The 222,199-nt window shown below is 40.5% G+C and overlaps 1 protein-coding gene across 5 annotated transcripts; it reads left to right on the top strand.

Annotated features, from left to right (window-relative positions):
• The first annotated feature begins 16,476 nt into the window (after positions 1 to 16,476).
• Positions 16,477 to 200,736, top strand: LOC144680554 (kinase D-interacting substrate of 220 kDa-like). Of its 5 annotated transcripts, none has more exons than XM_078541657.1 (30): positions 16,504 to 16,613; positions 45,887 to 45,956; positions 66,016 to 66,163; positions 67,272 to 67,370; positions 67,465 to 67,563; positions 74,628 to 74,726; positions 80,887 to 80,988; positions 92,276 to 92,374; positions 99,164 to 99,361; positions 103,198 to 103,296; positions 104,218 to 104,316; positions 110,359 to 110,457; positions 113,189 to 113,366; positions 121,804 to 121,968; positions 126,327 to 126,506; positions 129,913 to 130,078; positions 132,308 to 132,459; positions 140,696 to 140,994; positions 143,151 to 143,291; positions 145,969 to 146,212; positions 146,327 to 146,415; positions 153,091 to 153,235; positions 158,536 to 158,698; positions 165,697 to 165,875; positions 174,940 to 175,163; positions 175,457 to 175,573; positions 188,202 to 188,339; positions 191,712 to 191,810; positions 195,234 to 195,467; positions 198,693 to 200,736. In XM_078541657.1, exons 3-30 carry the CDS (start codon positions 66,056 to 66,058, stop codon positions 200,076 to 200,078), a joined length of 5,400 nt encoding a protein of 1,799 aa, XP_078397783.1. In that variant the 5' UTR covers positions 16,504 to 16,613; positions 45,887 to 45,956; positions 66,016 to 66,055; the 3' UTR covers positions 200,079 to 200,736. The 5 variants fall into 5 exon arrangements, with proteins under 5 accessions (XP_078397784.1, XP_078397781.1, XP_078397785.1 ...); XM_078541656.1 differs by lacking the exon at positions 16,504 to 16,613 and adding an exon at positions 46,471 to 46,551 and having other exon boundaries at positions 45,940 to 45,956; XM_078541658.1 differs by lacking the exon at positions 45,887 to 45,956 and having other exon boundaries at positions 16,477 to 16,613; positions 80,890 to 80,988.
• The last annotated feature ends 21,463 nt before the right edge of the window (positions 200,737 to 222,199 follow it).

Below are 222,199 nucleotides of genomic sequence, written 5' to 3'. Positions count from 1 at the left end.
GACATATTTTGTTTTTCTGCATTTAATATCTAAATCATATATTCCATGTGTGCTTAGAAGTTGGGAATTGAAGGGTTTGACTCCAAGACGGAAAACCCCTTTGTATTTAATTGGTTGGTTGACCTGTGTGTGGAATGTTTTTGCAAGCTGCACTTTCTGCAGGAAGTAACTCCTCAACTGGCAGTGTTAGCACAGCCATTTTTTTTCGTTCATTTTAACTAGATTCATATCAATACTCTGCAATTACATTGTAATGCCGCCTTTCTTTGTAAAACCACTTTCTGGAAGAGTAACTTCCTGCTCCAAGACTAATAATTCCAAAAACAACTATCTTTAAAAGTCCAGCTTGTATTAAATAATTTAAGTAAAATTCTTATTTTTTTTAAAGATGAGCATTGCAAAGTTTGCTTTATTGTTGCACTGTCCACTATTTAGCATATGTGCATTAATTTGATTCTCACATCTAAAATATCACCCCGCAGTCACAGAAATTTACATTTCTCTGATTATTCCAGACTCTCTCTAGGTCGCACTGGGTCTAATCGTTTTTTTTTCACTTGGCTGCACATTGTTTTGCCCATGTGATTTGATGCTCTTCATGATGATAATCTGTAGCTGTCATTACAGCTTCTAATTTTTAAATACATTTTCAAACAGAAGGCCCGGGAATTGGTTCCCCCATAAAGCACTTCCTTTCATGTAATAATCTCTCTTCCCCCCACTCCCCCTCACCCCCAGTATTGTCCTTAGTAAATTTATTAAAGGCATGTTTCAATTGGAAATGTGTTGAGTGGCAGTTTTTTAAATGTTCTGTCTGGGATACATGCATGAAAAGGCCGCGGGCCCCACCAGTCTGCACCGGTGTTTACACTCAGTGAGCAAATAGTTCTAATCATGTTTATATTCATAGCCATTCATTCATTCCTTCCTCTTCCAATACCCCTCCCCACCCCCCTCACTTCCTCCATTAATCTATCCAATCTAATCTTGAACGTGCATTATAGTTTCTGCCACAACCACTAATCCTGGAACTAAATTCCACTGTCTATCAGCTATTTATAGATTCCCCTGTTCTAAAGCTGTCATGTTTAATCCTGTATTTCTAACTCCTCATTCTAGACTCTGCCACTTGAGAGCCTGTTTCACTATCCTTTCCCATCTTTCAATAATTTCAAATGCTTCTATTGTATAGCCTTGTAATCTGTGGTGTTCCAGCGAGGAAAAAGCCCAATTTTCAAATCTGTCTTTGTATTTGCATTTCCTCATAGCAGGCTAGTATCCTAGTGAATATACCTTATCGAGCCTTAGACTCTATGCTATAGGATATTCTGTTCACGTACTCTGAGATCTTAAGATTTTGTATAAGCTCAGCGTTACCTTGGGTTTATTCCATTAACACTTTTTTTGGATGCCTTATTGGCCTGCTATTCAACGTACTGTGAACCTGTACCCCCACGTCATCTCTTCCACAGCACTGCACCTACTTCCATTCAAAGTGCAATTACTGAAGTTTCTTTCACTGAAATGCATCACTTCACATTCAGTGACATTAAATTCTATCTGCTTTAATCCATTTCTTTCTTCTCTCCACTTTATCATCCCTATGCAGCTTCATTTGACATTCTAAAGAATTAACTCTCTCTCTCTTATTGTGGTATCATTTTCAAATTTTGACATTGCTCCCTCTAAGCTGATATCAAATCATTAATATACACTTTGAATAGAAATGGCCCACAACTGTGCCCAGAGGGATACCACTATCTCCATCTCATTACTCCAAAACTCCTGCCCTCTGTTTTCTCCCACACCCCGCCCAAGCAATATTTAATCTGGCGTGTTATCCTCTCCGTAACTCAATACTTCTAAATCTTATTTAGTAAGTTCACATATGGTACTTTGACAAAGGCATTAAAAAATATATATTAACATTTTCTCCCAAATACCATGTCTGTTATCTCCTCAGAAGTCTGAATTTTGTCAAGCGCTAACATTCCTTTTGAAATCCATGCAAGCCAATTCAACTACTTTTTATCCAGTTAAGTAATTTCATCCCTAAAGACTCTCAAGTCCCTACCACAGATGTTACGTTAACTGGTCTATAGTAGCCCTGTCTCCTTTCTTAAATGCCTGTTGACTTGGCCAATCACCAACCCTCTGGCATGCATCCATGTCCAATAGAGTCCTGAAATTAGTAATATTGTAGATTGTGCGATAGTGGATGTACAATGCAATTTTTAAACCATGAACCTACTCCTGAATCCATGCCCATAATAAAGTGGCTTCTGTGTCATTAGTTCAGCAATCTGTAGTTGAAGTGCATTAGCAGCAGATGTGTAATATAAATGAAGTGCAGGATAGCAACATTTCAAACTATTAACACAGCTGCAATGGTTTCCTGTAACCTACAGCTTGCTGACGCATCTGAAGTGCTGATTTCAGTACACCACAGCCTTTTGATGGTCCCACTGTAAATAGATGTGATCTGTTTGCAGTGGACACCAGGGATAAACAGCTAATATGATTGTTGCCAGGCTGTGTGACAGGAGGGATCTATTCTCTATACAGGAAGTAAAGTGGTTTCATTGTCAGTTACCTGTATTTTTAACTTGTTCAGCTATAGGGGAAGTTGGCTTGAAAAAAAGGTTTTGTAAAGAAAAACTTCCAAAACTGCACATGTGGAAACAATGACTGCTTGAGCACATGTGGTTTTCAAACATTGAAAGCTTTTTTCCCCTTTTTTTGCAGGGTTATCAGTCATCATGGCTTAAAATGTTTGGGATATTTTTGTTTCTTAGGCTGATGGAGAAATTTCATTTTTATAAGTTTCAGCACTTAAGAAAAATGGAAGAAAAATTACCTGGGACTTCTGGGCTTTTGTTTTGTAGTCACCTTAATTTTAGTTTGGGAAACGTCATGTAAATTCGATTTGTACCATGTAATGGAGTTACAGCATGAAAACTTAAGTCCCACATCAAACATGATATGTCACAGTTAGTTGGTATAATCTTTTTGAATAGATGGTTCATATTATAGGCTCTTGCCCTCCCCATACATCCTAATTGTAGTTGGGTTTTGCATCAACTGCTGTTAAGTGGAGCAGAGCATTTGCATCAAATACTATGAATGCTTTACAGCATTGAATGGTATATGGAAATATTGGGAAATAAACATTTTCATTGAATCCTTGTGATTTTAAATAATTTCTGGTGTCAAATTTGAAATTGGTCAACAAAAAACTTAAGTACTTGAAATTGTTGCGAGGAATAAATGGGTAATTCATTTCTAAATTGATATTGCTAACATTAACACTGCTAAAACTTGAGCTCTTGATACTGTGCAGGTCCTGAATAATTAAGGTTCCTCTTACAAATGTCATCGAAGTATTTTTGACAACCATAGGTAGTCTTTAATGAAGGTGGGTTTTTGTAGTTGAGGTGGAACCAAAAACCTTTTTGGCCAGTTTTCCTCTGAGCTGCTTCACTAAGATAAGTGATGTATATAAAATTTTAATGCAACACAACTAAGCACAGAATATGTATATGTTTAAGAAATGAATAATGTCAGGCCCTAAATCGGATCACAGCTGTTTTAAAAAAAAATAAATTTTCTGTAGTTTATTCTGAAACAATATGACGACAATTGCTCAATTATGATCCATTCATTCAGCGTATTGTACAATACAATCTTGTTGAATATATATCTCTTCAAATCCCATTTTAACCAGAGATCAAGAAGTTTGTTACTATTGAGAACCTCTACATTGAGCTTTACCACAGCTGGTTGTTGACCATAGTAAATGACTGGTTCAAAGTAGAAGTTACGAATGGAGTAAGACAAATTATGACAAAGCCAAGAATTATGCTTCACTAAAAAGGTAGATTTTAAAAAGGAGCATACACTATCACGTGGACTTGTGATGTATCTGATTCATTCTTTGTATGTTCAGCGTTGGCTTCAAGGGAGGCTACTGAGAAGGCCAAACACAATTTGAGTTCCTTGTTTCATGATTTTTAGTTAGCCTTGATTTCAATGTACTGGGAATGGATGATATGATTATTAAGATTATTTAAGGCAGAGCAATGGGAGAATTTTTATTCCATCTAGGTGTACCATTACACTGTAATGGTGTACTGGGTGTATCAAGTTTACAAGTTACACATATTTATATTAAGCTTTTCAACAAGATATTGCACTGAATTTAAAATTCATACCTGTGCAAATCAGTAGAGGAAAATGCCGAAAGTGTTTTCGAACCAGTTTCGGAAGATGAGATATTAAATTCCTATTGATAGTCATTTCTTTAAAAAAAACAATTCTGGGTCTGTTGTAATTTGCTTATTGGATTTGACCACTTCAAATGCATTTGGATTGGTTTCAGAAATGGTTTAAACAAGGAGAAAAACCTTTTCAAATACTGACTTTGTAGGCAATTTTATTTTTCTATTAATACCACATTAGATAGGAATTATAGTTTCTTGTTCCCTTTGAAAGAAATGTTCAGTGGCTGTGTGCTTTTAATCTTATTACATGCTTAAACTGAATTATAATCACCAAAATATGCCTTTCCAATTTTCACAATGTCTGTTTTTAATCCTTATAGTAAAATTATATTACAATATTTTGGACTATTTTTTGTTTGATATGTGTAAAATATTTTGTACTTGTAAACTACAGGAAAAAGAAACTTTAGTAAAGTTCTGCACTGATGTCAATTCAAAGAATTATCTTTGTATAGTGTGGCAGTTATTTTTGTTTTGATACATGATGCCAGCTGTTTGTGACTGTTCAAGTGATTGTAACTTCATATAAGTGGTGTTTCATTTGTGTGATTATCAAAATTTGATTAAAATAATTGCTATAAATTGTATCTCTTAAAAACTTGAATAAAGTTTGGGAGTTGGGGTTTATTCTGTTGAATGCATAGTTATTGAGATGGGCTCTTATGGGGCATGTTTCCTTGCATCTTGAGTTGTGTAACTTGATATCTGATTTCTTGTATCATTAATGGATGCCATTGCCACTAATTTGGGAAGTGGGCATAAGAATCAATGTCCCAAAACCATGAGTGTTGGCGGGAGTTTCCACCATGCAGCCAATTAGTATCCAGCCAGTTGGGGAGCTGGCCAATAACTGGCTGTGGGCAGGAGCCACTGCTAGTGGGTAGCTTGCTCCTATTTTTAAAGGCCAGTATGCAGCCTTCACACACAGGCTGCACACAGAGGGAAGAGGTGCAGCAGAAGTGAAGTACCTTGGGACGTCTTTTTGTTTTCATGTACTCGTGTTTCTGCTGCCCTGGTCCCCTAATAGTGGATATGTTAAACAAAAACAGAATTACCTGGAAAAACTCAGCAGGTCTGGCAGCATCGGTGGAGAAGAAAAGAGTTGACGTTTCGAGTCCACATGACCCTTCAACAGAACAGTGAATATGTTACACAAGATCTTACATTTGTATAAATGTTTTTAATGCAAAAAGTCAGATAATCCACGTAGGTATAAGAACTAGGAGCAGGAGTAGGCAATTCAGCCCCTCGAGCCAATTCTCATTTCAGCCTCAACTCCAATTTCCCTCCCTCTCCCCATAACCTTTCAACCTGTTACTAATTAAAAATCTGTCTATCTTAAATTTATTCAGCGTCCTGGCATCCACTGCACTCTGAGGTAGTGAATTCCACAAATTCATGACCCTTTGGGAAAAGTGATTCCTCCTCCATCTCTGATTTAAATCTACCACCCCTTAGCCTAAAACTATGGCCTCTTGCTCCAGAATGCCCAACAAGGGCAAACATCAGCTTCATGTCTACTTTATCCCCTTTAGCATCTTATATACCTCAATTAGATCTGCTCTCATCCTTCTAAACTCTAGCGAGTATAGGCCTAAACTGCTCAATCTCTCCTCATAAGACAAACCCCGCATCTCTGGAATCAATCTAGTGAACCTCCTCTGAACCTCCTCCAATGGAACCACATCCTCAAGGGGACCAAAACTGCACAGTACTCCATGTGCAGTCTCACTAATGCCTTGACCAGTTGCAACAACACTTGCCTATTTTTATACTCTCTTCCTTTAGCAATAAATGCCAAAATTCAATTTGCCTTATTACCTGCTGTACCTGCATACTAGCTTTCAGCAATTCATGCACGAGGACACCCAGATCCCTCTGCACTGAAGCATTCTGAAGTTTCTCTCCATTTAAATAATAAGTCGCCTTTTTATTCTACCGACCAAAATGGATAATCTTTCACTTATCCATGTTAAATTCCATCTGCCAAATTTTAGCCCATTCATCTAACCTGTCCATATCCGTTTGTAAATTTCTTATTTCTTCATTGCAACTTACTTTTCCATCTATTTTGGTGTCATCTGTAAACTGGACTGGAGGGGGATAGCTAAAAGCTTGTTGAGGTTTCAAGGATACAGAGGAATCTGGAGGAAATTGCAGAGGATAGGACCCTAGGTAGAAATTGCTGCATTAATTACCAATTAAACTTGCTGAAGAAAGTTAGGGCTGTACTTAACATAAGTACATGTTATAATTAGATTCATTTTCCTGAAATTACAATCAACCAATCCAAAAAAGGAACCATTTAAACTGTAGAATTTCATTCCTACAGGTAGTAAATTGCTGAAGATTTTTTGAGTATAAATTTTTTAAAACTTCTTTCATTTTCTTTCTCCCTGCACCCAAAACAGGTGGGGGTAGCTGCTCATTTCTCCTTTCTGCTCTTTCTATTGGATTAAATTAGATTTTATTCTAATTCACCCTATTTTCTTCTGCCATTCAACTTTCTTTCTCAACCCATAATTCTCATTTGTTAAGGAGCTAGATTGTTCACCAATTGTTCACTATTCTTCACCAAGGCTCCAGATGTCTCTTGTCCTTGCACATCCGGCAACTACTGTAACAAAAGGAATTTGAGCATCCAGGTGAGAGAGAAAATCTTAACTGAGGGGCCAGGCTGCAAAATGACACACCATTAAACATATGGACCAATATAGTAAGCAGCATTTGTACAGATTTATTACATTTGATTGTGGATACTTATTTTAAGCCCCCAAAAAGGGTAAGCTTAGGAATGGGAGATGCAAACACAAATAAAATAGAGTAGCTGAGAAGCAGAAGGAATCAGACAGTGAATACAAAGCAGGCTAAAGTGAATTGAATGCTGTGCGTAAATGCCTAAAGCATACTAAGGTTTATGAGCTACAGGTACAAGTTGGTATGTGCCTTTATAATATCGTGGCTATAAAAGAAAGAAAGACTTGCATTTATAACTGAGACTTGGCTCAAACAATTTCTCTTCATTTACTCTTTTCAAAACCCATAATGGATTTCGATACCTCTGTTAAATCTTTCCTTAATCTATTCTGCTCTTAAGAGAACAATCCCAGCTTCTTGCCAAAGCTATTTTATGCTCCCTAAAGTGTGGTGCTCATAGTTAAGCGTAATACTTCAGCTGAGGTCTAAGTAGTGATTTCTAATAGTTTAGCTTAACATCCTTGCTTTTCTACTTAGTGCCTCTGTTTATAAAGTCAAGAATTCCATAGACTTTTCTAATAGCCATCTCAACTTATCCACCATCTTCAAAGATTTCTGCATATAAACCCCCAGATCTCTCCACCCCATTAAAGTTGTATCAGTTAGTTTATACTGCTTCTCTGCATTCTTTCAAAAGGCACCACCTTGCATTTCTCTTCAGTAAATTTCACCTGCCATGTGTCTGTCCATTTCTCTGGTCTGCCTAAAGCCTACTACAATCTTCCTCACTGTTTCTACTTTTCAGATGTAATTTTATGTTCAAATTTTGAAATTATGCCCTGTATACCCAGTCCTTAGAGCAGTGGTCCTAAAATTGATTCCTGGAGCACACCACTGTATACTTCCCTTAGGTTTGCAAAACAATTGTTCACCAGTATTCTCTGCTTCCTATCCCCTAGCCAATTTCATACCCACGTTGACATTGCCCATTAATCCATTGACTTCAATTTTGCTAACCAGTCTATTATGCAGCACATTATCAAACACCTTTTATTAAAAAAGTGCATATACACATCAGATGGACAACTCTCATCAACCCTCTGTTGCTTCATGAAATAACTCAAGTCAATCAAGTGACATTTGCCTTTAATAAATTTAAGTTATCATTGATTAGCCTGTGGTTCTCCAAGTAACGGTTTGTTTTATCTTGGATTATTTTCTCCTAAATGTTTCCCCATCACTGACAGGCTAACTGGCCTGTAGTTACTGGCCTGTAGTTACTCGGTTTATCGCCCTCCCCATTTTGAATAGGGGTATAACATTTGCAATCCTCCGGCCCCTGCCTTTGGGCTCTATTTTCACCATTCCCTTCTGCACTGACTCACTGTGACTGCAGTGTATGCATTTCAGCAACTCATCCAGGTTCTTTTTTCTATTTGTTCATGGGATGTGGGTGTCACTGGCTAGGCCAGCATTTATTGCCCATCCCTAATTGCCCTTGAGAGGGTGGTGGTGAGCTGCCTTTTGAACTGCTGTAGTCCATGTGGTGTAGGTACACCCACAGTGCTGTTAGAGAGGGAGTTCCAGGATTTTGACCTAGTGACAATGAAGGTACGGCAATATATTTCCAGGTCAGGACGGTTAGTGTCTTGGAGGGGAACTTCCAGGTGGTGGTGTTCCCATATGTCTGCTGCTCTTGTCCTTCCAGATGGTAGCGGTCATGGGTTTGCAAAATGCTGTCTAAGGAAGCTTGGTGAGTTCCTGCAGTGCATCTTGTAGATTGTACACACTCTGTCGGTGGTGGAGGGAGTGAATATTTGTGGATGGGGTGCCAATCAAGTGGGCCGTTTTGTTCTGGATGGTGTCAAGGTTCATGAGTGTTGTTGGCGTTGCACTCATCCAGGGGAGTATTCCATCACACTCCTGACTTATGCCTTGTAGATGGTGGACAGGCTTTAGGGAGTCAGGGGGTGAGAGACTTGCCGCAGAATTCCTAGCCTCTGACCTGCTCTTGTAGCCACTGTATTTATGTGGCAGTCCACTTCAGTTTCTGGTCAATGGTAACCTCTAGGATGTTGTTTGTGGGGGGGTTCAGCGATGGTAATGCCAGTGAATGTCAAGGGGTGATGGTTAGATCCTCTCTTGTTGGAGATGGTCATTGCCTGGCACTTGTGTGGCAAGAATGTTACTTGCCACTTGTCAGCCCAAGCCTGGATATTGTCCAGGTCTTGCTGCATTTGGACATGGTCTGCTTCAGTATTTGAGGAGTTGTGAATGGTGCTGAACATTGTGCAATCATCAACGAACATCCCCCCCACCCTTCAGATCTTATGATGGAAGGAAGGTCATTAATGAAGCAGCTGAAGATGGTTGGGCTGAGGACACTACCCGGAGGAACTCCTGCAGTGATGTCTTTTGACTGAGGAGATTGGCCTCAAACAACCACAACCATCTTCCTTTGTGCTAGGAATGACTCCAACCAGTGGAGAGGTTTTCCCCATGATTCCCATTGACCCCAGTTTTGCTAGGGCTCCTTGATGTCAAGGGCAGTCACTTCACAGCATCTTTCTTCTGTGACCCTTACCAGTGCAAAAGGCATGAGCTGCTCTGTCGTGAGAACATAATCACCTTCATGTTGCACACCATTCTCACTTGGACGTACATCACCGGTCCTCCTGCTGCAGCAGTTCAAGGAGAAATCCAATTACCACCACTTTTGATGGCTATTAGGGATGGTGTCACGTTTCAAGATCTTTTTGACTTTTTCTACGCCGTGGATTTGGAATAAAATTACAATTCATGTCAGGTTTTAAAGTAAAATATGTTCATACTTTAATCACCTGGCCACGTAGGTTTTTTTTTAAAATAAAGTATTAATAGACTATATGTTTTCCATGATAGTTCATTAGTCTGTCTTGGTCAACAAGAGGGTAGTGCTGCATGCTTGGCAGTTGTTATTTGACACAGACCCTCGGGTCAATACTGAGATAAAAGCTGTTTTTAAACCAAATTGCAGAAGCAAATTTTTGCCAGTGCAGAATGTTACAGCGCATAAAGATCTCATTCAATCTGCTTGTGCCTCTGGAGCCTTGCAAATTTTTCCTTTTCCAGTATTTATCAAATTCTCATTTGCTATTGAATCTGCTTCCATCACCCTTGCAGGCAGTGCATTATAAAACATAACTTGCTGTGTATAAAGAATTCTAATCTCACTGCAGGCTTCTTTGTGAATTATCTCACATCTATGTTCTTTAGTTACTGACCCTTGTGTTGGTGGAAACAGTTATCTCATCCACTCTATATAAATGCAGGAGTGCAGTTGCTAGTTATTTTGTTTACCAACTAAGATGACCCACTGACACAAAAGCAAAGTACTGTGGATGCTGGAAATCTGAAATAAAAACAGAAAATGCCATCCCTAATAGTCATCAAAAGGTGATAATTGGATTTCTCCTTGAACTGCTGGCAGCATCTGTGGAGAGAGAAACAGAATAAATGTTTTAGGTCAGTGATTTTTTTTTTGTCAGAACCCCTGGAAAAAGTTAGAAATGTATGAACAAGGTAAAAGAGACAAATAGGAATCCTGTCAAAGAGAACAGCAGAACTTCTTCAAAGTCTGCATTCTTGGAAGAAAAGTGGCACTAACACAAGTTAAATAACCCAGTTCTGATGGAGTAGCTGCAGTGTCTGTTACTACCATTAGAGGGAGCTGCATACCTATAATTAAAGCAGCCTTGTCACCTTTTCTGTTAAGCCACAATTAAATATTGGATGTCTCCTGATTCATCAACTCAGTTAAGGAAAATGGGTAAAATAACTCCCTTTTGAGAGTGGCTCAACTAATAAAACCCAAATCGTTAAAAGATAAAGGAAGCTATTCAAATTATGCAATGTTTTTCCATTATTTCACTACACTCTTCACTCCTCGTGCTCACCGCTCGCAGAAGGCCTTAAATGCTCCATCCACTCCTTCCCCAGGGTCAGCAGGATGCAGAGAAAGCTGCAGAAGAGAAGCAAGCAGCCAGAGTGACCATCTACATGGTTTGTGCAGCATGCAAATTGGTTTGAACCTAATAATCAGTGGGAAAGTCACATGCACTAGTGGTAGGGAGCATTACAGATCACTCAAGGAGTCCGAATTGCTGTGGCAACATGCACCTTTTTATTCATGCAGTAGTCGGAACTTTGAATAGTGATGGAGAATGCTCCAACTTTCTTTCCCTCACATGGCTGGCCAGGAATCTCTCCCACTCTTACTGCCTGCCATTGGGGTATGTTGGGAGGATTTGGAGGTTGATAGTCAACATTTTTTGCCACATTATGAACAGCTTCCTTGGCCATCAAGTTCTGGGGTGGAAGTTGGCTTAGAGGTAGGGATGCTACCAACTGTGCCGCAAGACCTCCAAATACACTAGTAATGCCATACCAATGCTAGCAAGTAGTTGTGTAGTTGAGGATAATGCGGTTGATGTAGTCTGCATGGACCCGCATGGGAGAACAGTCAAGAAGATAAGAGCCCATGGGATCCAGGGAAATTTGGCAAATTGTATCCAAAATTGGCTTAGTGGCAGGAGGCAGAAGGTGATGGTCAAAGGTTGTTTTTGCGATTGGAAGTCTGTAACAAGTGGTGTACTGCAGGGATCGGTGCTGGGACCCTTGCTGTTGTAATGTATATCAATGATTTAGATGTGAATATAGGAGGTATGATCAGTAAGTTCGCAGATGACACAAAAATTGGTGGTGTCGTAAATAGTGAGGAGGAAAGCCTTAGATTACAGGACGTTATAGATGGGCTGGTAAGTTGGGCAGAGCAGTGGCAAATGGAATTTAATCCTGAGAAGTGTGAGGCGATGCATTTTGGGAGGACGAACACGGCAAGGGAGTACACAATGAATGGTAGGGCCCTAGGAAGTACAGAGGATCAGCGGGACCTTGATGTACATGTCCTTAGACCCCTGAAGGCAGCAACACAGATAAGATAAGGTGGTTAAGAAGGCATATGGTATACATGCCTTTCTTTGCTGAGGCATAGTATATAAGAGCAGGGAGGTTATGTTGGAGCAGTATAAAATGCTAGTTAGGCCACGGCTGGAGTACTGTGTGCAGTTCTGGTCACCACACTATTGGAAGGTTGTGATTGCACTGGAGAAGGTGTTGAGGAGATTCACCAGGATGTTGCCTGGGCTGGTGTTTCAGCAATGAAGAGACACTGGATAGGCTAGGGTTGTTTTCCTTAGAGCAGAGAAGGCTGAGGGGGTACCTGATAGAGGTATACAAAATTATGGGCATAGATAGGGTAGATGGGAAGAAACTTTTCCCCTTAGCAGAGGTGTCAATAACCAGGGGACATAGATTTAAGGTAAGGGGCAGAAGGTTTAGAGGGGATTTGAGGAAAATTTTTTTCACCCAGAGGGTGGTTGGAATCTGGAACACACATCCTGAGTGGGTGGTAGAGGCAGGAACCCTCACAACGTTTAAGGAGTATTTAGATGAGCACTTGAAACGCCATACAGAGCTATGGGCCAAGTGCTGGAAAATGGGATTAGAATAGATAGTTACTTGATGGCCGGCACAGACACGATGGGCCGAAGGGCCTATTTCTGCGCTGTATAACTCTATGACTCTAAATAGTAATCTCTAGGTTCCTCCTGGTGCCACATATCATTGAGTATAGAAATAGGACAATAGAGCAGATGAATGAGATGATGCAAGAGGAAGGGCTTTAGATTCCCAGGGCATTGGGACCAGTTCTGGGGGATGAATTGTGCCTAAGCAGCCAGGATCAATTGTTTGCTGGTGCTGTTGGGTAGAATTAAAACATTGGCAGAGAGATGGGAACCAGGAGGTAACATTAGAGAGGAAAAACAAGGTCACGAAGAATTGGAAGACACCGATAGCACTACAGTAAGAAATAGTAAGGTATTAGGTGGGGTCAGAGAAAGAGTGAATAAAATACGGCCTAAATTAGGTTCATGGTGCTTATATGAAAATGCAAGGAGTTTGATAAGCTTCAAGCACAGGTAACCATGTGGGAATATGAAGTTGTGGCGATAATGGAGACTTGGCTCAAAAAAGGGTACTAAAGATTCCTGGATACAAGGTGTTCAGGAAAGGGAAAGAAAGAAAGGAGGAGCATGGTGATATTGATTAAGGATAATACAACTGTGCTGGAGAGGGATAATGTCCCAAAGGGCTAAAGCTAAGGAATAATAGAGATAGCATTACGCTACTGGGTGTAAAAGGCCATCAACTAGTGCAAAAGATATAGAGGAAGAAATTTTCAAGGTAATTACATAGAGGTGCAAAAACTATAGTTATCATGGGGAACTTTAATTATCCTAATACGGACTGGGATAGTAATAGTGTAAAAGGAAAAGGAGGGAGAATTTTCTTTGCTGGAATGCTTCCATTCCAATGAAAGAGGAGGCTTTACTGGCTCTGGGGAATGAGCTGGTGTTCAGGAAAGATAGGAAAGGAAGAAAAGGAGGAGGAATGGCAATATTGATTAATGAGATCATTACAGTGCTAGAGAAAGAAGATGACCCAGAGGGGTCAAGGTTATAATCTACTTGGCTAAAGCTAAAGAACAAAAAATGTGCAATTACTTGCTTGGTGTAATCTTTAGACCACCAACTAGTGGGAAGGGTGCAGAGGAAAAAATTTGCAAGAAAATTACAGAGAGGCACAAAGATTATAGAGTAATGGGGGACTTTAATCATGGTAAATTTCCTCAAAAGGGAAAGGTAAGGCAAACAAATCCAGAGCTCCCTGGATGACAAAGGAGAAAAAATTGAGATAAAGAAGAAAAAGTATGCTATGACAGTTGTGAGGTAGAGACTACAGGTGAGAACCAGGCTGAATATAGAAGGTTCAGAGGGGTGATGAAGGGGCAAATAAGAGAAGCAGAGATGGAGTATGATAAGAGATAGGCAGATAACATAACAGGGAATCCCAAAGTCTTCTATAGGCATATAAATAGTAAAGGGGTGATAAAAAGAGTAGGGTCTATTAGGGACCAAAGAGGGGATTTACACATGGAAGCAGATGCCATAGCTGAGGTGTTAAATGAATACTTTGCATCTGCCTTTACCAAGGAAGAAGGTGTTACACAGGCCATAGTAAAAGAGGAGATAACTCAGACACTAGAAGGGTTTAAAATTGAAAAGGAGGAGGTATTGGATAGGTTATCTGTACTTGATAAGTTAATAAGGCACCAGGACTATATGTGATGTACCCAAGGATACTCCAAGAAGTGAGAGTGGAAATTATGGAGGCACTGGCCATAATCTTTCAGTCTTCCTTAGACTTGGGGGTGGTGTCAAAGGACAAGAAAATTGCAAACATTACACCCTTGTTCAAACAAGGGTGTAAGGATAAGCCCAGTAACTACAGGCCAGTCAGTTTAACTTCTGTAAAATAAAAGCAAAAAACTGCGAATGCTGGAAATCCAAAACAAAAACAAAAATACCTGGAAAAACTCAGCAGGTCTGGCAGCATCTGCGGAGAGGAGCACAGTTAATGTTTCGAGTCCGAATGACCCTTCAACAGAACTAAGTAAAGATAGAAAAGTGGTTAAATATGAGCTGGTTTAAGGGGGGGTGGGACAAGTAGAGCTGGATAAAGGGCCAGTGATAGGTGGAGATAACCAAAAGATGTCACAGACAAAAGGACAAAAGAGGTGTTGAAAGTGGTGATATTATCTAAGGAATGTGCTAATTAAGGGTAGAAAGCAGGACAAGCAAGGTACAGATAGCCCTAGTTGGGGTGGGGTGGGGTGAAGGAATCAAAAAAGGCTAAAAGGTAGAGATAAAACAATGGATGGAAATATATTTAAAAATAATGGAAATAGGTGGGAAAAGAAAAATTTATATAAATTATTGGAAAAAAAAAGAGGGAAATTGGAAAGGGGGTGGGGATGGAGGAGAGAGTTCATGATCTAAAATTGTTGAACTTAATATTCAGACCGGAAGGCTGTAAAGTGCCTAGTCGGAAGATGAGGTGCTGTTCCTCCAGTTTGCGTTGAGCTTCACTGGAACAATACAGCAAGCCAAGGACGGACATGTGGGCATGAGAGCATGGTCGAGTGTTGAAATGGCAAGCGACAGGGAAGTCTGGATAATGCTTGCGGACAGACTGAAGGTGTTCTGCAAAGCAGTCACCCAGTCTGCGTTTAACTTCTGTGGTGGGGAAACTTCAAGAAACAATAATTTGGGACAAAGTTAACAGTCACATGGACAAATGCGGGTTAATTACGGAAAGGATTTCTTAAGGGAAAATCATGTTTAACTAACTTGCTGGAGTTTTTTGAAGAGGCAACAGAGATTGTTGTTGAGGGCTGTTAATGTAGTGTATGTGGACTTCCAGAAGGCGTTTGATACAATGCTGCACAACAGACTTGTGAGCAAAGTTATAGCTCATGGAATAAGAGAGACAGTAGTAACATGGATACAGAATTGGAGGAGTGGCAGGAAACAGAGTGTAGTGGTTAATGGACGTTGCTTGGGCTGGAGGAAGATTTGTAGTGGAGTTCCCCAGGGTTCAGTGTTGGGACCCTTGCTTTTCCTGATATATACTAGTGACCTAGGCCCTTAGTGTACAGGCACAATTTCAAAGTTTGTGGATGATACAAAACTCAGAAGCATTGTGAACTGTGAGGAGGATAGTGTCCTTCAAAAGATTATAGACAAGTTGGTGGAAAGGGCTGACAGATGGCAGATGAAGTTCAATGCAGAGAAATGTGAAGTGATTCACTTTGGTAGAAAGTACGTGGAGAGACAGTATAAAATAGGGGGCTGCAGAAGCACCTGGGTGTATACGTGCATATAGGACAGGTTGACAGAGCGGTTAATAAAGCATACGGTGTCCTCGGCTTTATTAATAGGGGCATAGGGTACAAGAGTAAGGGGGTTATGCTGATTTTGTGTAAGTAACGAGTTCAGCCTCAGCTAGAGTATTGTGTCCAGTTCCGGGTGCCGCACTTTAGGAAGGGTATGAAGGCATTGGAGAGAGTGCAGAAAAAAATTAACAAGAATGGTTCCAGGGATGAGGAACTTGATAGATTGGAGAAGTTGGGACTGTTTTCCTTGGAGGAGAGACAGCTGAGAGGAGATTTGAAAGAGGTATTGAAATCATGAGGGGTCTGGACAGAGTAAGTAGGGAGAAACTGTTCCTACTCGTGAAAGGATCAAGAACAAGAGGGCACTGATTTAAAGTAATTAATAAAAGAAGCAATAGTGATATGAGGAAAAACGTTTTCACGCAGTGAGTGGTTAGGGTCCGGAATCCCCTGCCTGAGAGTGTGGTGGAGGCAGGTTCGATTGAAGCTTTGAAAAGGAAATTAGACTGTTATCTGAAAAGGAAGAATGTGCAGGGTTACAGGGAGAAGGCAGAAAAATGGAACTAGGTAAGTTGCTCATTGGGAGAGCCAGGGCAGACACGATGGACCAAATGGCCTTCCTGCTCCGCAACAATTCTGTGGTGACGTTAGGCGGTCGGACCACGTGACCAGTGTTTAGATCTGAGTGAAAATGGCGGCGCGAAGGGAGGCGGCAGCGCAACTAGAATAGGGAGCGAGAAAGAGAAAGGCAGGCTTTCGCGGCACCGAGGTTCGTCGTGAAGAGGAGCAGTTAAAAGTGGGTGAGTAAACCGGAACCTTTTGGAAACGGTGCATGGCTGATGTCTTGGGTTGGTTAGCCGGTGAGCCCCCGGGACGGAGCGGGACGGGCGGAGCTCCTGGGTCAGCGGCTCGCGTACCCTTTCCCCCTCGGCCGGTAAATTTTGAAACGCACCGTCGGCTCGTGCGGTTAACGGTTATTTTGCTGCTTTGGGGGCGCGAGAGCGGCCCATTGTGACATGACGTGAACGTGGCTCGGGCCGGGGCAGATAACCCGGATCAGCCGGGCTCTGGTCAGTGAACCTCCCAGATTGGATCCTTCCACCTGGCCAGGCAGCGGCAGCAGCAGCAGCAGGTGCAGGTGCAGCCGCAGCCCGACGATGTACCTGCCGAATTGTTGACATGTTTGGAATATGATTTGCACTGTTTTGCTCCTCCTTTGGTGTAATTACATCTTTGGAACAAGTGATTATAGGGCAGCCTATCCTTTTTTTTGTGAAGGAGTGTCATAAAACAAATTTAGTATAATCCATCCATCCTCCTTGAGAACAAACAAAACAAAAAAATCCCGCTGCTCCCTCCAACCGTGGTAAATAAAGGCAAATTTAATCGCGTGTGCCTTTGTGTCCGGCGGGCTGCGGAATCGATCCGGACTGTAGGCACTCCGCAGCTCTGATTGTGAAGCTGTCGTTTCTTATACAATCGAGGATATCGAGTGTAGAATGTAAATCAAGGACATTTTTTACCCGTGGGCAGGCTCGACTAAATTATCAACTACGATGGGTCTGTGTTTGGAAATATAACATCTGGTGTGTATTCTGTTTATTAATGGTGTCATCATGTTATATTTTTTACTAAACTAGTAATACAGTAGGATTTTTCATGGATGCAGGCCATTTGTACACAAAAGAACAATGAAGGCATTAATGCTTTTTTCATTCCTGGTTTGTCGATCGTTTAGGTGCATGGAGATTGGTGAATTCTTGAATGGTGGTAGTTTTGGAGGTGGGGTGAGGAAGGGAATCTAGTAAGAGAAAGATTAATGCTAAATAATTCCCCACTACTACCCTGGGTCCAGGGTGACGGACAGTCTATCCCTTGATGCAGAGCTCAGTACACACATAGGGAAAGCTGCTATCACCTTTGTTTAACTCATGAAATGTGCATGGGACAACACCAAGCTGACCCTTAGGACTTATAAAACCATCAGCTTGGTCCTGGATGGCTTCAGCAACCAGGAAAAAGAGCTCAATAATTTCCATCTTCGCTGGCAGAATAAAACCATAAATGCATCAGTTCTCTCAACGACAGAGCTCCCAAATGTGTTGGCACTAATTAAACAGAGGTGGCTTTGGTGGATTAGGCACATCTGTGGGATGGAAGACGGTTGAATACCCAAGGACCTTATATATTCTGAGGTAGCCAGGGTCAGACAACCAGTGGGGTGCAAAAGCTCCGCTTCAAGGATGGCTTGGAAGCATGACATGAGGACCTAAACATTGCCTATCACATCTGGGAATCACAAGCTGGCGAAAGAAGGAAATGGTGACACCTCCTGTGGGCTGGCATGCACCACCACCACAAGCAGTGACTGCTGCAACTTGGCAACAGGTGCCAACATGGAAAACAACCCATAATGTCACTTGGCAGCTTCGTGTGTGATGGCTGTGGCAGAACCTGCCTCTCAAAGATTGACCTTCATATCCATCAGTAAAACTGTACCAAATGAAGACACCCCACCCAAATGGATTGTTTGCTGCGTGTCATCATCTGTTATAGATGGAAGGATGCCAACACCCCCAGTGGGGTACAAATTGTAGTAAATGGCATCAGAATTGATGTTCCAATTGAACATGGGGAATTAAAAAAAACAGAAAATGCTAGACTACTCAGCAGGTCTGACGGCATCTGCTGAGTATTTCTAGCATTTCCTGTTTTTATTTCAGATTTTCTGTATCCAGAGTACTTTGCTCTTGTAATAGTGGGGAAGTAAAAGTGGTGTTTGGGAATTTCAGTATTATGCATTATGATCCCCAGCTGAGGTTACCTGTGGACAAGCCTGATCCCAGGATGGAACCCAGCTTGATAGATCCTAACTTTTATTTGTTTGTTTAGTTATGTGCAGAGGGGCTACTGAACAGGCACTGGAGTCAGCTAATGAACTTTTAACAAGAGCATAAAATATTTATTACACTATATTACAATACTCCTTCACCCATAACTATACCTTTACAGATATACACAGATTTGTAAGGATCACACAAGTTATAAAAGCTATCTTATGCTCTAATGTTCACAATAAGTACAGTCCATGTAAACCAATTGGTGACTTGTGGTCAGACACACCACACTCTGAAACCAAGTGACAGATGCGATGGATCTCTCCTTGACCACCCCCCCCCCCCCCCCGCTTCCACCCCACCCAGGATGCTTGTTACACAGTGAGCCAACCAGTCTCACTGAGTTCTGCCGAAGGGTCATGAAGACTCGAAACGTTGACTGATTTCTTCTCCACCGATGCTGCCAGACCTGCTGAGTTTTTCCAGGTAATTCTGTTTTTGTTTTGGATTTCCAGCATCCGCAGTAGCTTTTAGCTTTTTGTTTTTATCACTGAGCTCTGTCTTTCACATGAGGGTTTCCAATCTCCACTCCCCAAGAACTCGCTTTGGAATTTTCTCCCAAACTGATGCTTTCTTTCAGACACCTTCCACAAGGGTTCACCTCCAGGGTTTCAAACTTACCTTCCGATGTCCCTCCCCTTGGTCACCACAAGCATTCAGACTTTCTTCCACGCATTCTCTCTCACCGACTCAGCCGTCAACAGTACACCACTGTTTCACATGCCCACAGCAAAAGTTACAGATCTTCAGTTGTCTCTTTGGATCTTCTGGCCTCTCGCTTTAAATCTGCTTCCTTTAAGCTTGAAGCTTGGAGCCTTTCTCTCAGCTCCTTACTTTGACCTCCACTGAACAGGACCTTTCTCAGGTTCCTGTCCTTCCTTTGACTAGAAGGTGGTCTTGGGACTTTCTCCTGTTTCACTCCCCTGGATATTTAGGGGACTTTCTTCTTTAGCTTGGGATTTGCTATCCGTCCCTTCTGTTCCAGTCTGTCTCTGGCAGCTATTTCTAACCAACTTTAATGTGGAACGGGCTATCTGTCCCTTCTAGGTTGCTTCTGCTTGGCAGCTGTCTTCAAAAACCAACTGAATGCAAACAACTTCCAGATCAAACTGTTGTTTCTAGTTTCTTCTGTGTATATATCTGTGAGAGTGGCCTGCTGCTCTGGACCCCTGTTGCTAGGCAACAGCTCAGCTTTTCTCTCTTTGCTTAACTTCCCCAACAGTGGTAAACTCTCATTAGAAATGCAGGCATCTTTTAAAGTGAAACTAAAACTCAACTTGACCTTTTCTTAGCAGATACAGAAATATAAATCAAACTTAAACATGAAAGCTAAAACTCATTCCCATCACCCACAAATACAAATGTAATTTACTTAAACTGCCAGTACCAGTCACATCCCATGAAAGAATAAAAGAAATACTTTATTCACTTGTATTGCTTGCTTTTGTCCATTCCCATTCCTTTGTGCAGTACCTGGGGATGTTTCACTACACTAATTGCCCAGTTTAAATGCAAGTTATTCTGTACATTCTACAAGTTTAATGTATTTTGAAAGTTGACCTGTAAATTTTTAATGGCTAATGTTATCTTGTGAATGAATAATGCATTTGTGAAAAAAGGTCAAGCTATTCAATAATTTTTTAGATATGTTCTAAAGGTTGATGAGCTCTTCCGTTTGCCAAAAGTTCAGTTGCTGTCAAAGCAGAACAACAGAGTTTGGATACTTCAGGTAGCCTTAGCTTATTGGTAACATACTTTATACATAAACTCTCCTCACTCTAAGACTACCATATATACTCATGTAAAAGTCGAATTTCTGAGACTTTCTTTAGGCAAAAAGTTAAGGGGTTGACTTTTACATGAGTAAATATTTTCAAGGAGCTTATTTTCAACTACCGAGTCTCACGCCTCACACAGCCAGCAGAGAACCTTGCTGGATTTTCAATCCCTTTCAGACACTTGCAGTTTGCAAGAAAGTGGATTGGAGCAAGAGGGAAGCCTAAAAACGTAAATTTTTAATAATCCTTTTTCTTTACTTATGGCTCTCCTGAGAGTTCAGTGAGTTTAGTTCCATTTCTGGGAAAGTTTAATATGCTTGTGGCTCTCGCACTACACACTGACTTTGCAGTTTGTTTCATCTTACCTCCATCATTTCAATGAGAAATTAAACTTTTGCTAATGTTCACCAGTATCTCATTGGAAAAATGCACTCTTGTGATCTAGCATTGATGCAGAAAACTCCTGCTTAATACCCTGGTCTCTGCTGTGTTACTCTGAACACGGTGCAGCATTGAGCTGAGTTGAAGCGGTGTGTCCTTTGAAAGTCGGGATCAACTTTTACACAAGATCAACTATTACCCTAGTACATATAGTATATCAACCCTTTTTTAGCTCCTTCTGGTTTGCTTTACTCATTCTCATTCTCTTCCATTGTCTGGCATTGTCTGCTGTTTTTCTCTCTGAGATTTTTGTTACTTTGTTCCTGTTTCTTCCACCTCAGTGTTTCTACTTCTGTCATTTAACATTGGGGACTTGCTAAGATGGCCTTTCTCTGCATTTTTTCTATTATGGATGCTGTGACAGATATTTCAATGTCTTTGACTTAGTAACATTTAATCAGAGCAATTTAGTTAAGGCCTGAACCTCTAAAGATAGTGGAGTGTTGCACAAATGTCTTCTCTTCTGAGTTTCTTTTTTATTTGCATTGAAGTAGTCCTCCACTTATGCAAATGGACTTTCTAGGCAGGTGGTGATTCCAGCAATTGGGATGGTAATTGCTGGAGTCAGTCATCTTTTGCGGTTTATGGACCGAACTGCACCTGATTTCCAGCATATTACCAGCACTAGTGATTTTGGCATCTCTTTGGTAATTTATTGTTAGAATGTGGACATTGCTGGTGAAGCTAACATTTATTGCCCAATCATAGTTACCCTGTGAAAAGGGTGGTAAGCCGCCACCTTGAACTGGCTAGTGTTTTGATACAGTAGTGTTGCCTTCTAGGCCATTGCAGAAGGCATTTAAAATTCAACTATGTTGATTTGGGACTGGAGTTACATATAGACTATATCGAGTATGGAAAGCAGGCTTCCTTCCCTTTGGAGCATTAGCCGTGTCCGGCCCATCTCCCGCGCATCTGCCCTCACACCTTCCTCTCCCTCCCAGAAACATGATAGGGTCCCCCTTGTCCTCACTTAACAACCCACCAGCCTCCGCATTCAAAGGATCATCCTCCGCCATTTCTGCCAACTCCAGCATGATGCCACCACCAAACACATCTTCCCTTCACCCCCCCGGCGGCATTCCGCAGGGATCGTTCCCTCTGGGACACCCTGGTCCACTCCTCCATCGCCCCCTACACTTCAACCCCCTCCCATGGCACCTTCCCATGCAACCGCAGAAGGTGCAACACCTACCCCTTCACTTCCCCTCTCCTCACCGTCCAAGGGCCCAAACACTCCTTTCAAGTGAAGCAGCATTTCACTTGCACTTCCCTCAATTTAGTCTACTGCATTCGTTGCTCTCAATGCGGTTTCCTCTACATTGGAGAGACCAAACGCAGACTGGGTGACCGCTTTGCAGAACACCTTCGGTCTGTCCGCAAGCATTACCCAGACCTCCCTGTCGCTTGCCATTTCAACACACCACCCTGCTCTCATGCCCACATGTCCGTCCTTGGCCTGCTGTATTGTTCCAGTGAAGCTCACTGCAAACTGGAGGAAGAGCACCTCATCTTCCGACTAGGCACTTTACAGCCTTCCGGACTGAATAATGAGTTCAGCAATTTTAGATCATGAACTCTCTCCTCCATCCCCACATCCTTTCTGATCCCCCTCTTTTTTTCCAATAATTTATATAGATTTTTCTTTTCCCACCTATTTCCATTATTTTTTAATGTATTTCCATCCATTGTTTTATCTCTACTTTTTAGCCTTTTTTCGATTTCTTCACCCCATCCCACCCCACCCCCACTAGGGCTATCTGTACCTTGCTTGTCCTGCTTTCTACCCTTAATTAGCACATTCCTTAGATAATATCACCACTTTCAATACCTCTTTGTCCTTTTGTCTGTGACATCTTTTGGTTATCTCCACCTGTCACTGGCTCTACTTGTCCCGTCCCCCCCCAAACCAGCTTATATTTAACCTCTCTTCTATTTTTACTTAGTTTTGTTGAAGGGTCACTCGGACTCGAAACGTTAACAGTGTTCCTCTCCGCAGATGCTGCCCGACTTGCTGAGTTTTCCCAGGTATTTTTGTTTTTGTTTTGGATTTCCAGCATCCGCAGTTTTTTGCTTTTATCTTAACAAAGCAGTTGAGTTTTTTTGACAATCCCAATGGCTGCATAGGCATTTCTACTGAGTTTGTTTTTATAATTTCCAAATTTTTAGGACTGAATTCAAATTCCCATTTTAAAAAAAAAACCCACCGCTGCCATCACATGTTTCACTGAAACTTTTTGTGATTCTATTATCTCCAGGGCTTTCTCACCTGCTCTAACCAGAATTCAGAGACAGTAGTTGGCTGCAACCAAGCATTTGCATTGCTTCTCTGTACTTGCACTCTAATTTGCAAAGGCTGTACTTTGAAGTTGGAACAGTTCTGATTGTGTTTAAATGTAATTGTCCACTTAGTGTTGTCCAGTTACTGTTAGGGTCTTCATATTTTGGTGTAGTGTGGATAGTGCAGAGGTCCTCATTGAAGAATTCAATTTATTACATTAGGACCTCTAGTTTCAGCATTTATAAACTTCTGGACCCAAAGGCTGCTTTACAAATGGCTCAAAAATGTTTCTTTGTTGTTTGGAGTGGCCCACCGAGGAATAAATTGTAAATCCCTCAGACCAAGATTTGAACTGCTTAGAGAAGCTGCCTTTGCCCAAACTCCCAATATGAACATGGGTTGAAGGACCTTCCGGGGCTTTCTTGCCTTCATGCTGCGTGATGCATCTTGTTGCTTTATGTAGTACAGGGAGCACTGGTAACTGAATATTTTGAGCTGTCAGTTCTTTTGGCTTATGAGGTTTCTTTGTTTTATCTTATTATCATTTCTTGGTGAGAGTTCTGTGTTGGTCCATTTCATTTGTGAATTTATTGTTTTCACCACATTGCTATCAGATATCTTAATTGCTGTTGCCCTGTGATTTAAAACTAACCAGTGACTCAGCTTGGATAGAATGCAGACTTGTTAAGGTAGTCAAAAATTGAGTGGTGTAGGTTTTGAGGTTTTAAAATTTGATCCTGGGTGTGTGTTTGGTTAGTTGACTTCAGCATCTTTTGATTGAGAAAGGAAAGTTCTCCTATTAGGTTCCTTTGCTGGAAACTCTTTCGAGTTACCAACAGTCACAGATTGCAACTTCTTTCGAGTACAATCACAGTTCTTGGTTTTTTTTTTCCAGGAGTGGGACACGAACCCACAACCCTCTGATTCAAAGGGTGCTATGAACTGAGCCACAGCTGACACCTCTAAAACAGTGACAGCTTGGCCCCTGGGTGGCCTCGAACCACCAACCTTTCGGTTAACAGCCGAACTCGCTAACCGATTGCGCCCAAAGTGCACATGCATTAATAATAGCCTGATGACAGTTGATAGGTCACATGATAAGTGACCAATTTGGGATAAGTGCTGGAGGGTGATCGGTGATGTTGAGGGGAGAAATTGGAAGAGAAAGATAAATGGAAAATAAATGTTTAATCTTTTTAAATCCGCATAATTTGGGGTGAGAGTGACTTAATGGGTCTGATGTAATGAAAGAATGCTTATAAACAGATGAGAGAGTTTAAATGAATCATTAAACAAGTGTTTCGTAATAAAGCGATCCATGCAAATTTGGATTAAGTATCCAGAAATAAATGGTGTATCATCCTGTCTTCTATTGTCATTTGTGGAAGCTTTATCGTTAAAAGTCATGCTCTTAAATCTGTTTAACTTGATAAAACTTTTGTGTATGTTGCTAACAGGTAAGTCGGAAAATGGCCCAGTATGGCAAGTATAAAATGTTATTTTTATAGTAATTATGGATTACAGTAGTTTATTTCTTGCCTTTTTTATGCTGAGGTAAGACCGAAATGCCTCAGTTTCCTGTGCTTAAATCACTTAAAAGGCATGGGGGAAATGGGTGATGGGGAGGGCTGAATGTAAAGACATGATTCTAACCAACGTGTGTGTGCCATTTACAGTTGGGGTTGCATTCAGGAATAGGAATTCTGACCTGTTTTCCCCTCCCTTAGTTAATTGCAGCACTGCTACAGCTAAAGCTTGGGGACTATCGTAGAGCTTGCTGTTCTGTGTGGATCAGTAACCAACTAAGCTGACAGCACAGTTAATATTCCAACTTCAAATGTGAAATCTTCAGTGTAGATCTTGTCGAGTTTTACTTGGAGCTGGTGTACTTGGTCACTGCCTTTGTTTTCTCCAACACGGCATGCTTGGCCAGTTCCCCGGCCAGCAGCAGGCGCACGGTGGCCTGGATCTCCTGGGAGCTGGTGCTTGTAATGGGCCAGACGGGAAGCCTTGCCCATGAGGCGCTTGAAGGTATCGTTCACATACGAGTTCATGATACTTGTGGCCCTGGAGGAGATGCCGGTGTTGGGGTGAACCTGCTTCTTCATTTTGTAGATGTAGACAGAGTAACTCTCCTTCCTGGCTCTTTACCATTTCTTGCCGCACTTCAGCGGGTCCCTCTTAGTGATTTTCTTAGTGCCCTTCTTGCCAGCTCCTGCTTTCTTGTGCTTTGCCATGATGACTTTGCCCTTCAGAATACAACATTTTACCAGCTACTGTGGTGGGATTTGAACCCATGTTCTCAGAGCATTAGGTAGGTCTTTTGGATTAAAATGTCAGTGACATACCACTACGCAACCCCCCCCCGGACTACCGATGGGCACATGGGCTGTGACCTATTCCATTTCCGACCTGGGCCAATTCTTTACACGACCTGGTGATCCCGGATTCCTCTAGGGACACCATATCAATGCCCAGCTTAGTGAGGACTGAGGACACCTGATTGGCATAGTCCGCAGCAGCCCAGAACTCCTGGCCTCAAGCAATCCGATAGCCTCAGCCTCCCTGTAGCTGGATTACAGGCGCGTGCCACCCGGCTAGACAGTACTTCCAATTGTGCAGCATGCATTCAGTACTGCATTGGAGTATCGCTTCAAGTACTGGAGTGGGACTTGAACCTAGGGCATTATGACTCAGAAGTGAGGGTGCATCCCGCTGATCCATGCTGACATCTTCAGTGTAATTTGTCTCAAATCTTTGTTTGCTAGAACGGTTTTTAAATTAAATACTTTAATCACCAAAAATCTATATTTAGATTTGAATCAGCTGTATTTCAGCAGACTTTTACTTCTGTTTTTGTCTATGTTGTCATCTCCATGTTTTGTAAACTAGAAATGATGCAGTTTGAAATTTTGTTTAGTGTATAGCTGCAATTCAGTACAAATTTAGAGAAGGTTGGACAGAATGTCTGAACAGGATAGGTCTCTACCTTTTAATGACGTTTTGTTTTTAAAAATTGATTTTTCAATAATTGCTCTATTAATGATTTAACTTTGAATATAGTTAAAAATTTTAAGTGATTTACATGTGTTTGTAAAAGTCTTTCTTTGCAAATATTGACAAAGACCTAGTGAGCTCCTGTTCTAACCTCTGAAAGATTATCCAAAGAAATGTCAACTATTTTAAAAAAAATGTCAATCACAAAAGAAAGATGTGAAATGCAGCAGCCTTGGCCCTAAGCTCTGGAATTTCTTCCCCAAACCTCTCCATCTTTCCTCCCTTAAGACAGTCATTAAAATCTGCCATTTGACCAAGTTTTTGGACACCTGCCCTCATGTCTTCTCCTAGGCTTGGTGTAAGATTCTTCCTGATTTAAGATCTCAAAGTACTTCATAGGAGCATAAGAGCGTAAAAAGATATCTCAAAGTACTTCATAGGAGATCTTTTTATTGAATTAAAGGTGCTATATAAATGTAAATTGTTGTATACTATATATGTTGTTCGCCCTGGGTTTTGACCAGAGATGTGTTTCTTTATCGATATTACTACACTATATGTGTATATATATATATATATATATATCATATATATTATTATTATATTATATATACACTATATATATATATATATTACTATATTTTATGCCTAATGTGTAGGTAAATATTTTAATGGTTGTACATGTGATCTTTTTCAGAGGCTATTATTTTGATAGTGTTAATATGTGCCGCCTTGTGTGGGCTGTACAAATGTAAACATTTATTTTACTCAAAATGCTGTTGTTTACAAAACATTAGTTAGCATTGTTTTATATATACTAACCAGGACAAAGTCAGTTTTCCTCGTGCATTAATACTGCTGTTGGTCTGGGAATCTGCCCTATCTGAAGTTTATGAAGCTGTATTTAGTGGTATAAGTGTGCAGCTCCAAGTGTGCTGCCCAGCTAAGGGATGCATGCCCTACGTAGTAAATGAAAAAAGTGATGGAATTTGTGGTTTCAAAGCATGTATTTTTTGAGACAGACCTAAGTGAAAAGGGAATCTGAGAAAGAAAACTGACCTAAGACTGAAACTGAGACCGAAAACCAAAACTCTGGGAGCTTGAAGCTGGTTGAAAATATATAAAAACACAGAGCCATCAGAGCTCAGCTGATGATCCCTGTGGTGCAGTACAGGCAGGCTGAAGAAGATGGAAGCTAGATCCGGAAGCTGAGATTGGGCAGAAACAGCTGCTGTAGCTGTTTCTTTTGAAGGTAACATTGATGGACCTACGCCATCTAGACTATGTTGCTGAGCTGAGGAGATTCTGCAGCTATGCGCCGTTTTTGGTGAAGACCGTGCCCATGGTACTTGTATTGGTTATGTCCTGCTGTCATCTGGGGATCAGGCTAAATTCTAGAAGAGGAGCTGAAATTCTTTGTGAGGAAGGCTGACTTCTGAAGGTCTTTATGACTGAGATTGATGACCTATGCACTGAGTGGACTGCCGAGCCAATTCGTAAGATCTGTCTTATATGTATCTGCCATTTAATGTGGAATTTATAATTTATAATCGATCACAATTTGCCTGTTAATTCATGTTTAACTTATGTTGATTCTGGGTTTTAGAGTATAGGTGGTTGCTCAAGATAGTATTTAATGTTTGCTTTGTTTGACTCTTGTACAGCAAAAATTCTTTTGCTTTAAACTGTGGAATCTAACGGCTTCATTCTCTCGGTAAATAACTGGGATTTTGAATGTCTGTTTTTAAAAAGTTGCTGATCTCAACAGAGATCATAAATAATTATAGGTTTAAACAATTGTGCTTATGACCGCTTAATAACTAGAGCTATGAAAACGAGTAATCAGCTATTTGTATTTTTCCCTAAGTTGTTATTAATGATGTTCCTCTCAACCCTGGTTTTTTAAATCCGATAGTTCACAATAGGCATACTCATCTTTTGTCCAGATGTACTTAGCACACCAATGAGTGGTTTGACAAACTGACTAACTGAGTGATGACTTGGAGTTTGGTGAGAGGTGAGAGTTTTAAGTGTTCATTTTGTTCTTAAATTTTGCTCTTAAAATCTGATCTAGTCTGTAATTAGCAGTAACTGGAATGTACTGTATAAGCAAGCTAAGTTCCTCTTTACTTGCAGTTTAGACAGGGTAAACTCTCTCTCAGCTGTAGGAGCAGTTAATTAGCTAACTGGTTGAATTTGGTTACTGTAGCCCCAGTTCAGTTTACTATAAATTCAGGTTCTTTAGTGCAGCCTTGGCAAACTGGAGTGCAGCTGACTAACTGAGTGAAGACTTGGAGTTTGGTGAGAGGGGAGTTGGGAGAAGGAGTTGTTTGTTTCCTTTTTCTATCTTTCTCACCCCAAAGAAAATGGTTCTTGCTCTACTACAGGGAAAGAAGCTAGCTGTTTGGTGAGTATCTGGTAAGTGGGTAAGTTCTATTCTATCCCTAAGGTTTAAAATAGTACGCAATTTGGTGGTAAAGTTAATAAAATATATAAGAAAGCAACATAAATAAGTGGTTAATATAATTAAATAATTTTTAAAACAAATTAAGAGTGGCAAGATGGGTGATGTGTCAAGGCTGCAGCATGTGGGAGCTCCTGGATAACATTGTGATCCAGGGCAAGCACGTCTGCGGTAAGTGTTTGTGGCTTGAAGAACTTCGGCTCAAAGTCATTGAGTTGGAAGCTGAGCTGCAGACTCTGCGACACATCAGGTAGGGGGAAAGTTATCTGAATGCTTTATAGCAGGAAGCAGTCACACCACTTAAGATAGGGTCTTCTGATTTGGTCAGTGGCCAAGGACAGGAGGGTGTGACTGCGAGTGAGGCAGGTAAGGTGACCCAGAGGGCAAGAATGTGAGCCTCTGCAATTGTCCAACAGGTTTGAGGTTCTCTCAGTTTGCTTGAAAGAAAGTGGGGGCTGCAGGGTGGATGAGCAAACTGACTATAGCACGGTGGTACAGGAATCCATCCAAGTGAGAGGAGCAAAAAGGAATGTAATGATAGTAGGGGACAGTATAGTAAGGGGGATTGGCACTGTTCTCTGTAGCAAAGACGGCTTTGTTGCCTGTCCAGTACCAGGGTTCGGGACATCTTTTCAGGGTTGGAGAAGAACTTGCAGTGGTCGTGGTCCAAGTAGGTACCAACGACATAGGCAGAATGAGGAAGGAGGCTCTGCATTGTCAGTATGACAAGCTAGGCACCAAATTAAGAAGGTAATAATTTCTGGATTAATACCTGAACCATGTGCAAATTGGCATAGGACAAATAAGATTAAAGGAATGAATGCGTGGCTTAAAGACTGGTGTGGGAGAAGTGGGTTCCGGTTTGTGGGACACTGGCACCAGTATTGGGGAAAGTGGGATCTGTACCGTTGGGATGGTCTACACCTAAACCGTGCTGAGGCTGGTGTCTTCGCGAGCCACCTAACTAGGGAAGTAGAGAGGGTTTTAAACTGAATAGTGGGGGCAAGGGATCAAATTTGGGAAGATGTGGTAAACCAGAGTAGAGACAAGGCAAGAGAGACCGGTATTAATATGGGAAATGATAAACCGGCTGTTACAGGAAGGGACAGAGTACAAATCGAAGAGTAAATCAGCTGATAAGGCTAGACATTACAAAAATAATAAAAGGACAAAACTAAAGGCTCTGTAACTAAATGCACAAAGCATTCAAAATAAAACATGAACTGATAGCGCAAATAGAAATAAATAAGTATGATCTGATAGACATGGCTACGGGGTGACATAGATTGGGACCTGAATATTGAAGGTTATGTGACATTTAGGAAGGACAGGAAGTTGAGAAAAGATGGAGGGGTGGCCCTATTAATTAATGATGGTATTAGCACAATAGAGAGGGATGACCTAAGTTCAGGAAACCAGGATGTAGAAGTGGTTTGGGTTGAGATGAGGAATGATAAAGGCAAGAAGTCACTTGTGGGAGTGGTGCACTGGTCCTCTAATTGTAACTACACAGGACAGAGTATAAAAGAATAGATAATGGGAATTTGCCAGAAAGGTACAGCAATAATCATGAGGGATTTTAATCTACCTATAGACGTGAAAAATCAGATGGGCAAAGGTAGCGTAGATGAGCTCATAGAATGTTTTCAGGATAGTTTCTTAGGACAGCGCATTCTGGAGCCAACCAGAGAGCAGGCTATACTAGTCCTGGTATTAAGCAACGAGCTAGGATTAATTGACAACCTCTTAGTGAAGGCACCCCTAGGTAGCAGCAATCATAATATGATTGAATTTTACATTCATTTTGAGGGAGAAACGAGCGCGCCCAAGATTAGTATTTTAAGCTTTAAATAAGGGCAATTATGAGGGCGTGAAGGCAGTGCTAGCTAAAGTGAACTCACAAATGAGGTTAAGGGATATATCAATAAAAATTTAGTGGGATATTTCAGAATACACAGAATATATACATTCCAATGAGAAAGAAAAATTCCAAGGGGAGGGCTCACCATCCGTGGTGAACTAAAAAAGTTAAAGACAGTATCAAACTTAAAGAAAAAGCATATAATTACGCAAAGACTGGTGGCAGGTCAGAAGATTGGAAAGAATATAAAGCACAGCAAAGAATGACAAAAAGATTAATAAGGAGGGAAAAATTAGAGTAAGAGAGAAAGACGGATATTAAGAGGTTCTATAGATTAGCAATGTGAATGGTCCTATAGAGAGGGCATTTGTGGAATTGATAATGGCAAGTAGGGAGATGGCGGATGAATTAAACAGGTATTTTGCTTCGGTCTTCACTATAGAGGACACAAGTAACATCTCGGAAATAACTGTAAATCAGGAAATGGAAGGGAGGAAGGAACTCGGGGGGAAATTACAGTCGCCAGAGAAGTGGTATTGTGCAAATTGTTGGGGCTGCAGGCTGACAAATCCCCAGGTTGGATGGACTTCACTCTAAGGTCTTGAAAGAAGTGGCTAGTGAGATAGTTGATGCACTGGTTTTAATTTTCCAAAATTCCCTAGATTCGGGGAAGGTTCCATTAGATTGGAAAATAGCAAACGTAACTCCTTTATTCAAAAAGGGAGGGAGACAGAAAGCAGGAAACTATAGGCCAGTTAGCCTAACATCTGTCTTAGGGAAAATGTTAGAAGCTATTAATAAAGATGTTATAACAGGCACTTAGAAAAATTCAAGGCAATCGGGTAGAGTCAACATGGTTTTGTAAAAGGGAAATCATGCTTAACCAGTTTATTGGAGCTCTTTGGAGGAGTCACGTGGATAAAGGGGAACCGGTGAATGTACTGTACTTAAATTTCCAGAAGGCATTTAATAAAGTGCCACATGAAAGGTTATTGCAGAAAATTAAAGCTCATGGTGTTGGGGGTAATATATTGGGGTAGGCAGGAATGTGGAGTTGAGGTTACAATCAGATCAGCCATGGTCTTATTGAATGCCAGAGCAGGCTCGAGGGGCTGAGTGGCCTACTCCTAATTCGTATGTTCATATGGTTTGTGCTAGTTGCAATTCATTAAACATCTAATTCTGCATTCTCTGACTGTACCTTAATTACTTTGTTTGCCCTCCTGCACTATGCCAATGCTATGCCATTGCTTTGTCCAAGGCAACTGGGCCTTGTTTGCCACTGATTCTAGTGTCTAATTGTGGAGCTCTAATTTACAAATGTATTATGGATTTATATTTTGTTTTGTATATTTTGTGCTGACAAAATTGAGGGATTCCCATGTTTGGGAATATTACACCTTTTTCATTTCTGCCACTTGCATCACACTCGACACTGTTGGCAAGATGATGTGTAAATCCATAGTGGATCTCTCTCTCTGCTTTGTTTGAATTAGGTTGGCCCTTGATTCTAAATCCACATTGAGGTTTACACATTGGTATGAAGCAGAACTAGTTTCACATTGACACTATGGTTTGATGATCAGAATTGAGCACCTCAGTGCCAGTGCAGTATTAGACTGTGATGTCATAGAAACACTGTTTAATAGTTATTTTTAACTCCAAACACAGAAAAGCATCTCCTGGATGCTCTTTAACTGTCTGATTTGGGCTATATTCAAACCCATGTGTCAGAGTTAAAGGGACACCCAGGAGAGCCCGCTCCAAGATCCACTGCCATAGTTGTTAAAAGATCATCTAATTGTTTATTTTTTTAAGATAAACCTGTGAATGATTTGCTTTTTTGTTTGCCCACATTATGCAAACCTCTGGGACAAAGAACAGGCAGGAAACCTCAGGGAATCTGTTATTGATGTTATTTTAAATGTTCAATGTGAGACATGAAAAACTAATACTTGTCCGCTATCTCCTCCACACGTTGAGCAATTGAGATTGGAGACTTGCCACATGGGTTGCCTTGTTATACTTTGTATTTTGATATATTGTGTCTTAATTTCTGCAAATTGTAACTGCAGTTAAATTGACTTGTGATCTTAATTTGAATATTTGACATTAAACTCTCTACCATTTTGCTTCATTTTTATTGAAAGAACTATGTGCTGCAGTTCAATAATTAAAATCTTCAGAACTCTCAGTAGTCAGCTATGGATGGGGATAAAGACACCACTGAGTTGTAGCGTTTCTAATTCACAACCCTAACACTCCATCATAAAACTACTCTGTCTGAGGACCTGAGCAGTGTGAGACTCGAAAGAACGACAGCAGCTCCTTTGCACCTGGAAAGCTTTGGTTACCATATCAGTGTCTATGGGAGTGATGTTTTTCACACCAGACATGCACTACTTGGAGGTGGTAAAATTGACAATCAGGAAAAACATATTAAAGTGAGAGCCAAAGATGGATTTTGAGTTGTTGCCCTGCAACTCGGGACTGAATTTTGGGCGATTCCCTATTCCACCCCTCTTACCCTTTTAGGGAAAGTGAGTAATACCAGAGTGATACTGGACTCTGGGAAAGAACAGGTACAATTTCACAATACAGATAATTGATCCCTTCTTCGTACTTTCACAAAATCTATACAGTCTGGAAGCCAGGAGTGGTTTGCTGCTCTGTTTTTTCTCCCATCATTGGTCTACTGATGCACCCACTGAGCTCACCAACCCACCCGGTCCAACTACACTGACCATGAAATTCCCCTACCCCCGCACCCCTCCATTAGCTCCTGCCTAACTCTTCCAGGGCCCAGAGGCCTTTTTGATGACCTTTTTCCCTCTCAAAAAAAGCCTTTTTCCCCCATGAAAAACCTTTGTGAAGTGAGTTTGCAGAATTCCCTGAGGGACTACCCCACAACATGGTAGGGATATTTGAGAACGCAAAAGTCGTTGAGGAAGGAGGCAGTCAAGTGTGAATACAGTGGCAATCATAGGCAATGCCCCCTCTAAGCTGCAAGGCCATGCAGCAACCCAAAAGTTCCTGCACAAGTCAAACACAAGTTAGTCCCTTTATGGACCATGCTTGGGCGGCCATGCAAAAAAAAATTAAATTCATTAAAAATTTTAATGAATAGGCCGCCTGGAGGTGGGGGTGGGGGGGCGGAGGTGGAGTGAGGGAGGTTGAAAAGGGCCAAAAAGTAGTTTGAATCCCATTCTCCTGAGCTTCCTTCCCCACAAGGGTGCTCTGTATCCTGCTCTTCACCACCACCCCCCCACACCGAAATTCTGCCAGTTCTGCCCCCTCATACAATGGAAACCCCATCCCCAGGCCATCATAACTATATACCATACTTTTCCTTCCCAGACTTACTCCATCCACTAGTCCCTTCAGTGATCTCAAACCGTTAAGAATTGGAGTTGCAACACAGCCAGATCCTGGAACTGCCCTGACCCAGGTTTAAATATAATTTACCCCATTAAAGCTGTTATAAAGTCCCTGACTCACTGTAAGCAGTGCTGCAGCAGATCTGCTAGCTTATAATGAATTTTGAAGAAATCTTTAGATCTTTATTAAACTACATATATTTTCCATGATACAATATCAGTACACTAATTTGGTTGTTTCAGTTGCTTTATAGCCCTAGCTTAAGGGCATGATAAAAAAAAATCCACATTATGGCAAGCTTTTTAAACAGGAAACTTTTAAACACATATTATTCAGATTCTTAGCAAATCATTTGATTTGATTGTTGACCCCTTTTCATTCTGTCAGTGTAATTCTACCAATTCTGTCAAGAATTTGAACAATGGCAATGAGGTGACCAATGCTCTGATTAAGACCTGGTTAAGAGTTCTGAAGGTCAACTCTCAAACTTCCCACAAAATAAGTTTTAACACATATCCACCTCCAAAGTAAACACTTCCGCTTTAACTTTTCTAAAACCAACACCATAAATTACTAAGTCTCTCATGATTGACTTCCTTCTCTGGAGTTTGCAAACTGACCTCATCACATCCAGCTTCCTCAGTCTAGCTTCCTACATTTCGCTAAATCAGCCAATGATCATCTTTATCAATTAACAGCATTTGTTAAGGGTTTAATTATTAATTTCCACTTAACAGCATTCAAAAGTTCAATGTAAATTTAAATATACATGAAATACACATGCACCATAAATACTCAACCTTCCCACAGATAATGTTTCATACTGAGACAAGTCACAATTATTAATAATGAATTAAAGATTCCAAATCTCAATTTCTTCCTTTTCTTTTAGAAGAAACACAGCCTGATTTCAATGGTTTGTTAGAGTCTGACTTTTTCAGCTTCTTGATCCACATGTTGTCCAAACGTCTCTTATGCTACATACTGTGCAGGAACATTTGGGTTGCTGTGCAGCTTAGACTTTGACTGCCACCGTATTCACACTTGTCTGCCTCCTCCTCAACCCTTTCGTGTCCTCAAATAACCCTACTATCTTGTAGGGTAGTCCTTCAGGAAATTCTGCAAACTCACTTCAGAGGCCTGTCCCTCGTGAAGCCTAGGAAAAGGTTTTTGAAGGATGCCTGAGTTTGAGAAAGGTCATCAAAAACGCCAGTGGGCCCTGGTAGAGCTGGATAGGGGATGTTGAGGGGATAGGGGAATTTCAATGGCCAGTGTAGTTGGACTGGATCTGAAACTGGGTGGGATGGTGAGCTCCGTGGGTGCATCAGTAGACCAATATTGGGGGAAAGAAGGTGGAGAAGGAGACCAGGACCAAAGCTTGAGAGCGCACCAGAAGAGGGCCAACTGAGAAAAAAAGACTTGTAACTGAAAATTTAAAAAAAAAAATTTAAACTGACAAATTTAAAATAAAGCCATCACATCAAATTCAGGCCAAACATGGCTACTTGATGGGGTTGCAGGGAGCTGAAAGAGAAATTTGAGAGACTGCTCTATCCTGTCACAAAGTGGTGGTAGCCTTTAACATGTAATAGTTTACTGGCTACACTTTTAGATAGGATTTTCCAATTCTAAATGTTTTCATAGTGATTTTCAGTGTTAAATCGTGATGTGAAAATCAAGATGCAAAGTGTGGTCTGTGTTAAGCCGATGGCTGCCTTGTTTGCTAATTCAAATAGTTTTGTCACTCCCCATAGATATGTAGAAGCAATAAGAAGGGGCTCTGGGGTTCAAATGGATTGCAACCTTCCCACAAATCCATTGCATCATTGACAGCACCCAAGTTGTTTTGAAGACACCTTTTACACAAGCCCATTGCTTTTGTGAAACAGAAGAACTTCCACACTGTTAATGTACAACTAATGTGTAATCACTAGCATTGCATCATGTGGTTCTGTGCTTGCTCCCCTGGCAGCTGCAATGACACTTTTATATTATGGCAATCCTCCGTTGTAGCCCCACACTGCAAGTGAGAGGCTGGATTCATTTGAACGAAGCTTGCCCCTCTTCTCAGGAACCCGTGCTTGGCTTAATATCGGTAATGATATTAGTCTGATCCATGGGTCAACTAGAGCTTCCTCGAGACCATTGGAGTCCTAGAGTAACAATTTGTTGCCTAGAGAGATCTGGTGGCATCCTGCAGTGAAACTTAGAAAGTGTGTCCTGTATGATTGTGGTTTGCTGTATGACATTGCTCTGCAAAGGTTGACACATGGAGCTCCTGTTGGAAGGAGACCTTCATCAAGATTAGTGAGAAGGCACTGTGGGATCACTGGATGGCAAGGATGCAAGAAGGTTTGCAGCTAGGCTTCTTTGTTAAATGCTTCACCTGGACAATCCCTGTTCCCTGATTCTCCAACATCTCTCCCAGTGCTTTGTTCCTACAATAAATACCAACAAAGTTTGCAAGGTCACCACCTTTGATACACACATAACATATCGAAAGTTGAAGTCCTTCTGTTTCACATAAGTATTATAACTCTACTGATTGATAGAAATACCTACATACTAATTATCAGTCTGATATGAATCTCAAATGCCCATTTCAAGTGTCTTTTACGAGGTGCTTTTCCAGTGGCAGGCTGCTATGGCTGATTTAAGGGTTCATGAGTGCTCATGGTTTCCAATCCCTCAGAGCTACTGTCTTTGGGAGTACAGACTCTAGGACATCTGTGATATAAATTAAATCTGTCTTCCAGCTTGTCTAGGGGCAAGGATATATTTGAGCCCATAACTCTCAAAGCTCCAGTATGAGCATACCTGAATGATATTGTTAGTGGTGCCATAGACTCTTGAAATATTGGGCCCAGCTGCAGTGTTCATTCGGGTGACCCCACACTCAGTAGTTGACTGCAGAGTGCCAATGCTATGCACTGAAATCCCACACAAGTTAGTAATGGAACCCTTCACACACCATTTTGTGGAAGCTTCCTTTCAGGCAGCCCAAGGCAGCAATTGTGGTTCACAAAAAGCAACTTTCTTTTAGAGATTGGTTCTCCCAAAAGTTTTCAGCTCTTCAGAGTTAAGAAATAAGCACTCAAACTGATGATTACTGTGCTTCTTGAGGGTTCTCATAATGCTGTGTTTATCACACATCTGTGTTTTCTGGTGAACTGAAGCACATGTTAAAGTAGCGGGAAGGGTAGGCAGCAGCAGATGAACGCAGACATGTCAATTCATGATTCTCCATGAGTCTTATGGATTTGACATCCATTGCATCCTAGCATCTGTTCCTAGCTGCAGGACGTTTTGGTGCAAATAGTCCAGAAGCATTGCGCTGAGTAATTGAAGTGGGGGTCATCCAGGCAATGTAACACGGTTGCCAAACAGCTGCCAAGTTCAGACCACCAACTGCCCAGCAGCAGTTTTGGAGAGAGAATTTTGCTGATTTCAATACTTAAAGGTTGATATCTCTGTAATTGGCAGCATAATGCAATAGTTGGTTATTAGGGTAGTTGCCAGATGGAGAGCAATTGACAAAGGTTCTGGCTCATGAGCTCACACTTGGCATTCACTGGGACAATAGAAACTGGTGAGGCCAGTCTTATTTACTTCTAGCACAGGAGCTGCTCTGGGTTTTTAATGTCTACATTAATCTATACTAATGACTTAGATGAAGAGATATCTAAATTTGCTGATGATATCTAAGTTTGCTAACGATACAAAGCTAGGTGGGAATGCAAGATTTGAGGAGGACCCAGAGGGGCTGCAAAGAGGTATAGACAGCTTAGGTGAGTGGGCAACAAAGTGGCAGATGGATGTGTGGAAGTGTGTGGTTCTACAGTTTGGTCACAAAAAATATTCTGCTTTTCGATTCTTGGTGTGGAACTTGTTAATGTTTAGAGCGAGCTGGGTATACTCATACAAGGAACACAAAGTTAGTGTAGAGTAAAGGGTTAATATCGGAAGCACATGATGATGTAACATCACATGGTAGAGTAACAGAGATCTGGAGGGAACAGAAGTTCTAACCTCGTGCAGAGTTCCCAATATGTATATAGTAGTTGTAAATAAAGCGTAATGATTTTAACAAACTATAGTCTCAAGCAGCTTACTTTGGGAGATTGGAGTACCTGAATAAAGACGTCTTCCCACAATTTGGTGAGACCACACGTGGAATATTGTGTGCAATTTTGGTCTTCATATTTAAGAAAGGATATACTTGTATTGGCAGTACAGTGAAGTTTAATTAGATTTGGTTCCTGGGATGAGAGAGTTTTCCAATGATAGGCTGAGTGAATTGGGTCTATATCCTCTGGAGTTTGGAAGACTGAGAGGTGATCTCATCGAAACATTCAACATTATGAAGGGGCTTGACATGGTAGATACTGAGAGGTTGTTTGCCCTGGCTGAGAAATCTAGAACAAGGGGGCACAGTTTCAGAATAAGACGCTGATCATTTAGGACTAAGATAAGGAGAAATTTCTTTACCCACAGGGTTGGGAATCTTTAAAATTCTCTACCCCAGAGGGTCGTTGTTGTGCCAACATTGAATATATTTAAGGTTGCAATAGACAGATATTTTGGTATCTTGGAATCGAGGGATATGGTAAGTAATCAGGGAAAGTGGAGTTGAAGACCAAGATCAGCCATGATCGTATTGAATGATGGAACAACTTTGACGGGCCAATAGTCTTCTGCTTCTATTTCTTATGTTCTTATGTCACCTGCACATGAGTGGTCATTTCTTGTATAATTTCATTGCTGACACAAAATTATATAAAGTGGTTGAAGATTTTTGTTCACTTTTTGGCATCAATTTATAGCATTGGCTATTTTAAATTGATTTTGAAGTAAAAGGCTTTGGTGCAGCACCATAATAATCAAGTCCAGCAGAAATCAACAAGGAATAAAACTGTGCAGGCCCATTTGCATATGTTTGAATGTGAACTCCCTTATTTCAAATCCATTGGTCCTCCAAATAAAATGGCCACCCATTCACAGCAGTTACAGAGTTTTAAATAGGTTAAATGAAGCTTAATTACTGTTTCTTGCCCTGATTTATTCCCTGTTGCATTCTGTACATCCCTGGTCCCTGGAAAGTTTTTGAGAGGCCATATCATTGATTTCAGTGCTCATAAGTTCACATCTTTGGCAGCATATTGCATCAGCAGGCTATCATGCTAAGTGTGAGAGAGAGTTAAGTAGAAAGAGAAAAGGAAGGAAAAATGGCCAATACCTTGTGTTATGTATCCTTCAGCCTCATCATCCTGGACGTTTCTTACACTTGCCTGACAAATTGATAGTGGCATCTTCTATGAGTAACGGAGTTTGGAGAGTGACGGGATCTCCTCATTATGTTATCAGCTCTCAAGATAAACAAGGCTGCATAGCATTGTGTATTATAACAGGATTTTTTATTAACATCCCAGGGGTTACCATTGCCCAGAAACTGAACTGGACTGACCATGTAAATTATGTGGCTACAAGAGCAGGTCAGAGGTTAGGAATCCTATAAGATCATAAGATGTAGGAGCAGAAGTAGGCCATTTGGCCCATTGAGTCTGCTTCACCATTCAATGAGATCATGGCTAATCTCAGCTCCACTTTCCTGCCTTTTCCCCGTAACACTTGATTCCCTTACTGATTAAAAATCTGTCTATCTCAGCCTTGAATATACTTAACGACCCAGCCTCTACATCTCTCTGCTGTAAAGAATCCCACAGATTGACTGCCCTCTGAGAGAAGAAATTCCTCCTCATCTCTGTTTTAAATGGGCGCCCCCTTAGTCAGATTATGCCCTCTGGCCCTAGACTCTCCCATAAGGGGAAACAATCTCTCCGCGTCTACCCTGTCGAGCCTCCTAAGAATATTACATGTTTCAATAAGGTCGCCTCTCATTCTTCTAAACTCCAATGAGTACAGGCCCAACCTACTCAACCTCTCCTGCAGCGAGTAACTCACCTCCCGACTCCCCAAAGCCTGTCCACCATCTACAAGGCACAAGTCAGGAGTGTGATTGAACACTCTCCACTTGCTTAGATGAGTGCAGCCCCAACAACACACAAGCCCGACACCATCCAGGATAAAGCAGCCCGCTTGATTGGCATCCACAAACATTCATCCCTTCACCACCGACGCACAGTGGCAGTAGTGTGTACCATCTACAAGATGCACTGCAAGAACTCGCCAAGACTCATTTGACAGCACCTTGCAAACCCACAACCACTACCATGTCGAAGGACAAGGGCAGCAGACACTTGGAACCACCACCACCTGCAAGTTCTTCTCCAAGCCACCGGCCACCCTGACTTGGAAATATATCGCCGTTCCTTCACTGTCGCTGGGTCAAAATCCTGGAACTCCCTTCCTAACAGCACTGTGTGTGTACCCACACCACATGGACTGCAGCGGTTCAAGAAGGCAGCTGATCACCACCTTCTGCAGGGCAATTAGGGTTGGGCAATGAATGCCAGCCCAGCCAGTGAAGCCCACATCCCATGAATGAATAAAGAAAAGGATGAAGCAGCATGAGACCAAAAGGGGAGGAAAGTAATTGAAGGGAGTTTCAAGTTTTGTGATTGTAAACAGGTAGGGTAGCTTGTGGTTTGCATACGTTCTTTAGTTTTCTTCTTCCTAATGATGTTATGACTTTCCAAGTGCCCTGTTACCACTTCCTTGATAATGGATTCCAGTATTTTCCTGGTGGCTGATGTCAGGCTAATTGGCCTGTGGTTCCTTGTTTTTCCCCCTCCCTCCTTTCTTGAGTAGTGGTGTTACATTTACTACTTTCCAATTTACTGGGGCCGTCACAGAAAATTGGGCATTATGGATGGTCACAAGCAGTGCATTCATTACCTCTGAAGCCACCTCTTTTACATCCCTAGGATGTAGGCCATCCGACCCAGTGGATTTTTCTTTCCTAATAAATACTTTAAATTCCTCACTCTCTTTTTAGATCCTTGGTTCTCCATTATTTATGTATTTTGTATCTGACTTCATAGTAAGAGATGCAAAGTATTTATTTATCAATTCTACCATTTCCTTATTTCCCCATTATGATTTCCCCTGTCTTAGCCTTAAAAGGATCCACATTTAATTTTGCTACTCTTTTTAACATACTTGTAGAAGTTCTTGCAAACTGTTTTTATATTTCTTGCGAGTTTACTCTTTGTATTTTTTCTCTCTCTCAATTTTGTGGTAGTGCTTTTCTGATAACTAAAACTCTCCCAGTCTTCAGGCTTATTACTCTTGCAATAGCATAAGCCTCTTCTTTTACTTTTCTGCTACTGTTATGATCCCCAGCTAAGATTACCACTGGACAAGCCTGATCCCAGGATGGAACCCAGCCTGATAGATCCTAACTTTTATTTGATTATTTAGTTATGTGGAGAGGGGCTACTGAACAGAGTCACCGGAGTCAGCTAATGAACTTTTAACAAAAGCATAAAACATTTATTAAACAAGAAAATATGAACTATATTACAATACTCTTTCACCCACGACTATACCTTTACAGATATACATATAGATTTGTAAGGAAAGCACAAGTTACAAAATCTTATCTTTATACTCTGATGTTCACAGTAAGCACAGCCCACGTAAATCAACTGGGGACCTGTGGTCAGACACACAACACTCTGAAACTAAGTGACAGATGCCACCCTAGACAGATGCTATGGATCTCTCCTCAACTTCTCCCAGACGCTTGTTACACCATGAGTTAATCAGTCTCACTAAACTCCATCTTTCACACAATGGTTTCCAATCTCCACTTTCCAAGAACTCGCCTTGGAATCTTCTCCTAAACAGGCGCTTCCTCTCCCAACGCCTTCTGCAAGGGTTCACCTCCAGGGTTTCAAACTCTTCTTCCCTGGGTCACCACATGCACTTAAGCTTTTTTCCACGCATTCTCCCTCACCGACTCAGCCGTCAACAGTACAGCACTGCTTCACATGCCCATAGCAAAGAGTTACAGACCTTCATTTGCCTTTTTGGACCTTCTGACTTCTCATAAGCCTTTCAGTCACTTTGACTCTGCTCCCTACAGCTTGAAGCTTGCAGCCTTTCTCTGCCCCTCACTCTTAACTTCACTTAACAGGACCTTTTCCAGGTTCCTGTCCTTTTGACTAGAAGGTCTGCTCAGGACTTTCTCCTGATCCACTCCCCAGGATTTTGGAACTTTCTTCTTTAGCTTGGGACTTGCTATCTGTCCCTTTTGCTGCAGTCTCTTTCTGGTAGCTACTTTCAGCCAACTTTAGCTTCGGACTGGCTATCTGCCTCTTCTAGGCTGCTTCTGCCTGGCAGCTGTATTCAAAACTGAACTCAAAAACTGCTGTTTCTTGTTTCTTCTTTGTGTGTCTGTGGGAGGGAGCTGCCTCTCTGGACCCCTGTTGCTAAGCAACAGCCCAGTTTTTCTACTCTTGTGTTTACTTAATTTGCCCAACAGTCGTAAACTCTCATTAGAAATGCAGACACCTTTTAAAGTGAAATAAAAACTCAACTTGACCTTTTCTTAACACACAGATAGAAAAATACAAATCAAACTTAAGCTTTAAAGCTGAAATTCATTCCTAACACCCATCATTGCTTTTTATTTTTCAATGGAATATAAATTAGTTGAAAATTATGAAATACTTCCTTTAAATGTTAAATTTCTGGCCGCTGGTGTCTGTGAAGTTACTTAACATGTAAATAATATGTATATTATATGACTGCAGATTGTAAACAGATTTGAATTTCTAATGTTAAAGCAGTTAGAATTTGCTAAATGGCAGATTAAAAATCTATTTCATACATATTACCACTGCCTGTTTGGAAAATTCTGGTGATGGCTCTGTTTCCCAGGAAAACTATTGCAAAGTAGAATTAGAAGATTAACCCAATATGTTCTGTAATTCATGATAGTGTGTGCATGAAATTCAAACCAATTATAATTGAGACACTGAAATGCTATAGTAGGGTGCAAAGATAGTATTAAGTGAGATCTCTTCATAGCACATTTTAAACATTCAAGTTTTTGTGAAGTTTTATTTTAATGTTGCAGATGATTAATGTTTAATCTCACTTTTTAAAATCTTATTTATGCATGTTATGATTTTGTTTCTGAATAAAACAAAAAATATCCAAATGTATTTTGTATTGGAATAATTTGGCATTTCATCCTTGCCTGAAACTTATCTTGCATGTTTATGTTTCAGATTTCCAGCAGATAACAGATTTTCCTTTAATTCTGGTCCAAAATGCAACATTTTCCAATTTTAGCACGAACCCTGTTCTGGTGAAGACAAAGCACTTATTAAAATGAACAACAAGGTCTTCAGGATTGTATAATTGTATAATGTGTGTTTTGGGATGTCATTTCAACTTTACATCTTTGTAAAAATTTACTTCACAACATTGATTTTGACAACATCATCTAGTTCTCTGCTTTCAGAATAATTTGTGCAATGTTTTGTCAAGATTTCAGAAGTGTATGCTGGAAGAAATGACTGCAGATCGTAAACAGATTGAATTTCTAATGTTGAAATTTAAAAACAATGGCAAATATTTAATGGATAGAATTTTATGCTTTGCCATTTTATATAAGTAGTTTGCCAGTGGGGTGGATTTAAAGTGGGGGAAGAAAATCCCTGACTCTGATTTTTATCTGTCTTGCTGTCACAAAGGAAGCCAAATAAGCTGCAGAGAAGAGTTGAAATAATTAGGCAGGATATAGCATTCATCTTTACTCATGCATTATTTATTCCAAGGTTAAATTTTATACCCACAGCTGTGATGCAATGTTGGTACTACTTGTTTATTTCATTAATATTAAAATGTTTTTAACCTCCGATCTTTTGATATTTTAATTTCTTATAGTGAATTTCATGAAGGGTCTTGGATGTAATGAGCAATAATTTCTCTACTGTAAATTAACGCAATTCCATGGGTTTTGTTTGAGAAGCAAAATAATTTAAAATGCGAGTCTCAATTTTTAAATTAGCTTCTGGGCAATTTTTGATCTGTGTTCTGTTCATGGTCTGTTGGTTGCATTTTTCAAAGGATGTTGAAATGCTTTTCGTAAGACAGGAGTTGTCGTAAGCTGCCCTGACATGCGATAAACGTGGCTGCACAAAAGATGATAGTTTCTATCCCTTACATGAGTGAAACAATTTAAGCAATCTTGCTATTATAATTTTGTTCATTTGTTTGAACTAATGCAAATCTGCAACTGTTTCATAACCATAAATTAGTTAAGCCAGAGGAAATAACATTTTCTGTTTCATGTTTACAATTACCATCATACTCGTTAAATGTGCACATTGCTTCAGGGTATTATGTTGGCTTGTCATAAATTGTTTCTGTTGAAAGATCAACTTAGGGTGCAGAATATGTTATAGTTTGAAAAAGAGAACTACAGTTAATTTAGCCAGAAGTGCTTATTGAGTTGCAAATATGATTTTTAAAAAATTAAAATTTTTCTTGGAACTAGATTTGTGGTTTGTGTTGTATGGCACCATAAAAAATAGAGGTGGTGAAAGACTGGATGCATAACCTAGAGGCAAAACTTAGAAGGATAGCATATATTTAAAATTATGATACTCAAAAAAAGTACTTTTTTGGAGCCCTGTTGAATTTCTGTCAGACTTGCATCTCATCAAAATATATATATTGTTTAGAGGTTTAAAAGGCAGTGTACAACTGAGCTTGTTTCTTGACCACTTTACCCAGCATGCTTTAAACATTTTATTATTCAATAATGGGATGTGGGTGTCGCTGGCTAGGCCAGCGTTTATTTCCCATTCCTAATTGCCCTTGAGAAGGTGGTGGTGAGCTGCCATCTTGAACCGCTGCAGTCTGTATGATGTAGGTACACCCACAGTGCTGTTAGGAAGGGAATTCTAGGATTTTGACCCAGCGACAGTGAAGGAACGGTGATATACTTCCAAGTCAGGATGGTGAATGGCTTGGAGGGGAACTTGCAGGTGGTGCTCTTCCCATGCATCTGCTGCCCTTGTCCTTCTAGGTGGTAGCGGTCATGGATTTGGAAGGTGCTGTCTAAGAAGCCTTGGTGAGTTTCTGCAGTGCATCTTGTAGATGGTACACACTGCTTCAGCTATGTGTTGGTGGTGGAGGGAGTGAATGTTTGTGGGTGGGCTGCCAATCAAGTGGACTGCTTTGTCCTGGATGGTGTCAAGCTTCTTGAGTGTTGTTGGAGCTGCACTCATCCAGGCAAGTGGAGAGCGTTCCATCATGCTCCTGACTTGTGTCTTGTAGATGGTGGATAGGCTTTGGGGAGACAGTAGATGAGTTATTTGCCACAGGATTCCTAGCCTCTGACCTGCTCTTGTAGCCACAGTATTTATTTGGCTAGTCCAGTTCAGTTTCTGGTCAATGGTAACCCCTAGGATGTTGATAATGGGGAATTCAGTGATGGTAATGCCATTGAATGTCAAGGGGCGATGGTTAGCCTCTCTCTTGTTGGAGATGGTCATTGCCTGGCACTTGTATGGCATGAATGTTACTTGCCACTTGTCAGCCCAAGCCTGGATATTGTCCAGGCCTTGCTGCATTTGGACATGGACTTCTTCAGTATCTGAAGAGCTGTGAATGGTGCTGAACATTGTACAATCATCAGTGAACATGCCCACTTCTGACCTTATGGTGGAAGGGAGGTCATTGATGAAGTAGCTGAAGATGGTTGGGCCTCGGACACTACCCTGAGGAACTCCTGCATATTTGCATCTAATGATTGTTATCACTTTTATATTGATGTAATGTGGTGCATGTTGATATGAGAGCAGAAGATCCAGCCTGCACATACTATTGTTTAGAAGGAAATCTCAATGCAATGGGTCAAATCTTACTAGAAAAAAATTGTGTAGTGGTTGTTAATGTGCAAATCAGCCAGGAAATTCAGGAGTTTGAGATATGTAGTGTGTTGCAAATCTTCAGTATTTGCTGGTTAATTTACACCCTTAACCTTTTATTTTTAAGAACTTGCTGGATTTGCAAATGAATTGTCCATTAAACTTTCTGCAGAATGTTTGGGATGGAACTTGGCACTGTAAGTATATTTTTAGCAATGTACTACAATGCCAATTAGCGCCTTATGTCCAGAAAGGGAGCAATTTTAACCTGTTCAGTTTCATTCCTGCATGTAGTTGATATTTTAATTTTTTTTCTTGTATTGCCTTTCCCTCTCTACCTCCAGCACTGAAATTGGGTGAAGGTAATGCTTTTGCCATGGTTTTTGAGACATATTATTTACAAAGAAATAGATGGATTTCAATGAAACTTGGTACACAGGATATGGCCCAAGTTAGAGCTGATTACGTTTTGGCAAAGATGCGGATCTGGATCCTGGAATTTTTTTAAAGGACCCGTTAACATTGAGAAACGAGACAAATTGACTTTTTGTTTTGAATGTTGCGGGTTGTTTTATTTAGATTGTTGTGGATTATCTCAGCTGCTGTGGTGCAATTTGTCACAGCTGTCAAAATGTGAGCAGGTTTTTGAATGTAGATTGATTGAAGCCTCCCCAGTGAGATGGAAACTCTTAATAAAATTTCTCTTTTCAGCTCTAATTATGGAGCATCAACCAGGCAGGGAAAAGCCTCAAGGAAGAGCTGTATAATGTAATGACATTCAGCATGGCTGAGGTATGCACTCTACTGAGTGTCCTGTTCATTTGTTATTTATTGTTCTGTGTCTGATTTGACAATAATTCAGGTACTCCAATCTGCTGTCCTTCATCATGCCACTGTTTAATTCTCAATTCTTTAAAACATCGTTAGTTAAAGAGATAGGTGAATGAGGGGACCCAACAGTCTTAATTTAACAGTCTTAATGCCAAGTTGCCTTGGAAACACCAGTTCAAACTACTATAGTAACTAATGATGCCTGGGATTGGGTGGTGAAACTGTAAGAACTTTCTGGATGGATAATTCCTTTTATCACCTCTTAAGTTCAGGTACCACATTTTGCCTGTATCTTGTCACATGATCATAAAATGTGAATAAGGAGGGCCACTTTGCCCATTCAGAACAACCTGAGCTTCTCACCCCTGCCCCTTTCCCACAAATCGTCTAGTTGTTTATTTTGACGACTCCACTTTGCTTAGATGAACTTAATAAGTGTTAATCACACCATGTGAAGAAGAACTGGAGTGCTGCTTTGGGCTGCAGTAGGGTGCCTAAGTTGGACTTTGGTGACTGAGGGAATTTAAGGGCTAATTTCTATCTAAAATCAAGTCTTTTTTTAATTTAGTAATTAACTAAAAGTTGCTGTTTGGGTTGGAAGAAGGTGAGTTTTAGGCCAGCTTTAAAACAGGTTTTATACAGGCTCTGCTTGCAGCTACAACTAGTTAATTAGTTAACTGGCTAAAACAAGTTTTCAGAGGCTAGACTCAGAGTATAAGAACAGGCCATCTTACAGTGCTGACTTTGGGCTGCAGTAGAGTGCTTAAGTTGGAGTTTGGTGACTGAGGGAGTTCGGTGAGGAGGGAACAAAGTGATCCTTTGAGTACCATGAGTACGGTTGGGTAAGTATTTTCTACTTTTATCGCTTATAGTTTTTAAGGTCTTATTTTGTGGTTCATTGTTTGTAAGGGCTATATTCTGAAACAACGAGGATCAGGGAAGAAGGGCCCTAGAGTAATTGATATTATTTGATATTAAGCATCTTCCAAAAGGTTTAATTTAATTTAAAGGGGTAAGCCATGGCAGGAGAGCTCAAAGCTGTGGTGTGCTCCTCCTGCTCTATGTGGAAAGCCGGGAACATTTCCAGTGCCCGGGGCCAGCATGTGTGTGGGAAGTATCTCCAGCTGCAGCTCCTGGAAGCCCAGGTTTCAGTGCTGGAGTGGTGGCTGGGGACACTGTGGAGCATCTGCGAGGCGGAGAGTATAGTGGATAGCACGTATGGAGAAGTGATCACATCGCAGGCTAAGAGTCCACAGGCAGGAAGGGAATGGGTGACCACCAGGCAAAGCAAGAGGACTAGGCAGGCAGCACAGGAATCTCCTGTGGCTATTCCTCTGCAAAACAGATAAACCGCTTTGGATACTGTTGAGGGGAATGGCCTCTCAGGGGGAAGCAGCAACAGCCAAATTTGTTGCACCACGGTTGGCTCTGCTGCACAGGGGAGGAATGTAACAGTTATAGGGGATTCAGTTGTAAGGGAAATAGATAGGCGTTTCTGTGGCCGCAAGCGAGACTCCAGGATGGTATGTTGCCTCCCTGGTGCTAGGGTCAAGGATGTCTTAGAGCGGCTACAGGACATTCTGAAGGGGGAGGGTGAACAGTGGTACAAATGGCATAGGGGAAAAAAAGGGATGAGGTCTTAAAAGCAGAATATGGGGAGTTAGGAAGTAAGTTGAAAAGTAGGACCTCAAAGGTAGTGATCTCAGGATTACTACCAATGCCATGTGCTAGTCAGACTAGAAATAGCAGGATACATCGGATGAATACGTGGCTGAAGAGATGGTGTGAGGGAGAGGGTTTCAGATTCCTGGGACATTGGGACCGGTTTTGGGGGAGATGGGACCAGTACAAACTGGACAGGTTGCACCTGGGCAGGACCGGGACTGATGTCCTAGGGAGAACATTTGCTAGAGTGGTTGGAGAGGGTTTAAACTAAAATGGCAGGGGGATGGGAACCTATGCAAGGAGTCAGAGGAGGGGGAATCGAGGACAAGAAAAGACAGAAAGTGGAATAAGAAAAGTGATAGGCAGAGAAATCAAGGGCCAGAATCAAACGGGGCCTCAGTAAAAAAATAATGGGAACGGGACAAGTAATGTTAAAAAGACAAGCCCTTAAGGCTTTGTGCCTTAACGTGGGAAGCATTCGCAATAAAGTTGGTTGAATTAACTGTCCAAATAGATGTAAACAGGCTATGATACGATCAGGATTACAGAGACATGGCTGCAGAGTGACCAGGGATGGGAACTGAACATCCAGGGGTATTCAGTATTTAGGAAGGACCGACAAAAAGGAAAAGGCGGTGGAATTGCATTGCTGGTTAAAGAGGAAATTAACGCAATAGTGAGGAAAGATATCAGCTCCGACGATGTGGAACCTGTATGGGTAGAGCTGAGAAACACTAAGGGGCAGAAAATGTTAGTGGGGGTTGTATATAGACCCCCAAATTGTAGTCGTGATGTTGGGAATGGCATTAAACGGGAAATTAGAGATGCATGCAATAAAGGAACATCTGTAATTATGGGTGACTAATCTGCATATAGATTGGGCAAATCAAATTAGTAACAATACCATAGAGGAGGAATTTCTGGATTGTATACGGGATGGTTTTCTGGACTAATACGTTGAGGAACCAACTAGAGAACAGGCCATCCTAGACTGGGTGTTGTGTAATGAGAAAGGAATAATTGACAATTTAGTTGTGCGAGACCCCTTGAGGATGAACGACCATAATATAATAGAAATCTTCATCAAGATGGCGAAAGATGTAGTTCATTCTGAGACTAGGGTCCTGAATATTAATAAAGGAAATATGATGGTATGAGGCGCGAGTTGGCTATGATGGATTGGGAAACGTTACTTAAAGGGATAACGGTGGATAGGCAATGGTAAACGTTCAAAGAGCGCATGGATGAGCTGCAACAATTGTTTATTCCTGTCTGGTGCAAAAGTAAAATAGGAAAGGTGGCCAAACCATGTCTTACAAGGGAAATTAGAGATAGTATTAGATCCAAGGAAGAGGCATACAAATTGACCAGGAGAAACAACAGACCTGAAGATTGGGAGCACTTTATAATTCAGCAAAGGAGGACCAAGGGATTTATTAAGAAGGGGAAAATAGAGTACGAGAGCAAGCTTGCGAGGAACATAAAAACTGACTGTAAAAGTTTCTATAGGTTGGTGAAGACAAATGTAGGTCCCTTACAGTCAGAAACAAGGGCATTTGTAATGGGGAACAAAAATGGCTGACCAACTAAATACATACTTTGGTTCTGTCTTCACAAAGGAGGACACAAATAACATACCAGAATTGTTGGGGAATACAGGGTTTAGTGAGAGGGAGGAACTGAGAGAAATCAGTATTAGTAGGGAAATGATGGGGAAATTGATGGGATTGAATGCTGATAAATCCCCAGGACCTGATAATCTACATCCCAGAATACTTAAGGAAGTGGCCCTAGAAATAGTGGATGTATTGGTGGTCATCTTCTGATATTCTATAGACTCTGGAACAGTTCCTACAGATTGGAGAGTGGCTAATGTAACCCTACTATTTAAAAAGGGAGGTAGAGAGAAAACAGGGAATTATAGAACAGTCAGCCTGACGTCGGTAGTGGGGAAAATTCTAGAGTCCATTATAAAAGATTTAATAGCTGAGCACGTGGAAAACAGTGACAGAATCGGACAGAGTCAGCATGGATTTATGAAAGGGAAATCATGCTTGACATACGTACTGGAATTTTTTGAGGATGTAACTAGCAGAGTTGATGAGAGGGAGCCAGTGGATGTGGTTTATTTGGACTGCAGAAGGCTTTTGACAAAGTCCCACAGAAGAGATTGGCGTGTAAAATTAAAGCACATGGGATTGGGGGTAGTGTATTGAGATGGGTAGAAAACTGGTTGGCAGACAGGAAACAAAGAGTAGGAATAAACGAGTAGTGCAGGGATCGGTGCTGGGACCCCAGCTATTCACAATATATTAATGATTCAGATGAGGGAACTAAATGTAATATCTCCAAATTTGCAGATGACACAAAGCTGGGTGGGAGGGTGAGCTGTGAGGAGGATGCAGAGATGCTTCAGTGTGATTTGGACAAGCTGAGTGAGTGGGCAAATGCATGGCAGATGCAGTATAATGTGGATAAATGTGAGGTTATCCACTTTGGTAGCAAAAACAGGAAGTCAGATTATTATCTGAATGGCTATAAATTGAGAGAGGGGAATGCAACGAGACCTGGGTGTCCTTGTACACCAGTCACTGAAGGTAAGCATGCAGGTGCAGCAGGCGGTAAAGAAGACAAATGGTATGTTGGCCTTCAAAGCGAGAGGATTAGAGTCCAGGAGCAGGGATGTCTTGCTGCAATTAAACAGGGCCTTGGTTAGACCACACCTGGAATATTGTGTGCAGTTTTGGTCTCCTTATCTGAGGAAGGATGTTCTTGCTATAGAGGGAGTGCAGTGAAGATTTACCCGACTGATTCCTGGGATGGCGGGACTGACATATGAGGAGAGATTGAGTCGATTAGGATTATATTCGCTGGAATTCAGAATAATGAGGGGGGATCTCATAGAAACCTATAAAATTCTAACAGGACTAGATAGAGTGGATGTCGGAAGGATGTTCCCGATGGTGGGGGATTCCAGAACCAGGGGTCACAGTCTGAGGATACTGGGTAGACCATTTAGGACTGAGATGAGGAGAAATTTCTTCACCCAGAGAGTGGTGAGCCTGTGAAATTCGCTACCACAGAAAGTAGTTGAGGCCAAAACATTGTATGTTTTCAAGAAGGAGTTAGATATAGCTCTTGGGGTGGAAATCTCTTGGGGCAAAAGGGATCAAAGGATATGGGGAGATAGTGGGAGCAGGCTATTGAGTTGGATGATCAGCCATGATCATAATAACTGGCGGAGCAGGCTTGAAGGGCTGAATGTCCTTCTCCTATTTTCTGTGTTTCTATGAACCTATTTTTATCAGGCATAAAGTTACTGCTTACTATTTTGAATGTGTGCTTTTGCCTCGCTTCTGCCGAGTAGCTTATAGTAAGCAATATTCTGGATTGATCTTCTCCATACCATTTACCATTTTTTTATACCTCTGTGCAAGATCAACTGCACCGCAACTGCCTATTTTTTAGGCTGAAAAGCCCATTTTTTTTTTAATAACTGAAACTTAGGGATACTCTCTTCCCAATACTGCCCAAAGTACTTAAATATCTCCCTTGGCCATCAGAACTGGTAGCATTATTCGAGGTGCTTTCTTAGCAGAATGCTGAGCAGTTTGATCACATTCGAACTTATCTTATGATTTGATAATGTAGTTCAACATTGAATGATACCGCATTAGATCATCAATCATTCACTTGGCTTTGTTGAATGCTATTTTGCATTGACTAGAACATGTTGATGAGTTTTCTAGCATTCCTAGCTCTCTCTTAACTTTTATTAGTAACTACTTGAATATTCATTTAAGTTGCCCATTTTTCCTTCACTTTCGTGCAGTACTTTACAAATATCTGTATTAAATTTCGTCTTCCATTTTTTCAGTTCACCCACATTTTGTTTAACTAATTCTGTGATAAGAAATGGGTGAAGACACCGGCTACAGCAAAGGCAATGAGGGCCTGAAAACATCCCGGCAATAGCACTGAAGACTTGTGCTCCGGATCTAGCCGCGCCACTAGCCAAGTTGTTCAAGTACATCTAAAAAAAACTGGCATCCACCCGACAATGTGGATAATTGCCCAGGAATGTCCTGTCCACAAAAATCAGGACAAATCCCATTTGGCCAATTACCACCCCTTTGGTCAACTCTCGACCATCAGCAAAGTGATGGAAGATGTCAGCACCAGTGCTATCAAGTAGCACTTGCACAGCAGTAATCTGTTCATTGATGCTGCCAGGGCTGCTCGGCTGAAAGGGAATCAGGGAAAAACTGGTTGGAGTCCTACCTAGCACAAAGGAGGATGGCTGTGGTACTGGAGGCCAAGCATCTCATCTGCAGGAACGCCCTCTATCATAAGGTCAGAAATGGAGATGTTTGTTTCTGACAATGCCCAGTACCATTCATGACTCCTTGGATACCAAAGTAGTTCATTTTCATAAGTAGCAAGACCTGGATAATATTCAAGCTTGTGCTGATAAATGGCAAGAAGCAAGTGCCGGGCAATGGCCATCTCCAAATAGAGAATCTAACTATCTTCCCTCAACATTCAATGGCATTACTATCGCTGAATTCCCCGCCATCAATATCCTGAGCGTTAGCATTGACCAGAAACTGAACTGGACCAGGTTATATAAACACTGCGGCCAAAAGAACAGGTCAGAGGCTGGGAATTCTGTGGCAAGTATCTTGCTGCTTGACTCCCCAAAGCCTGTCCATAGTCTACAATGCACAAGTCAGGAGTGTGATGGAATACTCTCCACTTGCCTGGATGATTGCAGTTCCAACTTCACTGAAGAAGCTCGACACCATCCAGAACAAAGCAGCCCACTTGATCGGCACCCCATACACCACCTCACGCACTTACTCCCTCCACTGTTGCCACTGTATGGCAGCAGTGTGTACCATCTACAAGATGCACTGCAACAACTCACCAAGGCTCCTTGGACAGCACTTTCTTAACCTGTCACCTCTGCTATCTTGAAGGGCAAGGGCAGCAAATGTATGGGAACACCACCACCTGCAAATTCCCCTCCAAGCCACGCACCATCCTGACTTGGAACTGCATCACTGTCCCTTCACTGTTGCTAGGTCAAAACCCCGGAACTCCCTAACAGGACTGTGGGTGTACCTACACCGCATGGACTGCAGCAATTCAAGACCAATTAAGAGTGGACAACATCTGCTGACCTTGCCAGCGATGCTCACATCCCATGAGTTTAAAAAAAAAAGTTCTGACCTGCCTTTTTGGATTCTACTTGCCCTAAAACATTTTTTGTAAGCACCTGTACCTGTTTCTTAAGATCATAATACTTCAACGTTTCTGGTCAAAATACGGTTATCACGTCATTCTTTTAATGTACCCTGCTTTCTCATTTGTGGACATTGCATGACAAGGACACTTCATAACCTCCACTTCAATTTTACTGATTTCAGATGCTGCCCTTTTCTTTCATGTTTTACTTCATCCCTGATGTTCCTTTTTTGATTTTTATTGCATAGTATTCCCTTTTGATTCCTGCTGCCTTAGATACCCTTTTTAATTTTGCTTCAGTGGAATCCTTTATTAGCTGTTACATATGGCTGGCCTCTTGATGATTAGCCTATTAACATTGAGTTATTTTCCATTGCTTTTCCAAGAATTAGTACTGGCTGTGCTACCTTTTTTAAAAAAAATTGACTTTCTTTGTTTAGCTGAGTCCTGTATCCATGCCCATCTCTGAAGCTTTATGGAATGAAGTGCAGTTTGAGGTAATCCTGCTTAAATTTCTTGCTGATGTCTATGATTTCCAGTGCTGGCTATCAAATACTGCTGAATATAGCGCTATTCCGTTCCTGCGTATTGATACCATTTGATTAAATTCGAAGACATGGGAGCCTTCTAGAATATCGGCTGCCCTGGCCAGCTCCCTTACCAGTGCTTAGCGACTTTTCTATAACTATAGTGATGATCCACAAATCATTTCCTTGTCATCTTCAGCATCCTGGAATTTATACCATATGACTCAGTGATTTATTATTCAATATTCCTCCAACCTATCAAGAACCTTTGACATGATGACTTTAAACACCTCTAAGATAATGGGTGGTTTACAGAAATTGGATAGCAAACTAGATTTATCCTTGTGAATACACCTGAAAATAGTTCTGCCATTACACAAGTTGAAGTGTGGGGAAATCCCCCCAACACACTTTACCAGGCATTGGACACATAAAATAATGAGTTAGTTTGAAGATTTAAAAGGCTAGTTGTTTGGTAGCCCCCAACTTGAGTATTGCTGAAAAAAAAGAGGCATGCTGTTGAAGCTTTTCGTCTTGCACTCATCAGGACAGGTTCACAAGAATACAATTGTAAAGGGAACAACAATTTATACTGCATGAGAAGAGAATACTGCTTGGTTGGCAAGTGGACTCTGGTAGAGGTGTTTCCAAGAGGAATGCACCATGGAACAGTTAACTGCCAAGCTTTTGTTTAAATTCAAACTAGGCAGGTCAACTCTGGTCAAGGCATTGTCACGGGGAATGGCTGTCCCCCAAACTTCTGTTAGCTGAAAAAGACACAACATGTAAACATGCTTCTTCTTTCTACAAAGGACAGGGCTCTGTGTGTGAATATACGTATCATCTAACATGAATAAGTGGGCCAGACTGCAAGCCCAACTGATCAATTGTGTCAATGTAATTCTTAGCACAGTCAGGATTGTTTACCAAGTGCTGTCCAAAACTTGCCCAGAACTGATTGTAGCAACTCGCCCAATCATTTGGCCAATTTATTTTGTGCAGAACAAGTCCTAGGTAAGATGGGGCATAAAGGGACATCACTTTGGTGTGTCTTGGGTCTCCATGGCCACCCTTCCTTGGGTGAGGAGACCAAAACTGCACACACTACTCTACTCTAGGTGTAGTCTCACCAAGGCACTATACAGCTGCGGCAAGACTTCTTCACTCCTGTGTAGTGTACAGGAATCCCCTTGCAATAAAGGCTACTAACATACCATTTGCTTTCCTAATTGCATGTAACACCTGCATGTTAGCTTTCAGTAACTTATGAGCAGGAACACCCAAACCCTTGGGACATCAACACTTCTTAATTTCTCCCCATTTAAGAAATACTCAGCATGTCTGTTTTTCCTACCAAAGTGGATAACTTCACATTTTTCCACACTATATTTCATCTGCCATATTCTTGCTCACACTCTTAACCTGCCTAAATCCCCTTGAAGTCTCTTTGCATTCTCCTCACAACTCATGTTCCCACCACGTTTTATCACCAGAAAATTTGGAAATATTACAATTGGTCCCCACATCCAAACCATTGATATAGATTGTGAATAGCTGGGGCCCAAGCACTGATCCTTGCGGTACCCCACTAGTCACAGCCTGTCAACCTGAGAATTATTCATTTATCCCTACCTCTCTGTTTTCTGTCCATTAACCAATCCTCAATCCATGCCATTATATTACCACCAATCCCGTGTGCTGTAATTTTGCTTACTAACCTCTTGTGTGGGACATTATCGAAAGCCTCCTGAAGATCCAAATACACTACATCCTTTGGTTCTCCCTTATCTATCATGCCAGTAATATCCTCAGAAAAACCCCAACAGATTTGTCACACATGATTTCCCTTTCCCTTTCATAAATCCATGTTGACTCTGCCCAATCCTACCATTATTTTCTAAGTGCCCAATTATCACTTCCTTTATAATAGATTCTAGCAATTTCCCTACTTCTGATGCCAGGCTAACAGGTCTGTTGTTCCCTGTTTTCGCTCTCCCTAAAATTTGCTACCTTGTAATCTGCAGGCACTTTTCCAGAATCTGTGGAATTTTGAAAGATGATCACCGGTGCACCCATTATCTCTACAGGCACCTATTTCAACACTCTGGGATGTAGATTATCAGGTCCAGGGATTTATATACTTTCAGCCCCATGAATTTCCTTCAGGTCCTCAATCTCATTAGTCCCTTGTCTTTGCAGTATTGTGGGGAGTTAGTTTGTATCTTCCTCCGGGAAGGCAGACACAAAGTATTTGTTTAGTTTCTCTGCCATTTCCTTATTAACCATTATAAATTCTCCATTCTCTGCCTGTAATGGGCCCAAGTTTGTCTTAACTAACCTTTTTCTTTTTTACATACCTATAGAAGCTTTTACAGTCCATTTTCTGTTCCTCGCTAGTTTACTTTCATATTCTATTTTCTCTTTCTTTCTTCATCAATTTCTTGGTTCTCCTTTGCTGAATTTTAAAATGCTCCCAATTCTCAGGCTTACTACTGTTTTTGACAACTTTACATGCTTCTCCCTTTGATCTAATAGAATCTTTAACTTTTCTTGCTAGACGCACCAACATCAGTGTCCTCTTACAAGAAGGCATCATAAGCATCAAGGCTATGATCGATCATCTGCCATCAGCTTTATTGGGTTGGTCATATAGTTCGGATGTCAGATACTAGGCTTCCAAAGTAGGTTGTCATCACCCAGCTCAGTCAGGACAGATGCACCAGAGGAGGGCAGAAGAAGCACTTCAAGAATGTGCTGAAATCCAACATGAAGAAATGCAACATTGGCATCAACTCGTGGGGCATCGTCGCCTTGGAGCGAACCAGATGGCAGCAGAGCCTGTAGACAGGATTGCAGCATTTTGAGACTCAACAACAACAAAATGAAGAAGAAAAGCGAGAGTGGCGAAAAGAACACATCATGACTTGAACTGAAATTACACCACCACATGTCCCACATGACAACAAATGCCCTGTGTTCCATAGTCTGCAGATCCTGAATCGGCCTCTTCAGTCATCTTTGGATTCATGGAAGTCAATCATGCTCGCTGGCGAGGGATAGCCAATAATAATAAATAAAGCTCCCTTTTAATTTGAGTGGTTCAATTTGAAAATAACCCAGTAGTTGACCTTTATTCTTAAACAGGATAAAGGTTAGTTTATTATAAAACTACTGCTGAAAGTTACTTAAGTAAAAGTGATAAAGTTATTGTAAAATATAGATACGAAGATTAAAAGCAGATAAAGATAATAGAATGCTTCTCAGGATGAAACTCAGTCCAGTCCTTTGGTTGCAGGCCCATAGCTTGCAGTTGAATTGCTGGTTGTTGGAGTGAAGGGTTGTGATCAGCCTGGATTCCTTTTTCAGCAGAACAATGATGGACAACTTCCTCTGTGACTTCCAGTGACAGAGAGAAACCCAGTTCCCACATGCTTTCCACAGTTAGTTCAGCTGAGAGCAATGGGCTGGAGCGGACTTCCTGAGGTGGTATTGGTTTTCTGCACAAATTGGCTGTTTCCAACCAGATTTCATACAGTTCAAAACTCAAAATGGCCTCTGTCCACATTAGGTATGGATTAGCCCAGGTCTAGGGGTGTAGCCCACTGTCTTTTAGCTGGGGTAATTAGCCTTTTAAATGACTCCCATTCTAGCAAGTTTGGTGAAATAGGAAAGAGCTAGTCACATCTCCCGGAAAACCATTGTCAATGAGTTTCTGTTTACCCTTTTGTAAATTCGCATTGAATTTAATATATCTTCACATGTCTGGATATGCCTACTCGCAATCCACTTGGAGCCTTCTAGGAGCTTGACAGCATTGCAGGTGTAAAAGGTCAGGTGACTTTTGGTACTCATCTTTAAGACTCCTTGTGTCTATTTAAAAGAGTTTTTTTTAACAGTAACTATGATATCACAGCTATGTGTTCGTGAAATTGCAGGTTGCTATTCCAAATTGCAGAGACAATGCTTGTAATTTGTGAACCTTTGAAACCATGGACGCCTTTTTGTTTTAACTTGTTTGGTGAATAAATGTGCCATGTGGTATAGTACTGAGTCCTTCAGGATGAAGAAGCTCGTTTTGAAAAGAAATCTAACGGTTTTCTTTTTGAACAAGTTATTTCATGTAGTGTAACAACTTTTTTTTCTAAGTGGCCTATTGCTGCAATAGCTATCAACTTCGGATAAGGTGAAGTTGTGCTGTTCACTTTGTAACCATCAATTTTTGTGCCCTCTTCATTGTAATTTTTTAACTGAACATACTAATTGAATTTTGGGTTTTAACCAGTGGTTCTGTTTCTCTTCCTTTCCAAATGTATCTGCATGTTTACCATATTCTGTCAATAAATAGGGTTGTAGCCTTAATCGCTGGAATGGTAATGGTTTTGCTTAGAATAGGCATTTGTGGAGTTGAATAGACGTGCAGGTGGTGATACTGTTCATATAAGGAAGCCTTGCTAGCTGTTCACCTGGAGCTTGCTACTCTAATCCTATTTCTTTACACTTTGCCCTTATTATTTTAATTTTTTTCAAAGGTTACTTGATCGGTTCCCTTTTTAAAATTATATTCTAGTCCTTGCCTTGTTAACTTGTGGAAAGCTTTCCATTTTCGATTAACCATTTGAACGATTTTAATCTGTTCGTCATGTAACCTTTATTGAGCTTGTGCCCACCTGTTAGATGTGCTACTATTGCAATCACTGGAAGCAAGAGAGAAAGACAAAATGCATTTCCTTCATAGTAATAGCCTATTTGGTTATGTACAAAAATTGAGTGTGAGAATTAATTGCACCTGATAATTGTTTAAAATCGTTATCTGGTAGTGGTCTGTTTGGATAAGAAAGCTCTAAATGAATATTGCTCCAGGGAACTATATAGTATCAGTGTTATTTAATTTGGGAGAAATTTCAAATGCGAGGAGTGATTGAGAATTGGCCTGTTTTTGTGAATAGTTGGTAACTTTTGTTATTTCATGGAATGTGGATGTCGCTGGCTAGGCCATCATTTTTATTGCCCATCCCTAATTGCCCTTGAGAAGCTGGTGGTGAGCTGCCTTCTTGAACCACTGTAGTCCATGTGGCGTGGGTACACCCATTGTGCTGTTAGGGAGGGAGTTCCAGGATTTTGACCCCGCAACAGAGAAGGAATGGTGATTTATAGTTCCTAGTCAGGATAGTATGTAGCTTGGAGGGGAAGTTCCCATGTATCTGCTGCCCTTGTCCTTCTAGGTGGAAGAGGTCATTGGTTTGGAAGGTGCTGTTGAGGGAGCCTTGTTGACTTGCATTCATGCATCTTGTAGATAGTACACACTGCTGCCACTGCATCACTGGTGGAGGAAGTGAATATTGAAGGCTGTGGACAGGGTGCCTATCAAGCGGGCTCCTTTTATCCTGGATGGTATTGAGCATCTTGTGTTGTTGGAGCTGCACCCTTCCAGGCAAGTAGAGAGCATTCCATAGGCTTTGGGAGTCAGGAGGTTAGTTGCTCACCTCAGAATTCCCAGCCTTTGACCGGCTCTTGCAGCCACAGTATTTATATGGCTCGTCCAGTTTAGTTTCTGGTCAATGGTAACCCCCAGGATGTTGATAGTGGGGGATTCAGCGATGGTAATGCCATTGATTGTCAAGGGGAGATGGCTGGATTCTCTCTTGTTGGAGATGGTCATTGCCTGGCACTTGTGTGGCGCAAGTGTTATTTGCCACTTATCAGCCCAAGCCTGGATATCGTCCTGGATATTGTCTTGTTGCATTTGGACATGGAATGCTTCAGTATCTGAGGAGTCATGAGTGATGCTGAACATTGTGCAATCATCAGCGAACATCCCCACTTCTGACTTTATGATGGAGGGAAGGTCACTGATGAAACAGCTGAAGATGATTGGGCGTAGGACACTTGCTTGAGGAACTCCTGCAGTGATGTCCTGGGACTGAGATGATTGACCTCCAACAACCACAAACACTTCCTTTGTGCTAGGTATGACTCCAACCAGTGGAGAGTTTTCCTGATTCTCACTGACTTCAGTTTTGCTAGGGCTCCTTGATGTCACACTTGCTCAAGTGTGGCCTGGCTGTCTAGAGCAGTCACCTTCACCTCACCTCTCTAGTTTCGGCTCTTTTGTCCATGTTTGGACCAAGGCTGTACTGAGGTCAGGAGCTGAGTGGTCCTGGCTGGACCCAAACTGGGCATCTGTGAGCAGGTTATTGTCAAGTAAGTGCCGCTTGATAGCACTGTTGACCACCCCTTCTGTCACTTTGCTGATGATTGAGAGTAGACTGTTCACCTGGCCAGATTTCATTGAGAATCCTTTCTCTACCATACTTCTATTTAAACTAAAAATACTTATCTCTGGAGTGTTTATATACTCAAAATTTTATGTAGTAATGCAAATAATATTGCAATGCTTTTTGAAATTTTCAGTATGTTCCAACATTTGAATTTAATACTTGCAAATCAGATGGTATTTAAAACATTTTTTTGGAGTTGTTCAGGTGAATAGTTCAAAGGTGCTTGGGAAAAGTGATCAAGTAAACTGGCAGTACTAAAAATCTACTGTAGCATTGCTTATGGTTGGTGTCAAGTGTGGAGGATTGTAATGATTTGCTGCTCTCAATAGGCAAATCCCAACTCATGATCTCACCAGTTTAAAAGTAGTTACAATCAAAGCATTTTTAAATTGCTCCCCCTATCGATTGAACGCTCGTGGCAAATCTATTTGTACCTATTGTGAATCATAGAGCATGAAAATTGAGACAAGACCATCTATCTAATGGGTCTCCCATGGCATTGCTCCTGAGTTTTAGGATATGTTTTGTGCTAAGTTACATGTATTAACAGGATTGCTGATTTTTAGTGAATATCCAATTGAATTTTTATTGGTATTCATATTTCTTTGTGCTTGAATTCTATATACATGTTTGTATGGAAATTAAATCAGAAGACTTTATTACGAGTAACATTTGCTTATTCATATAGTTCATTTTCTTTTTAAGATGTAGAATAGCGAGGTAGATGTGAACAGAATGTTCCAGGTTACAGAGAGGGATTCCATTATAGGAACTACATGGAGCTCTAGAGAGCAGTTTGGTGTATGTGGGTTGGTAGGTTTAGGAAACGTTAGGGATTTGTAAATGCTGGTGGATGTAGGAATCTGGAAGAGAGATTGTGGGATATGGAATCAGTGGGAGGGACAGACATGACTTTGAGACATGACTTTGGGAGCACTGGGAAGGGGCTAGCAGGAACTGAGAGAGTGTTGTTGGGGTAAAATAGCACTGCTGGAGGTCCTGTATTTGAGAGGGTGCAACTTCATATGTGATGGCATTTTGGGTGGCAGTGGAAGGTTCTGGAAACATTGGGAAGGTGACTGTCTGTGTGTGACAGTACTTGGAGACAATACTGCTGTGACTTCTTTTGTGACAAGCCAATAGTGGGTGAGGAAAGTACAAGTCCTCAATGTAAAGTGATTAGTAATGATGGGTGGCAGAGGGAGCTTAGGGAAGGTGCAATGATGTGGAAAAAGTTTCATTTAAATCATAACTGAGTAATAATAAACAGTTTTGTTCTGTCTGGAGTGTTTTGATTGGTCAGTTTAAGGGGTGCTTCTGGTTTATTTAGTTGACAGTGCCTGGCACAAGGAGTGCTGAATAGCTGCACATCTTTTTTGTCTTTCGGGAGAGTCATCAACAAACTACAGAGGATTAGTAACCTTTTCTTATTCCATGTTCTTTCAAGGAGCTAAGAATCTGATAAAGAAGGCACTGACTTACTCAGATTAATGAGTTAAACTGATGGTGAAAAATATTGTTTCAGTGAAGTGGTTGCTAACTACAATCTGAAACCTATCAATTTTTTAAGAACCCAGTTCTGTTTATTGCATTCCACTAAACTTGAGAGTATGGGGCGAGTTTACTTTTTAGCCCCGTTTTGACACTGCATGTGTAAAAACATTGGGTTTATGCAGTTTTTATTTTCCAGTCACAAGTTTTTATTTTATAAAGTCTTTGAAAGAACTACAAGCCCTGTATTTAAAGAAATACTATTTCAATACAGATGCTGCTTTGGTTGTAAATGTTTTGTGCTGTGCAGAATACTGGAGCACGTTTTTAAACCCAATTCTGTTTACTGCATCCTTTTAAACTTTTGAGAAATATGAGTGTTTCAAGGAGGTGGTTGCTGACTGCAATTTATGTTAGACCTAATGTTTAAATGCATGCATAACTTGTGACATTTTCTAGAATCAGACGAGCCCATCATATGTAAACCTGCCTTTTCAACTCAGGAGAAAACAGTTCTCAGTTAGACTTTAATATTCAAGGATTATAAACAAGTCAGTTTTGACAATTTATGTTTATATTCCTGGGCCTGTTTTTAACATGGACAGCTTAATGTAGCTTTTTCCCAAGTGATAAATTTTGATTCTCCTTGAAGTCTGTGATGAAAGACAAACTCAGAAGCCTGTATTCAAAAGAAGTACTGTTGCAGTAAAGATACTAATTTGCAAATATTTTGCTGGTCTCTGCTGGTTTTAAATAATACAATTTTCCCCACTATTGCCAAGATTTGAACTAAGTCCCCTTCTTTTATTGCTGCCAAACTGCCCACTGTGACTGGACCTGAGCCAACTTCAAAGAAGTACTAAATTGGCTTCTGAACTTTTACTGTGTCAGGGCTTGAAGACTTTATTTATAATTTGGCCTGCTTGCAAATAATTTATTTACACACTGAAATTGCCACAAGGTACATGAATTTGGCCTATCCTGGGTTTTTTCCCACTCATTTCCTGCTAAGGCTTTCTTGGTTTCTCTTGCTTTTAGGTGAACCCTTGCTCCTTGTGCCTCTCTATTCCTTTGTCTAGATGTCGAGGTGAATTTGTAGCATTTCCAGGAAATAAGCAGACACCCCTCTTCAGATTCTTGCTGGAGCTGGTTTTATTGTATGCTTCTGTGTGGTTCTCCTTGTCACCAGAAGGTGGTGGAATGAGCCCGGACTTGAACTGACAGAAATATGGCCCCGGTTAAGCAATGTCTCAATTTTAAAATTCTCATGCTTGTTTTCAAATGCTTTCATGGCCTTGCCCTCCCCTAACTCTGTGATCTCCAAAAGCAAATGACATGTTGACCTTTATTGCAAGGGGATTGGAGTACAAGAATACGGAAGACTTGCTGCAATTATTTGGGGTTTTGGTGATACCATACCTGTAATATTTTGCACAATTTTGGTTTCCATATTTACTTGCATTGGAGGCAGTACAGTGAAGGCTCACTAGATTGATCCCTGGGATGATCGGGTTGTCCTATGATGCGAGGCTGAGTAAATTGGGTCTATATTCTATGGAATTTAGATGAATGAAAGGTGACCTCATTGAAACATTCAATGTTTATGAAGGGGCTTGACAGGGTAGATACTGAGAAGTTGTTTCCCCTGGCTGGAGAATCTAGAACAAGAGGACAGAGTCTCAGTATAAAGGAATGATCATTTGGGACTGGCATGAAGAGAAATTTCTGCACTTCGTGAAACATTGGAATTCTCTACTCGAAGGTTGTGGATGTGTCTTCGTTGAATATGCTGAAGGCTGAGATAGACATTGTTTGGTTTCTTGGGGAATCAAAGGATATGGGGAGTGGGCAGAAACATGGAGTTGAAGCTCAAGGTCATCCATAATCGCATTGAATGGCAGAGTAGGCTCGGCAGGCTGTATGGTGGTCTGTTCCTATTTCTTACATATAGTAACTCCACAACCACTAGATATCTGTGCTCCTGCTCCAATTTTCATCTAATTCTGGTCTTTTGAAGATCTCTAATTTTAATTGCTCCACTCCTGGTGGCCACACCTTCAGCTGCCCTGACCCTATGCTCTCTACCTCTTTTCTCCTTTAAGACATGCCTTAAAATGTACCTCTGACCAAGCTTTTGGCCATCTGTCCTAATATTCTCTTGCGTGGCTTGGTGTCAAATTTTGCTTAAAAATGCTGCTGTGAAGTGCCTTAGGATGTTTTATTGTGTTAAAGATACTATATAAATATAAGTTGTAGTAAAAAATAAAGAACTTGCAATCTCTGTGCTAAACTGTATACATTGTCTAATGGCTCTCTTCCTCTTTCCGTTTATGGATAATATTTTGGGGTCGCTAATTGTTTTTTGAAGGTTATAGACTGACGGGACAATGATAAATATCATCACAATAAAAAGGTGAGTTTGGCCAAATGAATTTAAATAACTAACTTCAATTCAAAAAGGGAACAACCAGTCAAGCACATTTTTGAACCAATTCCAAAATATGTTTGTACTTGAATTAAATGGCCTGACACCTTCCTCAATCACCTAGCTTTGACTGACCAAACTAAGATGGGATATGATTTTAGTGACAGGAGATCACTTGTAACTGCATATGTATCAAATGCAGAACTGAATCAAGAAACTGTTAGCATGTTAGAAACAAACATTTGTATTTATTCTTTACCACAAACTCTACGTATTACACAGATTTTTTTATTTCCCTTTGCGCTTCTGGTGGACAGCTTGGAACTGTAATTAATAGGACCAAGCTAATGGTCTGTCACATTCGAAGAAGCAGTCCACTAGAGATAAGTTTAAGTAGATTGAAACTGCATAAGAGCAATTTTTAATGTGACGAAAATAGAAGTGGCAGTAAGTGTGACATTTACGGGAATTGAAATATATCCCAAACTTTTTATTTTTATAGATATATATAATATATATATATATTCCAGTCAACCAGTTAGGCTAAACCTGGTGGTGCTTATTCAGTCACAATATTTAGTGTAACTCTGAGCAGTCCTTCTAACCTCCCATCTAGGTAGCATCTGGTAGCACTTTTTCACCTCCAGAATTTTCCTTGTATGAGTTACACATTTCCTGTGTTATGTTTGCCTTTGGTACCACAGTATCAATTTCTCTAACTTTTGACACCAGCACCTTTCACAAACTCATTCAGAGAGTACTACAACCCCTTACACCATGCCAAACTGTATTGACTCTCCATCTCCCATCATTGTGAAATCAGCTATTTCACGGTGGCCTTCCTCATTTTCACCCATCCACTCAGTCTAGGTCCACTATATTTAAGTTATCTTTAGCTTTATGTCTCATTGCACATCCACTGCTGTATTACTGCCCCCTGGCAAGAGCTTCCCTTTCTTTAGTAACTATTCCCTGGTCTCTCAAACCACTTGTCCTTGCCACTTAACCTTATCATCTCTTTATCCATGTGTTTGTTTCCTTCCTCTTTTTTGCACTAAGCATATAATATGACATGCATTTTATAGCTTCCTTCATGTAGAATGTCTCTGAGCATTTTAAAAGGGAAGGAATGAAAGACACTTGGGAGGGATGGGTTAAATTAAAAAAAGATTACTTCCATTTTAGGATAACCTTTGTTCTTCAAAAGGAGCATACTTTACCCATGGTTCCATTCTTGGATGGTTGGCAGGTGGGTTGGGGCAGTGAAGGTATATAATGCAGAGTTTAATTCTGTTTCACTGTAGTGTTGATGAAAATGAAATGACATTTCATGCACCCATGCCTTGTATACTGCTGCATGCATTTGTTCAGTATAAAGAACTGCATGAAGTGGTTTTCCAGAAAGTGCTCTGGTACCAGCTAATTTGCAGTGAGGTATGGCAGATGTATTTGAAAGTTGAGGGAGACATTGCAAAGGTTTTGGCATGACAGCGGATTGTCCTGTCATCTCTGGGATTTTAGTTTAAATCAACCCTTGAATGAAACTAAATGGACAATTTCAGAAAATGAACAGTGTAGTAGTGAATAATTTTTTGAACTTGTTTGAAATGCATTGCTGGGAAGTTAAAGGAAACTTCCCTCTGCTTGTAGCTGTATCTGATGTAAGAACGATTAATACTTATACTGGACTCTTGAAATGAAATGGGTTCTACTTCTCTTGCACTTAACATCCCTCACACTTCTGTTCATTATTTTGAAAGCGATGTAAATTTATGTTTTATTAATATTGTAGGTATCGTTGAAGACTACATTTGTGGTGTGATTGCAACATAATGGCCACTGTCACGTCCCATAACCTGTTAACCTATGTTGAAGAAGAGAATATCACTGCTTTTAAGGCATTGCTGGAGAAATACAAGGATGTGGATGAAAGGAATGAGGTAGGAAGTTATTATACGCTAAAATTTCCTACATTTTTTATTTAATGGCACTGAATTATACTGGAGATATTTAAAAATGCAGGTTCCTGTTAACTTAAATAGTTGCATGTGCCTTTATTTATTAATTAAAAATGGAAAGTAATGGATAGTGGATTCAAAATGTAACTGCAATTAAAATGACTGAATGCTATTGATGCTATTTTTTTTTAATAGTTTAGAAATGTTTAATTCCCGCAAGTCTGTTCAGCACAATCCAGCCAAGAGATGGGCAAATTGATTGCCTCAAAGATCTCTCCCCTTGCTTCCCTGTAACTGGTTGGTAGAAAATGTGTGAAAGTTGCATGGGACAAGTCTTTCAGTGATTTTTTAAAAAAAACATATTCGCCCTCTCTTTTTGGAACATCAGCATTGCTATATTGGCTCCCTGTGTTCCACTGTAGTAAATATAAACAGACAGCCCAAATACAAAGTTTCAAAACTCTACCATATTCTTTAATGTTGGTTAAGTGCTTAGTATTGTAAACCAGTGTCTTTCTCCAGTTTCCTTAGTGATGTAAAGCTTGCTGTATTTGTTTATCCAGTCATGTGGGTGTGACCACAATTATAGGCTGTTGTCAGACTGGAGCCTGAGGTCTGTTACACCCACATTGTTGACTGACCACTGTTAAGGTAAACAAATGCACAAACTTTTACAATCTTGTCAATTGAGTGGAATTTTGGTATAATGCCCCTCTTTTTCTCCCTCGAAAGTTAGGCTTATGTTAGGAATGCTTCATGTTTTTTTTAAGTGAGGTATTAAATCTTCACACTGTCAAAATACCTTGCGTTTTCAAATACTGCATTAATCATTCTTAATAAAGAACACGTTCAAGCATGCTGAGAAATAAGTTTAAGCGGAGACAGCTAATCCACTTAATATCTGTTGGTGAAGTGTGTTAGTTAATCAGTCTATTTGTTCGCTTTGCTGCATGCTCTAAAAATTGTGTAAAATGGCAGAAGAATATAAGGTGTGTATCTGTGCATTGCAATGAAAAATACTTTAATATCTTCAAATTTCATAGTTGAACATTGGATATTTGTGATACTGATTAAGAATTTTACATTGCAGAGTGGGCAGACTCCATTAATGCTGGCAGCAGAGCAAGGGAATTTGGAGATAGTGCAAGAATTGCTCAAGAGGGGAGCTAACTGCAATCTGGAAGATGCTGTAAGCACTTTTACTGTAATTCCAATAGCCGGGTAACTATAAAACTGTTCATGTTTTGTTTAAATACTGTTAATTGAAATTCTTTCCTTGGCAGGATAACTGGACAGCTCTTATTTCAGCTGCAAAAGAAGGCTACTTAGAAATTGTGAGCGAGCTCATTAACTTCAGTGCCAACTTGGAACACAGAGATATGGTGAGTTTAAAGCATAAATATATTCTTTTGTGAAGAAGAGTAAATGGAATTATCTGTGAGGAGGCTGTTCTGGATTGTTACAAAGAAGAGGATAACTATTTTTGGTTGTTGGGATTAATAAAGACTGAATTTGTAACTATTATTGCTGGAAAAAAAAAGACATGTTGCTGAAACTTCTCATATTGCAATATCAGCACAAATGCCTAATTTCAAACGATTACAATAATTTGTACTAAAGGAGAAAAAGGTGCTGATTGATTAGCGAGTCAACTCTGGCCAAGGCGATGCCATGGAGAAAACAATAAGGAACCATAGATTCCTCAAGCCCCTGAGCAATTCAAAAAAGGCGTAAGGCTTGAACGTGCCCCTTTTGTATGCAAAGGACGGGTCCCTGTGTCTGAATGTATGTCGCTTCTAGCAAGTGTAAGTGACCCACGTTACGAGCTTGACTGATTATCTTAAATTGGCTGTTAGTATAGCTATGAGCGCACTCAGGATTGTTCAGCCAGCGCTGCCCAATTGCGGAATCAGATCTAGCAGATGTTTTGCTTTGGGTTTTGCAAGTGTGGGTTGGTTGAGTATGGTCTGACTCTGCCTATTGTGAACAAACGAAGGAACATGCTGTTTGATTTGATCAGCCAGTTGTTGGCTCACATGGCCTATGTATCTGGCATTGCATTGGCACTGAAATTCACATAAGATGTTGCTCAATTGTGCAGTAGGCAGAATGCCTTTTTGGACTGATGGCAGCATTCTGTTAGTAGAAAATGCCACTCGCATAGTCACTGCATTGTAGCAGCGTGAATTGGCTTGCTTAACCTATTGTTCAAATTTTTGAGATACTTTTGAAGGTAATTTGAGGTAGACCAGGTACTTTTCAGGTCTGAAAGTGGCGGCCCTTGGCCTTTTGCGAGTTTGCGTGATACACAGTGAACAGTGGTCTGATCAGTATAGCTGTTGCCCTGCAGGAAAGCTTTGCATTCTATTTCTGTGTCAAGCTTGCAAGGTGAGCAAATGTTTCTATGCAGTAGAAGGATTCCTTCACCTTTGTGGAGACCACACGTGACCTACATAATGATAGCAATACCTCGTCTGTGTGATCATTTGACATTGTGAGCTTATTTATGAATGTGTTGCTGAAGGAAGCCATCAATATTTGCGCCACATTGCAATATCACGTTAATATAAACACATTGCCGTTTTCTGAATATGCATTGATTGAACGTACAAACTTAGCAACTTGCGTAGTTGAGTTCAGTTTTAATGACAACATATATGTGCAAATAGATGGTTTAGTCATGGGGTTCCTTTCCCAGTCCAACACTCGCTAATATTTTTATTGATTTCCATGAGAAACGCATTTTTGATGGAATGAGCCAATGTATATTTCCGATACATAGTTGATACATTTGCGATCTTTGAATCTGCAGCTGCGTGTAAGGATTTCCCTACACATTTAATACGCTCCATCCCTCACTCAAATTCATTTCTGAGATGGGGCTGTCTAATGTGCTTCCTTTCTCAGTGTGCTAGTTGAGAAATCCACTGATGGGTTCTCCACTACTGTGTACCGCAAGCCTAAACTTCACTGGTTACTATACAAGTTGGGATTTGCATAGCTCCACGCGCTATAAGATTGGCTTTATCAGCAATCTTGTAACTAGGAACCTAACCATTTGCGCATCTTGCAATTTGACGCAGAAATAGCACGCATCAAAGTTAACCTACAGGACAACAGCTATCCTGATCAGATCATTATTCACTGTGTATCGCACAAACTCGCAAAGGGGACAAAGACTGCCATTTTCAGGCCTGAAAAGTGCCTGGTCTACCCCCAATTACCTTGGAAAGGCAAAGTATCTCAAAAATTTGAACAACAGCAAGCCATTTCACTCTGCTGCTATGCAGTGACTACACGAGTGGTATTTTCCACTAACAGGTCCAAAACATCGTTCTGCCTACCGGGTAATTGAGCAACATCGTATATGAATTTCAGTGCCGGTGCGATGCCAGGTTCATAGACCATACGACCTAGCAATTGGCTGATCGTATCAAACAGCATATTCTTTCGTTTGTTCGTAATAGGCAGAGTACAGAGCATACTCAACCAGCCAGTTATTGCAAAACTGAAGATGCACAATTACTGTTGGATGTGATTTGATTCCACAATTGGGCAACACTTGCTGAACAATCCTGAATGCGCTCATAGCTACCAATTGAAGATAATCAGCCGAGCTCATAAAGTGGTTCACTTATGTTTCCTAGACGTGACATCTATTCATACACAGACTTGTTCTCTGCAAACAAAAGGAATATGTTCAATCTTTGTGCTTTTTTTTGAATTACACTGGAGCTTGGCAAGCCTATCGTTCCCTGTTGCTTTCCCCATGGCAACACCTCAGCCAATCAGAGTTGACTTGTCAACCAATTGGCACCCTTTTCCGCTGTAGTGTGAACTTCAGTGATTGTTTGAAATTTGCCATTCTTACATTTGTGCTGATGAGTACAAGACGAAAAGCTTTGGCAACATGTCTCCCTTTTTGATGATATTCAAATTGTTGGCAGGACAAATCCAAGCTGGCCAATTATCAGCCCATCAGTCTACTCTTGATCATCAGCTAAGTGATGGAAGGGGTTGTCGACAGTGCTATCAAGCGGCACTTATTCAGCAATAATCTGCTCAGTGACGCACAGTTTGAGTTCTGACTGGGCTACTCAGCCTCTGACCTTATTACAGCCTTAGTCCAAATGTGGACAAAAGAGCTGAACTCCAGAGGTGAGGTGGGATGAGAGTACTGCCCTTGATCAAGGCAGCATTTGACTGAGTGTAGCTTCAAGGAGCCATAGCAAAACTGGAGTCAATGGGAATCGGGGGAAAGCTCTCCACTGGTTGGAGTAATACCTAGCACAAAGGATGGTGGTTATGGTTGTTGGAGATCAGTCATCCCTGTTCCAGGACACCACTGCAGGAGTTCCTCAAGCTAGTGTCCTCGGCCCAAATATCTTCAGCTGCTTCATCAACTTAAGCAAGGAGTCAGGAGGGTTAAAAGGGGTCATGAAAAGTCACTGGCAACCAGGATTAAGGAAAATCCCAAGACCTTTTATACATATGTAAAAAGCAAGAGGGTAGCCAGGGAAAGGGTAGGCCCACTCAGGGACAGAGGTCGGAATCTGTGTGTGGAGCCAGTAGAAATGGGAGAGATACCAAATGAATACTTCTCATCAGTATTCACCAAAGAGAAGGACTTCAGTCGATTTGTCTAGGGAAGAGTGTGTAGATAGCCTGGATCATGTTGAGATCAAAAAAGAGGTGTTAGGCACCTTGAAGAATATTAAGGTGGATAAGTCCCCAGGGCCAGATGGGATCTACCCCAGAGTACTGAGGGAGGTGAGGGAGGAGATTGCTGGGGCCTTGACAGAAATCTTTGTATCCTCACTGGCTACGGGTGAGGTCCCAGAGGACTGGAGAATGGCCAATGTTGTTCCATTGTTTAAGAAGGGTAGCAGGGATAATCCAGGAAATTACAGGCCAGTGGTAGGGAAATTATTGGAGAAGATTCTTTGTGACAAGATTTACTACCATTTGGAAGCAAATGGGCATATTAGTGAGAGGCAGCATGGTTTTGTGAGGGGAGATTGTGTCTCACTAACTTGATCGAGTTTTTCGAGGAAGTGACAAAGATGATCGATGATGGAAGGGCAGTGGATGTTATATACATGGATTTCAGTAAGGCCTTTGACAAGGTCCCTCATGGCAGACTGGTACAGAAGGTAAAGTTGCACGGGATCAGAGGTGAGCTGGCAAGATGGATACAGAATTGGCTTGGTCATAGAAGACAGAGGGTAGCAGTGGAGGGGTGCTTTTCTGAACGGAGAGCTGTGACTAGTGGAGTTCCGCAGGGAAGAGTGTTGGGACCTTTGCTGTTTGTAGTATACATAAATGATTTGGAGGAAAATGTAACTGGGCTAATTAGTAAGTTTGCAGACGACACTAAGGTTGGAGGAGTTGCAGATAGTGAAGAGGATTGTCAAAGGACACAACGGGAAATAGATCGGTTGGAGACTTGGGCAGAGAAATGGCAGATGGAGTTTAATCCGGACAAATGCGAGGCAATGCATTTTGGAAGGTCTAATACAGGGAGGAGTTATACAGTAAATGGCAGAACCCTCAAGTGCATTGACGGGCAGAGGGATCTGGGTGTACAGGTCCACAGATCACTGAAAGTGGCAACGCAGGTGGATAAGGTAGTCAGGAAGGTATATGGCTTGCTTGCCTTCATTGGCAGGGGTATTGAGTATAAAAGCTGGGAAGTCATGCTGCAGCTGTATAGAACCTTGGTTAGGCGACACTTGGAATATTGCATGCAATTCTGGTTGCCACATTACCTGAAGGATATGGAGGCGTTGGAGAGGGTGCAGAGGAAGTTTACCAGGATGCTGCCTGGTCTGGAGGTTATTAGCTATGAGGAGAGGTTGGAGAAACTCGGATTGTTCTCACTACAGCGACGGAGATTGAGGGGCGACTTGATAGAAGTTTACAAAATTATGAGTGGCATGGACAGAGTAGATAGTCAGAAGCGTTTTCCCAGGGTGGAAGAGTTAATTACTAGGGGACATAGGTTTAAGGTGAGAGGAGAAAACTATAGAGGAGATGTGCGGGGCAAGTTTTTTACGCAGATGGTAGTGTCTGGAATTCGCTGCCAGAGGAGGTGGTGGAAGCAGGTACGATAGTGGTGTTTAAGAGGCAGCTTGACAAATACATGAATAGGATGGGAATAGAGGGATACGGACCCCGGAAATGCAAAATGTTTTAGTTGACGGGCAATATGATCGGCGCAGACTTGGAGGGCCGAAGGGCCTGTTCCTGTGCTGTACTTTTCTTTGTTCTTTGTTCTTTCACCTTCCCTCCATCATAAGGTGAGAAGTGGGGATGTTTGCTGATGATTCACAAATGATGCTGAACATTGTGCAGACCTCATACTAAAGCAGTCCATGCCCATATGCAGCAAAATCTGGACAACATTCAGGCTTGGACTGATAAGTGGCAAGTTACATTTGTGCCACACAAGTGCCAGGCAATGACCATCTCCAACAAGAGAGACAATACAACCATCTTCCCTTGATATTCAATGACATTTCCATTGCTTAATCTCACACTATCAACATCCTGGGGTTACCATTGACCAGAAACTGAACTGGAGCAACCATATAAATATTGCGGCTACAAGAGCAGATCAAAGGCTGGGAATTCTGCAGAGAGTAACTAACCTCCTGACTCCCTGAAGCCTGTCCATCATCTACAAGGCATAAGTCAGGAGTTTGATGGAACACTCTCCACTTGCCTGGATGAATGCAGCTCCAACAACACACAAGCCCGACACCATCCAGGATAAAGCAGCCTGCTTGATTGGCACCCCATCCACCACCTTAAACATTCACTCCCTCCACCATCGGTGGATAGTTGCAAAAGTATACCATCTACAAGATGCACTGTAGCAACTCACCAAGACTCCTTTTATAGCGCCTTCCAAACCCATGAGCTCTACCACCTAGAAGGACAAGGGCAGCAGATGCATGGGAGCACAGTCACCTGCAAGTTTCCCCCCAAGCCACTCACCATCCTGACTTGGAACTATAGTGCCGTTTCTTCATTGTTGTGGGGTCAGAATCCTGGAACTCCCTAACAGTGCTGTGGGTGTACCTACACTACATGTTCTGCAGCGGTTCAAGAAGGCAGTTCACCACCACCTTCTCAAGGGCAATGAAGGATGAGCAATAAAAATGCTGGCCTAACCAGTGGCGCCAGCCAGTCTCGTGAAAGAATAAAAACAGTTCTGTTTTACCAATTGACTTTTTAACTATTAATCAGAGCAAGCAGTATTGTTTTACTAAACCTAATTGGCTGTTAAAATTAACAAAGGGATTTGTGTTGTAAGTGTCTCGGTATGTCAGTAACAAAAAAAGACCCTCACTGTTTGCAAGTGATGCACAATAAAGAAAATAGAGATTGGTGCTTTTGTAGGGATTGATTTTAATATAACTTCATAGTATAAATTTTTGTGAGATCTTTAAACCGTGTTGTGACGTAACATTTTGGTCGGCAAGTAAACTACAGCAAAGTGTATTTGGGATACGAATTCTTCTTGTGGATCCTACGCTTAGAATACCGACCTTAGTCAAGCCAGTGTGAAGTAATAGCATATTGAGGCTAAATTCCTTCTCAGAAGGAGGGCAGCCTGCCTCTGGCTGATGTCCCATTCAAACTTGTGATTATCTGTCTTGATAGGTGCCTCTGAACTAGTCATTTGCTTGTCTGCCTTCTAAGTCAAGAGTAGTGTGAGAGAAAGTAAAGAAGGGAAGAGGTGAAACATGTCATGTTCCAAAAGAGCTTTACTTACTAGGACATTTATAATATAGCCATAAAATGTTTTCTGTTAACTTAAATACAAAGCCTAATCATGTTTTCAGTTTGTACTAACAAGTTGTATTCTGTAAGTATAGGATGTATTGCTAATTAAACTAGCAAAGTGTCTCTAGTTCCTTCTAATAATAAAACAACTTGATGTTAAAAAAAATGTGAGAAGAGTAAAAAAAAACGTGACGAGTAAAACAGAGTTGCTTTTTAGGGAGAATTCTGCAGTCTATTTTTCAGATGAGGTCTAAGATTAAAAGTTGAATTGAGCAAATGCTTTGGATTATTGTCATAGAATTTGGAGTTCATTTATAGGTGAGGTAATAGATGCATGAGAAGTCTGATGTTGAATCCATTCTTTATTGATGAACCATACTATTGGGTGTTTTTCCTAGTTGCAAATGCTGGTTAGAATTATTTGAGACCTGCCTGCAACATAATATAAAAGCAAAAAACTGCGGATGCTGGAAATCCAAAACAAAAATACCTGGAAAAACTCAGCAGGTCTGGCAGCATCTGCGGAGAGGAGCACGCTTAACGTTTCGAGTCCGAATGACCCTTCATTCTGTGGTCATTTTTATATGAGAGGGCTGAGGGAAAGTCATCATAACTTTTTAAAAGCTGCTAACTTCTTTTATTTTGGACATTGCAGGGTGGCTGGACTGCTCTTATGTGGGCAGCATACAAAGGTCATACAGAAATTTCACGATTACTTCTTGAGAAAGGTGCAAACCCAAATATTACTGGACAGGTGAGCAACTTGTTTCTGAATTATGCTGGAGCCAACAATTTATTACATTCAGCGACGAGCTTTTTCTTTTGATGTACATGCTTTTCAGTGGACTTGATTTAGGTCTGCACATGTTATTTGATGCTAAGCATAAATTAAGTATGCATTCTATATGTGAGCTTGAAAAGATCTGTCTCAGATTTGTAGATAATTGATGTAAACTGTAAAGTGCATGATCAGTTATAATACTGCATGGAAAAAACTTTAATTACTGGATCTCATTGTCCTATCTTGGAATTCAATAATCTTGGTAATTTTTAGATTTTTGCCAAAGGTTGAGAAAAAAAAATAGAATTTTTTTGTTCTCTGAGAAAAGGTTGGGCTGTGTTTTTGAGGGAGAATTTGTATTTCAACTTGTGAATCGATCTTAAATTTATTGTGATGTCAAATGAGAATTAATAGAACCAAAACAGTGGCCTAGTTCTGAAATATATTTAATTTTTTGAGGGGGGGGAGAAAAAGAATGGTGGGAACTGTACTATATCTTATTGATTGAAATTTGACACTGAACCAAAAACATGATTAGATCATGAATTTTGTGACTTGTTTTTCTTTTTAACCTGTCCATTTTTTAAACTATAATTGTAGCAAATTGCATTGAAAGAGAAAAGCAAAAGTCACACTCAGTTATCAGACCATGTCGTGACCAGTAAACCCTGAGATGATATGTCAGAAATGCTACAGTTGAGCTAAATTTAGCTTTTGGGGGCTAAAGTTACAGGTTAGAAGTTTAAGATTAAGATGTAGATGGGAGTCTAAATCACTGTCCTGGAGAAGATGAAAATTACTTGACGTTCCAGTTATCATCGCTCATTGTTGTTATGCCAACTCACTTAATGTGAAACGAGCAGATGTAGTCACCACATTAGGTTGCACTGAGTACGTACTCAGTTTGACTAAAACTTGACCTGAGTTGAGATGAAACTGTAAAAGCTAGAGGCAGTCAACCAGCCAATGACTGTGCAAAAGGGAGAGGGAGTTACAAAGTTAACTTCAAGCAAAAAAAAGATAACCTACTAATGTGAGGTAGAGTAGCATCTTCTATTTTTGTATTACACAAACCAGCTGTGTTTTTTTTTATTCATTCATGGGATGTGGGCGTTGCTGGCTAGGCCAGCATTTATTCCCCATCCCATATTGACCTTGAGAAGGTGGTGGTGAGCTGCCTTCTTGAACCGCTGCAGTCCATGTGGTGTAGGTGCACCCACAGTGCCGTTAGGGAGGGAGTTCCAGGATTTTTCACCCAGCAACAATGAAGGAATGGTGATATATTTCCAAGTCAGGGTGGAGAGTGGCTTGGAGGGGAGCTTCCACATGGTGGTGTTCCCATCTGTCTGCTGCCCTTGTCCTTCTCGATGATAGTGGTCGTGGGTTTGGAAGGTGCTGTCTAAGGAGGTCTGGCAAGTTCCTCATGATAGATATAAGTGTATCTCCAACAAGAGAGCGAATCTAACCAGCTCTCATTGATGTTCACTAACACTAACCTGGGAACACCACCCGCAAGTTCCCATCCAAACCACACACCATCCTAACTTGGAACTATATCGCTGTTCCAACACTGTTGCTGGATCAAAATTCTGGAATTCCCTCCCCAACAGCACTGTGGGTGTACCTACACCACAAGAGTATCCGAGCATCTCCTGAATGCAAGCATTTCCCATCCGCTCTCCAATCAAAATGTCTTCTGCTTTATTTTTTCAACCAAAGTGGATAACTTCACACTTCATCACATTGCACTCCATTTGCTATGTTCTTACCCACTCACTCAACCTATTTATATCCCTTTATATATTTATATCTTTCTCTCCACAGATGCTGTTCGACCTGCTGAGTTTTTCCAGCATTTTTTTGTTTTTGTTTCAGGTTTCCGGCATCCGCAGTATTTTGCTTTTATTTATATCCCTCTGTAGTTTTTTTGCGTTCTCTTGGTCAATTGCTTTTCCCATCTAAATTTATTTTGTCAGCAAACTTGGATATGTTACACTTAGTCCCCTCATCTAAGTCGTCAATATAAATCGTAAATAGCAGAGGCCCAAGTACTGATCCTTACAGTACAGCACTGGTTATATCCTGCTAACCTGAAAATGTCTGAATAAAGGCAAAAGACTGCGGATGCTGGAAATCTTAAACAAAAACAAAAAATGCTGGAAAAACTCTGCAGGTCTGACAGCATCTCTGGAGAGAAAGACAGTGTTAACATTTTGAGCCCGTATGACTCTTCTCCAGAGCTGTCAGAGCTGCTGAGTTTTTCCAGCATTTTTTGTTTCGTTGCTGAAAATGTCTGGGGTTTTCCTACTCTCTCCGTTAACCAATGTTCTGTCCATGTTAAGATAATAGCTCAATGCCATGAGTCCTAACGTGTAATAACCTCTTGTCTGGCACCTTATGCTTTCCAAAATCCAAATACATGCTAGATTCATGGGTCCCCCCTTACCCATCCTTCCTAGTTAAATCATCAAAAGACTCTACCAGATTTGTCAAACAGGATTTCCCTTCCATAAATGCATAATGATTCTGCTTAAATCATATTATGATTTTCTAGGTGCCCTGTTTCCACGTTCTTAGTTATAGGATCTAGCATTTTGCCGACCACAGGGCTAACTGGGCCTATAGCTCGTTATTTTCTCTCTGCTTCCTTTCTTAAATAGTAGGGTTATGTTTGCTACCTTCTAACACTTGGGGGCAGTTCTAGAATCTAAGGAATTCTGGAACTTCAGAACCAATGCATCCACTATCTCTGCATCTACCTCTTAAAACACTAAGATGCAGATTGCCTGTTTGCAGGGATCTGTTGTCACTTAGTCCCATTATTTCTCCAGTATTACAATACTTTTTTTAAGTTCCTCATTTTCGCTAGACCCTTGGTTTTCCATTATTTCCGGAATTTTATTTGGTATCTTCAACTGTGAAGACAGAGGAAAGCATTTGATTTATGCCTTTGCAATTTCTTTACTCCCCATTATAATTTCACCTGTCTTTGCCTTTAAATGGGTCCACGTTTACTTTTACTAATCCTTACCATATACAAACTTATAGAAACGTTTACAATCTGTTTTTATATCTCTTGCTAGTCGTGCTTCATATTTTCTATTCTCTTATCAATTTCTTAGTTCACCTTTGTTCAGTTCTAAGCTTGTCCCGATCCTCAGGCTTGCTACAGGTCAAGTATTCGCGCCACACAAGTGTCAGGCAATGACCATCTTCAACAAGAGAGAATCCGACCATCGTCCCTTGATGTTCAATGGCATTACCATCACTGAATCTCTCACTATCAACATCCTAGGTTTACCATTGACCAGAAACTGAACTGGACTAGCCATATAAATACTGTGGCTACAAGAGCAGGTCAGAGATTAGGAATCCTGTGACGAGTAACTCACCTCCTGACTCCCTAAAGCCTGTCCACCATCTACAAGGCACAGGTCAGGAGTGTGATGGAATACTCCCCACTTGCCTGGATGAGTACAGCTCCCACAACACTCAAGAAGCTTGACACCATCCAGGTCAAAGCAGCCTGCTTGATTGGCACCACATCCACAAACGTTCACTCCCTCCACCAACGTCACACAGCAGCAGTGTGTACCATCCACAAGATGCACTGCAGGAATTTAGCAAGGCTCCATAGACAACACCTTCCAAAACCACGACCAGTGCGATCTAGAAGGACAAGGGCAGCAGATAGATAGGAACGCCACCACCTGGAAATTCCCCTCCAAGCCACTCACCATCCTGACTTGGAAATATGTCGCCGTTTCTTCACTGTTGCTGGGTCAAAATCCTGGAACTCTCTTCCTAACAGCACTGTGGGTATACCTACACTCATGTGAACTGCAGCGGTTCATGAAGGCAGCTCACTAGCACCTTCTCAAGGGCAACTAGGGATGGGCAATAAGTACCGGCCCAGCCAGCATAGCCCACATTCCATGAATGAGTAAAACAGAAATCCCTTTTCCGTAAATTCGAAAACCGAACACATCCAGAAACTGCGCTTCTTTTGGACCTCATCAACCTTTAGCGTGGGAAGTCTGTGACCCGAGCCGACATGACCCGAGGCGACACGAACCTCACTGACTGCACCTGACCTTTATTATTCAGTGATACTTTTCTAGCTATTTTCTTTACTTTAGACTATAGCTAGCCTACGCTTAGGCCATTGTAGTGTAAGTAGGCCTAGGCCTATATGCGGTATCAGAAAACAGAAGTTATCTGAAATCAGAAACTCATTTGGCCCCAAGGGTTTCAGATAAAGGATACTCAACCTGTACTTTTTTTGGCAGCATTATAAACCTCTTCCTTTGATCTAATTCTTGTTAGCCATGGGTGAACCAAGTTTTCTGTAGGTTTTCTGACTCTTAAAATATATATTTTTTTTCAAATGGTGTATTCTTTAATTGCTAGCCATTGTTTGTTCATGGTCATAGCATTTAACGTAGTTTCCCAACCAATCTTTGTCAACTCACCCCTCATATCTACATAGTTTTCTTGGTTTGGATTAAAGACCAAGTTTTGGTTAACTAAATCACTTTCAAACTCAATATAAAGTTCTGTTATATTATGGTCCCTCTTTCCTTTACTATAAGTTTATTAATTAACCCTGTTCTCATTGCACAATACTAGATCCAAAATAGAGTGTTCCCTTGTTGGTTTTCAACATTCTGATCCAGTAACTATCTTCTGTACATTTCCATGAACCCATCACTGACACTATTATTGCACATTTGGTTTACCCAGTTTATATGACGATTAAATCCCCCCTGAATGCTATATTACCCTTATTACATGTATCTCTAATTTGTTGATTTACACTCTGCTCCACACGACAAATACATTTAGGGGACCTACAAACAGCTCCCACTAATGTTTTCTGCCCCTTGCTGTTTCTTAACTCCACCGAAACTGATTCTACTTCTTGACTTTCTTTCTCTCTACTGACTTTATTCCATCCTTGATTATCAGGGATACCCCATCTCCTTTTCCATTTTTTGTCCCTTCTAAAAGTTAGGCAACCTGCGATACTTAATTCTCAACCTTGGTTACTTTGCAGTCTTGTCACTGTAACTGTTGTTAGATAAAACTAATTAATCCCTATCTCTGCTATTAATTTGTCTAATTTGTTGCAAATTCTTCATGCATTCAGATATGGTGCTTTTCATTTCAACATATTTCCTGACATCACCTTATTATCTTCTGTTACTCTCAATGTCCTTTCCTGATCCAATCTGCTTATTTTCCCCCAAAATGTTTCCCTGCTCTAGAGCCTTGATATTTCTCTTGCCATTCTTGGGTTTACCTTTTCTCAAATCCTCCCACCCTAGTGACAAGTGCTGGCAGCTGACCTTGAAGAAAACTGCATATAAGAATCTAGCAAATTCTGTGGTGTGAATTTCATCCTTTCTGGTGTCCAGTTTAATTCTGCTGCCAGCTATGGGTTCAGCCACAATGGTGCCATCAAGCAGGCTAAGCAGCCATTCATAGTGAAGAATTCTCATAGACAACAAATCAAGAAGTAACAAGCAGGTTTTATTATTCACTTTTTATGATTTTACTTAAAGTAAAATAAAGGTTGGAACATATTAGGAATTAAGGTAGAAGCTGAAATACAAACATTTTTAAAAACAATTTAAGAAATCTATGGAATTTTTATCACTGGAGAACGTTAACATCTTGCAAATATAAAATTAGATTTTCAGAGTCAGAAAGGTTGCTCAGCAGCAAGTATGTGACTAATTATGCCTTTTAAAAACCTAGTTTCATCTCATTGCAGAAGAATTTTTCAAGGGTTGTCACAGTGAGAAAAAATGTAACAAGTGTTAAAAAAACACTGTCATTTCAGTGATTTCTATCTAGGACATCAACCGTAGACCTTCTGGAAGAGCAGGGCATTGCTAAGAGCAACTTCTGGATTTCCACCTTTTACCTAGGTATGAGTGGACACCAGACGTTGCTGTCAACTTCATAAAGTAATGACAGCAAGCATTGATGACCATGAAATTTGGCTGATGTGTTTTACTTCAGTATATTTTAAATACTTTGTGAAATTCATCTTTTGCATGTTTACTTTTTCTCTTAATACCTTAATATGCTTCAATAATCGATTAATGAAGGTTTACATTTTGATTAGCAGTATAGTGTTTACCCTATTATTTGGGCAGCTGGACGAGGTCATCATGAAATTGTTGAACTTCTACTGCAACATGGAGCCAAAGTCAACTGTTCTGACAAGGTATGCATGTAATAGATAACAGAAAATAAAATGCTTACCACTAGCTTTAGCTGTAGAACTGTATCAAAAATGTATTCTTCATTTGATAAATACATAAAATCCTGATTAGTAGATTTATCTTAAGTTTTCTTATCTACCTGAATTCAAGGAGACATTGGTGCATAAATGGTAAAGGAAGTAGTGAAAATTACAACCTAAATTATTTTAGTTGCCTCCTCTAGCCAGTGTAATTCTTGGTAAAATGTTGAGACTTATAGTTTTGCATTTCTGTTGATACCAGTACAGTATGCCACATTCTGGGATAAAAGTTCAGGTGGTAAGGAAATTTTTGATTTTGCATTATTGGATTTCCTGGACAACAGCATGATAGCCCTCAAAGGGGCACATGGACATGAGACTATGCCTGAGTGGGACATACATAATTTGGTTCAAGTGGGAATTTGGTGCACAAGGGGAAAGAGGTGCTCCTTTTGCTACCTTTTATTCAGCCTCCAGTGGTTGATGAGTTCCCTTCTTTGTCTCCAAGCTAGGTGAGTGCAACTTTCTATTTATCTGTGTAAATTATTAACTAATTGACTAATTAAATAAATAAGGTTGGACAGAAATGGCAGGGCTGGTGGCGTGCTGTGACTGCAGCATGTGGGAATCTGTGGAATGCACTGCAATCCCGAACAACCATATCTGCAGAAAGTGTCTGTAGCTTAGGCAACTTTAGCTCCGAGTTGCTGAGCTGGAGTCCAGATGCGGATGTTATAGGACATCAAAGAGGGGGAGGGTTGCCTGGACCCTTTGCTCCAGGAGGCAGTCACTCCCCTTAGGTTAGGTAGAACTTTAGAGTTGGAACTTGTCAGAAAGCCACTGTGATAATCATGGTAGATTTTAATCTACATATAAATTGGAAAAATCAGATGGCCAAAGGTAGCCTAGATGAGGAATTGATGAAATGTTTTCAGGATAGTTTCTTAGAACAGCATGTTCTGGCGCCAACCAGAGAGCAGGTTGTACTAGACCTGGTATTATGCAACAAGATAGGATTAATTGCTGAGCTCATAGTGAAGGTGCTCCAAGGTAGCAGTGATACTATGATTGAATTTTACATTATTTGAGGGAGAGAAGAGTGGGTCTGGGACTAGTGTTTTAAGCTTAAATAAGGGCAATTATGAGGGTATGAAAGCAGAGCTAGCAAAAGTGAACTGGCAAATTAGGTTAAGGGATAGGATGCAGTGACAGACGTTTAAGAGGATATTTCAAAATACACAGAATAGATATGTTCTAATGAGAGAGAAAAATTCCAAGGGGAGGACGCACCATCCGTTAACTAGAAAAGTTAAAGATAGTATCAAACTTAAAGAAAAAGCATATAATTGTGCAAAGATGGGTGGCAGGTCAGAAGATTGGACAGAATATAAAAAACAGCAAAGAGTGACTAAAAGATTAATAAGGAGGGAAAAATTAGAGTATGAGAGAAAGCTAGCTAGAAATAGACAGATAGTAAAAGTTTCTATAGATATTTTAAAAAAGAGCTAAAATGAACATTGGTCCAATAGAAAGTGAGCCTGGGGAATTAATAATGGAAAATAAGAAGATGGCAGATATATAGAACAGGTGTTTTGCATTGGTCTTCACTATCGAAGATACAAGTAACATCCCAGAAATAGCTGTAAATCAGGAAATGGAAGGGATTGAGGAACTCGAGAAAATTACAATCACCAGGGAATTGGTATTAAGCCAGTTGTTAGTACTGCAGGCTGACGAGACCCCAGATCCTGATGGACTTCTTCTTAGGATCTTGAAAGAAGTGGCTAGTGAGATAGTTGATGCGTTGGTTTTAATTTTCCAAAATTTCCTAGATTTGGGGAAGATTCTATTAGATTGGAAAATAGAGAATATAACTCCTTTATTCAAAAAAGGAGGCAGAAAGCAGGAAACTATAGGCCAGTTAGCCTAACATCTGTCATAGGGAAAACGATAGAAGCTATTAATAAAGATGTTATAGCAGGGCACTTAATAAATTCAAGATAATCAGGCAGAGTCAGCATGGCTTTATGAGAGGGAGATCATGTTTATTGATTTTTTTGGAGTTATTTGAAGAAGTACAATGTGTTGTGGATAAAGGGAAACTGGTGGATGTACTATACGTAGATTTCCAGAAGGCATTTGATAAGGTGCCACATCAAATGTTATTGCGGAAAATTAAAGCTCATGGTGTAGTGGGTAACATATTGGCATGGATAGAAGATTGGCTAGCTGACTGAAACCAGAGAGTTGGCATAAATGGGTTATTTTCTCGTTGGCAAGATATAATGAGTGGTGCAAGGGATCAGTGCTGGGACCTCAACTTTTTGCAATTTATATAAATGACTTGGATAAAGGGACTGAAGGTATGGTTGCTAAATTTACTGATGACACATAGATAGGTAGGAAAGCACATTATGAAGAGGACATATGGAGGCTACAAAGGGATATAGATAGGTTAAGTGAATGGGCAAAGATCTCGCAAATGGATTATAATGTGAGATTGTTCATTTCAGCAGGAAGTATAAAACAGAAGCATATTATCTAAATGGTGAGAGATTGCAGAGCTCCAACATGCAGAGGGATCTGGGTGTCCTTGTGCATGAATTGCAAAAGGTTAGTGTGCAGGTAATTAGGAAAGCTAATAGAATGTTATTTATTGCGAGGGGAATTGAATACAAAAGTAGGGAGGTTATGCTTCAGTTATACAAGGCATTGGTGAGACCACATCTGAGTACTGTGTACAGTATTGGTTTCCTTACTTAAGGAAAGATGTAATTGTGTTGGAAGCAGTTCAGAGAAGGTTTACCAGACTAATACCTTGAATGGGCAGGTTGTCTTATGAGGAAAGGTTGGACAGGCTAGGCTTGTATACACTGGTGTTTAGAAGAGTAAGGGGCGACTTGACTGAAACATCAAATCCTGAGAGATTTTGACAGGGTGGATGTGGAAAGGATGTTTCCTCTGGTGGGAGAATCTGGAACTAAAGGTAACTGTTTAAAATGAAGGGGTCGCCTATCTAAGACAAGCGATGAGAATTTTTTTCTCTGAGGGTCGTTAGCCTTTGGAACTCTCTTCCTCAAAAGGCGGTGGAAGCATTTTCTTTGAATATTTTTAAGGCCGAGCTAGATAGATTCTTGATGAGCAAGGGGGTGAAAGGTTATCAAGGGTAGGTGGGAATGTGCAGTTGAGGTTACAATCAGATCAGCCATGATCTTATTGAATGGTGGAGCAGGCTCGAGGGGCCAAGCGGCCTACTGCTGCTCCTAATTTGTATGTTCATATGTCATTGAGGGACTTGAAATACAGCATAATAGGAGATGAAAGCAGATTACTTTCTGTAGTAAGGGGCTGGAGTGATTATTTCCTACTTGTAAATGTCATACCTGAGATCTGAATTGTCAGTTTATATGTAGATGCCATCACATAACTCTGTCCCTGCTTTAGTTCACCTACTACTGAAACCCTCATCCATGCCTTTGTTACCTCCACACTTGACTATTCAATGCATTTCTGGCCAGCCTCCCACTGCCCTCTGTAAACTTGAAGCCATTCAAAACTCTGTTGTCCATCTCCTTATTGCACCAAGTCCTGTTCACCTAACAGTCCTGTGCTCGTTAACCTATAATAGCTCCCAATGAGATATGCCTTGATTTTTAAAATTCTCATCCTGGTTTTCAAATCCTTCAATGGCCTTGCTGCTCCCGAAGTACGTAATTTCCTCTAGCCCCACAACCCTCAGATGTCTGCACTCTCCCAATTCTGGCCTCTTGATCATCCCCATTTTTAATTGCTTCACTGTTGGTGGCCATATGTTCAGCTGCGTAGTTGCTAAGTTCTGGAATTCCCTCCCTAAACCTCTCCCCCTATCTACCTCTTTCCCCCTTTTTGCACTTGTCTTTGACCAAGCTTTTGGCCATCTGCATAATATCAGCTTATGTGACTTGCCGAAAAACTTTGTCAAAGTTTGTTTGATAATGCTCTTCTGAGGCAACTTGGGACATTTTATTACGTTAAAGGCACATGTTGAGTGATCACCGCTTTGTCCTCGTGGAAATTTAGTCCCGTCTTGGTACTAAGGGCACCTACCCTTGTACTGTGCAAACCTGCTACTGTGGGAAGTGGGTTAGATTAAAGAAAGAGAAAAGCAGATCAAAACATCCATGGCACGCTGTGGATTGTCAACAGCAGCAGAATTAATTGTATGTCACCACAATTTGTAGCCTTGTTGGCATATCCTATACTTCTACCATCATGAAACCAGATGACCAATTTTACTTCAATGAGGAGTATAGAAGAGCAGTCCAGGAACAACATCATACATAATTGAAAATCAGGTGCTAACCTGACAAAGATACAACATGTGCAGTAGGCAGAGGTGAGTGATCCCACAACCAATCAGTCAGACCAAATCTCTGCAACCTTGCCACATTCAGTTTTGACTGGTGGTGCACAACTTAGCAACTTCTGGAAGGAGGACACTCCATGAGATAGCAGAACGTAATATGTAAGTGTAAAAGAGAAAACATTCGCAACATCTTCAGCTGGAAGTGCTGAGTGGGTAATGATTCTTGGCCTCCTCTTGAAGCCCCAACCATCATAGATGTCAACCTTTATACAACATGGGGAGTGGCGATGGCGTAGTGGTATTGTCGCTAGACTAACAACCCAGAGACCCAGGGGAATGCTCTGGGGACCTGGGTTTGAATCCCGCCACGGCAGTTGGTGGAATTGGAATTCTATAAAAATCTGGAATTAAATGATGACCATGAAACCATTGTCGATTGTTGTAAAAACTCATTCGGTTCACTAATGCCCTTTAGGGAAGGAAATCTGGCCTGGCCTGCATGTGACTCCAGAGCCACAGCAATGTGGTTGACTCTTAAATGCCCTCTGAAATGGCCTAGCAAGCCACTTAGTTGTATCAAAAAAGGAATGAAACCGGATGGACCATCACCATCCCTGGGTATGTCCTGTCCCACCAGCAGGACAGACCCAGTACAGTGGTTTACAGTTGGGAGGGAGTTGCCCTGGGAGTCCTCAACATTGACTCCATGAAGTCTCATGGCATCAGTTCAAACGTGGGCAATGAAGCCTCCTGCTGATTACCATCCTCAGCTGATGAGTCAGTGCTCCTCCATGTTGAACACCACTTGGAGGAAGCATTGAGGGTGGCAAGGACGCTTTGCGCCATCAGGAGCAGCAGAATTGTACTTGAACACAATCTGTAACCTCATATGCCCTGGCATACCCCACACTCTACCATTGCTATCAAGCCGGGGGATGAACCCTGGTTCAATGAAGAGTGCAGGAGGGCATGCCAGGAGCAGCACCAGGCATACCTAAAAATGAGGTGTCATCCTGGTGAAACTATAACACACAACTACTTGCATGCCAGACAGGATAAGCAGCAAGTGATAGACAGAGCTAAGCGATTCTACAACCAACGGATCAGACCTAAGCTCTGCAGTCCTGCCACATCCAGTCGTGAATGGTGGTGGACAATTAAACAACTCACTGGAGGAGGAGGCTCCACAAATACCCCAATCCTCAATGATGGGGGAGCTCAGTGCATCAGTGCAAAAGATAAGGCATTTGCTACAATCTTCAGCCAGAAGTGCCGAGTGGATGATCCATCTTGGTCTCCTCTGGAGGTCCACAGCTTCACAGATGCCGGTCTTCAGCCAATTCGATTCACTCCAGGTGATATCAAGAAACAGCTGAAGGCACTGGATAGTGCAAAGGCCATGGCCCCTGACAAATTCCAGCAATAGTACTGAAGACTTGTGCTTCAGAACTTGCCGTGCCTCTAGCCAAGCTGTTCCAGTACAACTACAACTCGGTCATCTACCCAGCTATGTGGAAAATTCCTCAGGTATGTCCTGTACACAAAAAGCAGGGCATATCCAACCAGGGCAATTACCGCCCCATCAGTCTACTCTCCATCATGAGTAAAGAAATGGAAGAGGTCACCAACAGTGCTGTTAAGCGGCACTTGCTTATCAGTAACCTGCTCACTGACGCCCAGTTTGGGTTCCGCCAGGGCCACTCAGCTCCTGAATTCATTACTTATAGAGTCATGGACGTTTACAGCTCAGAAGGAGGCCATTCGCCCCATCGTGTCCAGTCAACAAAGATCTGACTACAATAATCCCATTTTCTAGTGCTTGGCCCATAGTCCTGGAGGCTATGGCAACGCGAGTGAATATCTAAATACTTCTTGAATGTTACGAGGGTTTCTGACTCAACCCACCCTTCAGGCAGTGAGTTCCAGACTCCCACCACCCTCTGGATGAAAATATTTCTCCTCAACTCCCCTCTTAGCCTTCCGCCTCTTACCTTAAATCAATGCCCCCTGGTTATTGACTCCTCTACTAATGGAATAAGTGCCTTCCTATCCACCCTATCTATGCCCCTCCCCCCATAATCTTATACACCTCTATCAGGTCCCCACTCAATCTTTGATGCTTCAAGGAAAACAACCCCAGCCCTATTCAACCTTCCGTCGTAGCTCAGACCCTCCAGCCCAGGCAGCAACCTGATAAATCTCTGCACCCTCTCAAGTGCAATCACATCCTTTCTACAATGTGGTGACCAGAACTGCACGCAGTACTCCAGTTGTGGCCTAACCAGCGTTTTATATGGTTCCAGCATAACCTCCCTGCTCTTGCATTCTGTGCCTCAGCTAATAAAGGCATGTATCCCATATGCCGCCTTAATCACCTTATCTACCTGCCCTGCTACCTTCAGGGCCTTTGTTCAAACATGGACAAAAGAACTGAACTCTCGAGGCGAGGTGAGAATGACTGCCCTTGACATCAAGGCAGTGTTTGACTGAGTGCGGAGCCCTTTCAAAACTGGAGTCAGTGGGAATGAGGGGGAAAACTTTTACCTAGCACAAAGGAAGATGGTTGTGGTTGTTGGAGGTCAATCATCTCAGCTCCAGGGCACCACTACAGAAGTTCCTCAGGGCAGTGTCCCAAAGGGTCATGAGGACTCGAAACGTCAACTCTTTTCTTCTCCGCCAATGCTGCCAGACCTGCTGAGTTTTTCCAGGTAATTCTGTTTTTGTTTTGGATTTCCAGCATCCGCAGTAGTTTTTTGTTTTTATCCAACCATCTTCAGCTGCTTCATCAATCACCTTCCTTCCATCATAAGGCCAGAAGTGGGGACATCTTTTGGCAATCTCCACCTATCACTGGACCTCTATCCAGCTCTACCTGTCCCACCCCCCTTAAACCAGCTTATATTTCACCTCTTTTCTATTTTTCCTTAGTTCTGATGAAGAGTCATTCGGACTCGAAACGTTAACTGTATTCCTCTCTGCAGGTGCTGTCAGACCTGCTGAGTTTTTCCAGGTATTTTTGTTTTTGTCCTAGATTTCCAGCATCTGCAATATTTTGCTTTTAATTTAGTCGAAATAGTTTGTTTTAGTTGGATGAAATTCATTTGTGCAGCTTATGTTGGGAAGTAGTGGCATACATAATTGTGTAGTGTTTTGGCTCAAATCCATGGCTAACATTGATTTGTGGAGAAGAGATCAGTTACACTAGTGCGGAATCTAAATGATATTTGTGATTTGTGCTCAAATTTTTGGGCATTGTCTGCTATTGCAGACATCCATAATACACAAAAGTATGGCTGCTTCATGATCCATTCCTACCATGCCTGATTCATGGAAGCTGGGTAGGTGTCAGTTATTATGATATCCCCATGATGGGTTTTGAATCCTCAATTCTATTAAAATTCTTATACCATCCCAGCCAGCTATCAAACAGCTTGATGAAAATTCCATGCCTTCATTCATAGTCATTGTACTTGCAACCTGGCTATTATCTTCACCTAATGTCCTGATGCTACTAATTTGATTTGATGTGGTTTTGTGTGGAGGGTGAACCCACCCTCTTTTGTGGTAACATAAGGAGCAGTTCAGATCTCCACTATTACTACAGTCAAAGAGATGTACAGTGAAGGTCTTTCAGTATTTTTATTCCCTCACTTTTTTCTCCATTAGCATTGCTCCAAAATTGATACGGTGTTTCTCCTTTCCTGTCCACCCACGCCCAATCCAACAATTTTGTGCTCTTGCTTCCCAGATATTAGAGTATTTGCACTGTGCAGTTTAAAAGATCAGTGATGCCAATGCAGGGCCAATCTTTTGGGAGGCAGGTATAATTTTGGGAGGCACATCATGATAACTGCTCCCCCTCCCCAACTAGCCAAAATTATATATTTTTTTCATCCACAGAATACCCTCTGTAACTCTAAGGTAATTTTTTGGAGCAGTCCTCTCCTGCTCTTCTTCACCATCACTTTCTCCTGCAGTCAGTTTTTTCCTTTCAGATTCTCCATCCTCCTGTCCTTCTCCCCACATCCTCCCACCCTATACCAAGTTGAAGACAAACTGGGCCTGCATACTCTGTCTCACGATATGTATTGCCTTTCATGCTGAAAGTCAACATGGTTCTCAAAGAGCTACTAATTAGTCCTACTCCCCTCTTTTTCCTCATAACCCTGTAATTTCTCATTTTCAGGTTTTTATCCAATTATTGAATATTTTAGATTTATCTTTGTGTTCAGCCTCCTCCTGGGGGGTGGGGGCAGGGTGGGAATTGGTTAGTTAAATTGAGGGTGTAAGATCATAAGAAATAGGAGCAGGAGTAGGTTATTCAGCCCATTGAGCGCTTCACCATTCAATAAGATCATGGCTGATCCGCTTGTGGCCTTAACTCCATTTTCTGGCCTGCTGTCCATAACCCTCGACTCTTGTCAATCAAGAATCTGTCGAACTCAAGTTGAATATATTCAATGACTAAGCCTCCACTGCTCTCTGTGGAAGAGAATTCCAAAGACCAGCAACCCTTGGAGGAAAAAAAATCATCCTAATCTCTGTCTTAAAGTGGGAGGCCCCTTATGTTTAAATTGTGCCCCCTAGTTCTAGATTCCCTGATGAGAGGAAACAGCTTGTCAGCATCTACCCTGTCAAGCCATCTCAGAATCTTTATATGTTTTAGTAAGACCATCTCTTGTTCTTGTAAAGTCCAATAGTACAGGCCCAATCTGCTCAACCTTTCCTCATAAGATAGCACCTTCATCCCTGCTTTTAATGTAGTGAACGTTCTTTGAACTGCTTCCAATACTGCATCCCCTTTGCAATAGAGGCCAACATTCCATTTGTTTTTCTAATTACTTGCTGTGCATGTTAATTTTTGTGATTCATATATAAGGACATCCTGGTCCCTCTGCACTGCAGCATTCTGCAGTCTCTCTCCATTTAGATAATCTGCTTTTCTATTTTTCCTGCCAAAATGCACAAACTCACATTTTCCCACCATTTGCCATGATATTCCATCTGCCAATTTTTTGCCCACTTACATAACCTATCTATATCTCTTTGCAGATTCTTTGTATCCTTACAACTTGCTTTCCTACCTATCTTTGCATCATCTGCAAATTTGGCTATAGTATAGTCGGTCTCTTCATCCAAGTCATTAATATAGATTGTAAATAGTTGAGGCTCTGCACTGATTCCTGAGGCACTCCACTGGTTTCAGATTCCCAAGCTGAAAATGACCCATTTATCCAGACGTAGTTTTCAGTTAGCTAATCTTCTACCCATGCTAATATATCACCCTTAACACCATGAACTCTTATCTTATGCAGTAACCTTTTATGTGGCACTTTATCGAAAGGCTTTTGAAAATCCAAATCAGTACATCTACTGGTTCCCCTTTATCCACCCAGCTTGTTAAATCCTCAAAGTGTTCTAATAAATTTGTCAAAATTATGTCACGGAGTTACTAGGCACTCCATTCTGCCTGTACAGCCCCAGTTTCAGCCACACAGCTTTTCCAAGCTCAGATCTTCCAAGGGACAAATTCCAGTTCCTTTCCTTCAAGAACTTAGCTGATTCTCTGCAGGTAGCAGCTTCCTTATAAACAGCATTCTGCCTGTGCAATCTTCTACACAATGCCACACTTCTTTCTGGAACCTTCTCAACTCTCAGCTCCCATTGGTCCTAGTAGCGTAGATCTGCCAGATCTGCCTTTACTTTCACAAGGTATGGCCAATTCTGGGCATTCAGTCGCACGGAAGTAAAAGAAACAGCGGCAGCAATTCTAAACGTGCTTTCCAACTGCTCAGGAATCCATCTCTCTGACTCAGCTTGCTGACTGCCTTCTCTTTCACTATTCTTCTTTGTGTACCACAGGGCTTCTGTATTTTAACTTCCTTCCTGTTGGTAATGCTTCCTGGTCAAGGATTGCTGGGTCATTTAGACCAGTGATGATTCTTATCCAAAAATTATAATTGGTCCCATTACAATTGATGTAAACTCTTAAAAGTCTTTTTCAAGTGTTTTTTGAAACGATTAGATTCCCCAAATATTTTAAAGTAAATACAAACTTTTCTAACTGTTACTCCCTCCGGGTCAAAAGGCATCACAATTTATAACATCTTCCAAAGTCCAATGAGACCTTGCTCACCAACCTGGTGCAGTATATGGAGGAGGCTTTAGTTAGAAGAATGAAGAACATCTTGAAAGGAAAATAGAGCATCTTTCCTCCTAGTATTAATATATTGATAGGATACCATGCTTTGGTGATATAAAGGTAGCTATGGGTGAAACATTCAGAATGAAGTTTAGTGATTCTTTTTCTGTATTCATTGTGATGAATCTGTCATTCTGAACTATACATAATTGTTTTCTTTAAATGGAAGATGAATTATTTTAATAATTTTAATCTAGAAGCAAGCGCCAATGTTTTTAAGTTGAGTGGAAAACTAGTGGATAACTGATTTAATTTTGAATATACTTAATTTATTTTCCACTTCCATTAAGTTCAAAATTTTATTGGATATATCAATTGCTTATTGTAGCCAAAGTCGTACCAGAATAATTCTTGCAAAATACTGCTCTTAATAGAACTTCTGCCAAAACTGAGTAAATTATTGTGGGAATGAGGTTTTTTTTAAAGTTATTGACAATGATTGAATTTGTGAAACTAACACACATGATTGTTTATACGATGGTACAATAAATTATTTCAAATCTTGTGTTTATGTTATTTATATTGACTTGTATTTGATCATGACTTCAGGGAGGCAGGACAATTGGGACTGAGGATTATTGCAAATTTAACTTGTCAAATGTTGAGCAAGCTTCCATATTTCTGCTGTCCCATCTGTGAATCATAGAACCTATAGAAGTAGCAGATTATGAGAAGATAAATTATTTTTGCAAAACACTTCTTTTGATATTGCTTTTTTCCAGTATGGAACAACTCCATTGATATGGGCTGCCAGAAAGGGTCACCTTCAGTGTGTGAAGCATTTGTTAGAAATGGGTGCTGATGTCGATCAAGAAGGAGCTGTATGTATTCCCAATATTTTTTTATTCCTAAATGTAATATATGCTTAAATGAGTTTTGAAGTATTTGTAGAGAATTAAACAAAGATTTTTGTGCATTTAACATTTATGATAATATAATGAACTGTGCTGATGGCAAAGATCAATGGTAAAAGAGATCGTGGTAGACAAAGAATGACCTTTCTAAAGAGCCTTGGAAACTGAATATACCATCAACGAAGCTGATCCACAACTCTTGAGCAAGATTGACATGGAGGTCTGTGGTCTCCAACACCCTCTCGGCATGGTACCTGAACCGAGAGAATGAGCCGTACTTGAACTTTGTGTGTGGCAAAAAGAATCTTTCAGTTTGCAAGTACTTATTGAAATAGCCCCTTAATAAATTTGAGTTGAAAATGAGTGCTAAATGTGTTTTTCCAAATTAAGAATTACTTGGTGTAGCACAGCTCTAATGATTTGATGTTCATGACTTGATATTATGAGGCCTTGTAATATGTTGCTCTGATGTAGATCTATCAATTAACTTTAGTAAGGGATAAAATGCAAACATTGCAATATTCAGTATGGCAGATCTAGTAAAATAGTGAGTACTTCATTGAATTCAAAATGAATTTTATTGGATATATCAAGTGCAATGTTTTTCGTTGATTCTCCCTGTCTTTTGTGTGGTTTGTGGCATTGAAAATTGTTCTTTAAAGGATTCAGGTAACTTATCTACTGTAGGTTTATAATGTTTTTGTGCTTGTGGTTATGAATGTCTACCCAAGTCTTGATCTCTTTTTCAGATGTTTAGGCTCATGCACTTCCCCCCTCCTCAATTTTGTTTTCCTTTATCACCTGACCACTACCCCCTTTCCCTTTTCTCCTTGATTTATAAGAGGGATACCTGTCTCAATCCTCTTCCGTTGGCATCCAGTTGGTCACTGAGCTGTATTTGTGTAGTAAAGAGTGACTTTTCTTTGGCTGAGAAACACTAACCTGGGTTTGATTAGCATTATTCTGTAATGTGTGGTACACAGACATGTAAATAATATTTAACAGTAAATATAGTTCTTCACGCAAGCTATTTCTGGGAGAGTTAGGCGTAGCTGCTGTACACCACCAAGGTGTTTATCGAAACAGTCCCTGCATAATAGAGAAAGCAAAGCTTTACACACCTTGTCTGTGCCTATAGGAGTCTTTCATAGTCCCTCCTCGTACTCAGTCCCTTGTTCAAATTTGAAATTAACTATTCCTACTGAACTAAGTTTGTTGCAACATGCATCAAATTATGGGACTATGACTTGCCTGCTGTTGCTCTGGCATAATTTTCCACATATATTTCTGGAGTCCAGTAACCACTGGAATTTGTTTTGAAAATTTGTCCTATTTGCTATTATCTCTATTTGGACCCTTATAATGCCACCTAATATATAAGAAAAATCAAACAAAAACTGGCAACAGCAATAGTCTTGGCTATCTTTTCATCCCTCGAAATGTGGCTTTATCTTGACGGAATACAAATTAAGTAATCTTTTCTCAAGTGGATTGCATAAGATTTCAGCTTTGAAATTATCTACCTAGTCTAGTCTGTTAAGGAGGCATTTGAGTGAAGGATTTGTTTATAATTTACAGGGAATAAATTACTGTACCCAATTGATTTTTTAAAAAAATGCTTTCTGACTGAGAAATTTGCACATACTTCCAATAATGCCTGATTCTGACATTTTTCAATATAGTATCTTTATTCAGGTTTGGTGAGGAAAGTTTCAACCAGTTTCGGGGAGAGGTGGGGAAGTTAGAAGATTGGAGACAAGGGTAGTTATTTTTAAGCTTATCAATTCATTTTCTTACATTAAAATCATGAATTTTAAGTGGAAGAACATTATACATCTTTGTTAAAGACTGGAAACTAGTCAGTGAGCAAAGATAAGTTATGATTATGTAAAGGATCCAATGCTGCAAGAAAGTTGCTAAAGAAACCTCATAGTTGTGATGTGAAGGAACTCAAGCATGAGTTACTTGCAGGCTCTTAAGTTGCTGCGTTTTAAACTTGCCCAGACCTTTATAATGCGGAAAGAATTTAAATATGACACAAGAAGACTGAGACACCAATTTTAAATCCTTTGTCCATGAGCAGTGCAATGAAAATCTATTAGTATAATTAAAAGGCGCAGGGGTTCAGGAAAGGAATTCCAGAGTTTAGGGCTTCGGCAGCCAAAGGCACAGCCAGCAATGATGAAGTGATTAAAATTGTGGATGCACAAGAAGCCAGAATTGGCAGGGTACAGATATCTCAGAAGGTTGTATGCCTGGTGGAAATTGCGGAGGTATGGAGGTATTGCAAAACAAAGATAAGAATTTTAAAATTGAGGCATGGCTTAATCAGGGGCCAGTGTAGATCAGTGAGCACAGGGGTGATGGGTGAACAGAGTTTCGTGTAGGTTAGAACGCAAGCAGCAGAGTTTTGGCTGACCTCAAGTTTACAGAGAGTTGCATGCGGGAAGCTGGCCAGAAGTGCATTGGAGCAATCAAGTCTAGAGGGAGTAGAAGTATGGGTGAGGGTTATAACAGCAGATGAGCTGAGGCTGAAGCAGCAATGGGCGATACAACGGAGTTGGAAATAGGTGGTCTTAGTGATGGCAACTTTTATATGGTTGGAATCGCATCTGGGCATCAAATGTGACACCAAGGTTACAAACAGTATGGTTCAGCCTCACATAATTGCCAGGGAGAAGGATAAAGTCATGGCTAGAGTTTGTGGTGGGTACCAAAACTAGTCTCAGTAATAGTGAGCATGAAACTATCATCAATTGTCCTAAAAACCCAACTGGCTCACTAATGTCCTTTAGGGAGGGGAGTTGGCCACCCTTCCATATGTTTAATTGGAGGAAATTTCTGCATACCCACTCTAAATTATCAAGCTTGTCTTGACATCCTGTAGATAATGGAGGGTTGAGGGAGGTAATGAACCAAGTAAAGCTGGATGTCATCAGCATACATATGGGAACATAAAGGACTGGATAATCTGCTCTTGGACTTGCTTGAGGTGGGAGGTTGGCTAGCATGTGGAGAGAACTTGCTCTTCAAGTAATGCCCTGAGATCCTTTAGGTACAACTGAACAGGCAGCTAGGGCCATGTTTTAACATCTCAATTGAGAGATGGCACCTCATGTAATATAGAACAGCCTCCGTACTGCACTGAACTGTTTGTTGACCTAGATGATGTGTTCAAATCCTGGAGTAGGGTTTGAATTCGCAGCCTTCTGACTGAGGTGAGAATGCCATCAACTGAGTGAAGCTGAGAGCCTTTAGGAAGAATAGAAGCTACAGAAATTGTGTAAGGGTTATCTGGGAAGATAGTCATTGAACCTACACTGCAGGTTTAGCCATTGTATAAATTAGATTCTCTGGCTTTATATGTTCAATGAGATAAGGGCCAGGTTAAAAGTAGGGTTTGTGTTAGACCTGCAAGTTCTACCCTTTCTGCTTTTGTTCTAGCTGTGTTGAATTTTCTACTTTAGATTATTCTCCTAAATGAGTTCTCAACCTCTCACATCCTTGAAAGTAGCCTCGATATAAATTACGCAGGAAAGGAATTTATTCACGATTTATTTTTAAATGATAAATTTATTAATTTTCTGTTTTTGGAGTCTTACTGTCTTTCAGACTTCTGACTCACTCTCAGCTTAAAAGATAAATCAGATTCCTACCTGCCTCTGGCTTCTTATTCATCCATTTCCAAGGTTGCTAACCTGTTTCTTGATTCATTTCAAATTATTTTTATATTTTAAAGTTTTATCTCAGCAAATAACAACTCCATCCGCCACTCTCCACCTGTTACTTCTCACCTAGCTGACTTTCAATTTGGTCACGAGTCCGTCACTTTAGTCATGAGAAGTATGAGTAAGCCATATGCCCCTTCTCCACCGTTCAGTAAGGTGATGGCGGATCTTTGACCTCAACCCCACTTCCTTGTCCGATTTTCCTCCACATTGTTTAATTCCCTTTGAGCCCAAAAATCTATCAATCTCAGTCTTGAACATGACTGAGCATCCACAGCTATCTGGGTGGAGAATTCAAAAGGTTCGGCGCCTTCTGAGTGGAGAAATTTGTCTTCATCTTGGTCCTAAATGACCAACCCCATATCCTGAGTCAATGGTGTCTAGGTCTAGACTCTCCAGTCAAGGGAAACAGCTTCTGTATATTTACCCTGTCAAGCCCTCTCCAAATCTTATGTTCCAGTAAGACCAACTCCAGAGAGTTTAGATCCATTCTACTCTATCTCTTCATGAAACAATTCTCTCATTCTAGGAATCAATCCTAGTGAATCTTTGTTGCACCCCTTCTGAGGGAAGTATATCCGTCCATGGGTGTGAAGATAAGACTATATACAGTGCTCCAGACCTGGTCTCACCAAATCCTTTTACATTAGCAGCAAAATTTCCTTACTCTTATATTCTAACCCCCTTGCCTGGTTTGCATGCTGTATCTGCATGTTAACTTTGTATTTCATGTGCAAGGGCATCAAAATCCCATTGCCAATATTTAATAGTTTTTCAGAATTTTTAAAAAAAATTCTGTTTTTCTATTCTCCCTACCAAAATGATTACCTTTCCATTTTCCCACATTCTACTCCATCTGTCACCTTTATGCCCACTCACTTAAACATATCTATATACCTTTGCAAACTTTGTCGTCCTCACTTTGTATTGTCAGCAAACTGGATACGTTACACTCAGTCCCTCATCTAAGTCATTAATATATATTGTAAATACTGAGGCCCTGTCACTGACCCTTTTGGCACCCCATTGTAACAGTCTGCCTGAAAATGACCCATTTATTTCTACTGTTTTCTGCCCTTTACTCATTCCTCTATCCATGTTAATATATTACTACAAATCCCATAGGCCAAATGCCTTTTGAAAACCCCAATAAACTATGGCTACTGGGTCCCTTTTATCTATCCTACTAGTTATATTCTCAAAAACTCTTAATAGATTTGTCAAACTCTGTTTCCAAATCATAAAACAACACTAATTCAGAAAATCATAATATAATGAGGCAAAGTGCCCTGTCATCAGTGATTCCAGCATTTTCCCAATGAATCATGTCAGGCTAACTGACCTGTAGTCCCTTGTTTTCTCTTTCCCTGTCTTTCTTGAATAATAGTGTTATATTTGCTACCTTATAAATGTTACAGAATCTAGGGAATCTTGCAAGGCCACAAGCAGTGCATCCACTATTTCTGCAGGCACCTCTTTAGAACTGTAGGATGTAGGCCATCAGGTTCATGGGATTTGTTGGCATTTTGTCCCATTCATTTCTCTAGTACCTTTTCTTTATGAACGTTAATTACTTCTAAGTTTGCACTCTCAATAAACCCTTGGTTCCCACTATTTCTAGCATGTCCTTTGTCTTCTATTGTGAAGAAGGATACAAAATTTGTTTAATGTTCCTGTCATTTCCTTATTCCCCGTTATAATTTCTCTTGTTTCAGTCTCCTAAGGGACCCACGTTTATTTTTGCAACTCTTTTTATATACTTGTAGAACTTTTCTTAGTCTTTTTTGCATTTCTTGCTACTTTATTCTCATTCTATTTTTTCCCTCTTTATAAATTCATTAGTCATCTTTTGCTGGTTTCTAAAACTCCCCCAATCCTCAAGCTTGATATCCTTCTTGGTAATGTTATAAATTACTTTTAATCTAATTTAGCTCTTAACCCCTTTAGCCACTTTTCCCCATTTTTTCTCTCAATGGAATGTATATTTGAGAATTATGAAATCTTTATTTAAATGTTTGCTGTTGCTTATCTGACGTTTCCCCTTTTAATCTAATGTCCCAATCTTACTTTGGCAACTATACCTATATTTAAACTTAATACATCAGTTTCAGACTTGTGTACTTTTCTCTCTGACTCGGTGTGAAATCATCATAGGATCACTCTTACTTAGTAATCTCATAATATGGGATCCTCTAATTAACTCTGTTGCATTACACAAGGCAAGATAGAAAATGATCTCTTCCCTGACAGTTCCACAACATATTGTTCTAGGAAATTGTCCGAAAAGCATTCTGTGAACTTGACTTCCAAACTACTTTTGTGTGATTTGCCCAATCTAATATGAATTATGTATAGCCTTACCTCATGCATTCTGCCATCCTCTCCAATACATGCATGCACAAACCTGCAGTCACACTAACTGCAAATTAGTTGACTGATGTATCTACCATATTGTTTCTGTTGTTGTTTGTGACTTGTTGCATCCCACTCATTTTCTCACAGCTCTAACTCCCAGTCCATTCCTTGTACCTTTTCTCACCTTGTGCGGGGTCCCTATTGCATACATCCCTTAACTCAGTTGGGTTTAAGGTTGAGGAGTTTCTTCTGTCTGCTCTGTTGACCTCCCAACTGTGTTCGTAATCACTTTTGAGAGGTAACCACAGCTTAGGAGGAGTCTACTTGAAGAGCCGAGAAAGGAACTTGAAGGGGGTAGCGGAGGTGTACCCTGGGAGCTCTTAGCAGAGGTCTTAAGGAACTTCTGCTCTGGCTTTTGACAGCTTTCTTTGGCTCAGGTTTTTTAAAAAATTTATTTGCACACCCTGGTTCAATTATCTCTCATCTCCTTACCCTGATTAACCTGAATACTACACTTGGTCTTCATTCCCTGTCCTCAATGCAACAGGAAATAGGCTAATATGTAGGTATGCTAAATAACTTCTTAAGAGGAAGACCATGTATCATCTATTTTGAAAAGCATTATTTGTATTAATTCCTAAAATGAACACTAATTTTTCACAACATCTTGTAGAACTCTATGACCGCTTTAATCGTGGCAGTCAAAGGTGGCTACACTGAGGGAGTGAAGGAGTTGCTAAATTGCAATCCAAACGTCAACCTGACGGATAAAGATGGGAATACAGCTTTGATGATTGCTGCCAAAGAAGGACACATTGAGATTGTTCAGGATCTGTTGGATGCTGGCACTTATGTCAACATTCCTGACAGGGTTTGTATTTTTTTCTTTTCTCGTATTATGTTTTAGTGAATTCTTGTTGAGGTTAACGATGTCAGTTCATTTTGTCACAAACAAAAATTTGCAATTCTAAACAATGGAAGAAGTATGCATCTTGCTGGCTTATTTCCCAAAAGTTTGTAATTAGCATTTTTATTATATATAGACTTCTCGTCATTTAAATTCTCTTCATGGTCTTGGTGGTAATTTAGAGCCTTGAGTGCCTTTTATAATTGTTATCACAGAATTGTTACAGTGTAGAAGGAGGCCATTCGGCCCATTGTGTCTGCACTGGCTCTCTGAGCATTTTAACTTAGTACCAATCTCCTGCCTTTTCCCTGTAACCTTGCACATTGTTTTTATTTAAATAATCATCCAATGCCCTCTTGAATGCCTCAATTGAATCTGCCTCCACCACACTCCCAGGCAGTGCATTCCAAGCCCTAACTACTTGCCATGTGAAGAAGTTTTTTCTCACTTCGCATTTGCTCCTTTTGCAAAGCACTTCAAAACTGCTCTCTGGTTCTCGATCCATTTAGAAGTGGGAACAGTTTCTCCCTATCTGCTCTGTCCAGGCCCCTTATTATTTTGAAAACTTCTATCAAGTCTCCTCTCAGTCTTCTCTCCAAGGAAAACAGTCCCAACTTCTCCAATCTTTCCTCATAACTGAAGCTTCCTCATCCCTGGCACCACTCTCATAAACCTCTTCTGCACTCTCTCGCAATGCCTTCACATCCTTCCTATAGTGTGGCGCCCAGAACTGTACACAATACTCCAGCGGAGGTATAACCAGTGTCTTTTCTAAGTTCATCATAACCTCCCTGCTCTTGTACTCTATGCCCCTATTAATGAAGCATAGAATACTGTATGATTTAGAAACAGCTCTCTCTACCAGCCCTGTAATGACTTATGTACATATACAGCCAGGTCTCTCTGCTCTTGCACACCCTTTAGAATAGTATCCTTTATTTTATACTCTCTCTCTCCATGTTCTTTGTAACAAAGTGTATTACCTCTCACTTCTCCACATTGAACTTCATCTGCCACCTATCTGCCCATTGCACCAATGTGTCAATGTCCTTTTGAAGTTCTACACTGCCCTCCTCAGAGTTTACAATTCTCCCAAGTTTTGTGTCATCCGCAAACTTTGAAATTGTTTCCTGCACACCAAGATCTAGATCATTTATATATATCAGGAAAAGCAAGGGCCCCAATACCGAATCCTGGGGAACTCCACTACAAATCATCTTCCAGCCCGAAAAATACCCATTAATCATTACTCTCTGTTTCCTATCCCTCAGCCAATTTTATATCCACGTTGCTACTGTCCCTTTTATTCCATGACCTATAAGTTTCCTCACAAGTGTGTTGTGTGGCACTGCATCGACCGCCTTTTAGAAGTCCATATACACCACATCAATGGCCTTGCCCTCATCAACCCCTCTGTTACCTCTTCAAAAAACTCCAGCAAATTAGTCAGACACGATTTTCCTTTAACAAATCCATACTGACTCTTCCGAATCAATCCAAATTTTTCCATGCGACTATTAATTCTATCCTGAATAATTGTTTCCAAAAGATTCCCCAACACTGAAGTTAATTGCAGGGCAGATTCTTTACAGCATGTTTTGAACAAGGGCGCAACGTTTGCAATTATCCAGACCTCCGGCACCTCCCCGAATCCAGGAAACATTGAAAGATTGTTACTAGTGCCTCTGCAATTTCCACTCTCACTTCCTTCAATATTGTTGGATGCATCTCATCCGGTCCTGGTGCCTTATCAGCTTTAAGTATTAATTTTGAACCCTGTTAGTGACCTAGTTTCCTCCTCTGTCACCATGGCCTAGGCAGCATCTACCTTGTAGGTAAAGGCTAGAAAGGGGAAAAAATCTGAGATTTTTGTTTTGCTCCTGGCGGAAAGTGTGGGTGCATGAAACTCAGCTAAGGACAATACAGGGATATCTACATTTCTCTAGATGCCGGAATAGCTTAATCACATTGTGCCTTAACTTATATGTGGGGTATGGACACTTGGATGAAGTACTGGGAGCTTTGTAGCCCCTGGAATCGCGTTGAATATAAACTGCTAACTTCAGAACAGGAGGGGCAAAAGAATTGTGTTTAGAGAGAGTAAAGTGTTTCCTTCATTAAAAAAGCTAAGTGCACTCAATTTACCTGGGTAATTTTCAACCGTATCCCATTCTCAAACAACAGGATGAAAACCAGGCGGGTTTTGCATAGGGCAGGTGATCCACTCCACCACATCACCGCCAAGCCGAAAACCATCCCCAGAAAGCAACTAACTCCTAGAATGGAACTGTTTGCAATTTATTCAGATCATTGCATAGCAGCAAAAACAATGTTGACAGACTTTCCCCTGATTGTAGATCCATTATTTAGTTAGAGTTGATGAGCTCCATTTATACATTCTATGCATTTACAAAGATGTTACGCAGATAGAGGAGCTAAGTAAGCTAAGAGCATGTACTTCCTACATTCTTGTAGTCAATATATTTTTGGTTGCTGAAAGTTTGTTAAACAATGTTTTATCTTTTCCCTTTTTTGTGCAAGATTGTCAAATAATCTCAAACTAAAAAATAGCACGTAAAACGCAGTTGTCAAAAAATGAACTGAAGTGTGTTATTTCGCAAATAATGCACAATTGTGACCTTGTTTTGAAATTTTCATTTGCATTTAAAATAAAAATTGTAGGCTGATACAAAAATGTTATCTCCCTAGAAGCTCAAAGAACTGTTTGTACATAACAAAAGGATTGGATTTTTTTAACTACTGAACAATGCTTCAGTCCTGTAGATTTTAGAGTTTCAGGATTTACAACAATTTGAATTTATATATCACTTCAATTAATAAAGTTCCTCAAGCTGCTTCACAAGAGCTTTATCAGCAAAATTTGACATCAAGCCATATAAGGAGATATTAGAGAAGACATGGCCAAAAGTATGGATAAAAGAGATTGGTTTTAAGGAGCATCTTAAAGGAGGAGAGACAGGTAGACAGCCAGGGAGGAAATTCAAGAGCGTGGGCCCAGGCAGCTGAAGGTACAACCAGCAACGATAGAGGAATTAAAATAGAGGATGTTATGAAATTGTCTGCTAGGGGATGTTGTAATCTTAATGTAATTTTGGAATGTCTTGGTTCCTTGTTCATCTTTTTCTCCCTGTGCCACATTATCACTTACCAACATTCTGGCTGGACATTTGCTCGTACTTTTGAGTAGCCTGTTGCAAGAAATCTTTGGGGTTGGCTAGCTCTTTGATTTCTTTTTTCCCTGTCTCTTTGTAGGGAAGCACCTCTTCACTTTAGTATTGTTGAGGTTAAGTGCTAATTTTTTTCATGAGCATGAATTGTTGAGTATACGATCATACGAATTGGGAACAGGAGTAGGCCACTCAGCCCCTTGAGCCTGCTCTGCCATTCGATAAGATTATGGCTGATATGAATGTAACCACAACCCCACATTCCTGCCTACCCCTTTGTTAATCAAGAATCTATCTAGCTCTGCCTTAAAAATATTAAAAGACTCTGCTTCCACCGCCTTTTGAGGAGGAGAGTTCCAAAGACTCAAAACCCTCAGAGAAAAAAACTTGTGTAACTAAAAATGCAACTATTAAATCATTGGCTTGGATAGAGTGTATGCAGCAGTTTTTCCAAAACTAGGTTTAAACTGCTTAATCTGACTTTAGTTTGTGTGTTCACGCTAGAATCCTGATATATTCAATCTTACCTTTTTGCCTTTTAATTCCCCATTGTTGTGAAATTATGCTTATTGAAGATATTTCCATCATAGTGCATGTGCATTTTCTTTTCAGAGTGGTGACACTGTCCTAATTGGTGCTGTTAAAGGTGGTCATGTGGAGATTGTGAGAGCTTTACTGCAAAAATATGCAGACATAGATATCAAGGGAACGGTAAGTCTAAACATAATTTATCACAAGACAAGTAAAGGTGCAGAGATGATTAATTTCAATAGCCAACACTTAAGTGGACGTGCTTTTAAAATAAAGTTATCCACAAAATTGGAAATTATAAATTGACATATTTGAATATTTCCTCAAACATCCTAGTATCTCAGTAATTGAGATGAAGCACCAACTTAAACGATTTTATTATTTCTTAATTTTTCAGTGCCTGCCCTGATGAATGCAGTCATCATGTGCACTCATCATTTGGCAGTTTAAAATGTTGCAGGGTGCTTGCTGATGGGGAAAGTGAATAGTGCACTTAGTAAGATCAGTTGGTGCAAAAGGTTAGTTTGAAAGAGAAGAAAGGACCTGCATTTATATAACCTTTCACAAACTCGTGATGTCCCAAAGCACTTCATAGCTGTGTAGTGAAGTGTAGTCACTATTGTAATGTAGGGCAATGTGGTAACTAGTTTGCATATAGTGAGGTGCCACAAAGCACAGTGAGAGAAATGATTAGATAACCTACTCTTGGAGTTGTAGATTGAAGGATAAATGTTTTCCTTAATCAAGAGAACTTCTCTGCTATTCTTTCAAAAAAGGTGCTATAGAATCTTTTATGTCCACTCCAGAAGACAGGTGGGCCCTTTGTTTAACACCTCATCCAAAATAAGGGTATCTCTGCTAATCAGTTCCTTAACACTGTACTGCAGTGTCAGCCTTGAATATATGCTCCAGTCTTTGGAGTGAGGCTTGAACCTTATTACTCAGATGCAAAACTAATGCTGCTGAGCCAAGGCTGATGTTTAAAATTGAATGTTGCATTGTTTAGTCCCATGAAAAAGGAAGTTTTCTTCCTTTGGCAAAGTAAAATTTTAAGTGAAATTAGATATTTAATGCTTTAATGTCTTCTAAAATTGTTTTTAGGATAATAAAACTGCTCTATATTGGGCTGTGGAGAAAGGAAATGCAACCATAGTAAGGGATATTCTTCAGTGCAATCCTGACACAGAAATTTGCATTAAGGTATGACTGGATGCTTAACTGGAATCTGTACTGTACAAAATTATATGAAGGTTGTTTCGTTTTGGTATCTTGTCACTTCTGTTCTTTTTCTCATGTCCCCTGCAGGAGGAAAGGTCCAAATTTCAGGCACCTTGCCAGATACAATGAATTATCAGTTTTTCTTCTCTCCCTCAGTTTGAACCCTGAAGGATCCTTATATGTTTGTTATGAATGATGCATGCATTATTAATGTGAAAGCCAGCCAACAACTTGCATTGAGGAAAATACCACATGACTTGCCAATGGCCACAAGTTGCTTGCCAGTCAACACTTCTCCATTGTTAGCCTTGTGAAAGGAACCTATTGCCCTCGACCTCCTTGTGATTTTTAAAGTTTCATTTGCATATTTATTGCCCCTTAAACTCCCCACAGTAAGTTAAGCCCCATAATTAATAGTGGAAGTATTTTATCAATGTGATCATTGTTAATGACTGCCACTCGATCTCTTCTTGCTGAGAAAGTAAGCAGTTATAGGTGTGGAGTGCCACTCCTTCAGATTGTGTATTGTCCTGAGTTTTAAAAATGTCAAATCATATTTTCCTTAATGGTTCCTTTCTGTTTCTTTTCTCTCCTCTTAGTCCATCCCTTCTTTCTCTCTCTTTGTGGAAAATTTTAACCTGCAAAGATGGGGTTAGGGGTGGGGTGGATAGTTGGGAATGGGTTGGGTTTCGGTGACTAAAACATCAAAAAAGTTCTGGGGTGTCAGAAACAACGCATGATCACATTCCCTTCTGTATTTAACAGGTATGTGTCTGGAGGCACCTGGGAAACTCCTGTGCAGTTGGCAGGTCTGAAAAAGGCAATTGAATGAAGATTTAACTCTGCATTCTGGGCTTTAACTGATTCTTCCAGATGTCTGACACTCACCAGGATCAACACCTTGAGAACACAGTGGGTGTTGATGGGGCTGTGAAACTTAACAGGCTGGAAAGCCTTTAAATGCTTAACCAGGGCAACTGCTTCCTTGCCTAATGAAAGGCTTTTGCTCACAAGTCTTTTTCTGAGAGAGTGCTTTCACTACTTTGGAGGTTAGGATTTTTGATCGACATGGGAATCGAGGGTTATGAGGGGAAAGTAGGGAAGTGGAGTTAAGGCCACATTCAGACCAGCCATGATCTTATGGCATAGCAGGCTTGAGGTGTTGAATGGCCAGCTCCTCCATTTCTTGTGATCTTGTTTCTGCTACCTTGGAATTATTTTACTTTGACTTGCGCTTTCCTGCTGTCAGCCTTCACTACATGTGGAGCAGCTTCTGGAGCTTTACCTTGGACCTCTGATCACGAACAAGAAGCACCAACAGCAGCGGTGGCTGCCTTGTCCTCTGCTGCCGCTCCACAGGACAGAGGGGATGAATACAAAACTCCAGCTCAAAAGAGGTGATACTACCAATGCAGGATTTACAGACAGCCCGTCAGCTTTCTGGACATGACTGAGCAACGTGCGTCAGGACTCAGACCTTTTTGGGCAGGTCATTTATGACACCTGGAGCTGGACCTTCTTCCAAGTCTTGAATTTCTTTGCCTCTGGCTCCTCCCAGGGATCTGCTGGTGATGTCTGCAGGATTTCACAATCTGCTGTGCATAATAGCATCTCTAAATTACTTGAGCTAACTAAATTAATGACTAATTGACCAATTAAATAAGGTTAGATAGACATGACAGAGATGGTAGTATGCTGTGGAATGCATTGCAGTCCTGGGCAACCATATCTGTGGTAAGTATCTGCAGTTTGCGTACTTCAGGTCAGAGTTGCTGAGCTGGAGTCTGAGTTACAGACATTGTGGGACATCAGGTAGGGAGGGAGTTTGTTCCAGGAGGTAGTCACATCCCATAGGTTAGGTAGAACTTTAGAGTTGATCCAGGGTTGGGGACTGGAGGCTGTGACTGAGAGTCAGGTAGATATGGGAATCCAGCATTTGGTGAGGAGGTGCCTCATGTGGTAGTAGTAGGGGACCGTATAGTCAGGGGAATGCATGCTGTTCTCTGGTGCAGTGACCTGAAGCTCTGAAGGTTGGAAACAAACGTAGAGGGGGAGGATCCAGTTGTTGTGGTCCACGTAGAAACCAACAGCTAGGTAGAGCTAAGAGTGATGCCTTACTGAGAGAGTTTGAGGAGTTAAGGTCCAAATTAAAACACAGAACCTCAAAGATGCTAATCTCTGGATTGTTACCTGAGCCACACGTCAGTCAGCATAGGGTCAAGCAGATTAGAGAATTAAATGCATGGCTGAAAGGGTGTTATGGGAAGAAGGGGCTTTGATTCATGGGGTACTGGCACCAGTACTCAGGAAAGAGGGAGCTGTTCCATTGGGCTGGACTCCATTTAAACCTGGCTGTGACCAGTACACTGGCGAATTGTATAACTAGGGCTGTGGATAAGGTTTTAACTTTGGGGGAGAGGGTTCGGTTGAAGGGAGAATTAGAAATCCAAAGAGAAAGGTTGAGGTAATAAACAGTGTAGTAATGTGGATAAAGATAACTGAGCTGAGTGAGGTAGGAAGGGACAGAGTTTAACAGTAATAATGGTAAGGTCTGTGCAGTGAATAGTAGCTTAAAAAAAATTAAAGGCTCTTTATTTGCCTGCAGCATCTACTATAAGATAGATAGTGGCATAAATAGAGAGAAATTGTTTAGATCTAATTGCCATTACAGACACATGGTTATAAGGTGGCTAAGTTTGGGAAATAAATATTCCAAGTGACAGCGTTTTGAAAAGGAGGAGGGATAGCGCGGGAGTTGGGCTCAGTGGCAGATGGTGACCCTGAGTAAGGAGCAGGGGTTTGGTCTCTCCGGTGAGAAGCTGAACTTGGGACCAGAACTCTCGTTTTCATGTCAAGCAGATGGGCACAACTCTGCGGGCTCTCAAGGTTTACTGGCGGCTGGTGCCTTCCTTACCAAATCAACCGCTAATCTGCTGCAAGGGAAATCAGAGCTAACAGGCTGACTTTATGTCTTGAACCGGCACGATCAGTTTTCAGTTTCCAACCAGACTGGTTTGCGGAGGGAGTCAGTTCCAATTTTGGCAGGCTGAATTATGGCTTTGGCAACGGGACCGGATGTTGATGGATCCTGCCCTTGGCCGGTTGGTTACTTGGGGCCAAGCGGCAGTCATGCAAGATATTGCAGCACTGCGGGGGAAGGTGCTATGATCTGGGTGGCAGTTTGGAGAATTACGGGCCCTGTGTGGCATTGTACTACAATGGATTTCCGAATAGACAATAAAATTTGAATTGAATTGGATAATAAAGATGTCATAAGGACATTAGTGAGAAAGGACCTTGGCTCAGAAGATCAGGAAGTAGAATCTGTATTGGTAGAGATTAGGAATTGCAAGAGCCAGTAAACGCTGGTGGGAGTAGTTTATAGGTCCCCTAAAAGCAGTTATGCCATTGAATAGAGCATTAAACAATAAATAATTGGTGCTTGTAACAAAGGCAATGTAATAATTGTGGGTGACTTTAATCTTATAGACTAGACCAATCAAATTGGCAAAGGTAGTCTGGAAGATGAGTTTGCAGAACGCTTTCGTGTGTGTTTCCTGGAGCAATCTGGTGTGGAACCAACTAGCGATCAAGTTATTTCATATCCAGCACTGTGTAATGAGGCAGAGGCCATTAATGATCTCATAGTAAAAGATCACTGGAAAATAGTGCTTAGAATAAAATTTAATTCCATATTAAACTTAAAAGCAATATACACCAATTGCAAGCAAGAATCTTAATACGCATATATATGAGGGAAGAGCTGGCTAAAGTTGATTGGGTAAATAGACTAAAAGATATGGCGGTAAATAAACAGTGAAAAACATTTAAAGAAATTATTCAGAATGTTTGACAAAAATACATTCTATTGAAAATCAAAAATCAAGCAAGAAATATCCATCTGTGGCTCACTAAGGAGGTTAAGGATAATATTAGATTAAATGAAGAGCCTTATAATGGTGCAGAGGATAGTAATAAATCTGAGGATTGGGAGTAATTTAGAAACCAGAAAAGGACAACCAAAAAGTTGATTAAAAAGGAGAAAAATAGAATGACAGTTAACTAGCCAAGAATATAAAAATAGAAGTAAGAGTTTTACAAATATATAAAATGGGGGAAGAACAGCTAAAGTAAACATTGGTCCGTCAGAAGTAGAGACAGCAGAAATTATCATGGAGAATGAGGAAATGGCAGAGACGCTGAACAAATATTTTGTGTCTGTTTTCATAGTAGAAGACACAAGTTACATACCAGAAATGGAGCGTAATCTAGGGGCTAAAATGAGTGAGGAAATTAAGGTAATTAATATCAGCAGAGAAAATCTGACAAATCACCAGGACCTCATGGCATACATCCTGGGGCTCTAAAAGAGATCGCTGCAGAGATAGTGGATGTGGCTATGATTTTCCAAAATTCCCTAGATTCTGGAACTGTTCAGGTTGCCATGTCAGCAAATATAACGCCAGTATTCAAGAAAGGAGAGAGAGAGAAAACATGGAATTATAGTTAGCCTTAAATTAGACTTCAGGGAAAGTGCTTGAATCTATTAAGGAAGTCTTAATCGTGCCCTTAAAAAAATCATAGTGTGACCAGACAAAATCAACATGGTTTTATGAAAGGGAAATCATGTTTTGACAAATGGCTGTGTTTATTTGTGTTGCAACGCTAGGGGAGCATCTCCTGCACATATGCAGTTGCAGTGTCAATGTTAGCCACCTGCATTAAAACAAACAAGATGGCTTGGCACAGATTAACAATAAAGTCCAGGTGACCCATTTTTAGGTCAGTGCAGCTCTTAACCAATTGTAAGTTCCTGTATCCAGTCTACTTACCATTTCTCAACTATTCCCTATGCAAAACATGCTTCTGACGATCCAGTAAATGATGAAGGTATATATAATCAGGACATTTCAGTAAATGATATTCCCAACTTCATGAATTCAAGAGACTGGAGAATTGAATGTAATATTAATTTTAAGGACTCACTTTGTTTAAAAAAAATAAAATAAACAGCAGTTTGAATAAAACATTTAAGAAAAAATTAATTACCTAGTGTGGGACTTCACTGCGTTCCTGGGATTAAAAGTCCCATTATCTCCCAAATCTAAGATGAAGGTGAGTGTCACTGATGCCTGTTGAGGTGAGCGCCTTAAGAGAGGAATTGTTGAAGCTGCAAGGTGTATTGTTCTGATGAATGCTATGTATGAGAATGCTGGGTAAGTTGGAGCGGGGGGGAGGGAACCGGTGTTTGGCATTTGAATGTGAGATGTCACTCACCTTTCCTAACCTGATGAGGTCATTGAACCACCTCTGGCACTATCCAGCTGTGAGATACCACACTTCTGCTGCTGACCTCAGCCACTTCAAGCTATGGTTGCTTTGCTTCATAAACTGGCTGCCTCCTTCCATCTCCTGTGAACAGTGCAGGCCTTTATAGGCCCCAACATGACCTCCAAGGATGTCTCTGAGAACTGGTGTCAGCTCTCCTACATTGAGCCTCAATCATTTGCTTGCTCTTTCTTCCCTTGCATTTCTCTAGCAGAGCCATTCTGACCTCTGTTGGGGCACCTTTAAATAGAGAACCTTCAACCGTGTGTTGTCATCATGCCTGACCCCCTCCAATTGGTCAGGAAACCTGAAAGTTAGAAGTTAATGCCACGACGGTGTTTAAAAAGTCATGGCAAAACCCATTTCAAGAACCTTCAGGTTCCTGACCCACTGTGAGTGGGGTCCAAATGTAAGAATTCTGTCCTTTTATTTCACTTTTGTACCTGATTTGACACTTGAGTTCACCCACTTGAATTCATTGTCCTTCTCAGTGCTTCCTTTTTTTATTTCTCAATCATTAAAACTCATAGGTTAAGGACAGAAAATGCTGGAAAAACTGAGCAGGTCTGGCAGGATCTGTGGAGAGAGAAACAGAGTTAATGTTTTGAGTCTGTATGACTTTTTTCAGAGCTGAAGAATCTTGTACCATATCCAGCTCAATGATTTTAAAATGAAAAAATCTTTTTGCATTTTCAGGATGGTGAGACACCTCTCATTAAAGCAACTAAAATGCGAAATATCGAGATAGTTGAACTTTTACTGGATAAAGGAGCCAAAGTCTCTGCAGCAGATAAGGTGACAGCAACCTTTGTATGAAATTTGATGAGGAATATTTCTGTAGCATCTTGCAGCATGATGTCTCAAAAGTCGCCCATTGAAAATAACCCAACAGAGCAAGTTGTAAATCACGTTGAAAACTTATATTACAGTGAAACATTATATGGAATTTTAACTTTCATTTTGATATCATTTGGAATACAGGACAATTTATTGAGTGGAAGTCGAATCCAGTAGGTTTAAAAGAATTATAAATTCATATGCAGTGAAACCTCGATTATTTGCAGTAATGGAGGTTTGATGGAACTTGATGTGCAATTGAGATTCCACTGGAAGGAGGAATGTGCTGATTAACTATTTTGGGACTGGAGCTGCCTATTGTATATTGTTTTCAAGTTTTGATTCTTTTCAGATCTCTCATTCAGATATTCTTGAGTTGACAAAAGAAACACATTTAAGAAAAGCCAAATATTTGAAACAGCTCTGTATCCCGAAACAACTGATTAGTGCATGCTTCTCTCTCTCTCTCTCTCTTTATCTTCAGTGATGTGTTCCACTAATCCCTAGGCTCCTATGTAATGATGTGTGTAAAAAGAGGAGAATAATTGATATTATTAGTAATGCAAGAAAAACTCGAAGATTAGTTGGGGTTTTATTAAAAAGTACTTTTTGGTATGTAGAAGGAAGATGAACAGTATGAAGTTTTTCCATTTAGTTTAGAGATAAAATTTCTTTAAACAATTCCAGGTGACAGTTATTTAGATCAATCTTTTTGTGACCATGAATTGCTATAGGGCTTGTGCTGCAACATTTGCTTTTTTTTGTTTGCATCACTAGCAACTTTTGAGCAATTACGAAAATGTTTTAATATTTGTGCTAAATTTCCTTCTGTTTTTGATTGCATCACTAATCTGCATTGATGCTGCCTCCCATTTAATCTTGCTTCACCTCTGTGACCCCAAAATATTGTGTTTCTATTGTTAGCTCAAGATCCAAGTTTTTTTTTTAACTAGAGTGCAATCACAAGAATATTTGTTTGGGTCAAATCTGATTTTAGCGTATCTTCGTGTGAAATAAACCAGTGTGAATCACTTTGAGTTTTAATGTGACTGCTTTTCCTTTAAAAAACACTGGAATTAAATTTGGTACAAACCATGCTCTCAATCAGAATTGTGTGTTCCTTTGTACATTTTCTTATTTTCAACTGATACAAAATGTGGGACATAGATAGAAATCAGGGCTCTGAATTTATTTCAATTTTAGGCACACTGGAGTATTATTTGGGCAGGAGTACTAAAGTGGATTTTGCGACAAGACCTGGTTGTGCCACATGGGTATTTTCTGAAGGAAGGGAGGCAGCAGTTGTTATTTCTACCTTGTTTTACTCATGTCATGAAAAGAGGTGGGACTGACTAGATGTTGCAGGGAGGAATTACTGGCAATTCATTCTCTAATGCCCCCAGTATAGGATAAGCTCACACAAAGCTAGCGTATATTACTCCAGGGTTTGGGACAATGGCAATTTCCTTATGGTAGCAGATCACTTCATGCAGACCTGCTGACTTTTGGCCTTGATCTAGGCTGGTATTTTCTCTCCTGGTCACAACCTAGCTGCAGATATTATCATGGGCATCCATTTTTGGGTAAATTTCCTGACCATGGATATACCAATAGCGTCAGGAAGACCTTTGTCCAGAGCATAAAAGCTTTACTCGGCGTAATTATGGAGTCATTGCAGACTCCATGGAAGTTCAAGTCTTTGATCTTAACTACTTATTTTTTTTAAATTGGAATGCAGTTATTTTGTGTAAATTTGGTATGCTTATTTTTATTAAAACAAAAAACACAATTGAGGTTTAGCCATACCAAGTTGATATCTTGTTAGTTTATTGTGAGAATTTGTCTTGCATAGTAGACAAGTTGTAAAAGTTAGGAAACTTTTAACAAACTGCCATCAGTTTTTCTCCACCACTGCTATATAGCTGTCCTGCATGTTTTATCTTTCTCCATAACTCTGACTTTATGCCTTTTATAATTGTTAGCTTGTTTAATGTGTGGGTTGTTCTGTAGAAATTTGAGATATTTTGGGCCGACACAAACTATGATTAAATATGTGCAGCCATACTCTGTACAAGCAATTTTCTGTCTTGCAAATTTATTGAAGTGGATTATTTTGATTTGTCTGGCTAGTAATTGGCTGTTTGATGAGCAAACCTCAAGCAAGTGAATAAAATTTCACTCATTCCGATATTGTTCAGCTGCAAAGTGCTGCCCCTTTTTTGTTGCACACTTCAATGCCTAAATGTATGTGTGTGTGAAAATTTTGCTTTGGAAAATTTGAGACTGTTTGTTTGGGTCTTATCTTTTGACTGAGCATTTGGCTGTTCAGCTGTTGTACCGCTACAGTAAGCATAGGACACAGCTTGCGATGGAAAAATGTCATTCAATAACGCACAAATGCTGAAAATGCCTGAACATTTTATTCTCCAGAAATTATTTGTAATTATATTGTATATCTAGTTTTTTAAAATATCTCAATTTGATTACCATTAAGCATATTTTAATGTCAGTAATGTGCTGTGAAATCTTAATTTTTACGTCAGATATTGAACTTATATACTTCAATCAGAATTATGTTCTAATTGTCTTTATGTAAACTTGTCTTTAAATAAGGTTTGGTGAACAAGGCACAATATATATTTGGAGTGGGAAATATTTTTCCTAAAGTTTTCATTCTTTATGGTTTCAGAAGGGAGACACTCCACTTCACATAGCAATCCGTGGGAGAAGCAGAAAATTAGCCGAATTGCTATTGAGGAACCCTAAAGATGGCCGCCTACTATACCGACCTAACAAAGCAAGTGAAACTCCATACAACATAGATTGCAGCCACCAGAAAAGCATTTTGACTCAGATATTTGGAGCAAGTAAGAGCTTTACTTGTTTGTGCACAATCTCTAAACACTTCGGTTTGTGAAAGGGGTCAAAGTTGGCTACTTAAATAACAATGCACTGTGTTTTTCTAATGGCACAAACTAATATCTAGTGTACTGCTGAGCCATACAGATGAGGAAAGCCAGTGTTAAGTAAGGTAATCTCAGCTATGGTGCTACATTCGACCTTGGCCTCCCACTCTCAGGTGGGAAACAATTATCACAGCTCCTACTCCTGATTGCTATCTCGTGACTTCTCATTTCCATTTATCATTTTTATTGAACTGGGAACTGTATGTCTTCACTTTCGGGTCGCTGCTAATCAACAATTCTAAAAGGTAAAATTTTATAACAAACTGACTGGGAAATACTATTAAGTGTGCAGCTATCCCTGGCACAAAGGAGAAGAGAAAGGGGGCAAAGACTATGGCTTTGTCTCTATCTCTTTACATTACTTGGGTGCTTCCTGAGGTCCTCCCACGTTTGAGGTACAGCCAGTAAAATAGGCAGGAGGACCTGCGGTGTTAAGCCATATCTTACTGCTGCAAATATACACTGAACTAAGGTTCCAGAAGTAGACAGTAGACTGCTGTGGCTCAAAAAGATGAGTGGCCTCCCCTAGTGCACCTGGATGCTGCAGTGGATCTTAAACTTGAGCACATTCTGACTGGCTCTCCACTCCTGATTCTGGGTGCAGTTCTGTGCCAAGGGGTAGGCATGTGACTAGGGATTGCTGGGCCTTTGCAGATGGCTTGAACCTGGAACTTTAGGCCAGGCAGCCTTTTTTTTTGGGTCCATTGCATATGTTCTGTGATGAGGTCAATTCCATGATGCTGTTTTCTGGTAATCCATTGCAGGGCACTTTCTGATTCAGCCTGAAGTAATTATGGCAGCCATTTCATCATTTTGATCAGTATATTGAGATCCAGTTAATTATTACCTTACAGTGGCAACAGCTGCAGATGCAAAACAGAGTAAATGCTGTATGTAAAATTAATTCCAGGACTAAGCGGATCCTAATGATCCTATCCTGCTTGATCTTAACCTTTCTGTTTGATGTTATTCAGTCCCTTTATATTACCACTGTCATGACCAGAAACAAATATTCACAGTCGACTACAATATTTATTATCACTAAAGTTGGTGTTTAGACTATTGTAGATATTTTGAATATCTTACATTGATTATGCAGTTCACTTTGCAACCAGTCTTCTTGTCATCACTAGCAGTTCTGAATTAAAACTTCTTGAGCCCTGTGCTATATAATAAATGTTATTGAAAAACAGGACATTAATGGGAGTTGTTACAAACCTGAAATCTCACCCCAGATTTAAATAGTGGCTATAAACTGCTTTGATTTTCATTTTATAACATTAACTGCAGATCTTGATGAGATTGTTGTGTCATAATCAATTCAACGTATAACTATTCTCTTGGATGCTATAACAAGAGGCAGATCAAAGTGTATGAACAGGGGTATCTCAAAATTAACTGGCAGTTACTGAGAGTAAAGAAAGCTTGGGAAATGTGTTTGGCTGTCAGTTGATGTAAGGCGAGAACCTTCATGCAGTTCAGAAAACTCTGAATAAAATGTTTTTTTTTGTTATTGGACATCAGCATTGTAGTTTCCAAATGCTTCTGACACAGCTTTGTTATTTTTGTTTTGTGCAGAGTTGAGGCTTATCAACCCTTTGTTGACTGACACAGGGCTTACTGTTAACAATGGCTGATTCCTTATTTTAGTTTCAACTGGAATATAGTACCAAAATAGCAGAAAGTTAGAGAACAAATATTCTTGTATATTGCTGGTGAGAATTCTTCCCGCTTGATTTGCAGATAACAATTCATTCACATCATGCTCCCTCTTTTATTTTTTGTGTATCCTTGGTGTATTAATTTTCTTGGGTTATATGTTAAAAACTCTTTAATTTTATAATTTTCAGCAAATAAATAGAGTGCAACAAGAACAATAACCAGGTCAGAACAGGAGATAGCTAAGCAACAGAACCATGTGATATCTGTAAACATCAAGAAAGGATGAGCAATGAAGTGTGTAGCCCTGAATGTATAATAAAGAGAGTTCATTAAATATCCCAGCTGATTGGTTCATTCTTAGTGTAACCTAATGTAAAATGCCTTAAAGGCATACCAAGCCTCCACTTTCATTGCCAGTCAGATGAGAAAGGATGGAAGAGAAGGTGAAAGCTGTGACTCTGAAAGAGAGATGAGAGGCTGACAACTTACCTCCAATAAAATGAGCAAAAACAGAGGATTTTGACCTATCTAATCAGAACAAAGAAAAATGACTTACATTTATATAGCACCTTTCACAACCTCAGGATGTCTAAGGAACTTTACAGCCAATGAAGTACCTTTTTGAAGTGTAGTCACTGTTCTAATATAGGAAATGTAGCAGCCAATTTGCACTCAGCAAGCTCCTATAAACAGCATTGGGATAACGACCAGATAATCTGTTTTAGTGATGCTGATTGAGGCATGGGAGAACTCCCCTGTTCTTTTTCAAAATAGTGTTGTGGGATTTTTTATGACAACCCAAGAGAGCCTCATTTAACAACTCATCCAAAGGAAAACACTTCCAACAGTGCAGTACCCCCTCATTATTGAATTTGGAGTGTTAGCCTAGATTTTTGTGCTGAAGTCTTTGGAATGGAATTTGAATCCACAACCTTCTAATTCAGGAGAGTGCTACCAATTGAGCCATGGCTGACAGGAGAGATGCTAAGTGTGATGGGTGCTCTATTCCAATCTAAGAAGTTCTGATGAGTCATGTAAACTGTGCTTAAGAAGTCGACCACACCTGGGACTTGATGTCGCTGAAAAGTAATCCCCAGAGTTCTTGAATCCTGACTCGCTGGAAAAAGTACTTCCGACAAGTTGCAAATATATACACTAATGACGACTTTCAGGTACAAACGTTGAAACCAAGTTTGTTTGAGGTGAAACAAAAACAGAAAATGCTGGAAAAACTCAACAGGTCTAGCAGCATCTGTGGAGAGAGGAACAGAATTAACACTTCGAGTCCGTATGATCCTTCTTCAGAGCTTTGCTTGAGGTGATTGTCCTTATCTAAACCATTACAACAGTTTGTATAATTCAGGAGGTTAGGAATGGGGAACCCAAAAGTGGGGGAAGCTGCAAACGCTTTCGAGTAAGGCTATCTTGCTTGGCATAACAAACAAGTGGGCTAGTCAGAGTGCGATTCTCTGAAGATTTATGTCCAGTGCTGAGAGGTTATAGAAGAGGCAAATAGAATAGCTGCATTGCAAGAGTGATCCAGTATAAAGAACTGTTGGCAAGAAAAAATAAAACCAATTGCTCCTGTTTGAGTACAAAAAGGGACAAAGCGCAAAGTTCTCAAGGCCATGTCCCACATCTGGTCTTTCCCTATTTTTTTGTATGTTTGGAAGCCTCTGCTTTTTGGTTTTGATATCAGCCCCACCCACATGCCTTCTTACACATTGTTCCATTTATACTTTATCAGAAACACATATAATTGTCCCTAGGACCTATTTATTTTATGCAGTCCCCCACCACTTATAGCAGGTACGTTTATGTAAATTGTATTTGCCCACTGTACACTCACTGGCTGATATATTTTCTTAACGCTGTAATATGGGTGCAAAAGTCCTTCAGATGAGGTCTGAGCAAAACCATACCGAGAAACAACTTGCCCCCTCTCCCGATATCAAGCAGATTATCTTGAACATGTAGCTTGAGGGAGGATTGTCAATGTAGAATGACTGAAGACTATGTCCACCAACACAATTCTTTTAAAGATTTTTATAATCGTTTGCTGCTCAATGATACCACCCCATTTTTGTCTCTGCTGTTTGTTAACAACTTAACCCATGTCAAATCTCCACTAACCACAAAAGGGGGAAGTAATGTCCCTCTTGTTAAAGGGATGTTCTAGTTTTTTTTATTAGTGTCCTAAAGTTTAATTGGAACAAGATTAGTTTTAAAAAACATACACCTGTGGGTTAGTTTTAAGGGGCAGAGATTCCTCAACAAAGAAATTACTGAACAAACCAAGAGACTAGTTAAACTTCAATTCTGAAATTCACAGAAGCCACCCAATTCAATTTGAAATAATCTCAGTTTTATTGAAATAAAGCTCCATGAGGATCAGTGAGAAGAAAGATTAAAGTTAATTAGATACTTAATACAACTGTTTCTGTCCGAAATAAACAGAACACTTAAAACACTATATAACTGGCAACTTGAAATTGATGTTAATGGAAATAGATAATGCTTGTTGCATTTTAAATGATATAAGCATCTGCCCATTTTATAGATGGGTATTTTAAGGACAGGAGACTCTAATTCAATTCTGAGATTTTGACAGGTTCACGTTTGAATATTATAATCTACTGGAAATTGCATCCAGGGCTTTTAGTTTGGGATATATTTTCCCATGTACTGCATATCTTTCAGTATTTTGCCCAAAAGACAATTATTTATGTGAGATTTGACAGTGAATGTCAACAGACTAAGACTTGGGGAGTTGGAGGGGGCTTCACAAGTTGAATCTCAATGTTGTCTTGATATTTGCGCATGCACACTTCCAGCAAGGGTAACCAAGTACTGAGGAGTGAGATTCTCCACTGATTTCCTCCCTCGTGCACCCCTCCACTACCCCCCAATCCCCAAACAACACTAGCCCAATGACGATTAAACCAATTCTAGTGAACCTACTGATATGTCACCAGAGATCAACCATTTTATTTTGAATCTAACCTGGGGAATTCCAACCACTTACTGGATAAACTCTCTTGAGGTAATGGAACAGCCAGTTGTTTAATTTTGGTGCTGAATTGGATATTCTGTAGAAGGGGAGAAAGTTATTCTATTGTTGATATTATGAGGCTGAATTAAAACAAAAATTGAATGCTGTCCTACTTGGACATCTACAAAATCCATAATCTGAGAAACAGGGTGGATTGAATCATTGCTTTAAAAAAAAAGACACTACAAGACAATTGGATAACCAAGGGTTTAGGAGGCAATTGAAATTTCTTCACTTTCTTTAGAGATGGATAGTGATGTGACTAACGCAATAGGAAATAATATGTCGAGCTCCCTGACTTAGAGCCAAAAGTAATATGATAGCAATTTTAACAATCCTGTTGCTCGTGGAAAAACAGCATGAGAGCTTTATGAACAGGCAAGTCATCCTCTATCTTTTAGAGGAGCAGTGGGAGGAGAGCAAAAGGAGCTATAGAATATAGCATACTACATAATTTGTGTGGGATTCTTTATGTAATGTTAGAGTATGTCAATTTTGTTCGAGAGGTAGGTTGGAATCTTGCACCATTTAATTGAAAAGTTGGGATCTTTTGAGTTAAAGAAAATCAGCAAAAATTTGTATTGTTAGAGTTCAGAATTTGGAAACAAGGAGTCTAAGTTGACAGGCATATGCATTCTCCTATGTAATCAGACCTGTTGTCAGGTCCATCACTCTTTGACATTACTTAAAAAGAAATCATGCTTAATAGATTCCATTTATAACCTAAACCACAACAAATTATTTCCTTGAGGCGTATCATATTTAATTGCATTCCTACGGGATGACTTTCAGCACTTTTGCCCCATATTTTGCTGGAAGATTGTATGTTTTGATAGATGCATCATTCTGCATCTCAGGAGATGGGTCTTTATAGTAGAATCTTGTACCCTGTGTGTGACCCACTCTTGTTTTTTACCCCCACTCAACCCTAATGTAGAAAAAAGATAGTGAGGGAGGGGAGGATTTTCCTGATTTTTAATCTCTCTTGTTACCTATCTGAAGCCTTCCTCAATACATGAAAACACATCCATTGCCCTGATTAACAGCTTATGACCTAATGGGATAGATTTTGAATTTGCTGCCAGGCTTAAAACCACCATTGCAGATTGGCCACCTGCTTTGAAAACCACCCAATTATCCTTTCCAATTATTTGAACAGAAATAACAATTGAGTGGGTGGCTGAACCACAACACAAGTTTTACGCACAGGTGGTAAGTTGAAAGTCTACTTGCATGTCTCAGTCTTTCTTCAGTGCAGTAGAACTTGAAATTGTCTTAAACTCATGGTAACATGCATCTGTAAAAACATTTTCAATTTCTGGAACTCTGAAAACAACCTGACTGAGGAGCTGAAAACTTGCGCATGAGATCAGTCAGACCCTGAGCCAAGCTATTGCAGTGAAGCTATGACATTGACATATACCTGCCAATCTGGACAATTGCCCAGTCATGTCCGAACCATAGGACAAGTCGAACCATGACAATTACTGCCCCACCAACCATCAGCAAGTGATGGAAGAGGTCATCAATAGTGCCATCTAGCAACACGTACTCAGCGATGACATGCTCACTGGTGCTCAGTTCAGGCCTTGCCAGCACCACTTGATTCCTGACTTGATCCAGATATGGACAGATAGTCTGAGCACTGCAGGAGAAGCAAGTATCTGCCCTCTGCATCATGACAGCATTTGACTGAGTGTGGCACAAAGGAGCTCTGGGAAAATAGAGGGTTAATCAGAAAAGCTTCCAGTGATTGAGGTCATTCTTGCCTACAAGAAGATTTACATGGTTGCTTGAGGCTAAATGCCATAGATCCAGGACATTGTTACTAGAGTTCCTCAAGGCAAATTCCTTGGATTAGCCAAGTTCAGCTACACATTAAATGATCGTCTCTCCATAAAGTCAGGAGTTTAGCTGTTTACCGATGATTGCAAAATGTTCAGTTCCATTCACAACTCCTCTGATAATGCAGCAGACTCCCTTGACTTTCAACACCACCACCATTGCCCAAGTTCCAACTATTAACCTCCTAGTGGTCACCACAGACTAGAAACTTAATCAAACAAAAGTAGTTACAAGAGCAAATCAGATGTTGGGTACTCTGATGTGTAACTCATTGTGTGACTCCTTAAAGTTTTTATCTACAAGAGTCAAGTTAGGTGTGTATAAGAGTACTTTTGTATGGCAGGACAGTGCTACAACAAGACTTAAGGGTGGCATCCTCCAGGATAGAGAAATCCACTAGATCAGCATCCGTGTCTTCTGAACTGAGGACCCACTCCTGCGCTGTGAAGTATATAGGATATACTTCAACCCAAGAAGAGAAGGGAGTATCTCCCTTCTGCATCATGGCAGCATTTAACCGAGTATGACGCCAAGAAACTCTAGGAAAGTAGTTTCCAGCCTCACGATTTCTCTCACTGAGAAGTACAACAGTAGCAATCATAAGTAGGTAAATAACGTAATACCATTTTGGAAGCACTATCAGCATGAGGACTGCAGTGGTTCAAAGAAAATGCCCAGCGCTGCCGTATCAAGGGATGAGGGATAGGCAATAAATGCAGCTTATAAGTATCACTCACATTCCGAGAACTATTTTTTAAAAAACTTTTTAATTGACTTAATATTGTGATAGCGGTCCAGTAATTCTATGGAAAGGTTACTGTCAAAGGGAATTTATTTCCTGTGGCACTGAAGCTTCCTCCATAAGCTTCTCTCGGACGTCAAAAATGTAAACCTTGTTCCTGGACTGGTTATCAAAATCATTACCTTGGAGAAAATCCTCTTTTAATTTCATCAAGACACAGCCATTACTTTCTGCTGTCTTTAATTTTTATTCTGTATATTGAGCTGCAGGCTTTCTAGTTTTTGAGCTTTGATTTTAAAGTTGTAACATTGACCTGAGGACTTCTATCTTTGCTGAAATTGCAATGGGTCTTGCAATTTCAGCAAAGTCATTCATTGAGCTACTCATGAATCCCAATGTTGAAGATTGCACATGTTCAGAGGAAACTAGTTACAGTATAAACTGAAATAAAGTGAAGCATCGTATAATCATATGTTTCTTCCCTTTCAGGAAATTTCCAGTGTTAAGTGGATAAGTTTGTACTGGAGTCAAAAAATTTTAATTGGTTCAGGGTGCTAATAATCTGTTATCCTCTGTTGTGAACTCTTTTCTTAGCTCAGCTTTGATTTTTCCTTATTCTTTTGTTTGCCTCAGTTATCTTGTTTTCACAACTAGCTCCTTCCTCTCCCAACTGTCCCCTGTAGTTAAAAAGTCAACAGACTGACTACTCCCTACTGTCCTTTGCTATCTTTGCTAAGTGGTATAAATTTGTTTTTCAAATTGGTATGGTCAAACAATTTAATTTGATATTAAAGTAAAATACTGTTGATGGTGGAAATCAGGAAAAAAAACCAAAATGTTGGCAATACACTACAGATTCGGTAGCATCTGTGGTGAAGGAAACAGTATTTCAGGTCAGTTGAAATATTAACCGTTTTTGTCATCACAGATGATGCCAGACTTACTGCATGTTTTGAAGTATTTTCTGATTTATTTCATTTGATAATACATGTTCTAGTCTTAAAAAGTAACCTTTTTTTAAAAAACAAAAATCACAGGACATCTCTCGCCTTCGGAGACGGATGGAGATATGCTTGGCTATGACCTGTACAGCAGTGCACTGGCAGATATTCTGAGTGAGCCAACTATGCAGCCTCCTATTTGTGTCGGACTTTACGCGCAGTGGGGGAGTGGAAAATCATTTCTTCTGAAAAAGCTTGAAGGTAAAACATGGTGATTGCACATTTGCTGAATTTATATTTTTCAGTGATGTATAGAGTCTCATTTATTCAACTTCCAAATATAGGTTAGAGTTTATGTTATCCATTGGGATAAAATCGTTGAAACAATCCCTTTGTAGATAGCCTCGTTCTAGGATTTACATGTTGGTTGGGTAATCTTTCCTCGATTGTTTTTTTTCTGTTTGAATGTGACTCGGACTTCTGTTATTCTGCATTATTCCACAAATGCCTGGCTTAAAATATTCCCAATTTTATTTTTTCCAGTATGGTCAGCTATAAATATCATGAAAGATAATTTAATCCTAGAAAGGAGGCTGTGCATGGTACTCAAAACTACAAAGGCACCTCTATTTTCTTTGTTATTTTTCATTTTAAAGGGATTAATTAAAATTGTATTTAAAATAAAGCTTTCGTTCTGCTAAAAAAGAACGTGTAATGAGAGATACTTTAGCGAGGAATCCATAAAGAGGCAAAAAAATAAGCAAGCCTGGTCCTGGGAATGTATGAACAAGAGTAAACCATTCAGTTCACTATTCATTTTCATGATGACTGATTAGCACCTAAAGTCCATTTACCTACTATTGTTCCATATCCCTTGATAACCTTATGAAACACAAACCCAGTGAGATCACTGTTGAAAATTTCTCTTAACCAACATCCACAGCCATTGGTGGAAGAAAATTCCAGATTTCTACTACACTTTATGTGAAGAAGTGGCCTAGCTCCAACTTTAAGATTATGCCCCCTTGTTCTGGATTTCCCCACCAGTTGAAATAATTTCTGGGTGTATACCCTAAGAAATTCCTTTATCATTTTGAAGATTTCTGTTCGATCATCCCTCAATCTTATAAACTCAGGGGAATACAAGCTAACTTTATACATCCTGTCATTACAATTTAACCTTTTTAAGCTGTGATATCATTCAAATGAATCTGCACTGTGCCTTTTCTTGGGGGAGTTTAACTTTTCTGACATTCTATCCCCAAAATTGAATGCAGGATTCCAGGTGGGGTCTGACTAAGGCTCTGTGTAACATCCCATTAGCCTTTTGATTACATTTTGTACCTGTGTACACTAGCTTTTAGTGATTTCTATACCCCGACACTGAAATCCTTTTGTTCCTCCAGTTCTTTCCTGTCACGATTAAGAAAACATTCTGATTTTGTCCAATGCTGATTCAAAATGGATGATCTCTCACTTTACCAAATTAAAGTTGAATATGTCATTTTTCCTACACAATTTAAGTGCTTTTGTAACTTCTTGCTTCCATCTTCACAGCTTACCTAACTTAATGTCATCTGCAAATTTGGATAACCATCACTTGCTACATCTATGTCATTAACTTAGGTTCATTCAGATCCTTGGGGAACATTACTTAGCACATTCTGCCAATCAATGTACATTCCCATTATCTCTACTTTGTCTCCTATCTCCCAATCAATTATCAACCCATTGTCACAAGATTGCATCCAGTTCCCCGCACTTTGATTTTTGGTAATATTCTCATCTGCCCACTGGCAGTCCATATGGACAACATCCACAATCATTCCCTATCCTGCCTGTGAGTGAGCTTCTCAAAAAATTAAACTAGACTTTTTAATTCATTTATCGGATGTTGGCATTGCTGGCTAGGCTAGCATTTATTGCCCATTCCTAATTTCCCTTGAAAAGATGATGGGGAGCTGTCGTCTTGAACCGCTGCAGTCCATGTGGTGTAGGTACACCCACAGTGCTGTTGGGGAGGGAGCTCCAGAATTTTGACACAGCGACAGTGAAGGAATGACGACATATTTCCAAGTCAGGATGGTGAGTGGCTTGGAGGGTAACTTCCAGGTGTTGGTGTTCCAATGTGTCAGCTGCCCTTGTCCTTCAAGGTTGAGGTTGTGGGTTTGGAAGGTGCTGTCTAAGGAGCTTTGGTGAGCTCCTGCAGTGCAACTTGTAGGTGGTACTTACTGCTGCCACTGTTCGTCAATGGTGGAAGGGGTGAATGTTTGTGGATGGGGTGCCAAACAAGTGGGCATTTTCCTGGATGGTGTCGAGCTTCTTGAGTGTTGTTGGAGTTGCACTCATCCAGGCAAGTAGAGAGTATTTCATCATGCTCTTGACTTGTGCCTTGTAGATGGTGGATAGGCTTTGAGGAGTCAGGTGGTGAATTACTCGCTGCAGGATTCCTAACCTCTGGCCTGCTCTTGTAGCCACAGTATTTATATGGCCAGTTCAGTTTCTGGTCACTGGTAACCCCAGGATGTTGGTAGTGGGGGATTCAGTGATGGTAGTGCCATTAAACATCAAGGGGCAATAGTTAGATTCTCTCTTGTTGGAAATGGTCATTGCCTGGCATTTGTGTGGCACGAATGTTACATGCTACTTGTCAGCCTAAGCATGGATATTGTCCATGTGTTGCTGCATTTGGTCTTGGACTGCTTCAGTGTCTGACGAGTCGTGAATGGTGCTGAACATTGTGCAATCATCAGTGAACATCTCCACTTCTGACCTTATGATGGAAGGAAGATCATTGAAGAAGCAGCTGAAATTGATTGGGCCTAGGACACCCTGAGGAACTCCAGCGATGTCCTGCAACTGGGATGATTGACCTCCAGCAACCACAACCATCTCCTTTTGTGCTAGATGACTCCAACCAGCGGAGAGTTTTCCCATTGACTCCAGTTTTGCTAGGGCTCCTTGATGCCACACTCAGTCAAATGCTGCCATGATGCCAAGGGCAGTCACTCTCACCTGGAGTTCAGCTCTTTTGTCCATGTTTGAACCAAGGCTGTAATGAGGTCAGGAGCTGAGAGACCCTGGCAGAACTCAAACTGAGCGTCAATGAGCAGGTTACTGCTGAATAAGTGCTGCTTGATAGCACTGTTGATGACCCCTTCCATCACTTTACTGATGATCAAGAGTAGACCGATGGGACAGTAATTGGCCGGATTGGATTTGTCCTGCTTTTTGTATACAGGCAATTTTCCAATTTTCCACATAGCCAGGTAGATGCCAGTATTGTAGCTGTGCTTGGAACGGTTTGGCTAGGGGCATGGCTAGTTCTGGAGCACAAGCACTATTGCTGGGGCACATAGCCTTTGCAGTATCTCGTGCTTTCATCCATTTCTTGATTTCACATGGAGTGAATCGAATTGGCTGAAGACTAGCATGTGATGCTGGGGACCTCCGGAGGAGGCCGAGATGGATCATCCACTCGGCACCTCTGGCTGAAGATTGTTGCAAATGCTTTAGTCTTTCTTTTAGATTAGTCAGATGTGATCTACCCATCGCTAACCCATGCTGACTCACTTTGATCAGTTGATTTATCCCCCTGCTCAGTCACTCTTGTCTGTTAGATTTCAGTAATTTCCCCATAACTGATGGTAAACTGAAAGGTGGGTACTGGTTTTCTCCTTCCCTTCTTTCTTAAATAATGGAGTGACACTTATAGTTTTCCAATCCAAAAATTTGGGAAGGAACTGGTTTGGTGAGCTGAATGGCGTTAAACAATGATGGGAGATATTCCTGCTGTGAGCAACTAATGAAGTATTTTATTTTAGCAAAGGAAATGGTACAAATACTCTGCGCTCTGTGAATTGCTGTTGCAGATATGATCTGCTGGAAATTTTGTAAGGTATTTGAATCGTGTTTTACAGATTGTCAAATCAGACTTTGATAGTGAAAGTTCTGATTTTGGCCATTGATTCATAGATGTAATTCCATCACTGAATATTCACTTTATCAAGTTTGTTGTTTTCTTTTGTAATTGAGCTATTAAAATAGAAGAAAGGTCTGGGGGATGTGCTACTTATTTACATACTCCCTTTTTTCAGAAGTAAGTGAGAAACTAACTTGAAATTTGTTTGACTCAAAAAAAAATACTGCCCCGTCTTCATGGAAATATCAAGCATAAGATCTCTATCTCCCTGCTGGGCTACTTTGGTAATGTCAGTTACTAGAAATGCCCTGGACTGACTATTGAAAATGCAAGGTGAAATGACTTCAAACTAGGAAATGATTAACTCCAAAGCCATGTGCTTCAAAAGCAAGCAAAAGAACAACGTTGATATTTGTCTTTCACACTGATCGGCAGCTAGAAAATTATAATTCTGAAAATATTGATATTTAGTGTTTGCTTTAAGAGTATTAGGCATTAGAAAAAAGATCAGAAATGTGTTTGAGAGCCTTTCTTGGACATAGGTTTTTTTAAGCTGGGTTGTTTCCAACCATAGTTGCATGGAATGAAGCATAAACATCTATGTGAATAGAGAAGATGCCTGAAATCAAATTCTGATACAATGAATAATTGTACTGATTTTCTGTAGCGTGAGCTAATGTTTCACTCTTATTCTTAGATGAAATGAAGACATTTGCTGGTCAGCAGGTGGAACCCCTATTCCAGTTCTCTTGGCTGGTGGTGTTCATTACACTCTTGATATGTGGAGGAACAGGAATACTACTTGGCTTCGCAGTTGATCTGAAGCTTGGCATAGCGGTTGGACTGAGTTTATTGGCACTTATTTACATCTTCTTTGGTATGTGTAACTTACTGTGTAAAAACATATTTGCCTCTGAGCGTTGCTGGTGATAAAACACCAATTTTATGGTCTCGCTGAACAAAGCAGTGAAAATCGAAATGTTAATACATAGCAGCAATGTGTTTTACTACCTTTTTTCAGCTTTGCTACAATTTATTTTCCTCTCCCCATTGACCTCAAACTCCCCCATTGCTGAAGCCACGCTTCAGCTGCTGCTCCCTTTGGCCTCATACGTAACAAAAAGAAATGTGGTGGAGCTGATCAGATGTCCAAAGGAAGTGTGAATGAAGTTGACTTCCAATGGTGCCAATAATATAAGTACTCTGGGATGTGGTGAGGTTGAAATATTTAACTTGAGTTGAGTGCATTTAAGCCATCTAATTTATGATTTGGTTAATAATGTCAGAGATGGGACAAGATTTCCTGTAACATAAATCTGAAGTATGATAATTTGACTATAAGTGTTGTAACTCATTACAACAAGCCCAAGGAGATTATAGAGGTAAATAAAATAAAAAAATCTTACTGATAAGTCTGAATAATGCTACACTATTGATATAATTTAGAAGCAGTGATGCAGGTTTGTATCAGAATTTTAGTTTCTCAATATAATTGTGTAAACTGTTATGATTTGAGTTTTTTAAAACAGTTCCCTGTTTAAAAACAAAAATCTATACCTTTATATTTACTTTGAATAGAATAGCATGCTGCAGGGCTAACTGTTATATCTTATGGTGTAAAACACTGGAGATTGGGTGGCGGGATGCTCTTTTGCTTACTCCTAAAGACATAATATTATATATTGCATTCAGCCAAAATTAATATTCATTTAGAAATAAAACTTACACAGAAGAAAATCACAAGGCACTGATGGCACACGTGTTTAAAAAAAGAGATTAGATCTGTACATGAGTTTAAAAGACAACAATTTATTTCTTATACCGTTGGATAATCACTAAGACTTCAAATGATGTTGGTACGTAGCTGAGGTGCTATTCCCATTTGCTATGTGAAGTCTATTTGCCATGCTAGTCTGAACTAAAAACTATAGAATAAAACATATGGGTCTTGCAAAGTTTTCTGCATCTGTCATATCTGATGAATTTATTTGAATTTTTTGAGGAGGTAATTTAATTTTGTAGATAAGGGAGTATCTAAGGATGTTATTTATAGGAACTTCCAGAAGGCATTCAACACGGTTTCACATAAAAGACTGCTAACAAAAATGGGAGCACATGGAATTGGAAGCACTCTATTAATTTGGGTATGGAATTGGGTAAGAGGTAACATAAAGAGAGTAGGGATTATGCCAATGTACTCAAGTTGGCAGCATGTGGTGTCCCCAGAGATCTAAACTAGGACCGCAGCTTTTATAAATGATTTGGAGAAGGAATGCAGAGTTGGTTATCCAAGTTTATAAGATTACACTAAATTAATAGACATAGCAAGTTGCAAAGGGGCATTGATAGATTAAGTGGCAAGTAACATTCGCGCCATACAAGTGCTAGGCAATGACCATCTCCAACAAGAGAGAATCTAACCATCATCCCTTGATGTTCAATGGCATTACCATCACTGGATACCCCACTATCAACATCCTGGGGGTTACCATTGACCAGAAACTGAACTGGACTAGCCATGTAAATACTGTGGCTACAAGAGAAGGTCAGAGGCTAGGAATCCTGCAACGAGTAATTCACCACCTGACTCCCCAAAGCCTGTCCACCATCTACAAGGTGCAAGGCAGGAGTGTGATGGAGTAGCCCCCACTTGCCTGGATGAGTGCAGCTCCACAACGCTCAAGAAGCTTGATACCATCCAGGACAAAGCAGCCCGCTTGATTGGCACCGCATCCACAGACATTCACGCCCTCCACCACCGACGCACAGCAGCAGCAGCATGTACCATCTACAAGAAGCACTGCAGGAATTCATCAAGACTCCTTAGACAATTCCTTCCAAGCCCATGATCACTACCATCTAGAAGGACAAGGGCAGCAGATAGATGGGAACACCACCACCTGGAAGTCCCCCTCCAAGTCACTCACCATCCTGACTTGAAAATATATCGCTGTTCCTTCACTGCCGCTGGGTCAAGATCCTGGAACTCCCTTCCAAACAGCACTGTGGGTGTACGTACAGCACATGGACTGCAGCAGTTCAAGAAGGCAGCTCACCATCACCCACTCAAGGGCAACTAGGAATGGACAATAAATGCTGGCCCAGCCAGTGAAGCTCAGATCCCGTGAATGAATATTTTTTAAAAATGCGGTGGGTCTGGGATGATATAGCGTGAAAAGCCGCCATTGCAGTTTTACTTGCCCACTACCGCACTTTGTGCAAACCTGGGATGATTCCGCGCTTTGTCTTGGATTTTGTGACTGGGCTTACCTCTCTACTCTCTTTGCTTCCTGGTTTGCGAGCTCAGTAGTAATTTGGCTGGCTGGCTGATCTCGGCTCATATTCTCACCAATTGTGGTGCCCTTTGCTAAAGAGAAGTAGAAATGTGATGAATTTATACTGTCTAAAGGGGGTGGAACAAGTGAAGCTGGATAGAAGGCTCTGAAGAAGGGCCATACAGACTCGAAACATTAATGCTGTTTCTCTCTCCGCAGATGCTGTCAGACCTGCTGAGTTTTTCCAGTATTTTCTGTTTTTATTTCAGATTTCCAGCACCTGCAGTATTTTGCTTTTATCTTTGTACCCTAACTGACGCTTTTCTAAGATCTTGTACAAGGACAAAGTTGCATACTTTGTTTTTATGGTCAATTGTCCATTAAATAGTGAATCCATTGTTTCTTGAAAAAGGTGTCTTTTTTAAAAAAAAGGTCAGGCAGCTACATATATATTTGCTAAAGTAATAGACTAAACATCTGAAAAAGAAATTTTATTCCCTAGGTCTGCCCTTGCAGCTGGTTTCTCTTTTTCCCTCATAGTGAGCTCCCTGTTTCATGTCCTGAGTGTTTAGACAGCCTCCAACTATTTGGAGGAAGCAATCTGTCGAAGAAAGAAAGGTGGCTTATCTTTAGAGTTCTCATTTTTAACCTTCTCTAAACACTATGCTCTCACTATGCAACCTTGTATGGAATCCAAGCAACTAATATATTTTTCAGAAATACCTTGGGAGAAAATAAACTTGCATTCCAGATGGTGTTTGCCCCCTGTGTGCTGCCTGAGAATAGGAGCGGTTATATGATAATATTATGGCATAATTGCTACCAAATGTGTTAAAAGCTTGTTTATTCCTATTTGTATTTTTTCCTAGTAAATGTCCAACTACTCCATTCACTTTTTGGGAGATGCTCCTTACAAGAGCAAAGATCACCCTACAGTGCTAGTTATCATAACTGTAACATGGTTCATCATACTGAAGTGCAGTAAATTTTTATTTTTAATCTTCAAAGCAATTATTTACTTCGGTGGCCGACAAGAGGGAGAAAATTGGAATTGGGCCTGGGTATTGAGTACTATGCTTGCTCGGCAAATTAGCTATCTGGAGCTGTTGCTTAAACTGATGTTTGTAAACCCACCTGAACTACCAGAACAGACTTCCAGAGCCTTGCCCGTCAGGTAAAAGTCAATTTTAAAAAGTAATGCTTTCTATCCTTTCTCAGTACTGATTTTTCATAACTTTTTAAAAAACTTGCATGCCTCCTTTCTCATTACATTCCATATGCCATTATCCAGTTTGAAGGAAAATCAAGGAACCAAGGTAATTTAAAATAAAACTGGAAATGCTCAGTAGGTCATGGAAACTTTAAGTTCTAAGTTTGTTCTTTAGAACTGCAATTTGTTTAAATTTCCTGTAATTTCTTGATTGTTTTGGTAGCTTGATGCATATATTCACATTGATATATTTTCAAACTAAAATGGGCTGCAGTCCAAATCTTAACAGTGTCTTAAAGATTCATCAGCTCAAAATGATCTGTAGCTGTTCATGTTGTCAATCTGTTTTTAGAGTCCCAGTTAAGGGAGTCTTTTTTCTGTTTTCCCATTGCCCCTACCTTAGGAACATAAATTATTTTTCTCTGCACTGTACTGGAAAACACTTAGTTTTCCTCGACGGAACATGGAAATCAAGAGACCTTTTATGTTAGGTCTCCGCCACAACAGTGCTACTCTGTTTTCTAAATGGTCGTAACTGGGCCTCCAAAGTCTAAATGTTGGTGTTTAAGTGGAGCAAAAGGGCAACTCCCTACCTCACTTGCCTCAGCTTTTGCTTTTGGTCCTGCACCTCTCACTTTTCCAACCTCACCACTACCCCCCACTGCCCCCCAGGTTGTTAGTTCAAGATGCAATAGATGAGCCTGTGCTGAAAGGGTGCCCAGACCATGCTAATGAGTGTGTGTCAGCAGGCTATTCCTTGCATGCACGTATGTGCTTCCAGCAGGATAGTGATCTGGATTTGGAACCTGGGTCATTTCCCTTCCTAATGGGGGTTGAGCCTGAGACCTCCATGACATGTATTACTCAGGTATTGAGTAATTGAGTTCCTTATGTTGCATACCTAGGGAGAAAGTTTTTCTAGGTAGGAGCTAGCATTTTTTGAAACTGGACTGAAGAAACTCCTATTCCTTGTGGTGCTGTGCTACCTGCCTGAAAATCTTCCCAGGACAAGAATACCGTTGTTAGCAACCTTGAGACTTCTCCAGTTGATGCTCTGCAATCAACTTGCTGCAAATGATCACAATGAACTCAGAAGATTGTTGGGGTTCGTCAATGTGGTCCTGAATCTTTGGTTCAATATACAAGAGATTAAGACAATTCTCTTCACTTTTTATGGTAGAAACTTCCGACTTTGTGATCGCTGAAAAAACTCAATTTACTTGCAGATTCCTCAGTAAAACACAGCAACAGGAAAACGTAGTTCTCGAGCAGCTATATAATCAAGTTCACTGGGTGCACTTGTCCACTAGCATGGAGCTCAAGCAGTTAACTTGGCAGGGTAGGCCAGTTATTTATGCTGGTGAATGATATAACGTTTGTGCAATTACTTTGCATGTGCACTGCTGAAGCTTTGAGAAAGCTATGCTTTCTAGTGAGTTACCAAATGTCCCATAAGCAAGGTTAATATAACGGTTTGTGCTTCCTTGTGAGGAAAGAATCTCCTTTGGAGAATAGATTGACAAACTTGTAGCCTTCACAGCAAGAGCTTAGTCATTTTTTGGTGTATTGCAATTGTTACCGGCATCTTTAGCACATTATTTATTTTCCTAAGAAGATGCCTATTTTGGCATTTTAAGAAAGATCTTAATATTAGATAATAGTTCAGTCATTCCTATTTGGCTTTTCTATGCCATATGCTTGAAAGCTACATGAAAGATAAATTATTGAAGAAAAGCATCATACTACTGGTATGGCCTTCTTTAATTCTTTGAATATAATTTTCTGTCTACATTCATAAAAAATGTGGAAACTATCTCACAGAATCAGGCCATTGCCTTCGTCCATCGGCCTTATCTCATTTTTTTAATTTTCAAACATTTGGACATTATTTCATTTTGATGGATTTGTCTATTTTTCTGTTTGAACCAAGCCTTATACTCAGGTTACTTTTACTGCAGGCATGCTTGATTTTCCAGGATCACGTTCATAATAATTATCTTTTGAATTTCCTCTTTACTTATTTGTGCAACTTTTTACAGTCTTTTCATTTCTGTTTTAAAATGAAGCACTTATTTTTGAAATAATTCAAATGCACGTTAATACTTTATTAACCTCTTATGTCAGCATTGCCCTTGGTGCTTTAATGGATTTATTCAATTTCATTTTTAAAATATTTATTTTTCTGTTTAAAAGATTTCTTTTCACAGACTACAACAGGCTGTCAAGTGTTGGCGGAGAAACATCAATGGCCGAGATGATCGCAACTCTTTCTGATGCTTGTGAGAGAGAGTTTGGTTTTCTGGCAACAAGACTTTTTAGAGTCTTCAAGACTGAAGATACGCAAGGTATGAATCTGTTATGAGAAGTGTTTTGTTTTCAAAGTAATGTAGACTTAATGAAAAATAAAGATGACATTTAACCAATATTCATGTGGGGATTTTATATTCAAACCATTTTAAAAAGATAAAACATGATTTGATTTACAGTACAAGATTTTGAATCGCTTGATTACATACAATATCAACATTTTCCATAGCGAGGATTAAACTTTAGGCCTGGAAATTGATTGGTGCCTAAGCATGTGATATGGTGAGCAGTGCACACAGGTACATTTTACACTGGAAGGACCCTAACCACCATATTGTTGAAGGCAAAAAAGGGTGTCCAGGACCTGTGGCTAAAACAGGCAATTACTATTTTGGATCCCCTACACAAAATTGATCTATACATAAAAGTAGGAGCAGGTGTAGGCCATATAGCCCCTTGAACCTGCTCCACTATTTAATAAGATCATAGCTGAAACTTGACCTCAGTACCATTTTGCTGCCTAATCCTCAGATTCCTTGATTCCCTCAGTCCAAAAATATGTAGGTGTCAGCCCTAAATGTATTCAATGACTGAACATCCACAGCCCTCTGACTAGAGAATTCCAAAGATTCCCAATCCTCTGAGTGAAATGATTTCTCCTCATCTCAGCCTGAAATGGCAAACTCCTAATCCTGAAACGATGTCCCTGAATTCTAGATTCTCCAGCCAGAGGAACCAGCTTCTCAGCATCTACCACGTCAAAACCTTTCTGAATCTTATGTTTCAATAAGATCACCTTTCATTCTTCTAAACGCTAGGAAATATAGGCCTCGTCCACTCCATTTTAGGACAATCCCCACATCCCAGGAATCAGTCCAGTGAACTTTTGTATTCCTTTACAATATATCCTTCCTTCGGTACGGAGGCCAAAACTGTATGCAGTGTGATTTCAACAGAGCACTATACAATTGCAGCAAGACTGCTTTACTCTTCTACTCCAACCCACATGCAATAAAGGCCAAATATCATTTGCCTTCCTGATTGCTTGCTGTACCTCCATGTTAACTTTGTGTTCCTTGTACAAGGGCATCCAACTCCCTCTGAACACCAACATTTAATAGTTTCTTGTCATTTAAAAAAAAATCTGTTTTGGTAATTTTAGTTCCAAAGTGAATAACCTCCTAGTTCTCCACATTATACTCATCTCCCACTTTCTTGCCTATCTATATCCCCTTGCAGATTCTTTGTGTCCTCGCAGTTTACTTTCCCACCTGGCTTTGTATCATTAGCAAACTTGGAAACATTACATTTTGTCCCTCCATCTAAGTCATTAGTATAGATTGTAAATACTGAGGCCAGCACTGCTCCATGCAGCACCCCACTAGTAACGATCCGTTAACTTATGATGAGCAGTTTATTCCTACTCTTTGTTTCTGTCCTAAGTACTGTAGTTACCAGAAATTTGAAATAAAAACAGAAAATGCTGGAACTAGTTCTGACGAAAGCTCATTGACTTGAAATGTCAACTCTGTTTCTTTTTTCACAAATGCTAAGCCAACCATAGTATTTCCAGCATTTTCTGTTTTTATTTCTGTTTTTCCAGCATTGCAGTACTTGACTTTTATTATTATATTTTTGTTTCATTCCCTTCCATTTGTTTTATATTCATTAATTTTTGACCTACATTTTTAATGTTTAATAAGTTGGGCAAATCTCATCAACAGCTAGTAGACACAAGGATATTGTAAACTCCTTTATTGATAACCCTGTGGTTCATTTACTTGATTTTTTTTCAACTCTGCACCATTGTGGTGGGTATGGAGAAGTCCCTAGCTTTGTTTTTTTTTGTATTGCAAAAGGCACTGGGAGAATGGAATGAGAAATAAGCATTCTGCCTATCAAGTCTGTTCCTTCCAGTGAACCGTAGGCAGTTGGGAGCATTTACCATTTATGTATGTGCAAAAAGATTTATACAGCACCTAATTGCATTCTCATGTTGCTATGTGCTTTACAGCTAATGGACTCTTTTGAGCTACAGTAACTTTGTCTTAGATGCGTTCAGTAGCCAATTTGTGCATAAACAATAAATGAGTGAATGACTAGGTCTTTGTCTTTGGTACTGTTGGCTGAGGGAGGAAAGATGACCAGGGCCAGGAAATGTTCGTGCTCTTTTTGAAAATTTACCATGGGACCTTTTAGGTCTGCTGAGCAGACATGAGCTTGTGATCTAATGTCACATCTGAAAATTGCACTTTCAGAACTGCACCAAAATATCATTCTAGATTGTGTGTTCCACATCTATAGGGAGGGGGTGGGGGCTTGAACACAAAAGCTTTGAACTCAGTCTGTTATTGATCATGGTCAAAATGAATTCTGCTCATCTGTGCCAACTTCTTTGCAATCTAGAAGATTCTGGAGGAAGTCCTCAGGTACTGGAGAGAGCATTACTTTGAGTTGACATCTAACTCAACAGGTCCAGTGTACATAGAAGTTTAAGTTGGAGTGCACTATACTGATCAGATTATCTTTAATCAGTTTAATAGAAGGAAGTGAACTCTGCACTGCATTGGCTAGCCAAAGCTAGGGTGGCTGGTGTGAACATTTCCTGGCAGCTGCTCCAATAAGAGGTGGCATAGTGTTAAAAGGGTAAATGCACCTGAAATTTGTTCACCAATATTGCTGACATTCATTGTTGTAAAGGTGGTTTCTTAGGTTGGTGTAAAATGCATATCAAATGCTTTGGAAGATGGAACAATCAGGCCAGATTTTGTGAAAAATTTGGAGTACAGGTCATGGCTCTTGAAATTGTAAAAATGTTGCAAGGCTCTGGCGGCTTAAATACATTGCTTTCATCAATTTCCATAAAGCTTTCAACCCCTAGTTCCTCATGCAGCCCTCATGTTGAAGCTGGAGGTTATGTGAGAATAAGCCCACCCCTCCAACTGCTTTCCTTCTCCCTGTCCCGTTCCTTTCCTTCTTCCTTCCTCCCACTCCTTTCCTCTTTCCTTCTCCTTTCCTCCCTACCCTTTGATTTGTTTTTCTCAGATCTAAAATGCATCACCTTCATATTTTCTAATTGCTGCCATTGTTTCACCTACACAGTTAGTCTGTCCATGTTTCTTTATAACTTCCTGCTATTACCTATATAGTTTATTGTGACTCCTAACGTAGTATCATCTGCAGACTTGGAGATACTCTATTCCTTCACTTAAGTCATATTTTTTATATATATTTGTCACATTCTGCCAGTCAGGGAATGTTTCCATTATTCCTACTCTGACTTTTACCTCCCAACTAATATCAACCCATGTCACAAGGTCATCTCCAATCTTGTGCACGCTCATTTTTGGTACTGTTCCACATACGAGAATATTATCAGATGCCTTGTGAAAGTTCATAAAAACAGCACACATGGAGTCAACAGCAGCAAGAATGTATTCAGCCACAATGTCCCAGCAAACCCTTACTCCTCTATCACCTTTAAGCCAGGAGTGTAGAAAAGCATGTCAGAAGCAATACAAGGGTATACCTGAAAACGAGGTATCAACCTGGTGAAGCTACAACATGGGACCTGCATGCTTGCAAGGATTTTCAGGAAGTTCTTGCTTATGTACTACACAACAACCCTGTACTAATTAATGCACATGTTATGAAAGGAACATAAGAAATAGGAACAGGAGTAGACCATTCGGCCCCTCGAGCTTGCTCTGCCATTAAATAAGATCATGGCTAATCATCTTGTGTTTCAATTTCCACATTCCCATCTACCCCCAATAACCTTCAATTCCCTTGCCAAACGAGAATCTATCTATTTCTGCCTTAAAAATATTCAATGACCCCGCCTCCATCGCATTCTGAGGCAGAGTTCCAAAGTTGCACAACCCTCTGAGAGAAAAAAATTTCTCCTCATCTCTGTCCTAAAAGGGCGACCCCTAATTTTAAAACATTGCCCCCCTAGACCTGGACTCACCCACAAAAGAAAACATCCTTTCAACGTCCACCTTGCCAAGGCCGTTCAGGATCTTGTATACTTAAATCAAATCACCCCTCACTCTTCTAAATTCCATTGGAAACAAGCCCAGTCTACCCAACCTTTCCTCATAAGACAACCCACTCATTCCAGGTATCAATCTAGTAAACCTTCCCTGAACCGCCTCCAATGCATTTACATCTTTCCTTAAATATGGAGACCAAAACTGCACATAGTATTCGAGGTGCGGTCTCACAAATGCCCTGTATAACTGAAGCATAACATCCTTACTTGTATGTTCAATCCCTCTTGTAATAAAGGATAGCCTTCCATTAGCCGCCTTAATTACTTGCTGTATCTGCATGCTAACTTCTGGTGACCGGTATTAAAACACCTAGATCCCTCTGCACCTCAGAATTATGCAGCCGTTCTCAATTTAAATAATCTATTTTTGTTCTTCCTGCTAAAGTGAACAACTTCACACTTTCCCACATCCTTGCCAGATCATTGCCCACTCACTCAACCTATCTATATCCATCTGCAACCTCCTCATGTCCTCTTCACAACATACTTTCCTATCTATCTTTGTGTTATCTGCAAATTTAGCTACCATGTCTTCGCTCCCCTCATCTAAATTGTAAAAGGTTGAGGTCCCTGCACAGAGCCCTGTGGGACTCCACTCGTCACATCCTGCCAATCCAAAAAAAGACCCATTTATACACACTGCTTTCTGCCAGCCAGCCAGTCATCTATCCATGCTAATATGTTACCCCCTACACCATGCTCTTTTATTTTCCGTAATAGCCTTTGACGTGACACCTTATCAAATGCATTCTGGAAATCCAAATACACTACATCTACAGGCTCCCCTTTATCCACTGCACATGTTACTCCTTCAAAAAACTCCAATAAATTGGTTAAACATGATTTCCCTTTCGCAAAACCATGCTGACCCTTCCCGATTGCCTTGAGCTCTTCTAAGTGCCCAGCTGTAACCTCCTTAATGATCGATTCTAACTTCCCCATGACAGACATCAAGCTAACTGGCCTATAATTTCCTGTTTTCTGCCTCCCTCCCTTCTTGAATAGAGGGGTTATATTTGCTACTTTCCAGTCTGATGGAACCTTTCCAGAATCTAGGATTTTACACCAGTGGGATTTAATGGCCCTGCCATATTCAATGGAGTTTGGAATGGCTCGCCGCATTTTATGGCCCTGTCTCCGCCCTGATGGGGCTGTAAAATTCCAGCCCTAGTGAATTTTGGAAAATTAACACCAACGTATCAACTACCTCATTAGCCACCTCTTTTAAGACCCTAGGATGTAGTCCATCAGGACCCGGAGACTTGCCAGCCCGCAGCTCCATCAATTTTCTCAGTACCGTTTCGCTAGTGATTTCAATTTCACCAAGTTCCTCTCTTCCTTTCACCTCCTGATTTGCAGCTATTACTGGAATGGTTTTTGTATCCTCTACAGTGAAGACGGAAGCAAAATATTTGTTCATTTCTTCCGCTAGTTCCTTATTATCTACTATTAACTCCCACTCTCACTCTCTAGAGGACCAACACTCACTTTACTTACTCTTTTCCTTTTTAAATACCTGTAGAAACTCTTGCTATCTGTTTTTACATTTCTAGCTAGCTTCCTCTCATACTCTAATTTCTTTCTCCTGGTTAACCTTTTAATCATTCTCTGCCATCCTTTACATTCTGACCAATCATCTGTCCTGTCACTCATCTTTGCGGAGTTGTATGCTTTTTCCTTAAGTTAGATGCTTTCCTTAACTTCTTTAGTTAACCATGGATAGTGGGTCCTCCCCTTCAAATTTTTCTTTATAATAGGAATGTACTTATTCTGTAAACTCTGAAATGTCCCATTAAATGTCTGCCACTGCTTCTCTATTGATCTATCCTGTATCCTAGTTTCCCAGTTCACTTCAGCTGGCTCAGCTTTCATCCCCATGCAGTTGCATGGATAGAGAAATAGCTAAGGTACAGAAATTAATGATAAATAGATGCTGTTTTCATTGCCGGGAGGTGGTTAGTGATGTTCCACAAGGGACCTCCCTTGTTTTCCATTTACATAACAGATTTATACATGTGCACACGAGGAGTTATATCAAATGATGAAATTCCCCATCCTTGGTGATGGTGGAGCCCAGCACTTCAGTGCAAAGGAAAAGAGCAAGGTATTTGCAACCATTGATTCAATTCATATGATATCAAGAAATAGCTGCATACTCAAGGCTATGGGCCCTGACAATACTTTGACTGTAGTGCTGAACACCTGTGCTCCAGAACTAGCCATGTTTCTAGCCTATATATATATATATCTATTTATATATGTGACATTGTAGAAAATTACCCAGTTGGATGTCCTGCCCACTAAAATAGGACAAATCTAATCTGTCCAATTACTCCCTATCAGCCTGTAAGAACAACGCCCTTCAGGGGTGTGCATTGGTTTTGTATCGCACCCAATACGTGTTTGAATACTTCCCATTATTTATAAATTTACCCACAAGAGTTCAGCCCCGTTTACTGTGGTCAATTCAGTTCGCATCCCTTTGTAGTTTGCCTTATTTAAATTTTAAACTTTGTTTTTTGAATGTGAATGGTTGTGATGTTTTCCTGACTTATGTTAATTTGCATAATGAGTACAGTAAGCCCCGACTTAATGTTGATTTACTTAATGTTGTTTCACTTTAACGTAGTTAATTATGTAGTGTCAATATATCCAATTAACATTGCAAGTTTCACGTTAAAGTCATTTGCCATAGACCTCTTATTCTGTGACCTGCCTATGCACATGATACTTTTCCCCCCAGTGTTTAGCCCTGAAGTACCTCTTTCCCCACAACACCCCCCAGCTCCCGTTCCACTCTCCATTTTTACTTTTAAAGGCCTCAGTGTTATGAGCAGTTCCTGCTGCAAAATGTGTTGATATATTGATAACATTCCATTTATTGATCTGAAAAACTTAGTCTGCCTTTATGCATTCAATATATTAACTAGATCAATTAATTTGAACATTTATTTTTGTTTGAATTCAGTGTAAGATTTGACTCTGTGTGTACTCTTGTAATAATGTGATTTGTCTCATCTGTGTAGCTGAATGAGCCAAATAAAAAGATTGACCTGGAAATTTTGCAAGGTTTCTCCCAAGCTGCCTGACATCCCTTGAAGACAAGTGTTTCCCCAAGAAATTGTTGTAAATGGCTGTTTTCAGTTATTTACGACATTTCTCTGGTGATTTCGTCAATCTCGTGCCTAAATGTTGGGGGATGGCGGGGGTGTTGGGTGTGGGTAACATCCAGTGTGTTTTAAAATTTAGGCCTGGAGTTTTGGTTGGGAGTGCAATCAAGAAAATGCGCCCTGAATGTGCTGGTTTTAGTAGAAGCACAGTTATGTTTAGGTTTCTGCACCAATGTCCAATGCAAAATCTCCAGTGAATCAGAAGAACCATATAATGTAATTGATTATTGACTGGAATATGGCCAAAAGGACCTCAAGATTACTGAATTAAACTAATTTAAATTGAAAATATATTCCCAAGTAGTTGCTGCATCTGAGGAAGCAGGGCAGTCAGTGTTTCCAATTGACTGCTGGTCACAAGCCTTAGGGGAAGATCACTTGACTAAATTTGAACTCATTTAAACAGAATTTAAAGTAATTATAGCACTAGTCTGAGAAACAGACCTGAGTGAGGCTTCATTTGGTTGCTGGTCACCACAGCTGCAGGTCATTAACAATGAATTACTATAACTATAGGTACTTATGAAGAACACCTGCAAACAGGCACAATCGGCAGAAATATCTATGCCGATCTGGAGGCGCAGCCAGTTTTATGAGTGGGACTGTTCTGGGGAATTGACTTGAACAAGTGTAATTGACTGTGGAAACTTAAGTATGAGTGGTTATGGCGTAACTCATGCTTTTAAATTCTGTAATCTTTTGTACTGTTTAAGTCGATTCCACCTAAATTGCTCTGTATCTGGGCAGAAACCAAGCGGAAACTCCCAAGCTTTAGTTTTAAGATACACTTGTTCCCAAGTGCTCTTACAAACCCATGAATTACAAACCCATTTTATACATTCATTATTGACCAACCAATTCTGTATAGTTAGGGTGGCTTAAAAGGATTACTAATGAGAAAGTATTGAAGGTAAATTATGATGAAATTAATTGGATACATTGTTTTATTTGTATATTTATGGTATATAAACACATTGTGTGTAGCCTTTGAAAAGGATCATTAATATTTCAAAAAATAAGAAAATAATGTTGGCATGTATTTTTTTAAAGGTAAAAAAGGAGTGAAGAAATGGAAAAAGACCTGCTGTATCCCTTCGTTTGTTATCTTTATTTTTATCATGGGTTGCTTCGTTGCTGGTGTCTTGCTGCTGGCCATTTTCAAGGCAGATAAGGAACACCTGACTGTAAATGCCATTCTGATATCTATTGCCTGTGTCATTGGTCTGGCACTGGTCCTTAACTGTCACACATGGTGGCAGGTGCTAGATTCTGTCCTTCACTCTCAGAGAAAGCGTGTTTTACTAGCAGCATCAAAACTTCACAAGCTAAAGCCTGAAGGTTTTATGAAAGTAAGTATTTTGTATGTGTAATATGAAAGATTTTTTTTAGCATTTAGGGTTTTGGTAATGTTTGTGAATGCCTAATATGCATTTTATAGTTGCTTAATTTATTGCCTTTGTTCTGAATCATCCCTATCTGCAAACAAATTGCACACAAGCAGCAAATGTTTTCAGAATTATTTTTAACTAATTCCTGAATGTTGCTGAAAAGACTGACGTTATTGCTCATCTCCAGTTGCCCTCTTTTGATACAAATGTGAGTGGGTTATTCAGCTGCTTCAGGGGACAGCTAAAGAATCAACTGCATTGGTGTGGGATAATGACACATAGGCCAGACCAGGCAAGGGCTTAGTGAACCAGTTGGGTTTTCATGATTTTTCAGCTTTTCTGTTTCATGGTCACTTTCACTGGTTAAAGCTTTTCATTTCCAGAATTTTAAAAACTGAACTCGGGTTCTAAGTCATTAGTCCGGCCCTTGGGATAACTAGTGCAATGACATAACCACTACACCACTATGTCCATATCCTAAAAGCTGCCACTTAGTTGATCCTGTTAGAGGCTCGTCTCAACAGTCTTGGAATCCAATGTGTAAATCTGAAGGTTAAAATATTTAAGTTCACTATATATTTTGTTTTGACCATAATATACAAGTTACACCATTAGTATATAATTTTTTTTAAAAATGACTGTTTTGCAGACTGTTTTGGTTGAGTAAAATTAGACATCAGCTTAGAACTGATGTTCTCAAAAATGGTATTTCTGAATATTATAGTATTTATGCCAGTAACAGATTTGTTCACTGCTGCCTGATTATTACTTTTATATTTTATCTGTAGTAGCTAAATTTTCTTTTGTTAGGGAGTGGGTGTGTATTTTACAGGGGCATTTGCAATTGTTAGGGCATTTGCAGTGATATAATTTGGAAGAAAAGTACTTGCAGTCAAATGTTAACTTTTATGCCCAAATGTCCCAAAGCACTTTACACATGAATAACTTTGAGATGTGATGCAGACAAATGCAGCAACTGTTTTGCTACATAAATGACCCCAAATTGGTCTTGAATGAGTGACAAGTTGATCTATTTTTAGATATATTGGTTGAGAGATGAATCCCTGCTCTATTTTAAATAGTGCTTTGGGATCTTTAACGACCATTCAAATGGGCAACAGGTACCTCTTGTTGAATGTCTGAATTGAAGTTACAGCACATCTAGCAAGTAGCATTCTTTCAGTACTGTATTGGTGTGTCTGTCTATATTTTGTACACAAACTTGTGAGCCACAGCTTGGTAATCTGGAGGTTAGCATTCTAGCCATTGAGCCAAGGTGACACAAATAGTGAATAAGCAAATGATGCTATAGACATCATAGAATGATGCAGCACAGAAAGAGGCTATTCAACCCATTGGGCCCATTGTGCCAATAACCAGTGCTGAAAAAACAATTTTATTGCATTAAATAAGGATTTGCTTTCCAAATCAGGCTTGAAATTAGACCTCAAAACCTTAATTTACAAGCAAATCTACATGAGCATGTAGGTCTGTTGACTAAAGGCACTGCTTAGGGTAACAGTGGCACATAAGCTAGGAAGCCTCTGGTTTGATCCTTGTCTGTGTTGACTCATTTGGTCTCAGTGGAGGGCTGGGAGAGACTGGGGTATGCATTAGCAGTAGTAATTCTTTACTTGGCTCTGCAGTACTGAAGTTAGGGAAATTAACCAATCTTCACTCCTGGTTGCTATCCAGTGACTCCCTGCTGGAAAGGGTTTGTATATGATATTAAATGAAAACTGGATCAAGGTCAGTTGTAATATCCTCCTTGGCAAATAGTTTGATGGCATTTCCTGTCTAGGTTCACACATGAAGAATGCTCATGAGAAAGGTGCTGGAAAGTTGCCAGGGCAAGACCTATGAAGCCTTAACTCAGCTTGATTTTGTAGTGTGGAGGGAGAGGAGCAGTAGAAAGAAAGAGTGCATTTCTGGCTACTGCATTCTTGAGCAACCAAAGCATGGATAAACTTTGAATGGATCTATTTCATTTAATTTGACTTGTTTCAGCTTTTCCCAACTCAGAACTAGACATAGAGAGGACTTCCTTCAATGCTAACATTTCATTTATAATGGTAGAATGTTTTTGGTGGAAAAACGTAGTCTGTTTGCTTTAAAAGGTTCTAAAGAATGAAGTGGAGCTCATGGCTCGGATGGCCAAATCTATTGATGGCTTTACTCAGAATCAAACCCGACTTGTGGTTGTTATTGATGGATTGGATGCATGTGAACAAGATAAAGTCCTGCAGATGCTAGACACAGTAAGTAATTTTTCACTATCCATACATTAACAAAACCCTCCACAAAATGAAACTGTATGATAGCCTTTGATACAAACTAAATTTAATGGTCCCTTATTAATCAGGAGTTCTTTTTTTTATAAAGTGTGTATCCATTTTAACTTCTGTTCACTTCTATTATATGTAATTCTGTGAGATGAAACCTGCAGTTGAAGGTAGCATAATTTCACTAGAGCTACATTGTTGAACTTAAAGCTAGTTTACATTGGCCTGGATTTTACGGTAAGAATAATGGTGAAGCTATTGATGCTCATCATTATTATGGAGTAAATCAAACAGCAGCTTCTGGCATCTGGTTGTTCACGGAAATCGGGAAGTTGCTGTCTGATTTCTTTTTTTTCCTTATTTCAGTTTTGTTTACCCTCACCCCCGCTCTTCCACAAGCTTCAGTACATCAGTATCTTGCCAAGAAACTTGGCATTCACATACATACAGCAACATGAAGTTGAGATACTTAACCACTAGATAATCACTAAACATGCTGGCAAAATTTAAGATTATCCATTCAAGTGTAAGTGATTTTAGTAGTCTGTCTTATAACTGGGAAATCTCATTCCTTTGATTTTAATTATTGTTGGAATTTTTTTGAATTTTTAAACTTTTTCTCTCTAATCTCTCAACCACATCTCATCTTTCTTTCTCTCTCTTTATTTCACTCTCTCTATATGATGGAGAGAATGTACTTGTGTCCTTTTAAAATAAATATATAACCTGCTGCTGACTTGGAATACCACTGTGGAAAGTCTGCCCAATTTTTGTAGTAGGAGAACTGAGTGCATTGTCTCCAATTGATGCATGCATATTCTCAGCCCAGGGGAGTGCCTACCTTACACTAGCCATTCCAACTCATTAGAATGTTCAGTTAGTTCCCCAGAGCTCTACCGTGATTACTCTGGCTCTGCTCCTTAGTCAACAGTGTCCCAGGAGATCCTTATGTGGAACTTTTATAAAAATTTAATCTTCAAGTAATTGGTGTATTAAGCCAAATAAACTGAATGCACAGTGAAGATTAGTTTGAATAACTTAATTTTATTTGTAATTAAGATTAAAATTTATTTAATGGAAACAGTTATGGTTATGAGCGAGCTGTGGAATTCAAGATGCAGCTTCCTTGCCTATCACGACACCTAGCCAATCTGGGATTCAGTCTGGGAGTCCATTGGGACACATTTTAGTGCTGAGGACCACACCCATAAGGAAATACAGTCATCCTCACAACGAACATGGAAATAAAACGTGGGCTGAATCATGTGTGAGTGCTAGCAGCCCGCTGCCCACAAATGCGATAATATTGGTGAGGTATAGGAACATAGGAATTGCTAGATGAAAAATTACTACAGTTCATCTAATTCACCTTCTACCTAGTAGTTGCATGGCACATTGATGATGAACTTGCTAACTAATCATAGCAATCAATCTCTATCAATTCAGACCCAGACATGTTGCAAGGAAAACACCAGTAACGGAGAGCTTTGGAAGCCATAAGGTCCAAAGTCACCTGTCCCTTCCAAGCATGTCATGTTTGAAATTATTCATATACTGATCATAATTCTCTAAGCAGGAATCCATTCTGTAGAGGTTCAAACAGTCAGCATAGTTAGGGATCAAAGATTTTTTTTTAATTGATACATTAGTGGCGTTGCATTATATGGATAGAATTGAGAAGCTGGGGCTGTTCTCCATCAAACAGAGGATAAGAGAACATTTGATAAAAAGCATGAAGGGTTTAAATAGATTAAGTGATGAGAAACAGTTTTCAAAGGCTGAAGGGTTGTTAATGTGAGGGCACAGCTTTAAAATGATTGGCAGAAGAACCAGAGGTAATATGAATAGGAAAAGCTTTAACATGCTGAGGGGTTAGGATTTGGAATGCACTGCCTGATTGGGTGGTGGAGACAAATTCAATAATAGCTTTCAAAAGGGAATTGGATAAAAACTTGAAGATAAAATTGAGGGATATGAGTGGAAAAACAGAGTGGGACTAACTGGGTTCAATTCAAAAGAGCTGAACGATCACTCGATGTGCTGAGTGACCACCCTCTGAACTGTACTTTCTCATCACGTGTTGTAAAGAGATATTGAAAAGACGATGGAAATAACAGAAAAGTAGTAAATGAAATTCAATGCCAGTAAATGTGAGAAGGTATGTTTTGGTTGAAAAAGTAATGATTATACTTAAATGAGAGGGAAGCTGAGCGATGTGGAAAGACAAAAAAATCTTGAGGTTTACATTCTGGTTAAAAGCAATAGCCCATGTAGAGAAGGCAATACACAGGCGAATGGAACATTGGATCTCATGGCAAATGGTAAACTAAATGTTGGGATGCAATGATGAATCTACAAAACCTTAATAAGACTACAGTTGGAATACCGTGTGGAATTTGTTCTGCACATTATAGGAAAGATGTCATAGCATTAAGCAATATATAACATTAACCAGAATAATACTGATATGGGGACTACAAATATGAAAAAAGTCTTGAAAAATTGAATTTTTGTTAGAACAGGGACCATTAGGGGTGATTTGATAGAAATGTTTCAAATTATAAAGGGATGGGCATGTTTCAGTATTTGAGATATAGTGAATCCTTGAGTTTTGTGTCTTAAATGTCAACTTTACCATATAATTTTCTTCTAGGTACGTGTTCTGTTTTCAAAAGGTCCCTTTATTGCCATTTTTGCCAGTGATCCACATATCATCATAAAGGCTATCAATCAAAATCTGAACAGTGTTTTAAGAGACTCTAATATAAATGGACATGACTATATGCGGAATATAGTCCATCTGCCCGTTTATCTAAACAGTCGTGGGCTTAGTAGTACAAAGAAGGCCTTTGCAGCAGTGCCATCTAATGGAGATGTTGGAAACTCGGATTGTACAAGTAAGAATATAGTCAGTGACTTAAAATTTGCAATACGTATTTCCTAACCATTCTAGCCATGTTGTGGACCCTCTGGTGGTAACAAATTTAACTGTCTTTGTTACGGTGCTGCAGGTTGGCATGAAGATAATGATCGAAAACTTTCACAGCACAGCTTGGGGGAATTGACCAAACTCGGCAGTAAGACAGCACTCAATAGAAGGGTAAGAAACTGTTTTTTAAATTCAAAGTTTTTTTTTGTTTTTCTTTCATCTGTTACTTACATGATGCTTTACGATTGAACTTTCAGTGTAGTTTCGAAAGCAATCCTGGAAATTGGTATTGAAAGAGTTATGTCCTTTCAGACACCACCTCTGGAAGAGAAATTAATAGTGGAGTTGGGATTGGTAATTTGTGCATAATGAGACTATTAAGTACCTAAGGAAGGGTCCTACAAGGATCTGTTTGTTCTTTTTATTCCTTAGCATCAAAGTAAAATTAAACAGTGTGATTTCCTTATACTAAGTACTAACTGTCTTGCAAGAGTAATATAGTATAAAGCAGCCATATTAACTAAAAAATGGTAGTCCTTTGCAGTAGTGCAAGATGTTGCTACATGTTGGATTCCATATTGATTGAACTTGCATGAAATTGTGGAGAGATCAATCGGCCTTTTGGCTAAGATCAAGTGTTGCAGGGGCGACACCATGGTCCTACCAAGGCAAGGTCGGGATGGAAGGGCTATAACCAATCGCAATCGAAATCCATACCGTGGGTTACCTATCACCGTCCGAGTCACGGTGAACCACAGCGAGGGAGGATCACCTATGGATCGGGGCTTCTTCACCAGGAGGATCCTGTTGAAGGCGTGCGGCTTCGAAGCTACGGAGATCTTCACCCTGCATGACTCCCGCAAAGGTGGTTATTTTGACGTGACGTTCAAGCGGGTGGCAGACTGCGTCCAGCTCCTGAGGGTGTTCGAGGAGAAGAGAGACCTGCCGGAGATGAAGATCCTGACGGCGGAGCCGCACTTTTCTCTGCCGTTGCAACGGGAACGTGTGGTGATGGTGCATGTGTACAACCCCTTCGTCCCTGTCGCCGACGTGGTCACCTTCCTCACCAGGTACTTCGATAAGGTGGGGAGCGGCACCGAGATTCGAGACGACCTGGGGATCTGGACAGGCAAACGCCTGTTTAAGGTCACGCTAAAGACCGATGGTAAGGGAGCCATTTTCCACCCTCCTTCCAGTTTCACTATCGGGGGAAACCGTGGCTACCTGGTCTACGCTGGGCAACCCAAGCATTGTCGCTCATGCGGCAAGGCTGGTCATGTGGCGGCCAACTGCAGCGCCTCCCTCTGCAAGATCTGCAAACAGGAAGGGCACCAGACAAAAGACTGCAAACAGGCCAAGTGCTGCAACCTGTGTGGCGAGGCAGGTCACCTCTACAGGACCTGCCCCAAACGCTGCCGTACTTACGCACAGGCAGCCAAAGCCGACCAGGGGGAAGCAGAAGAAATTTTTCGTGTCACTCCAACCACCAAGGCCCCCAGGGAGCTCAACGGGACAAAGGAGGACACAGAGAGAGACAAGGTGGAGAAAGAGATTGAGGCAACAGAGAGCCAATCAGCAGCACTACCCCCTGTACCTCCCAGTCCTCAGGACAGCGAATCAATGGAGGAGGAGGCAGCAGTGGAAAAGCAGCAGGGGGAGTGGCGGACGGTGAAGAACAAGAAAAGTAAGAGGGAGCGAAGAAGAAGCAAAGGCGTTTCCCAGAGAAGCGGCAAGAGGCGTCTCCCATCCGACACGGATGACAAGGGCAGCAGCTCTTCGGATGATGAAGTGCCAGGGCGGCACCGACAGAAGAGGCGGCAAAGCTCCAGGGCGTTGGAGGACGAGACACCCGAGCTCCAGAAAATTGGAGACAACAAGGAGACCAGCGCACCCCAACTTTGCCTGCAACCTGAGGAGGCCAGTGCACCACAGCCCCTGGAATCTGGGAGCAGTGAGGCAATCATCGCACCCCAGCTCCAGGAAGCCGGGAACAGCAACACCCCAGAGGGGGTGAGTTTTGGAGAAGCTTCTCCAGCAAAGGTCATCTCAAAACCCACTCTCTACGTGAACCTCCAGATGCCACCGGAGCAGAACACGGCCAAGGAGATCTACCTCAGCCCATCCAAAGTGAAGGAATTTGAGCTCACTACGGGTATGAAGGAGCAGACTAAAGGTCTGGGACTCTCAGAGACAGTGGGTTTGGTAGGAGAATAAATGCTTTAAAATGGGTTTAAAGATTGTATCCATAAATGTGCGTAGCATTAAATCTACTACGCGATGTGTTGCGACCTTGGACTACCTAGCCAAGGTCAAAGCTGACCTGTTGTTTCTGCAGGAGTGTGCGATACCGCACCTCAGCTCCTACAGGCAATGGTCACGATGGTGGTCCCATGGGCCATCGATCTGGTCGGGCGGAAACGACTCTCGTTCCTCCGGCCTGGGTATTCTGCTGCGGGGAGGCAACTTCACCGTCTCCGAGGTCAAGGAGGTGGTGGGCGGGCGACTCCTCGTAGCAGACGTAATGTACAAGAACGCTCCACTCCGGTTAATCAACGTGTATGGCCCGGCACAAGGGGCTGAGCGGCTGGAGGTTTTTCAGCAGCTCCCACTGCTGCTGGCGACCTCCAGGCCGGTCATTCTGGGCGGTGACTTCAACTGCATCATCGATGCGGCTGGACGATCCGGCAGGGCCGGCAGCAGATTGGACGCTACGTCCAGATCCCTGATGGAAACAGTTAAGGATGCCAAGCTGCACGACGTCTTCAGCAACCCTGCAGACGGAGCGCAGCGTAGATACACCTGGTCGCGGCCAGACGGGTCCATTCGTTCCAGGATAGACTTCCTGTTTGTGTCCCGTGCATTCACAGTCAGATCCACCGAGGTCAAGCCGGTGTTCTTCTCTGACCACTGCCTCCTACTGGCGGACTGCCACTTGGAGAAGGACCTGAGGGTGGGCAGGGGGGCATGGAAGCTAAATGTGCAACTGCTGACCCCAGAGAACATTGAGGAGCTCAAGAGGGATTACAAAGGTTGGAGAACCGTGAAACCCCTCTTTGAGTCCCTGACACACTGGTGGGAAGCGATCAAGGGAAGCATCAAGAGGTTTTTCATCCTCAAAGGCACCCAGAAAGCTAGAAAGGAACAGAGGGAAATGTCCCGACTCCAGAAAAAGATGCAGAATCTGCTCCGGCTGCAGTCGATGGGGGTCGATGTCAAAGAGGAGCTCCAAGAGGTGAAGGGCCAGCAAGCCTCGCACTTTGCCTCGGAGGCCTCCAAGATCATCTTCCGTTCCAGAGTCCGCTCCGTGGAGCAGGATGAGACGTGCTCACGTTTCTTCTTCCAAAAGGTACACAGAGAGCGCTCTGTGATCAGCAGCCTGAAGGAAGAAGACGGCTCAGTAAAGTCATCACGGTCCGACATTCTGAGGATCAGCAAATCCTTTTATGCCGGATTGTATGACGTGAAGCCCACGGACAGCACGGCCTCCCAGTCCTTCCTGTCCTCTATCACGGAGGTCTTAGACGACAGTACGCGGGAGAGCCTGGACAAACCGCTAACTCCTGATGAACTGACTAAGGCCCTCGAGTCCTTCGAGAAGAGTAAAACCCCCGGAAGCGACGGCTTGCCGGCGGAGTTGTATTCGGCTCTGTGGGACTTGATCGGCCCAGACCTGCTAGGAGTGTACGAGAGTATGCTCCTGGCCGGTAGTATGTCAGAATCCATGAGGAAAGGCATCATCACCCTCATCTACAAGCACAAGGGGGAAAGGGAGGAAATTAGAAATTGGCGACCCATTTCACTGTTGAATGTGGACTATAAGATTCTGTCCAAGGTCATCGCCAATCGGGTCAAATCCGCTCTGGAATTGGTGATTCACCCTGACCAGACCTGCTCTGTGCCAGGCAGGAAGATCTCTAACAGCCTGGCGCTGCTCAGGGATACGATTGCCTATGTACAGGACAGGGGTGTGGATACCTGCCTCATCAGCTTGGATCAGGAGAAGGCCTTTGACAGAATATCGCACACCTACATGGGGGATGTGCTCTCCAAAATGGGGTTTGGGGAGGGAATTCGAAATTGGATCCAACTGCTCTACACTAACATCAGTAGCGCAGTCTCAATCAATGGGTGGGAAACAGATAGCTTTCCGATTAAATCTGGAGTCAGGCAGGGCTGTCCTCTCTCGCCTGTCCTTTTCGTGTGTTGCATAGAACCCTTTGCCGAGTCCATCAGGAAGGATCCGGGCATAAGAGGAGTGACGATCCCAGGCAGTGGAGGCACTCAGGTAAAAGCCTCCCTGTACATGGACGACGTCGCCGTCTTCTGCTCGGATCCGCTGTCGGTGCGCAGACTGATGCACATCTGCGACCAGTTCGAACTGGCCTCGGGAGCCAAGGTAAATCGTGGGAAGAGCGAGGCCATGTTCTTTGGGAACTGGGCTGACCGATCCTTTGTCCCCTTCACTGTCAGGGCTGACGGCCTGAAGGTGCTGGGGATATGGTTCGGAGGGACCGGGGCATGCGTTAGAAACTGGAAGGAGCGAGTGGCTATGGTGAAAAGGAAACTGGGCATGTGGGAGCGACGCTCCCTCTCCATTGCGGGTAAGAACCTGGTCATCAGGTGTGAGGTACTCTCGCTGTTGATGTACGTGGCGCAGGTCTGGCCCATCCCAGACTCCTGCGCGATGGCGATCACTCGAGCCATCTTCCGCTTTATCTGGAGGTCGAAAATGGATCGTGTCCGCAGGGACGCGATGTACAAGCCTCTAGATAAAGGGGGAAAAAACGTGCCCAACATCGCCCTCATACTGATGGCCACCTTTGTGTGTGGCTGCATCAAGCGGTGCGTAGACCCTCAGTACGCAAACACCAAGTGTCACTACGTGCTGAGGTTGTACCTGTCCCCGGTGTTGCGAAGGATGGGTCTGGCCACGCTGCCGCGGAACGCTCCAAGTAGTTGGACCGTGCCGTACCACCTGTCCCTGGTGGAAAAATTTATGCAGAAAAACACCTTTGACCACAAGTCCATCAGGCAGTGGTCAGCACGTAACGTCCTAGAGGCCCTGAGGGTAAAGGAGAGGGTGGACCCTGTGGGATGGTTCCCCGAGCAGACTGTCAAAGTCATTTGGCAGAATGCCTCATCGCCAGAACTTTCCAACAAGCACCAAGACGTAGCTTGGCTGGTGGTGAGAAAGGCCCTCCCCGTCAGATCCTTCCTACACGCCAGGAGGCTCACCCCCTCTGCACGTTGCCCTCGAGGTGGCTGTGGTGGGGAAGAGACCGTTGTTCACCTCCTTGTGGATTGTGCCTTTGCAAAGAAAGTCTGGAGAGAGATGCAGTGGTTGCTGTCGAGGTTCATCCCGAGCAGTTCTGTGACACAGGACTCTGTGCTCTACGGGCTGTTCCCAGGGACACACACCGAGACAAACATCGACTGCAGCTGGAGGATCATCAACTCGGTGAAAGAGGCGCTTTGGTCTGCCCGAAACTTGTTGGTCTTCCAGCACAAAGAGTTGTCCCCGACCGATTGTTGCGGACTGGCACAATCCAAAGTCCAGGACTACGTGCTGAGGGACGCACTAAAGCTTGGGGCAGCTGCCGCAAAGGCGCAATGGGGAAGGGTCGCTGTCTAAGACCTTTCTACCACAGCGCACCGAGAGACTGGGAACTGTTTAGAGCCCCTCGGGCTGTACAGATCAAAATGAAAGGCTGTAAATGACTGTAATATTGTTTGTACTGATGCACCTGGTGATACATTTTGTAAAAGTTTAACCTGGATTGTACCCTTGTAATGTTGTTTTTGAAATGGTTTTGAATGTGATTGAAGATATTTTATGAATAAAGTATATTTTTACAAAAAAAAAATAGTTTCCCTATAGGCATGGGTTATCCCAGGGCACTGTTGCACTTCTACTTCCAGCTATCTTCAAAGTGATGGTTGAGGCTAGCGAGAAGGTTACTGCTATGCTCAACAGAGCATACTGCATGTATAGTGAGACCCAAGACAGGGGAAGAGGAGGAAATACCGTTTTTTTAATATTTAATTAAGGATCCAGTCAGCATAATGAGGGATTGGTTCATGGCCAATAAGGTGAGGAAAAGATAGCTTTCAAGCAGCAATGATTAGCAGCCCAGGTATATGCCAAAGGGACCGCATTTTAAAGACATCGAAACTGCAGAATTTATTTGACCTTGCTTATATGTCTCGTTAAAAAGAACAGGAATTTATTCATTACTAGGTAGGTGTAGCAATATTTGAGGGATGTGTTACCACTTTTTATGGCTAAGTTCTGAATGGGCCCTTTACTAGAATTGTAATATTAAATGTTTAAACATTTTAAATCCTGCATTATATAGTCCTCAGCTGTCAGCCTGGGCCCAGCGGCCACACTGTCTCCTCTTGAATCCAGCTTCCCTCCAAAGACAAGCAAATATTCACTTCAATGTAGCACTGAAAGAATGGTTCACTGTCAGAGGTACTGGATGAAGTATTAAACCAGGGGTCTGTGTGCCATCGCATGTAAATAAAAAGGCTCCATGGCACTATTAAGAGATGAGCAGGGGAGTTCTCTATAAACACCTTGTCCCTCAACTAAAATTATTTATGCAAAGCACCTTGTCATTTATCTCATTACTGTCTGAGACCTTGTATAATTTAACTGCCAAGTTTTCCATTATTATACTGCAGAAGTATTTGATTGCCTTATAAACCTCTTAGGGTAGCTTAAGGTTGTGAAAAGCTCTTTATAAATGCAAGTCCTTTCTCCCACTGTCTTTCTGTTTTTCTCTCTTTTTGCTTTCTATTTCTTTCTCTTTTATACACGCTGATCATTTTCTGTATCAACAGGATACATATCGTCGCCGACAGATGCAGCGACAGGTTACAAGGCAGATGTCTTTTGATCTGACCAAACTTCTGGTTACTGAAGATTGGTTCAGTGACATTAGTCCTCAGACTATGAGGCGATTGCTCAACATTGTTTCAGTAACAGGTGAGTAGTCATATTTTCAAGAGGTTTTCATGCAAATGTACTTTCAATAATACACTAAGAGCATAATCTGCTACAGATGCCTTACATGGTTAATATTTAAATTGTATAAGTATCTTCATATCATCATTCTCTTTGGCCCTGGAAGGCTAACTCTTCTATCACCCTGCCTTTCACCCTGTCACAGACCTTCCTTTAGTCTTTGTCTCACCCACCCTTTGATCAAAACCTATTACATTTCCAACTTTTCCTGACTCTGATGGAAGTTCACAGGCCTGAATCGTTAACTCTGTTTCTCTCCATAGATGCTCCCATAACCTGTTGAGTGTTTCTAGCATTTTCTGTTTTTATTTCAGATTTCCAGCACCCACAGTATACTGCTTTTCAATTAGCTTTTTTAAGACCACAGATGTTTGTTAAATCTTAGCTATGTTCTTATTTTCCAATAAACTGAGATTCAGTGTTCACTGCAGTCATTATACCTAATATTTAATTCTGCAGATTAGATGCCATTATTTCTTAGCTACTTGTGTATCACATGATGCCTGGCTAGGCGCAGTGATAATAGAATTTGAACCAAAACCCTTTATAGGATTCCTGCTTTGTAATTATGGTATTGTTTTCCATGCAATTTTATTACTTCTGTTAACTCCTACGTTTTTCTTGATAAAATTGCAATAGTTATGTTCTATGCACTGGCCATCACGTGGCAACAACTTAAGGTGCATTGACGGTTTACAGTTGACTTTGTTTGCAATTAGAGATGGTTCAGTCAAAAAACTGATTCAGAATCAATAAAGTGAAGTTCACGACCGTGGAGTGATTTCAATGCAGTAATGTTACTTTCTGGTTCAAGTAATAGAGAAGGGCATGAGTATGCTGAATACTAGGTTAATAGATTTGAGAAAAGCTGATTTTGAGGTGCTGAGAAAAGATCTTGGGAAAATAAGATGGGCAACAATATTGGCGGGCAACAGTTAAAACTGTGTTCAACTGAATCATTATCATAGAGTCATAGAAGTCTACAGCACAGAAAAGGGCGCTTCGGCCCATCGAGTCTGTGCCGGTCAAACAAGTACCTAACTATTCTAACCCCATTTTCCAGCACTAGGCCCATAGCCTTGTATGCCACAGCATCGCATGTGCATATCCAAATACTTCTTAAATGTTATGAGGATTTCTGCCTCTACCACCCTTTCAGGCAGTGAGTTCCAGATTCCCACCACCCTCTGGGTGAAAAAATTCTCCCTCACATCCCCTTTAAACCTCCTGCCCCTTACCTTAAATCTATGCCCCCTGGTTATTGATCCCTCCATCAAGGGGAAAAGTTCCTTCCTGTCTACCCTATCTATGTCCCTCATAATTTTATACACCTCAATCATGTCCCCCCTCAATCTCCTCTGCTCCAGGGAAAATAACCCTCTCCTCATAACTAAAACTCTCCAGCCCAGGCAACATCCTGGTAAATCTCCTCTGCACTCTCTCTAGTGCAATCACATCCTTCCTATAATGCAGGTTCCAGAACTGCACACAATACTCTAGCTGTGGCCTAACCAGCATTTTATGCAGTTCCAGCATAACCTCCCTGCTCTTATATTCTGTGCCTCGGCTAACAAAGGCAAGTATCCCATATGCCTTCTTAACCACCTTATCTACCTGTCCCGATACCTTAAGGGACTGGTGGACGTGCACACCAAGGTCCCTCTGATCCTCGGTACTTCCCAGGGTCAATGGAGCGTGGGAAATCTACTTTCCACTAAAAGAAAAGAGCAAACTAAACATTAGCGAGACTCCATTGATGAAGAAAGCTAAAAGGAGACAATTGGCGGTTAGGAAAAGAATATATTAAGTACAAAGACAGGAGAGTGCATGATGAGGGACAATATGAAGAGATTAGGAGAGAAGTAAAAAAAAAAACAATTAGGAAGGCAACAAGAACTATGAAATTAACTTATCACGGAACATGAAATAGAATTGTGAAATATGCTACAGGCACATCAGAATAAAAATGACGGATCCAAATAGGACCATTAAGGGATAGTCAGGATAATGCCACAGGTAACGATAGCGAGATGGCAGAAATATTAAATAAATATTTCACTCTGTATTTACCAAGGAGATTGAAAGGTAGATTTGAATGATGAGTTAAGTAATGAGATTAGTGAATCTAACATATAAAAAAAGGGAGGATGTTTTGAATAAACTAATCAAACTCTGAGGATAAGACCCTTGGTTTGCATCCATGCATTTTAAAAAGTTCTGGGAAAGATTGCCTACATTACAACAGTGACTACACTTCAAAAAAAACCAAGTATTTAATTGGCTATAAAGCGCTTTGTGATGTTCATTGGTCGTGAAGAATGTTATATAAGTACAAGTCTCTTTTTATGAGATAGTGGAGGCATTGCTGCACATATTTAATAATTCGTTAGAGGAAAGGTAGTGCCAGAAGACTGGTGGATGGCTAATGCAATTCCTAAATTTAATAAGGAGGACAGGAAATTATAGACATCAGTGGTAGAAAAAGTAATGAAATACCTACTGAAGGAAGGAATTGAAGAACATTTAGAAAAAATATGTAATGAGTAGTCAACTTGGATTTCAACAGGGAAACAAACCTTGCTTGACTAACCTTATTGGGAGCAGGGTAGACAATGGTAATATAGTAGATATAATTATCTGGATTTTCAAAAGGCCTTCGATAAGTTGCTCCATAATAGACTAATGAATAAGGTCAGAGAATGTGGAGTCTGGGGAAAATATTACATTAATGATTTGGACTTTGGAATCAAAAACATAATTTCTAAATTTGTGGTTGACATCAAGTTGTTTGGGGGGTGCATGATGGTCCCTACTGAGGAGGACTACAGGAGGACATTAATAAACTTGCAGAATGGACAAATAATTGGCAAATGAAGTTCAACACAGATAAATATGAGATTACATTTTGGTAGAAAGAATAGGGGCATAACTTTAACTTGGAAGACATGAGTCTAGGTGGGTAAAGGAACAAAGGGATCTCAGAGCATAAATACTCCAGTCAATAAAAGTTGCGCCACAGGTTTGCAAAACCATTTTTTAAAAAAACAAACCAAGCACTATGCTTTATTTCTAGAGGGAGAGAATTGGAAAGTAGAGAAGTTATGCTGAACCTGTATCACACCTTGATTAGACCACAGTTCTGGTCCCCATATTCTAAGAAAGCATTGGAGAGGCTGCAGAGAAGGTTTACAATGATGATATCAGAAATGTGTGGGTATACATGACAGGAAAGGATGCACAGGCTAGGCCTTTTTTTCTTGAAAAAATGCTGAGGAGTGACCTAATGAAGGACTTTAAATTTCTGAAAGATTTTGAGAAAGTTGATACAGAGAGAATATTTCCACTTGTGGGGGAGAGCATAACTAGAGGCCATCAATTTAAATCCAGTTGGGAATTCAGAATAAATTTCATCACCCAAGGAGTGGTGGGAATATGGAACCCACGACTACAGGGAGTGGTTCAGGTGAATAGTATAGATACATTTAAGAGGGAGGTAGGTGAGCATATGAGGTAGAAGGGAATAATGGGTTATTGTGGTGGATTTATGAGGAAAGATGGGAGGAGACTAGAGTGGAGCATAAACACCCGCATGGAATGGTTGGGCCAAATACCCTGTTTGTGTGTGGTATATCCTATATAATCCTATGTAAAGTAACAGTAAAACTGAATGAAGTCCAATGGTATAGAATATTATGCCATGTTGCGGTGATAGGTTGGCTTTTTCTTCTCTGCAGGAATCACAAACGCCTTTAAGTTTCAGATGAAGCAGAGTTAAAGGATAAGAATAATTGGACCCAAGGCACGCAAATAAAATTCACTGCTCATTTTAAAGTCACATTATGGATTGGTACATTGGTGGAGAGATAGGAATAGAAGTAGCAGCAGAGAACTGGCCCACAGGGAGCACAAGACTATGGTCAACCAATGGTACTGGAACAGCAGGTCTTCAGCAGCAGTGTAGGACTGGGGAGCTGAATGGTTGTTTAATTACCTGAATGGATGGAGAATGAGAAAACATTTAATACAATGAAACTAGTAAAAGTACTAAATTTCAACTTTGAAACAAACTTGCCTGAATTAAGGCATCAGTTCAGGAAGAATCAAAATGGTGTCAAAGCTGGGAAAAAAGTTAATAAATGAGTTCAGTCTCCTCCTAGTGTCAATATGTGCAATTGCAAGTTGTGTTAAATAGGTAAATCTTATTATAAATCTGGACATTGGAACTTACCATAGAAATATTGTTAACATAAAATTGTGTGGGAGTCGATTAGTTCAGTTGACTAGATGACTAGAGTGTGGTGCAGAAGGACACCATCGATGCTGGTTCAATCTGTGGTAAAGGCTGTGGTAGTTCATGGAGGCCTTTCTCCTTGCCTTGCTGTATGCTTGTTGCGGAGTGGTTGCTCTAGAGCTACGTAACCACTTGTCTAACAGAGAGAGATGCCTAAGGTCATAGTCCATGAGGAACCAAAGGGAACATAAATGTCTGACAAACAAAAGTGACAGCAGTAATTTGGGTTTTGCAGATAGGAAGTGCATGCAAACATTATACATTTGGGAAGATGTAGGTTAATGATGATTTTCCCTACATAACGTGCTCTCCTTACATTGGAAAATGATTGATTATTAAACCCATCTTAGATTTCTATGCAAACATATTTACAAATATGGATAAAAGTGCATGTTGCATATAAAAAAAAATGCAGTCCTGGTGCTTGGCTGGTAGGTTAAGAATTTATATTGGCCATTTATAAGGAGATTGTTGTATCGCCAAGCAGGAGTTTGTGGTTACTTGCAGTTGATCAAATATATTTAGCAGCTTAAGATACATAATTGAAATGTTTTCTTGATGTTTTTTGCACTGATGGCTTATTGCTGATTCGCAACACAATTGAGTATCACCAACTAAATTGTGAAATTAAGTCTCATGATTTTACAAAATTATTCCCTAGGCAGATATACTTGCCATTGTTTACTTGAATATTTGTTCAAAAGATTAACCAGGGAGATACAGAAGTAACAATGTACAATTTTAATTCTCGGTTCCCATTTAAAATTCAGAATGGACTTATATAAATTTCTGTAATTTGTTATGTGTTGATGTTTTGAAGTTATAGTGGTTGTCCAGTTTCAAGAATTATCCTACAGGTTTGTTTAGATTTTAATTTAAAATAGCACCTGTGGTTTATTTCAGACTTGGAAATAATTTGATCACAAGAATAAAGCTTTTCAAAGACCGAGTTAATTAAATTTTATTACAGGGCGTTTACTAAGGGCTAACCAGATTTGTTTCAACTGGGATCGGCTTGCATCTTGGATAAACCTCACAGAACAATGGCCATACAGGACCTCTTGGCTTATTCTATACCTGGAAGAGACTGACAATGTTCCAGATCATCTCACCCTGAAAAGCATTTATGAAAGGTGAGTAACTAATGTACTTCATAGTTAATGTACTTCATAATTAATTTAAATTAATTCCCCCATTTCAAGCACGCTCAACTTAGCATGTATTTACTTTTTTTGTGCACTGTTATCATAAACACATCTTTTTTGAGCTTTGTTTCCATACGCATTAGGAATAGGAGTGGGCCACTTGGCCCTTCAAATCTGCTCTGCCATTCAATAAGATCATGGTTGATATGATTGTAACCTCAATTCCACATTCCTGCCTACCCCTGATAGCCTTCCACCCCCTTGCTTATCAAGTCTATCTAGCTCTGCCTTAAAAATATTCAAAGACTCTGCTTCCACTGCCTTTTGTGGAAGAGAGTTCCAAAGACTCACGACTCTCTGTGAAAAAAAGTTCTCCTCATCTTTGTCCTAAATGGAAGACCCCTTATTTTAAACAGTGGCCCCAAGTACTAGATTCTCCCACGAGGAAACATCCTCTCCACATTGACCCTGTCGAGACCCCTCAGAATTTTATATGTTTCAATCAAGTCACCTCTTACTCTTCTAAACTCCAACGGATACAAGCCTAGCCTGTCCAAACTTTCCTCATAAGACAATCAGCCCGATCCAGGTATTAGTTTAATAAAAGCAAAATACTCCGGATGCTGGAAATCTGAAACAAAAACAGAAAATGCTGGAAAAACTCAGCAGGTCTAACAGCATCTGTGGAGAGAAAGACAGTTAACGTTTCGAGACCGCATGACTCTTCAGAACTAAAGAGAGGTAAAAACGTGATGAAATTTATACTGTTTAAGGGGGGTGGAGCAGGTGAAGCTGGATAGATGGCCAGTGATAGGTGGAGGCATAGGATACCTATTGCTGGCCTTCTATCCAGCTTTGCCTGCTCCACCCCCATTAAACAGTATAAATTTCATCACATTTTTACTCCTCTTTAGTTCTGAAGAAGTCATATGGACTTGAAACGTTAACTCTGTCTAACAGATTCTGTTAGTCCTGCTGAGTTTTTCCAGCATTTTCTGTTTTTGATTAGTTTAGTAAACCTTCTTTGAACTGCTTCTAATACATTTGCATCCTTCATTAAATAAGGAGACCAATGTACATGGTACTCCAGATGTGGTCTCATCAATGCCCTGTACAACTGAAGCATACCTTCCCTCCTTTAGTTAGTAAACTCAGTTTAGTTCTGCTCCAAGCATTTTTTGTCTTTTTTTTTAACAAGACTCTAGCAGGTATAGAAAGTAATCCTTCAGTTTTTGAACCTTTGGCACGGTCCCTTCTTTCTAATTGGAGTGGGAAGGCAGGAATTGACCTACTGAGACTTGGGAGGAACTGTATTGGTGAATTTGCATTCCACTGCAGTTGTGGTGGCAGTGTTTGTGTAACCAAAGTGCCTGGAGGTTGAAATAATGCAATTTCAGCTCTTATTTTTTTTCTCAATTTATCCTTGTGTTCATATGTCATTTTGTATTTGTGAAAATCCATGCCCCCTCCCCTTACATTATAGAACCATATCTTCACCCAAGTGAAAACAATTAGTGCCATTGCATTTTCACATCATTCACTTCCTGATTGTGGTTGTTTTCTGGTTTCACAATTAGGAAATTGAAGTCATCACGTGCTCTACCCGCTCACTAACACTTTAATATAAACTCTAAATTTATAAGTAATTTGTAAGCAGGATAGAACACTGACACATTACACTAGACTCAGATTAAACTTAATGCTCTTGAGATTAGAAGCTGAGGAAATAATTGGAAGCACTTGGTATTGAGGTTATGTTGCTTTCAGTAATGTGACAGTGATGTCTAACAGCAAGCGCCTTTATAAGCATACTCAAGTATAGTACAATGCAGCTCTCCTAGGTGGTGATATATTCTATTACTGTGCTTAAAAGTATTTACTTATATGCTTCTAGACTTATGTACAAAAAGCACGGCAGTTTGTCAGTTGTAGATACTTTCTTAACAAATGGATTTTTGTTGGAAAAAAACTGTCATTTTTTATTTCGTATTGAGATATATTAATTGTTTTCCATTGTAAACAGAAGAACCTGACAGATGACATCAGGCAAAATTTTAAACCGTGTTTGATAGATTTTTTGCTAGACAAGGGGATTAAGAGTTAGGGAACCAAGTGAGTAAATGGACTTTAGATATGGATCAGCTATGATTTAACTGAATAGTTGGACAAGCACAAGGGGCTGATTGGCCTATGCTATTCATATGCTTCTATTCTGTCCAATGTTTATTTTTTACTGATTTGCAGCGTGTCCTCTTTCCTTATTGTTCATGGTATACTTTTCTGCATTGCTTGCTTTCTTTTTGGTTATTTCTCCAATATTTTTCCTCATTACTGATTCCACTAATGCTAAAGATTAGTCTTGTGGTTCTTCTCTGAATAGCTTCCTATGCTTGAGGATCTCTATTGTCTAGGTGACCAGATTTGGATACATTATTCTAGATGCCATCTGACTAGAGCACTATACAGTTTCAGTATGACTTCATTCAGTTTCTACTGTTTTAACAAATTGGAGATTCCCAAATGATTTTTCTTTTCCTATGTGCATCCACACATTCCAAGAACAAAACAGTGGATGGAACTTTCAACTACAATCAAAGTAAAAAGGGCAGTAGTGGATTGTTCACCTGTTATACCTCCTGCTCAATTTTCCAGCACGAGTCATTTGTTTTAGCATAACTGGAGGAAGTCCTGAGATTTTGCAGAACTAGAAAGTAGAATGTGGGTGTTTGGCTAACCGGTGAATCCCTATTAACAAGAAGAGGCAAGGCACTGACCAGGCATTAGTGTTTGCAGGTTTTCCTAAGATGTTTGCTAACCTTGATTTCATCATTTTATAATCGGAACAAATTAGGATGACTGACATTCACACAGATCTCTTTCTCCACACATAAAAATAAAAAGGAGCGTTCATTTAAAAATTTAGTGGACAACATGTTCAAAGTTGTTGTCTAGTTTACATTCAAATACTTCTACAGAAGCTGTAATTAATAAGCACAATTTGACTTTCTAGTAAGAAAAATAATGAAAATGTTTATATTGCTAAAGTGAACAAAACCTGCTGCAGTTTTATAAATCAACCGGGGGTCATGTTAGAAAGCAGGCTTTGTTTTTCCTTCATTCACATTCTCTTCTCTTGCTCATTCTGCCTCATGTCTATATAAGAGCATTTTTAAAAAATTCATTCATGGGATGTGGGCTTTGCTGGCTGGGCCAGCATTTAATGCCCATCCCCAGTTGTCCTTGAGAAGGTGGTGGTGAGCTGCCTTCTTGAACCGCTGCAGTCCATGTGGTGTGGGTACACCCACAGTGCTATTAGGGAGGGAGTTCCAGGATTTTGGCCCAGCGACATTGAAGGAACGGCGATATATTTCCAAGTCAGGATGGTGAGTGACTTGGGGGGGAACTTCCAGGTGGTGGTGGTGTTCCCATCTATCTGCTGCCCTTGTCCTTCTAGATGGTAGTGGTCATGGGTTTGGAAGGTGCTGTCGAAGGAGCCTTGTTGAATTCCTGCAATGCATCTTGTAGATGGCACACACTATTGCCACTGTGCATCGGTGGTGGAGGGAGTGAATGTTTGTGGATATGGTGCTAATCAAGCGGGCTGCATTGTCCTTGATGGTGTCTAGCTTCTTGAGTGTTGTGGGAGTTGCACTCATCCAGGCAAGTGGAGAGTATTCCATTACACTCCTGACTTGTGCCTTGTAGATGGTGGACTGGCTTTGGGAAGTCATGCGGTGGGTTACTCGTCACACTATGCCTAACCTCTGACCTGCTCTTGTAGCCACAGTATTTATGTGGCAAGTCCAGTTCAGTTTCTGGTTAATGGTAACCCCCAGGATGTTGATAGTCGGGGATTTAGTGATGGTAATGCCATTGAACATCAAGGGGCGATGTTCAGACTCTCTCTTGTTGGAAATGGTCATTGCCTGACACTTGTGTGGTGTGAATGTTACTTGCCACTTGTCAGCCCAAGCCTGGATATTGTCCAGGTCTTGCTGCATTTGGACATAGACTGCTTCAGTATCTGAGGAGTGGCGAATGGTGCTGAACATTGTGCAATCATAAGTGAACATCCCCACTTCTAAACTTATGATGGAAGAAAGGTCATTGATGAAGCAGCTGGGGTGAGGGAGGGAATGAGTGGGGAGGGTGGGGATAAGTGAATGGCAGGGAGGGGGTTTGGGAAGATGGGTTATTGAGTGAGTGGGGGTAAGGGAAGTTCGGAAGAGGGGGTGGGTGTGTGTGTGCGTGGCGGCGGTGGGTTGGACAGTATGATGTGTTTGTGGTGGAGGACAGGATGTGTGGGTGGGGGAGTGGGGTTTCACTCAGTCCTCTGTTACCGTAGAATATGGAAAGCTTGGCTGAAATCTACTGAGTGCATAAAATATAACATTTTTACACCATAGTTTAAAAACACAGATATTCACATTTATATGATGTTATTATATGTTGATCTATAATACATCAACTTTAGTAATAACGTATTGATTGTTGCTGTGTTGCTTTAATGCTGTTTTGTTTTTGCTGGTTTCTGGGGCCACGTTAATTTTCAAGAGTTTATTTTTGTACATATATTTGTTTATGGATGTGGGCATTGCTGGCGAGGCCAGTTTTGTTGCCCATCCCTAATTTCCCTTGAGAAGGTGGAATCACATCGAAAAATAGTTTACAAAGCACCGCCATAGTCAAGGTCATGTTTTGTTGTTAGTATGGACTTCTTCATGTAGTATGTGACTAACTGCAATGAACACTGAAATGCTGAGGTTACTTTGGTGATGTTATACAAATGTATTGGTTCGTATTCTTGATGATAATAGGTAAACAAAGGGAAAACTAATGTTTCTGCCCACTTGAAATCTAATAATTCCGTACATTTGAAGTGGCCTTAAAGCATTTGCATTTCACTACAGATGATTTAAAAAAGTGCTATAATTACCTGATTCCTTCTCTCAAAAAAATTCAGACTTTTTTGCCTTTGGCCACTAATATTCTGACCTTTTTTGTCTTCAGTCACATCCCCTGACTTTTAATATAAAATATAGCTTGGTGGATAAATTTGATACTTGAATTATCAGAACAACACTGTTATTTCTGATTTAATTAACTTTGTGAAGCTGTGTATATGGATGAAGTGGGAAGTGGCGTTGGGGCGCATTTAATTTGTGGAAAAAATATTAACAGGTGGGTCTTCTGAGAAATTAAAGTATTAAAATTCTTGTGATTTGGTAGCAAAAACAGAACAATGCAACGTTTCACCTTTGCCTTTTAAAATGTGGACAATGGGTAAGATTGAAGATATTTAGTGGTTGTAATTCTATTATATTTTTGCCTTGTGTCATGAAAATTAATCGTTCTTTAAACGTTTGCAATTGTCTGGCACTCCACAAAATTCAGTAGTGATAGGCTGCATTATCTGAGCAAAATAAAACACTTGTATAGAAGTGTACTTCTCAGTCAACTGTAGGTAAAATGCTTGTTTATGATGAACTATCAGAGGATTTTTGATATCAGACTTTTTAACTGTTATGTGCAACATCTATTATCAACTTTTTCTTTAGTTTAGACCAGTGAAGCGTGAACTATGTAAAGCACCAAAACAGTGCAGAACTTAGCCCTCAAGGACTGAAAATATTTGTTGGCTGCATACTGTGCTCACCATTGAGATGTAGCTTGGGAGCGAGGGGTGCAGCTGACAAAATTATTTTAGTCTGCTTCACATGACATGTCAGCTGAGAATGAAATTCAAATTCTTTAAAGCCACCCTATTAGCTGTTTAATTGCTAATTATTCTCAGAACTAATTACATTTCCTTTGTGTACTGAAGGAATTCATTGATATGATTTTTTAAAAAGCTGCCTTCAATACTTTGTTTACTGGCAGTATGACTTTCTTTTTCTCTCTGAAGCCAGTGGATCAAAAATTAAATTTATATTTGCTAGACCAATTGTGAGAAAAAAGCTATTTAGGTTATAATGTTTTTTTTAAAAATAATATTGTTTTTTTTCTCTATATTCTTTCATGGGAGGTGGGTGTTGCTGGCAACGCCAGCATTTGTTGCCCAACTCTAATTACCCTTGAACTGAGTGGCTTGCTAGGTCATTACAGAGGACAGTTAAGAGTCAATCACATTGCTGTGGGTCTGGAGTCACATGTAGGCTAGATTTCCTTCCCTAAAGGGCATTAATGAACCAGATGGGTTTTTTATAACAATCAATGACAGTTGTCATGGACATGATGGTTTAAGACTAGCTTTATATTCCTAGCTTTTTAAAAGATCATATCAATGAATTCCTTTGGTATGCAAAGGAAATGTATTTAGTTCTGAGAATAATTAGCAATTAAACAGCTAATAGGGTTGCTTTAAAGAATTTGAATCAAATTTATTGATTGAATTTAAATTCCGCCAGCTACCACAGTGAGATTTGAATCCATTTCCCCAGAGCATTAGCCTGGGCCTCCGGATTATTGTCCAGTGATATTAGTGCCATGGCATTGTTTCCACCAACCCCCTCCGTTTGAGTTTTTGAATTTCTAAGAAAGAGCCTGCTAAAAATCTTTCCTATTCTGCTATCTGAAGACTGATAACTTTCCTTAATTGGCACAACTAGTGAGACTTTAGAACCATTTCTTCCCTTAAGTGGAAGCATTTGTACCATTGCATTCTCACATCATTCACTTCCTGATTGTGGTTTTCTGATTTGAAAAATGGAAATCAGTATGTTTTGAATTTATTCTTCACAAGAAGTGCACATTACAATACTACAGTCATTTCACTTAGAAATCATATTAGAAATAGAAATTTGAAAATTAGTTTGTCATTTTTTAAATCCTGTATTGGTGTGTGTTTTTATTTGCCCCTTTGCAGATTTGTGATGGTACAAAATAGATAATTTGGAAAATGTTTCTTTCGCAACATGCTAATATTCTTTCAGTTCTAGAAATTTGATTTTAATTTATTTGATATTATTTCCTATGATTATCTTCAGAATTTCCAAAAACATACCAACTACCAAAGATGTCGAGCCACTTCTAGAAATTGACAGTGATATTCGTAGCTTTGAAATTTTCCTATCTTCAAGAATGCCAATTCTTTCAGCACGAGATGTAAAGATATTTCTACCATGCACAGTGAATTTGGATCCTAAACTGCGTGAGATTATTGCAGGTGAGTATTTTTTTAATATGACATTTGGGGTGGTTGTGTAGGCTAGAGTGATCAACCAGAGTCTTTGAGATCCAGCTGTGGCTTTCCTGTAACCTAATTTTGGTTTATTTATCTGTCACTCCTTTGGCCTTAATTACACTTTGAGGTGTAGAACAACCAGGGAAACAATCAGTTACAGGCACCTTTCCTTCTACTTTTAACCAGTTAATGTATATTAAGTTAATCGTAATATTTACTGATAGTAAGGACTAGTGCTGGCCTTGTCTACGTAATGATAAAAGAAGATAGGCATCTCCTTTTCATAATGCATTTTGTTTTATGATATATTTTTAAGTGATAATTACTATATGCTTCTTAACCAATCTCTCTCTCTCTTCCCATCCACCATCCAAAAAATGTTAATTTTTATATTAAATTTTCTTAAGCTTTTATCTCCAAGGTAATCATCCTGGTTTCTTTAGCAAGACTACATTGAAAGATTTGATCTAAATTCTTTGCAAAATAGTTATTTGTAACTGATTCTTAGTCAGGGTTAATGATAATTTTTGTAATACTTAACATGCAGTATTTAAGCTTCATTGTTTTGCAATGAGTTTGGCATAAGGTTCTCCTTTTTATTTGTGACTTAAAGTACCCAAAGTTCTCCAGTCTAAAACAATATATACAAAATATAGCACAGAGCCTGATGACTGGGAATGGTACAAAGAATAACGAAGGTTGGATTGCAAAGGATGGCAAATCACAAAGTAAGACCTGTAAAAGGGAGTTTGAAAAGAAACTTGCAAAGAATATCAAACAGCCCAAAAAAGTTTTGCAATTTTATTAGAAAAAAGAGGGTGATCAGGAGCAATTCCCTCACAACAGATGCTAGGCTAACTGGTTTGCAATTTCCTGGTTTCCCTGTTGCACCTTTCTGAAAGAGCAGAGTGATGAATATAATTTTCCAATCTAAAGAAATGGCTCTCAAATGGAGAGAACATGGGAGGATTATAGTTAGGGCATCTAAATATTCTCACCCGCTTCCTTTAAAACCCTGGGATGGAAACTGTCTTGCTGTGGGGATGTTGTCACTCTTTGGTACTATTATTTTCTTCATTACTGTTATTTTGCTTATGATAATTTTAGTGTGCCTGTCCCTGATTCAGTAATAGTTTTCTTAGGGCGCCTGGCATGTTGACCTCTTCCTCAGCAGTAAATACATGGATCATTAAAATGCCATGAACGTGTAGGTACAGAATATAATCAAACAGGCTGAAGGAATGCTAGCCTTTATATGTAAAGGACTGGAGTACATGGGGCAGAAGTCATTTTCAGCTATACAAAGTCCTAGTTAGACCATAACTGGAGTACTGAGAGCAGTTCTGGGTACCACACCTTGCTCCCTTGAAGGGAGTGCAGCATAGATTTACCAAAATGATACCTGAACTTTAAGGGTTAAGTTACAAGGCGAGATTATACAGACTAGAGTTGCATTCCCTGGAATTTTCAAGGTTAAGGGGCGATTTGAATCAAAATTTTCAAGATATCAAGAGGAAACATAGAGTGGTAGAGAAACTATTTCTGCTGATTGGGAAGTCTAGGACTATAGAGCACAGTCTTAACAACTAAAGCTGGATCTCTCTCAAGTGAAATTCAGGAAATGCTTCTACGTTCAAAGGGTGACAGAAGTTTGGAACTCTTATCCGAAGATGACTATTGATGCTAGATCAATTGTTGATTCTAAATCTGAGATTGATAATTTTTGGTTAACCAAAGGTATAAAGGAATATGGGGCAAAAACCCATATTTCGAGTTGGGTTGCAGACCAGCCATGATTTCATTGAATGGTGGAACAGGTTCAGGGGGCTAAATGGCCTATATCTATTGCTAAGTCCTTAATTGGTAATTTCAATCCACACTATAATAGATAGCAAGATTGACCATAAGTAAAAAAAAAAGCTTTGTTGCATTAGAAGTAAAGCACTTACTGATCAAAAACCATTCTCTCATTCTACATTTTGTCTTACAATTTTACCAACAAATAGATTAAAGTACACAGGGATATACTGTTAATGAATATTGAAATCACATGCCCAACAACAATGTCATTCACTCATCTTTATTTGCTAATCAGAATTGTAAGTCACACGTCTGATTTTTCCAATTGTTGAATGTGGCTAGTAGCTTAATATATAAGGCAGGGCTGAAGCAGAGGAGAATGTAGAACAGTTGATGGAACTAACTTAGACAAGGAATTAGAACTGGAAAAAAATAGCAAAAACCTTAACCTGTTAAAAGAAGTCAAATAGGAAATAACATTTTTAAATGCTCCTTGAATATGCCATTGATCTCCATTATAACTCATCTTGCTGTCCTGAGTTCACTGCTCTCCTGTCTTTTCTTAACTCTCACTTCATGCAAACTGTCTTAACTATATTTACAACCAACCCCAACCCCTGACCTTGTCAAGTCACACATTGCCTCTCTATTCCCATCATCTCAATCTCAAACTGACATCTCTGATCAACTTCTTATATCTTAAGATAAAAGCAAAAAACTGCGGATGCTGGAAATCCAAAACAAAAACAAAAATACCTGGAAAAACTCAGCAGGTCTGGCAGCATCTCCGGAGAGGAGCACAGTTAACGTTTCTTGTATCTTCTCCACTCACATGACACCACCACCCCCCCTTTAAATCTAACTCCTGCTTCCACCCCTGAAAAAAAAACTGTCCCCAAAATCACTTACACTGGCACTATTAATCTCCCAACTGTCTTTGGCTCTTTGTTTACCATAAAGTTCTTAAGTTAGCGATCTGCTTAGTTATCCCCTCAGTTCTGCTTTTGATGCCCTTGTCCCTTTCCTTTCTTTCTCTCTCACTATGACCATTTCCCTGGTATGCTTCCATCTCCCATCTCCTTTCCCTTAAACCCAACGGTCCCAGACTTTTATGTTTATGGCATATAATTAGTTCAGCTATTCATTGCCACACCTGGCTGGAGAACATCAACAACTAACAGGCCCAGTACTCCTACCAAAACTGTTCACAACTCTAGGGTATTCCTGGAATACAGCTATTCCCTGGCTCCTTTTCTCCAATATCAACTGCTTCCTTAAACCCTACTGTCCTGCAACGGCCATCCTCGCCTTCATCAACAGGTGCAAGGAGTTCAAGCACAATTTTATCACTAAGGTTATTAACTGGTCAGCTGCCACTGACACATCTGGTTGCCCACAAAACTGTGCTTGCACCATGGTTACTCCTGCCTGGGTGATAGCACTCTCACCTCTGAGTCAGAAGATTGTTGGCTCAAGTCCCACTCCAGGACTAAAGCACAAAAATCAAGACCAACACCTCAGTGCAGTGAGGAAGTGCTGTACTGTTGGAGGTGCCATCTTTCGAATGATATATCAGACAGAGACCCCCGTCGGCCACCTAAGAGGATGTAAAAGTACCCATGCTCGAAGAAAAGTAGAGGAGTTATCTCGGGTCTCCCAATCAATATTTATTCCTCAATCCAGATTACAAATGAACAGATTATCTCGTGATTACCACATTGCTGTTTGTGGGCGTTTGCTGTGCACAGATTGGCAGCTGTGTTTCTAACATTACAACAGTGATTGCATGTCAGAATTACTTCATTGGCTGCAAAGTGCTTTAGGACTGTTGGTGGTTGTGAAAGGTGCTATATAAATGCAAGTCTTTATCATACCTCTCTTGGAAAAAGTCCACCCTTGACTCCACTAACTCTGCAAACCACTGCCCCATCTCCAACCTCCCTTTCGTCACTAAAATCCTTGAAAGTGTTACCTCCCAAATCATAAGAAATAGGAATAGACCATATGGGCCCTCGAGCCTGCTCCACCATTCAATAAGATCATGGCTGATGATTTTGTGTTTCAATTTCCACGTTCCCATCTAACCCTGATAACCTTTGATTCCCTTGTCTAACAAGAATCTATCTACCTCTGCCTTAAAAATATTCAATGACCCCACCTCCACCACCTTCTGAAGCAGAGAATTCCAAAATTGCACAACCCTCGGAGAAAAAATTTCTTCTCATCTCTGTCCTAAAAGAGCGTCCTCTAATTTTAAAACAGTACCCCTGTGGTATCTTTCCCACAATACTGTTGGAACCTCTCCAATCAGATTTCCAAACATGCCACAACACTGAAATCATTTAATCAGTATTATGGGTGTACTATTCCTTCTCATCCTCCTCGATCACCTCTACACCCTTTGCCACGGTTGTCCACGCCATCCCCCTCCAATGTCATTCCTCCATTGTCCAGCAAAAGAATTCCCTAGCTTGGTCAGACCCTTACCAATCCAGTCATAGCCAGGGATTCTGCTGCAGTGGCTTCTCTTCCCACTCCTGCGCCATTATTTCTGGAGTTCCATGATAATCTATCTTTGGCACCTTCCTATTTCTCATCCATATGCTATCCCTCAGCAACATCATCCATAAAAATGTCAAGTTCCACATGTATGCTGATGACACCCAACTCTGCCTCACATCACCCACTTTGACTCCCTACATTGCATTTGTGCTATCTGACATCGAGTTCTAGATGAACCAGAAATTACTTAATGTTCAAACTAAAAGCTTTTTTATGCCCTTATTAACCTGTTTCACTGCTTTTAATGATGTGTATCCGTAATCCCAGATTCCTCTGTTCCTCTAACCACTTTAGACGCTTGGTTTCCAAGACCTCCTTAAACATGCTACAAAAATGTATTACCTTGCACCTATCAATATTGAAGTTCATTTGACAGTTACATACCCATTCTGCAAGTTTATTAATGTCTTCCTGTAGTTTGTCACAGTCCTTCTCTGTATTAATTATCCCTTCAATTTGGTGTCATGATCAAATTTTGAAATTGCACTTATCATGGGCAAAGTTTATTCAGCATGTTGACATAATCTCTCTGGCACTCGCCCCTCTCTGGCGCTGGCCCCTTCTACCCCATTTCTTGGTTACGCTCTCCCTCTCCCTCAAGATCTCGATCCCTTTCCCCCTTGCGGACCATCTCGCGACCTCCACCTCGCGGACCCTCTCGCGACCTCCCCCTCGCCGACCCTCTCGCGACCTCCCCCTCGCCGACCCTTTCACGACCTCCCCCTCGCCAACCCATCCCTCTCGTGACCTCCCCCTCGCCGACCCATCCCTCTCGTGACCTCCCCCTCGCCGACCCATCCCTCTCGTGACCTCCCCCTCGCCAACCCATCCCTCTCGCAACCTCCCCCTCGCCGACCCATCCCTCTCGCGACCTCCCCCTTGCCGACCCTCTCGCGACCTCCCCCTCGCCGACCCTCTCGCTACCTCCCCCTCGCCGACCCATCCCTCTCGCGACCTCCCCCTCACCGACCCATCCCTCTCGCGACCTCCCTCTCGCCGACCCATCCCTCTCGTGACCTCCCCCTCGCCGACCCATCCCTCTCACGACCTCCCCCTCGCCGACCCATCCCTCTCGCGACCTCCCCCTCGCCGACCCATCCCTCTCGTGACCTCCCCCTCGCCGACCCATCCCTCTCGCGACCTCCCCCTCGCCGACCCATCCCTCTCGCGACCTCTCCCTCGCCGACCCATCCCTCTCGTGACCTCTCCCTCGCTGACCCTCTCGCGACCTCCCCCTCGCCCACCCATCCCTCTCGCGACCTACCTCTCGCGACCTCCCCCTCGCCAGCCCATCCCTCTCGCGACCTCCCCCTCGCCGGCCCACTCCTTTCACGACCTCTCCCGCGCCGGCCCACCCCTCTTGCGAGCTCCCCCTTGCCGGCCCACCCCTCTCGCGACCTCCCCCTCGCCGGCCCACCCCTCTCGCGACCTCCCCCTCGCCGGCCCACCCCTCTCGCGACTTCCCCCTCGCCGACCCACCTCTCTCGCGACCTCCCCCTCGCCGACCCATCTTGGTATATATCTGTGTTTGCGGATATATTACATGCATGCACGCTCACATGCTAATTAGGAGCAGGAGTAGGCCATTCAGTCCCTTGAGCCTGCTGCGGCATTTAATAAGATCATGGCTGATTTGATTGTCGCTTCAACTCCACTTCCCAGTCTGTCCCCTACACTCTTTGACTCCCTCATCAGTCAAGAATTTATCTAACTCAGCCTTAAAAATATTTGCTAAAAATGATCCCGCCTCCACTGCTGTCTGGGAAGAGAATTCGATAGACCAGTGACCCTCAGAGAAAAGATTTCTGCTTATCCCCATCTTAAATGTTAGTTCCCTTCATTTTTAAACTGTGTTGACTTGTTCTAGTCTCTTCCCCAAGGGGAACCATCCTCTCCATATCTACTTTGTTAATTCCTCTCTTTTATATTTCATAAGTAAGATCATCTCTCATTTTTCTAAACTGTAAAGGATAACAGGCCCAACCTGTCCATCCTTTCCTCACAAGGTAACCCCTTCATCCCAGCAATGAGTCGAGTGAACCTTCTTTGAACTGTTTCTAATACTATTATATCTTTTCTCAAGTAAGGATACCAAAACTGCAGAGTATTCCACATGTGGTCGCACCAGCACCCTATACAATTGTAGCAAAACGTTCCTGCTTTTATATTCCATTCCCCTTGCAATAAACGACAACAATCATTTGCTGTACCTAGATTCTAACTTTTTTGTGATTCATGTACCAGGACACCCAGATACCTCTGTACTGAGCGTTTTGCAATCTTTCTCGATTTGAATAATATACTGCTTTTCTATTCTCCCTTCCAAAGTGGACGAGTTCAAATTTTCCCACATTATGCTCCATCTGCCAATTTTTTGCCCGCTCACTTAACCTATCCAAATTCCTTTGTAGACTCTTTGACCTTCTCACAATTTACCTTCCTACCTATCTTTTGTGTCTTCAGCATATCTAGCAACCATTCATTCAATCCATTCACCTAAGTCATTTATATAGATTGTAAATAGTTGACATCCCAGCACTGATACCCATGGCACTCCATTGGTTACAGCTTGCCAACCCAAAAATGACCCCTTTGTCCCTACTCTCTGCTTCCTGTTAGCCAACTAACCCTCTGTCTATGATAATATGAGACTCCCTACATCTGGATCTCTTATTTTATGTAGTAACCTCTGTTGTGGCACCTTAATAAAACGCCTTTCCAAAATCGAAGTACGCCACAACCACAGTTTTCCCTTTGTCCTCGTTACTTGTTACTTCAGAAAACTCTAATAAATTTAGTCATGCGTTATTTCCCTTTAACAAAGCCATGTTGACTCTGTCTAATTACATTCATATTTTCTAAGTGCCCTGCTATAATCTCCTTAATAATAGATTCTAACATATTCCATATGACAGATGTTTGAATAACTGGCCTGTAGTATCTTGCTTTCATTTCCCTTTGCTTGAATAGAGGAGTTACGTTTGCTATTTTCCAATCTGATGGGATCTTTCCAGAATCATGGGAATTTTGAAAAATTACAACATACACATATTTCTATCTATATATTATATATATACACACACATAGAATAAATAATCTTGTATCTACATGTATTTCCTGTCAGTAGAGCTTGACTTCCCATTTTCACATTTTGTAAATTATATGCTCACTTTTGTTGGTTATAATTTCCAATGTCCACATTTAGAATGGATTTTGCACATGTACATTTATCACTGATTGCATAAGCTGGCCACCATGTCCCACAGTTTGCTCAATTTTCTTTTCCTCAATTGAATTTCAAATATCCGATGTGGTGGTTTAAATAAAAATCAAGAAAATACAGAAATCACAACCTATCCATTTAGCTCTTTTTTTTGTCTTTACTAATGTTTTACCTGATGTTTGGACTTGATGTTTTTGCCCACAGCTGAATTTGGATTACAAGAAAATGTAATAACCCAGGCGACATCGACACCATTCACCATTCTTCTTGTGATTAACTGCAGATTATATTTTAGTTTGGTATTGTTTCTGCAAAAAGGGAAACTCCTTTCAATTGTCCTCGTAGCACCAGTACGCTAAAACCTCATAGTCTGCTTGTTTTTAATTTATTCCATTTCTTAATAAATATAAGTTTGTCAGAAATGAATGAGCAGCTTCGTTTAAGCTAATATGCACTGCTCATAATTCAGGCTATTAAAATACTTTTGAAATTCTAGCAAATGGATTTTTACTGCTATAATCAATTATCAAACCAAATGTCAACATCCTGAAACTATACAAATTATTTACCTGGTGCATGCAAGCTTTTACATATATATTTTTTTTTAAATCATGTTGCAGTTTCCTTATGGCTGTCTGCCTTGAGTTCCCTCCACATATTACATGTATTCACTGAATTCCTTTTAATCAGTGGGGAAGGTCATTTTCAGGATGCATACTCCTTTTAAGGATTACATCACATAATTACATCACATTGTAGATATTGTGTATCAGCTGTGGCTCATTTGCTGGCACATTTGACTGAGTCAGAAGGTTCTGAGTTCAAGCCCCCTTCCAGGACTTGGACATAAAAATCTAGGTTGACACCCCATTGCAGGACAGGGGGATCCGCTGTACCATTGGAGGTGCAGTCTATCAGATGAGATGGTCTACCCTCTAAGTGGACATAACAGATCCCATAGAACTATTTTGAAGAAGAGCAGAGGAGTTATCCCCAGTGCCCTGGTCAATAATAATTCCTCAACCAACATCACTTCAGAAAAAAATTATCTATTCATTATCACATTGCTGTTTGTGGGAGCTTGCTGTAAGCAAATTGACTGCCTTGCTTCCTACATTACAACAATGACCAAAGTACTTCATTGGCTGTAAAGTGCTTTTGGGACATCCAGTGATCACGAACACCACGACATAAATGCATGACTTGTTTCTTTTTGTATCACCTGTTGGAAGTTCAGCCTGCGATAGGGCACATTTAATCAGGTAGTATGTAAGGGATGAGTGATTTCCAGAAGTAGGATGTGTAGTTTAAAATTTAAATAGATGCCTAATGCACTGATCAAGTGTACAAGTCCACAAAACTTTTTGATTTGTTTTATCTTGCTGAAAATGTGTTTATGGGCATAAATAAGTGTATTAAATAAAAACTGTCTTTGCTTAAGCCTTTTCTTCATGCCTGCAGATATCCGAGCAGCTAGGGAGCAGATGTCCTCTGTAAATATCACAGGGATTCCTTATCCTTCACTACCATTGCAGGAAGCTCCACCTCGGGCTCTGTCTATATTCAGCCAGGCACCATCAGTCTGCTCCTCATCAACTTCATTCAATGGTAATGTAATGTCACCACAACATCCTAGCAGCTATTATAGTGGCATGGTTGGACAACAGCATCCATTTTATAACCGGGTAAGTAAATTAAAATCTATTATTGTACTAGATCCAAAATGACTGTGGGCTTTCTTTTAAAAAAAACATTGAGTTGACACTGCAACATCCCCATATTGCCATTCTGTCATATTTACTTTGGTTTTGTAATATCTATTTTAAGTTTCATTCATTGTGATTTGGGATTTGGAAAGTAAACATGTTCTACATTGAAAGTGAGATTTGCCATTCCATTTGTTATGTGGATTTATTTTCTTTATGACTTCATTTGATTTTCCTAAATTGTTTTTTTTTCCACTTGTCCTTTTCCATAGCCATATTTTGCCCCTCCTATTTGTTACCTGCCAAGGCAATACTTTGGCAGTTTGCAGCATCCCATCTCACGTTCATCAGCTAAAACCAGTTTCTCAAGAGAACAGAACAGTAATCTAGTAAGTATTACAAAAGGAATAAAGGGTGAATAGTTTAGTACTGAAATGTAGCATGTGTTTTGTAAAACACTTGATCTATATTTGTGAAACTTTTCTTCTGCTAGGCATATAATACATCTATAAGATGTTGGTACAGTAATAAATATTAATGAACTACAAATTTAAAAAATACTGCTTTTGGTTCTTACTAAGTTTTCACCAAAATAGTATCTTTGTAATGCAGTATTGCTTTTCTTTCTAGAAGCTCCCCCTCCCCATTTTATGTTTACAAGTAAAAGTTATTTTTTCTGGACCCTGACAGAATTTGGTATTTTCAGGTTCTGCTAAAGTTGTTCCTCTTTGGTTTAATTTCAAACTGTTTACTTTTGTTTGTTCATGTTAACCCACTGCTGGCTGATTTTTTTTTTAAACTGCTTGGAATACCTGAATTGTGTTTGTTAAAAATCGGTATTGGATGATCAGTGATGAATTGCTGAACTTTTGGTTTGGATTTTCTGTGTCCCTTTGACTGTAGAAATTGTAAACTATTTTGGAGTGCATAACTTTCTTGTAGTTAACCATGGGCAGCTATTATTCTGTATGAAACAACAGTAACATAATTTGCTATAGAATGTATAAATCAAATTGGATAAGCTAAGTAGCATGCTACCAACCTTTCGTTTTCAATGGTCAGTGGTCAAGGATAGTTACTTTTAAATTACTAAGATAGCAACTAAATCAAACTGGCTGTATGACCAAATAAAACAGGAAATGCTGGAAAAACTCAGCAATTCTGGCAGCATTTATGGAGAGAAAAACAGAATTAACGTTTCAAATCCAATATGGCTTCTTCTGAAGTTCTGAAGATAAGTCATATTGATCTTGAAACGTTTCTCTCTCCACAGTTGCAGCCAGATCTGCTGAGTTTTTCCAGTATTTTCTGTTTTCATTTCAGATTTCAGCATCCATAGTATTTTGCTTTTATTATGGCTGTATGAACATCATATTGTCATCTCTCACCACTTCATATTTTGACTTGGCATTTGGCGTTTCTTCTATTTTCCTCTATGGTGATATATAAGCAGTCTGCATTCAAAAAATGTAATAATTACAGAATTATTACTACCATTTAATTTAGTTGAATTAAATAAATAAAAGTTGTTGGTTAATAGCAAAACAGCAAACCATTCACCACTCTACAAGTTTATGTTAACGAGAGAGGTGTACATGATTAGCTTTCTGATTTATTTGTATTGTTACCAAAATTTTGATTTTGTTCTTGTTAGGAGGTGATCGAGGAGGCTGCTGATGAGGGGCTTCTTTCCCCCACAGACACCTCACTGGTAATGAGTAGTCACGTGGTGTGGAGTTGTAGCATCTCATTGCTTCTTCCACTGTGATGATACCTAACCAATTAGAAAGCCCGTTTTACATCCCATTTTCATTTTCTTCCTCACTGCCTGTCTCTGGTGTGATTTACATGGTTGCAGTGTTGACCATAATGTTATCGTTTCAAAAACTTCACTTTTTGCGGTCTGAATCAGTCTATGCATCGCTTCAGGTTAGTTCACAGAGCTAGACTTCATTAAAACCAGCTTCTGAAAAAACTATCTTTCCATCATAAAATAACACTTCTTTATTAGGTAGATTGTAAAATTATTGCAGTACATTATTAGAACGTGGAACTCTATCACACGTAGCTACTGATACAGAAACAATATCAAAAAAATGAATTAGGTGAGTATTTGAAAAGAAAGAATAATGGGAAATAGGATTAGAGTAGCACTGAAATGCTAATATTTTTCAAGCAGAAATCACTATTTCACACTTGGGACACAGTTTGGTGGTTAGGGTGCCACAATGGCCTCAATGTCCTGAGATCAAGGAAGGAAATCCATTGTTTCCAAATCTAATATATTTAGGAATCCTTGTGGATGTATGCATACGTGGCCATCATTTGAGTACGGTATCAGGCTAAGCTGTAAAGCCTCTGCAGTGAAAACTGTCACCCACTGTCAATGCTCTTGTGCAAATAATGGCCACATCAGCAAGGCGCAATAGAGAAATCAGTGTCCAAAGAGTCATAACCATACATCAGCAAGAAATCAACCTTTGTGTCATTAGTGTTCCATCCCATGAAACAGCTTCTTCATCTTAGACCTTAAAGCTTATTCATGTTCAACATTGCATGTCGTTATTGTATTCTGTGCTCACAAAAGTCTGCTGCTTCATTAAACTCGTCAACAAACCTAGAATTTTGTGCATCACTAAATGATCCATACAGACTGAGATTGTGAAACAGCTCTGGCAACGTTGAGGTTGAATCAAAATATTTCCAAACAATGCGATCAACAGAAGCCTCAATAAGCTGGATTTCAAATATAATAAAATGTATTTCAAGGCTGACCGGTCAATGACTGAATTGAAGTCAGAGTCTGAACTTAATGAAATAATTTATTTAAACCTTTACAGAGTACTATGCAAAAAGACTGACTTAATAATTTATCCTAAAAGACTAACAACATAATGAACAGATGTGGAGAAAAAGGCCCTACATATTCAACAGGATGAGGAAGGACCACATTATCATGATTTTGCAGGTGTTGTGTTCCCATGTGCCTACTATCCTTCTGTGTAGTAGAGGTTACTGGTTTGGAAGACTGTTGAAGAAGCCTTGGGGAGTTACTGCAGTGTATCTGGTAGATATACTGCTACTATTGTGTACTGGTGGTGGAGGGAGTGAATGTTCAAGATGGTGGATAGTGTGCCAATCAAGTGGGCTGCTTTGTTCTGGATGGTGTCAAGCTTCTTGAATAATGTTGGAGCTGCACTCATCCAAACAAGTGGAGAGAATTCCATCACACTCCTGACTTGTGCCTTGTAGATGCTGGAGGTGAGTTACTGGTGGCAGTATTACCAGCCTCTGACGTGCTCTTGTAGCCACAGTATTTAGATGATTGGTCCAGTAAGTTTTTGGGCAATGGTAACTCAAGATATGATGGTGAGGATTTCAGTGATGGTAATACCTTTGAATGAGAAGGTTAGATTCTCTCTTGTTGGAGAGGGTCATTGCCTAGCACTTATGTGGCAAGTGACATTTGCACCACACATCAGCCCAAGCCTAAATGTTGCCCAGATCTTCCCACATGCTGACACAGACTGCTTCAACAACCAAAGAATTGCCATCGGTACTGAACACTGCAATCATCAGCAAACATTCCCAGTTCTGACATTAGAGTGGAGGGAAGATCATTAATGAAGCACCCGAAGGTGCTTGGGCCTAGGACATTACCCTGCTTCCATCTACACTGCTTACAGTGGAGCCTATATTGGGTCATCAGCAAACTTGCATCTGTGGCGCTGTTTCTCATCTCCGATACATGTAGTGAATAGCTGAAGCCTCAACATAGATCCCTGTGGAACACCACCAGTCACATCCTGCCAGTTAAACTACCTGTCCATTATCCCTCTGTGTCAATGATGCAGACAACCGGACGGCAGTCACCAACAACTGTGACCTCTGAAGACTGACAGTTTGGAGGGGCTAAGGGCCGTTGGAAGAGGCAAGGAGAAATGGAAAACTCAGCTGGCTGAGAAGGGGACTCAAAAAAAAAGAAGCCAGAAATCCTGTACCTTCTTAGCCCACTGTTGTCTTCTGCAGTAAATGCAGCAGAGACTTCTATGCCAGAGTGGGGTACATGAGCTACACAAGGAACTGTTTAACACAGAGTTTATCATCAGGGCACAAACCATCATCACCCGAGATGGAAGACTGCCAATAACCATTATCCCTGCTCCCTGTCTCCTGCCACTCAGCCAATATCTGACCCAGGTCAGTAATTTGCCTTCAATTCCAAAAGGTTCAATTTTAATTGACAGCCCCTTGTGAGGGGCTTTAGCAAATGCCTTCTGGAAGTCCATATAAATAACATCCATAGATGATCCCTGTTCACCACTGTAGTTACCTCTTCAAAAAGTTCAATTAGACTTGTCAGGCACTCTCTAATTAGCTGAAAACTTTCAAGACATTTAGTCACTCCAATCTTAATTATAGGCTCTAGTAATCAACAGATTTTAGAATAACTGGTCCATAATTCCCTGATTTTCCACCTCTCTCACCTTGCTTAAATAATGGAGTGACATGTAATTTACTAATCTAAAGGAATAGTTCCTGAATCAAAAGAACTTTTGAAAATCAAGGTTAGGGTATGTTCTCATCTACTTCCTTTAAAGCCTTCGGATAGAAGCTATCTGGTCTTGGGCATTTGTTACTCTTTACTCCCACTGTTTTATTCATTACTGTTAATTTTCTTACATTAATTTTGGTGAGTTCCTGTCCCTGATTTAGAATTAGTTTCCTTTTTTTTATTCATTCATGGAATGTGGGCTTTTCTGGCTGGGCCTGCATTTATAGCTCATCCCTAGTTGCCCTTGAGAAGGTGGTGATGAGCTGCCTTCTTGAACCGCTACAGTCCATGTGGTGTAGGTACACCCACAGTGCTGTTTGGAAGGGAGTTCCAGGATTTTGCCCCGTGACAGTGAAGGAATGGCGATATATTTCCAAGTCAGGATGGTGATTGATTTGGAGGGGAACTTCCAGGTGGTGGTGTTCCCATCTGTCTGCTGCCCTTGACCTTCTAGATGGTAGGGGGGGTCTTGGGTTTGGAAGGTGCTGTCTAAGGAGCCTTGATGAATTCCTGCAGTGCATCTTGTATACACTGCTGCTACTGTGCGTCAGTGTTGGAGGGAGTGAATGGCACCAGATCCACAAACAATCAAGTGGGCTAATTTGTCCTGGACGGTGTCCTACTTCTTGAGTGTTGTGAGAGCTGCACTCATCCAGGCAAATGGGGAGTATTCCATCACATTGCTTGTAGATGGTGAACAGACTTTGGGGAATCAGGAGGTGAGTTACTCATCGCACGATTCCAAGCCTCTGACCTGCTCTTGTAGCAACAATATTGATATGGCTCGTCCAGTTCAGTTCCTGGTCAATGGCAAGCCCCCAGGATGTTGATAGTGGGGGATTCAGTGATGGTAATGCCATTGAACATCAAGGAGCGATGGTTGGATTCTCTCTTGTTGGAGTTGGTCATTGCCTGACATTTGTGTGGTGCGAATGTTACTTGCCACTTGTCAGCCCAAGCCTGGATATTGTCCAGGTCTTGCTGCATTTGGACATGGACTGCTTCAGTATCTGAGGAGTCGCGAATGGTGCTGAACATTGTGTAATCATCAGCGAACATCCCTACTTCTGACTTAATGATGGAAGGAAGGTCATTGATGAAGCAGCTGAAGACGGTTGGGCCGAGGACACTACCCTAAGAAACTCATGCAGTGATGTCCTGGAGCTGAGAAGACTGACCTCCAACAACCATAACCACCTTCCTTTGTGCTAGGTATGACTCCAATCAGTGGAGAGTTTTCCCCCTGATTCCTAATGACTCCACTTTTGCTAGGGCTCCTTGATGCCATACTCGGTCAAATGCGGCCTTGATGTCTAGGGCAGTCACTCTCACCTCACCTCTGGAGTTCAGCTCTTTTGTCCATGTTTGAACCAAGTCTGTAATGGGGTCAGGAGCTGAGTGGCCCTTGTGGAACCCAAACTGGGCGTCAGAGAGCAGGTTATTGCTGAGCAAGTGCCGCTTGATAGCGCTGTTGTTGACCCCTTCTATTACTTCACTGATGACTGAGAGTCTTCACTGATGATGGAGAGTAGACTGATGGGGCGGTAATTGGCTGGGTTGGATTTGTCCTGCTTTTTGTGTACAGGACATACCTGGGCAATTTTCCACATGACCAGGTAGATGCCAGTATTGTAGCTTTACTGGAACAGCTTGGCTAGGGGTGCAGCAAGTTCTGGAGCACAGCCCTTCAGTACTATTGCTGGAATATTGTCAGGGCCCATAGCCTTTGCAGTATGCAGTGCCTTCAGCTGTTTGTTGATATCACATTGAGTGAATCAAATTGGCTGAAAACCGGCATCTGTGATGCTGGTGACCGCTGGAGGAAGCCGAGATGGATCATCCAGTCGGCACTTCTGGCTGAAGATTGTTGCAAATGCTTCAGCCGTATCTTTTGCACTAATGTGATGGGCTCCTCCATCATTGAGGATGAGGATATTTGTGGAGCCGTCTCCTCCAGTGAGTTGTTCAATTGTCCACCATCATTCACGATTGGATGTGGCAGGACTGCAGAGCTTAGATCTGATCTGTTGGTTGTGGGATTGCTTAGCTCTGTCTATCACTTTTTCTGCTCATGCTGTTTGGTACACAAGTAGTCCTGTGTTATAGCTTCACCAGGTTGACACCTCATTTTTAGGCATGCCTGGTGCTGCTCCTGGCATGCCCTCCTGCACTCTTCATTGAACCCCCAGGGTTGATCCCCTGGCTTGATGGTAATGGTAGATTTGGGGATATGCCAGGCCATGAGGTTACAGATTGTGTACAGTTCTGCTGCTGATGGCCCACAGCGCCTCATGGATGCCCAATCTTGAGTTGCTAGATCTGTTCGAAATCTATCCCATTTAGCACGATGGTAGTACCACACAACACGATGGAGGATATCCTCAATGTGAAGGCGGGATTTCGTCCCAACAACATTGTGCAGTGGTCACTCCTACCAATACTGTCATGGACAGATACATTTGCAGCTGGCAGGTTGGTGAGGATGAGGTGAAGTATGTTTTTCCCTCTTGTTAGTTCCCTCGCCACCTGCTGCAGACCCAGTCTAGCACCTATTTCCTTTAGAACTCGACCAGCTTGGTTAGTAGTGGTGTTACCGAGCCACTTTTGGTGATGGACATCGAAGTCCCCCACCCACAGTACATTCTGTGGCCTTGCCATCCTCAGTGCATCCTCCAAGTGATGTTCAACATGGAGGAGCACTGATTCATCAGCTGAGGGAGGGCGTACGTGGCAGTCAGCAGGAGGTTTCCTTGCCGATGTTTGATGTGACGCCATGAAACTTCATGAGGTCCGGAGTCAATGTTTAGGACTCCCAGGGCGACTCCCTCCCGACTATATACCACTGTGCCACCACCTCTGCTGGGCCTGTCCTGCCAGTGGGACAGGACATACCCAGGGATTGTGATGGTGGTGTCTGGGACATTATCTGTAAGGTATGATTCTGTGAGGATAACTATGTCAGGTTGTTGCTTGACTAGTCTGTGAGACAGCTCTCCGAATTTTAGCACTAGTATTACCCTGGGTCTCTGGATTACTTGTCCAGCGACAATACCACGCTTACATTGCCCCTTAGTAAGAAGAACTCTTACCCCTTAATTCTGGTTCCGTATCACATCAAATGCTGTTTTGAATACCTCCCACTGATTGTCATTTTACCCATTAATAGATTTGCCCAAATTAATGTCAACATCCTGTTGAAGTTGGCCTTCTCAAAATCTAGAATCTTAGTAGTTGTTTGTGTTTTTCCCTTTCAAACACAACATCAAAATGAATCGTGTTATGTTCGCTATTAGATAAAGGTTATTGCACCATAAGGCTGTTAACTAAATTTTACTCATTACTCATTATTAATAATCATTTAAAATAGCCTGTTCCATTGTTGGTTCTAGGACATTCTCTTGAAGAAAACTGTCCTGCACAGCTTCAAAAAATTCTCTACCATTCTGACATGAGCTTGTCTACTTATCCCAATCTATATGGAAACTAAAATCCTGCATTAAAACCACTCTGCCTTTGCTACATGCTTGTCTAACCTCTGCATTGCTACATTATGCCACTTCACAGTTGTACTGGGCCCTATACTCAACTACCACTGCAGTTTTAAATGTTTTTCACTTTCTTAATTCTACCCATGAAGTCTCCACTGCCTGCTTGCCTCTCATTATATCCTGTATTATCATTGAATTAATTTCACCTTAATGGCGGCACTCCTTCCTGTAGACCTTATAACCTGCTATATTCAGCTCCAATCCCGACCATCTTGCAGCCATGTCTCAGTAATGACTGTCGTGTTATACCCTCTTAAATAGAATCTGCAATTCATTCGGTTTGCTTCTTATACACTGTTCGATTGTTTAAAGAGTGCTTATTTTGCCCACACACTCTCACCTGTCCTTGTGTTCTAATGTTTTTCTCTCACATTTCATATTTTTCTGTCATGATTTAATTTGTAGCTGTTAGTTTTCCCGTTACTTGTAGTGCCTAACTTGCAAGTTCTATTAGTCAGTTGTCTTCCTTTTCATTTATTTCAGAGATAATATTTAAACGGCATTTTCCAGCTGAGCCCTCTTCCCTGCTGCCACTCCCCCCAATTAACTACTTACACTAACCAATAAATGACACATTTACCTGTAGCTTACCCTCCCCACTACACACTCGCTTATTATGAAGTCATGGTTATGAGCTTTTCCCACTGGTGTCTGCAGCTCTGCATACGGCTTGCACATGCTGTTTAAATCACTAACTCTGCTTCCAATAGACTCTGCTATGCTGACTCGTGGTTCCACTTTTTTTCAAACTTAACATAAGAACATAAGTATTTGAATGTCTGCTTGACTCTTACTTTTGAGAAGTTAATGCAGTGTCAAAAAACATCGGATGTGTTTTTAATCTTGAGTTATCCATACTGCGGAGTGTCAATGTTGTTTTCCCTTCTCCCATTGCCACCTTGTTTGCAGACAAACATTGGGCAGATCTCTTCACTTGTGGATGAATTCATGGGAGGGCTTACTGGAACTTCAATCCAAGTAATGCAAAAACTGAGATTCTTAACTGGCACCTTGCAATTTACTTTGTTAAATATTTATAACCACAATCAAACTTGTACTAGGATATGCTGTATTTTTTCATAAGCTGGTTTTGTTTTTCAAGTTAGAAAACCTCTGTCTGCTATGTACTTGCTGTCATTGGCCTTCAATTGTTCCCAACTTTTACGCAATCAAAACTTTTATGTATAAATTTAGTACGTGTTTAAAGTGTGGTGATGGTGTATTCAAAAAATTTTTATAGAATGTATTTGTAATAGGTATTATGTGGGGAAATTTATTGAACTTCAGGGATTACAAAAGCAAAGGCAGAAGCTATGAGTACAAGTTCCCCAATGTCTCTGAGTGAAAAAGCATCGCAGGGTATAGTAACAATGGTGCTATGATTAATTATAATGGCCCTGTGCTAAGGTGAAGAAAATTAAATCATAATTTCCACTTCTAATAACTCATTCTGAAAATTACGTGAATGTTTAGGTGAGATCAGGATCAGCTATTACGGTCAATTAACACATCACTGTCCAGACTCTCTCAATAAGACAAAGGAATCAAAAGGCCACCAACGCTTGTGGGACTGCATCCTGGTATGAGTTACTTGGGAAAGTCTGACTGAGGAGAAAATTTGTAGGAAAATTATGTAAACAGTAGATATTAAAATACATATTTAAACATATTGAAATATATTGCTAAGTTGTGCATGATTTTGTAAATCATCACTGTTCAAGTTTTAATTTATACATTAATTTATTAGATTTTGCATGAATCTAATTTGGGCAAAATTATTTTTGCGCTTTTCTTGCCGTTTGCTTATTCCATATTCCTTCTCGTGAGAAATGAATTAAATGGTGGAATATTCCACATGCTGACTGGGTTTAAAACAATTATAGTTTCATGGATACTTGGCAACATGGCAATTGAAAAAGCAGTGAAGGCCAAGTGCAGAGTTAGAACTTTTGCAAAGGCTGATTTTCCCTGAGCTGTACTACCTAGCACACTATTTTCATTAACCATTAACCATGTTTACTTGAGTAAACTATTTCTAATGAGTTGTCTGTGAATGTGCAGTTATTTTACAGTTCTGCTTAAAATCCTATAGATACTACAGTAACATTTTTATACCCTAACTGACACTTGCCATTTTTTGAGAAAGATTGATTAATAACGTTATAATTGCAACCCATTTTTATAAATAACTTAAATAGGCTATATGTAAGAATTAGATTCAGTTTGGAGCCTGTGAATAACATACTGTAGTGGTTATTGCTGTTCAGCTGCCATTAATTACACATTATTGTAAATATTTTGTTTGAAATAATTTGCAAATCTACAAAAATGACAAGCTACAATTATGTAGCTAAGTTTAGATGAGTTTCTGAATGTATTTTATATATAGTGAAGAAAAACTCTAGGTTCCAAACTTGTATTTAACTACTTCAACTACTTCAATAATTCTCAACTGTTTTGAGGATATATTTGTAAGTTTTTGGAAACACATATTTCTTGACTAACTAGTTTTGTGATTTAAATGGAGGAATTTGATGTATTTAAAGATAATCTTTAAAAATATAACTAATTTGACAGATTTTTAAAAAGATGCCCTTCTGAACTTCTGTTTTGTGGAACAGCAAGCAGTGTGCGACCAGCCATTATGGAACGAGATGACAGTTAAAGGGCACTTCCACTGTGAACGGATTAAAAAGGAAATGGTTGACTGAGGAACATTCTAATTATTTTAGTGTTTTTTTTTCAATTTGCTTCCTCTGAATCTCTTGTGTGTTGTGTTTCCTTGACAAATTTTATGTCTGTATTTCTCTCTCTTTCCCGTGCAGCTTATATTAAAACAGGTACAAAAATAACCCAGTCTGCTCCTGGAGTGAAATAATTTATGCAGCAGCAATCTTTGCTGCTGGATTCTTAACAGTTTGTGTTACGCTGCCTTACTAACTGCTGATCAGATTAACAATCCCTTTGCACGTTGTTATGTGATTTAAAAAGTGCTTCATCATGCTAATAACAGTAGTTTCTGGAGGGTAAAATATTTACTGTAAACAATTTGGAAAGCCTTCATATTATGAACACATAAACAAGTATTTCATGTTGTATTACACATTTCAACAAGATACACTTAAAACTTGTCAAACTATGATTACCATGCTATAATCCATAATCATTTTTTAAAACATTGACAAGTTAATATTAACCTTTGATGTTGTTTATTGCATTAAAAAATTAAGACATCACACAATGTGATGGATGCATTCTCAGTCCCCTACTTTGAACCATTCTCACGTGGCTAGAAGGGCTGAGACAAGACAGGGTAATTTTTTTTCACAAGATTGTGGAAAATTGAAAGATTTGATTGGATGCTGTTACTACATTTCTTGTAGTAGCCTAAGCAACATTGATGGAGGCTAAGAGCTAGCCACTCATTTTTTTGGCTGCAGAAGTGCATGGCAAGAGAGAAAAAGTTGGAGGGTGCATACTCTCTAGAAAAAGTAGTTTGCTTACTACTTTGTAACTTGTATATGCTTGGGCATGACCTATTAAAATGAGTTTGGCTAGTACTGATATTTTTTTTTGCTTGTGAGCTTGGAACTTGATAACTGTAAAGTACGGCATTTTCTGTATGTATTGCAAAATGGACTTTTCTGAATGTCTAGCTCAAATGACTGTTAGAGCTGTATAGTGTTCTTTCAAATATTGCTGGACATCTACGTGGATGATGCAGGTAAGTGTAGCAGCAAAAAGCTTTGAAGCACAACACTAAAGTATAATAATGGAATGGTGTGAGCACTTTTGTTACTCTAAATTCAGCTGAATAGGCATTTAGTCTTTAGTTACTCAAGTGGAAAACAGTAACTATATTATTATGTTTTCCGTTGCCATTATTTAAATAATTTTAAAGCATGATATAGCTGGTAGTAGCTTTCACATTGACCAATATGTACTTTTGGCTTTTTTGTTCATTGAAATGAGCAATGTCAGCACTGAGAAAAGGAATACCTTTCCATTTCGAGTTGTTAATGTCAGAATTGAGAACTCCCAGGTCAGATATGAAACAGTAATTTTGGACATTAAAATTCCTTCCACTTTACCCATCCTCAGGAGGGCACCATCTAATGCAACAATATGAAGTTTCCCTATTTCCAAAGTCAGCTATCCTTGGGGTCTTTGAATGAGATTACCTGTAGAAATTAAACTGGGCAGTTTGCTGTTGTGTACCTATGCCCATTGGGAGTCTCAAGACTGTTAATACACATTACAACTGTGAGAACTGTAGGATCCTTACAGACGGGAAACTTTCAGCTCATCAGTCGAGATTGGATTTGAACCCAGATATCAGAAGTTAAAGGACACAGTGCTAATCCATTGCACTATAGAGGCTCCCATTTGATTTTAATGCTCTCAATCCATCATACCTTAAACAGCTCATTCACTGGCCAAAACCTAATGAAACCTGTTTTGTTTTCAGTACTGTTAATGCATTTTAATTTTGTGTCCTTATTTTATAGCTTTGGTTCAAACATTAGCTTTGCAATTTTAGTTTAATAAAAACTGTTTAGCTAAGAAATTTGAATTAAAATGGTTAATACAATTCAGTATTTTCTTGCTGTAAGACTTGCCTAATGAGCTGTTTGGCTCTTTTGTAACATGACTGCTTGTAACTTCAAAAGCTTCACTTGCTTGTCCATGTTCAATCGCTACCATTCTGTAGTCTTCACGTTTTAATGACTGTGTTTGTATTGAATTTCTTGACATATATAAATTTATTTTACAATATCGAGCAATATAACCTATATATTGATGGCTACTGTGTGTAAACGTATTAGAGATTCTAGTTTTATTTCTTCAAGATAATATTTTCAACATAGCTGTCTGCTAGTAAATTACATAGTTTAATATTTTCTTGTCCAATAGGTGGCCAATTCCATTGCAGCAGCTTGTACTACTGCTCCACTCAGTTCAATGAATGTGGATGCTATTTGTGAAAGACTTCAACAATTGGAAGGAATTGACCAAACTATGTTGTTTCAGTATATTTCCACTGTCAGAAAGGTAGGTACCATGCAATGCTTAATTATTGCTGAATTAATTTCATTGAGGAATGAAATTAACTTTGATTTAACTTTGACTTAATGGCAGCATTCCCACTTCACTCATGGCGAATGAAGAGCCCAGCTTCGGTCTGATTTTTGGGTTGAGACTCAGTGGGTGTTGATAGTCCTTACCCATCACATGACTTGTGGCTGTTGTTATGATCCTAGGCCAGACTCCCAAGTTTTTGGTAAGGTATGGTTGGAGGCCAATAACGTTTTGTTAAAGTAGACAAAGTTTGAGATTCATGACACCTTTCCAGAGAATAAAGCCATAAAATTTCATGGGCTTTGAAGAAACAAAAATAAACTTCATTATACAAGATTAGAAGGATAAAACAATTTACAACATCTATCCTATACGCTAACATTCAGGATTAATATGAAGTGCAGATGAACCAGCAAGCAAACTGTGGACGAACACACCATACTACTCAATAAATGGCAGATGTGACCAAGGCAGAGTCCATGGATTTCTCAACAACTCACACAGATGTCAGTAATTCTGTGAGTCAATCAATCTCACTGAAACTCTCTGTCTCTCACAAGGGATTCCAGTCTTTATACCTTCGAAGATCTAACCTGGGAATTCTCTTGAAAAGCCACTCTAACTCTGACCGCATCAATAACGGCCCACCTTGCAGGGTTTCATCTGTCTTCCAAGATTCCTTTCCCATGGGTTCCTGAAGAGGAACTTGAACACCAATGCACAAGCACGACTTAAGAGCTTTGGCCACGGCAAGCAGATTACTATTCCCCAAAGGGGTACCTTTGCTCCAACAGCCTGCAGCACGGAGTCACCAACCTTTGACTGCCTTGGATCTTCAGGGCTTCTCCTGAGACCACTTCGATTACCAGGGCTTCCCCGGAGCCCTCTTTGCTTAGTCTGCTACTCGCAGTGCTTTTCCTGGTTGAAGTCTGTTCCTCTGCTCCTTTTCTTATTAACTGAGTTGGGACCTTTCCCGGACCCTGTCCCCACTCTGGTACTGATTCTTTTGGGACCTACCCCTGTTCCCCTGCCTGGTACACTCGTATTTCCATGGCACCCTGCTCTCGGTCATCTGATCCAGGTTTTCACGCCGTTTTCCCTCTTGCACAAGCACGCTGGGTCCAAAGAATGTAAAAGTTGCAGACTGCACATCTGCAGCCCGCTCCCGGCTTGTGTGTGCGTAAAAGCTCCAAGGCCTGTCGGGAGTTGAAGTTCACGACCTTGTTCTCAATGAAATAAGTATAGTTTTCATAACGAGTGCATAAATTTCTCCTGTCTTATAAAACCAATGACCATATCAACTGGTACAAAGATGGTTATAACCATGGAAAGAGTGCTTAAGTTAGAACTATAGAATGGTTACAACACTGAAGGAGGCCATTCATCCCATCATGTCCATGCTGGCTCTCTGCAAGAGTAGTTCACTTCATGCCACTTCCCCGCCTTTGCCACATAGCCTGTATCAGCATGTTACACTGTTATTCATCTAGAAATCCTTCCACTACTTCACATTGCCCTCTAAGGGAAGAATGTGAGGGGTATAGACAGAGTAAATGCGAGTAGGGTCTTTCCACTTAGATTAGGAGAAATAAACACGAGAGGACATGGCTTTAGGGTGAAAGGGGAAAGGTTTAGGGGGAACTTCTTCACTCAGAGAGTGGTGAGAGTGTGGAACGAGCTACCTTCTGACGTCGTAAATGCGGGCTCACTCTTAAGTTTTAAGAATAAATTAGATAGATGCATGGATGGGAGAGGTCTGGAGGGTTATGGACTAGGTGCAGGTCAATGGGACTAGCGGAATAATATTTCGGCACAGACTAGAAGGGCCAAATGGCCTGTTTTCTGTGCTGTAGGGTTCTATGGTTCTATGAAAACAACTGCAAACTATACTGGAATGAATGCATATTCCTATTAAATTTGACTGTGCTGCTGCAATGGATGAATAGACTATCAACAGTGACTAATGAGGGAAATGGCTTTACAGGAAATGTACTATAAGGTTACTGATGCTTGTGTCAGTACTGTCAAGAGGGGGGAAAAGAGGAGAAAATTGGAGGGCAAGGAAATTGAGTGGATCTTTTTCAATGCACCAGGTAACCTGATATTGTGATACCACTAAGCAAATTCTCAATCTCTGTGCTACAGATGAAATTATTGAAGAAGGGAAATATACTTGGTCATTGTTGTACCATACTGAAAAAATATTTTAAAAATATATATATATATATTTAATGAAATAAAATTCCTACAAGCATACTTCTATAGTTTCCAGAAGTCATAGGTTTATGGAATGGCAAACACAAGAATTGGTCAGAAATCTAATGGGTTAAAGTTTACTTAAATGGTATATATAACATTACATAAATATATCTAATCAGCATTGATGCTTCATTTTTAGTCACCTTTGTTACTGTGCCTTCACCTTTCACAATTTTGCCATCTCATATTTGCAAATTCTTGATACTATTATCATTTTTAGAACTTCTGTTGTTATACTTTTTATTTTCCCAATTTCTTGGCTATTACTGCATGATCTGCCTTAGCTTCCTACTTAATTTAAAGTTTCTCTCTTTATTCTCTCCTTTCCCAGTAGTCTTCATACAATCTGTCCCTCCAGTTCTCTGAATTGTTGCTTTAACTCTTGTTGAAGTTCATTGCTCCTTTAAGCTTCCTCTTCCCAATATAATTATATATAGCATAAACAACAATTTGTATGAAGCCTGATGCAGTGTTAACTGAGATTGAATTATATTGAGGATGAATTGTGCAGAATGTTCAGACTAGGTATTAACCATAATCCTTTAATTTGCAAGATCCACTTGAAATCCTGATAACACAGAATTAAACTATTTGGTCCAAATGTACCTGTTTTTTCTCACATGAGCCACTTATTTTAATAATACTCTCATACTCGCTCCTCATATCCTTTAATATTACTTTTTGTTAAGTAATTAATCCCATTACAAAAATTTATGAACTCCTGTATCATTTAAACAAATCTTGCATTCTGACATCCTATATGTAGATGATTAGTTTGGAATGTACTATGTTACTGACAGGTGGAAGCAATCTTATCAATTACTTGTTTACCTCATAACCCTTCATAAACTCAAAGTCACCCCTTAATCATCTTGACCGCAGTGACAAAGTCTAACTTCTTCAGTCTCTCTTCAGAACTGTAAGTAACTGTAACTGTAACCGTTCCTTGCAAAATTCTAATGAGTCTATGTTGCATATTTTCCATTGCTTTTATATCTTTCCTTTAAAACTGTAAACAATATTCCATTTTAAATGGAGTTAATTTTTGATGCTAGTATTTTAAATTGCATTTTCTTTTTTATTCAGGCAAACATTAATGGAAGGGTATTAATTCAGTGCAATCTGGATGAACTGAAGAAAGAATTAAACATGAATTTTGGCGACTGGCAACTTTTTAGAAACATGGTAGGATGAACTTTTTTGCTTCTTTTACTTATCAATATAAAACAGTTAATTTAGGTTAATTGCTTTTCTTTACTACATTAGTGCTTTGTTCCCAAAATTAAAGTTCATAAATGAATTAATTTACTTAAAACTTGGAAGAAATGGAAAATTAGCTGTATAGATATGAAGATACAGTTGTCTTCCCTCTCCAGCATACTTATAAGATCATTTCTGCTGTGTATTGGATATTTATCATATATTAAGTTTTATATATCGTACACGCTTCCTGTTCATTTTCCCATCTTACTTCCTGTGTCACAATGGGGAGAATTTTCTCCCCGTCTAGGGGGCTGGGTGGGAGTAGGTGTGGGCGGGCACGCAGCCGACCGCTGCCTGCGATTGGCTGCGTGCCGCCATTTTAAATGGGTGGGCCTTAATTGGCCCGCCCAGTGTGACACGCACCAGAAGGAATAGGCTGAGTTGGGCGGAGGGAGTAGGCTGAGTCAGGGCCTGCGCTCTTTCACGCATGCGCGCAAAAGAGCACAGAAATCTCCCTGAGGCACAGTGCTGCCTCGGAGATCAGTTTGAGTTTCAAAAATTTTAATGAAGAAAAAAAAAAATTAGGACGTTCCCTCATGTGAAAGTGTCACATGAGCTGGGACATGCCTATGAATTTTAATGAAAATCTTTATTTCAATAATAAATCATTCATGAAACCTCACCCCGCCTATGGATGAGGTTTCATGAAAAATGCGAAGGTTGTCTGGGCTCTTCGCCTGCCCGCCAATCTTAAGGTTGAACGGGCAGCTATGTTAAGTGGTTTAATTAATTTTTAAATGGCCTTTGACAGTTTGGCAGGCACGCAGCGGACTCTGGTGTGCGCCCACCGATAGCTGAAAATTGGAATGACATGCGGTGATGTTGGGACACACGCCCAAGGTCACTGCGCGTCATTTTACGTGTCAGCAAGCGGGCCCCGGCCCCGCTCGCCGAGCCGAAGATTCTGGCCATTGTCCTCCATTGTCCAGCCTCATTGGGACTGTACTTGTTTGGCTCCATTCTTACCCATTCAGTTGTATCCAACATATCGCCTGCAATGACTTCTCTTCCCACTCCTGCACTGTTACCTCTGGAGACCCTCAAGGATCTGTCCTTGGCCCTCTCCTATTTCTGAACTATAAGCTGCCGCTCTGTGACATCATTCAAAAACCTGACAGATTCCAAATGTACACTGATGACACCTGTCACTACCTCATCAGCACCTCTTTTGACCCCTTCCCTATCTCTAAGTTGTCAGACCCCTTGTCCGAAATTTAGTGTTGCATGAACTGAAATTACTTCCAACAGCTATCATGACAACCTAAGCCACTGACTTTGGTGCCCCTTACAAACCCTGTTCCCTAGCCACCGAAACCATCCCTCTCTCTGATAACTGCCTGAGGCTGAACCAGACTCTTGTATTTGACCCTGAGATGAGCTTCTGACTACATATCCACACCATCACCTAAAACTGCCTACTTCCACTTCCATAACATCGCCTGACTCTGCCTCACCTCAGCTCATCAGCTGTTGAAGCCCTTATCTGTGCCTTTGTTACCTCTATATCTGACTATTTCAGTGCGCTCCTGGTCAGACTCCCATTTTCGCTCTAAATTCAAGCTCATCCAAAACTCTGCTGCCCATTTCCTAACTTGCACCAAGTCCTGTTCACTCACCACCTCCGTGCTCGTATTTATCTCCCAGTTGATCAATGCCTGAATTTTAAAATCCTCATTTTTGTTTTCAGATTCTTCTGTGGCATCGCCCTCCTTATCTCTGTAATCTCATCCAGCCCTACAACCCTCCGGAATATGTGTTTCTCCAATTCTGGCCTGTTGAATGTCCTTAGCTTTAATTGCTCCATCATTCTGATCATAATTATGTTGACCATAAGTGTCAGCTGTGGTTTAGTTGGTAGCACCCTCACCTCTTGAATCACACAGTTCCACGCCAGGACCTCAGCAACTAAAGCTGACACACCAGTGCAGCACTGAGGGAGTGCTCCAATGTCAGAGGTGCCATTTTTTTTAGATGAGACATTAAAATGGAGGCCCATTTGAACATAAAGGATCCCACAGTACTATTTTGAAGCTATCCTTGTTGTCTTGGCCAATATTTATCCCACAATCAACATCACGAAAACAGATTTATCTGGTCACTGTCACATTGCTGTTTGTAGGAGCTTGCAGTACAAAATATTGGCTGTCACGTTTCGTATACACAACAGTGACTACACTTCAAAAATACTCCATTGCCTTTAAAGCACTTTGAGAAGTCTGGTGGCCATGAAAAGTGTTATCTGAGTGCAAGTCTTTCTTTTCACCATCGGTACCTGTGCCTTCAGGTGCTGAGGATCTAAGCTCTGCAACCACCTCTCTATCTCTATCCTTCCATCTAAGACCTCTCTATCTCTATTCCTCCATCTCATCCATGGTCACACCTGGGTGTCAGGTCACTTTTGTCACACTCAAAAAGTTTTTTTTGCAACATTTTTAAACAGTGGCTTCAGATTTGCCTGTTTTCACTATGAAACCAACTCCTTTCTTAGTCACCATAACTAATACTATCAGCTGAACATTGAAACTCTTTAGGCTCTAATATTTCTTCTAACTTCTCTGCTGCTGACAACCAATCTCACAAGCTACTTTTGCTTTTCTTTCATTCATTTGTTGCCTTGTTCACCTACTTTTCTTCACTTTCCGCTTCCCATTTCCTCTGCTCAAAATAATCCATCTGCTTTACCACCATTTTACTCCGCTGACTGAGGACTCTACTTTCCCACAGACATTGCTGTCGCTTGCCCTTGTCATGTTTTTTGGGTTTACGCTAAATATTCTACTTGGATTCAAAATCACTAACCACAGTCAATCTCTCCTTAGTGGACTTTGACTCCTCACTTGAGGAAAACTCCACCAGTTTTAAGTGCAAGCCAAAATTAATCGGCTCTTTTTTTTAATAATTCTGAATGTGCTTTTGCTTTTGTAAGCTACAATAGTCAAGCATTGGTATCGGATTTGCGGCCTGTGTGTGTGTATTTTGTATAACATTCTTGGAAACAAAAACAAGACCTGAAGTAAGGAGCATTTTAAAGGGATTGTTCATCTGTTCATGGTGTTATTTGCAGCTCTATGAAGAAATATAAAATAATTGCTATTCTTCCTGTATTGTATATTTAAAGGACTTCTTTTGAATGGGCAGGAAAAAGAGTGCTTTATATGTGACAAAAACCCAAACATATTTCTGATTGCTCTGTTTTGTATATGCCTTTTTAAATCTTGTTTGATAGATAATAAAGTTAAATTGTTCCATTAAACTTAATTTTTTTACTGTATTCCTGTAATAATTGAACATATATCCCATTGAGAAAACAAATAAATGTGCTTTATCTGTTTCATTTTCTCCTAGGTCTTTGAGATGCGCCACTTGGATACACAGGCACTTCAAGATGAAAGGAGAACTGTTGGTGAAAATGTGCCAGCACAGAATCCTGGTCTTCATGTACCAAATAGTGATTATGCAGGAAACTCCGAACTTCCTGGACATTCCCCACAAGAAGCCTTCAGCCTAACTTTCAGCTTTGAGGAACTGAGAGCTGTTGATATTGAAGAACCAGTAAGACACAGCAATTCTAGTTGGCAGGTTAGTATTGGATCAGCTGAATCCCTGAAATGCCACCTCCTTCTAAGAGAAGACATACAAATTGAATAAATGGACAAAACTCTGGCAAATGGAGTTCATATGCATAAATGTGAGGTAATCTACATTGGGTCCAATAAGGATACACTGGACTATTTCCTTAATGGTGAGAGACTTAAAAACTGTAGTGGGGCAAGGGGATTTGAGTGTCCAGTATGTACATTACTAAAAGCTTATAAACAGATACAAAAAGTAATCAAGCATGCTAATGAAATTATGCACTTTCTTTCAAGAGGGATGGAATACAAAGGGTAGGGAGGGATGCTTCAGCAATACAGTGCCTTTGTCAATCCCATCTGGAGTACTGCATTCAGTTTTGAGCACCACATCATAAGAAGGATAGAATTGCCCTTTGGTACAATGCAGATTCAGCAGAATTATACTACAGCTTAAAGGATTAAATTATAAGGACAGGTTGCATAAACTTGGGTTATATCCCTTTATTTAGAAGGCTGAGGTGTGATGTAAATGAAATGTTAAAAACAGTAAAATGATTTGATAGAATACAAACAGAGCAGCTATTTCCTCTGGTGGGGGAATCCAGAATAAGGAGAGAGAATGTAAAATTTAGAGCAGGGCCATTCAGAAATAAAATCAGAAGCACTTTTTCTCCACATGCACTGTTGTGGAATTCTATCTCCTAAAAAACTTTGGATGCTAGGGCAATTAAAGCTTTCAAGATTTATATTTTTGTTAGTTAAAGGCAACAAGGTATATGAAGAAAAAGTGAATAAATGGAATTGAGGTAAAGATCAGCCTACCCCTGTCCCTTTGTTCCGAAAATCCCTGCTGGGAAGATAATGTGAGAGTAAATGGCTTAATATTACAAAAGATTTCACAAGATTTTCTCAAAGTACTTAAACGTGTTTCTCATTAATTACTGGGACCATTATAGCAGATAATTTTATGACACTAGCTAAATAAATTTTAAAGTTCATAAAAGGATTTGCATGTTGAAACATTTTAACTTAAATGTGCTGGTTATGTCTGAAAGTTTTAATGTCAAGACGTAGAAGAAAGCACATGCTTACTCCATGATATTGGAAAGCAATTATATTCACATCTGCAATTTAATACAACATAGAAGTATATTGCATTATATGTTCCACTAAACAACATACTAAAACACAGATTAAAAATATTGATAAAGGCCCATTTAAAAATAGCAATTTCATGAAAGTAGGAAAGCAGGTATATGGAAAGGAATAGCTTCATACCAATAGAATATAGTTTGGAAATAAATATAGATATACAAATTATTACATTTCTAAATTACTGAAAAGTGAGATGAGAAAAGTGTTATGATATGGAGGTGGTATTTGCCAGGCTGACCAAATCCACAAGGGAAACTTGGCCACGCTATCACAACAATTTTGTAATTCGTATTTTTATGAAAAGGCTTGTGCACTGAAGTCAGAAGTAATGAGTCCACTACTACCTTTAGAGATTTTAAAGATTAAATTAAAACATTTATTAATAAAAGAAGAAAAAAATCTTATACGCACACAAGATTACAGTTACATAGCTATAAGTTCCCAAAATTTCTACTTAACTAGACTCTCAACTACATAGCCCTTTAAGGCAACAGTTCAAATAGATTCCAAATTTATATCATCCAGCAATGTTACCACAAGCACCCAATGGACAATGAACTTCCAAAAGCTTTTAACACAACTTTGCTTACTGGAACAGCAAACTTCTGTAGGGTGGCTAGAGGCTTTTTCCCCCCAAGTCTTTCACACGGTGCACCTTTCAAGATCTCACATGGCCGTACCTCACATAGCCTTCCATCCTTCTTTAAATATATTTCTCCCTTTTTGATCTGTAAATCCCATTGTTTCCACTTGTCTTTATAAGTTTCCCAGAATATAAAAATCTCTCATGTTATCATTATGGCCAACACTTTTGGAAAAAACCAATGTAATAACCTTGCCTTATTTATCTTATTAAACATGTCCCTTTGAAAATCAAACACCTTTCCACTTTTCTAAAAATGCAAATTTCATTCACACTGACTTCACCCTAGCTCGATTCATCGCCATTTCAGATGCCTGTTTTACACCTCACTTCTTTGATAATTTAAACTTGCAGTCTAACCATCTCTAGTTTAATTTAATTAGCCCCACACAACCATACACACACACACAAGCCTGCTTTAAAATATCCCACAATAATATTTGGAAAAATATGATAGTTCCTTGACAAAAGTGAACTTAATAACTCACATACTTGATCTAAATTATTTTTTAATAATTGAAAGTTTTATGTTGCAAGCCAAAGTATTCCTTGAATTCTGCCTCGTATTGCATTTGCATATATATGGGGCTTGCAAGGCTGCACAGTGCACAGATAGATCACTCACTAAAGTGCAAGTTTTGATGGCAGTGGCAACAACAAACCAGGTGTTGCCAATGCCATAGTACTTGTGCGTTAAAAGAAACTAGATACAGTAAGGATTGATCAGATGCTTTGGGCTAAACTTGTCTGATTTTTGTCAGTTGCAGGTCCCCTCCCTTCTCCATTTCCTTGCTTCCTGAAGGCATTGGCACATGGTGGAAAATAATTCTGTATGGCTCAGCAACCTCCTGTTAACCATACCCAAGAGCCATTCGTCAAATATGAGCCTAGCCAGTTTAGCATCCTGTTCAACATGTGGGAGCCTGATCAGTTGGCAAGCTATTCAGAATGGGGGCACTGTAAACAAATTTTAAATGTCATCAATCACATATGCTACTTTCCAACAAACCTGCAGTATTGTGATCAGGAGTAGGAGCACCTCCACAAATCCTCCCTACCACACCCACCCACAGCCTGCCTAAGGGGTTTAAGTTCAGTTTTGGTGACTCACCACTGCCTTGGCTGAAATGAGATAATTCAATGCAGACCAGAGACTGGTCCTCTGACCTCTTTGTGACTCAGCTCTACAAGAGAGTGCATTTATCCCAAGAATTATTAGGGTATTCAGTTGCAGATCATGTAACAATGATTGAGGAACCAATTCTATGCAAAGAATCATAGCTGCTCCATGTTTTTGAGAGGTTGACTCATGTACACATCTAAACATTTGGAATTTGATGAGGTATAACTTAAGAGTAAGCATCTTAGTTGATTTCTAATTAATACGATAAGTACATTCATAAAATTTTGAGATAAATGTATTTTTCTTAGTTACAGCATCAAAGAACACCAAGTGCTTCAAGTATCAACTCTCTGGAATCTTCCAATGACCTTTCCAGACTCACAGACAAGCAGCAGGCTGAATACAGAGATGCCTATAAAGAATATATTGCACAGATGGCTCAATTAGATGATCCATCCACCTCCACAATTGCCAGCACTGACAAGTCTAACCTGTCTGCACCCTACAATCCTGGTCAACTTTTTATGGGGAAAAGCATGCCAGGAGCTCCCTTTCAACCCACGTTGGAGAAAGATGCTGAGCAGAAGCAATATGATGATAAAAAATCATTTGCAGGAAAGAGAGAGACTGTTCCACGCGGAAGCAAGTCGTCTATGGGTGACCTTGGAGATTATACATCATCCACTGTTTCTACATCTGATGCATCGCTATTGGATCCCATCACTGAAGAAGATGAAAAACCAGATCCTTCAACAACCAAGCTTCTCTCTAGGAAGAAATCTTCAGACAGGGTGAATATCTTCCAAGGAGCAGATTTAACACTGAAAGGCTTACATTATCGGAAACTACCCAGCGATGAAGATGAATCGGGTCAAGAAGAAGGTGATAATAACCCACTTCTTAAAGGTGTGAAGACAGAAGGGAAAAATGAAAAACAAACCAATTCCACTGAACGTGGAAATGAAGCTGTCCGATCCCTGATCAAATCGAAAGAATATCTTTCTGATGCTATGCTCGATAAAAAGGATTCATCAGACTCCGGCGTCAGATCCAGTGAGAGTTCACCAAACCATTCTCTCCATGATGAAACAGAAGACAGCCAATTGGAGAAGACTAATTTAATAGAGTTGGAGGATGATCAGTCCAGAGATAAACGAAGTATACCTAACAGTTTAAGTGGTCTTCAAGACCCAAGTGTTGCTCGTATGTCTATATGCTCTGAAGATAAGAAAAGCCCTACTGGTTCCACCTCTGAATGCAGTCTGTTAGCCAGTAGTCCGGAGGAAAATTGGCCTGTCTCTCACAAAATGTTTAATGTAACCAACATCAACAGAACAGCAAGCACAGAAACACTGAATAACAACAGCAATCCTTCTAACAGGCTACAGAATGCAGATGAAAATGAGAGAAAAGAATTCAGAGAAACAGCCGGTGACCCTGAGCACTTAGTAAAGAATGCACCTCGAGTTGCCCATCCTACAGCAAGCTCAGCTCTGGACAGATCACCAGTCCAGAATGACACATATGCAGCTTCATTCAAGAATGACAACCTACGAGGTTCAGGTATTAAACGGGGCCTTGCATCTAAAGCTCCATCAAATTTTATCAAGCACACAAAGAGTAGCACCTCATCTGAGCTACATCCAGTTGGTCCCAATGATTCCTATGGGGAAGAACGGGAGAGCATCCTGTAAAGGAAAGTTAGTTGTTTGTTGAAGGTTTGTTTGGTAAATGGTGATTCAAAGATATGTTGCATTCTTATATATTCTTGCATTTGGCTATCTTTCTGACATCACATCTTTCATGCTTTGTTTCATTTGCACATACCTAAAGTATTAGGTTAATTCTATCAAGATGGTATATGTATTAGTAATATATGACAGTGATATTGTTTAATGTTTCTGTATCATATAATATTGTGATTCTGAGCTAACATATCTTGTGATTGTAATTTTTGTAGTATTTGTCATGATGCAAGTTCTAACTGTAAATGTGGTTAGTATTTATTGCACTGTATTTGTTCAAATATTGTTAAATATGAATATTAGCTTTACTGTTGTATTGATTTGTTGTGTTAGTGTTGCTTATGTGAATCCTCTGATTTTAGTTGTGTATGCCAAGGTTGAGCAGTACCTGTGACTTGTGTTTTTGACAGTCAGTCTGTTACCAACGTGGTTAGATAAACATAATGGTATTCTTCGACTTTTTTCAATGAGATTGTTGAATTGGGCTGTTAATATCACATTGTTTAATGTCAAAATATCTTAATATATGGTATTTGTTACCAGTACTTGTGGAAAAAGCTGGTGTCTCTTGTGTAACTACTTGTTGAAATAAATAGTTGTGGTAATATATTTGTCTCATTATTTCGACCCTGCAATAATCTAACTAAATATTGGTCAGTTTAGCCTGATACCTGTCAATAATTATGACTCAAAGCTGAACCCACTCAACTTAAAATCTTTTACATAGTGATTATTTGTATATAATCGGTCATCAATCACTATTCATTTTTGTGACACAACTTGTAACAAATGTAGCAGATTATCAGCTGATCATGCATATTTCTACATAGTTCTGTAATAACATTCGAAGTTTCCCAGTTGTATAATCCAGCAAAACTGCATCTCCTCATCAAGGAGGTTGCCTCAGTGGAATTTTCTGCTTGATACTGCCTGACTGGTGAATATGTTTCATCATTCTGCATCCTTCCTGCAACCATTGGTTGTGACATGCTTTAATAATAATAAATAATAGGTGCTACATAAATGCAAGTTAATTCTTCCTGACGGACACTTTAGGAACGTGGTTGATGCTGAATGCTTTTGGGGAAGCCACGTGTTAAATGTGTCTTCAGTTTGTGCTGAGTGGTGATGTATGTGACCACTTGCTTAAAGCCCCAGGATCTAGGTATTAAATCTTTTTCCTTCAACTTTGAAACTCAGCTTTGAAAAATTCCTTACTCTTATTGTAACTTTTCCGCACGACTGGGGCCAGGCCGGGCAGCTCCAGGAACTTTAAGAAAATAAGCACGGTTTTGGTGTCATTTACTGATTTCAAGTTCTTTTCATCTGTTCTAATCACATTTTCTTTTTAAAAACCAACTCCATTTGATATAGTTTGGAGGCTAATTGCCCTTAACTATCCGACGATACTAAAGTAATCATTTTCTGACTTCCCCAGGAACGCATCTCAAAAGTTCACACGTGCATGAATTTGCAATAATTTAATTATAATTTCTGGAAGTCATGTGCAAGACGCACCAGAATTTCCGGTATGTCCTCCTTGATAAGGGCCTCTTTATTGGAAGAGTCAAATAGGAAAGCTACATCGAGCTAGAAGTATAAATGAGCATTGTCAACAAAACAACAGATACGTGCATAGACAGTAGGAGAACAAGATTGTGACAAATAATTTTTTTTATTCATTTGGTTTATAGCTTTTTGACATTGAAAAGAGTGTTTAGCTGGGTTGATAAACATTTTCCTTTAACAATTAAAGCTTAGTATTTTGATAATGCCTTGGACCCAGTCTAAAAATGTTTATGGAGCAACTTCGGTGGAAGCATAAAACTGAAAGATGGAGTATGATATTTTAGCTTTAAACAGAGACCCTGCCTCTAATGTGCAGAGAAGATATAATTGGAGAAGTGGTACCTTGCATTCATCTTCTGATCCTGACTATGTTGGGAACAAAATAACGCAGAAACTTAAACCTGGGCTTGATCTCCAACAAAGTGTTCAGAACCAGTAGCAGGTAAAGGCAAAATACTGCGGATGCTGGAAATCTGAAACAAAAACAAAAAGTGCTGGAAAACTTAGCAGGTCTGACAGCATCTGTGGAGAGAAGGACAAAGTTAACGTTTCGAGTCTGTATGACTCTTCTTCAGAACATTGGGTAGAATTTACTTGTAATCGGCAGAGTGCTCCAGCTGCCATGCTGTTCCAGGAACAAAGAAGCTGGAATAGTTTTGAGACTCGGGCTACACTTGAATGGAACCGATGAGCTGTGAATATCAAATGGACATCCCGATGCAGCACAGCAGGGATTTCGGATGACTTCTACGCAGAGCCGGTTCGCAGCTAGGTTCTGAGGGGTAAAGACGTGGGGGAGAGTTTGGAGGTGGCTGTCACCCCCACTATTTTCGTGGAGCTAGGAGTTTCCTGCAATAATGTAAAGGATTTGCAGCAGTTAGGTACTGCTACGCCTGGAACAGGAAGGTGGCACCCACTCCACCCCTAGACACCTGTGCGGTGCCGCTGATGACATTATTGTGTGCTCGTTGAACGTTTGCCACCCACTTGCTCAGCATGCTCGCTGCCTTATTCACTGCTTTGCTCCTGGCCCAGCTCACCACTTTGCTCGGCACCTTGCTTAGCTCGGTGCCCAGTTGTCACTTTGCTTGCTGCCCCATTCACAACCCTTGACCTCTCCACTCGCTATCCCACTTGCTACCTGCGAGTGTGCAGGGCTGCAAGTGAGAGGGAGGCAGTGAGGAGTCAGGAGCAAGGTCCAGTAGGGCAGCAAGCCAATTGCAATCACAATCTCAGGATGTTTTGGGGTTCAATATTCTGTGAAGGCTGCAATCCTTAGTTGTTGTGAAAAGAGAAAGCTCATTTTATTGATGGTGCACTCATTTAAATATTATTTCTCAATATTATGGATAGTCCTATTCTTTTATGCAGGCAGCTACCTGTGGCTGGCAGTGACATCACAGATACTGTGATTGTATGTATGCTGAATGTGCCTCCTGCAGATGTCATGGCAGCAAACACAACCAAACATTTAATGAAGTTATTCTGCACCAGCCACAGGCGGGAACTAGAATATGTAGTAGCCATCTAAACATGCTTCATGAAGAAATGCAATACCTTGTGAATCAGGATAGCTTTTTTTGTTAAGAGGAATGGGAGACCTAGAGAGGGATGCTTACCGGTCAACAATAGAGTTTTTCACAACCCCCTCTGGTGAAATCTTAGGTGTCCCTCCCTGCAGAGGAAGGCAGTTTGATTGAGGAATTGTCTCTGAATAATCAGGGAGCTAATCAAATACCTGAGACTCTAGAATATAAATAACTCCAGAGAACCAGTCTTCCTTCCTGCTATCTCTGCTGTACCTAGCCTAAACCAGTTTTATTGTTGGCCACACAAATCTAACCATAACCCCTACATTGGATCTAAAAGCCTTTTGGGTGAGGGAGCCTTTTTCAAATGGATTAGTAATTATGGATTACATCCTCCCTTAAAAAAAACTATAATACTATATACTGATACTATATAATGAAAGTGCTGCCTGTAGACCATTTCACTGATGTAGACAGTGATGAGACAGACCAGACAAACCAGAGATAAAGGATAAGTATGACGACTAACATTCCATTGCGGGCCAAATGGAACTCTCTTTAATGTGGTTATATTGGCTATATATGCCATTATTGGGAAATCAGTTCACATACAAATAGATAACTGGGGCAATCTGTATCAACGCCAGTCTCATTATATTTAGATTTTTAAGAGGCTGAAAGCAGGTTACTGTTTTAAATCTTTTAAAATCCCATAAACATATGAGTTTCCTTCCCTCCAATTCAACAGAGTATATGTTGAACGTGACCACCTCTGGAATATTTTACAGACCTGTGCAAACCCCGCCACTTTTTCAAAGTTTATTTAATCATGCGTGGAATTCACTTTATTGGAGCATAGAAAATTCCAGCTTTTCCACAATTGCATGAATCAAATGAAGAGAGATCAATACAAACAGAAAATTCTGGAAATACCCTGCAGGTCAAACAGCATTGTGATAGCACTTGTTCACTGCATGAATCCAAATTGAATGCATCCTAGTATCACACTAGCTATTGGCCTCCCAACTCCACTCTCAGCAAAAGTGAATGTGAGACTTACCACTAGAAACCATGGCAGTCGAGGCACCCATCACCATGAAGAAGGGCCAGTATTCAGGAGCTTCTTGTCAGCTACTTGTATGGGACTAGCTCTAACTATTGTTAATTTATGCAAAGAGAGTGCTTGCCTTTTTTTCCTTTCTCCCTAAGTGCTTTTCTCTTTCTCTCGCCCTTGAGTGGACCCCCTGGAAAGTCTCTAGGGACTTTGAGCAGGTGATAATCCCATGACATTGCTGCTCTTGTCCTTTTTGCTAGTAAAGATTGCAGGACTGGGACGTGCTGACAAAGTAATCTTGAGTTGTTACAGCGCATCATGTAGATAGAATGTGCCACAGTCAATATTCACCAGTGATAATGGAGTAAACACCAAGTCCCGTGTCCATAGGCACCAATCAAGCAAACTGCTCTGTAGTGGATGGTCTTATGCTTCTAGATTTTTACAACTGCGCTTATACAAATATTCCAGCACACCCCTCACATGAGTCCTGCAGATATGAAAAGGATTTGAGGAATTGGGAGATGAGTTGTTTATCATGGAGTACCCAGATTCTGCTTGGCTCTTGTAGCCAAGGTATGGCGGATCTAGTCAAACTTCTGCTTGCTGGTGACCCCCAAGGCTATTAGGACAACCTTACAGAGGAAGTCTGTTCAGGGAACAATTTACTGAGTGGACTGAAGGTTTATAAGAAATTACATATCCTTGAGATTCTTATTATCATCCAGTTCTCATGAATTTTCAATGAGTAAAATGCTAAACCTATTTTAGGAATGGCCAGCTCCTAACATTACTTTCTACCCACTCAATGGAATAAAACTGGATTCCTTGCCTTAGTCCATCTGTTGAAGCCCTCATCCATAATCAATAACTGCCAATACACCAATGCCATAAGATAAAAATTTATGTTTAAAAGGCCTTTCTGACCTTGATCATCCCTATCTCTAATTTTCTCCTGCTGTAGCAGACTCTCTCATTCTGACTTTGGCCTTTTGTACCTTCTCCCTTCACCCATCACTGGCAGATGTACCTAAGCAGCTATGTTTATGATTACATGCCTGCGAAGCACCTTGGGATGTTTTCTACATGAAAATTGCTACATAAATTCAATTTGCAGTTGTAGCTGATGCACAGGGTCACTGGAACTGGTGATTACTGAAAATAAATTTTGCTGGGCTCTGAGCAATGCAAGGGCATTTGTTACAAGTTGATACTCCAGAATGGTTTCCTCTCCTGTATGAAAAAAAAATCAGCATGATTCCTGGATTTACAGCCGTAAACTACAAAGGCAGATTTGTAGAACTGAACTTGTATTCATTAGTGAAAAGAAAACTAACGAGGTGTTTAATCCAAATCTTTAACATTGAAACAAAACCTCTGGTAAAACTACAGATTGAGAGTTTCGTCTCACCCGCCCTTCCCATGAACACACAAAGATGGTAAAAAACACATTTCCAGAAAAAGCAGTTAATATTATATTGATGAGCTCTTTTCAAAAGGAATAAATAACTGGTTAGGAATGCGATTGTAAATTTTATGTGCATGGGTATAGACTGAGGTCAACAGATATTTCATGGGACTTTTAGGTTACTGGAGAGTGGAGGCAGTTGGCCAAGATTGATTAATAGGGATGGATGAATCTTCAGGTCCTCAGCCATGAGTGAGTATTCGTACATAACTTAAACATGTCCTACCAATCAGAAAAGTCAATAAGATGATGAACAATGTAGCCAAAAGAGTAGAATAAAATTCATAGGAGTTAATGATCAAGTTTCAGGCTGCACCTTGAATACCAGCATTCAGTTCTAGTTACCAGGAAATAAGAGACGCAGTCAAGCGCTGGAGATCATGCAGATGCCAATGGAAAGAAACTGATAGACAAGATGTCATATCCAAATTTTACTGTGGTAAACAAACTAAAATCAACATAGATCAAATATTAATTAACATGCAACCTTTTTCTTTAGTTTGATTTAACTAATTAAAGCAGCCAAAGTATGCCTTATAAAATGCCTTTCCTCTATGCCACACTATGGCAGATATGTAGCGTTAGAGGAAGCCTCAAAGTCACTCCCAGCTTTCCAGCAAAGGTTCACCTCTCCCTGCCACACCAGGTCGAAACATTCAGTGTCCTTTGATAACCATTCCACTCGGCCTGAGTTTTCCAGATTTGATTATCACCAGCAAGGCACACCATGACAATTCTGTTTCCTAAATCTTCAAGAGCCCCATCTGTTCTGTTCTCTTTATTTGAACAGAAACTGAATCCTTTGAAGCATTCTGCTTGGTCTTTAACACAAGCAATTTTCCCGGCTTCTCCACAGCAGCAGCCTTTTGTTCTCCCCCTGCTGCTTGCATCTCAGCCACAGCTTTTCTTCTGTTCTGTGAGTTCCTGTGAAAAGGTTCTAAAAAAACACCTCAATGGTTTTCTATTTGAGTTTCTCTCCCTGTGGAAACCTGAGATCACATGGGCATTTCTTCAAACTGAGATGTTTACCAGCAACTCACCATCCCTGTTTTCAGAATTGTCTGTTTAACTTTAAGTTAAAGGGACATTTTCTAACATATTAGTCTTGTAAAGTTCAGCATTCATGACAACCTGTATGTAGGGCTAAATGCTGTTCTATGACAGGCTGCAAGGAGATACCCAAGAACAGTCTGAAATTACTGAGTCTATCTCAGATTTTCTTACCTCCTAGAGTGCACTTAATGTTCACCTAAATGGCATAGCTGAAGTTAAGAATAGGTTGTGTAGGGTAATGATGGTAAATGTATATCCTGCCACACCATGATAATGCAATGAAATGTAATATTCCAATACACTGTGCCAACAATTTACTCATGAATTAATATTTTGAACAGATATTTGCTCTCATATAACATGACTTAATTGATTTCAATAGACCTTATGGAGCAACATCATCTGCATGCTCTCTGATTTTCTGCTGTGCTGTATTGCAAAAGCTTTTTCAGTCCAAATTTGTTGCTTTTGACTCTAATGCACTGCTTAACACTAGATAATGTATAAATTCTAATTGAGATCAAATTTGATTCTGATTAATTGATGCAAGCATAATTCCACTTCTTTTGAAAATGAATTTTTTGGGGGAAATGGCTGATACTCTAGGATCTGCTCTATGATGTTTCTGAGCGTAAAGATCTGCTCACAGCGTGATTGCCACCATGGAAACCTGCCAATTCTTCATGAAGGGTCTGGAGGCAGCAGCTACGAAACCACAATGGCCATTTGCAATGGAGAAACTGATGAACAAGGACATGTCAGACAGTTTCCGGCTGGCCCTCTCCAGGGATTCAAAGTAGCACTGAGGTAGGGTACCATTGAGGAACAGTGGGAAATCTTCAAAACCCACCAACATATGAATTAGGAGCAGGAATAGGTCACTCAGCCCCTTGAGCCTGCTCCTCCACTCAATAAGATCATGGCTGATCTGATTGTAACCTCAACCTCACATTCCTGCCTACCCCCGATAAAATTTCACCACTTTGTTAATCAAGAATCTATGTAGCTCTGCCTTAAACAATATTCAAAGACTCTGCTTCCACTACCTTTTCAGGAAGAGTTCCAAAGACTCAGAGCCCTCTGTCTTAAATGGGCGGCCCCTTATTTTTAAACAGTGACCCCAATTCTAGGTTCTCCCACATGAGGAAACATCCTCTCCACATCCACACTGTCAACACCCCTCAGGATCTTAAAGGTTTCAATCAAGTCGCCTCTTACTCTTTTAAACTCCAATGGATACAGGCCTAACCTGTCGAACCTCTCCTCATAAGACAACCCGCCCATTCATGGTATTAGTCTAGCAAACCTTCTCCGAACTGCTTCTCACGCATTTACATCTTTCCTTAAATAAGGAGACCAGTACTGTACACAAAACTCCAGATGTGGTCTCACCAGTGCCCTGTACAAACGAAGCATAACCTCCCTACTTTTGTAATCAATTCCCCTCACAATAAATTATAAAATTTTATTAGACTTGCTGTACCTGCATAATAGCCTTTTGTGATTCATGCACTAGGACACCCAGGTCCCTCTGTATCTCAGAGCTCTGTAATCTCACACCGTTGAGATAATATGCTTCATTTTTATTCTTCCTGCTACAATGGACAATTTCACATTTGCCCACATTATACTCCATTTGCCAGATCTTGGCCCACTCACTTAACCTATCTATATCACTTTGTAGCCTCCTTATGTCCCCTTCACTATTTACTTTCGTACCTATCTTTGTGTTGTCAGCAAATTTAGCCACCATTCCTTCGGTCCCTTCATCCAAGTTATTTATATGAATTGTAAAAGCTCAGGCCCCAGAACTGATCCCTGTGGCACACCACTTGTCACATCCTGCCAACCAAAAAAAGACCCATTTATGCCAACCCTCTACTTCCTGTGAGCTAGCCAATCTGCTATCCATGCCAATATGTTAGCCCTACACTCCATGCTTTTATTTTCTGCAATAACCTTTGATGCGGCACTTTATCAAATGCCTTCTGGAAATCTAAGTACAGTACATCCACTGGTTCCGCCTTATCATCAGCACATGTGACTCCTTCAAAGAATGCCAATAAATTAGTTAAACATGATTTCCCTTTCACAAAACCATGTTGACTCTGCCTGGTTACCTCATATTTTTCTAAGTGGCTTGCTATAACATTTTTAATAATAGCTTCTAACATTTCCCCTATGACAGATGCTAGGCTAACTAGCCTGTAGTTTCCTGCTTTCTGTCTCCCTGTTTGAATAAAAGAGCTACATTTGCTATTTTCCAATCTAATGGAACCTTCCCCGATCTAGGGAATTTTGGAAAATTAAAAACAATGTATCAACTAATCCATTAGCCACTTCTTTCAAGACCTTAGGGTGAAGTCCAACCGGACCTGGGGATTTTGTCAGCCCACAGCCCCACAATTTGCTCAACATCACTTCCCTGGTGATTGTAATTTTCTCCAGTTCCTCCCTCCCTTCCACTTCCTGATTTACAGTTATTTCTATGATGTTACTCGTGTCCTCTATAGCTAAGCACGAAGCAAAATACTCTTTAAATCTTGATACTTTCCATTATCAATTCCCCAGACACACTTTCTATAGGATCAACACTTACTTTGTTGACTCCTCTTATTTAAATTTCAATAGAAACTCTTACTAACTTTCTTCATATTTCTAGCTAGCTTTCTTCTGTACTCTAATTTTTCCCTCCTTATTAATCTTTTTGCCATTCTTTGCTGTATTTTATATTCTTTCCAATCTTCTGACCTGCCACCCGTTTTTGCGTAATTATATGCTTTTTCTTTAAGTTTGATACTGTCTTTAACTTTTTTAGTTAACCACGGATGGTAGGCCCTCCCCTTGGGATTGTTCTTTCTCATTGGAATATATATATTGTGTATTCTGAAATATCCCTTTAAATGTCTGCCACTGAACCTCTATTGACCTATCCTTAACCTCAGTTGCCAGTTCACATTAGCTAACTCTGCTTTCATGCCCTCATATTGCCCTTGTTTAAGTTTAAAATACAAGTGTTGTATGCACTTGTTTCTCTCAAAATGAATGTAAAATTCAATCATTTTATGATTGCTCCTTCCTAGGGGTGACTTCACTATGAGGTTATCATTTAATCTTTTCTTGTTGCTCAATACCAGGTCTAGTAAGAGTCATACGGACTCGAAACATTAACTGTATTCCTCTCCGCAGATGCTGTCAGACTTGCTGAGTTTTTCCAGGTATTTTTGTTTTTGTTTCGGATTTCCAGCATCCGCAGTTTTTTGCTTTTATCCTAGTACAGCCTGCTGTCTGGTTGGCTGTTCTAAGAATCTATTCCGGAAACATTCAATGAACTCCTCATCTAGGCTACCTTTTGGCTGTCTGATTTTTCCAGTCTAGATGTAGATTAAAATCCCTCATGATTATTGCTGTATTTTTCTGGCAAGCTCCCATTATCTCTTCTATTATACTCTGTCCTACTGTGTAGTGACAATTAGGGGGCCTGTACACCACTCCCACAAGTGACTTCTTGCCTTTTTATCATTCCTCATCCCAACCCAAACCGCTTTTATGTCCTGGTTTCCTGAACTTAGGTCATCCCTCTCTAATGTGCTGATACCATCATTAATTAACAGAGCCACCCCTCCACCTTTTCCTAACTTCCTGTCCTTCCTAAATGTCACATAACCTTCAATATTCAGGTCCCAACCTATGTCATCCTGTAGCCATGTCTCTGTAATGGCTATCAGATCGTACTTATTTATTTCTATTTGCACTATCAGTTCATCTGTTTCGTTTCAAATGCTACGTGCATTTAGATATAGGCCTTTTTATTATGTTTGTAGTGTCTAGCCTTGTCTGCTGATTTACTCTTAGATTTGTACTCTCCATCCCTTCCTATCACAGTCTGTTTATCATTTCCCATATTAATACCTTTCTTTCTTGCCTTGCTCTACTCTGGTTTGGCAAATCTTCCCAAATTTGATCCCTTGCCCTCACTATTCAGTTTAAAACACTCTCTACTTCCCTAGCTATGCAGCTTGCAAGGACACTAGCTCCAGCATGGTTCAGATGTAGACTGTCCCAAAATGTACAGATCCACTTTCCTCAATACTGGTGCCATGAGCTGGAACCCACTTCTCCCAAAAGATGGATTAAGGAAAATGCATAAGTCACCATTGGATGGAGGAGAGGAACCAACAAAGAACAAAGACACTGACCCAATGTGGAAGTTGACTAATGAAAGAAAGTTGGTGAAAAGCAAGAGAGACCAGGAAAAGAACATTGAGCAAAGATGAGAAGATGATAAGAAGTGCAGAAGGCTGGATAAAGCTGTGGAGAAGAGCTGCAGGAGAGACAAATGAGAACCGATAGAGTTAAAAGGCAGAGAAGCACAAGAAGCAGCAAATCAAATAACTCCAAGATGCTGTACAGGACCATACAGGAACTGACTGGCGCAAAAAGCAACACCACTGTACCAATCAAGGGCAAGGACGTTATTGATGAATGAGGAGCAGGAGACAAGGTGGGTGGAACACTTTTGGGAGATCCTCAACCAGCCCAATCCACATTCGACTTCAATCACAGCATTGCATCTCAGCAGCTGAATGTCAACCTGGTAGAAATTTCCAGATCAGAGGTGCATAGACCCAGCAAGAGCCTGAAGAACAACACCTGGAATCGATGAGATACCAACAGAGCTATCGAAACAAGGCAAGAACACCATCACAGCAGAGCTTACAGACCTGTTCAACAAGACCTGTACTTCAGAGGATGTCCCAAATGACTGGAGGTGAGGAGTAATCATCAAGGTGCCAAAGATAGGGAACCTCAGCAACTGCAACAGCTGGAGGGGCACAGCACTGCTGTCAGTACCTGGCAAGGTCTTCAGCACAGTGCTCACACACAGATTGAAAGCAGAAGTAGACAGATAATAAATAACATTCCATATTTTAAAACTCACAAGAGCTTGCTGCTGGAATTATTTAAATGGGGACAATCATCCTGAGGGTAAGAAAATGCACACCCCTCACATACAAAACTTACTGATCACAGGCAATAAGAAAACACACAAATTCTGTCTCGGACACCCTGTATAGCTTTCAGATATTCTCATTAACTTTAGCTGGCTATTTTTCTTACTCATTCTCTATCACTTTTTCTGTAAGTCTCTCACACATGTTCTTTAATGGTTATGATAAATATAATTATAATAAACATAATTTTTTTAATGATGCTATAAATTTAATTTTTGAGGGTGTATGTTGAGATGAGTGGGAAACCAAAATGGTTGCGAAAATGATTTTGAAAAAAAAATTAAGCACTCTTAATTGTTGTTGGTTCTTTACATTCTGCGTTTTAGAGAATAGAAACGCAAAGCAGGTGAGGTCTTGTTTTATTTAGTGAATGGCAAATTTGAGAGACTCAGCATGCTTGCAATCAAAATTAAAATCATAGAAATATTCTCCAAACAAAACTTATAACTATACAGATTGCACTCATTTTTCTTTGTTCTGTAAAATTCTGAAAAACTATTTGAGTGACGAGCCGGATATATTCCAAGTGACTTGAGACATTTATTGTTTGTTAAGACACATAAGATATCTAAAGCAATGGAGTGCAATCAGTTTAAAACTAGAAGCTTAATGAGTAATCTTATTAAAATAACCTTGAATATTGTAATAGAAAGAAATAACGTATTTGAAGCAGAAATTGGTGAAAAGCAGCCTGGGTTTAGACTACACGATATGGACTAGTAATCTAGAGACCCAGGGTAATGCTCCGGGGAGCCGGGTTCGAATCCTGCCACAGATGTTGGAATATGAATTCAAAAAAATCTGGAATTGAGAACACATCTGGTTCACTAATATCCCTTAGGGAAGGAAATCTGCTGTCCTTACCTGGTCTACATGTGACTCCAGACCCACAGCAATGTGGTTGACCCTTAGCTTTCTTAGCAAGCCACTCAGTTGTACAAAGTCACAAAAAAGGAATGAAACCGGACGAAGGACCTAGGCAACGGAAATGACATAATCCCAGCAAAGTCCTCCTTAGTAACATCTGGGGACTAGTGCCAAAATTGGGAGAGCTGTATCAACAGGATGACATAGTCATCCTCACGGAATCATACAGATAATGTCCCAGACACCACCATCCCTGGGTATGTCCTGTCCCACCAGCAGGTGGCGGCACAGTGGTATACAATTGGGAGGGAGATGCCCTGGGAGTCCTCAACATCGACTCCGGACCCCATGATATCTCGCGGCATCATAGGCAAGGTAACCTCCTGCTGATTAGCACGTACCACCCTCCCTCAGCTGATGAATCAGTACTCCTCCATGTTGAACACCACTTGGAGGAAGCACTGAGGGTGGCAAGGCCGCAGAATGTACTCTGGGTGAGGGACTCCAATGTCTGAGCCACTCCTGTTAGCTGCTAGACTAGAACTAACAAGAGGGAAAAACATTCTTGACCTCATCCTCACCAACCTGCATGCCGCAGATGCACCTGTCCATGACAGTATCGGTAGGAGTGACCATCGCACAGTTGTTCTGGAGTTGAAGTCCCGCCTTCACATTGAGGATACCCTTCATCGTGTTGTGTGGCATTACCATCATGCTAAATGGGATAGATTTCGAACAGATCTAGAACCTCAAGACTGGGCATCCATGAGGTGCTGTGGGCCATTATCAACAGCAAGAATTGTACTCAAACACAATCTTTAACCTCATGGCCCGGCATATTCCCCACTCTACCATTACCATCATGCCAGGGAATCAACCCTGGTTCAATGAAGAGTGCAGGAGGGCATGCCAGGAGCGGCACTAGGCATACCTAAAAATGAAGTGCCAACCTGGTGAAGCTATAACACAGGACTACTTGTGTGCCAAACAGCATAAGTAGGAAGTGATAGACAGGGCTAAGCGAACCCACATCCAACAGATCAGATCTAAGCTCTGTAGTCCTGCCGTATCCAGCCGTGAATGGTGGTGGACAATTAAACAACTCACTGGAGGAGGAGGTTCCTCAAATTTCCCCATCCTCAATGATGGGGGAGCCCAGCACATCAGTGCAAAAGACAAGGCTGCAATTTGCATCAATCTTCAGTCAGAAGTGCCGAGTGGATGATCCATCTTGGCCTCCTCCGGAGGTCCCCAGCATCGCAGATGCCAGTCTTCAGCCAATTCGATTCACTCCACATGTTATCAAGGAACAGCTGAAGGCACTGGATACTGCAAACGCTATGGGCCCTGACAATATTCCAGCAATAGTACTGAAGATTGTGCTCCAGAACATGCCCCCTCTAGCCAAGCTGTTCCAGTACAGCTACAACACTGGTATCTACCCGGGTATGTGGAAAATTGTCCAGGTGTATCCTGTACACAAAAAGCAGGACAAATCCAACCTGGCCAATTACTGCTCCGTCAGTCTACTCTCAATTATCAGTAAAGTAATGGAAGGGGTCATCAACAGTGCTATCAAGCAGCACTTGCTTAGCAATACCCTGCTAACTGATGCCCAGTTTGGGTTCCGCCAAGGCCACTCAGCTCCTGACCTCATTACAGCCTTGGTTGAAACATGGACAAAAGAGCTGAACTCCCGAGGTGTGAGGTAAGAGTGACAGCCCTTGACATCGAGGCCGCATTTGACCGAGTGTGGCATCAAGGAGCCCTAGCAAAACTGGAGTCAATGGGAATCAGGGGGAAACTCTCCACTGGTTGGATTCATACCTAGCAGAAAGGAAGATGGTTGTGGTTGTTGGAGGTCATTTATCTCAGCTCTAGGACACCACTGCAGGAGTTCCTCAGGGTAGTGTCCGAGGCCCAGCCATCTTCAGCTGCTTCATCAATGACCTTCCTTCCACCATAAGGTCAGAAATGGGGATGTTCGCTGATGATTGCACAATGTTCAGCACCATTCACAACTCCTCAGATACTGAAGCAGTCCATGTCCAAATGCAGCAAGACCTAGACAATATCCAGGCTTGGGCTGATAAGTGGCAAGTAACGTTCGTGCCACACAAGTTCCAGGCAATGACCATCTCCAACAAGAGAGAATCTAACCATCGCCCCTTGATGTTCAATTGTTTTACTATCACTGAATAACCCCACTATCAATATCCCGGAGGTTACCATTGACCAGAAACTGAACTGGGCTAGCCATATAAAAACTGTGGCTACAAGAGCAAGTCAGAGGCTGGGAATCCTGCGGCGATTAACTCACCTCCTGACTTCCCAAAGCATGTCCACCATCTACAAGGCACAAGCCAGGAGTGTGATGGAATACTCCCCACTTGCCTGGACGAGTGCAGCTGCCACAACACTCAAGAAGCTTAACACCTTCCAGGACAAAGCAGCCCGCTTGATTGGCACCACATCCACAAACATTCAATCCTTCTACCACCAACACACAGTAGCAGCAGTGTGTACCATCTACAAGATGCACTGCAGAAACTCACCAAGGCTCCTTTGGCAGTACCTTCCAAACCCACGATCGCTACCATCTAGAGGGACAAGGGCAGGAGATACATGGGAACACTACCACCAGGAAGTTCCCCTCCAAGCTACACACACTCCTGACTTGGAAATATGTCACCATTCCTTCACTGTCGCTAGGTCAAAATCCTCAAAATCCCTCCCTAACAGCACTGTGGGTGTAACTACACCACATGGACTACAGCGGTTCAAGAAGGCAGCTCACCGCCACCTTCTCAAGGGCAACTAGGGATGGACAATAAATACTGGCCCAGCAAGCAAAGCCCACATTCTGTGAATGAATAAAAAAAAGAACTAGAGAGGTAATATTTTCACTAAGAAAAATCTTCAATAAATATCTAGAAGTAAACAAGAACATATATAGATATGCTTCATACAGTGTGAAAAACTGATTGTGTCTATTAGCAAAAGCTAATAGACGTGCTCCTGAAATGTGACATTGACAGTAAAGATGTGAGATTTACCCAGAGCCTATATTGGGACTAAATAGTGAGCATGAGACTAGAAGCTGAACAATCAGACATGTTTGAAGTGAAGAGAGGAGTACAACAAGGCTGTGTACTGTCACCAGAACTATTCAATCTTTACATAGAATTCATAGAGTCAGATGTACTTCCAGGAGTAAAATTTGGAGATAAGAATATCACAAACTTGCGGTATGCTGTCAACAGAGCGCTATTTGCAGACTCAGAAGAGGCCTTACAAAATATTGTAAATCAAGTAAAATCTAGAAGTTTCAAATATGGATTGAGTATGAACACCAAAAAAGCAAAAGCAATGGCAGTCAGAAGTAATATATTAGAACTAACGAGAGTGAATACTGAAGTGGATGGTGTCACACTGAAACAAGTAGATAAGTTTGTACACTTAGGACAAATGACAGCAGAAGATGATAGGTGTGATGCTGAAGTCAGAAAGTCAGAAGAAGGTAAGAGATAGCCGGAAGTAATTTTCTGAAGATGAAGAATGTGTTAACAACAAGAAAACTCAAGCCTGTAACAAGGCAAAAACTCATGAGATGCTACATTCTATCCACTTTCCTGTATGCCTCAGAAACCTGGACTTTTAAGATCTGCAGAAAAACAGAAGCCTTTGAAATATGGATGCTAAGACATATGCTTAAAATTCCATATACAGACCATAACAGAAATGAAGAGGTGGTTGGAATTGCAAGAGCAAAAGGGACTCTAAAAAGTGACATCCAGAACAGAAACTGTCAGTATTTTGGCCATTTTATCAGAGCTGAAGAGCTACAGAGGTGTCTTCTAGATGGCAAAGTGGAGGGCATCAGAAAGAAGGGTCGATCTAGGTGTAATTGGATGACAGATGTCACAGAGTGGTTGCTGATGAGCTACAGTGGATATGTGAGGATGGCGCAAGACAGGCAAGTGTGACATACACGACAGCAGATCTCCTGGTACAAGGAACTACAAGCAGAGAGAGAGAAAGAACCATTTTAGCATGTTTGTCAAAAACTGATCATAGTTAAAATTTTGTGTCAATCATAGTTTTGTAGCAGTATAAAATGTTTTTGTGATCTACAAAACAGTGATGTACCCTAACTGTTACTGAGTATTTAATGCTGTTGACAAATCAGAATTTTGCTGAGCACAAAAAAATTCTGACTAGTACTTAGACATTTTCTCCCCTTTAAATAATGTTTCAAGACACCATTCTGTGCTCAGGAGGTGGAATTAGTTGAGAAACAGAGTTGTGAAGTTAATATGAAGGGTCAGAAACTATTAATTTTAATATTCATGTTGTTTACATAGGATTTCTACAGAGTATCCAGTTAAGTCTGAAACATTGTTCAGAATGCATTCTTGCCAAACTTGATCATCTAACCAAGATATAGGGTTGAAGAGAGAAATGGGTGAAATGTTGAGTAACATATTGTATAGTCTGCATTTTGTTTGCTTTACTTTAATGCCACTAATGTTTTCTCATACATAAGTTGGGAGTCTGAATGCACGCAAGCTGCTCTGTCAACATTTATTTTTACACTGCGGAGATAGCAATTACCTTGGGTGCTAAATCTGGCAAAGTGTGTGCACACTGGATTTAATGAGTGACATTTCTTAGAATTGACAGGAGCTACAGTTGAGATTCATTATACGTTACAGTGCAAAAGTCCATCTATTCCCTAATGGGCAATGGAGACCAGGGCAGTTCAGGAAAGTAACTTATCTTTCAGGCTTCCAGGATTGCAATTTAATGTGATCATATATGTTTTGCTTTGCAATGTTTATAGTTTTTATGGCACCTGATTATATTGTGAGATAAAGTTAGGATTTCATTGTGGTAGTTGCTGCTCTCTGTGTAAGGCATCTAACATTTTGTTAAATAAGAACTTTTAGCTGTTTATATTCCAGAACAATTTGAGAACATAATCCTTGAAAACACATAATGCACAATTCGGAATAGTCATTTATGGACAACTAATGTTGCACAGTCTTTCCAATTTTGAATTCCTCAATTCAGGGTTGCAGCTGTTTTCTAATTAATTTTAAGAACAGGTGCCTTAGCCTGACCTAGTTTATTGTTCTGCAACTTTTTTTGAATGAGTTTTTACAAACATCAATAAAGGTATGACTAGGACCTTCCCATTTTAGGCATTCACTGACAGTATCAGGTCGGGTACAGCACAGTGAGAAAAAAAATTAAACCTTCCCTGCCATTTCTATTTCCCACACCAGATATCCTGAGTCCATTCGGAGGGAGATTGTTCCTTATCAAGCTCCTTAGGAGTTTTACTGAGATTGCCCACTGTGCTGGATTGAAATCCAACTGGCCAAATGAGAAAGACAAGTGTCTAGTCCAGTGAACCACTCCAAAGTAAATATTTTGCGTCTATATTTGAGGTTGCAAACTGAAAGACACAGCCATAACTTTGAAATGAAGCAAATAAAGAAAGACTTGCATTTATATAGTGTCTTTCACAACTTCAGGACGTCACAAAGTGCTTTACAACCGAGAAAGTGCTTTTGAAGCATAGTTGTCGTTGTAATGTTGAAATGCAGCAGCCAATATAAACAAAGCAAAATCCTACAAACAGAAATGTGATAATGACTGGGTAATCTGTTTTAGTGGAAATAAATATTGGCCAGGTCATCAGGAATAACTCTACTGCTCTTTGTAATAGAGCCATGGGGTCTTCTACATCCACCTGAACGGACAGACAGGGCCTCATCTCAGAGGCCACTAATTAAGGATGGTGGACAGTCTCTTGAGGCTCCAGGCCCAATCAGAAGACCGACAGTCCCACCAGGTGGGCGCTGCTCAGGCAGCAAAGGAAGTGTGAGCTCGGGCACCTCAAGCTGGAGGCATCCTTGGAGGCATGCAACAAAATTAATTAGGGCCAAAGCCTGGACACCTCTCAGAGCCCCTTTGGTCGATTTGTTTGGGTTGTGGGTGTGGCCTTTCCTGCCCACGGCCCTGCCATCGGGGCATGGAAGGGGATGGAGGTGTAGAGAGACTGGACATACATAGTGATGAGGAGATGGTTAGGGACAGAAAATTGCAAACTGTTATAGTGAGAGAGGGCATCAGAAGAGTCACGGAGACTGTAGAAGAGAAGAAAATGTAAAGTCAAGTTGGAAGAAACCAGTTCAATTGAGCATTGGTGGGTGGAACAGGTTATTTCGAACACTAACACATACACAAAAGCAGACAGTTCTCTCTTTGAATACTGAGCTATTAAAAGAGTCCATTATAGGGGTGAAACTATAGCCTTGAAAAATATAGGTAGGACACAACAATATCTGAATATTAACATTTAACCTCATAAAATCTTTAAACTTTGGTTTTCTTTTGTTGAGTGGAAAATTGTAATATGAAAAACTTCCCATAGCATAAACTACTGCTTGAGCTGCTAAATCTTAGCTCCAACAAAGGCATTCAAATACCCAGGTGACCTTGAATTTAGGCTCTCTTGAGAGACCATTTGTTCCATCCAAAAAGGCAGTCCTTATTGCATCTAATAACGAATCTCATTATAAAAGGAGATATCAATCCATTACGGGACGATTCTATTGTATTTTAAATGTGGTACCTGCTTCTGTGTTTCTGTTTCCATGTATCATTTCAACAACAAATTAGTATACTATACAGCTTTTGCCAGTACACATTGATGGCACGTTATTTTCTGCTTTCACAAGTGACAGCAGAAGATTGTGGAAACAGGGCAGACTATCCTGTAAACAATGATGCAGACGGGATAGCTTTCCGTTCAAAAGGGTAGACAGCTTGCTTCAGGAAACTGCCATTCAGCTATCACCGTAAAGAGAAATTGTTGGGGCTAAAAGCACAAATTGTAACGCAGCCCCCTCGCTGAAGTCATATCCAGTGAAACTCCAGAATACCTATCCAAACCCTATGACCTTGTAATATTCCAGTTTAGTCAGTTACATTTCCACTGCTGGAGCAGCTCAGAGACCATCACAGTTTATATAGCATATGATCCACTTTTAAAGGTGTGGATCAATGCAGCCTCAAACTACGCAATTAAAATATTGCAGGCGCTGTAATAATAACACAAAATGGAAATGCACAGGAAGCCGGTCGGCTTAGCAGCTGAAATAAAAAAGGTTGGATTTCTCTTGGCAGTGCAGCACATTTGGATCATCATATAACGTATCCTGCAGTGGTAAGATACGATTTCAGAATTCCCCAGCTTACTAACTTGGTTATGTAATAAAGCAGTGATCACCTGTCAGACCAAATGCACAGGGAGAAATTTCCCATGGTGAGTTATAACACTGTGAAGCCATTGGAAAATATTTCCACCCACAGGTGGCCCTGAGAGGTACTTATACAAGACTTTCCTGGTTAAGTTAATTTGCATAGCAATTGGAGTATTGACTGCAATAAATTCTGTATAAATTGCAAGGGGCAGAGAAATTACATACTTTAAATACAATTCTGCCTGCACACTTCTGCAGCAGACTTGGGGACATCCAGGAAAGGAAGGAGCCATTCCCAGCTCACCCATTTGACTGCCAGATCTTACTGCAAGTTTTCATCAATTGTTTCACGATAATTTTCAAGAATCTATACAGCAGGATCAGGTTATTATCTGTAATGCACTGTCTGAAATAGTGGTAGAAACATAGAAACTAGGAGCAGGAGTAGGCCATTCGGCCCTTCGAGCCTGCTCCGCCATTCATTATGATCATGGCTGATCATCCAACTCAATAGGCTGCTCCCGCTTTCTCCCCATATCCTTTGATCCCTTTCACCCCAAGAGCTTTATCTAACTCCTTCTTGAAAACAGACAATGTTTTGGCCTCAACTACTTTCTGTGGTAGCGAATTCCACAGGCTCACCACTCTCTGGGTGAAGAAATTTCTCCTGATCTCAGTCCTAAATGGTCTATCCTGTATCCTCAGACTGTGACCCCTGGTTCTGGATTCCCCCACCATCGGGAACATCCTTCCTGCATCTACCCTGTCTAGTCCTGTTAGAATTTTATAGGTTTCTATGAGATCCCCCCTCATTCTCCTGAACTCTAGCGGATATAATCCTAAACAACTCAATCTCTCCTTATATGTCAATCCCGCCATCCCAGGAATCAGTCTGGTAAACCGTCGCTGCACTCCCTCCATAGCAAGAACATCCTTTCTCAGATAAGGAGACCAAACCTGCACACAATATTCCAGGTGTGGTCTCACTAAGGCCCTGTATAATTGCAGCAAGACATCCCAGCTCCTGTACTCAAATCCTCTCGCTATGAAGGCCAACATACCATTTGCCTTCAAAAGTTCAAAAATTTGCAGGGGATTATGGGGAAAGACCAGGGAAGTGGGACTCATTGGATAGCCCTTTCAAAGAACTGGTGCAGCTACAAAGGGCTGAATGGCCTCCTCCTATGCTGCATGATTCTATGACTCTCCATAGCAAGTAGCCAAATAAGGCAGTAGAGCATGGCACCTAGACACAGAACAAGAGCTCAGGACTTTTATGACTCAAATTTTCAAACCTTCCACAAGGCAATTGAATTAAGGCAGCAAAGACTGCTGATGTCCATGCCAATAGTCCTGTCATCCACAGGACTATTAACAGTGCTACAAAAGTTCAACAACCTCACCAGGGCAGGCAAGGTAACACATTGGCATTCTCCCTTTTTTTTCAGTTACCATTCTGGGCATCAGGACATTATTCGTCCTCTTAAAATAACACTTGTACAACTGACCCTTCACAATGCTCTCTGCTTAAGGGTAGGTTTTAATTCAGCATTTTTCCCTGTGTCTACTCAACACCTCTAACCCAGGATCTTCGTACTATTTCAGCTTCCGTCATTTCAGTTTTAAATGAATAGCCTGAATGTGAATGAAAAGAAAACGACTTTCTAGTTGGCGTGCCTGACACTCAACCTCTGACCAGCAGTGGGCAGCAGCACCCTACAGATTCATTCAAGTCAAACTGCAAAGGGCGTATCTCATTTTAAAGTGGTAATCACATGAAAATGGAATATGATTTATGGAGGAAAAAGAAAATGTATTCAATCTGTGTAGTGACAGTCCAGATTCCAAAATCTATCCAAGCAAACAGAATTTAGTGCAAGGGTGTTTTTGGTGGAATTTCCAAATGTAAAAGAACATGGACTAAAGTTTGTATCCATTCAATTAGCATCTTGGTGCTGACAAAGACATGACTTGTAGCCTTTCTCAGTGAAGCCTCCCTGAGCTGCTGCATGTTTCACCATGTACCCCATATAGACTGCAATAGCAATGGCGTGGCTCTGATTGCCTCAGACTCTCCCTAGCTCCTTGGCCCCTTTTCTTTATTCAAACAACTCACCATCCTCCACCATTCATTTAAAGTCCTTCTCATCTACCATCCTCCTTAGCAGCTTTCTTACTAGAAAATCCTCCCCTGTCCTTCAGCAGACCCTTCAGCAAGCCAATTACTCATGTTTAGTGACC

This window comes from Cetorhinus maximus, chromosome 5 (genome assembly GCF_964194155.1).
Source record: "Cetorhinus maximus chromosome 5, sCetMax3.hap1.1, whole genome shotgun sequence".
In the NCBI taxonomy this organism is placed as follows: domain Eukaryota; kingdom Metazoa; phylum Chordata; class Chondrichthyes; order Lamniformes; family Cetorhinidae; genus Cetorhinus; species Cetorhinus maximus.
The sequence above is the reverse complement of the archived record's forward strand: the minus strand, read 5'-3'. Positions and strand labels throughout refer to the sequence as shown.

Bases quoted from the DNA above. Each gene is read 5' to 3' on its own strand.
- LOC144680554 (XM_078541655.1), top strand. From the start codon at position 66,056: ATGGCCACTGTCACGTCCCATAACCTGTTAACCTATGTTGAAGAAGAG. The intron at 113,367-121,803 runs GTAAGAGCTTTA...CAAAAATCACAG, and splicing joins GACTCAGATATTTGGAGCAA to GACATCTCTCGCCTTCGGAG. The intron at 146,416-153,090 runs GTAAGAAACTGT...CTGTATCAACAG, and splicing joins AGACAGCACTCAATAGAAGG to GATACATATCGTCGCCGACA.